Here is a 288,358-nt window from a genome sequence, read left to right on the forward strand (position 1 = left end):
TTAAAAAGATGATTAATTCTAATTCTCATCTTCACAATTAAGTCTGGGAGAACGGTACAAATGGGATAATGACCACTTTCACTAGAGGGAGGAATATATCAAGATATGATCAAGAATGAATACTGTGTATGAATTGGTATTTCATAATACACAGACACTCAACAGACTGCTAATAGGAAGTCAAGCATTCTAAGCAAAGAAGAAAAAGAGAGTTGTGACATACTTGGAGAACTACAAAGTTTGTTGAGGCCAGGCCATTGAATGATGTACATGTGTAGCACACAAAGAGGTAGGCGTGGATTACTTTGTTCAGAGCCTTCTTTGTACATACAAAGCATGACAGATTTAATCCTGACCTAATTTTTCCAAAATGTACCCTAGGAAACACTGGTTCTGTGTGGTGTTTTATGGGAGAATAAATAAATTTGAACAAATATAGAAACCTTTTTAAGATGTAATACATTCAAAAAACTCTGTGTACTATTGTATATCTTGCTCTAGGAAAGAGAAAAGATATTCAATTTCTTAGAAACATTGTAATATAAGAACATTATTTACTGTTGTTTAACACAAATTTCCCTATCTTTTTGATGATAGAAAAAATGTTTAGAGTAACTCCAATTATTATCAATACAACAAATTTGATGAAGCAGTGTTGTAAGATTTTCACCAAATTTGTAACATGATCAGACTATTATTCTAGAAGGCTCTGTATAGTGGCAATACACAAATGGACTGAAGAAGGCAAAATAAAAGGTGACTGGTAGCAGTTATTTCTTCATTAAATTACCCAGGAGGAATTAGAGTTGCTGAGGGCTAAGGTGGCTGCGATTGGTGGGAGGAGACATTTTTAAGACAGTGTTCAAAGTAAAAGCACTTGGTACTAAATAAGTAATGGGAAGAGAAAAATCAATGACTTTCAGATTTTTGACATGAATGACAGTTCAATATTTGACATAAATTAAGATAAAAGGTTCAAAGCAAAACACATTCCAGGAGAGAGATAATGATTGTTGCCATATGAATTTGAATCCACGTGGAACATCTGGACAGAGCCCCCTACTAGGCTACTGGCTCTCAAGAAGTGGGTAAGGTCATGAGGGAGAAAAAAAATAGAAGAACCCCGGGTTTGAGAGCCATAAAGGAGGCTATGTAATAAGAGATTGTAACAGAAAAAGGGACAAAGGAACATGCAGGGATGCAGAAGTGAAAAGAGGACTGAGAAGTTCCTGGTAGATAAATGACATAGGGGAGGAGATTCTGGGAGGAATAAAACTAGAATACCTGTCAATGCATGAATGAGAGTCATAAAAGTTGAAACCTGGAGGAACATGAAGTATACAGCAATCAATTTTCAAACTTTGGAAAAATGTATTCCAGATTATTTGTTAGAGTCATTCAAATTGCTGATATGTTGTAGCTGAATTCGTGTTTTACCATATGATCTAATTTTCTACAGGCTCTAGGACAGTGGTTCTGTGAGTTTATGTATACTTATATCTACATATATGTGATATATTTATATATGGAAATCTGTCTTGTGTAATGATGCTCCAAATGAAAGAATTCTCAGTTTTTAAGCAAACAGAATATTATTCTCTAAATGATAACTTTTAAGTAAATTGGTACTGTCCTGTGATTTCTCTTTATTCCCTTGTCTTTATACTTAAAAATTTTCAAAAATTTCTATATTTTCTATTGGAGCTATAGGTAAAATGTTGTACAACAAAAAACACAAGCTTTGGGTTTCCTTTAAATTTTATTTTTTATTTATGGTTCCTTATTAAATATCACATATTAAATAAGATGTCCTTACTATATGTTATTTTTGTGTGTAGGAAATATTAAAATAATAAACAAGCTTTTCTTAATTTACTCTAAGCATTTATTTCAGTCATATTTCATTGAATTGTACCCATAGTTCAAAAACATCATTTTGTTTTAGCAAAAGAAAACAGCTGGTTTACCTAAGATATCAAGATATCAAGTATAGTTGTGTGAACAATAAAGTGTTTCAAAATGTATATGGTCAGGGAAATAAGAATGCCTCTGAAATTCTACTGCTAGGACTGCCGGAAACTCATATATTCTTATTTGCAAAAGTTGACATGCAGGCATCATTGTATTTTATTAAAAGCATTGCATATGAAGGAACAGAAGAAGTCCCCTAGGTCTGGCAGATCAACTTCCATTTTGTTTTACTCATTTCCATTTTTCGATTCCCCTTTTGGTTGATATTTAAAACAGACAATAAAACTTTGGCTATATATTGATCCCAGGAGCTCTCACTTTAATATGTTTCTATTTCAAATGTGAGAACATTTGTTGACTGTGGAAATATTCAGTAAATCTCTATATTTAGCTTTGAACTTGTTATAGTTATTTCCTTTTAATCTGGTATTCCTATTTATCCTTAGCAAAAGCCTTCAAAATTTTACCAGAAAGAAATGTTTTAAGAATTTTTTTTCTTTACTCAAAGGATTACTAAATATTCAAAAACTATGATCCCCAGCATGGAATCTGCTCTCTGTGCTCTGTTTTTGTTTTTGTTTTTTTCCTTAAAGACATTATTTTAATTACAAAATATTTTATACATTCAGAAAAAATTAAAACAGCATATCATTCAAGAACCAAATTTAAGAGAAATTAACACTTCACCATATTTGCTTCAGATCTTTTTTAAAAAAGAAATTTCGTGTTATACATGTTATAGATTTAGCTATAACTATTTCCCCTTCCTAATTTGTTAGAAGTATCCACTGCCCTATAAACACTTTATATCATTCCTATGAATGTTGTAGTAGCCAGTGCCTATGTATTTATACATAGCAATATTGTTTTTGTGTTTAAATTTACATATATTTATATTACAAATCTGCAACTTCCTTATGTAAACAATATGCTACAAATCTGCAACTTCTTTTTTCACTTGATATTGTATCTATGAGGCATCCATTTGATATATGAATATTTGATTATTTATTCTTTAACCAATACATTATATTAGCTTGCATTTAAAATATTTCAAATGCTATATTTTGACCATCAAGTTTTACAACTTTTTACGATTTAATAGCAATTTTGCTGAGAGATTCTCGGTGGCCAATGCATTTTTATTATTATTATTATTATACTTTATGTTCTAGGGTACATGTGCACAACGTGCAGGTTTGTTACATATGTATACATGTGCCGTGTTAGTGTGCTGCACACATTAACTCATCATTTACGTTAGATATATCTCCTAATGCTATCCCTCCCCCCTCTCCCCACCCCACGACAGCACCCGGTGTGTGATGTTCCCCTTCCTGTATCCAAGTGTTCTCATTGTTCAATTCTCACTTATGAGAATTGGTTTTCTGTTCTTGCGATAGTTTGCTGAGAATGATGGTTTCCAGCTGCATCCACGTCCCTACAAAGGACATAAACTCATCATGTTTTTATGCCTGCATAGTATTCCATGGTATATATGTGCCATAATTTCTTAATCCAGTCTGTCATTGATGGACATTTGAGTTGGTTCCAAGTCTTTGACATTGTGAATAGTGCCACAACAAACATATGTGTGTGTGTGTGTCTTTATAGCAGCATGATTTATAATCCTTTGGGTATATCCCCAGTAATGGGATGGCTGGGTCAAATGGTATTTCTAGTTCTAGATCCTTGAGAAATAGCCACACTGTCTTCCACAATGGTTCAACTAGTATACAGTCCCACCAATAGTGTAAAAGTATTCCTATTTCTCCACATCTTCTCCAGCACCCGTTGCTTCCTGAAATTTTAGTGATCACCATTCTAACTGGTGTGAGATGGTATCTCACTGTGGATTTGATTTGCATTTCTCTGATGGCTAGTGGTAATGAGCATTTTTTCATGTGTCTGTTGGCTGCATAAATGTCTTCTTTTGAGAAGTGTCTGTTCATATCCTTTGCCCACTTTTTGATGGGGTTGTTTGTTTTTTTCTTGTAAATTTGTTTGAGTTCTTTGTAGGTTCTGGATATTAACCCTTTGTCATATGAGTAGATTGCAAAAATTTTCTCCCATTCTGTAGGTTGCCTGTTCACTCTGATGGTAGTTTCTTTTGCTGTGCAGAAGCTCTTTAGTTTAATTAGATCCCATTTGTCAATTTTGGCTTTTGTTGCCATTGCTTTTTGTGTTTTAGACATGAAGTCCTTGCCCATGCCTACGTCCTGAATGGTATTGTTTAGGTTTTCTTCTAGGGTTTTTATGGTTTTAGGTCCAACATTTAAGCCTCTAATCCACCTTGAATTAATTTTCGTATAAGCTGTAAGGAAGGTATCCAGTTTCAGCTTTCTACATATGGCTAGCCAGTTTTCCCAGCACTATTTATTAAATAGGGAATCCTTTCCCATTTCTTGTTTTTGCCAGGTTTGTCAAATATCAGATGGTTGTAGATGTGTGGTATTATTTCTGAGGACTCTGTTCTGTTCCATTTGTCTATATCTCTGTTTCGGTACCAGTTCCATGCTGTTTAGGTTACTGTAGCCTTGTAGTATAGTTTGAAGTCAGGTAGTGTGATGCCTCCAGCTTTGTCCTTTTGGCTTAGGATTGTCTTGGCAATGTGAGGTCTTTTTTGGTTCCATATGAACTTTAAAGTCGCTTTTTTTCCCCAATTCTGTGAAGAAAGTCATTGGTACCTTAATGGGGATGGCATTGAATCTATAAATTACCTTGGGCAGTATGGCCTTTTTCACGATATTGATTCTTCCTATCTATGAATATGGAATGTTATTCCATTTATTTGTGTCCTCTTTTATTTCGCTGAGCAGTGGTTTGTAGTTCTCCTTGAAGAGGTCCTTTACATCCCTTGCAAGTTGGATTCCTAGGTATTTTATTCTCTTTGAAGCAATTGTGAATGGAAGTTCACTCATGATTTGGCTCTCTGTTTGTCTGTTATTGGTGTATAAGAATGCTTGTGAATTTTGCACATTGATTATGTGTCCTGAGATTTGCTGAAGTTGCTTATCAGCTTAAGGATATTTTGGGCTGAGATGATGTGGTTTTCTAAATATACAATCATGTTATCTGCAAACAGGGACAATTTGACGTCCTCTTTTCCTAATTGAATACCCCTTATTTCTTTCTCTTGCCTGATTGCCCTGGCCAGAACTTCCAACATGTGTTGAAAAGGAGTGGTGAGAGAGGGCATCCCTATCTTGTGCCAGTTTTCAAGGGGAATGCTTCCAGATTTTGCCTATTCAGTATGATATTGGCTGTGGGTTTGTCATAAATATGTCTTATTATTTTGAGATATGTCCCATCAATACCAAATTTATTGAGAGTTTTTAGCATGAAGAACTGTGGAATTTTGTCAAAGGCCTTTTCTGCATCTATTGCAATAATCATGTGGTTTTTGTCTTTGGTTCTGTTTATATGCTGGATTACATTTATTGATTTGTGTATGTTGAACCCACCTTGCATCCCAGGGATGAGACTCTCTTGATCATGGTGGATAGCTTTTTGATGTGCTGCTGGATTTGGTTTGCCAGTATTTTATTGAGGATTTTTGCATCGATGTTCATCATGGATATTGGTCTAAAATTCTCTTTTTTTGTTGTGTCTCTGCCAGGCTTTGATATCAGGATGATGTTGGCCTCATAAAATGAGTTGGGTAGGATTCCCTCTTTTTCTATTGATTGGAATAGTTTCAGAAGGAATGATACCAGCTCCTCCTTTTACCTCTGGTAGAATTCGGCTGTGAATCTGTCTGGTCCTGGACTTTTTTTGTTTGGTAGGCTATTAATTATTGCCTCAATTTCAGAGCCTGCTCTTGGTCTATTCAGGGGTTCTACTTCTTCCTGATTTAGTCTTGGGAGAGTATATGTGTCCAGGAATTTATCCATTTCTTCTAGGTTTTCTAGTTTATTTGTGTAGAGGTGTTTATAGTATTCTCCAATGATAGTTTGTATTTCTGTGGGGTTGGTGCTGATATCCCCTTTATCATTTTTTATTGTGCCTATTTGATTCTTCTCTCTTTTCTTCTTTATTAGTCTTGCTAGTGGTCTATCAATTGTGTTGATCTTTTCAAAAACCAGCTCCTGGATTCAGTGATTTCATGAAGGGTTTTTTATGTCTCTATCTCCTTTAGCTCTGCTCTGATCTTAGCTATTTCTTGCCTTCTGCTAGCTTTTGAATGTGTTTGCTCTTGCTTCTCTAGTTCTTTTAATTGTGATGTTAGGGTGTCAATTTTAGATCTTTCCTGCTTTCTCTTATGGGCATTTAGTGCTATAAATTTCCCTCTACACCCTGCTTTAAATGTGTCCCAGAGATTCTGGTATGTTGTATCTTTGTTCTCATTGGTTTCAAAGAACACCTTTATTTCTGCCTTCATTTCGTTACGTACCCAGTAGTCATTCAGGAGCAGGTTGTTCAGTTTCCATGTAGTTGAGTGGTTTTGATTGAGTTTCTTATTCCTGAGTTCCAGTTTGTTTGCACTGTGGTCTGAGAGACAGTTTGTTATAATTTCTGTTCTGTCACATTTGCTGAGGAGTGCTTTACCTCCAATTATGTGGTCAATTTTGGAATAAGTGTGATGTGATGCTAAGAAGAACGTATATTCTGTTGATTTGGGGTGGAGAGTTCTGTAGATGTGTATTAGGTCCACTTGTTGCAGAATTGAGTTCAAATACTGTATATCATTGTTAACTTTCTGTCTCGTTGATCTGTCTAATGTTGCCAGTTGGAAGTTAAAGTATCCCATTATTATTGTATGGGAGTCTAAGTCTCTTCGTAAGTCTCTAAGGACTTGCTCTATGAATCTGGGTGCTCCTGTATTGGGTGCATATATATTTAGGATAGTTAGCTCTTCTTGTTGAACTGATCCCTTTACCGTTATGTAATGGCCTTCTTTGTCTCTTTTGATCTTTGTTGATTTAAAGTCTGTTTTATCAGAGACTAGGATTGCAACCTCTGCCTTTTTTTGTTTTGCATTTGCTTGGTAGACCTTCCTCCATCCCTTTATTTTGAGCCTATGTGTGTCTCTGCACGAGAAATGGGTCTCCTGAATATAGCACACTCATGGGTCTTGAATCTTTATCCAATTTGCCAGTCTGTGTCTTTTAATTGGAGCATTTATCCCATTTACCTTTAAGGTTAATATTGCTATGTGTGAACTTGATCCTGTCATTATGATGTGAGTTGGTTATTTTGCTCAGTAGTTGATGCAGTTTCTTCCTAGCATCGACGGACTTTACATTTTGGCGTGTTTTTGCAGTGGCTGGTACCGTTTGTTCCTTTCCATGTTTAGTGCTTCCTTGAGGAGCTCTTGTAGGGCAGGCCTGGAGGTGACAAAATCTCTCAGCATTTGCTTGTCTGTAAAGGATTTTATTTCTTCTTCACTTATCAAACTTAGTTTGACTGGATATGAAATTCTAGGTTGAAAATTCTTTTCTTTAAGAATGTTGAATATTGGCTCCCACTCTATTCTGGCTTGTAGAGTTTCTGTTGGGAGATCTGCTGTTAGTCTGATGGGCTTCCCTTTGTGAGTAACCGGACCTTTCTCTCTGGCTCCCCTTAACATTTTTTCCTTCATTTCAACTTTGGTGAATCTGACAGTTATGTGCCTTGGTCTTGTATGTGACAAGTATGTGTCTTGTATGTGACAAATATGTATTCCTCTTCTTGAGGAGTATCTTTGTGGCATTCTTTGTATGTCCTGAATTTGAATGTTGGCCTGTCTTAGTAGGTTGGGGAAGGTCTCCTGGATAATATCCTGCAGAGTGTTTTCCAGCTTGGTTCCATTCTCTCTGTCACTTTCAGTTGTACCAATCCAATGTAGATTTGGTCTTTTCACATAGTCCCACATTTCTTGGAGGCTTTGTTCTTTTCTTTTTACTCCTTTTACTCTAAACTTTTCTTCTCGCTTCATTTCATTCATTTGATCTTCAGTCACTGTTACCGTTTCTTCCAGTTGATCGAGTCGGTTACTGAAGCTTGTGCATTTGTCACATAGTTCTCATGTCATGGTTTTCAGCTCTGTTAGGTCATTTAAGGACTTCTCTACATTGGTTATTCTAGCTAGCCATTCGTCAAATCTTTTGTCAAGGTTTTTAGCTTCTTTGTGATGGGTTCGAACTTCCTCCTTTAGCTTGGAGAGAAGTTTGATTGTCTGAAGCCTTCTTCTGTCAACTCATCAAAGTCATTCTTTGTCCTGCTTTGTTCCATTGCTGGTGAGGAACTGCATTCCTTTGGAGGGGGAGAGGCACTGATTTTCAGAATTTTGAGCTTTTCTGCCCTGCTTTTTCCCCATCTTTGTGGTTTTATCTACCTTTGGTCTTTGATGATGGTGATGTACAGATGGGGTTTTGGTGTGGATGTTCTTTCTGTTTGTTAGTTTTCCTTGTAACAGTCAGGACCCTCAGCTGCAGGTCTGTTAGAGTTTGCTGGATGTCCACTCCAGACCCTGTTTACCTGTGTATCAGCAGCAGAGGCTGCAGAAGAGTGAATATTGCTGCACAGCAAATATTGCTGTGTGATCGTTCCTCTGGAAGCTTCCTCTCAAAGGGGTTCCCGGCCCTGTGAGTTGTCGATGTCAGTCTGCCCCTATTTGGGGGTGTCTCCTGGTTAGGTTACTCAGGGGTCAGGGACCCATTTGAGCAGGCGGTCTGTCTGTTCTCAGATCTCAAACTCTGTGCTGGGAGAACCACTACTCTCTTCAAAGCTGTCAGACTGGGACATTTAAATCTGCAGAAGTTTCTGCTGCCTTTTGTTTGGCTATGCCCTGTCCCCAGAGGTAGAGTCTACAGAGGCAGGCATGCCTCCTTGAGCTGTGGTGGGCTCCACCCAGTTCGAGCTTCCTGGCCACTTTGTTTACTTACTTAAGCCTCAGCCATGGTGGGCATCCCTCTCCCAGCCTTGCTACAGCCTTGCAGTTAGATCTCAGACTGCTGTGCTGGCAATGAGGAAGGCTCTGTGGGCGTAGGACCCTCTGATCCAGGCACGGGATATAATTTCCTGGTATGCTGTTTACTAAGACCCTTGGTAAAGTGCAGTATTAGGGTTAAAGTGACCCAATTTCCCAGGTGCTTTGTGTCACGGCTTCCCTTGACTAGGAAAGGGAATTCTCTTTCCCCTTGTGCTTTCCAAGTGAGGCGATGCCTCACCCTGCTTTGGCTCTCACTCCTTTGGCGCACCCACGCCCTGCACCCACTGTCCGACACGCCCCAGTGAGATGAACCCGGTACTTCAGTTGGAAATGCAGAAACCAACTGTCTTCTGTGTTTCTCACGCTGGGAGCTGGAGGCTGGAGCTGTTCCTATTTGGCCATCTTGAACTCAGCCTCTGTGCTCTGTTTTGTATAGATGGTAGTCTAAAATATAACTGTTGGATCACTTAGAATTTAGCAGTACATAAGTCAGTACAATTATGTAGCTCAGTATTGGCCTTGCTTGAAGAAGAATCTTTACTAATATATAGTGGCATAAAAATCTGGATTCTGAGAAACATGGCTCCAAGTCTCAGTCCATTAAATACTTGATTATATGTCATTTAATTCTTTCAGTTGATTTAGAAACCTAAACAGAAGAATAGAAATGTCAATAATATCCATTGCCTTCACATCTCACTCCTAATCTACTTTCTCTTTATCCCTCTTTCCAAAGATGATCAGGTGGTATGTTAAAATTTCAGAAGTGATGAAATTCAGAAAACAAAATTTAAAAGCTATAAAAATGTAGGCATATTGTATACATATATAAAAATGTAGTAGAGATGGTACAACCTATGTAAAATTGTCAATATGTAATAATTTGGCCATAATCTATATTTTAAGTCTGGAAAAAATATAATTTTTTTAAATGAATAAATTAGGTCTATTTAAGTTTTTAAAAATGTTTTTAATTAAACTTTTTGACTTTGGGATAATTGTGATTCACACTCAATTGTAAGAGATAATACAGTGATTCAACATAGTCTTTAACCAATTTCCCCCAGTGGTAATGTCATGCAGAACTATAGTAGAATGTCAGCCAGTATATTGGCATTGAAAAAGCCAATATAGAAAACATTCCTATCACCACGGGGATCCCTCCTGTTGTCCTTTAATAGTCACAATCATTTTCCTCCCACCCCCAGCTCTCTCCTTAAACCCTGGCAATCACTATTCTGTTCTCTATTTCTGTAATTGTATAATTTCAAAAACATTATATAAATGGAATTATACAGTATGTAAACTTTTAGGATTTGCTTTTTTCATTTAGCCTAATTTTCTGAAGATTTATCTGGGTTATTAGTGTATCAATAGTTTGTTTCATTTATTTGTTGAGTAATAGTCTACAGATGACATTAAATTTTGTTTTTCCAGTTTCTTTTTTTTTTTTTTTGCTTTTACAAATAAAACTACCATGAAGATTTGTGTACAGGTTGTTTTGTGAACACAGATATTCATTTCTCTGGATTTGAATGCCCATGAGTACAATTTCTACATCATATGATAGTTGCATGGTTAGTTTTTTAAGAAACTGGCAAACTCTTTTACAGAGTGACTGTACCTGTTTACTTGCCTACCAGAAATGTATGACGGATCTAAATTCCTTGCATCCTCACCAGTCATTGGCATTGTCACTGTTTTTTTATTTTTATTTTTAAACTTTTATTTTAGGTTCAAGAGTATGCTTGCAGGTTTGTTGTGTAGGTAAACTCATATCACAGGGGATTGCTGTGCAGATTATTTCATCATCCAGGTACTAAGCCCAGTACCAAGTTCTTATTTTTTTCTGATCTTCTTCTTCCTCCCACCCTCAAGTACTCCCCAGTGTGTTTTGCTCCCCTTTCGTGTCCATCACTTCTCATTATTTATCTCCCATTTATAAGTGAGAACATGCAGTATTTGGTTTTCTGTCCCTGTTTTAGTTTGCTAAGGATAATGGTCTCCAGCACCATCCATGTTCCCATAAAGGCATGATTTCATTCTTTTTAATAGCTGGATGGTATTCCATTGTGTATATGTACCATGTATTCTTTATCCAGTCTGTCAGTGATGAGCATTTAGGTTGATTTCATGTATTTGCTCTTGTGAATAGTGCTGCAATGAACATTTATGTGCATGTGCCATCATGGTGAAATGATTTAGATTCCTTTGGGTATATACTCAACAATGAAATTTCTGGATCCAATAGTCGTTCTGGTTTTAGCTCTTTGAGGAATTGCCATCCTGCTTTCCACAATGGTTGAACTAATTTACACTCCCACCAACAGTGTATGAGTTCCCTTTACTTCACAACCTCGCCAGCATCTGTTGTTTTTTGACTTCTTATTAATAGCATTCTGATTGCTGTGAGATGGTATCTCATGGTGGTTTTGATTTTCATTTCTCCAATAATCGGTGGTATTGAGTTTTTCTTCATATGCTTGTTGGTCATGTGTATGTCTTCTTTTGAAAAATGTCTGTTTATGTGTTTTGACCACTTTTAAATGGTGCTACCATAATAGACCCATAGAAATATGGGACAGAATAGAGAGCCTGAAAATAAGTCCACACCCTTGAAACCATCTGATCTTTGGCAAAGCTGACAAAACCAAGCAATGAGGAAAGGACTCCCTATTCAATAAATGGTGCTGGGAAAACTGGCTAGGCATATGAAGAAGATAGAAACCAGACCCCTTACCATATACAAAAATCAACACAAGATGGATTAAAACTTAAATGGAAAACCCAAAACTATAAAAACCCTGGAAGACAACTTAGGCATTATTATTCTGGACATAGGAACAGGAAAAGATTTCATGACAAAGATGCCAAGTGCAATTGCAACGAATTCAAAAATTGACAAATGGGATCTAATTAAACTTAAGAGCTTATGCACAGCAAAAGAAACTATCTACAGAGGAAAGTTCTTTGGCACAGCAAAAGAAACTATCTACAGAGAACCTACAGCAAGAAAATATTTGCAAGCTATCCCCCTGTCAAAGTGCTAATATCCAGCATCTATAAGGAATGTAAACAAATTTACAAGACATTTTTATTTTTAATCTTAAGTCTTTAACTTTGAATGAATTTTAAATTTATAGCTGAATTCAAACATGGAATTATCTTAAAAACATTTTATATTTAGAAATTAAGAGCATTATGGCAAAATACACATATATATCAAAGAATAATTTGTCTGTATATATGGACAAAAGCATGTATTTCTAGTCTATTAATTGAAAGAAGATAAGTTATTAGTATTGGTTATGGTGATAGAGAGTTAAGCTGTTAATATGTGTGATCTTTAGCTCCATATTTATTTCAGCATGTTTCCTGGATGATAAGTAAAACGTACAAAAATACAAAATGTAAAAACATAGATTGGAAAATCAAAAGTTATAAATACTAAAAGGAGAATTGACCAAACAATTATTCAATCATCGAAATCTCTTATTTACATAGATAAAATTTCAATTACAGTATTTTAGCTAAACTTTTTAAATGGATGGCTTTTCTAAAGATTTCAGATGGGAGGAAAGAGGAAGTGCGTTGATTGAACATAACAAACGTCAATTAGAAGAATCTTACCACCACCATTTTAAACGTGAATTTTGGATACTCATCATTCAGGGAGTTCCACTTGGCCTATTCAAATAATCTCTTCATTTTCCTGAGTCCGTCCTTCTTTATTATCTTTTATCACACTCATTCCTCTCTCAAGAAGCAAACAAATTTTCCTCCTCCTCTTTTTACACAGAATAGCTTATGTTCTCCTTACTGAAACCATGGTACCAGAAAACTTTTACCACTTGGGGGTTGTGTCTTCCATTCTAAGTATTTATCAAGGAATTTTACTATATATACAGTATGTTGCTTCAAGGGAAATGTAGGAATTTCCCGATTTGATAATAATTGTGTATGTGAGTAGTAATAAATGAATAAAAATCCTACAGTCACATGGTTTTACAGATAGTTATATGAATCTAAGTATTCATTTCAGAAACTAATCAAATTGAAAAAAATAAACACAAAGCGAAAATGAGATTTAATCAGGTTAAAAGTGTTGATTAGAAAAGGGACATAAATGAAACAAACTGGCTGACTTAGCCTGCATCATCAAAAGTTACTCTTACTTGTATTCTTGCTTATTTTTAATTCTCTGAGCACATTGGTTTTTATCAAATGGTTTCTAGGAAGGCCAAAACCATGAGTAGCAAAACAAGAGCTTTCATGCCAAGAGGATTTGGTTGTAAGCTCAAATAGCTCTGTTTAAATGCTAAAACCATTTCACCTGTAGGAAGAAAGAATAGCTCACAAACCTTAACTAAAATGACATGTCAACCCCTGACATTTATTTTTCTTTTGAAAAGACAAAAGAAAATGAAACAAAAGAAATGTCTTCTAGTTTCAAATATGTAATTAATCATCCAGATATTCTTTTGATCACCCAAATAACTGAGCTATTTTCTTTTCATCTTTAACTGTGCACTTCACATTGCTGTCACCTGGAAAACTTGGCATTCAGATACACTTAATGATATTTTGTACTTTCCTTTGACATCTGTTTTATTTATAAATTGTGCTTTATATTTTTAACCTTCAGCGATCAAGTATATTTGAAAACAAAATGACCTGAATATGTGAAGAAAACAGTAATTCAGGTCAGAGTCAGTCAGAGCTACATAGTGTGGATGAGAGCTATTACTGGGGGCCATACACTTCCTACTGAGTCTTGCCCCCTGAATCCCCAACTTCATACGCTCGAGAGATTTCAGGAGGCCTTGGGATTATCAGGAAATTGTTTATAAAACTGGTTTCACAAAAGACCACACAGATACATTCAATTTGTCTTTAAGCACCACCTAGGATTCCCTTCTTCCAGCATACTTACTTACTCTGGATGCTTGTTGGACTTTGGGAATTTTTTCCTACCCCACTCTACTGCCCCTTTAAGTCTGAGTTTATGTTCTTTTCTACATTCCAACACTAGTTAGAGGTGGTGAGAACTTGGTATGGCTTATTCGATTGATAATTCCCTGAGTGATAACCATGTTTCATATATGTTTCTATATGTGATATATGCTGATAGCTGCCATAAAAAATACATAAAATGAAACTGTGTTTGAAAATGTCATGTAATAAGCATTACCAATTGAAATTGAACACTTGTTTTTGTGTAGCACAAGAAGAGCACCCCATACTTCGATTTATGTTCCAAAGTTTTTTAGTTTGTACATTTAACACATCAATAGCAGCACCTCATCTTCAAATATCTTCTTGAAGTCTTTCTTTAGATACAACATTCTGTTGTCTCAGAGATAAAGGACTGCTTACTGTCCACATAGGAAAAGTATATATTTATATGTTTATTCATTCATGGACTCTCAATAAACACTTGATTGTTTCTCATGTGCATATAAGTGTGGATGATAAGACTATACTTCTGAGGAGCAGTTGTATCTTGTCACTCACTGTGCTCAGAGCCTGAGACACTGAAAAATGGTCAAAGTTCTCATTATACGCTGCATGGATAAGTGAACAAGTGATTGAATCAATATGACTCCTGTCTTCAGGAGTAACATAATAGCAGTAAAATAGTAAAATATGTCACTACAAAAAAAAGTCATAAGGGAAAAGGGACAAAATTAGAAGTGCCAAATTAGTTGTGTTGCATTATTGGTTGGGAACTTGGAGTCATTGTCACCCTTTTCAAGAAGAACCTTTCTTTGAGTTTTCTGTCCTCTGCGGTTCTGTGTTAGAGTCTGTCAGTGAGGCACTTGTGCACTTTGGAAGGCAGAATAGAAGGAGCAGCCATAATTCTGGCACCTTCAGGCATATCTATGGCAAGCTCCTTGAATCACTCACTTCAGTACTCTAAGTGGTTGAGATAGCAAGATGGTGCTTCTTAAGAATCACTTCTGTTGGCGTTGCAGACTGAAATAATCTGTGGTAGCCCCTCATGAGTCGTGAAATTCACAGTGACTTCTGGGCAAGCTTTTGAAACCCACCAGATGCAGCTGAGATACCTGACCTTCAATTCTCCATCACTTCCATGATACATTCAATTTTTCTGATAGACTAAATTAAATTTGGCTTAAGTCTGCCTCTGTACATAGCAAACTGCACCCTAACCTAATATGTAAGCAAACTACAACTTGAGAGTGCATGTTTGTAACAAGTAACAAAGTCTAGGCCAACCATAGTGTCTTAACTTTAAGTCAATCACAGGCTGAAAACTACTCAGACATGTTCAGATAAGGCAAATGTTGAACTGTAACCAATCAGGCTATTTTTTATGTCACTTCCTTTTCTGTCGATAAATATTGCCTGTACGTATTGCTGGATGAGGGTCTCTGATCCTTTAATGGTTTAAGGAACTTCCTGATTCATGAATTGTATCTCTGCTCAAATAACTTGGCTAATTTGTTTAAAGTTTTTCTTTTAATACCCCTAATTCCTGGAATTGAACTCTTTCTTACCTGTGGCTTGTCTTTTCCTGATCAAATCCTGACTAATACACCAGAGTTCCAAGAAATGATATCAAAGTAAATAATTTTGTATGTGGTATGAAGTTTACAGTACCCATAACAAAACTAAGTGGTTCATTGGACAGGTAAAAATTTCAGGGGAAAAAACATTTTTAATGTTGTACTAAATCTTTTATCCTGGCTGAATGTGCATATCCATTCTCTCATCCACTAGAATGAAATAGAATTTTCTTGTCATTCTCAAGTCATAAAAATGTTCTGAAGTAAATTTATCCTCTACAGTGTTAATTCATTAATATTTATGTCCAACTCAGTATTATAATCAAAATACAAACCCCACTCAAAATCAAGTTTCCCCTTCTATAGCTCAGGCCCCCTACAGAAAAGAAGACTATAATAGGAAAAAATACTTGGCTGGATTATTTTATTTTTGTTTACCTGGTGTTACCTGATCTCTGGCTCTTCTATAGTTGGTGATAGTAGAAAAATAATTAATGTGACAGAAAATTCTTACTTTACAGACGTAAATCGAAAGTGTGTTTCTGTCACATTTGTGATGAATCAAAGCTGACTCATAGGAGCATTTTTGTGGAGTCTTAAGGAATATCCCATCCTCCATTAGGGAGTTTCACCAGCAGTTCTCAAAATGGGTTGAGAACACCCTAGCCAGATGACAACCTCCACAGAGAAGTTTACAGATACTCTTTGATAGGGTCCCATTAACCCTGCAAGTGTACCTCTTAGCCAGGATCTAGGACAGCCCAAAAGTTTTTCTCCTCCTTTCTCTCTGTCCTATTGTGTCCAGAAGAATCACATAATGTTGAACCATGCTTCTGTTGGAAGTACAGTTTCTTGCTAAGTTCAACCCTCTTTTCATTTTGCATATGGTAGCACTTTCAGTCACTGTTTCTTATCCTTTATATTTCTATATGTGAGTTAGACATTTATCCAGCCTTTTATCAAATTTCCAGCAGACAGGAAACACAGTGAATGTTTTTTGACATCCCTTCCTCCCCAGTTTAGCTTACTATGGGGATGGAACACCACTCCTCCTTCATAGTTTAAGGGACTCACAGAACACAGACAATACTCTCCAAAGATATTCTTCAAGTTTCAAACTCCTGTTTTCTCTATGATGTTAACCTTTTCACATCCTCCAATTGTTGGGTAGACAAGGGTCACAAAACTTGTTTATAGCCACCTTTTTCCAAAGCCTTCAAAAGTGATCGAGTGCCTTCCTCTGGTTTTTAAAGAGAATTGACAGCTATTTTGAGGGATCTCAGCTAAAAGTGAGGTACACAAAGTCATGGGTACATATAAAGGTATTTAAAAGCCCACTAGGATTCTTTCCCCTTTACTTCTTTGCCAAGGAAAATGTGTTTTCTCCTCTTCATTCAGCATTTATGCTTCTGCGTGTATCCTCAAATTACGAGCAGGCAAATCTCTATGTCAAAGACTTACAAAGACTTACACAAAACAGTCTAAAGTCCTCTCCTTTTTTCCTCAAGAAACTCCCAGCATCACTCATGTCAAAGCATTTTATTGATGGATCTTGGCCACTCATAATCCCTCTCAGGTACTGTTCACCTGGTCTTTTCTACTCTTCTGAAGGTGAGCCACTCTATCTCATCTCCTGGAGGATGAGAGCATTTTCCTTAGCCTTGTCCTACTATTACTATTGCTCACTCAAGCACCTACCCAGCATCATAGCCTCTTATCCCAGTAACCTTCCTAGAGGCTCTGAATTCAGGATTTAATAACTAAAGTACATGTGCTTCAGTTCTCTAGCTGCTTCTGGTTTTATTTTCTCCCCAGTAAAATTCGTTCTTATTCCCTGTATTAGTTCATTCTCACACTGCTAAAAAAAAAACATACCTGAGACTGGGTGATTTATAAAGGAAAGAGGTTTAATTGATTCACAGTTCAACATGCCTGGGAAGGCCTCAGGAAACTTACGATCATGACAAAAAGGGAAGCAAACACATCTTTCTTCACATGGCAGCAGCAAGGTGAAGAATGAGTTCCCTGAGAAGGTGTAAGCCCCTTATAAAACTGTCAGAACCCATGAGAACTTACTATCACAGGAACAGGATGGGAGAAACTGCTCACATGTTTCAGTTATCTCTACCTGTTCCCTCCCACGACATGTGGAGATTATGTGAGCAACAATTCAAGATGAGATTTTGGTGGGGACGCAGCCAAACCATGTCATCCCCATCTGCTCAGTAGCGACTTTAGGTCACATTTAAATGTGATTATCAACTAAAGACTATTTTAAAGGATAAAATATACTTTGTTTATAATTACATAGTAAAGGGGGAAACTTAGCTTACAGGAGAGTTCTTCAGCAGTACATATACATATCATACATTTCAACTCATAGTATGAAATCAGACATATACTCAGAGTATGCATGAAAAAGCAGAAAATGTCATGAGCAGCATCCATTAAGATCCAGCCTGGGGTAGATTACATGATGGAGACCAGCCATAGGAAAAAAGGGTACAGAAGGAATCTGCACTAGTCTGAAGGTTTTATTAGCAGGTAAGGTGTTTTGTTTTTGTTTTTACATCCAAAATCAACTGGGTCTATTTCTTAGATTGGATAGAGAATGAGAGAGAGGTTTAATAATTTCTTTAGGAATTTGTCACTTTGTTATGCTGACGGCACCAAAAATTTGGATAGTGTTTTTAAGCTGTTAAACATCAGCTTTCCAGCACATATGGGAGATTATAAATAGCATGTAAACGTTTGAAATGAGGCCAGCCTTGTAAGACACTTTTGCATCTTTGCTTCTGTTAATAAAATGGCTAGATTACAAAGAAAAGGCAAGTAACCTTTGGAGGACACCTGCATGAAATATAGGCAACATCAGCTGGAAAAGAGCAAAGGGCTAAATGGGCTTTGCCAAGGAAGTTATTTTCATGTTTGCCGCATAAAAGGAATTGAAAATTTAAGTAATAATGTGAGTTGGTTTACAAATACTTTTCTGGGGAAGTTTTGAGGTGCTCCAATAATGTGTACAGTTCTATTATTAGAAGAACATGTGTGCTAGAGTATACTAGTAAAAGTAATTTTTTTAAATTTTCTATTCTGAGAGCCCTTTAAGTTTCAAAATGAGAAGTAATTAATCAGAGGCTTTCACATGCCTCACACTAACATGAGGTCCTTTCTCTTGGCAAGATAAATGGAAGGAAGCATTCCTAACTGAGCTCTCCACTCTGACCTTGTTCTGCTACCTAGGCTCTTGTCTTGTTGTTCTCCAACAACTCTTGATGTTTTGAATCTTTTTTGCCAATTGGAAAATTGTGCTGATTGATATACTTGTAGCTTAGTTACTGAAGTTTCACTCACTGCCAAACCATTTTTTATTTTCTACCCTACCCAGTTATTGCCATACATTTCTACTTTCCATAGGTATGGCTTTACCACCCACTGCCTATTGCTTATTTACCAAAATCTTCCCCAAATTCTCTCCTGGCAAATTATCCTACACTGTACAGTTAGACATCCCTCAAGCTGTCTGCCTCTGTGCCAAGGCACACATCTGTTCTGGTACTCACTAGAAATCTGGGTGCCTGATTTCGGGTGTCTTTCTAATTTGTGAGGTTCTATTCATAATTATTTGGCCCTATCTGCTCATTACTAAACCCATAATAACTATTCTTGTACTATATTACTTAGACCAGGACAACTCCACATTAATGGCTTTCAAGATATGACAGTATATAATCTTATAAATGAATAAGTGAATACTTTTAATGTTTCTCCAATAAACCTGAGTTATTTATGCTGTGCTAGTATTAAGAGATATCTTTAACAAAGCATGACTTTGCCATCAACATAAATTGATATTTGTAATTACATGTACTGATATAGTTTTACGTAGAGTTCCAGATAAGTTTTGATATTTAACCCTAAATTTTTTCTATAATTAAATTAAAAATATGTTTTTCTATGTTACTATGGAGCTAGATCTCATATCAAAGTAAATTATAAAATTACCAAAATAGTTCAAAAAAACCAAATTTTATTACACTAAACATCTATGAAACCATTTTAATTTTCCATTTAATCACTTACAAATGTGAATATGTTTATTTCCCTCAGTGGTCTACTGTAACAGAATCCAGGACTGTAACTGTGTAGAGGAAAGGGTTTAGGACTGAGGAGGTCTGCCATTCTAGGACTGACTCAGCTGCAGATGAAATATGTAATTTTAAGATGATTCATTATTTGTTTACCCATTACACAGCTGTGTTTGTAGGTAGAGTTAACTCACTCAATTTTGTGATTTAAAAAAATTAAAATATTTTATTATTTTGAAAAATTTATTTAATTTTTATTTTAAGTTCAGGGGTACAAGTGCAGGTTTGTTATATGGGTAAACTTGTGTCATAGTGGTTTTTTGTAGAGATTATTTCATCCTACAGGTATTAAGTCTGGTACCCCTTAATTACTTTTCCTAGTCCTCTCCCTCTTCCCACCCTCCACCCTCCAAAGAACGTCTAGTGTGTGTTGTTCCCTTCTATGTGTCCATGAGTTATCTTTGATCTTCAATACTTGATTTAGTGTTTAGAGATTCATTTATCAGCATGGAAAGTATAAATTCAGGATGTTTGGTATAAATATTATAAATTAATTACATCTTAGGTGACTTTTAAAAGCTGGAATTTAATGTACATATATGAATGGGAAAACTTAGTTAATATACAATAAAATTATATGGGAATTACTTAAAGTTAGGCTATAAATGTAAATTACATTCTTATTAGCATATAAACCTTTCTTTATTGCTGTTCTCAAGATATTTGGGTATTGCCATAAAGCATAGTTACAGCCAGAGTTAAGGTTTTGTTTTTTGCTTTTAATAACAACAGGATTCTTTCTTTTATGTTTTTGATGATTTTAAAAATGTATTAATTTCTTTAAAAAATTATATTAAGTGGAAATTTAGTAATTAACATCATCAGCATTGCCTAAAGATTTTGTTACAAACATAGTGACATATGTAGGTACACGTATACAAATAGACATATATGTATCTCATGCATCATGTACATATCAATAAAAATGATCAACATATTAATATCAACTTTTAAACTTTTTGACACTTGACAATGACATAAATTAGGGTCTATTTCAATTTAAAAATACCAAAGTGACTAAAGCAGAAAAATTGAGATCATAAGGTTTTAATAGTACTAACATTTAATAGGCATCCATAACAATTTTTTAGCAAAAAAATAGATAAAAAATAAATAACTTACTTAAAATTAGATATTTACAAATTAAATATATAATCATTATGATTCTTAAAGCCTTCCCATTTACTTACTTTAACAAATAAATCTATAGGCTTAGTCAAGATATTTTCTTATTAATATAGAAAGTAAGGTTATATTTTCCTAATCAATTGAGAAGCACAAAATTAATCTATATAAAATGTAAAAAATACTGTGTTTTTTCCTATTACAAAATGCACAGTAAAAATACATTATGCTCACAAATCACTAGCTTACACAAGTTTGCTTTCAAATTTTATTTTCAAGGTACAAGTAACTGAACTACTAGTAGAAAATCAATAGTTGAAGTCATATCTTGAGCTATAAATTCTATAGACCTGTGTGGAAAATAAATTCAACAAAAAATTATGACAGTAGAGAAGACTTGCACAGATATAATTATAAGACAAAAGAGTCTTACACGTTTATAATGTGCAAGGCAAAATTAGCAACACTCAGATATTTGTGATACTGCTTTGCTTTTGTGAATAGAAATTTCCACTCTTACGCTTTTCTGATTCATTTTTCCACTCTTTCGCAAATTTCCACTCATACCCTTTTCCACTTTTCCAGTCCTGCCACCTCTTTAATGCTGTCAATATATCCTGAGTTTGAATTTCAAATTCTCCTCTCTCTGTAGCCCTTCCTTTGACAATTATGATGCTATATTAGTCAGGGTTAGGTGGAACCTGACTTGGTAAACAGATGCTCACAGAATCCTGCTCACAGCAGGAGTCCTGAAGAATCTGGTTTTTGCCAGACAAAGGCAAAACCTTGACAAGAGAAAAGTAACTGGGGATGTCTTTACTCCCCTTATCACAGCTGGACACTGGTGGACATTGTAGTTGCTATTAATAATTTCTCAAACCTTATGCCTTTGTAGTGTTCCATTAAAATATAAAGTCTTCTGCAGGATGATTAAATTGGCCATGCTTGGGTCACAAGGCCATGGCCCAGCTGTCTAGAATAAATCAAAGGAAAGTGTTTGTTCTTTTAAGATCAATGGGACCATGTAGTCTCCTAATTTTCAATCTGTCTGTTATTGTTTTCTCCTGCACTTCCTAATTAGCACTGAAATTCATCATCCTACACTGATAACTAATATCCTAGTGATTTCTATCTTCTGACATCTTGATATTCACTCACACTTGGTTTTACATATTTAATTAACATTTACTCGAGGCAGGTCTAGGGCACATAATAATAAATCATGATTACATAAATTATGTCCTGGCCAGAGAGAAGCTGACAATCAATAGAGGAGCTCAGACAATGAGCCATTCTCTTGTGTGATAAAAGCTACTCTAATCAGAGACATGGTGTGATATCAATGCAGATGAAGAATGATTCAATGAAGGATGCATTAAAAGGCATTGTAATTATTCCTACACTATTGACCTCCTCCTTGACCTCATTGCCTCTGGTCCATTCATGCTACCCTTTCTTGTAAGAATGTTCTTTCTATAGTAAAGCAGCAGTCATACTCCTTTCTGCTGTAAGATCTTAATTGTTCCTGTTTTACAAAGATAGAATGAAATCTATAGTCTTTATCATTAGATCTAAGATTGCGCCACCATTGACCATTATAATTTTTCTTCATGTTAATCAAAATTCTTTTCCTCCAGGCCAGGCACAATAAAATTTTACACTAATTATAACATTCACTGAGTTAATACATTTACTCACATTTTGCACTCTATAATGTATCTCTCTTAATTGTTCCTGTAAAAATTCTATAAATATTGATACTTCAAACATTCCTGATGATTTAAAGTCGTTCTTGCTTGCCTTGACATGAGGAATTTTCTTAGTGTTATCCATTAGCTACCCATTATCCATTACCCATTTAGCACTTAATCATTTGTTGTAGGGACAGTAAAATATTTTCTTTCTATGTCCTGTTCAATGTCTCATGCGGTTAGTAGATACTACAAGTTTATAGGTCCCAGAATTCAAAAGTAAATTAATACTTTTCTCTCTGCTTAACATACTAGTTTATCATTTCATATTTTTTCATAGAATGTCAGTTTAAAATGTAAAAGTAAACTATCCAATGAACGGGAACAGGGTTTTTGGATAAGAGAAAAACAGTATGTTTAACAATGACAATTTGCCAATTTATAATTTTGTGAGTAGAGGACACAGCATCTCACATATAGCTAGTCCATTTTTAATTTAATTATGTAATCTTTTATGAATTTTAAATTACCTGTCATGAAAATGTCTACCTAGCTATTTTATAATTAAATTAAATTGAATTACCTGATAGGTTTAAGATTTATAAGAACCCTATAGTAAATCTATATCAAAGTTTTTATATAGAAGTATAAGTAAAAAAAGTGTACTATGTATGGATACTTGGGCCAATACTTAAGTTTCCTTTTTTTTTTTTTTCATTTAAGTAAAATCAATGCAACACAGTACTAGGAGTTATATATTCATTGCTTTTTCAAGCTGTCTTTATTTTTCAGAAAAAAAATAAAATTAATGTGCAAGTAAAAAGATGAAGAGTACATAAAAAGGAGGGCTTTATTATTTTTTTTAGAATCATCTTACACCTGACTTTGGAAAGTGTTGAACACTAAAAACCATTGTGTTCTAAAAAATTATACAGGCTGTAAATTTAAGCTGTTTGCATTTCTTTACTTCTGTGTTTACTATTTCCTCTAGGAAAATCACCTGCACTTTGTTTTTTTCTCTTTTAATCTCTTTTATTATTTTTTCTTCCTATTATGAGGTGTCATATCTTTCATTTTTTTCTTTACCATTTTTTCCACTTTCCTCAAATAACGCAGATCAATTATATTGTAATCTTCAACTCTATCTCTTTCCTGAGACTGATTTCTTCTTCTCTCTTTCTTAACCTCTTCTTCCTTCCTCACTGCAATCCATGGCAGTATAGATGGCTCTGTCCCCCTTCCCCTGGACCATCAGGGTACAGGACTTTCTCTGATGAAGATTACCATCTTCATTGTCAAAATAAGTGTTGTTTCCTCATCCTCATTTAGCTTAACCCTACTGCAGTATTTATTGCCTATCTATGAAATACATTGCCTATTTTGGCTGGTACTATTCTTTCCACATCTCCTCCTGTCTCTTTGAATATGATTTGTTGGTGATGTTTTGCTGTCATCCTTCTCTTCTCCTACATAATAAAATATATTCTAACTCTTTAGAATTTTATTATAAATACAGGTCTTCATTAACCAGTGGAACCCAACTCTGGGTAATTTATTAAATGCACAAACATATCACGTACACACATGTGTGTATGTGTATATGTTTGTATATATACATGTATGTATGTGTGCATAAATGTGTATGTATACACATGCACATATAATTAAAAGGAATATTTATCAGAAGGATATTGAGGGAAAAAGCTGAAGAAGTTGCAGAAAGGACAAGGTATGGAAAAGTCGAGAACAATTAGCAAGAACTATTGATGGTCTTTTCGGATACTGCCATTCCCATGAGCCTCTTCCAAATATTTCTTAGTTTATATGTTCTTTACCTAAAGATACACATTTTAGGAAGCTAACATCTGATTTTCAAAGCTAAGGTCAGGAGAGGTGACACATTTTAACACCCACAAAAATTTAGTATCTAATGGCTAAATTACACAAACAAAATTCAGATGTTTTTAAGAGAAAAAGAGAAGTAGACACTGGATAGGCAGGAATAGCAGTCATCTACGGTATGTGCCTTTCTTTGTTCTCTCAGAAAACACCTTATTTCTGAGAGGATGTACAGAAGGATTAAAGTCAGGGAGATTAACTGAAGCAGCATTCATGTCCTGGAGTCACTGGGACCCAGAGTTGTGTACATCCTTCCATCTCTACTCAGTGACACAACATAAATGTCGCTAAACCACACAATGATAGTATCATAATGGACATTCAATTATTAGGTACTACACTAAATGCATTAAATTGAAGCCTCAAGAACACAGTTTATTTCCCAGATCTTTTTGATTGTATACTGCTCCTTGTCCTAAATCATCTTGTGATTTCCTCCTAAGGGACATATTAACAGATAAATAAGAAAGCAAACAAACTATTTTTAATATAAAGAATTTCTCCATTTGGATCATATATTCACTTATATAAATATAAATATAAACATATATATCATATATATCTCATATATATATGGAGAGAGAGAGTTGTGCTGGCCTTCTCTTCAGGGTCAACTACATTGCAATCTTAACTGGATGAAGCAAATAGTGTTATATAAATAATTAAATAGCATTAGGAGATATACCTAATGTAAATGATGAGTTAATGGGTGCAGCACACCAACATGGCACATGTATACATATGTAACAAACCTGCACATTGTGCACATGTACCCTAGAACTTAACGTATAATAATAAAAAAAAAGAAATCTTTGTTTACTATATAATATAGTTCAGAGCTTTCAAATCAACCACAAATTTCTCCCCTCTTTGCTATTCAGAATTAGGAAAGGGCATAGGAGGAGAGAAGGACAGAACAGATGAAGCTGAAGCTCCATCCAAGGAAGGATGGGGTCTGGATCTCTTAACTGTGGCACCAGGTGGGAAGCCAAGTGCCTGTTGGGATACAAAGACTATCAACTCTGTGGAATTGTCTCAGTCATTACTGGAGAGAAACAGTGCAGGTTCTAACATATTCTAGAAATTATCTTTACTGGTTTCTTTCCACTAACACATATGTGAGAGATACACAGATTCTCTAACTACATGACTAAGGATAAATTGAAAATCTCATTACTTTTCCACTTGATTTTACCAAGTAGTTGACTAATATTTTGGGATTATGCAAGTGTACATATTTAAATTTTAAATATAATTTATGATTTTAAAACAAAAGTTATAGCAATTTATTTTTTGTGTAGTGCACTAATAGTCAACTTTTTAAATCAGGTTTTATACAGAGGTATTTTTGATTTTTTAAAGATAGTTGTTTTTAATAAAGTCTGCATTTTTATGTATTGTACAATATCTTGATGTATCTTTATCTTCTTAAAGCAGAAGTTAAATGAATTTATGAATAATTTCTTACAATTTTAAAGAGCTGCATATACCATATAAGAAAAATTTTTTAGCATGGCATTAAATAAAAAACAATGTGGGATAGTATTAAAAGATTTTAGAAAAAGAAAAATTTCAACATTTTTGCTAATAATTTTAATCTTTCCTATTACTTCATTATAAATGTTCATGATAAAGTACATTTTCATTAATATTTCCAAAAGCAATATAGCTCCTGAAAATTAATTAGAACATTTACCCCAAAAATATCCTGTCCATGAAATTTCATTCAGATGTTATATCATTTTATGATATTCTATCCTTTGTGGTTTTTTAGATCTAAATAATTTGAGTTTGTCTTCTCCACTTTTTCCTAAAGCAGCCTTTAAATTATTACTACCAGTATGTAATCATTTGCTGCTAGATTAAATTTCCTACTGAGTAGATTTGAATATACATTATGGCATTTGGGAGAATAAAATAATAAAATCAATAAAAAAGAGATTGATTCCCAATATTTATTGTAAGAAATAAGGTCCTCATTAAAATTTGTGTGGGAGAAAGGAATTAACATACAACTATTTTCATGAATTGGCTTAGTTCTTGCTTATGTTGCTCCAAAGTAGCACTAACAAAAGTTTGCAATTATATATTTTTTTCCTTTCTATACTGCCCATTATTGAAAATATCACACACATAATTGTTCCCATTCTAAAACAGAACAAAAGCCATCTGTTCATGATTATTTTGTATGATAGAGAGTTGCTCCTCAGAAAGACTCAGGCCCCTTGATATATATAAATGAAAAATACTCTTTCACTACAGGGAAATTACCACATACCACACCATATCCATTAGTGTGTGCCCTGTAGAATTGAAATTGATTATTATTTTAATGTAGTCATGACGGCAGTCTCAATATTTTCCTAGCCACATCAATTCCATTGAATACATTTGAAGTTTGTTCTCACAAAGGCCTTGAGCAAAGGAAGAACTAAGGACAATTACATGACACACTTTAAGGAACATATAATTTCAAAGATGAAATGGTGGAGTAGGTGCAGGGAATTCTGTCAGTAGCCACAGAGAGCTTTAGGAATCTGCAACCTCAGACTACATGTCAAGAGATCATCTACTACACTGTCAGGCAGACAAGTCATAAAGAAGCAATTACTACCAGGATAAAATTTGACTGTTTCAGCAAATACTGTGCCTTCAAACTTTACACAGCCTGGAAAACATTTTTAAATCTAAAATTTAAAGATGAAGGAATAAGCATAATGCCTTTTAAAAGTATTAAAATAGGGACTTGCCACAGCTCTGTGTTTGTAAAACTGTAATTTTTATAATTTAAAAATAAAATTTAAAACTAATATTTTCTTCTTTCAAAATACGTGAACAAAAAGTTTCAGACTCTTTTAGTAAGAGGAGGTAGAGATAATTTACATAATAGACACAGGAGACATAATATTTTGTTGATCTATTTAACAAAATTAGCAAAAATCTGCCTAAAGAATAACCCAGAGATACTAGCTCTGGCTAAAAGTATAAAAATAAGCAACTGAGGTCACAGTCTTGAAACTCATGATACAGTAAGGAAATTATCTCCCTTTCTTTGAAGACCAGTTTGAATCATGCTAAAACTGATGAGATCAAAGGTTGCTGGAGAGCTTAAGCAGCAATTGGCAAGTGATACTTAACACTAGTGATCACTTAAGCTTTAATGTACTGTAATGTAATTCACATAAACAAAAGGTGTTTGGAGTCCTCAATAATTTTTAAGAGCATAGGAGAGTCCTAAGACCAACAAGATTGAAAACCACTAGAAGCCTAAGATAACAAATGCAACAGGCACTTGAGTCCAAACCCAATAATAATAATAATAATAATAGTAATAATAATAATAATAATACTTAGAAAATCGGAACTCATGCCAGTCATGGGGATATCATTTCTCCTTAGTCACATGATCTTAGGGCTTGAAGAAAATTTAGAGCTCGTTCTTAATTCATTTTCAGGTTGGGGAAACAGACCCAGAATATAAACAACTGCATATTTAACATTGAATAAAGAATCCATAATTCTTGACCCTAAGGCAATGCTGTTTGAGTTACTCTGCATGGCTTTATTTGGAGTTTATATTTATATTTTATTTAGCTTTAAAGGGACATTATTTCCCTGTTTTGATCAATACAGAATAACTGAAAGCAACAAGATCAATTTACTTATTTGTTGGAACATTTCTTTAGTGTGTATTTAGTTTTTTGACCACATGCCTGCTACTTTCTTCATTTAAACAAATGTTTTAGAAGAAGCAATAGAACACTTGACTATTATTATATTCCAATTTCATTGTTTCCTAATACTTGTATCTCTGCTAACGCGAAAAGATGCAAACATTCACAATGTCAGACACCCAAACTACCAAAGTAGTAGAGAGCCTAATCTTACCAACTTCAGTAAAATTAAAGAACACCTTGTCATTCCACTCAGGAACCGTCTCAAGTGTCAAAGCCCTTGCTATTCCTTTGTCACTTTACTTAAAAAATGTACTTGCCTGTGAGTCCATTCTTTCTGACCTCTTTATTTGTGGTATTAGCTTGTCATTTTTTGAAAGAAAGCAAAACTAAACAAAGAGAGCTTATTGTCAGGAAAGCCAGGCTCTAAGAGAATTCCTTAGAGAATTAACCAGTGGAATTTTTAAATAAATGTGGGGATGAAGAAAGAGTGGGATCTCTTCTTCCAAGTTTCCAAATATTTGTTTTTCCTGACTTGAGAGATTCTTATGCCTTTAAAATTGTTTAGTTCTAGTTTTACCCAGTTGATTCTTATTATGTATCTAGAAACCAAGATATTTTCATTTAAAAAAAACTCTATGATGCAGTCTCTTACTATGGTTTTCATATTGAAATAAAAATGCACTTCCTTCCCTCTTCAGCTTTCAAAAGGTGCCTTATATGATGAATAGCCCCTTCTGTGTTACAGTATGCATATATAGGGAATGGGCAATTTTTAAAGCTACCTACAAGTTTTTACAAATACTGTTGAGTTATTTAAATTATTGCTTCACCCTGATTATATAACAGAGCCATGAAGACTTCATTTTCTTCTCTCATCTTCTTTTAAACAGGTAGTCTGCTTAAAAAACAATTTTATATTATTTCTACTATTAAAAAGCCTTTAGAAGTTGATTTATTTTCAAATATATTTTGATAACAAGATAGTGGTTGTCAGTCCCATGTTACCACAAAAATGTTTAATTTAATTGAACTTTTTCTGATAATATTTGCAGTATCAGATTTTTATAAAATTCTAAAGATTTTTCATATGCAAGTGAAAGAACTAAGTCTTAATTGAACTGACTTAATAACTGATAGACCAACTGTGAATTCAGGCTTTCACTTGTTATGTGAAGCAAGGTAGAGATCACAAGAAAAGAAGGCAATGTTCTGGTTGAATTTCCATGCTATCTTCTGTTTACTTTCCATGCTATGTTCAGGTTTCTCAGGTTTACAAGGAAGGAGATACTAACAAAATTATAAGATAAAATCTGTGGAACAATCAACAAATTATAATACCATACTCCTAATTCTTATATTTGCAGAAATCAAATGAATAGGTTCTTGTTTGCTATATCCAAATAGCAAACATATATTTATTAAAACATATATTTATTTATATATTATATATGTATATCTATAATGTGTGTGTGTATAATGTATATATAGTAGTTTTGGACCACATGCATGTTACTTTATATTTATATTAGATATGTATACTAGATATATGTATACATGATATATATACTAGATACATAGTAGATATATAGTAGATTATATATAGATATATAGTAGACATCTACTATATATACTATATATCTATATATATCTACTATATATCTTCTATATGTATCTACTATATATATCTTGTATATATCCCTTCTATATCTAGATATATATCTATATATCTATTATATATTCTATATATCTATATATATCTACTATGTATCTAGTATATATATCATACATACATATATCTAGTATATGTATCTTATATATATATAAAGTAACATGCATGTGGTCCAAAACTACTATAGATATATAATATATATAGTAGAGATATATATATAGTAAATATATACAGATATATATAGATAAAGATATATAGAGATATAGATATACTATATATAGATATATAATTATATGTATCTAGATAGATTTATATCCATATATATAGATAGATCTATCTATATATATATCTACTATATATCTAGTAGATATATCATATTTCATTAGTATGCTTATTCAGATAGAGAGAAGAAGGAAGTTAGAGCATGGTGGGGGTATCGTTTTTCTTCTATCTGCTACTGCAATTTCAGTTCGTGTTCTGGAATATTTTGGTTCCTCTCCTCATCATTTGTTGAGGAGCATGAGAAAAAAGGAATATTATTCTTTCAGCTTCCACTTCATTGTTCATGTTAATATTTGTTCCTCCACAAGGACGGGTAAAATTAATGAGATCTCGGTATTCATTGGGCTCCATTCCTTTATGATACAGGTCAGTGCTTACATGTGCCATACACTCTTGTTTTTTTTCAGTTCCTCCTAGACTTGACAATCTTTAGATAAAACAGTCCTTGTGCTTTCAGTCTCTAGGCCAGAAGACTTCCTGAACAAGCCATCCTCATGGGCGGTTTGTACAGCAGAGGTGAGATGAATTATGAGGTCAGGCATTTTCCAGCCTCTCTACCTTTAACTTGAAGGGAAATAGAATGCAGTGAGCCTGGTTATCGTGAATTAAAGGTGATAGGTCAAAGACATGACTATGATCTTCAATAGTGCTATCTAGCTTTGTCAGGAAACTAGTACCATAATGGAACCAATACTTGGACGCCTTTTTGTCTCCTATGGTTCAAACCAGGGTTAAAAATACAACAGAATATAAGAGAAATACATGATTGGATTCCCAACATCCTGCAGCAGGCAAATAACCAAGTTAGAGAGAAAAACAATTACCACGTGTGTTTTCCCATATAATCAGTTAAATTTTAAGTTAAAATGAAGTGATTTAGAAGTCCAATCTATGCAAATGTATGTGTCCATTACATTTTGAAACCTACCATAATTAGAAATTGTTTTGCTATGCAAATCTGACAGCATGTATCTTTCTCTTTGACGATAAAATATGTGAATAATCAACAGAACAAATATTTACCATCCATATCAATTTTTCCTAGTAAACATTTTGAAGTATTAAATAACATTTTGAATGCAATGATTCTTAGACTATCTTAACATTTATAAAAAGAAAATAGGACTCTTTCTTTCCAATATGCAGTCATTAATAAGGCTTCTTTGGTTAACTCATGCTGTGTGTTAGAAAGCCTAATCACTGTGAGATTTAACAAAATGCAGTCAATATACTTGTTCTCCTATGTGGTCTGAGTTGTACTAAATGGGTTTCTAGTAAATTATTACTTATCAGACTCAGAAATAATTATAGATCAGATGTTTCAGAGCATTCATGTCACCAATCTGGAAAATAGAAAGTCAACACTAACTTCTTTATATAAGGTTTGGGTAGGTAAATGGAGAACATTTGGGACAAATTTGAGGATTGTTCATGTGTGTCTAGGTTTGTAGTGCTAAACCATGGGGCTTTAGATAGCTAGTGTTTGGTTTTGTGACTTTAAATATATACAAGATTCTGTTACCAAAAACATATCTCCCCTATGTGATTTCAGCCTCATAAAAACACTTTGGAAATAAAGGTTAATCATAGACAAAATATGGCAAATCCTTACTTTGATTGTCAAAAATGAGACCAATTCAGTAATAAAATTATTAAAATAATCTTGACATTGTCCATTATATTTCAGAACACTGAAAAATTTACATTAAGAAAATAGAATTAATTGAAAATTTAAAATAATATATGACAGAAGCCCTTGAAAATTATAATCTATAAATTATACATATATATATATACACACACATATATATTATTTTTACTTATTAAAACTGGAGGACTACTCTAGTATTTATTAGGTAAGGCAGTTTTAAATCAGGAAAACCTAGGAAGTTAAGCTATTTTGAACTGATCCTTTGACAAGACGTTCACTTCTCAGCAGAGTTCTATGAGGGATTAACAAATTATTAAATTTCATTGTGCTAAAACTAAAGTGAATTTCAAATGTGAATAACAAAAATTTGTCCCATCCAAAGCATAACTGTACATGTTTCTTCCTTTAATGTTAGGTTAGAACTAACTCAGCATTATCATTAAGCTATCACATTTAGGAAATAGTTGATCTTCAAACAAAACATTTTTTAAAAAATTTAATTTTGTCAGCCAAGTTTAATTCAGGATAGATGAATAGTGGGCATAGAGTGGTAAAATATATGTCTCTTTCATAATGAAAATATTAATTTTACAGTAAATTTACTATGTTAAATGCAATGTCCCATAACCAGAATTTCTATAATTCATTTACATCCTTTTTAAAATGCAGTTTTATAAAGTATACTGTATTGAGATATTTTTATATACATTTTTTCAATTTTCATAATTCTATGAGAGAATGATTTCTGTCTTACAGATGAGGAAGTAAGATTTTCAGGAGATTGCATGACTTTCTCAATTATACTGTGAATGAGTTGCAAAGGTGATGTTGAAAAGACCACATTTCTTGATTTCAAAGCTGTCACTTATTTCTACCTGCCATAGGCTCCTGCATAGCTGTGATTCTCAAGCATATCAGCATACTGACATGCCTTCAACAATGCCAAATAACACTTTAGGTTATTATTATTTCTATTGTACAAAAAAGCAAGTTCAGATCATAAGTATTGATAATTGAGGTTTTTATGTGATTATAGTTCATGGTGCAGATTGAATTGTCTATAGATTACCTTTAATATTTAGATTCTTAAAGTTGGGAAGAAATCCCAAAAGGTTAAAGAGTTTAATTGATATGTATATCCTTTTTTTTTAAGTTGCATTTAGAAAATTTCCCTGTACATTACAACTCAATGCTTGTATATTTCTGAAACCACAACAAATAAAAAGACAAGTGGACATAACAAGGAGAATGGATTTTGCCATTGCTGTCTTCCAAAAATAAGACTGGCAGCCCGCCTGGGGCGCATCATTTAGGGTGAACCTGTGGCTGTGAGCATCTTTTAAGGTCATTTCCATGTGAATAGGCCTGAAATACATAAGGAGTGTTAACCTAAATCGTTTTCAAATAAATATGGGTTCATTTACACTCGACGTATTTCCAAAACATATTTGAGGTAGCCTATGATAAAAGCTACAAAAGAGTTAATATCAATATAATTGAAACAGAAAATAAAAGCCATAAAAAGGAAGAAGCATGCATGCCAACTCTGAGGACCACATATAATTATTGCATAGCTCTGAATTTCCTAGCCTTCAGGAAAAGGAAGAAAAAGTTATGGAAATGTCAATATCCGAAAGAGGAATCAATGGTAAAATATATCTGAACTCCAACATGATTTTGTATCTCTACCCTTAGACTCTTGTAGCAGTCTCATAACTAAGCATTCGACTCAGCAGATAGTAATTAAGCATATGCTATTTGTTTGAATCTGTTCTACATCCTGGTAATACAGGAATTTTCAAAGCACAATAACAGTCAGTTCCATTAAGAAATTCACAGACAGTTCATCTCATAAATCTGACTGTGTTGTTCGCCTTAAATTTAAGTTCATTATGGACCCTTCTTGGTCCACAGAGTAAAACTTATGATGGAGCTTAGCATACCAAGTTTTTTACGACCTACCCTGAGAGATCCTTTTCAACCTCAGCTCCTGCTAGTATTTCTTACTAGCCACATGGAACTTCTTACTCTTAACTACACATAACTTTTCTCACTGTTTACTTTTCACATCTGTGCTGTTGTTAAAGTGCTAATACCTGTCCCTAAGGCCCTTTCCTGTTCTTCTACGTATAAATATTTACTTATGATGAAACACTGTGCCAAATGCCACTTCTTGCTGTAGACTTCTTCCTCAGTCTCCAGTCTTCCCTGGCTCATCATAGCCTCAGCTTTTCCTGTATCTTTCTGTGACTTGACAATGAGTTTTCTGAGAGCGGTAGTGAATATCTAGCATCCAGCACAGAGTCTGGCCCCTATGGTAGTCGGCCAATATTTCTTTGATAAATAAATGAACAAAAAATGAGCAGTGACTCTTCAACAAAAGTATTTTTTCTTCATGCTAAATTCTAGCAAAAAATTGTCAGATGGGTTCTTACATTTGGGCCATTCATCATCATAACAGAAGTATCAATGGTAAGTTTTCCTAAAATGTTAGGGTGATTTTCAAATATCCTAATTTTATAAAAGTCCTCTAAAACTTGAGGGAATAATTATAAAAGCAAGGATGATGATCATTCTGAGGGCCGAGATAATGAATTTCAAGAATGTACCATTTCAGAGATGTAATAAGCTATAAGGCTAGAACTCAATGTATCAGGAGGAAGGGTTGGATGTCAAGGCCCTTCTTTTAGTCTCTTTTCACACTGTTATAGGGAACTACCTGAGACTGTGTAATTTATGAAGAAAATAGGTTTGGTTGACTCACAGATGCACAAGCTGTACAGTAGCATCGCTGGGAGCCCTCAGGAAACTTACAATCACGGTGGAAGGTGAAGGGGAAGCAAGTCACGTCTTACCGTGGTGGAGCAGGAGAGAGAGAGAGCCAAGGGTGACGTGCCACATACTTTTAAACCATCAGATCTTGTGAGAACTCACTAACTATCATGAGTACAGCAAGGGAGAAATCTTCCCCAGGATCCAATTACCTCCCACCAGGCCCCTCCCCTGATATGTAGGGATTACAATTTGACATAATATTTAGGTGTGGACACAGAGCCAAATCTTATCAGCCCTCAACTTCCTCTCTTACATATTACTGAGCTTTTGATGGTTCAGAGTCAAGGCCATTCTCTAGGTCGTGGGACTTTCTGGCATTAGTGCCCCATGCTGCTGTTTCAGGACAAATATTTGGTAGCCAAACTATCAGTTTAGACACTGCATTACAAGAGTTAGGGAGCTGAATCTGTAGATTTGACCTCAGATATCTGCCTAGGGGAGTTACTTGTAAACCCATTAAACCCTTCCTGAGAAATCATTATTAACAATCACGAGAACACTTTAATTCCAGGGAAGCAGTTTTGAAAAAGCTTAAAAACAAGATTTTCTCAAAAAGCATTATCACTTTTACCTAAGAATAAGAAATCTTTGATTCTGATCCCCCAGAGTTTTATAACATAAAGCTCTGAAAGGATGATTTGACTTGGATTATTTTTTTTCCTTCAAATCAAGTCAGCTTTCTCAGCATTAGAAAATACATCCCAAGGACTCTCTGTCTTTGAACTGGCTAGTGTACCTGCCAGGAAAATTTAACTGCCAAATGTTTCCAAAGATATGTGAAGAAATTGGCTTACTTTGTACATTGATTTCATATTGACTATTAAATTAAGTAAAACATATAAAAAAGAAAATTGCAAATTTTGAGAGAATGTGTATGTTGTGTCTTCTCAGACAGAAATAACTGAATTTTTTAAGCTCATGATAATAACATCACTAGTCTAAAGGAGACAACTATGGTAACAACCTATTTTGGCAAGAGGAAGGAAGTTAAGCTCATCTAAAAACTGTATCAGATCATTAAGAACTTATATTGCTGATAAGGGGCCAAAATAGCTCAGATTTATGCCATGAGAAACTATGCTTTGATGTGCTATAAGAGTATTCCTGGCTACCTTTATTTTTGAAATAATTTTAAATTCCTATGATGTACAAATATCAGACATCTATTTTAAACTGATTTAATTTTAACTAATATAATTTTGTATTGTTTCAAATACTGTTGATGGATGGATTTATGTTAGTTTTCCTGCAAGAGTCCAGCACAAGATTAAAAAAAAAAACAAACTGTCAATAGCAGAGAAAAATAAATAAAATTGATTTATTCCTGATAAAAAACTTAAATGTGTACTTTTTAAAAGGAAAATAGATATATAAATAGAAAAGATTATTTTGAAAATGAATGCATTGCTAACATAGAAGAAATTGATGGTTAACCTTAAAAAAACAACAGCCTCGCCTCCTGTCTGGTTCTGCCATTTCTTTTAAAGCTTTAGTCTTGTCACTCATTCTTATATACCCACCCTCACTATAAGGGAGCCATTAACACAAATACAAAACAAATACAAATGTAATAATTACAGCTACTGCCTGTATGGCACTGCTATAAGTACTTAGCATGTATTTACTCATTTGACATTTACGACAACCCTATGAGATTGGTGTTATATTATTACTACTGTGTAAATGAGGCAATTGAGGCACAATGGTTAAGTAATTTGCCCAAGTTCCAGAACTAGTGCATGCAGGAGCCACTCTGGCACCCTGATGGTCTGGTGCCAATGTCCTCATGGTCATACATGGTGGAGGTGAGGTCCCTGTTAGACTTTTGCTTTCTTATCCATTTATGCCAAGGAAGCTCGCTTGCCCATTTTTGATAATGTTAAGTCACTGAACACATATGCCTGGAAAACCCAGGCCTTCACATTTATCCTCATAATCTCATTAGTGACTGATGATACTCACCTGGTTTTACTTCCTTAAAATTTGTCAAAACTTCTTTTATCCAAAGTTTGGGTATCTCTGAGTAGCAGCTTGAAGCAAGAAACCCTAGATCACGGGCTAGTCCTTCTTTCCCAAAATGGCACCTTCAGTTAATAGGTATTCACTTTCCCTGATTAATATTTTTATCTTTTTTTAATAGGATGTTCTAAGAACCTTGTTTTATTTTCAATTATCAGAGATATATAGATACATATATGTGTGTATGTATATACATACATACATATGTAAAATAGTATAAAATATGGAACTGCATCACAGAAGGAAGCCATAACATTTTTTGTTTCTGCTTTTTATGTTGAATCTATCCTAATGATTTGTTATTGTTTTTCAATATTTTCAGATATCATTATTTATTTTAGTATTTAACAGCTCAAAATATCACAAGGTAAATGGAATAGACATTTATTCTCTTGTTTCACTTATGTTGAATACTGTTTATAGAAAAGACAACACGCCCTGTGCTATTGCTTTTTTTCCTTAGGAAATAATGTACTTAATCATAGGATATCAATGACTGGGTTTTTCTAAATTCCCAGGCAATGAAATTAGTAGATAAAAAGTTTAAAAAAAAAAAAAAAAACTCTCCCAAAATAATGACAAGTAGAATGTACCTAAACAATTCAAATAAAATGAAATTGTGCCAATGTCAATCTGTTATTTTAGCAAACTTAATAAGTAAATTGGAGCTCTGCACAGTTAACATAATCAATGTTTTGCAATCAATAATGAAAACAGCCAAAAACACTGACTAAACCTTGCCATGGTCAATTTAGTCCCATCATCCTGACACAATCGCATTGGTTTTCTAAAACAGTTTTCTTCCTGATGGATGCTCTGAGAACATAAAATAATCCATTTAAGGATCTGTGGTAACAATTTACCACACTCTGCATTTGAATTTAAAATGTTTATGCAACTTCCACTAATTCATTGCTAGGAGGACTTACTTGGTGAAACACAATAAACTGGGGTTAATCAATATAATTAACACAATTTCCTTTTGATACGCATGTTGAAGATATTTTAAACACCATTGGTATTGACACAAAAAATTTTGCTATACCTACACATTTTTTTTTTCTCAGAAATGCACATTGTTTGAATGTGTGAGTTAGCCTTTTAAAATGAGGAAATTTGATGACTGAATGTCAGCTTAGATGAGGCTTTATATTTCTATTTGGATGTTTGGTACCTGGAGCAAACATAAAATTGTTGTTCCTAGGAACTTGTCTAAGAGCAAACAGATAATACCATGAAGCAGGAAAATAATGGTCCTCTAAAATTAATAATATATTGTCTTTTCTATAAACTGTATTCAACATAAGTAAAACAAGAGAACAAATGTCTATCCCACTTACCTTGCAGTATTTTGAGCTGTTAAATACTAAAATAAGGTACCTGAAAATATTTTTTTAAAAAATAACATATCATTAGGGTAGATTCAACATAAAAAGCAGAAACTAAAAATGTTATGTAACAGTGCCATACAAGCATTAGCTGTAATTATTACATTTATGTTTCTTTTGTATTTGTATTAATGCCCCCCTTATGGTGAGGGTGGGTATATAAGAATGAGTGACAAGACTAAAGGTTTAAAAGAAATGGCAGAACCGGACAGAGGCTGTTTTTTGTTTGTTTGTTTGTTTGTTTGTTTTTTGTTTTTAAGGTTAACCATCAATTTCTTCCATGCTAGCAATGTACTCATTTTCAAAATAATCCTTTTCTATTTATATATCTATTTTCCTTTTAAAAGGTACACATTTAAGTTTCATATTAGGAATAAATCAATTTTATTTTTCTCTGCTATTGACAGTTTTCATTCTTTTAAATCTTGTGCTGGACTCTTGCAGGAAAATTGTAACATAAATCCATCTATCAAAAGTCTTTGAAACAATAAAAAATTATAGTTGGTTAAAATTAAATCAGTTTAAAATAGATGTCTGATACTTGTATGTCATAGAAATTTTAAATTATTGCAAGAACAAAGGAAGCCTGAAATACTCTTATAGCAAAGCATACCCAATGTAGATGACAAGTTGATGGGTGCAGCAAACCACCAAGGCATGTGTATACCTATGTAACAGACCTGCATGTTCTGCACATGTATCCAGAACTTAAAGTATAATAAAAAAAATTTACAAATGTAACATTAAACAAAAAATACCTAGAGCAGTTATTTTAATATTTTATCGAAATATTTGCAATATTTAATTCAAACATATTGAAAAACTATAATTGAATAATATGGGAAACATATCATTAAAAATAAAAAATATTGAAATATATGTAATTTTAGATTGATTTTTATTACTTGAAACTTTACTAATTTGTCATTTATATATATATATATATATATATATATTATATATTATATTATATATATATATATATATTTTTTTTTTTTTTTGAGGAATCTCGTGCTGTCGCCCAGGCTGGAGTGCAGTGGCCAATCTCAGCTCACTGCAACCTCCGCCTCCCCGTTCAAGCGATTCTCCTGCCTCAGCCATCTGAGTAGCTGGGACTACAGGTGTGTGCCACCAGGCCCAGCTAATTTATTTATTTATTTATTTATTTATTGTATTTTTAGTAGAGATGGGGTTTCACCATGTTAGCCAGGATGGTCTCGATCCCCAGACCTCGTGATCTGCCCGCCTCGGCCTCTCAAAGTGCTGGGATTATAGGTGTGAGCCATCATGCCCGGTCACCATTTATAATTTTGAAAAAATTAGTGTGATGGTCATTTCGTGCCTCCTAAATTCCCCTTCAGGAAAGAAAATCGAATTCTCAACAGCTACTGCAAAGGCTGCTGCATAGAGCCCTTAGCTATCATCTGGGATCACAGAGCTGCCTAAATCAAGGTCAGAGTTTAGTTTTGGGGCACCCCTCATATAAGACCTCTAGAGATTCAACTTCAAATGTTGTTTTATATTGTGGCTAATGTATCTTCTTATACAAGCTTCAAAGTAAAATGTTGAATATGGTTTGTTCTCATTTATCTTCGTATATTGTAAATATTTATTTAAAAATAGTAAAAATCGAGTCACCTTTTGACTAATAAAGGCAACTAAATAAATTTGCTATAATTTTGGCTAATTTATTCTAATTTGTAATTAGGTAAAAATTAGAAAAATTCAAACACTGGATCTGTATAGAGGATATTCTGGGGCAGGTGAGGGAATCTGAAAACACTGATTACATTTAGCTAACAGTTCTATTTACTTTTTTTTTTTATCATTTTATTCAATTTATTTTCATCATAACAAATTTTTATACCCCATATAAATTTATTTCCTTCACTCAATTTTTAAGCCCTCTTTATCAAAAAGCAGAGTGTTACTTGTCTACTTGTAGTGATGTCCACATCAAAAGTTACCTTGCAGTAGAACAAAATGACTATTTCTGGTATCATTATAACTTTCCAAAGGCCTCTTCAATGAGCATGGCATTTCAGAGTTAAGCAGAAATGATCAAACTACAAGAAACAGCACATTATCTCATTTGCTCAGGAGCAGGGATTGTTTATCTTATTAACATAACTTATTGTTATGTTACAGTTCTCAAAATCAGAGACATGAACATTTTGATAAGGGGAGAAGCAACTAAGGAACTATAAAGCACTCTGAGGCCAGGTGGATTCGCAGGTGGTACTAAGAGCTTTAAGTACAAGGAAGAAAGCAGCCTTAAAAAAGACAGATAAGAGGTGGGATATGAGCAGATCATTCTGACTGGACCAAAAAATAAAAATAAAAAAATAATAATTAAGCCAGGACACTAAAACAGTGCAAAAGTATCACTCCTGAATTTATTTAGTACACTCAGTTGCACAGGCATGCTATGGCAGCAAGACTCCAAAAGTCTAGATTTAAAACAAATAAAAACAAAATGAGGCCCAGACAGTTGTTGACAACCACAGTATGCTTTACAATCATAAAAGCTGATTAGCAGTTTCTAGTTAGCCACGGGAATTTTCTGTTCAGTTGAATTAATATATAAAAAGCCAAGAGACATAAAATAACCGGACACAGTCTCTGTGCTTAGAGAGCAGATTTGGTGGGAGGAGTTTTGGGAAATAAAGTTGGCTATGCATATAATCACCAGATTTTAAATATCCTTATCTTCCATGTTTATTTTGATGGTTCATAATGAGATACCATCTCACACCAGTTAGAATGGTGATCATTACAACGTCTGGAAACAACAGATGCTGGCAAATATGTGGAGAAATACGAATGCTTTTACATTGTTGAAGGGAGTGTAAATTAGTTCAACCATTGTGGAACACAGTGTGGCAATTCCTTAAGGATCTACAACCAGAAATACCATTTCACCCAGCAATCTGATTACTGGGTATATACCCAAAGGATTATAAATCATTCTACTATAAAGATATATGTACACATATGTTTATTGCAGCATGATTTATGATTGCAAGACTTGGAACCAACTCAATGCCCACCAATGATAGACTGGATAAAGAAAATGTGGCACATATACACATGGAATACTGTGCAGCCATAAAAAAGAATGAGTTCATGTCCTTTGCAGGGACATGGATGAAGCTAGAAACCATCATCCTCAGCAAACTAACACAAGAACAGAAAACCAAACACCACATGTTCTCACTTATAAGTAGGAGTTGAACAATGAGAACCCATGGACACAGGGAGGAGAACATCACATATGAGGGCCTGTTGGTGAGAGAGGAGGAAAGGGAGGGAGGGCATTAGGACAATTACCTAAAGCATGTGGGGCTTAAAACCTAGATGATGGTTTAATGGGTGCAGCAAATCACCATGGCACATGTTTACCTATGTAACAAACCTGTACATTCTGCACATGTATACCAGAACTTAAAGTAAAATTTTTTTTAAAATGAGTATGTAAGAACTAAAAGAGGTAGAGTAGATGTGACTTGTTTATACTAAACTGACTATTTGGCCTGAAGGAATCAATATATGTACCTGTAGATAAGAGCAGAAGATTCTTGGGTTCAAAAATTGTTTTCAGGACTTATTAGCTTTGTTACCTTTGCTAAGCTATTTGATTTTCTGTACTTTCCTGTTCTCATCTATACAATTGTATAATAATAATTTAGTAACTCTCCTACAGGCTATTGTGATCATTAAACAAGTTAAATATATAAATCACTTAGAGCAATAAATAACTTAAAAGATACTAACAATAGCTATTTAGATGAAATATACTGATTGATGCTCTTAGAGAACAGAGATTGTAGAAAACTGCCACAAATCAAAATAGAGAATGTAAGTGTCTCAATAAAGTGACTCTGGTTTTGATTTACTTTATCATTCACTCTAACTATACCCAAGATGGAAGTTTGAAAACTTAGTGTGTTTAGGTTTTCTTACCCTTCGCGCCAGCTATACCCAGACTCTAAATAAACTCACTTCCCAGTGCCCTTGCCTGTATGCATGTCATTACCATTAATTTTTGTTTACCCAGGCTCAAAAATTTACAATGGCTCTGATTCATCTTTCTTCTTCCTTCCTTTTGTCAAGATAGTACCAAGATTTATTATTTCTGAAAACAAATAATCAAAACACCATTATTAATCACTCTTACATATTCACATTTCCAAATCTCAATCCGGGTCGTTATTGTAACATGCCTGGGTTAATGGTATACTTTCCAAACTGGTTTGCCCGCGAATCTGTCACACTTACTCATGAGATTTTACATACATATCAGTTTAGTGTATCACCCCTCTGCCTACACTTTTCAGTATAATCTACTTCTAATACCTCTTCCCTATACTTTTCTTCTATTTTATCAATTATGTCCCCTACCCTTTTGCTAACCCTACTCTTGCCAGTGGGTTTCTTGTTCTTGCAATCACACTGTACCCATCTGCTTCTGGGCCCATTTTCGTTTATTTGCCTGGAATGCATTATGAAATTCTTCAACCATGTAAGATATCCAAATTCTATCTATCCCTCTAGAGTCAGATAATCAACTAAATGTTTAAGGATAATTATGTATTTTGAATGCAGAATTCTTCTTTTAAATTGGCTTGAGCAAAGATTACAGTCAGAGCCCTTCTTGACTGTGCAAGGCCTCAGCCTTCTGAGTTTGCAAAGAAATTACAGATAAAATTTTGTATACTATTGTACACTATGTGCAAGTAGAATAACTTTGTAGAATGCATGCTCCCCAAATAAATAATATTTTGGAAGTCTTTTATAATTGCATTGTTTCTGTTACTACATCTGCTATGATTTCTGGCAAATAGTAGTAGGTCTTCAATATATATTTAATTGAACTGGGATTTGAGGCATTACTCAGAATTTAGTGGAAGTGAAGAAGAATTATAAAATCACAATATTAGGCATGATAAAAATAATTCACTTCCATAATTCATTATTTTTATACTATGGTATATTTGATTATTTACAATATACAACAAACAGGAGACAACTAAATTATATGGACAACTTTATAATTTGTAAAATAGAGAATCCAATCCAAGACAAAAATATAAAAGTGTTGCTTTTGGAACTAAAAATTTGAAACTAATAATCATGTGGCATAATTTTAAAAGAAAATGATTAGCATCCACAAAGTTTAAAGAATGTGTTTGGGCCGGGCGCGGTGGCTCAAGCCTGTAATCCCAGCACTTTGGGAGGCCGAGACGGGCGAAGACCATCCTGGCTAACACGATGAAACCCTGTCTCTACTAAAAAAAATACGAAAAACTAGCCAGGCGAGGCGGCGGGCGCCTGTAGTCCCAGCTACTCGGGAGGCTGAGGCAGGAGAATGGCGTAAACCCGGGAGGCGGAGCTTGCAGTGAGCTGAGATCCGGCCACTGCACTCCAGCCTGGGCGACAGAGCAAGACTCCATCTCAAAAAAAAAAAAAAAAAAAAAAAAAAAAAAAAAAAAAAAGAATGTGTTTGACATGAAAGCTTATAATTATAACATTTAACATAATTTCTCTGAAAACAGCAACAAAAAGAAAAATAGAGATCCAAAATGGTTTCTGAATAATTTTCAAAGATAATACCAAAAGAAAATATGTAATGGATGGCAACATGGAGGGAGAAACAAGACTGAACTCTACTTAAGAAAAAAGACATACTTAGAATTAATATCTGCTTATATAATAGAATGAGACAATGACAATAAAAATTATAAAGTGACTTTGACACAGAGACATTCTTGTTAACAGTGGAATGAAGAAAAGAAAATTAAGTCAGAGCCCTTGTGTCTTAAAAATTAACTACTAGGTTTACAATGTAAACAAGCAAAGCCACTATTCATTTGCAGAGAACTAAACAAAAGTCAAGAGAAACATGGCAGTTTTGTTGACTTTTTCATCACTAAACTATAATCCAGTTGTAATTTTTAATTCAAAAGAGATAACTTTCTAATTTTGCTACTTTCTCAATATTAAGCAAATCAAAATTTCCTACTTAATATTCAGTATTTATAAATATTCCATGGTATCAGGTTAAGAAAGCAAAGAATCAATCAGAAATTCACTCTTCATTTAAATAATATATATTTTCCTAGCTGTGGACACCCTATCCTCAAAGCCCATATTTTATTCACCTTTGCATATCTTGATTAAAATGAGTGTTAAATAAATGATTACCTGAATTCATATTAAATAATGAAAATAAATGTTGCCTCTTCTAGAAGGAAAAATAAGAGTAAATTTTTAAAATACAACACTTTTATATGTGTTTTGCAGGGTAATATGTCTTTAAAACAATGATTGAAGGAAAAATAAACATCTCATATCATTTAATACTCAGAAAATATATTATTAAATCTTCCAATGGAAATTTAATTAAGTTCATTGAAATGGCAGATGTATTTAGAATTCTTTATTAATTAAAACTAGAGAATCATAAGTAATTCATGGCATACAAAACGAAAAAGAAAAATACAAATAACAAAAGGATAGTTAAGGGAAATAAAAGGTTTAATTTATTAGACAAGACTCTATGTCTTGAGTACTCTGCTCACTTTGATTTGTTCAAATTGACTCTATTCATTACACTGTTTCCCCAACAAAAGCCATCAGGCAGTTATACAAAGTAAGAAAGGGATGCTGAAGCCACCAAGCATAGCCCACGTCTAATTTGCTCAATTTCTCATTAAGTTTTCTCCTATTACTATCATTCATTTAAGAGTTATTCTGGCCTGGAATGCCCTTTAACTTCCATTTCATTCTATCCAAATCATTTTGATTCTTTAAGCCCTAATTCAAGAACCAACTTTCCTGGCTATTGAAGGACAGGTGATTCCAAGTTATTGTCATCTCCCAAGTCAAAGTTGAGATCCTCATTTAGGATTTGACTTTAGAATATGTGACTAAAAAGCATATATAACAAGAAGCTAGTTGCCGAGTTGTCTGACCTGACTCCTGGCTCCATGGATATTACATTCCCACCAACATGTATGTATCACATATGGCCATCTCTAGCCCCAACCAGGGTAAGGCAATCTGTTCTTTATTATCTCAGCATTAAAATAATATAAAAATTTATTCAGTCTACTGAGAGAAGTACACTTGGCTACTTCTGCTACCCTACATATGATAATAATAACCTTACATGAGATAATAATTATAAACCACAGGAATTTATCAGTTTTTTGGTAGTAACAGAATAATCAACTGTGGTTCCTTAGATATTTATAATAATCAACAGTGGTAGCTTAGATATTTACACATTTACCTAAGTTATCGAGAAGCTTCTGTACACATTAATCATATTTGATGCTTATAACTTTTCTGTAAGAAACTTTATTTCATCGTCTGGAAAATGTGCCTAGAGAACCCAAAGAATATAACATTCATGAGGTATAAAATGGTACCAGAAATTAAGGTCACATATTCCAATGATAAGAGTAGTGGTTTCTTCAATCCACTGTTACACCAAGTAGAACTACAAATATGAAAAGACCAAAAGTTCAATGTAGAACCAAGCCATTATCCGAGACAGGTTTGTGCATTTACTCACTAACTTACTCACTCATAATCCATTGAACCAATAACAGTTTATTTGGATGTCATTACATGCTAAGTATGAGAGAAAGGAGTAGACATTAGGAACTTGTAGTAGAATGGCAGAAATAAAGAATAGTGAGAGAAACAAAAAATTATACACAGTATATGAAAAATACAGTCCTGGGTGCAATACATTTTGCCTGGAAAATCAGGAAAGATGCCTCAGAGAAAGTAGGTGGTGAAAGTCTGAGAATATATCTAAGGTATTTGGACTTTATTCTGTAGAAAATAATGAACTCATTAAATTTTAATAATCTAAGTGCCATAATCAGATTGCATTAAAAAATAACTTTAGCTGCTCTGTGGATAATGGTTTGAGGATAAATGAAATCAGACCCAAGAGACCAGATGAGAGGCCATTTCCCCTCTTGAGACAATGAGGATAGGAAGGACAGAAATATATTCAGTTCAGAAGTTGAATTTTACACATATAATGCAGGAAATCATCCTTGTGACATGTGAGTTTTTCTAGCACTGTGTAAATAAGACAATTATCCAACTCTACTATGTTCTAGTGAAGATACTGTTGACCATGTAGCTCACAAAATAAGCTGAAATAATATCTTCCTTCAGGACCCCTTAGTTCCCTTGACAGTTGGAGTTCCTGTATATCCTGGTCCCAAGTATGGGACCCATGTATTGGGGAGAAGACTGTTCTGAAAAGAAGGAAGAATCTGCTTTTATGCCAGTGCCTCCTGGCAGTTCTTAACTAAGGAGAAATAGTAAACTTAAGTGTAAGGAGAAGGGGATTTATTCCAGTCACCCCTGTTGTGATGTTGACTCCAGTCTGAATGTTGAGACCTAACTCAGTAAAGATAGAATACAATGGAATATAGAACTCGGCCTCATAAATCATTTTACAAAAGGGAGGAGAACATTCATAGAAATTGAAGGGGACTTATTGATATAGAAAGACCGCAGGAGGTTAGAAAGATTCTGAAAATTGATTATCTGTATGTAAGTACTTCATAACATTTTCCTTTTAACGAAGCATTAATTGTTCCATGTAGCCAAATGTTCTACATTTCTATCATAAAGTGACTTTTTCTTTTTATTTACTTGCAATTTAGTCAATAGTTTGGCTTTTGCCTGTTCTTATTTATAACCCTGCCTCCCTTTTCTAGCTGTGAGCAGATTTTCTGTTTTTATGGGATCTGGAAAGTCTCACTAGATGATTTCTTATATTTAATTATTTTGATTTGCAGCTCTGCTATTTGGTTTTTATATTCCTTCTTGTTTAGAGTCATGTCTGCTGTAGTTTGCTGCTTTATTAGCTGTTTATTATTAGGTAATAAAGGCTTCTGAATCAGAAATAAAAATTATAAATGAAATGGAAGAAATGACTCTCCTAGTTTTTTCCTCAATGCTCCAGGTATTCGTCTAGGTATAGATGAATTAGAGTGGCAAAATATTTTTAATAGGAATTATAACTTAAGATTGCACCAGGTGGCCGGGCGCGGTGGCTCAAGCCTGTAATCCTAGCTCTTTGGGAGGCAGAGATGGGTGGATCACGAGGTCAGAAGTTCGAGACCATCTTGGCTAACACGGTGAAACGCCGTCTCTACTAAAAAATACAAAAAACTAGCCGGGCGAGGTGGTGGGTGCCCGTAGTAGTCCCAGCTACTCGGGAGGCTGAGGCAGGAGAATGGCATAAACCCGGGAGGCGGAGCTTGCAGTGAGCTGAGATCGCGCCACTGCACTCCAGCCTGGGCGACAGAGCGAGACTCCGTCTCAAAAAAAAAAAAAAGATTCCTCCAGGTGTTCTATTCTAGTTTACTCATATTTTGTGTTCAGTCTCCTTTCAATGCTTTTGAATTTGCTTGCATTATGACATTAGCAGACAGAAGAAGAAATTCTCTCCGTGTCACCGTTATATCTTTAGCCTCTAGAACTGTGCTTAAAGCAGAGAAGGCACTGATTGAAAAATTCAGTTTGACCCATAGCATCTCTCCTTTTACTGTATCTCTGATAAATGCTATCTGTACTAATTTATTTGCTTCTCTCTACATTACTTCCTCATGTCTATCATCACTTCAACCACCTGATGGATTTCCATTCCATTTATAAGCCTCCATTCCAGCTGTAGATCTCCGAAGTAACTCCCTAGGTAGAGTTGCTCTTCCCCACACACCCAGCATCTTGGATATTCTTCAAACTAATATTTAAGAAGGTTAATTACATAATTCCTTGTCTTTGTCATAATTAAAATCCAGAATCTTTTGGTGGGGGGCGGGGGCAACATAATTTATCACCCAAATTAGGACACTCTCGTTCAAGACAAATTAAATAGAAAAAAAAAACAAAAAAAAAAACAGGACCAGCATAAACTGGGACTTCAGATGGCTCCATGGGTAAGCAAAGAAGCATATTTTAATCTGTGTCAAAATTGCCTAGCATAGTTTTGGGCATACAGCAGGTTCTTAAAAATGACTATGAAACAAAAATGTCTACAAATGTATGTAAGTATTGAATAATACTCAGCAGAAATCATTAGAATTTGGTTATGAATACATGGACTTCAGGCATTGGTCCTATTTACTAATTATATTTATGAACTTTTGACAATTTATCTTTCATATGTCTCACTTTCTCATTTCTGATGTAGCAATTACACACTCTTATATAACTAATAAATTGATCTATTATTGAAAAAAGATATATGCATAGTAAAATAAATAATATAAAAATATTAGCAGTCTTTGAATATCAAACTTAACAATTTTCTGAGTGTTGCTTGTTTTCTCTTGGCTATAGCATTCCCATAAAGTAAGGGTGCTGTACATTCCAAGCCTGAAATTCTATGATTAAAATCACTTGGCATTAAAGGAATTAATATATGTAAATATTTAGAACAAGGAATAGCATGTGTTATTTAAGTGTATGCTTAATGATTAAGTATTAATGTTTATCTTATTTTCTTGCATTTTGATATTAACAGAGAGAATAAATTTACAAGAAACCTGAAGTGCAAAGTCACCTTTATAATATAGCTTATAAGAGTTTAAGGGTATAAGCTCTGCTTGTGAGTCATGTCTTTGAAACACTGTATGTGTTATCTCAGGCAACATATTTTAGCACTCTGTGTCTCAGTTTACTCATCTGCAAAGAGAGGATGATGGTACTTATTTTATAAGGTAGCTTATGAATATTACATTATCCATTAAAGTTGAGACTGTAAAAAGTGTCCAGACCAGTACTGGCACAAAGAAATGTAAATAATTATTTTCTGTTAGCTATTATTTGCATAAAGTTTAAAAAAATTTTTCAGATATTTTCATAGTATTCTCTGGGTTCAGTCAAAATATTTCTGAAAATTTGAAAATGTCTATTACAATTGAAACTTGCTTGATACTCAAGGAGATAATAATTTGAAAAATCTAATTTCTATCAAGTGAATATATATTTTGAGGAATTTAAAGTTTTTTTTTCTAGGATAAGATTGTCAGAAATATTGCATAGTTAAATAAGGAGTTGTGGTTTATTTTGTTACTTTTCATTTTAGAGTAACAAAGCTTTATGTGCAAACATAATATTTTTTCTAAATTTAGGTTTAACCCTTAAATTGCTTTGTGAGCTTGTGGATATAGCTGTCTCCAAACAATTACATAGATACCATTAAAAGCATCTTCACATTTGATCATATTCTTCTTATCACTATTATCCATCCCATCCTTTTCCTCTAAACATTAATGTTGATCATTTCAACATAATAAATAATTAGTTCATTGGTAGCATAAATTATTGGGTTTCTGTAGATTTTATGCAATTTTTAAAACTTAAAATTTTCTGTTGATTTTAGTTTTGTGGTATTGATGTATTTAAAAATTTCTTGTTTTTTAATAGTTCTACCACATAATATGCATGATTAAAACAAAAAAAAAGTGTGGTTTTATACATAATAAAAACTGGTGCTTTATATAGAAGTTTTAAAATACATTTTTAATCTTCCAAGCACTGTCCGTTTGTCTGTGGTTAATGCTAATCTCAGTTCCCAACATTTTAGTCATTAATATACTGAAAAAAAATTTAAAAGTTCTGTTGCTTTTTCAATATTTATAAATCTTTCATCTGTCTAGTTACTGCATTTCTTGTAATACTACATATTTTATTGCACTGTGTTGAATTTTAAAAAGGCCTTATATTAACATTCCTTGTAATCTTCTGACTTGAAGCATTCACATCTTGATTTGAATGCAGGAAAGAAAAACATACCACACACCAGAGGTTTCTGTCATCATTAATCACAAGGAAATTAAAAGCCTAAATATTTGGACTCTGAGTTATAAGAATTTGCCTCTGTTATTGATGATAAAAATTGCTTTCAATGTCTATTGTAAAATATTGATTGTATAACAACATTAAACAGTTAGATATTACCTTCTTTTAACTACCATGATGTATTTTATGACTATTTAGTCACTGAAAGAAAATATTTTACTTGAGAAAATCTTATAAAACATATGGTATTATGCTTGGTATATGGTAGGTGCTGAATATTTATTAATTGTTGACCATTCATTTTCAGTTTTAGTGTATTATATTGTTATTCAGGGCAGTAGTCTTATATGACCCCGGTTCCCTATATTGCAATTCAGTCTGGACCCTAGATTTCCTCTTTCATGAAAAGGAAGGGTACCTATTGTTCACTTCTTAATTCACAATTTCAATTCATGCTATAGAGGGACAGAGTTTTTTAAATGAATAAACATTCTAATCATTAATAAAATTCTCTGAGAACTAAATTAGTTCTGACGTTAATTGCTTTGCTGGATGACTGCCTTTTCAGACTGTGCCAAAGTGTGCTTGAGTCACTATCATTATGTTATTCATTTGTGAGGCCTCTTCATGAAGCATGTGTCCTCTAAAGATTAATCATGAATTCAGAAAGGAGGCAACCTTTGTAAAGAGCTCCACAATATGTAACCAGAAGTATATAAAAATATGTAACGTTAGATGTCAACTCCTTAACATTTTAATGAGGAAACAAATGGTTCATGTTATGCTTTTTGATGAAGTACATTATTTTTAAAAAATCAGAATTTCAATCTATTTAATGACAATATTCTATCAGTCTAAGCTGATAGAAGAAACATTGCATTAACAAGTACCTAAAACAAAAATAAGAAATTAGTGGATTTTGTATTAAAATTTAAGATTTTATATTAAAACTTAATATTTTAATATTTTAATATAAAATCTATAGTAGATTTTTATATTTCCATTATTGGCATACTTTTTAAATATTTTTAATAAATACTAGATGGATTTATTTACATCTTGAAAATATTATGCATATTGATACGTACAGTCAACACACCACAAGTACACATGTGTATACCAAAAAAAAAGCTGAATTGTCTGACCACTAGAGACTAGGGTTTTATAAATTTGAATTTGAAAGCACCTTAACCACAGTTAAAATCCACTTAGCAAAAAGTATTTTGAAGTTAGATTTTATGTTTCTATGGTCTGTGTACAATGATATATTACAAATTTCAGTAAAACCTGTGAACATACTTTCTTACAGTACAAGTTCCCTAATCTCTAATAAATCTCTCTATAAAAAAGCAGTATGTGAGCACTGAAAACTAAAGAACAGAAAGCTGGGTTCTTCATAGTTCTTTTGTTTTTCTATGAGACAGCATTTTTTCATCATTCTTCTCCAACTGAAGCATTCAAAGTATTACCATAACCTAATGAAAAATGTACTCTACTGTGCTAAGAAACAAAGTGTCAGATCATATAGAAATAGATTTAATAATATCAAATAATTCCTAAAGGTTTACTATGTGCCTGGCACCATACAAATCACTTTGCAAGTATTAACTTTTTACTTCTCCTAACAACTCTGGGTGTTATTCTCCTATTACAAAGAAGCACAGAAAGGTGAAATATTAGAAGTATATTTCCAAAGCCTATATACTTTTCCATGGATATGATGACAAAGGGTTGTAACTTTAGCATGCTATCCACATGTTGCCTCTATGACGTTTACTTTTCACTGAAGAATATTTAAGCAGATAATTTGGTTTAATTAATTCATGTGTACTCTATTTTATTTTTATTATAAACATAAATACTCTTCTTTGTTCTAAAGTTATTTATACATGTGAATTTTCCCAGACTTGGTTTTGAAATCATTTCTTAGCCAATTATCTATTTTGCAATTGCATATGGCAGAGAGTCTTATAAATAATAACTCAACAGTGAATACTCATCTGTTTAATTTCATTTTAACAATTTTCTATTACAACAAAGTAAACTGGATGTCCCATAGTGCCAACCACAATAGCACTCTGTAAACAATTACATCTGTTTTTGATTTTATGAGCACTTTCCAGGTAAAAGGAGAGAATCCACCAGTGAGCACAGAATTGTATGATTGTGATATCTGGGGTGATTCTGAAGTCCAAGTTTGACTGAGCCAAGCAATTACACTTGCTATTATATTTGCTTGGCTTCCTACCTCTAGCTTGGAATTTGGCCAAATTAAAGATATTTGCAAATTCTTCTGGTGAATTTATTAATATTGAATTATCAGAACAGATTTTTTTTTAAATGTATTACCTAAAAATCTTCCATTCTTTTTCAAAAATAGGTCAAAACAACTTAACAGTTTCATGTGTTTAAAACCAAATTTAATCAAGTATAAACTATACAAATAGGTGGGTTGAACTTAGAGATAACATGGGTAATTAAATGTAGAAAATCCCATGTTGCCGTCCAGGGGTTTGAGATATTTTGTTCAACTGGGATCTGTGTTTATGTATAACATTAAATTTAAGTTCTGTAAAATTTATTCTACAAAAACTAAGGTATGACTAATTGATCATATCCCTTGAGGCCTAGAACTACTTTTATATTTCTATTGGTTTTGACTTCTAGCACTTACGCATAGTAAATACTCAAAATAGTATGTATTGATATAAATTTAAAAACATTATTATACTGTAGGTACACCTTTACAATCTACTACAGAGGCATATAGTGCAGTTTTTAAAAAATATATATGTAAACATATACTCACTAGAAAGTACACATAAACATTATAAAACTGAAATTATTGATAGTATCCCATATTTAATATATCCTTATAGTTTTAAAATAAATGAAAAAAGATTAGGATTAATGTCAGTTTTTTCTCTTCTTTTAGTTCTAAGATATTTACGTTGACACTTCACTGAAAATTTTCTTAGGACATAAGCAATATTTTAATATACATTTTAAATGGATATTAATTCCCAATTATGCTTATTTTATTGTTGCTGTACTAAGGAAATCACCTAATTAGATTAGGTATGGTGTTTGTTTTCTATGGTATTACATTTCTCAAAAGTGCATATATCATTACCATTTTACAGCTGGTTTTTGTTTCTCCTTTTGCTCTCTCTATTTCTGTATGATTTCAGGTTAAGAATAAGCAGTTTATACATTAACAAACATTCTGGCAATGATAAACTGTCATATAAAGAGGTGCCTCTAATAAGATTCTCTCTTTCTAAGATTTTCTTCAAAACTGTTGTGTCTGCTTAGCATGAAAAAGCACTCCAGACTGTCTCTCTTGATTAAGTGCCAATAAATCTCTATAGATCAGTTTACACACAAATGCTACATGATTTTTTAATGAGCCAATGTTTAGAAAACCTTATATTTGCATTTCTGTTTCCCTGTACTATAATGATAAGAGTATGAGGAAAAAACCTTGGACCAATGTTCTGAAATTCTGAACTAGATTAATTATCCTAGCTATGTCATTTATTATAGTGACCTGTATTTTCTAGTGTATTAACTGTAAAAAATAATAAATTAGTGTAAATCATAACAGAATGGCTGTAGGCTTTTTGCAGAAGATTCCACTTCCTAGGAATATGGTCCCCTCCTTCCCTAGTTATCTCTCTTAAAAGCCTTCCAATGTTCATTAAGCCTGGTTGATTTGTATGAAGGCAGCCATAGACTGAATTAGATGACCCTTTAGGGTTCCTTGGGGATTCATGATTCTATATTATTCTAAGTTGACTTTGGGTTTATTCCAGAATTGATCATGTGGAACACATGGATAGTTTTCCTTAGAAACAGATCCAGGGATAGCTTCTGATTGAAGTTTATATTTTCAACATACAGACTGCATGCCTGCTGCTCTGCCAATGTTCAAGCAATTAATCAACTATAATAATTGTGCGCCTGTCTACTTAGCAGTAAATATGTTAAATCAATAATTTTGACGATGAGTTATATACACCATGATGATTGCAAAACTAACAAAATGTTACCTCTTTAAAAATAGCCTATTATTCAAAAATCCCTTGAATTCTTTTGGATTTTTTAGTGGATCATAGCTGTTGATCTCTTGTTATCTGACAGATACTCTCAAGAGAGTTGTAAAACAATGTAAGATACTGTAAGATACTTTGTTTCTCTCACAGAGGATATTTCTTAAAACTAAAATATTATGGAATGGATTGTGATATGTCATTTCACAAAGCCAATAACTGTATTCTCGCTTTACTGTGAGCCAACTTAAGTTGTCTAAGTTCCAGGAATTAAGTATTTAACCTTTTGATTTCTAATATTACAAACCCTGTAATCACAGAATTTTGAGATTCTCTGTAACTAGGCTTAATCACATTTGATTACAATCAAAGGTTACAGTAGAAAAACAATACTTTTTAAATAGCTATTACTTGTTTAAAACCAGCATATAATTTCCTTTGTCTATTTTCTCTTGGGTTCTTTCTAAGTCTGCCATTATCTTTACATATAAATCCTCAGTATTTATATAATCATAATATAGAAATATGAATATTGTTGACTAATAAATTAATGAATAGTAAACATTGGCAGTAGTCTACTTCAATTACCCTTAGGCCCAATAATTAATACATATTTGCCTTTGGATTCATTGTATAAAATTCAGTCCATCTGAAGTGCTTTATTTGGAGGAATTTGCTGATAGCATCCTCAATTAAGTATATGACACGCTTCATTTGGTGGTTAGCAATCTTGGGGCTCAGAACTAATTTTCTATAATCATTGAGAGGATTTTCTAAATGAAATGATTATAGAACACTAGGAAATATTATCTGGATTTCTGCTAAAGCCTGGTAATCAGGATATTGAGTGGGTGTGAGGTTTGGAAAGGGGAAAGACTCACACAAGGGTGATTTTTTTTCACCACCTCAGTTTGGATCAATGAATAGTTAATCAGTGTCTCTTGGTTGCCTATTGAGCAAAAACATAAACAAATACATAATCCAATGCCACATACTGCCTATGGAAACTTCTCCTAACATCCTTAGATTTCTTTCAGTTGGAGAATTATCCTCAATGTAGTCTTAAACTGAAACTTCTGCTGTTGTTCAAGTTTTGGCCTCCTAATAGCTTAGAGAAAACCCAATCTTCTGCCATGGACTAGTAAATGCATTGTCTTTTCTTAGTCCTAAAGAGTTCTCTAACATTTCCCTGTTCTTCTCTTCCTTCCTACAGGCCAATTCAGCAAGTGTTTAACAATTTAACCTGCTGCTTAAGCTGGACACTTATTTCTTTTTTTTTTTTTTTTTTTTTTGAGACGGAGTCTCGCTCTGTTGCCCAGGCTGGAGAGCAGTGGCGCGATCTCGGCTCACTGCAAGCTCCGCCGCCTCCTGGGTTCATGCCATTCTCCTGCCTCAGCCTTCCTAGAAGCTGGGACTACAGGCGCCCGCCACCATGCCCGGCTAATTTTTTTGTATTTTTAGCAGAGATGGGGTTTCAGCATGTTCGTCAGGATGGTCTCGATCTCCTGACCTTGTGATCCGCCCGCCCCGGCTTCCCAAAGTGCTGGGATTACAGGCGTGAGTCACCGCGTCTGGACACTTATTTCTAACACAGTAGAGGCAGCATTTTCTTTCCTTGGTCTCAACCCTTTCTTTCCTTTTTTGGGGACACTTCGTGGCCCAAATACTTGTTTTTTCTTTCATATTCCTAAGGAATAATTCATCTTATAATTTAAAGTAACAAATGTTATGCTACTCACTAATGCTTAATGCCAGTATGGATACCATCCTTTTCCTATATCATATGTTAGCCTCAGCCATGACTATGTAAGAACCTGAGTAGTTCAATGTCAAGCCATACCAGCCTATACCTAAGGCCAGCCAAGCCAGTTAAAGCTCTGGAGTGGTCCCTTCATTCCAACTTGCAAGCCCATGATTGTGTTTTCTGACATGCATGAGCAGCATTTTTACTAAAACTTGCAACAGACACTTTTTCTGTTGTTGTTGCTCTTATGCCCTTTGCTGAGGTGCAGTCTTTGTAGAACCCCATAACTTTGCTGAGTCAACATAATCGGACTTTCTTTAGTAGGCTTGTACACAGCCAGTATTGTGTGAAGGCATTCATGGTCTGACTGAAATTAGAGGCAATCGCTTTTGCTTAAAGTAGGTAAGGCCTTCATGCCACTCCCTTAAGATATAGGAAGGTAGCCCATTTATAAACAGGAGCACCATAAACTGATGTGTCCCAACATGCTGAACATCCTGTATGATTTTCACTCAAGGTCTAAAGACACATTAAAAAGTCAATTGAAGAACATCTAATTGCTCAATTTAGCCTCTGCCAACTGCCAAGATCAAAATTAGTTTTTCCCCATATTAAAACTTAAGGCCCAAAGCCATGGACACTGAGTACGTAAAAAGCCTCTGCAAAATTGTAATCTATGTCTGTGTCATGAATAAGATAATACATGTTAGAATTTTAGAAGGCACACAACAGCACCTCCCTTCCCTATTAAAGTCTGAAATAAAATAAGTCATAGATAAGTAGTGATTTCTGGCTTAGAAATATGAGAGATTGAAATATCACCTTTATTATTAATGAAGCTAGCACTAGAAGGTAGCTTGCATCTCAGGGCAAATGAGTCACTAAATATCTTTCCAGGGAATCAGGCTTTCCTGGTTATTGGTACTAGATTGGGGCAGGCTTCCTTTTTCAGAAACAGAGCCTGCCTCTTCAAAACTATGAAGAAGTGGAGAGTAATTTAATTCCTGGGGGGTCACCAGAGAGAAGGAGGAAGGAAAAGGAAGGAGTGTTCGGAAATTACAAATCAGATAAATAATTTCCTCTTCCCTAGTGAGAAGTGAGAGAGAAGCTTGAGCTGAGGAAGAATTTAAAAGAACTCCTTTCATATGAAAGAAGCCACTGATGTTGGGACTATAGAATTCTTCAGCACCTCCAATGTTTCCCAGTTTTTAATACTCTTGACCTGATATCCTCAGCCACATTTTTGTTTAACCATAGAGTTTAAGTGTTTTACTCCATGAAGGGGAGACAGCAGGGAAGTATTACCCTCATTTCATAGAACTTTGTGCATACATTTTGGTAAATAAAATTTTATTGGAACATGGTTATGCTGATTTATTATATTTACATATTGTCCATAGCTTTTCACACAATAGGGGTAGAGCTTAATATTTGTGTGAGAGCCCCATGACCCACAAAGCCTGAAATATTTACTATCTGGCCCTTTACAGAAAAAAAAAATGTGTCATTCTCCATTCTAGAAACAGGAAACATAACTTGATCATATTCAGGTCACCACTAGTGGCCAACAGAGTAAATCTTGATAAATTTGTTGATAGAATAGTTCAGTGATCCTACTTCTTGTTTAATAAAGGAGGTCAGTGGACGCTGCCACTGCTATGGCTTTTATTTCTAATTTGGAACCCATGAAAACACTTTATTTGAGGAAGTAGCAAGAAGTTCATTGAGGAGGTAGCATAGAAAAAATATACTTAGTGATCTGCAGGTAAAAAAGTTGTTAGCTACTGTTTGCAACACTTTTTGTAAGATGTTAGCTCCGCCAGATGCAAATTGTAAGCAAAAAGAATTTTTCTTAAATCTTTGTGCTAAAATACAATTTCTGTGTTGTCATATCAATAATAAGACAATGATAGCAATATCAACAACCATAATACAACAATAGTTCTACATTATACTGATAAAACATTTGCTATATATCACACAACATTCTAAGCTATTTACTGTATTTATTAATTCCTTGTTCAAAAATCGATGAGATAGAAGCTGCTATGCCCATTAAACTGATAAGTAAACTGAGGCACATAAAACTTAAGTACTTTTGTCATATCGATAAAAATGGCAGAGCCATATTTGAAAAAATAAGCAATCTTCTTAAAAAGTAAATTCCCGGCTAACTTACACATATATAGGCAAAGTATTTTGAAAGGAAGAATAAACCGATACATGGATAATGGGCATTTGAGTCCCCAATATCCACTCCCTACTGGTTGCATAAGCCAAAATATTGACCCTATTCCACTTGTAACTGAGTGGATCAGGAATGGACAGACAGGCTGTTACCTTAGACCAATGAAGTAAAAAAAGCAGCTTGCTAGTCCTTTCTAAGAAAAAAAGTATATATTTTTTGTTTTATTGAATTAGAGCTAGAAAATGTAATTCTGATTGTTTCTAGCAGCCCCTGATTGAGTTAAACCTTAGGATAGATGTTGTGCTATGGCAAGAGACTTGGTAACATTAGAATAGGGCTGAGTTAAGCAAACCTGAGCTCACCTTACTTCCGTTGTCCTTCCTGTAGGTGAATTAACTTACTTTTAACATGCTGTTTGAGTTTCTTTTTTGGCATTAATAGCTGACAGTATCCTGACTAATAAAAATTTAAATCAGACTTAAATCCTTAAATGTAGAGAACAGATATTAAGCACTTTGTCTAACTTTTATTTGTGACTATATATATGTGATTATATATATATATACACACACACACGAGATGTATATATACAAACATGATTATACATAATCATATATATATCATATATATGATTTTTTGTCTGCATTCTGAATAAAGAGAAAGCTGTGAGTTTTCAATGGCTTTTTATAATAATCACAAAAATAAGCAGCACATTAAATACATTCAGAACCTAAATTAATCATATTTAAGGAAAACTGGTCACCTGAAATATTGGACATTTTCAAAAATTATAATTGTAAAAAAGAGTAAAGAATCATAGACATCAAGGTTATTGGTGAAAATGTGGTATATTCTGACTTTAATTTGAATCAATACTTGAAAAAATGTCTTGGAAAACTCTGGTGACAATAATCAGTGTAAGTACAACGCAACTTGAATGAACACATATTTTTTGTTCAACCTGATGTCCAGCAAATTAAAATGTATGTTGTAGCTTATAGTTGAGAATTCATGCAACAGCAGTAGAATAAGTGCCAGCCAAATTAACAAGTTGATTGTGCAAGCAACAAACCTCATTTTAGCTAAACTGCATTTGACAAATTACATGACATTCTGCCTGGCAAATTTGAGATTTATAATGTTTACTGCTATCAACAATAATGAAACAGCAGAGAATTTCAATATCTGACATTTAATCTGCACATTTTAGTTTTCTTCTTACTAATCAATGTTTAATTCTGGAATATATTTTATGTTTTGTTACCCTTTTGGCTGCAAACTTTGATGTAGTCCTATCAACATTAGCTGAACTGTAACATCGCATAAAGATTAACTTTTTCTTCATTCTTCCCATTTTTAAGGATGAGAATTACTGTGGGGAAAATATATTTTAAAGTTTACAAGAATCTCCACAATTAAATTGTTTGCAAGTTGAGACAAAATTTGGTAGCGCATCTTTTAAATCATATTACTATCCATTGGTATGATTGATATATGGTAATAGAGTTGTTTAATGACAGATTTAAAGATAAAGAAGTGATAGTAAATATCAATCCTGGTGGTATACTTATGAATGGTTCACAGCCATAAGAAATAAAATTTCCAGCTTCCATGTATAAGATATCAGACTTTAAAAAATCTCCAATGAGTATTATATGAGTTACTAGTGGTATTTAGTAGACCACTACAACTTGAGAAAATGAATGAAATAACATTTTTATATAGGGTTAGAACAACTACTGCTCACTTGCAAAAGCTTGCCCGTGATTTCTGCATGTGTGTATGTGAGGCATGGCAATGGACTCATGAGACTGATTTTCACACCAATCCGAATGCTCATTTGGAATGCTGCATTTCAAACTCCCACTTTGGTGACAACAGACTTGCTCTATTTTTATTGTTGTTGCTCCAGTATTTTCAGAACTCTCTGAGGCTCTCAACAGTCAATTCATTCACTTTGTGCAAAGCAAGAAAATGAAAAAAATATACTTCATTGTATTATGCCAAGGAGATTTGGGTCTTTTTTGCTACTCCAGTTTAACCTAGCCTACCCTGATAAATTCAGCATCTACAGAAATACTTCAGTATCTAATAACATGTCAGTACAGCTGCTTAAAAGTGTTGAGAAGTAGCTTAATCTTCTGGCTTAAAATGCTTTAAATTATCTCTAAATATAAGAATAGTACTGTAGACTGAGGCAAGGTTAAACTTCAGGAACAAAAAAAGTGGCCTCATATTTAGAGAGATAAGGATTTAAAACAAAGAGCCAAGCATTTATAGTTCAGGGAATGATGCATTGCCCGGTGTGACAGACAAGAGTAAATTGTCCAGTGCAGTTGGCATTTACAGTAAGAGATTGGTGGGAGTTGGTAATAATGGCAGTAATGTAAAGTAAATGGCAAAATTAGAAAGTGACATTCTTTGAAAGGTCTTGAATGTTCTGCTAAATAGTTTGAATTTTATGGAGCAGGCAATATCATGGAGTAGTAAAGTGACGTAATCAAAACTGTTAAGGGGAAAGTAATTCTGCAAGTGAGAAGAATCCTGAGAAGAGGACTAGGTCTTGAGGTCAGTTAACAGGTTTTTGCTGTAGTTCAGACAACAGCTAATGAGAGCCATAGTGTTATTAGAAAGACATAAAGAACTACAATGCTAATCTCTTGATAATTAATTCAAAGCACTTTCTACTATACCATGTTACCTAAAGATTAACTTTCACTACATTTTTTACTATATTGATGATTTTGATAGTATAAGAAAAATGTTAAACATTGTGATTTTACTACAATATATGACATTGAATAAACTTCTGGGAATGCCTTATCTTGACAATTACATTACTATCTAACAAGGTTGCCTTCAGCTAGTTTACATATAAAGGGGATAAACTGTATATTCTTTTATTATTCTAAAACCTTGAAAAAATAAAATAGACTATTTCAATGAAATTACCTTGATACCTTTCTGTCCTTATAAATTCATAAGAAAATTATTTTTTAATTAAGATAAAATCAATTACTATTATTATACTACAGATTATTTTTAAATGATAGAGTTAAACAAATAAAATATATATATTCTCAAGGCCATCATTTACCCGTATTAAATTGGGATCGTAATGGTGCCTACATCATAAGATTATTATGGATATTAAATAAAATAATATTTATAAAGCACTTGACTTATCTGACACAGTGTAGAATATATAAATATTAGCATTTTTAATATTTTTACTATATCAGTCATCAAATAGAAGTAACAGACAAAAATAGAAGTAAAAAAAATGAAGTGACAAATGGGTCATTTAATGTGACAAAATTATGACAAATACTGGCAATAACGTGTTTTCTTTTGCAGAGCTTTTAAATATAGAAATAATTTTAATATTTAAAAACATTTAAATACTAAAATTGTCTAAATTATCTTTTCCATCCATTCACCTGATTTTAGTAGCATCTCTTATGTATATTATTCAAGTTTCTGAGCGGAAAGACACAGAAACACAGTTCTAGCCCCTAAAATTTTACATTCAAATGGGGGAAAAGCCTGTTTTAAAAGTAAATATTATTGAAAACATAATATATTAATAAAATTGCATGTAAAAAGTAATAAGAATATAGCTAATCAGACCACTTAAATACCTTTTTTTAATAGATAGTAGAGTTTTACAGAGAAATTCAGTATCTGTGTTGAATCTTGATGTAAAACTCAGTATGTCAAGGACACAAGGGTGGAAAACTTTCTACAGAAGTAGAAGGGATACACACAGGCACATAAGATCAAGTTCATAATAATGGTACATAGTGCTTTTGCTGGGAGTGAGATGAATGGTAATGACAGGGATAAAAATCAGAGGTCTGTTTTACAGATAACAAAACTGAGATGGAAAGACTATGGATTGTTTGACCCATTCAGACAACAAATATGAAGGCACTGATTTCCACACAAATATTTTCTGAAATATTTTTGATGTTCTACATTGCTTTAATTTTCAAAGATTTTTTTTTTCAAACCACATATTTTTAAACACGAAACACATGTTTCCTTTTGAAGCAATATCTCAGTAGAGTAGTGTTTCTTAGCTGGCTCATTGGCTCCTATTTATCTTGCATCATTGCCAAAGCACTTATGAATAATACCTGGTTTACCATCATTTCTAGTGAAAAGTATGGATGAATTATAAGCAGAGGATTGGAGATACATCTCCTTTGACGCAACAGCAATGAATAAAAGGGTGGCCTTGGGTCAGGAGGTGATCAGCAATGGGCCATGTGGAAAGAAAAGGAAGCATACTTCCAGTTCCATTTATATATCATACATCAGACAACATGAGGCAGAGAGCCAATTATTTACTGACCACAGCACGAAACATGAGTTTGAAGTGAGTATATCAAAATCTGTCTTCCAATTATAAAATTCTATAAAGTTAAGACTTCCAAAATAAAAAACACTACAAGGTGATGAGGAGGGGGTTTTAAATAAAATATGAGTTATGTCCCTATGCTCAAGTAGCTTATTCTCCAACAGATTAAACAGTATATATGTATTTAAAGGATGCAAGTGCAGCATTAAATTCATAGGAGATGGAAATAGAAGAAAACGTTATTTTTCATTAGAGAATCAAAAACAAATGATGTGTAGCACCCTTGAAGGGAAAGCATAATTTGCATTGAAAAAACTGTGGGGGCTGGTGTGAGGGCCTTGGTGAGTCATTGGTTGAGGACTCTCTTGAAATTTGGTCAGAAAATGACAGGGAAGAGAATCTTCTTTCTTTTTGTCATATTAGAGAATCATATGCCTACATGTCAGTAAATGAATTCCTCTGTATTTTATAATAGTAAAATATGGCTACTTGGTAGATGTAATGTGTGCATTTTATAAAACTATAACTTCCCTAAACCACATCAAGTCGATGAGAAACTGAATGGTGTCATTTGCACAGTCTCATGTAAGATGTTTGGGCTAAATATTAATTTTTAGCTTGAGGTATACTTTTTATTGACAAATCAAAATTTATACAAGTGTTAGAAAATATGCTTGTGTGTTCCCTTATGACATATTTGTATATCTTTGAGGAAAGAAATTATTTTAAACTGACATTGGCTTGTATCACTTTGGCAATAATAATGAATATAGAGCCAAATGGCTAACATAATTGGCCCTTCTGAGATGAAAAGAGCAGTGGGGAACCAGAGAAATTCAAAATGATCAACTTTCTTCAATTAATACAGGATTTTTGAAAAAGAAAAAAAAAATTCTATGTTTTTTTCACTCTGCAACAGAGTTAACTGTATCACCTTGGATACACCCGGAGATCTTCTGGGGAGAGTTTATACTATTTTATCATTCTGAAAGTGCTTTTTCTGTGCTGTCTAAATCTAGAAGCAGAGAAACAGGTACCTTACTTCAAACAATAACATTAATTCATCACATCTTTTTATGTTATATTCACATGTTGATGTAGCAGACCTTCAGGGAGCATCTGAAATGTGACTCATACTACAGAAGTATGCAATATAAAGACAGACATGTGAGTAGTTAGCTACAAGTATAGGCAGCAGGGACAGGAGGGCAGCATGTGCAGATGGCAGTGAGGAAGAATTAACTATTGGTGTCTGGGATTGCTAATTAAAAGCTCCCTGGGCTGAATGGCCTAATGATTTTCTTTTAAAAAAATAAAGTCAGAACAAGCCTGGGAACAGTAGCTTACACCTGTAATCCTAGCCCTTTGGGAAGCCAAGGCAGGAAGATTGCTTGAGGCCAGTAGTTTCAGACCAGCCTAGACAACATAGCAAGACCCTGTTTCTACAAACATTATTTCAAAAAAATAACTGGGCATGCTGGCATGTACCTGTAGTCTTAGCTACTTGGGAGGCTGAGGTGGGAAGATAGCTTGAGCCCAGGAGTTCGAGGTTACAGTCAGCTGTGAACGTGCCACTGCACTCCAGTGTCTGGGCAACAGAGGCCTTGTCTCATTAAAAAAAAAAAAAAAAAAAAAAAAAGGGAAAAAAAATCAGAACAGTAATGTTTTAATATAACAATCATACAAATTAAATGATGCTTTTTATTCCTTTTCTCATTTTAAAAAAGAGGAAGTTAAGGCTTTGGGTGTTTAAGTGGTTTGTTTAATACAGTGGGATTGGTAAGTGGCGGAACTGGGCCGAGGACACAATCATGATGATATTTGCCTGATATTAAGTGTTTACTATGTGCCGGGAACTGTGTTAAGTACTTGTTGAGTTTTTTTGTTTGTTCATTTTTGTTTTTGGTTTTGGTTTTTGTTTGTTTGTTTTTTGAGACAGAGTCTTGCTCTGTAGCCCAGGCTGGAGTGCAGTGGCGTGATCTCGGCTCACTGCGAGTTCCACCTCCCGGGTTCACGCCATTCTCCTCCTTCAGCCCCCCGAGTAGCTGGGACTACAGTCGCCCACCACCACGCCCGGCAATTTTTTTGTAGTTTAGTAGAGACCGGGTTTCACCGTGTTAGCCAGGATGGTCTCGATCTCCTGACCTAGTGATCCACCTCAGCCTCCCAAAGTGCTGGGATTATAGGCCTGAGCCACCGCGCCCGGCCAGTACTTGGTATTTTTTATTCTCATTTAATATTCAGAGCAAATTATTAAGTAGAAACTATTTATGGAGTATAATGTGAGGCAGAAAGACAGTATATGATACCACATGAGAAAACTTGTCAAATTAAGGAGAGACATTGGGAAAGAGTTATAAAAACTTGTGAACACAAAAGTATCTTTAGTAATTCAAACTTGATGGTATTCTTCTGACTTAATTATAACGTAAAATAAAACAGAAAGATATTTGTAAATTTATGTTTTCTCACCTATATTTCCTGTTGGCCATTGCCTCATGGCCAAGAGACCCAGGAGAAACAGCTCAGCATCAAAAAAAAAATGTGGCTGTCCATTTTCCTGAATGATGTGTTTCATCTCCTTTACAGTAGCCAAAAAGAACATAAGTGAAAAGTACAATTGAGACAACACAAATGCTGTATCATTTGGTAGTTGAGGAAAACTGAAGTTTCAGTAAATTACCCAAAGCCTCTCAGGTTAGCAAATTGAACCTAGGCTTTCTGACTACAGAGATTGTTTAACAAATATACTGTATTGTTCTTCTTGAGGACTTATCATGCTACATCTTAACGAAGACCTTCTTCTGATGCAGGTTTGTGAAATAGTCTACTATACATGAAAAGTTACCATGTCAAATCAGTTCTGATGAACTGGTAATTCACCATGGCCATGAATATTAATAGCAGGAAGTGAAAAGTTATGATCTGTGGTGCCTGTCATCTCGAGTATGCAAATTTATAATTAATAAGCTTCTAGGATGCCAAAAGGACTTAAGAGTTGTTTTTAAAGTGTTCTTTCATATTCATTCTATAATTCTAAGCAATAATCTTTATGAATAAAGAAAAATAAATAAAGGTTGAGTATATACTAGTAGAAAATGTATGTGCTGTTTCCTAGTCACCCTGTTTCTAAAACAGGGAAGTAACCCCATGGTATCACATATGTGTAATTTCATTATACTTTAGTAATAGGAAAACATCACTGAAGATTTATGCTAGCCTTAGTTGAACAAATTATAAATTTATATATAAAAGTCACTGAAACATCAGTGTCTGTTAATGAACAAAAATAAGTTTATTATAGCTCACTACAGTGGATAAAAAACACCACATTGACAGAATGTGAGCAGTGTCACAGAGGAGAAAGTTAGAAATAAGATATTTATTGGTCTCTAGAGGGAAGATTCAAATGATCAAAGAAGAGCTTGGGGAACTAAAAATGGACAAAAATGTTATTTATTCACATGTTGATGTTATTTATTCAACATCACATGAATAAATAACATCAACATGTGAATAAATGTTGGGGAACTAAAAATGGACAAAAATGGGGATATAAGAATTTATAAGTAATGAGCATAATTAAGGTTTTAAAGCAACTGTTGATAAGTAAACTCATTTTGACCAGTTGAGCAAATAATTGCTTCTTGATAAGACTATCTTGAAACAAAAGGTGAAGTTATTTATTGGTTTAGTGTTATTTTCGCAGCACAAAATTTTTGTGAAACCAATAACTAAGTCATGTTACCTTAGATGATCTACAGTCTTATCTAAAATTATGTTGACAACAGATGACACTATGAGAGACCCATTCTGGCTGGTGATCCATAAGTCCCAAAGTAGGAGTCCCAGAGATCCTCTTTCCTTCAAGTTGTGCCCATTTGCAGCACTGATTACATAACTAATAGCTTCTATCATTGTAACTACTATCAAAAGGTAATGGAAACACATTTTTAATTTGGAAATAGACACACAGTCTTTTATTTACTCTTTTTGTTGAAGTTTAACTTACATAATTGTATTTATCATTTACTAATATTTACTTTGTAAGTGGCATTTAGATTTCCATGTTGTTGCTGTAATCATAAACTCCAAAAAGGTCATATTAGCAAGTTTTTCATTCATTAGTCATTACATATGCCAGTTGGTACTGACTGCAGACTGACTTATGAATACCAATTACCATTATTTCTATTTATTCATATTAAAGTATTTACTTGTAATAATATTTTGTGTGCTACATCATTGGGTAAATATTTCACATTAAGATGAATGCTATAAAATTAATATGCCACTAAATTTGCTATACTCTTTAACCTAATGAAGAACACTGCATGATTGTTCCTGATTAAACAGACTTTCATATTTCAACTCAAAAGGTTCCCAAATACATAAAGTTATAAGAAAGCAAATATCCCCAGAGTTTTATAAAATTACACATATATCTTCCTCTTTAATTTCAGAAACTTCTAATTTTCTTCTAAATCTTCATTGGTTACCTAATAAGTTGACTAATAAATGCTGGATAGCATAGATAGTTAGATAGTTACTATCTAACTATATTAAACACTTTTTTTTCATTGAAATAAATGAAAGATCAAGGCTGAAAATCAGTAATTTCTTGTGGCAAAATTGCAGGCTAAATATTACAATTTTAACTCACTTTAGTTTGTAAATTACGATCTTCATTTTCATGGGATATCAAAGTATTTTTAGTTGAATCTCCTCACAAAGGTGTGCTTTACAACTAAGGAATAGTATGTGTGGGATTATTAAAGGATGTCATTACAGTGATTTTTAGCTGCTTCTTCCCCTAACTTCTTTGTATTATGTCTCATCTAAGCGCACCTACGTATTATATTTTATGAATAAGTGTCAGGGTGTGAACTGGTATTTGATAAATATTTTCTCTATTTTTGATGTGCCTATATCATATTTAAATTCCTTCTGTTGAGGTAATAGATCGTTTTTCTAAATTTTATAGGTGAAATATTTACATGGTTTCTCAAATTCCTCTTTAAATTGATGAGCAAACAGATTTAAAGTTATATTTTGTGTTTCTCAGAAAGGCAAAACCTGAGTTTGATATTCTGAAGTTGACCAAATATGTATCTTTTAAGTCAAGATGAGGGGGAAACAGTTGGTTTTATAAATGCCCCAAATATATTAACCAAATTTGATTGTGTGTTTTTCTTATTAAGGTATTTAGGATATCTATCACCTCAATTTTTTTGTGTGTGTTGGGAACATTTCAGTTTTCTCTTCTAGCTATTATGAAACATAAAATAAATTGTTAACTACAGTCACCCTACTGTGCTATTGAAGACTAGAACTTATGCCTTCTATCTAATTGTATGTTTGTACATATTAGCCAATATCTCTTCATTTCCCCCATCAAAGAGTGTGATGCTTACAGCTTTGTTCTTTTTGCTCAATATTGCTTTGGTTGTTTGGAGTCTTGTGATTCCATACAAATTCTAGCATTGCTATTTTCTAGTTCTGTGAAGAACATCATTGGTATTGTGATACAGATTGCATTGACTTTGTAGATTGCTGTTGGAAGTGTGGTCATTTAAAAAATATTCTTCCGATCCATGAGCATTGAGTATCCTTTCATTTTCTTGTAGCCCCTTCAATTTATTTCATCAGTGTTTTGTTGTTTACCTTATAGAGGTCTTTTAACTCCTTGGTTAAATTTATTCCTAGATATGTTTGTAGCTATTGTGAATGAAATTATTTTCTTGATTAATTTTTCAGCTTCTTTGTTATTGGTGTTTAGAAACACTATTGATTTTTGTATATTGATTTTGTGTCTGGGCTTTACTGAATTTTTTAAATCAATTCTAAGTGTCTTTTGGCCTAGTCTTTAGGCTCTTCTTTATATAGGATTATATCATCTGCAGACAGAGACAATTTGACTTCATCTCTTCTAATCTTGATGGCTTTTATTCTTCATGCTTGCCTGATTGCTCTAGCTAAAAAATTTCAATACTATGTAAAATAAGAGAAGGAACATGGGCATACTTTTCTTGTGGATATAATATTCTCGACCTGCAGAATGTTTTTCTTTTAGTACTTAAATTTATCATCCCAGTCTCTCCTAGCCTTATGTGACTTGATGCCTTTTTCTCTGTTTATACAATTCTCCCTTTGTCTTTAACTTTTGACAGTATGACAATAATGTCCCTTGGAAGAAGGCTTTTTGGGTTGAATCTATTTGGGGATCCTTAAGCTTCTTGTGTATGGATGTCTGTATCTCTTGGAAGTCTTGGTAAGTTTTAAGCTATAATCTTGTTAAAAGGTTTTCTATGCCTTTGTCCAACTCATCTCCTTCTAAAATTCTCAAAATTCAAATATTTGTTCTCTTTATGGTGTCCCATATGTCCTGCTGGATTTTTTTATTCTTAAGCATTTCTTTTTTTTTTTCCTTCGATTTTGTCAATGTTAGTATAAAATACTTATCTTCAGTTCAGAAATTTTTTTCTCTTGCTTAATCTAGTCCAAGTTTGTCCAACTTGCAGCCTATGGGCCATATGCAGTCCTGGATGGCTTAGGATGTGGTCCAACAGTAATTCGTAAGCTTTCTTAAAACATTATGAGACTTCTCGTTATTTTATTTATTTATTTATTTATTTATTTATTTATTTATTTTTAGCTCATCAGCTATCGTTAGTGTATTTTGTGTGTGGCCCAAGACCGTTTTTCTTCTTTTGGTTTAACCAAGGGCAAAAGATTGGACACCCCGATCTAGTCTGTGGTTGAAAATCTTGATTGTATTTTTCATTTAATTCACTGAGTCATTCAATTCTAGAATTTCTATTTGGCTCTTTTTAAATAATATTTATTTATTTTGCTTTTTAATTTCTCATTCAGATTATTAACTGTTTTCCTGATTGTTTTTGTATTGTTTATCTATATTCTGTGGTACCTCACAATTTCTTTAATATCACTATTTCTAATTATTTTTTCCAGAATTTCCTAGTTTTATTTAGAGTTGCTTGGTAGATTATTATTAGAAAAATGCAAATCAAAGCCACAATGAGAAACCATTTCACACCAGTCAAAATGGCTGTTATTAAAAAGTCAAAAAATAACAGATGCTTGCGAGGTTGCAGAGAAAAAGGAAAACTTATACACAGCTGTTGAAAATGTAAATTATTTGAGCCACTGTTGAAAGCAGTCTGGCAATTTCCCAGAGAACTTAAAAGAGAATTACCATTTGACCCAGAAATCCCAACATTGGTTATATACCCAAAGGAGTATAAATCATCCTACCAAAAAGACACATGCACATGTGTGTTCACTGCAGCACTAGTCACATGAGTAAAGACATGGAATGAACGTAAATGCCCATCAATGGCAGACTGGATAAAGAAAACATGATATGTATACACCACAAAATACTACACAGCCTTGAAAAAATGAGATAATGTCCTTTACAGCAACATAGATGAAATTGGAAGCCATTATTCTAAGCAAACTGACTCAGGAACAGAAAATCAAATACCACATGTTCTCACTTATAAGTGGGAGCTAAACATGGAATACATTTGGACACAAAGAAACAACAGACACCAGGGCCTACTTGAAGATGGAGGGTGGGAGGAGGGTGAAGATTAAAAAATACATATTGGGTAGTATGCTTTATTACCTGTATGATGAAACTTGCACATGTACCCCTGAACATAAAAGCTTTAAAAAGGGGAGATAATTATTGTGTTCCTTTGGAGTTGTCATAATTATTTGGTTTCTCATATCTGTGTATCAATGTAAAGACATAAGAAACGTGAAACAGTCACTTCTTCCAATTGTTTGGATTGGTGTTCATAAGGAAAGACATTTCCCAAAAATGCATTTATAGTGTTGTTCAGGAAAGGTTGATTTTAAATGGACTCAACAATGTAATCTTCATGTGAGTTCTTTAGCTGTAATCAGTGGCAGTGGTGTCAGTTCCTCAGCAGCTTAGGCTGTATTTGTTAATGGAGGCTGTGACAAGGCTTTGTTGGGAACGAGAATGCCAGGCAGTTCAGTCCTTGTACACCAGTAGTGATGGCAACAAGTTGAATATGTTGGTCTTTGGGCCACTAGTGGTGGTGTGGGCACTGGTATTGATGGGTCTGGGCAGGCTCTTTCTTGGGTCTTCAGACAGCTTGCTTGGGTGATGGCAGTGGCAGTGGTGGGTGGAGTGCATGAATTAGTCCCTTGCCCCCAAGTAGTATACATGTTGTTAATGGTGGTAGTAGCGGATGCCAGCCAACCTTCAAGTCCCTGAGTGGCACATATAGCAGCAGTGGCATTAACAGGCTGGGCAGGCCAATCCCCAGGCCCTTGGGTGGCATATGCAGATGGATGCCCGCAGTGGCAGTGCAAGCTGGGTAGGTTGATCCCTGGGTCCCCAAAAGGTGCATGCAGGTGTCAGCTGTCGATGGGGTGGGCACTTCCTTATTCCTCTGAATGATACTTCCGTATACTGGTAGCAGTTGCAGAGAAGGCCTATACCTAGGTCCCCAACAATGTACACAAGCAGTGGTGGTGGGAAAGTGGGCTCATTCTCATGTTCCCAGAATGTGTGCATGGATGTCTTCAGTGGTGATGGTAAGTGGGGTGGTACTGCCCTCAGGTTCCTCCAGATAGTGTGCACAGATGCCAGCTGTGGCAGACTGAGCTATCAATCTCCAGGCCCTAATTATTATTTTTGAACAACATTTCACTCATTAGAATTTACCATGTTGATGAATAGTTCATTCTTCCTAGTACATATAAGCAAGAGTTTCTTCAGGATGTAAGCATACAAGTGGACTTACTAGATCATAGAGGGTAAAAACATTAAATTTTTCTTAACTATATCAAATTAGTTTTTCAAATGCCATCATCTATTCCTATCCCTACTGACATTATATAACTGTTTTAGCTATTTTAAAATCTTGAAAACACCTGAAATTTTCAGACTGTAAGATTTCTACCAATAAGGTGATTATATAAAAAAATCTTAATCAGAGTAATTGCATTCCTTGAATACTAATAAATATAAGCATTTTGTCCCATGTTATTAGAAATTTGTATTTTCTCTTTCAAGAAGAGTTTTTCTAAGACTTTACACATTTATTTGACTGGATTAATTGCTTTTTTTCTTATTAGACTATTAAAGTTTTAGCTTATCTGTTTGTAGTGAACTTTGGATACCTATCTTTTGTCAGTTATATGTTATACAAATGTCTTCTCACTGTTTCTGACTTTTGTCTTCTTTATTTACTTTAGTGTCTTCAGATTAACAGACTTTTAGAATTTAAATTAAATATATTAAATGACACAAATTGTATATATCTATCATGTGCAACACAATATTTTGAAATATCTATACATTGTAAAATGGCTAAATCAAGCCAATCAATATATACATCATCTCACATATCAATTTTTGTGTTAGTAACACTTAAAATGTACACTCTTTGCAATCTTCAGGAATATATTAATATGTGGTTATTAACTAGAGTCACCATTTTGTACAACAGATATCTTTAACTTACTCCTTCTAATTGAAATTATGTACCCTTTGACCAACACCTTCTCAACCTCCTCCCAAATCCCTGCTAACCAACATTCTACTCTCTGTTTCTTATGAGTTCAACATGTTTAGATTCGGCATGTAAGTGAGATCATGTGGGATTTGTCTTTCTATGCCTGGCTTATTCACTTTACATGGTGCTCCCCAGCTTCATCTTTTGTATTGCAGATGACAGAAGCTTTTCCTTCTTTAAGGCTGAATAGTATTCCATTTTGCATATATGCTACACTTTCTTTATCCATTGATGGACATTTAGATTGATTTTATAAATCGCTATTACAATAATGCTGCAATAAACATGGAGGTGCAGATATCTTTTTTGACATACTCATTTCATTACCTTTGGATGTATACCCAGGAGTGGGATTGCTAGATTATATTATAGTGCTATTCTTTATTTTCTTGAAGAACCTAATACCATTTTCCATCATGGCTGTTCTAATTTATATCACTACCAACAATGTTCAAGTGTCCCCTTTTGCCACATCTTATTCAATACTTGTTATCTTTCATCTTTTACATAATCATTCTAACAGTCATGAGGTAGTATTTCATTGTGATTTCAATTCATATTTCTCTACTGATTAGTGATTTTGTGTATTCTTTTCATATACTGTTGGCCATTTGTGTGTCTTCTTTTAAGAAGAATCTATTCATGCCCTTTATTCGTTTTTAGAGTTGGAATATTTGTTTTCTTGCTACTGAGTTGTCTCGGTTTCTTAAATATTCTAGATATTAACCTCTTAACAGATATATGGTTTCCAAATATTTTCTCCAATTCTGTAGGTTGTTTCTTCACCATAGTGATTATTTCCTGGGCTGTATGGAAAATTTTTACTTTGATGTAATCTCATTTGTCTATTTTTTTTTTCACTTTTTTTGCCTATGCTTTTGGGTCACATTCAAAAAAATATTTTTTCAGACCAATGTCATGAACTTCTTCCTTAATATTTTTTTCAACTAATTTTACAGTTTTAGGTCTTACATTTAAGTATTTAATCTTTTCAGTTTAATTACATGGTGTGATGTAAAGGTTTAATTTAATTAGTCTACATGTGGATAATCACTTTCCTCAACACCATTTATAAAAGATATCATTCTTTCCTTGACATATTTGCCACAATTCATTGGCTTTAAATGCATATATTTGTTTCTGGACTCTCTGTTCTGTTTCCTTGGACTATGTGTCTGTTTGATGCCAGGAACGGGCTGTTTTGATTATTATAGCTTGATAGTAGATTTTGAAATCAAGTAGTATGCTGCCTCTAGGTTTGTTCTTTTTGCTGAAGCTTGCTTTGGCTATTCAGGATTTTTCTTGTGGCTCCACAAAAGCATTTTTATTTTTTTTTTTTCTATTTTTGTAAAGAATGTCGTTGAGATTTTGACAGGGATTGCATAGAATCTGTAGATCACTTTGGGTAGTATGAACATTTAAACAATGTTTCCTCTTCAAACATATGAACAAAGGATATTGTTTCCTTTATTTGTGTTTTCTTCAGTTTATTTCATCAGTGTTGTTTTGGCTTCAATGTACAGGTCTTTTATCTCTTTTATTAAACTTACTCCTAAGTATTTTACTTGTTTAATTATTTTGATATTCATTTATTTATTTTGTAACAGAAATTGTTCTTTTGAATTATATTTTGTTTTATTTTTAATTGATAGTTTTATTTAAAACATTGCTAGTTCTTTAAAGATTTGCTTTCCACATTTAATAAAACATTTTTCTTTTATCTTAAGGTAGCTGTAGTTTACATTTAGTTGAAAAAGCATATATTTGTGAACCAAGATGAAATATTTTTTCTCTCTAGAATTCAGAAAATATTAGTACTTCGTATTTTTATAGCAATGTAGTTATTCTTATAAGTTCAATAAGAATCTGTTCTCTTTATAACAGAACATGGTAGGAAACATTTGTTATATTATCCAGTTACCTTGACTTCTTTTTTGTATAATCTGTTGTTAGTATATAGAGATATTACCGATTTTTGTTGATTTAGTTTTCTGCAACTTTGCTGAATTCGTTAGTTAATTTTAATGGTCTTTTTAGTTGAGTCTTTAGTGTGTCCATATATAAGATTATGTTGCTTGTGAACAGGGATAAATTAACTATTTCTTTTCCAATTTGGCTGCCTTTTATCTTTTTTCTTTGCTGGTTGCTTTGGCTTGGACTTCCAGGATTATGTTAAATATAAAGCACCCTCGTCTTATTCCTGATCTAAGAAATGTGAATGTGAGAGCTTATAACTTTTCACATTCTGATGTTAGCTGTAGGTTTATCATCTATAGCTTCTTTTGCTTTGAGATACATTCCTTCTACACCGAATTTGCTGAGAGTTTTTTTATCACGAAGGAATACTGAGTCTTGTCAAATGATTTTTCTGCTTCTATTGAGATGATCATATGATTTTTGTCCTTCGTTCTGTTAATATAATGTGTCACAATTATAGATTTGGGTAGGTTGAACCATCCTTGTATTGCTGGGATAAATCGCATTTGTTCTTGGAAAACAATCATTTTAATGTGTTGTTAAATTTTGATTTGCTAGTATTTTGTGAGAAGTATGTAGGAGTATCTTATGTTTCAAGGACATTGGTCTGTCATTTTCTCTTTTTGTTGTGACCTTATCTGGCTTTGATATAAGGGTAATGGGGTAATGCTAACTTCATGCAATGAATTTAGAAGTATTTCCTCCTCTTTAATCTTTTGAGAGAGTTTGATAAGAATTGGTACTAATTCATTAATTTTTGGTAGAATTTAACAGTGAAGCCATCAGTGGGGATTTTGTTCGATAAGAAACACGTTATTACTGATTCAATCTTCTTATTTTCTATCTCTTATAATCCTTTATATTTCCATGGTATTATTTGTAATGTGTCTTTTTCATTTTTGATTTCATTTGTTTGACTCTACATTCACAGTGACATGCTTATAGAGTGAAGTATAATATTTTCTTGCACTCTTATATTTTTCACTAAGTTATGCAGCTAATTGCATTATTTTTACTTTTCCCTAACTTTCAAAAATTGAAAATTTAAAGTATCAAATATTCAAAGTCTCCCATTGGCTTTACAATATTATATAAAGCCCTGTACTGAAAATTATTATCAAGTCAATTCTTGAATGTAAGGATCAACCTGAAGGCAGCAGAGGCTTAACTAATATTTATATATTTAAATGAAAAGTAGTGCAATATGTTATAATGTAGAATGTTTCTCTAGAAGGATGGCTGACTACAGGCCTAGCATCTGTTGATAAACTTATATTTTTAACAAACCAAAGGTCGGAATTGTAATATAATCCTGATATGGGAGGCAGAGTCTGCACATATTTTGGATGTACCTTTAAGATTAAAGCTGAGAATAAGCTATACTTGAAAGCAGTTCTGTAGAGAAGTAGAAAAGAATTTTGATAGCTTTTTAAATGAAAGATATAAAATAATAAAAATTACCATTCCAGTTGAAGATAATGAATTAATTTACATAGATTTACCTGTGCTCTCTCCTGAAATCCCACAAATAGTTAGTAAAATATTTGTTAAAACTAGCAACCCTCTAGAATAAGACAGGAGGAGAAAACAGACAAAATCTTAGAAGCTAAGAAACAAACAAGTATTAACAGACTTGGGAGATCTAAGAATTTGGAAACTGAAATTGGCAGTGAGAAAAGTGGAGAAGTGTGATGATTTATAGCATACATTCACAAAAGCCTCAGGAAGTGGCAACACCACATAACTAGAAGGGTGAGTAAAAGTGGAATAAAAATTTCACTAGTTAAATGTTTTCAAGTTGATACATTTTTCACTAACCCATCTATGTGCTGACATATCCAGCAGTCTTTGAATAAAATCACACAATTTTTAACCTTAATATGTCAGATAATTCTCCATAACCCACTGAGCCCAGTGAGATGTACAAGGACATCCAGATGACAAGAAGCTTCAAATTTGTACAAGATATTTTCTTAATTAAACGCTATTTTTATATTTCCCATTTTGATTGCAATTTGTTCTCTAAGCATTATGTCATCCAAGTTAAATTAAGTTTAGTCAATACATCTGTATCTTACACAACTTTAAAATTAAAAGGATTTATTTTAGGTTACACTATTAAATTATTCCTCAATGAAATTGTGAAGTAGGTTTTTTATAATAGTAAAAATAGAAATATTAAGTGCTTGTTACAGTTTTGAGAAACTCTAATAATTGACAAACACATTTGGAAGCATTTTATACACAAATTGTTACTCTTAAATGTTTTATTTTTTGTCCATTCATTTACAAGTATAATATAGACAAGTAATGTAAAATATCTATAAGTTTCTAGAAAGGCAATTTATTGCTTATTTTAATGAAGGAAAAACAACTTAGCCTTTTTATTTAATAGTATGACTTCCAAATTATTTCTTCAAAATCAAAATAAAATTAATTTTCAAAATATGTGTCCTGAAAACAAAAACTTGCCAAAATTATCATATTGAAAATATTTTAAAATGACAGTTTTTCTATAGACATATTATCATATTGTTTCCAAAATTTACACAACTATAAAGTAATGATTCCACATTCAAACTAGGTCCTCTGAGTAGAGATCCAATATTCCTGCTGTTAAAATTACTGCTCTCGATCAGCTTTCAGTAATATAACTGTGCATTTCTGTTAAACCACTGGAATTTCCACAGTCACTAGAATATAAAGAAAATAAGGCAAAATATTTTTTAAATGTGTCTAAAGAACACAAAATCTATATTTAATGTACTTGTTCCTCAATCTTCCATTAATGCCACCACCAGACTGTTACCATATGTAAACCCCTGCTAGTCATTTCTCCTAAACCTTCCCTCCCTGACTGGTCATCTCCATGTTGGGAATTGCAGTTTTTTGACTTGTAAATCTTCCCTCTGCACTCTCACAATCAATCAATCAATCAGTCAATCCTCTCTCATTTCCTTTCTCCACTGTATAATCCAGGAGGAGTAATGGTTGAAAAGAATGTCACATAATGCAAATAATTGAGGAAAAAAAATCATATTTATGTGGTTAATGCCTTAACTTATTTTAATCATAAACTTGTAGATAACCAAAAGGCATACTAAAATGTTAATGGTCAATAAGCCTTCTTAGAGTTTTCAACAAGCAGCATTCTCAATATAAATCTTCCTTACATGAAACTTCCAGTCTCCAATATTGCCTTAGGGGAAATGTTCACCTGCAGGAACCACTCCCATCAGTGGGAGTCATATTAAGGACTGATCTGTGTTTGTGCATTATGTTTATGTGTGTGTGTATGCACAACATAATATTACGTGTACTTTTTTTATTTGCATAGTCTTTGTCTGTATACCGACATACCCACATTTTGAGAAGCATGAATATGCTTTTTTTTTTTTTTCCATTCCTTCCTCTGTAGCCAGCTGCTGGTTAATAGTAGAAATCAGTGCTGAATTTTTAACAATGTTGAAAAATCAGATGAAGAGTTGAAAATTACATTTGATTAAAACCTGATTGCTAGAAATAAGGTAAAATACAAAAATCACTATCAACACCTCTATACTCCTCTTAACTATCAGAAAATGTGAACATTAAGAATTAAAGCTGATGATTTCCAAGACAGCTTGAGGGAGACTATTACTCCATAGGCATTTTTGAAGCACGGTGATAGATTGTGAAATAAAATACACTTTACAAAGATATTAGGTTAGTAAATACAAAGAATGTATGATCCTATCTAATCATATATGAGTAAAAAATTGTTCACTTTTTTAAGCATAAGAAATCTATTTGACTCTCTAAACATTGCCTCAAACAAGCAGCAAGATATCTGAAAAATTAGGAATGAGATTTTCCAATTTGTGTTAATTGTAACATACATTATTGATACAGATTATTTGATTATGTTGCATATGGGAATAGTACTGAGAGTAGCATTTTTATTTTGTTTCACTAGAGATTAAACAAGCAATACACATCAGTGATCAACTTTTAGATCTTGTTAAGTCCTTAATTTTCAAATGTATTATGAATAATCATTATAGCATAAATCTAATGGCTTCTAAAGACTATATAATATAACTACTTAATATTTATCCACATTTTGTGCCACAGTGTATTATAATTATGCACATTGAGATGACAAAATTTCTCATTCAATATATTTTTAAAAAATATTTTGTTATCACTAATCTTCTAATTAGAAAATGGAATGTGTTGAAATTGTAAGAAAAAAATAATAATATAGGGACCTGGCATTGAAACAATGGGCTCCACCCAAAATTTGAATAAAAGTCATTGAGCAAAATGACTTTTGAATAAAAGTCATTGAATAAAATTTGAATAAAAGTCCTGGCATAACAGAAAAATTCCTTGAGTCACTAGTTTTTTGGGTTTTGTCTTTTTTTTTTTTTTTTCCTGGATATTACTTGGTCAGGAGATGTGATGGTTAATATTGAGTGTCAACTTGATTGGATTGAAGGATGCAAAGTATTGTTCTTGGGTGTGTCTATGAGGGTGTTGCCAAAGGAAATTAACATTTGAGTCAGTGAACTGTGAGAGACAGACCCACCCTCAATTTGGGTGGGCATTATCTAGTCAGCTGCCAGTGCAGCTAGAATAAATCAGGCAGAAGTGGAATGACCAGACTTGCTCAGTCTTCCAGCATTCATCTTTTTCCCCATGCTGGCTGCTTCCTGCCCTCAAACATCAGACTCAGCTCTTGGATTCTTGAACTTACACCAGTGATTTTCCAGGGGCTTTCAGGCCTTTAGCCACAGACTGCAGACTGCACTGTCGGCTTCCCTACTTTTGAGGTTTCGGGACTCAGACTGGCTTCTTGCTCCTCAGCTTGCAGATAGCCTATTGTGGTACTTCACCTGGTGATAGTGTGAGTTAATTGTCCTAATAAAATCCCCTTCAAATATAAGTATATCCTATTGGTTCTCTCTCTTTAGAGAATCCTAATACAGGAGATGAAAGGTTTAAGAAAAAATAAGGATTCCCCAGTGTTCTTATACTCTCCTTTAACTGCAGAAATACATTTTTCTCATCATATTACCTTTTGAATAGTGCATAGACTTTCAGCCTACTTATAAAACCCTGTATAGCCTATGCTATTCTTTATACATTCAACAACAGAAGAAGGAAAAGGAAAAAGAGTATACAAGTCATCTCAAAGATTAAATATAAGTTAATTTCAAATTATTATGAACTTGCTATGAGTTTAATATTTATAAATTATTTTTTAAAAACATAATTCTAAAAACCTAGCTTATGAAACATTTTGGAACTCACTGGTAAGTGGAGCAGTGTTTATACATTCACTAATACTAATTGTTATACCACTCTCTCAATCTGGAATTCGTATAAGGAACCCCATTGGATATCTTAGAAATAAGTATTTTTAAAGTATTGCAAAGACTGTGTTTAACACAATAAACAGTCTGTTTACAAAGGATAAAACTGGTGTTAAAAAACATGTCCCTTGATGAATGAAGCCCATTTCTAAGTTCCATGATTTTGATCAAATTACCTTCACAAAGCCTCGATTATTTAGCATAAAAATACGGTGATCAGAGGATTTCATGGAGGGGTGGAACAAGATGGTAGAGTAGTACTCTCCATAAGTTTTTACTAATATCTTTAGTAACCTGGAGAAATATGCGAATATCACGTTAAAAAAAAAAAATCCAATTAAAAAAAAAAAAAATCGGCCGGGCGCGGTGGCTCAAGCCTGTAATCCCAGCACTTTGGGAGGCCAAGACGGGTAGATCACGAGGTCAGGAGATCGAGACCATCCTGGCTAACCGGATAAAACTCCGTCTCTACTAAAAAACACAAAAAACTAGCCGGGAGAGGTGGTGAGCGCCTGTAGTCCCAGCTACGCGGGAGGCTGAGGCGGGAGAATGGCGTAAACCTGGGAGACAGAGCTTGCAGTGAGCTGAGATCCGGCCACTGCACTCCAGCCTGGGTGACAGAGTGAGACTCCGTCTCAAAAAATAATAATAATAATAAAATAAAATAAAAATCAGAGATAATAAGAGGATGCTAAGAGCATCAACAGAAAAGAAGCAAATAAAATATAACGGAGTTTCAACACACCTAGCTGCAGACTTTGCAGCCAAAACCTTATGGGCCAGAGATTGTGGAACGATGGAGTCAAAGTGCTCAAGAAAAAGAAAAAAGACAAACTATTAACCAAGATTACCTTACCCATCAAAGCCATCCTTCAGAAATAAAGGAGAAATAAAGACTTTTCTAACACACAAAACCTGAGGGAGTTTATCATCACCAGATTTGTTTTAGATGAAATGCTAAAGCTAGTTCTTCAAGCTAAAAAAATGGTACTAAGCAACACAAAAACATTTAGAAGTGTAAAACTGACTAGTACAAGTAAGTATACAGTCAAATTCAGAATATTATAATACTGTGAGGGTGGCATGTAAATCACTTATATATCCATAGTCTAAAGATTTGAAAAACTATCAAAAATAATAGGTACAATAATTTCTGAAGGTATATGTAATTTAAGAAATGTAACTTGTGATATGAATTTACAATGTGGGGCATAAATGGAGTCAAAGTGTAGAGATTTATTTTTTCTGATCATAGTTATGTTGTCATTCATTAAAATAATCTATTATAACTACAAAAATGTTTTATATAATAAGGCCCATGGTAACCACAAGGCAAAATCCTTTAGATACACACACACAAAATAAAAAGCAACAAGAAAGGATTTACAGAAAAGCTAGAAAACTGCAGTTATAAGTCCTCATCTATCAATAGTTACCTTGAATGTAAATGGAGTAAATTCTCCAGTCAAAAACATAACATGACAAATGCGGGGTAAAAAAGACCCAATTACATGCTGCCTACAAGAGACTTATTTCACTTGTAAGGACCCATAGATTGAAAATGAAGAACTGAAAAAAGATATTTCAGAAAAATGGAAACCAAAAGAAAGAGTAGCGGTACATATTTCAGATAAAATGGATTTTAATTCAAAAATGACTTTAAAGAGACAAAGTATGTTACTATATTATGATAAAATGGTGAATTCAACAAGAGGATATAACAATATATGCAGCAGAGGATCTAAACACGTAAAGAAAATATCAATAGATGTGAAGGGAGAGATAGACTGCAATATAATAATAGTAGGCAATTTCAATGCCTCACTTTTAGCAATGAACAGATTATCCAAACATAAAATCAGAAAAGGATCATGAAACTTAATTACATTCTAGAGCAAATGGACCTAAAGACACATATACAGAAAATTTTATTTAACATCTGCAGAGTACACATTTTTTTCAACTAAACACAAAACATTCCCTAGGATAGATCATATATAAGACCACAAAAAGTATTAAAACTGTGAGAAGACTGCAATCATATCAAGTATCATTTTTGACCATGATGGTATAAAGTGTGAAATCAGTAACACAAGAAATATTGGAAAATTAACAAATACATACAAATTAACATGCTTCTAGACAACTAAGAAGTTAATAAATAAATTGAAAGGAAGTTTAAAATTTTCTTAAGACAAACAAAAATGCAAACACAGCATACAACCTATGGGTTACCTCAAAAGCAGTTCTAATGGGTAAGTTTATAGCAATAAACATATCAAAAAGGGTCATAAGAACATTGGCTTTACACACTTTTCAGACAGAAGTTAGAATGAATTAGGTAATGTGCTACATAAAGAGTAAAGGGCAATGTAACATGCATTATTCTTATAAGTAAAATTTATAGCTTTAACAATTAAACAGTTAAAAATGTGAGCTGCTTTTATAATTATGGGAAATGAGAGCCTTTTATGTATCACAGTGGGCTTAGGGCTCCTTCCAGATCGGTTTAGTATGGTAATGCCATGTGCTTCAGACTTTTCCAAATATATGCCTCAGAAAAATTTAGAGCACATGCCTGGAAAAAGAAAAAAAAAAAAAACAAAAACAAAACAAAAAAAAAACCTTTATAAATGAAATATTTGTTGCAAAAACTTTCTATTTTATTACAAGAAGAGGTTTTCTTCCCTAAATACAAACTGGAGCAAATTATAAGTGTTCTTATATAGTATAACACAGCAACCCTCTTATAGCCATGGCATTGATGAAAAAACAGAAATATTCAAGGAGGTTAAAATATTTCTCCAAGATTCCATATATGTAATTGGTAAAGTACATAATTAAACTCAATAGGTCTAGCTAAAATTAGACCTGTTGTAACTACAGGCTTATAATAAATTATACCCTAGTTTTATGGGTAAAGGTAAGGAAAGGTAAGGAAAGTGGAGAGGTGAAATGACTCACAAAGTAAGGTACCAAATTAATATTAAAACTAAGTCTTCTTGAAGTCAATCTATTTCAACTATAACATTCTGATTCTTAATCAATACATAAATGAAACCTTTTGTAGTTAGGTTAGGATAATTGTTAAATTCACAATTTTGTAGTTTGACATGGAATTTGAGTGATGGGTCAACTAAAACTCTTACAGAAATTTATGTTACCAAATTTGTTTAAAGAAGCTAAATAAAACTTTGGTATGAAAATCAGAAAGAGTATCATGAACAATGAAAATTCAGAGGCAATGTCAATAGTCAACATAGATGCAAAAATCCTAAATATAAATTATTAAAAATGAAATTCATATATGTACATACCATCAGAACACTTGATTTATTCCTGGGATAAAAACTGGTTTAATATTAAAATACTAAAGTTGTTCACAATATAATCATATCAGTAAGTGAACAAACATAATTAATGTTAAATTCTGCCAAAATTTCTAGCAAACTAAGAATAGAAGGAAAGTTTCTTAATGAGTTAAAGGGTATCACTTATAAAAGAACTGAAAACTTCATGTCCTTTGCAGGGAAATGGCTGAAGCTGGAAACCATCATTCTCAGTAAAATAACACAGGAACACAAAACCAAACACTGCATGTTCTCACTCATACGTGGGATTTGAAAGATGAGAACACATGGACACAGGGAAGGGAACATCACACACCAGGACCTATCTGGAGAGTGGGGACAAGGGGAGGGAGTTCATTAGGACAAATACTTAATGCATGTGGGGCTTAAAACGTAGATGATGGGTTGATAGGTGCAGCAAACCACCATGGTACATATCTACCTATGTAATGTACCTACAGATTCAGCACATATATCCCAGAACATAAAGTAAAATAAAATAGTAATAATAATAATAATAATAATAATACAAAAGAACAGAAAATTTTAAACTCAAATGTGAAAGCTTAAAAGCCTTACCTGAAAAATCAAAACAAGAAAAGTAATCTTATTGTCATTATTTCAGTTCAGTGTTGTTTCTGAGGATTCTAGGCAGGGAATAAACTCATGAACTATTTTAAGAATTAGAAAAAAAGAAAGGTCTTGTTATTCACAGATGATATAATATTATTAAAAATAAAAGTATTTGGGTGTGGTGGCTCATGCCTGCCTATAATCTTAACACTTTGTGAGGCAGAGGCGGGAGGATTGCCTGAGCCCAAGAGTTCAACATCAGCCTGGGCGACATAGCGAGATCCTGTCTCCACAAACACAAAAATAAAGATAGAAGAGTTCAACAAGATTGCTCAATATATAAATGAATTGCATGTCTATACATCAATACAATGAGTTAGATATGTTATAAAATATTATAAAATGGCAACAAATTAATAAGATTTCTATAAGTTGAGAAAGTAAGCACATGCTCTTTATGAAGAGAAATTATGCAACTACATTAAAAATGTTATAGAAGCCGTCATATAAGGGAGACATCTAGTGTATCCACACACAAGAAGATAACGTATCACAAGGATATAAATTAGAGTTATCCCTACATATCTCTTTGTGGTGAGTGTTGGTTCCAAAACTCCCACACATACCAATACCAAAACCTGTGGATACTTAAGAAGTACATTTGGCACTACAAAAATCCAGGATAACCCCCACATATGAAAAGTGTCCCCCACACAACACTACATATAGATTTCTTATACCACAGGTATACATGTTGTATTTTTGATTGGCATTTGATTGTAGATACAGAACCCACCAATTGGGAGTACAGAATGTATTTACTGAAAAAAAAAAAAAAAAATTAGCATACAAGTGGACCTGTACAGATCAAATTCATATTGTTCAAGGGTGAAGTGCACATATACATTTTCTGTAAAATAAAAGGAATTCAAACTAACTTCTAATGAGTTTTTATGTAATAAAATAATAATAGGATGCTTGCATATGTAGCTGATTTCAGTATTGATATAAAAGGGCACAGGGCAAAAATAAAGCAACAGAACCCTGAAGAAGAAGAATGATATGCAGAACTTAACCTATCCTATACGAAATCTCATCATAAATCCAATTAACTCTGTGTTTGATTGGCTCAGGGTTGACAATCTGTCAAATGATATAGGATAATGAGCCCAGAAACAGATTCATATACATGGAAGAATGCTGCCTGACAGAGCTAGTAACACAGAATAATAAAGGAAGGATGATTGTTTTGTATGTTATCCTAGAATAATTGGTACTCTACATTGCAAGGCCAAAGGCAGGGGTGGAAGGATTCCATACAGAGTGAATACTAAACAGTTTTGCCATAGCCAACTGGTAACGAATGTTTTTAAGCAGGGGAGTGCCATGATTTGATTTTTATTTTAGAAAGTTACTTCCTATCCTTACACGTTGCTATTAAAGAATTTTTTTTCCTAATCAATCTCCTTTTAGTGGTGAAGAGAAATATTATGATTATAGATGTTTCGCTTCCCTTCAAAAAGATCATTGATTGCTTTCAGACAAAAAATAAAAATAAAAAAAAATAAATAAATTCAACCACTTGACTAGTCCTCCTGGAGATTTCCTTGCAATAATCTACTTTCATATAATCTGCCACTATTGCTTATATATTTCCTGTAGCCACATTGAGGAGTCTCTGCAAATCTTAAACTGTGTAGTCTAGCTTTTAATTTCAGTATTATTGATTGTTTTGTAAACATTTTTGGCATTTTATGATTAATACTTGCTCTAAAATATGCTTTGTATAAATTAGTGACTTATGGTCAATGTACTAATGAATCTGTGGAAATCTATTAAAGAAACAAATATTTTATAACTTATTTTGAAATATTTTCATATAACTTTTTTTTATTATTATACTTTAAGTTCTAGGGTACGTGTGCACAATGTGCAGGTTTGTTACATATGTATACATGTGCCATGTTGGTGTGCTGCACCCATTAACTCGTCATTTACATTAGGTATATCTCCTAATGCTATCCCTCTCCGCCCCCCACAATAGGACTCAGTGTGTGATGTTCCCCTTCCTGTGTCCAAGTAATCTCATTGTTCAATTCCCACCTATGAGTGAGAACATGCGGTGTTTGGTTTTCTGTTCTTGCGATGATAATCTGCTGAGGATGGTTTCCAGCTGCATACATGTCCCTACAAAGGACACGAACTCATCCTTTTTTATGGCTGCATAGTATTCCATGGTGTATATGTGCCACGTTTTCTTAATCCAGTCTGTCACTGATGGACATTTGGGTTGATTCCAAGTCTTTGCTATTGTGAATAGTGTTGCAATAAACATATGTGTGCATGTATCTTTATAGCAGCATGACTTATAATCCTGTGGGTATATCCCCAGTAATAGGATGAGTGAGTCAAATGGTATTTCTAGTTCTAGATCGTTGAAGAATTGCCACACTGTTTTCCACAATGGTTGAACTAGTTTACAATCCCACCAACAGTGTAAAAGTGTTCCTATTTCTCCACATCTTCTCCAGCACCTGTTGTTTCCTGACTTTTTAATGATTGCCATTCTAACTGGTGTGAGATGGTATCTAATTGTGGTTTTGATTTGCATTTCTCTGATGGCGAGTGATGATGAGCATTTTTTCATGTGTCTGTTGGCTATATGAATGTCTTCTTGTCTTCTTTTGAGAAGTGTCTGTTCATATTGTTTGCCCACTCTTTGATGGAGTTGTTTGTTTTTTTTCTTGTAAATTTGATTGAGTTCTTTGTAGATTCTGGATATTAGCCCTTTGTCAGATGAGTAGATTGCAAAAATTTTCTCCTATTCTGTAGGTTGCCTGTTCACTGTGATGGTAGTTTCTTTTGCTATGTAGAAGCTCTTTAGTTTAATTCGATCCCATTTGTCAATTTTGGCTTTTGTTGCCATTGCTTTTGGTGTTTTAGACATGAAGTCCTTGTCCATGCCTATGTCCTGAATGGTATTACCTAGGTTTTCTTCTAGGGTTTTTATGGTTTTAGGTTTAACATTTAAGTCTCTAATCCATCTCGAATTAATTTTCATATAAGGAGTAAGGAAAGGATCCAGTTTCAGCTTTCTACTTATGGTTAGCCAATTTTCCCAGCACCATTTATTAAATAGGGAATCCTTTCCCCATTTCTTGTTTTTGTCAGGTTTGTCAAAGATCAGATGGCTGTAGATGTGTGGCATTATTTCTCATATAACATAAACCTTCACATTGCCAGGAAAAAAAATCAGAATTTCAAGAAGCATATGTAAAGCTTCTAATAAAACCTATCACATAGTAAACAAATAAATGCTAATTTTCCTACTTTATCCTGCTCTGTTAGTGGGTATTAAACTAATTGGGATGACCTGAAATGGATTATGTAAAGTTGAATTTTAAGGTGAATTAGACACAATTTGTAGAACACAGAAATATAAAGTATAAAATATGCAGAGATTTTGTAATGATAAAATTCAAGCTCTTCTTTACAGAAATAACACAAAGAAACCCAAGTTATAGACAGTAACTGTGGGTAATACACCATTGCTGATCTGCTTACTGTTAGAATCAAGAATCAAGATGTAATACAGGTTTCTTCATAAACAGGATAGTAACTCTTTCAATATTATATTTAAGTGTCATACATAAAGTTTTTTTTCTCAAACTAATACTTCACTTAACAGAAAAAGTTGCAAATGTACATGAGCACCCCCCATACACATACATTATAAATTTCCATTATTATTTCTTAGATATTGTTTTCAAGAAACCTGGAGAAAGGGATCATTTTACATTTTGGTTGCAAAATGTTTTCTAACATTTATCTAATGATACATACTGCAGAGAGCAATATATAATTACTCTTTGGGCAGTTACTCATGGGTTATACTATATTGGCAATAACTACCAGATATGGGACTAAATCATGTATATCTTAAGCTATGCAATCACTACCGAGTAATTACCAAACTATCAAATTTATAGAAAATCCTAGTATTCAAATATTCTCTCATAATATTCCAACTTTCATGTTTAATCTTGTACATAGAAACACTAACTATAAGAAAGACTTAGTTCCTAAAAATTGATATAGAATTTTATGATCTGCTAACCAAAAAGAAAAAAAAAAAGAAAAATGCCCCAAGCTAACATTCCTTTACACTTTAAAAATATATGTATTTGTTTCATTAAAAGGAATATATTGTGTTAGAGTAAATGTTCATAATTTAGCTGAGAGAAATATACTCATTTGTTTTATTTTGTTCCATATATACATACATACACACATATGCTTCAGAGTTTCTATTATTCATTTCTTCTAAAATACATGTATTCTATTATTTTTCTATTCTATTAGAAAACCTCTCTTTGTTGCAGTAGAGAAGGAAGGGTCATTGATTCCTGATTTTTCTCTTACACAACTTTTAAGTTGTCCTTATTCTCATGCAATGGGAGTGGCTATTAGTATGCACTGCAAACTTAAATAATTACACATTAAAAAAAAATTAAAAAACTGGCAACTACCCGTCTAGCAACAACCATGTTTCAAGTAAATTTTTAAATGGTTAGACTCATCTATAAACTCAATATCAGTTTCTAGAAATAAAGGCAAGAGCTACTGCATATAAAAAGAAACAGAGGCAGGAAGTTGAAGTTGAAAGTTAATATCTTTAGCTTGGACATGTGACTGTGCATCTTAAGTCAGATATAAGCCAAGAATAATTCATGAATCTAGAGAAATACTGGAATTAGATGTTGAGGTTTTCCTCCTAACCAAATACCAATTTTGCACATTATGAACCCCAGTCCACTGTTCTCAGTGGGAGCTGAACCTATCCTCATCTCCAGCAGACGGCTTCATTGGTCACCCAGTTCTAGCCAGTTACCTTCTAGAAAACGTTCTCTTTAACTTGAGAAAGTTCTTTCTTCCTCTTATGACAGAAGGACAGTTTTGGAAACGGAGTGACTGGCCATCACATTGGAATCATGTATAAAGCAAGTCTCATATTAAAATTCAGCCTGTGAATATCAGAGTGGAGAGACAGAAGTAATCTAGGTCTTTTATGAGAAGTCAGTAAAGCTTTTCCATAAACTTGCATCCATCTGAAAACCCACCCTATTCTTGAACTTCCTTTTATTTAAGCTATTTCATTTTTTTAACGGCTGATACTATCTGGAATTACAATTTCTGGTTATTTGTACCAAAAGCATAAAAATTATAGGCATAATCATAATATGAATCCATACAATTCAGATAAAGTTTCTTCTATTTAGGAAGGTAAAAACTTAAGTGCAGAAATTTATTGTTTAATTCTAGATAATAAAAATATATAGAATTATAATTTTACTTTAGCCCATTATTACTGAAAATAATCTCAGTATTTATGTTTTCTTCACGAAGCTATTCTGTGCTTGCTATAATCATTATTCTCATCTGTTTAAAATTTTTGCTGAGGGAAGTGTAAAATAAAATCTGTACTTACATATTTGAATAGAAAACACCGCAGATATGATTGAAAACACTACGCAAAATATCTTCCTGACTTTTTAAAATCTATATTTAACTATATAATTTTCCAAGCACATTTAAACAAAAGCAATTATATTTTCTATTAGATAGTATGTTAGTCTGTTTTGTATTGCTATCAAGAAATACCTGAAGCTGGGTAATTTACAAAAGAAAAAGGATTAATTGGTTCACGGTTCTGCAGGCTGTATCAGCATAGCACTAACATCTGCTCCGCTTCTGGTGAGGCCCTCAGGAATCATGGTGGAGGTGAAGGGGGAGGCAGGGTATCACATGGCAAAAGAGGAAACGACAGAGAGAGAGGAGGTACCAAACTCTTTTAAACAGCCATATCGCATGTGAACTCAGAGTGAGAACTCACTCGTTACTGTGAGGATGGCACCAAGCCATTCATGAAGGATCATCCCCAATGATCCAAACACCTTCCACTAGGCCCCACCTCCAACACTGGGGATTACATTTAAATGTGAGATTTGGAGAGCACAAACATCCAAGCTATAGTATGTGCTTTCGGATGCTTAACAGAATCATATATTGTGCTAGGTTACTGCAATAGAATGATAAACCCAACATACTCTCAAGTACTTTACAATTGAGTGCATATATGGGTTTCCATACAGATAATTAGTCACATAATGAAAAAGCCACTGAATTTTTTAAAAATTAGTCTATAAAATATATATCTTAATAATATTAAGGAGTTTTTGAGTTTGTTGTTGTCAGTTAGATGCTATATTTCTTCCTAAAAGCTATAAAACAATATGGAAAGACTTCAAAATGTTGTGAAAAATGGTATTAGATAAAAATTTTAAAAATAAGCTTTATTTCTCAACATAAACCTCATCAAGGTCAACACACTTTTACAAGCAATGATACCAGCCATTTAGTCCATCTCTAAGGAAATGAGTGTCTGGGACTTTACCCATGTCAGTGCAGCCTTTTTACATTATTAACTGAAGGAAAATAAAGATTAGGAAAAAAAAAAAAAGTCAGAAAGAGGCAAATCAGAACTGTAAGGTAAATGCCTAATGATTTTCTATTGAAAATCTCACAAATTACCCATAATTTCATGAGAAGAATAAGCAGGAGCATTGTCATGGTGGAATAGTACTCTCTGGTGAAGCTTTCCTGGGCATTTTTTCTGCTAAAGCTTTGACTAACTTTCTTAAAACACTGTAATAATAGGGACATGTTATCCTTCTTTGGCCCTCCAGAAAGTCAAAAAGAAAAATGTCTTGAGTATCCCCCAGAAATCTTTTTTAATGACTCTATTAGTCCATTTTCATGCTACTGATAAGGTCATAACTGAGACTGGGCAGTTTACAAAAGAAAGAGTTTTATTGGACTTACAGTTCCACATGGCTGGGGAGGACTCATAATCATGGCAGAAGACAAGGAGGAGCAAGTCACATATTATGTAGATGGAAGCAGGCCAAGAGAGAGATTTTGCAGAGAAACTCTGGTTTTTAAAACCATCAGATCTTGGAAGACCCATTCATAATCACAAGAACAGCACGGGAAAGACCTGCCCCCGAATTCAATCATCTCTCACCAGGTCCCTCCTACAACATGTGGGAATTATGAGAGCTACAAGATGAGATTTGGGTGAGGACACAGAGCCAAATCTTATCATTTCACACCTGGCCCCTCCCAAGACTCATATCTTCACATTTCAGAACCAATTGTGTCTTCCCAATAGTTTCCCAAAGTCTCAACTCATTTGAGCATTAACTCAAAAGTCCACAGTCCAAAGACTCATTTGAGACAAGGCAAGTCCCTCCCCACTATGAGCCTGTAAAAGCAAAAGCAAGTTAGTTACTTCATGGATACAATGGGGCTACAGGCATTGGGTAAATACAGCCATTCCAAATGGGAAAAACTGGCAAAAAACAAGTGGCTACAAGTCCTATGCAAGTCCGAAATCCAGCAGGGCAGTCAAATCTTCAAGCTCTAAAATGATCTCCTTTGACTCCATGTCTCATATCCAAGTCACGCTGATGCAAGAGGTGGGTTCCCATTGTCTTGGGCGGCTCCACCACTGTGGTTTTGCAGGGTACAACCTCCCTCCTGGTTGCCTTCATGGGCTGGTGTTGAGTGTCTGTGGCTTTTCCAGGTGCACAGCGCAAGCTGTCAGTGGATCTACCATTCTGAGGTCTGGAGAATGGTTGCCTTCTTACAGTTCCACTAGGCGATGCCCCAGTAGGGACTCTGTGTTGGGGCTCCCACCCCACATTTCCCTTCTACACTGCCCTAGCAGATGTTCTCCATGAGGACCTTGCCCCTACAGCAAACTTCTGCTTGGGCATCCAGATGTTTCCATATATCTTCTGAAATCTAGGCGGGGGTTCCCAAACTTCAATTGTTGACTTCTGTGAACCCGCAGGCTCAACACCACATGGAACCTTCCAAGGCTTGGGGTTTCCACCCTCTGAAGCAACAGCTCAAGCTGTACCTTGGTCCCTTTTAGTCATGGCTGGAACAGCTGGACCATAGGGCATCAAATCCCTAGACTGCACACAGCAGACAGAACCTTAGCCTGGCCCACAAAACCACATTTTCCTTCTAGGCCTCGAGGCCTGTAATGAGAGGGGCTGCCATGAAGGCCTCTGACATCCCTTGGAGATATTTTCCCTGTTACCTTAGGGAATTAACATTCAGCTTCTCATTACTTATGCAAAGATCAGCAGCAGGCTTTAATTTCTCCTCAGAAAGATTTCTTTTCTATCGCATTGTCAGGGCGCAAATTTTCTGAAATTTTGTGCTCTGCTTTTCTTATAAAACTGAATTCCTTTAACAGCACACAATTCATCTCTTGAATGTTTTGTTTCTTAGAAATTTCTTCTGCCAGATATCCTAAATCACGTTTCTCAAGCACAAAGTTCTACAATCTCTGGGGCAGGGGAAAAATACCTCCAGTCTCTTTTCTAAAACATAACAAGAGTCACCTTTGCTCCAGTTCCCAACAAGTTCCTCATCTCCATCTTAGACCACCTCAGCCCAGATTTCATTGTCCATATCATTATCAGCATTTTGGTCAAAGCCATTCAAAAAGTCTCTAGGGAGTTCCAAACTTTCCCACATTTTCTTGTCTTCTGAGCACTCCAAACTGCTCCAACTTCTGCCTGTTACCCAGTTCCAAAGTCGATTTCACATTTTCAGATATCTTTTCATAATCATGGTGGAAGGAAAGGAGGAGCAAGTCACATCTTACATGGATGGCAGCAGGCAGAGATAGCTTGTGCAGGCAACTCCTGTTTTAAAAATCATCATATCTCATGAGACCCATTCACTCATGCAAGAACAGAACAGAAAAAACCCTCTCTGTGATGCAATCATATCCCATTGGGTCCCTCCCACAACACATGGGAATTGTAGGAGCTATAAAATGAGATTTGGATGGGGACACAGAGCCAAACCATATCAATGATGTTTGATCTTAACTGGTCCACTTTTGCTCTGATTGGACCAATTTCACCTCCTGATAGCCATTCCTTTGATTGTGCTTTGTCTTCAATATCATACTAGTGGAGCCATGTTTCATCTCCTGTTACAACTCTTTAAAGACATACTTCAAGATATTATTCTTATTTGTTTAAAATTTCAATTGAAAGCTCTGTTCCTGTCTACAGCTGATTTGGGCACAACAGTTTTGACACCCGCTGAGTGGAAAGTTTGCTCAACTTTAATTTTGCATTCAGAGTTGTGTAACCTGAATCAGTTGAGATGTCAGTGCTGTTGACTATTGTTTTTACTGTTAATTATTGGTCCTCTTCAATTAGGGCATGAATATGATTAATTTTTATCTTGAAAATTGATATGGATGGCCAGCCACTAAGGACTTCATCTTCAACATAGTCTTGTCTCTTCTTAAAACAAGTTTTTCACTTGTAAACTGTGAATTTCTTTGGGACATTGTCCACATACATTTTTGTAAAGCATCAGTGATTTTACCATTCTTCCACCCAGGCTTCATCATAAATTTGATATTTGTTCTTGCTTCAATTTTAACAGAATTCATGTTGTTCTGATAGGGGCTACTTTTAAACAGATGTCTTATCCTTCTTAGTAACTCAAAATAGATTCTGTTCAGACATGTTATGATGAGTGAAATTCATCTATAGTTTTTAAATAATAGATATTTTATGTGAACTTTTTGAAGACCCCCTGTATGTGATAGTTTTGTTTTGTTTTGTTTTGTTTGTCAATATTGGGTATGTTCTTGTTGTAATGTTAATATTTGAAATTATTTTATGCTCTTTCACAATTTGAATGTTAAATCAAACTGATATATGACTTTATTCTCAATTTGTTAAAATAAATGCCAGAAATCTTTAAAACAATTTCTTGTTTAAAATGTTACTGTATTATGCTTTTAACATCACCATTGAAACTCTACATGGGAAAAAAATATATGTCCCTATCATTTAACAACCGAAAAAATTAGAATGTCAAAATTGAAAGGACATTGTTAGTTTTTCAGTCATTAAGCTGTCCTTCACTAATGAACTCAGTCCTTGATTAAACACACACACAAACACACACACATATACACATGCTTTTATGTCTATGAAGTGCAAATGTTTCCTGGCAGTGTTTTGAACTTTCTTATTTCTAGTGAAAAAAATTAATTTGAGACTTAGCTGATTATTTCTTTAGAAATTGTTACAAGTTTGAAAACATAGCAAAATGAGTAATTCTAAAGCTTCATTAAAAATTCAAAATAAAGACAACACATATAGGATATAAAATTTCTTGAAGTTTTAAAGTACGGAATCAAAAATGATTATTATCCTATGATAGACAGCAAACTAAAACTCACATGGTTTTATAAATAATATTTTCTAGTAGTTATAAATAAAACGTAATTTGAAAGTTTTAAAAGAGAAAGACAGCTTGAGTTGGGGAGGTCATGAAAATAGCAAAAGAAAGGAACTGGAAGAAAGGGGATATTCAAATCCATCGTTTCAGGAATCATTAGCCAAGAACAATCAATCCAGTATTTATCAAGCAAAAAAAAAAGATTTAATAATAACATAAAGTAGTTAACAACTTATTCAAAAATAAGCTAACTTGGTTTTATTAATCACATATTTATAAATGTAAGAAATTTAATCGTGAAATATTTTGCTCAAAGTGTCTTCATTTTTTTCTGAAAATCTACAGCTAATTAGAATATCATTCAGGTGAAAAAGAGAGAGTTGTTAAGAAACTCATATAATTTAGAGTGTTAATACAAAAGGTTAACGATTTCTATGCTTCTTAATCTCTAGCATTCCCTCATAAACCTCCCAAATCAAATTATTAACAATACTAATCATAATTTTGTATCAATAGTATATATAAAGAAGAAATAAGTACACATTTAGAAAATGTGCCCTTTTCTGTTAACGTATAACATAAAATCTAAGTAAAAGCAGTGTTGAAGAGTAATCATCTTGATTTCCTTGCCTTACAATGAGACTTCATCATGAAGCCATCAAATACAAAGAAATCATGACACAAATTCTGTGACTATTCCAAAGGAAATAAGTGCCTGGGCTTGAAAGAGGCAGGAAAGAGTCATGTCTGAGCCATTAGAGAAAACATATGCTATGTTAATGTGAAACCTAAGTATTGAATATTTATTTCAACCTAAATTGTATTTTCTTTCTGACTCCACAGATTTCAGTTGTGTTTGCTATTACGGAGATTCCTATCTAGAATTTCAGAATGTGGTTTTAAATCCACAAAATAACATCTCCCTAGAATTTCAGACCTTCAGCTCCTATGGACTCCTGCTCTATGTCAAACAAGACTCAAATTTAGTAGATGGATTTTTTATTCAATTGTTTATTGAAAATGGTACTTTAAAGGTAAGTTATTCAGTTCACTTAATTTTTAAAAAAATACAAAGTTGTTCTAATTATGTGCTTTATTGGTTATTTTCAAAATAAAATTTAAACTTTATATTTTATACTGATAGCCAGGATGTCTCTTCCTCTACTTTTATAATTTCTTTCTACATATATATGAACCAACAACAAAGTATTTTTTAAGCAAAAAAAATAAAATTTCATAATAATATAAAGTAGTTAACAACTTATTCAAAAAATAAGCTAACTGGGTTTCATTAATCACATATTTATAAATTTAAAAAATTTAATTGTCAGAGTATTTTGCTCAAAATGTCTCTAATTTTTTCTGGAAAATATACCTAATTAGAATATCATTCAGAAGGCAAGAGAGAGTCATTAAGAAGCTCATATAATATACAGGGAAAAATTTACACTCATACAGATAGATCAGTTTATAGATATTTAGATATTAATATTTCAAACAGTACATGATTTGAATTAACATTCATTGTCTTTTTTTTCTACTTATTTTCAACTTTTCTTCTACTTCTTTATTGAGCAGTTTCCCAATTTCTTAATTTCCCAATGATAATAATTGTTACCATTTTTACAACCTTAAGGGCAGGTATAGTCTGGGAACCCCTAAGGAATCCCAAGATTTCTTTAGAGGGTCCTGAAGAGGAAACCTGTTTTCATAAGTTTTCTGTAGGCAAGGGGTGTTATTTGCCTTATTCACTTTTACTCTCATAAGTTTATACTGGAGTTTTCCAGAGGCTATATGACATGCAATGATATCCTTGCTCTAATCGCTAATGTATCATTTTATTACGTATTTTTGTATCTTAAAAATGTCTGTTGGAATATTTAGCAGTGTAAATATTGATAGACACAACCCAGTTAACAAAAACTCCTTGGGGTTCTCAATAATTATTATGAATGCAAAGGGACTGTGAGATCAAAAAGTTTGAGACTGCTGACTTTGCACTTGGTAAGCATTATAAGAACCTTTCAAAAGTCCAAGATTATGCAGCTAATAACATTTTGAAACCAACTTTGATTTGAAAGTGCATACTCTTTTCCCAACATCATTCTACCTTAACAAATTGTCTCATATCCCTGCTCTGAATACCTGGTTTAGGGAAGTCATCCCAATTATCATTGCAATAACTCAGCACAATAAGGTAATTAACTCATATAATTCTAATATATGAAACATAATAACCGCATTTGGTCTACCATCTCTTTTATGATGTGATTTAAGTGTACATGTTGTGAATTTCCATGAAAGGATGAATGAGTTATACCTTATTATTTAAATAGGCAAATTCTCTTAGTTTGATTTTCTTTAAATGTCCATGTTTCTGAAGTAACATAATACATAAACATGTAGTACCATGGCACTCCAGCCTGGGAGAAGGAGCCAAAAAAAAGCTAGACCTCATAGCCTTCATATATGATTATGTCCCAGGTATAATTCTGTGTGTTCTACTTTGACTGACTTATTTGCCCACTTGTAATATTTACTTCACAATATTTATTCATTTACCAACTTAAACCACACAAATTTGTATTGCCCCATTTTACAAGTGAGTAGATTTTAGCACAAAACACATGTGAAGTCTCAAAACTCCTAAGTAATAGAGCTGGGATTTGAACTCTGATCATCTAACTGAAGACTAAATAACCTTAAATTTTCTTAAGATGGAGACTGACAAATTACTGCAACTAAGTAAATAACAGTAATTATTATAGACGTGTAAGTATATATCCTTTCTTTTTCGTAAAACCAAAGGGAAAGAAATGCTATACCTCTCTTCACTAATTAGTTTTATAGTTCCTAAATATCTTCATTGAACCTATTGTGAATTATTTTTTTTTCCCATTTGATAGGGAAAGCAGTGGCTATCCATTAGTCTTAGTAATACATTATTTCACAAAATATTTTAACCTACAATCCTACAAGTCTCCAGTAATTCCTCCTAATGCTTCTTATTGGAGTTTTTAAAGTCAACTGACAATGAATAATCTTATAAAAGAAAGGAGTCTTTTGCAATGGCCAAATATCATAAAAAGTTAAAATATATAGCATTATATTTATCTTTGGACTACATGTGAGAGTATTTGGGTATATCTACTTAAATACAGCTAGGGGCACATGTTATGAAACACAATGCAAGTGAGTTTCTTAACACATGCAGGTTATAGATCACTTTTAGATACAATAAAAACATTAAAACCCCTCTCTGGGAAAGAATAGACATGGTATAATCAATATACATGTAGGCACATGCTTGCTAAGAAGCTTAATAAGCCACTGTAGCACATCCATGGATTTCCTGGGGATGCTTGGTTAATCATACCTGATATAGAAAATGATTTTTCCTCTGTAGATCATAGCTTAGTTGCCATTAGCAATAATTCTGCAAATGCCAGACACCCTGATATCTCCAAAAGCTTGGAATGAATGGTTAGATTTCACAATCTTAAAGTTTCCCTTCCTGTGACATTAATATTGTCCTCTAGATTGTATTAACTACTCTTTGCCTTGCTCAACTGCTGTTATGTAAGGAAGATTCCAAGAATACTTGCTTTCTACTAGTAGAGAATGTTGCCTTTCCCAACCATGTTCCTTAGAATACTGGAAAATAATCTGGATGTGTGTGTGTACACATATATGCATGTGTATTTGTATCTATATAATACTCATATATTTGTGCATATTAATTATAGGACTTACTAGTTGTAAACCTTCAGTTATCACTTCTCTTTAAGTTTCAAACTTCATGTCTCTCCAAAGTGATGTAAAATATATTGATAAATTATAAAGTCCAGTGCAAATATGAGGTATTAATTTTATGCTGAAAAACTGAGGACAAACTTTTTTTCCCCAACAGTACCACTTTTACTGTCCTGGTGAAGCAAAATTTAAAAGCATTAATACTGCTATTAGAGTGGACGACGGGCAAAAGTATACACTGCTTATCAGGTAAGATAATTATTTATTTTCCACTTAATCTCATTAAGTAGCAAAGACTATTCCTCATAATATTGTCCTTGTCATTTCAAAATTGAGGTTATACTGATTAGTATTAACATGTGCATGTGTATGCATTAGTATCTGTCAAGCTTTTCTATATATTCTAAAAAATGTACTGAGAAAATAATATAGGGATTACATTATCATTATTTGTTGTTGTTGTTGTTGTTGTTGTTATTGTTGTTTTTTTGAGACGGAGTCTCGCTCTGTCTCCCAGGCTGGAGTGCAGTGGCGCGATCTCAGCTCACTGCAAGCTCCGCCTTCCAGGTTCATGCCATTCTCCTACCTCAGCCTCCTTAGTAGCTGGGACGACAGGCGCCCACTACCACACCTGGCTAATTTTTTTGCATTTTTAGTAGAGACAGGGTTTCACCATTCACAGGATGGTCTCGATCTCCTGACCTCGTGATCCGCCCGCCTGGGCCTCCCAAAGTGCTGGGATTACAGGCGTGAGCCACCGCCCCTGGCCGGGATTATATTACCAATGAACTCGCATAAGGAGATTTACAAAATATCCATAAAAGCCTCATATTTTTCTCATACGGCAGTTGTTAACACATAAACTTAACTGGTAATTTATTTTGATGAACAAAGTAAATTATATTCAGTGTAGAAAATGTGGCACTTCCAGAAAAGCATCAAGAAGGAAATTAAAATGGCCCACCACAATCCAGATCGAGTAATTAAGGTATATTATTAATATTTTCAAAGCTGTGTTTGAAGGTCACCCTATCCCCAAATGCTCATGAACATCTGAAATAAATCAGTTTGCCAATCTGATAAGTAAACTTCTCCTTTTTCTCATTTGATTTTTAGTAAATTTTAATTTTTAATACAGATGTAATGCTTTTTTGTTATGTGCCTTGCCTCCCTCCACCTTTTTTATTTCTTGAGTGATGCTGACAACACATACCACAGCCATAAGCTGGTATGTAGATTAAATTATTTTCTGGCAATAGATTATTCAGTAAAAGGAAATATCTATTTAAAGCCAATATAAAGGGGGGGGGGGGGGGGGGAAGAGAGAGAGTCCTAAACAGAGACTGGGAAAAAAGTTAAATGAGAGGTTTTAAGGAAGTTCTACCTTCTTTAGGCCACAACAACCCAAATTATATTATCTAGAATACAGATTCTTACAGATAATTGACCAAAAAATAATGTATCATCAAATAAATTGAGGAAAGCCTTCATCACATCTACCCCCAACCAAAATACTCAAAATGAACATGAGCATTTTAAGAACTCTGAGATGCTATTTCATAAATCATCTTGTTTCTTTTTTTTCTTAATGTTTAGTGTCACCATACTTGAAAGTGTCACAACACAGACACAAATTTAATATCTTTCTTCATCATTTTAATCTCCTAAATAACAAATGTTGAGGGCAGTACATTCTGGAAAATGCCATCTCAGCTGAGGTAATAATTTCCCTGGGCAGGGACGACCATCATCTGTAGGGAAGCAAGTCCATGAGCTGTGGGTGGCGGTAAGAATCAAATCATGAAAGACATAGATGGACTCCTGAATAAAGCAAAATGACAGATTGGTATCATGGAGAGACACAGGGCAAACCCACAGAAGCTGTCCTGGCCTCAGGCATGGTTGGAAAAGAGTAAAAAAAGTTTATTTTTTAAAAAAATCATAATTACAGTTTCTTCATCAAGAATTTATATCAAGTACTAATTGTATTATATATATGAATTTATTCCTGTAAACAATTATAATTATCTACATTTTTCAGATGCAAAACTGAAAGACAGGGAGATTAAGTACAGATAATGACATAACTAGAAAATGACACAATCTCAAGGCTGCTTTCACTCCAAAATCTGAAAGTGTGAAGTTACAGGTCCCATGAACCATGCTAGGGATATGGAATATGAATTGAATTACTGTTTTCCCCTTACCAGCAAAGAACTGCTGTATGTTCAAGATCAGGTAAAGATAAGAGTTATCAATGATGTGTCCAGGAAAAATACTAGCAGAAGAAACAACAATATTAATTAACACACACTAAACAATTACCGTGTACCATATGCTTTACACACACATAACTACATCTAATCATCATAAAACTTATAATGCCTATTTTACTAGGTTGCTGGGCTGCCATAACAAAGTATCACAGAGAAGGTGGCTCAAACAACGGTAATTAATTTTCTCACTATTCTACAGGCAATTTTATCTCACAATTACAATTTAGTCTCACAATTCTGAGATTAAAATGACAACAGGTTTGATATCTTTTGAGGTCTCCTTTTGCTTGCAGATGGCTGTATTCTCCCTGTGTCTTCACATCTGTGTCTTCACATCATCTATCCTTTGTATGTGTCTACTAATTTCCTCTTGTAATAAGATCACCAGACGCATTGGATTAAAGCCTACACTGATGACCTCATTTTAGCTTATTACTTCTTTGAAGACCCTATTTCCAAATATAGTCACATTCTCAGGTACTGATGGCTGAGACATCAACATGTTAATTTTGAGTGAAACACAATTCAGCCCGTAGCAGTCATTTTGCATATTTGAAAGCTGAGACTCATAGAAGCTGGACAACTTTCTCTATCACATTGGTTGTCAGTAAAGGAGCAAGATTAGAACCCAGATCTCCTGCCCCTTGACCTGATCATTGTTTCTACTAAACATGGACAGTTTCTATTGTTAAAGTAACAAGACATCAGTCTCTTTTAAAAGAAACATTAAATGTATAAGATGTTTTAAATCCCAAGAATACATATTTTTCACTATCCTTATTACAAAATGTCACTTTTAAGAATACTTAACCAAAAAATCACTTTCTTTTATATGACTACAATTTGGTTTCAGTTTGCATACACCGTTGCTTTTTATTTTTATCAAAAATTAGTTGATATCCTGTCTATATCTGATCTAAATAATCTGAACTCAGAAATATTTCTTCTCAGATTTTTGGTGTGTTTGAAGTAATAAAAAATTTATAGAAATATATTTTCTCCATGATTATCATCTATAAAGTACAAGAGTGAAGCTCCATTAATTTTATTTTTCTGTATCTTTAAAACATAGTCCTGGGGAAAGAAAGTCAAAACCCTAAATTGTGAGTTGAATACAATTCACGAATTGTTGCAGCTAAAATGTTTTGACCATTAACATATTCTTATAAGTAAAGGTAAATGGTGTGCATACAATTCACCCCAATTTTACCCTCTTTTATTTTGTTATTGTTGAAATAAGTCTTTCCTCTTGAAAATGAATATAGGAGAAGGGTCTTGACTTACATACTCGTATAGAACTGTGAAGGAAAAGGACAGCAAAATTGTGCTAGGCCCATGATGAAGATTTTTTCTCAGAAAAAGCGGAACAAATATGCTCTATGAAAAAGTAACCTGGCTCATTATTTTTGAGAACAAGGAAAGACAAGCTGTTCTGCAGAGCAGGACGGCCCTTTTAAAAAAGAAATGTGTGATTGCTTAAAATAACAAAAGCAGGAAGGAAAATATGGAGTGCTTAAAATCAGGTGAAATATACTTTGGCATAATAAAGATACTAAAAGCACACACACTAAAAATTATTTTAGTGAGAAATTAACTATAGCTGGTGCTCATATTTTAATGAAAGGGACAGTCAAAATGGGATAAAGCAGTAAAGTTAGAATGCGGAAAAATAGCATAGAGTATGTCATGAAGCAAAATGCAAATGGGTGAGCATTTGTCACTCCACTGTTGAACACTGCCAGGTAAAACATTAAGGTAGAAGGGGATGAGAAGCTGAAGATAGTGGCACAGGTATTTTCTGTAAAACACAAATGTGAGAGTCTGATGTTATATTTTATTCGTGTCTGTTGGTGTAGTTATAATAATTATGCATGTGTATTGTATTAAGTTATTAATATACTATACACTACTTGTAATCATTGCATATATTACACTATAATATATATTACATTATAATTATATACTAAAGCATAATTATATTAATATAATAATTGAGTTTGGTTTTAATAACAAGTGGTTTTTTGGGTTTTTGTTTCTTTTTTTTCTATTTAAAGTCACTGCTTAACTTCTACCTTATCCTTAAAGAAGGGTAGAATTTGGCATTAAAATATAGAGTTAAGACCGGGCGCGGTGGCTCAAGCCTGTAATCCCAGCACTTTGGGAGGCTGAGGCGAGCAGATCACGAGGTCAGGAGATCGAGACCATCCTGGCTAACACGGTGAAACCCCAACTCTACTAAAAAATACAAAACAAAAAACAAACAAAAAAAAAACACTAGCCGGGCGAGGTGGCGGGCGCCTGTAGTCCCAGCTACTCGGGAGGCTGAGGCAGGAGAATGGCGTGAACCCGGGAGGCGGAGCTTGCAGTGAGCCGAGATAAGGCCACTGCACTCCAGCCTGGGCGACAGAGCGAGACTCCAACTCAAAAAAGAAAAAAAAAAAGTACATAATTAGCCAGGCATGGTGGCACATGCCTGTAATCCCAGCTACTCGGGAGACTGAGGCAGGAGAATGGTGTAAACCCGGGAGGCGGAGCTTGCAGTGAGATGAGATCTGGCCACTGCACTCCAGCCCGGGTGACAGAGCGAGACTCCATCTCCAAAAAAAAAAAAAAAAAAAAAGATAGAGTTAAGTTAGGCTTTTATGACCTCCTCGACTACGGGATTTTAGATTTTTCTAAATGTCTACCAATTAAAAATACTGCCATTAACTTAAAAAAATTCCTTTATTTGTTGCCTTACATTTAAGCTCTGAGTCAAAATCCTAATTTGTAAGTAATTCGCAAACACTCTGTCAGTTATAAAACTATCTCATGGAGAATTTACTGGTTTGACTCTTTGGGAGCAGGTGGCTCCTATTCTACAAACTCTGCAAAGCCAAATAACCTAGAACAAATAAGAACATCTTTAGTTATCCTTGAGATAATAATTTACCAGTTTTGTTTATGTACAGTCATCCATATGCATTGGATACAATAAATCATTGCATTAGATATGCAATAAATTGCAAAGCATTTTGAAAAAGGGCATATGATTTATATAAACAGTAAATGACGTGTCACTTTAGAAGACTGACATGTACCAATGAAATCCACACATTGGCAGATATTTTCTCAAGTGATATAGAACTAGATACAAAGCCTGAATGTCATTATATTAATTTGTTAGATGATAATAGGAGAAGGGTGTTCCTTAACTAAGTACTGGTATCAAAAGAAGAGAGGAAGGAAATAATTTGAGATCATTTAGGTAGGAGGGAATGAGAATCGGGTATGAAAATGCAATAGTAGTAAGGTTGTACAGGTCATCAAATGCCATAGTAAGAACTGTGAACTACATCGCATGCAATAGAGTCTTACTGGAGGATATTTAAGAGATCAGATAAATAATCTAAGGAATACTCACTTTCCTTAATAGGGTAGGCTAATCTACAGTACACAATAGGCGCTAAGTGTCTGGACTTCTCCAGATCCACTCTACAGCTCGTTTCCCGTTTCTTTCTACACTGGTCCTCTGAGACTTACCTGTGTGGATTAAATTAGTGGGCTCTTTTATGGAATAAATTGGGTTTTCACAAAATTTATGCATTGAAGTGTTAACCCTCAGCAGCTCAGAACATATGCTTATGGCTACAGAGTCATTACAGAGGTAATCATGTTAAAATGGATTCATCAGGGTGGGCCTTAACAAAATATAACTGGTGTTCTTATAAAAAGAGGAAATTAGGACACAGAGAGAGACCCAGACAGAAGGTAGACACCATGAAGACAGAAGACAGCCACCTTCAAGCCAAGGAGAAAGATCTGGAACAGATCCTTTCCTCATAGCAAAAAAATAGGGAGGCCGGAGGGTAAAGCCTGAATGTGTATTCCTTTGACCTTGTGTTGTGTCCCATGGGCTGGTTCTCTCCCTGAAGTCAAGGTCTTTGCTCCTGGCAAATGGCTGTCTACTCTGTTCTGATAACTTCTCTCTTCCTCTAGTCTTTAGATGTAGAGGTAGTGTCAGAGCAACTATGTTGTGGTCCTGGTATTCTGTACTATCCTTTGTGGCTTTTCTATTCTCTGACCACATCTTTGTGAAAAGTTCATTTATTTAACCTTACTCAAATTGTATTAGTTGAAGTGTTCCACGTATATTCTGCTGAGAACATGAGTCTCCACCAGTCAGTATGCTGAAGGACGGGTGAAAGGCTTAATGGGGAAGGACTAGAAGTGGCAAATACCACCCCTTTCTGCATTCTGTTGGCTAGAGATTAGTCACATGGGGACACTTCATGACAAGGGAAGCTGGAAAAGGTTTTCTAGGTTTACACCCACGAGGAAGAGTACATCAGCTAAAACAATGTGGAAAAAACAAGATGAGAATTATTTCTATAAGGGAAAATATGATAACTGTCAATCTTTAGGGTAAAAACAAAAAATCAGTAAACACAATTTATAACACTTAGTAGTTGAATTGGAACCAAAGTGTTCATATTTCTTTTATTCTTGGTTTTAAGTGATTTATTGCATTGCTTATAAAGTATGTACTGATATATATGCTATTTATCTATTAAATAATTATAACTTCATCAGAATGCATGCCATGTCAGATTACATGTTATAAATAATTGCCTCTTTCTACTCTCTATTACTTAAACTACTCCAGGATTCACCCAGCGTACTAGTGCATAATGCCTAGGAATGAAAAATTGTTTTATCGTCACATCATATACCTTCTTATGTGTTTGAGTGGTAGAAAATATTATAAAAATGCAGCAAATTGTGCATTCAAAACACAGAACAGTCTGAAAGAAACCACTAATTTTGTAACAATTGGAACAAAGACAATGGAAACATTATCACTACAGTAAGCAAGCATCCAAGTTTTTCACTTCATTTGGAAGATATTAAGAATGAAACCAAGAATAGGACATGTGTCAATTAGAGCAGGAACACTTTGGCTCAGAGTGCTGGAAAATCAGTGAAGTGGAAACAAACAAACAAAAATTATCTATTTAGCCACTTTCCCAAAAATAATTTTTTTTTATTGAAATGTGTACATTATCCCATTAATCTTTTAATTAACCCCTGTCAGTAGTATCAAGAAAAAAATGACCATGGAATACTGATTTTACTTTAACTTGAACAAAATAAAAAATGAACAATTAATTTTCATTTTACATAATTACTCAACCAAGGAAATGTTCCTGTAACATAAACCTATTTTTCTCTTCCTTTCCAAGTGGTATATATTCCTTTAACACAAAAGATAGAGTAGGAGTGAAATTTCATCATTTAACTTGGGAAAAGAGGATTTTAAAATGTAACCTACATAGGCCAGTTAATTAGAATAGACATTAACCATGTTTAAGTTTTTTTTTTTTTCTTTTTTGAGACAGTGTTTCAAAAAAGAATCCTACTCTATCACCCAGGCTGGAATGCAGTGGTGCTACCTCGGCTCACTGAAACCTCCACCTCTGTGGTTTAAGCAATTCTCCTTCTTCAACCTCCGGAGTAGCTGGGATTACAGATGCCTGCCACCATGCTCGGCTAATTTTTGTAATTTTAGTAGAGACAGGGTTTCACCATGTTGGCCAGGCTGGTGTCGAACTCCTGACCTCAAGTGATCCACCCACCTTGGCCTCCCAAAGTGCTGGGATTACAGGCCTGAGCCACTGCACCTGGCCTGTAATTTTTAATTCAATTTATTCCAGTGCTCTGATAAATTGGTTACCAATCACCTTTTACGGGCTATTTTTAAAGACAAATTAAAATAATTATAGATTTAAAAGTAGGACATTTCCCATCATTTTACTTGAAAACATATTACCTATTACAAAATTACTGAAATTAATCTAATAAAATATACTGCTATTATCAACACTGCTAGTCAACTCAGAGGAGCATAGAGTAGTTTTGGTTTTACTTGATGCATCCATTTAATGTCAGAGTTTTGGGGGTTTTTTCTCTTTAGAAAAAGATATTTGTTATTATTCTATGGAAGTTCAGCTGAAATTATGCAGCTGATGTCAGTCTAGAAGTCATCTGTACCTCAAGAGTTTTGAGAGTATTTTTGGTTGGATTTTGATCAAAAAGGGCAGATGTTAACAAAAAGAAGCACATAGCAGCTGCATTTACGTGGAATTACTGGGAAGCTATTGTATCCAGATATTTTATCATATATCCAGAATATAAAAATTCAAAGTGTACACAAGTCAAAGACCTGAGTCTTATTCTTTCAGAAAAAATAATTTCAAAATATATTTTGAAAGCACTTTTTAAAGCAAGATAATATAGGCTAGAAATAGACAAGATCATAAAGTATAATTGGCTTCTTTCTGCCAATGCATGCTTTTAGTAAGAACTGGATCATGGCAATTTAGTGACATCTACTGAGTCATACAAATGTATGTCCTTTAGAGGCTCAACAACTTATGGAAACAAAGATTAGCATATCATAGGTATAGGCTTCAACAGGTATCCACTAGTTACTCATGTCCTTTAATTTTACCTGAAATATGTCTTGTTTTTGATGATTTATTTACTCTAACCTGATAAGAGAAGTTCTAGTATAAATGACTTACAGTTAAAATTTCTACTTATATCTTTCTGCTGCATAGGATTCACTTGATTCAGCTTTAATTCTAGCTTGCCTCATTTTTCTCTTATCTTTGCCAAGAGGTGAACTGTCTGTTATGCTAATATAAAATATTGAAAACAAACTGAAAGTGGACAGTTTATAATTTTAGTATTTCATATGAGAAAACAGAGATGAAAAAATATCCTTGCTAAAAAATAAAACATGGTTATATTAATCATATTTTTAGAAAACCTTCCTATAAGATATTTCAGTATAAATATAAAAATAAAGATTATGGTTATCTTAAGAGAAACTTGCAATATTGAAGGCAATTATTGAATGATAAATTTTAATTCTTATTAACTTGTATTACGATCCAGTTGAGTGCATTTTGAAATGCTAGATATATGATACTCTGAATTTAAGTCTTTAAAATGTTTCTTGTAGATCACCATAGGGTAATTAGTATACTGAATCAAAAAATGTCAGAAAATTCAAATTTGGAAAGTCAGTTGTGTTATGAGAGGTAAACTCGCTTTTGAGAAACATTTAGAATAATCATTATTATTTCAGAAAATTAATGCTTAATTCAAGTCATTTTATAAACACTATCAAATTCCTTTCCCAGTTTGAAAATAATATATCCTACTTCATTAAGTGTTACTTCTTAAGTTTCTTCTATTAATGAAAACTTATTTGTGAAAAGGAATTCTGAAGTATACATTGTCATGCGTGTCCGTGTGAAGAGACCACCAAACAGGCTTTGTGTGAGCAACATGGCTGTTTATTTCACCTGGGTACAGACAGGCTGAGTCCGAAAAGAGAGTCAGGGAAGGGAGATAAGGGTGGGGCCGTTTTATAAGATTTGGGTAGGTAAAGGAAAATTACAGTCAAAGGGGGGTTGTTCTCTGGTGGGCAGGAGTGGGGGTTACAAGGTGCTCAGTGGGGGAGCTTTTTGAGCCAGGATGAGCCAGGAAGAGGAATTTCACAAGATAATATCATCGCTTCAGGCAAGGACCGGCCATTTTCACTTCTTTTGTGGTGGAATGTCATCAGTTAAGGCGAGGCAGGGCATTTGCACTTCTTTTGTGATTCTTCGGTTACTTCAGGCCATCTGGGCATATACGTGCAAGTCACAGGGGATGCGATGGCTTGGCTTGGGCTCAGAGGCCTGACATACATAATAATTGCTTTCACGTGCTTTCTCATTCTATGTTCATTGAGGTGACTTCAGAATCAAACGTCAAGCCCATATTCGTTTCCTTCAGTTGTGTATTATCAGGGTTACAATGAATAATATACTTTTGTTTACATCAAATCTTCTCAAAAAGAATAGACAAATATCTTTTTGTTATATGGCCTTTTCAGATATATAATGAGAGCATATTGAAGGTAGCAAGCTTCAAGTTAAATCAATACAATAGCAAACTTAAGTTTCAAAGCATTGTAATTAGGAAGTATGGCACACTTTCAAAAGGGTCTTCACAGTTAATTGACTAGAGCGCACATAGAATAATGCGGTCTGTATATCATTTAGCTTATATACGTCAGTCTCTCCCCAAATTGACATTCTCTATAGTTGTTGGTTATCTGCTGCTTTGGTATACTCTCTGTTATGACCTTGCAGGTTGCTTTAATTGTTAAAGCCTCATTGATCACCACATGTCAATAAAAATGAATACATTAAGTCCATATCCACAGATTCACTAGCAGAATACTTCTAGGAACCACTGAGATGTAAATTCCTAGATATTCCTGTCAGATATATTTATTTGTAAGGGAACTAATCATTAATGACTGATTATCATGGCTGTAATAAAACACAATGCTAATGAAATTTGCCCAAATTTAAGCTAAAAGAAAAATTGATCTAGTTATTTTACACTTGATAGCCAAAAGGCTAAGAAGAAATGATCTAGTATTTTTTCTTTTTTTTTAGAAAAAGCTTTGTGAAATTTTCATAACTATCATTTGAAACAACGCAATAATACTATACAAAATGATTCATATATATAATTGACTAAATAATAACTAGAAATATTGATTCTGTAATTACCAGAAACAGAATAATTCTAAAAAAGTCCAAAGAGTTCAGCATAGCTGGAAACTTCCATTTGAAAACTGTGGATACTCATGGCATGATAAGTTGCTTTTAGGAGAAGTTTAGAATAGAATGGTCCCAAATCTGAAGGACAAGTTTTAAGACAAATAGTTTATTCCTCTTGCTACTTGAAGGACTTGACCCAATTCTGTCCAAAGTCAACCCCTCCACCAACCCCTAGACTCCATCCCTTTTCACAATTTCAAGGACTTCTCTTCTTCAGGATCACCTTTATTTTCTTGTATTATCCATCTTTTTCTCTCTGCTGGACCATTTCCAAAAAAAAAAAAAAAAAAAAAAAGGAAAAAGGCTTTAAAATTTCTCAGCTGCAACACAGCACCTCTCAAGATCTTATATTACTTTGATTCTGTTACTCTTAAATGCCAACATGTCAAAAGTTTGCCACATATGAGGTTTTGATTTTGTTACCTGTTATTATTCAATCTAATCCAATCTGGTATCCATGTTCTCATAACTGACACAGCTTTTGTTAATGTCACCTGTGAGTAGAGAGTTTTATCATTTAAACTAATAAATATTTAAAAATAAAGAGTTGTTAGTTATGACCGTGGGACAACATGTACAAACAGAAACTGTAAGACAGTTTCTGACAATGTGAGACGATGGTCACTCCATGTAACCTTCATGTTGACAAAGCCAATTTTTTTTCTTCATTGTTCTAAGCACTTTAGTGAATACACTCTATCTTCTTGAATAATTTTCTATGTCTGCTTCAAAAAGAGTAAGTTGTTGATGTTTCTCCTATCTCAGTGACCAATTTTATTTCTCTCTTTTTTTCTTTCTTTTTTTTTTTTTTTTTTTTTTTGACGGAGTCTTGCTCTGTCACCTGTGCTGGAGTGCAGTGGCACGATCTTGGCTCACTGTAAGCTCCTCCTCCCGGGGTTCACGCCATTCTCCTGCCTTAGCCTCCCGAGTAGCTGGGACCACAGGTGCCCGCCACCAGGCCCGGCAAATTTTTTTTTTTTTTTTTTTTTTTTTTTTTTTTTTAGTAGAGACACGGTTTCACCATGTTAGCCAGGATCGTCTGGATCTCCTGACCTTGTGACCGCCCACCTCAGCCTCCCAAAGTGCTGGGATTTACAGGCGTGAGCCACCGCGCCCGGTCTTTTCTTTCTCTTTTTACACCTGTTCCAGCATGGACCTTTCTTATGAATTTCAGACTAATCTATCCAAACACCTAATATTTTCTCTTGTATGCCTCATCTGTATCTTAAATTTAACATATCCAAAATACAATTCCTGGTCTCCTACCCCTAACATCGCTATTCTACTTTCCTTTCCTTCCTTCCTTCCCCACTCACATATCCCTCCATGGCCTTTCCTGTCTCAGCATCTCAGCAAATAACACTGTTGTCTACCTATGTAATCAAAGTCATCTTTTACTCTTACCAGTTGGCTCTTTATATTCAAGCCTTTCAGAAAGTCTTTTTCAACATTTCATCTTACATCTACTTATTTTTCTCTCTCATCTCTGAAATAATCATGGTCAAAAAGCTTCCTTTTTTTTTTTTTTTTTGAGTTGGAGTTTCACTCTTGTTGCCCAGGCTGGAGTGCAATGGAATGATCTTGGCTCGCTGCAACCTCCGACTCGCAGGTTCAAGGGATTCTCCTGCTTCAGCCTCCCGAGTAGCTGGGATTACAGGCAGACACCACCACACCCGGCTAATTTTGTATTTTTAGTAGAGACAGGGTTTTGCCGTGTGGGCCAGACTGATCTCAAACTCCTGACTTTGGGTAATCCAGCCGCCTCGGCTTCCCAAAGTGCTGGGATTACACATGTGAGCCACCACACCTGGTTGCTTCCATCATTTTTAATCTGGGCTGTGGTAGTTCTCCCTTGCCTACTTCTCAACATTGTAGCCACTATGGCCAGGGTGTTTTTAAAAAAACTTATTAAATCAAATCACTTCTCTGTTTGAAGGTTTTTCAGTGACTTACTTGTACTCTGAAAATAAAATCCAGACTCCTTGTCATTGCCAACAAGACCCTGCATGTTTGGGGTCCTGCCTGTGTTCCTCGACCTCACCCAATACCTGACTTCCTCCCTCTCACACGCTCCATTCACTTTGACATTCCATTACTTCTAGGGCTCTCTGAAATGCTTTTTACCCCAGAGCTCTTAATCTCACTGTTTCTTCCAAGTGGAATATTGTGTCGTTTTCAGTATTTTTCTCTTCTTCTGTCCCCACATTGGTTCCATGTGGCCTCCTTCTTCTTCTTCTTCTTCAAGTTTTAGGTTAAAAGTCATCTCTAGAGGTAAACCCTCCTTAACTGTTCCATCTAAAAGTTTTCCTCTCAAGTTATCTGTTATAGCACCTACTTTCGTTTTATATTTACTTGTTTTACTCACTGATTTTCTATATTCCTAACCAGACTGTAAGCTTCATATGTTCAGGGATTTCTCTGTCTTCTTCCCAGGTGAATACACCCCTAGAACCTAGAATGTATCTGGGGCATAACTAGTTGATTAATAAATAAATATTAAATAATGAATGAAAGGCAGGGATGAAACTTGATTTCACATTCAAAGGTGGGCAGTTATTGGAGAGGAGAGAAAAGTAGCACAGGAAGACATGCAATCTTAGAGTGAGCAACGTCTGTTGTCTTAAAAATAAGCAGGGTTTGCAGTGAAATAAAGCAGATGCAGTTTGGAGCAGCCATGAAAATCAGAAGTTCTGTTTCAGTAGGATCTCTAGGCTGTCTAACTACTTAGACATAGTCACAAACATTTTTTTTCTCCAGAGTTGCATGACATTATTTGCATGCTCACAATAACCTGGGTAGAAATCTAGTACATCATAGGTATTGAATAAAATATTGTTAATAAAATATCAGTGTTTTAAATGAGTCTTCCTTTCTCAAATATCTTAAAATATTTTCTGTTTTTAAACAGATGCCTATGAAGTTTACTGGATGTTTTATATCTGTGTACATATTTTAAGTAGGTTGTAAATTGTCAAAAATATGAAAACAGAGTTAATTTAGCTGAGTTATCACTACTGTGGTTATTTTAAATAGATAAAATCATTAACTCATCTTAACTTTTGAGTCAAACTTTATCTCATAATATTTTATAGTTGAAGAATATGTTAATTATTGAATTACTTTCTCACTAAAATAGAAACTTCATTTTATTCAAATGGTTGAAAATTTTAGGATAGTGTTTAAAAAATAATGCAAAATGAAAGGTTAAGTGCTAAAATAAACATTTTCTTCCATGAAATGTTGGCATTTAAAATAATCAAAAGTGATGTGTTCATATTAAGTTTATTTACAAGCAACTTAAGTAACGTGACCCTTTCAGAATTATACAAAGCTTGCCATTGGTGATCTCATTGGCAACGCTAAAGAATTACTATTTTCCCCCCAAGACGGAGAGGCTTGCTCTGTCATCCAGGCTGGAGTACAGTGGTGCAATCTCAACTCACTGCAACCTCCGCCTTCCAGGTTCAAGCAATTATCCTGCCTCTGCCTCCTGAGTAGCTGGAATTACAAACACGCACCACCATGCCTGACTAGTGTTTGTATTCTTAGTAGAGACAGGGTTTCACCATGTTGGCCAGGCTGATCTCGAACTCTTGACCTTGTGATCCGCCCGCCTCGGCCAAGAATTTGATTTCTTAACATATCTGTGAAAGGAAAGCGATTCCTTTATTAGTATTGTATCACCTCAAGAGGCATGACTATTCTGTAATGTTAGAAAACACTACCTCCTACATGTCTGTCAGTAATAAGAACTAATTAGAAACATTGTATATATTTCAATTTGAATATACTCAACTTATAGTTAAAATGTTTAGCTGTCTGAATTTGAAATGGACATTGATTTTACAACTAGGAAATTAAATTGCTTAATGGTCTAGATTTGATGGTTTCAAATTAATCTGTATAGCATCTTACTTGAAATGAAACTGGTTATACAATTGAATTGACTTCCTTTCCAATCAGTTTTCATATCAATAATGGTTAATCTACAAAGAGAAAATACTCTACAATTAAAATCTGAGTACTTTCAGAGTGAAAACTTTGCTTATTCTTTTTTATATTCTCAAGATCTAACAAAATGCTTTGCAAAAAAATCAGTAAATCCTTACTGAATGATTAATAGAATGAATGAATGAATGAATGAATGAATAAAATATTTACAAAATAGTCATTCAACAATTTCAGAACAAAATTATTGAAAAAAAACAAAAAATAAAAAAGAAAGTATTTTGTATGCCTATAGTCCTAATTGACATGTATTACATTTTAAAAGACAGTTATAAAATGGTGTCTATATAAATTGAACTATCTATTACTCACATTATTATTCTGAAGGAAAAATCTACACTACAAATGAAAGTAATGAATACTCTCAGATACACTTGTAAGGTGACAGGAATATTAAACCAAGTGGTAGCACAAGGTGAACATAGACATTATGTTCATAATAATTAACCTCTCACTCCATCGTTGTAAGAACAATTAAGACCAAATGTATTAATAGGTTCTATTACACTAATGTGATGATAATAATCATGTGAAGATTACTTCTGAGACTCTTCTAATAAAAAAAGCAAAACAGGATTCAAAGATAACACTAAGAACGTATTTTTATACTCAACCAATTGAGCCCTCACAACAGAAAGTTCCATGTTTCCTCCCTGATGCATCCCAGCCATTCCAATTGACCAAATACCCTGAGGTTTTAAGGTGCAAAGGTTCTCAGCAGATTTAGAATAGCAATATGATCTAACAGCTCTTATCCACCATTGACCTTATTTCTTGCTACAAAGTAGAACATACATATTTATCCATATTCCAAGAGGGATAGGCCCTTGGCTTGTCTGTATCCCTTTCAGCACTGCACAAATGCCCCACACTTTTTTGCCTAATGGAATAAGGCAATTGAGTGACTATTCTCAAAACAAAGAAGGTAACATGTTTCGAGTAACATGACGTCTTCCCTTCGATGGGCACCCTTTAAATGTCTTCATTGGGAAAAAAAAAAAAAAAAAAAAAAAAAAAAAGTCTATCTGTCTGTCATCTATATATCTGCCTGTCTGTCTATCTATGTATCTATCTATCAATCATCTAGCTCAGCACTATTGACATTGGGGCTAGATAATTATTGGTTGTAAGGTACTGTCCTTTGCATTGTAGGATGTTTAGCTGCAGCTCTGGATTCTACCCCTTCCCTCACTTGGGAGGAGCCAAAATCATTCCAGTTGTTCTGAAATGTTTCTGGATGGGGAGGATGGAGAAGACAAAAATCACAATCCCTATTTGAGGACCACTGATCTACACACACACACACACACACACACACACACACCCCCCAAACAAACACGCTCTCTCTCTCGCTCTGTTTCCTTCCTTCCCTCCTTCCCTGAAATATTTGAAAACACTAATCAGCAGTTTCCAAGTTATTACAAAAGATTGGTAATTATTTTTATTTTTGTATCCTAGTTTTGAGAAAGAGGAAAAGAGCAAGCTGTTGATCTGTGCATTTTGATTTTTTAAAAGAGTAAACAGCATATTGATTGTGTTTAGGATTTAGGAAGTGGATTATCTTTAAATGGTTCATGAGCCAAAGATAAATTGTTCCTTGTCAGCCTGACCTTACTAGAAGAATGTATTTAATTTAAAAAAAAATTCCTTAGATATGAAAGACAAAATTAACATGTATTTCTGCTTGAGAATCTAAGAGTTATACTAATGAGAAATAACATGATCCTAAATTGCCCTCCCCTTCAACCATAACCACTGATATAGTTTGACTTTGTCCCCACCCAAATATCATCTTGAATTGTAGTTCTCATAATCCCCATGTTCATGGGAGAGAGTCAGTAGGAGGTGATTGAATCACAGGGACAGTTTCTTCCAAGCTATTTTCGTGATATTAAGTTCTCATGATATATGAGGGTTTTTAAGGGGCTTCCCCTTTTGCACTGCTCTCATTCTACTCCTTCCTGATGCCATGTGAAGAAGGACATGTTTACTTCCCCTCCCACCATGATTTTAAGTTTCCTGTGGCCTCCCCAGCCATGCTGAACTGTGAATCAATTAAAGCTCTTTCATTTATAAATACCCAGTGTCAGGTGTGTCTTTATTAGCAGTGTGAGAATGGACTAATACAGTATATTGGTACCACAGAGAGTGAGGTGCTGCTGTAAAGACACCTGAAAATGTGGAAGCGACTTTGAAACCAAGTAACAGGGAGAGGATGAAATAGTTTGGAGGGTTCAGAAGAAGAAAGGAAAATGTGGGAAAGTTTGGAAATTCCTAGAGACTTGTTGAATGGCTTTGACCAAAATGCTGATAATGAAATGGACAATGAAGTCCAGGCTGAGGTGGTCTCAGATAGAGATGAAGAACTTATTGGGAACTTGAATAAAGGTGATTCTTGCTATGTTTTATCAAGGAGACTGGCAGCATTTTGTCTCTACCCAAGAGATCTGTGGAACTTTGAACATGAGAGAGATAATTTAGGTTATCTGGCAGAAGAAATTTCTAAGTGGCAAGGCATTCAAGAGGAAGCAGGGCATAAAAGTTTGAAAAATTTGCAGCCTGATGATGCAGGCTTTGATTCTTAAAGTCACAAGGTACAGCTCTGGAGGGTCGCGGGCAGCGGGGGGTGGGGGGGGGTGGGGCGCTGTAGCTTCACAGTGTGCAAGCTCCAACTCTTGGCAGTTTCCATATGGTGTTGAGCCTGTGGATGCACAGAAGTCAATAGAAAACAAAAACCCATTTTCTGAGGAGAAATTCAAGCCTGCTGCAGAAATTTGCATAAGTAACAAGGAGCTGAATGTTAATCACCAAGAAAATGGGGAAAATATCTCCAGGGCATGTCAGAGACCTTCAGAGCAAGTCCTCCCAACACAGGCCCAGACACTTAGGAGGAAAATATGGTTCATAGGCCAGGCCCAGGCTCCCCCTGCTGTGTGCAGTCTAGGGAATTCATGCCTTGCCTTCCAGACACTGTAGCCATGGCTCCAAGTCACAAGGTACAGCTCTGGCTGTGGCTTCAGAGGGTGTAAGCCCCAAGTCTTGGCAGTTTCCACATGGTGTTGAGCTTGTGGATGCGCAGAAGTCAAGAACTGAGATTTGGGAAGCTCTGCCTAGATTTCAAAGGTATGAAATCTAGCTGAGAAATCTTTCATACCTCCGCCAGGTATGGAAATGCCTGGATGTCTAGGCAGAAGTTTGCTTCAGGGGAAGAGCCCTCATGGAGAACCTCTGCTAGGGCAGTGCAGAAGGGAAATGTGGGGTCAAAGACCCCACACAGAATCCCCACTTGGGCACTGCCTAGTGGAGCTGTGAGAAGAAAGACCAGTCCCTGAAAGCAGGGGGAGGGGGGCTGTACCCTGCAAAGCCATGGGGACAATGCTGCCCAAGGCTGTGGGAGCTCACCTCTTGCATCAGTGTCATTCGGATGTGAGAAATGACTTCAAACGAGATCATTTCAGAACTTTAAAGTTTAATGACTGCCCTATTGGATTTTGGACTTGCATGGGGACTATAGTCCCTTTGTTTTGGTTGGCCAATTTCTCCCAGTTGGAGTGAGTGTATTTACCTAGTTCCTTTACCCCCATTTTATCTAAGAAGTAACTAACTTGGTTTTGATTTTATAGGCTCATAGGCAGAAGCAACTTGCCTTGTCTCAGATGAGACTTTGGATTTGGGCTTTTGGGTTAATGCTGGAATGAGCTAAGACTTTGAGGGACTGTTGGAAAGGCATAATTGAGTTTTGAAATGTGAGGACATGAGATTTGGGAGGGGCCAGGGATAGAATGATATGATTTGGCTGTGTCCTCACCCAAGTTTCATCTTGAATGGTAGTTCCCATAATTCTCATGTATGGTGGGAGGAACCCAGTGGGAGGTAATTGAATAATGGAGGTAGTTTCCCTCATGCTATTCTCGTGATAGTAATTTCTCAAAAGATATGATGGTTTTTAAAGGGGCTTCCCCCTTCGCACAGCTCTCATTCTTCTTCCTGCCATCATGTGAAGGACAATTTTGATTCCCCTTCTGCCATGATTTTAAGTTTCCTGAGGCCTCCCCAGGCATGCTAAACTGTGAGTCAATTAAACCTTTTACCTTTATAAATTACTCAGTCTTGTGTATGTCTGTATCAGCAGCATGAGAATGGACTAGTACAGCTACTTATAACAGTCTATAGAGGGGATTTGTGGGGAATTAGCCAGGATGAAATTTTGAGGAACTCAGATGGGAGCTGTAACGAATATTTAAATTGTAATCAGAGTCAGGGCTGTTCTGTTTGATCTTGCATTTTACCAGTTCAGCTGACACCCTGGCACTCCCACACTACTCCAGACATTTATGGAAACAGAAACCTGGTGACCATTAACCACAGTTCACAAAGCAACCTTAATACCACAGCATACCTCACCTTTTCTCAGGGACTGTGTGATCAAACCACAATATAAATCTAACTTGAAACCGACGTGGGGAATAGAGTGGAGGAGGATGACTCTGGTGAAACTTACTCTTTTTTCCACGGGACAGAACCTTCCCTCAATTATAGCCATATGTTCCAATTGCAGCACACAGGAATCTCTGCCAAAAACTCTGGTATGCAAGACATATCATTTTATTTTCTACATCTCCACTTAATTTACATTTCTAGTCCCTATTCTGATAAGATAACAGAAAATCAATTTCAATCAATGAGAGTTTCCTTCTCTGTCCCTGTGATTTTATCACAGTGCCAAGGCATAGATGGTGCAGGTAATCACATAGATATTAATGTCATTTGATCACACTGGCCTCTGGTGAAATTGACCTATTTTGCCTGGTTTTCTCATTTGAACACACAGAGGGCAGAGCACAGGAAAGACTCCTTTAGACTTAAAGGCAAGAAGAAACTCACTTTAGTGCTTTCTGCCCTATAAGAAATGGCATAGATGTGGTTATTATAAAATAAAAGGTTATGATTTTCCAAAATAAAGCTTCTTAAGACACATACTTTAATATGTACTCAAGTGTACTCAATCATGAAGAGCTAAATTGCCATACCACAACTTTGCAGAGATTTTTTTTTAAACAAGGTGTTACACAGATAACTATAGTATGAAATTATTAAAGGAGAGCCTCCTTTGTTTGAGACCTGAATTGGAGATAATAGGAAGAGTTGAGTAGGGAACTATTAGCCCTATCCTGTGGTTTCTCTGTGTCCCCTAGAATTTCTCCTATGTCACCACTCTGGAATCTAAACAATCATATGAAAACATTTTTGAAAAAACACTATTGTGTCATAAACATTTTAATGTGAATAATATTAATAGCAAAACCGTAGGCCAGGCGCGGTGGGTCATGCCTGTAATCCCAGCATTTTGGGAGGCCAAGGCAAGTGGATTACTTGAGGTCTGGAGTTCAAGACTAGCCTAGCCTATATGGTGAAACCTCATCTCTACTAAAGGCCCAAAACAATTAGCCAGGCTTGGTGGTGGGCACCTGTAGTGCCAGCTACTCGGGAGGCTGAGGCAGAAGAATCACTTGAACCCAGGAGGCAGAGGTTGCACTAAGCCAAGATCACGCCACTGTGCTCCAGCCTGAGCAACAGAGTGAGATGCTGTTAAACAAAACAAAACAAAACAAAAAAGCCAAACCCTTACAGGTAAGAATATGCATTATTTGCTAGAGTTGAAAAGTTAGATTTTTAAAATATTATTCCTGAAATAATAACTAGTATGCAACTAAATAAAAAAAATTCTTCCTGAATGTCGCTGCTTTATTACTGTCAGAAACTTGTCATTATTCAATGCAATCTAATTCACCATCAATAAAATGTATCTAAATGGCCTATTTTGGTAAAGTATCCATGGTTTTCACTGTTTTTTAAGAGAGGAAGCAAAGCATACCAATTAAAACAAGTTTTTGGAAACAAGTAAATTAAAAGCAAATTCTAGCACTGCTACGCATTGTAAACCCCTGTGCCTGTTACCAAACAACTCAGAACCTTAAATCTCTCATTTGTTAAATGCAGGTAATAATAGTACCTGCTGCAGAGGGTAATTGTGCATATAGTATAATGTACTACATATGCCTTGTATGTAGAAAACGCTCAATAAATGTTTGTAATTGTTTTTACTCTTGAGCATTTTAAAATTTCAAATATATGTGTATAGCTTTTCATTGTAATGTATAAAAGCTCTAATTATCATACCACTGTATCCAGGAACATGAAGTAATGGTTCAGTCAGCATTATGTCATTATTATTGCAGTACCATACATTGTTGTCTTGAAAAGAATGAGTTCTTGAGGTGGACAACTAGAGTTCTATTACCACCATCACTTGCTGTGCAATTTGGATCAAGTACCACAACTTCTCAGTTTTACTGGGTTTCTTGAGGATCAAAAAAGCTAAAATAGGTGAAACCATTTAGTAACGCTTAATAAATTAGCTAATACAATTATTATTAGGTTATCTACATTGATATTTTTTGTTACATATCATTGTCTTTTACCTAAGGACAACCATATTATGCTGGGTAATATTTGGAACATTTACCCAAGTGCCTGGATAGAACTTAGAAAATTTTACTAAGATGTACCACTAATGTCTCAAAAAAGTTCAAAATAAAGATGCAGAAATAAAGTTAAACTTCCAATTTCTTAGCACTTAGCTATGATGAGTGATAAATATTAAGTATTTATAAAGCTTTGCCTAATGAATAAATGAATGAATTCAGTGTGAATAAATGAGTTAATCAATATAAGGAAGACAAAACAAACCAGGGGTGGGGGGTGGGGGAAAAAGGCCTAACGGCTTAAAAAGAACTCATAGAACCATGCAGAGATGCATCCACATACACTAAAATATGGAATAATTTTAATAAGCTCAGAAATTGAGTGGTTTACTGCTGCCCTTGTTAATTTGGCATAAGTTCAGCCACCATAGATCAGAGACTAGAAAATGAAGATTTGATAACACCAGGATGAGAATTACTTTAAGCATCAGAATTTTATATCTGAGTTTAGGTTATTATTCCTTTTGATTATAAATGTAGAAAAATGGATTTGACTTTGAAAGTACTTGCTAAGGAATGATCATACAAGCAAAAACACAAATTCCAGGAACTGAGCCAGACTCTGATTTCTTCTGTCCCTGGAGTGCTTTATTTAAGGAAACCATTGATTTCTGCCACCACTCTGAAGAAATTCATGTGCGAAGGTGGCCAAAAAATCTGCCTCCAGCTCAGTTTTCTAGGATCCTTTCCAAGGAGAGATCAACTTCTTTTGGATTAGCTCATGAGCAGCTTTGCTGAAAGTAGCCTTTTATACATTAAGCTCAGTTTTTGTCCAATATGTTTAAAAGGAAAGACAAAACTCTCTATGATAGTTTCTATAAAGCTTAGAAACTTCAGCTTGCTTTATTTTAATATTTAGGAGAAAGAGAAATGCTACTATAATCAAATGAAGTTTTTCCAAAGGGAATGTCAACAGCTTACCATTTGCCTGAGGCTTATTTGAGAGCATTTCCTTATGAGATGCTAAAGTAAAATTAAAAACATCTAGCTTTATACCTTATGATTTGAAGAACACTGCAAAATCACCAGCAATTATTATTAATTATGTTATTAATAATGGAACATATGAACTCCTCCCAGTAACTGAAACATTTACTCTTAATGCATATGGACAGAACATTGTACCCTCAGAATGGGCCTTAGACTCATACATAACACATCCAAGAGCAGTGTGATACAGGTGGAGCATGCTTGATGTCCTCACCAAGAGTAATTCTCTGTTAGGATGAAAAGAACGTAAACCATGATGATGTTTAGTCTCAGATAAACATGGCCAGTGATGCCATGACTGAGAAGCTACATAGATGCAGTTTGAATAAAGCGTTTATTGTTTTTTGGAGCATCACAGAAAGCAGAATTGAAAATACAGGGGTGTCATGTGACCTTGTGGAGCTTGTGCTTTCTGTGTCTGAAGACATAAGGCCTATGTTCTTGTTTGAAATGAATTTACCTATAATTTCATGAAAAACACCTGTGTGGCTCCCAGTGTATTTCAAACACCACCGAAGGTGCCACCAGATATAAAGGTGATGAAATCCATTTAGTGTAGTTGTTGGTTGTCAACACCCAGAATGTTTTCTTCACCAGTGTGGTTCTTCTGGTCACATATTACCTATTCTTGTGTTTGTGTTCATACAACTATTGTGTTCGTTGCATTTTTGCATTGGGTTTTATATCAAAGTCTTCTGTAATCTTATTAGAAAATTAAAGAGAAAGAGATAGACACACTGATCCTCTCCAAATCCTACTTTATTTCAAAGGTAATTACCTATACATTTTCAGGAGTTTCTTCTATATTTCAATATTCATACTTCCCAGTAAAAAATGTGTTTTACTATTTTTATGGATTGATTTCCAAAATTATCCTGACTTTTTGTTGGGAATAATGAGAATTTACCTATCTTACATCAACCCTGATTGTTTTGCTTGATCATCTCCAAAATTAGGTCCATTGTTTGAAAAGCAACTGGCAAAGTATAAACCATTATAAAGGGCATATGCTGATGTTTGGCACAGCCACGTATTATTGTACAGTTAGCTTTCCTTTTCTTATAACCTCACCACCTTCTACCCAGTAAATAATGTCCTTGTTTATTATTTGCATAACTTTGTTATGCTTATCTTTTTTTAACTGTTCGTGAGATTTACTCTATGACTCCTAGCAATGAAACTTTGCTATTCTTCTATGTTTGGCCTAATGGTTACTGAATGTCTTATTTTCTCTTTCTTATTTTGTTTCATTTGTCTGGAATAAAATGTTGGAACATAGTACATATTAGCTTTTTGAATCAAAGGTTGCCTGGAAAGTGACAGTCTTGCCACATCTTCATGTATATCTATTCTACCCTCAAACTTAATTTTACACTTAGAATTTATACACAAAACGTGAAACATTTCCCTCAGATTTTTGAAGGCATGGATCCATTGATTTCTAGTGTCCTGTGTTGCTATGAAATATCTAATAACTTTCCAATATTTATTTGTATATGATATCTTTTAATTTATCTTCATTTCTCAGGAAACTTTTAAGGGTTCTTCTCTATTTTTAGTCTCCTGAAATTTCACAAAGTTGTACAATCTTACTCTATTTTGGCTACTATAACAAAATACCATGAACTGGGTAGCTTATAAATAATACAAAATGAATTGTCACAGTTCTGGAGTCTAGGAAGTATGTGATCTAGGAACCAGTTGATTCAGTCATTAGTAAGGTTAGGATTCCTGATTCATAGACGACGCCTTCTCATAGTGTCCTTACGTGGTGGAAAAGGTGAATGGTCTCTCTCAGACTTTTCTTCTAAAGGCACTAATCTTATTCATGAGGACTCTGCCCACATGACCCAACCACCTCTCAAACATGTCACATCCTAATACCATCAACTTGGGCATTAGAATTTCAACATATGAATTTGGGAAGACACAAATATTTAGACCATAGTATGTACTTAGTGTTTTTCTTTTATCTTTCACTCTGCTGGGTTCCCATAAGCCTTTGTTGCATGGTACAGCAGTACTAGTCTCTTAGTCCCTTAAATTCTTTCATTGATTTTTCTGTATTTTTACCTTTTGCCCTAACCTTTGGGTATTTTCTTTGTGTTTTTCCTGATACTGTTTTGTTTTCTTGTTTGTTTGTTTGTTTTGAAAACAATAACCTGTTTTCTCTATGAGGATGTTATTCAATTACAGTTTTTTGAAGATTTTGTCTATTATCTGATGTATCAATCATGGTCCCAGCTGGAGACAAACGCATTTATACTGAAATGGTTTAAACAGAGTTTAATGAAAAGATAATTTATAGATGTTTGGACCTTGGCAAAGGAAGCATCAGGAGACTAATGATAACTGAGAAGCCATTATCAACTGCAGACCTGAGAAGGAGGAAGTATGACCATAGCCTAGATCTTGAAGCTGTGTAGGAGGCACTGTCTGACAGGAGTTTGGAGGTTGGAGAATCCAAACCGAAACTAAAGCAGAGTAGAGGGGATAAATATCTAATCTCCTTTAAGGGAGAATGGGGAATATATGGCTGCACAAGGTGAGGAAGGGGAATTTACTTGCCCTGAACATACGCTTCAACTAGTATCCGTAGTTTTAATCTTATCCTTGCAGACTGTACAGGAGTTTGGCATTTTAGGAGTTTTGTGGAATAAGTGGTCTCTCTTCTGGTAGTATCCTCCTTCACAGGCATGAATCATAAATTCTGCTGAATTAGTTAGCACTTCTCCGTCCAAAATTTTGTCTCTTTATTTTTTTTAACTTTACCATCCACTTATATATACATGCATTTTCTATATCTTTGTGAATTTTTACTTTGTTTTATTCATAGTAAAGGAAAAGAAAGTCAAATCTCACTAAGGAGAGGTGATAGAAGGTAATTTCACATGTCTGATTCTTTATATTTAAACAGAACTAGTAATACAATTAACTTTTGAGATAATATCCATTTGTGATTTAGTGGCCATGGTAATTTCCACCAGAAAAATACAGTACATGCTTCACAGCTGACACACTTGAGGTTCCTCAGGAAAAGAGAGGAAAAAAATTAAAATAAGGATCTTACTAGACATCAACTGCTACTATTTTTGAAAAACAAATTTGCCATTATTATCCCCCTCAGCATCTCAAATGCCTTCTCCTTTTCTTCTATGCTTATTCATCCTCCTGTATCTCTCTACCAACCCCAATATGCATCTGATATTATTAGGTAGACACAGTATTAGATAAATAAATACTAACAAAGAGCTTTCAAGATCTCCTCAGTCTAAATCTCCTGAGTCCTCATTCTTCATTATTTGTTTGCAGACAATTGTTTTAAATATGCTCTTCAAATTTTTTCTTTAAAACTTCTTACTTACTCTAGTTTGTCAAAGAATGATTATTTTTTGTGTGCTTTTAGGAAAATTTACCAAAATATTATTGGTTGCAAAATATAGGACGAATACAAAATATTCTGTGAATATTAGAAAATTATGTATATTCTGTTTATAGGCAAAATTTTGATATATAGATTTTAATTACATTTTACTGGCCATATTTTTCAAATGTTTTGTATTATTTGTTTTTTCAGTTTATTTCATAATCTAGTAATGATGTATTTCTAGGCTATATTTGGGTATCAATTCATTCCTCTTGAATTCATAACAGATTTTACTAATACACATTCATCATTTTGTATATGCATGCATATATAAACATACATATAGACATGTATACATTACATATATAAAAATACATATATGCAAACATGTGTATACACATATATGTGTGTCATATATGTGTATATGAATATACACATATATATGTGTGTGTTTATATATATTTGATACAAGGTTTCAATTTGTCATCAAGACTAGAGTGCAATGGCACAGTCATAGCTCCCTGCAGCCTCAAACTCCTAGGCTCGAGCAATCCTCCCAAAGCAGCCTCTCAAGCAGCTAGGACTACAAGTGCAAGACACCTCACCTGGCTAGTTTTGAAATAAACTTTTGTATATTAGTAGGATCTCGCTATGTTGTCCAGGCTGGTCTGGAACTCCTGGCCTCAAGTGATCATCCTGCCTCAGCCTCACAAAATGCTGAGATTATAAGTGTGAGCCACACTGCTCAACCCATTTTATATATTTAAACTGCTTTGTGACTTTTATAAATGTATGAGCCTAATTGTCTTATTTTCTATTTTGAATTTTGATTGCTACTGAATGCTAATACTTGACCTCATTTTTTGGATTCCATTTGTATGATGTAACTTTGCCAGCTCACTTCTGAGTCATTGGTTCTCACATGTGTCTTTTATTTAATTCTCCAAATTTGAGAGACTTTAACTTAATTTCAATAACTTGTGTTCTGCTTGTTACTGTTTTATATTTTATGGATTGTCAAGATTTTTCTCCTTTATGGTGTTATATGATGCTGCATTGTAATCATTTTCTCACTAACTTCTAATATAAACCATTATTTTATAATTTGTGAATGGTCGGGTTAATTTTTATATAAAATCTTCAATATATAATTAAATAGCTGTCATACTTAAAAATAGAGCCATGGCTTTTCAACATCCCTTTAAGCAAGATTCAGTGTTTCTCTCCTGATTATCCCCACACATACACTTCATAATGTAATGTGTAAAATCATTCATCTTCAGCTTCTAAAGACTTAAAACAGTCCACATTTTCTTAAAAGCTGATTAAACTTTATGCTGGTAGTTAAAACCAAGATTAAAATAAAAATTACTAACCAACTAAAAATTTTGAATATCCAAAATTCAAATGTTTTTCACTTAGCATAAATGTTATAGATTTTGTCTGAGGAAAGAAAATGTCCTTGAACAGTGCCTAGAAAGTTTATCATCACAGTAGGTGAGAGTACATAGACACACAGTAAAAGCCAATATATACACATCAGGGTGGCCATGCAATATTTCAGTCAAGCCAATGTTCTGACTAGAGTCAATGTGTTTTATTTGTCAGATTACTCTAAAAGACAAAGACAGAATTTTTCATGTTTTATGAAAATATTATGAACATGCTTTCCTCACAAATACACATACACAGCAATGACTTGGGCTTCTTAGATTTAAATATGACTGTGAAAGAAAGACAGAATGGCATTTGGAAGCAGATAATAAAAAAAATAGTTTTCATTTAAATCCAACTAAGATTGTCTTTCAATGGCAGTGATTATTAGCCATCTTTTCCCCTTACACACAGTTTCAGTTCTTGCTTCAGTGGAAATAAAAGGCTTATTGGACGTGAAGATTCCCAATAGTGACAAGATAGCAATGAGACTCATTTTCAATTAGTAAAGCCTTGAAACTAGGTATAATAAAAATCATATTTTTCTGTCTCAGATACTATTTTGAGGATTCACTCTCATCCCATGGTAAGAAAATACAATAAATCAGATTTTATTTTTAACTTGAGTTTCCATCAGCCATCGGGGAATGCTGCAGAACAGAATCTGACTATTGGAAGCAAAGAGAAAATGTTAACCAGGACCCCAAAATGTTGTGTTAATTCACAGACTCATGGGTTCTGCCTGGTTAAATGCCCTGAATCTCTTTTTTTATCTGCACTAACACAGTCCTACTAAATCTTAAGAGTCCATGAATGCCCTAATTTTCACAATTATAAATGCCCCAAGAATAACTCATCTGTGTTCCCCTCTACTGATGAGAAGCACTAGTTACTCTTAAAAGTCATGCTGGAGTTTTTAAACCCAGGCTATATAAAATATAAACTTACCCCTAAATAAATGAATTTGTTTTCCCTCCTTTTGTCTCCCAAATAAATCCTCATTAAGAGCACTTTCATAGTACATGTCTTTTAAAAAATTTAGATTTATCAAAATGTGCATAAATGTACTTGAGACCTTACAGACCTATCAACATAAATTGATATATCAACAAATTACTATAGTGTGTGTTATCAGCTTCCTTGAACAAAAACCATGTATCTCTTACCTTTACTCAGGTTTCATTTTGCTTTCTACTTCCTGAAATAAGACAATGCAGCCCAAAACAGTAAGAGCATTTTTTCAGATTCTAATAATCAACATATAAAATTGGTAAGTTAGTTCAACCAAAGCCCCACGACCAGTTATGTATTCCCTTTAAAAAAAATAATGTGTGCGGCCAGATGTGGTGGCTCACACCTGTAATCCCAGCACTTCAGGAGGCGGGTTGATCTCCTGAGGTCAGGAGTTCAAGACCAGCCTGGCCAGCATAGTGAAACCCCATCTCTACTAAAAATACAAAAAATTAGCTGGGTGTAGTGGTGGGCACCTGTAATCCCAGCTACTTGGGAGGCTGAGGCAGGAGAATCACTTGAACCTGGGAGGCGGAGGTTGCAGTGAGCCAAGACCATGCCATTGCACTCCAGCCTAGGCAACAAGAGCAAACTTCCACCTCAAAAATAATAATGATAATAATGTGTGCATACTTACACATATATGTATGTATATATGCTAATGTCATATAGTTATATTTTAAATTGCATGTATCTAATTCTTAAAATAGCATTTAAAACATTCCTTGAAAATAATTTACATTTTTATAGTACTGAATCTGGCTTAATATTGCCTGTGAGGAATTAGAAGCCCCACTTCTTTCATTAGCATCAAATATACCAAGATATTCTAGCACATCTGTTTTGCAATAAATGGTGTTATCTTCCATATTAATCGATGAAGCCTTTTTCTTCCTTTTTAAAATTATACTTTAAGTTCTGGGGTACATGTATAGAATAGGCAGGTTTGTTACATAGTTATACACGTGCCATGGTGGTTTGCTGCACCCATCAACCCGTCATCTACACTAGGTATTTCTCCTAATGCTATCCCTCACCCGGCCTCCCACCCCATGACAGGCCCCAGTGTATGATGATCCCCTCCCTGTGTCCATGTGATCTCATTTTTAAACTCCCACTTATAAGTGAGAACATGCAGTGTTTGGTTTTCTGTTCTTGTGTTAGTTTGCTGAAAATGATTGTTTCCTGCTTCATCCATGTCCCTGCAAAGGATATGAACTCATCCTTTATTATGGCTGCATAGTATTCCACGGTGCATATGTGCCACATTTTCTTTATCCAGTCTATTGTTGATGGGCGTTTGGGTTGGTTCCAAGTGTTTGCATTATGAACAATGCCGCAATGAACATATGTGTGCGTGTGTCTTTATAGTAGAATGATTTATAATCCTTTGGGTATATACACGGTAATGGGATTGCTGGGTCAAATTTCTAGTTTTAGACCCTTAAGGAATCACCACACTGTCTTCCACAATTGTTGAACTAATTTATACTCCTACCAACAGTGTAAAAGCATTCCTATTTCTCCACATCCTCTCCAGCATTTGTTGTTTCCTGACTTGTTAATGATTGCCATTCTAACTGGCATTAGATGGTATCTCATTGCAGATTTGATTTGCGTTTCTCTAATGACCAGTAACGAGCATTTTTTTCATGTTAGTTGGCTGCATAAATGTCTTTTTTTTGAGAAGTGTCTGTTCATATCTTTCACCCACTTTTTGATGGAGTTGTTTGTTTTTTTCTTGTAAGTTTGTTTAAGTTCTTTGTATATTCTGGATATTAGCCCTTTGTCAGATGGATACATTGCAAAAATTTTCTCCCATTCTGTAGGTTGCCTGTTCACTCTGATGATAGTTTCTTGTGCTGTGCAGAAGCTCTTTAGTTTAATTAGATTCCATGTGTCAATTTTAGCTTTTGTTGTCATTGCTTTTGGTGTTTTAGTCATGAAATCTTTGCCCATGCCTATGTCCTGAATGATACTGCCTAGGTTTTCCTCTAGGGTTTTTATGTTTTTAGGTTTTACATCTAAGTCTTTAATCCATCTTGAGTTAATTTTTGTATAAGGTGTAAAAGGGATCCAGTTTCAGCTTTCTGCATATGGCTAGCCAGTTTTCCCAATATCATTTATTAAATAGGGAATCCTTTCATTATTGCTTTTTTCTGTCAGGTTTGTCAAAGATCAAATGGTTGTAGATGTGTGGTGGTATTTCTGAGGCCTCTGTTATGTTCCATTGGTCTATGTACATCTGTTTTGGTACCAGTATCATGCTGTTTTGGTTACTGTAAACTTGTAATATAGTTTGAAGTCAGGTAGTGTGATGCCTCCAGCTTTATTCTTTTGGTTTCACATTTTCTTGTCTATGTGGTATTTTTGTTGTTGTTGTTCCATATGAAATTTGAAGTAGTTTTTTCCAATTCTGTGAAGAAAGTCAATAGTAGCTTGATCGGGATAGCATTGAATTTATAAATTACTTTCGGCAGCATGTCCATTTTCATGATATTGCTTCTTCCTATTCATGAGCATGGAATGTTCTTCCATTTGTTTGTTTCCTCTCTTGTTTCCTTGAGCATTGGTTTGTAGTTCTCCTTGAGGTCCTTCACATCCCTTGAAAATTGTATTCCTAGGTATATTTTTCTCTTTGTAGCAGTTATGAATGGAAGTTCACCCATGATGTGGCTCTCTTTTTGTCTGTTATTGGTGTATAGGAATGCTTTTGATTTTTGTACATTGATTTTTGTATCCTGAGACTTTGCTTAAGTTGCTTATCAGCTTAAGGAGATTTTGGGCTGAGACGATGGGGTTTGGAGCTGAGAGGATGGTGTTTTCTAAATATACAATCATGTCATCTGCAGAGACAATTTGACTTCCTCTTTTGCTAATTGAATACCCTTTATTTCTTTCACTTGCCTGATTGCCCTGGCAGAACTTCTAACATTATGTTGAATAAGAGTGGTAGGAGAAGGCATCCTTGTCTTGTGCCGGTTTTCAAAGGGAATGCTTCCAGTTTTTGCCCATTCAGTATGCTGTTGGCTGTGGGTTTGTCATAAATAGCTCCAAACCAGAACAAAACAAACTCCCTTTAAGAAGAAAACTAACATCCATTGAGCACCTAACTTTGTTCTAATTTCCCAAGTCTCCTATTTGACAATTAAAGGATGGGTTAATTAAGATATACATTTTTACCAATAGCATTAGACATGTCACTTCATGGATGTGAAAACAGAATGTGACATGGGGGCCTGTTGGGGGAATAGTGGGAGAGAGCATCAGGAAAAATAGCTAATGCATGCCGGGCTTAATACCTAGGTGATGTGTTGACAGGTGCAGCAAACGACCGTGGCACACGTTTACCTATGTAACAAATCTGAACATCCTGCACAGGTACCCCAGAACTTTAAAATAAATACAATAAAATAAATAAATAAATAAATAAATAAATAATAAAATAAAATAAGATAAGAGTGTTTTAAAAAGTTAAGTGGCCTTGCCTTTTTCTCTCATCCCATTTTCGCCACCAATGTACCCACACATGGTATGATTGAGCATCAGTCCTTCATGATTTATTTCAACTCATGCCTTCCCACCTTCTGCCCCCAAGAACTTTTGTATATACTGTTCCCTCTGCCTAGCACACTCTTACCTAATTCTGCCAGTCCACTGATTCTTATTTATTATTTAGACTCCATCTCAAATCTCACATTCTTTGGTGTGTGTTCCCTGACATTTCAGATTAAATCAGTCCCCAATCCCATTAAGCATCTTGATGTTTGATGCAAGTTGTCCTCTCCCTTGAGATTTGAATTACAAATGAAGGGCCCTAATGCTGTTTTGTTAATCTTGCATCCAGCATGGACTCTCTTGCCTGACACGTGGTAGTATTTTAAAATACCTATCTGAGAAATAAAGAGTAAAAGTCTGCTAGATAATAAATGGTAAAGCTGGGATTTGAAATGGATACTTTCTTACTCCAAAGACCAGGCTTTCCCTATTTCCCCTTAAAAGCGTGTGCACACACACACTCTATATATATTACAATTTAGAAAAAGGACCAGGGAACAAAAATAATTTACGTGTTTCTGAAGTGAAATTCAGGTGAATTAACAGCATATGTGGTTTCAAGGGAGTATGATGCCTCATTGTCTCTTTTATCCCTCATGTGTTACAACAAAGTAAGCTAAAAGCTCCAGTGACATTGTTGAAGGCTAATAGATTTTATGAGTAGTTGTGGAAATGCAACTAGATTGAGCTGAAAATGCCCAGCTATAATATTAAGCTTTGTCAAACTTCATTATGTGACTAATCTGACTAGGGACTTACTCCCCAATTTTACATAATTAAATGGCCATCACTCTTGAAAGTGTAATAGGCTAACCACCCCCCAGCACAGGATATAAGAAATACACTGTCAAGGTAAGCTCTATACAAACTCCCAACATCTCAGCAATCCAATGGGCTGATTCTTAGATTCATGAACAAAAAGAGGCGAATCCAGTTCCTCAGAGGAAAATTGCATTACAAAAGTCATTCTGAAGGTGCCTTTGGATCTTCCCTTTATTTCTCTAAATAAGCAGGCTTGCTTTATCACCTCTGCTTCTGGTGTTTTCTTGAATTGCTCTTGCTGATCTGAGGACTTGGAGGCATTCACAACATGGACTAATATTCTCTTTAGGATTGCCCATGATAGTAAGAAAAGTATCTAACAAATTAAATTTAAAAATTACTTTTGAAGGCCAGGCACAGTAGCTCACGCCTGTAATCCCAGAACTTTGGGAGGCTGAGGCAGGTGGATCACAAGGTCAGGAGTTCAGCCAATATGGTGAAACCCCATCTCTATTAAAAATACAAAAAAATTAACCGGGCCTGGTGCCACATGCCTGTAATCCCAGTTACTCAGGAGGCTGAGGCAGGAGAATTGCTTGAACCCAGGAGGCAGAGGTTGCAGTGAGCCGAGAATGCACCACTGCACTACAGCCTGGGTGACAGAGTGAGACTCCGTCTCAGGGGGGAAAAAAAAAAAAAACTTTTATTTGAATGCTTTTAATAATTAAGAAAAATAAAATTTCAAAGACGTATTTTGTGAATATTCAGAAATTGTCAAGTATCATATTTTTAAATATTTTTATTTATACTATTTTGCCACGTAATATAAAATATAAATGTATGCTAAATTAACCTAGTTCTCTTGGTGTGTTCTTTTTATAAAGTCTTTATTTTATCTCAAAGGAATATTACTAGATGTGATTTAATTGTTTATAATGATAACGACAATTGAATATATTGTTCTTGATTAAATTGTCAATGATCTTAGTATTTAATAATCTAATATCAATTATTATTGAGTATTGTTGTACAGCTCCTGAAATATAATATAATGAGAATCACAATGATTAATGTGGAGTATTAACCATATCACTGATAATTAATCTTAATCACAAATGCAAAAACATATTTTAAAATCTATTCAGTGGAAAGATCTGAAGTTCTAGCAGTCCTTTCTAAAGAATCATAACACGATATGGAAATATTTTTGTCCCACATACAAACACAAAAGGAAAAAAAAAGTCTATTTACATGGCTCTTAAGACTATGTACTCTAAAAGAAAAAAATCAACCAGAATAATGCTTACTTTAGAATTTGCCGGAGAACAATTGAATTGCATGATATTTTTAATATTGAATTCAAAGTTTTTAGCTAATCTTTGTTCAGTTGCCCATCAATGTTAGAAAATCTGACTAGTGCTCAATGAATGCAAAGAGTTATTTTGCCAGTGGGAAGCCCCATGGGAAAACGAATGATCTGATCCTAATACAGAGACCAGAACCAATCTGTGGTTGAAGGAGGTGCCATTTAAGCACCTGGCAAATTGATGGCTTCCTGCGAATGAAAAGGTCACTACCTTAGAAACACATTTATTTAGGATAGAAGGGAATATTTGGTACATTTCTAGGAACACAGTTATTCCTATCAACTAAAACTCAAAATTTTATTGTCTAAGTCCTTAGTCAAAGGCCTAAATTTTATAAAGAAATCAAAGATGGATAAATCATAACTCTGCCAATTGAGTGGTTATTTTTTCACTGGACAAACAAAGTAGAAATATACAATCACATAAAAGGAGAAATCAATATGTAATTGAATTTGAAAATGTGTGGCACATTTTAATGGTGATAGACATTAAAGAGATCACTAAGACTGCATATACTAGAAACTTTTTAGGTAATAGGTGGATGTTAGATAAGGTCTTAATTATAAGTAATATATAAGTTGGTAAAATAAAAACCATGGCAAGTAGGGAAACGAGATTCAGCAAAGGGCCAGAAGAATTCAAAGACAAGTGGAGATCTTAAGATAACTAAGAGACTGACCGAGTAAACCATAAAATTTCTGTTGCAGAGCTGTCATAGATATAGATAACCAAATAAGAAAAGTCTAAATTGGAAACATGGGGGCTTGAATTCCAAATGAACATGTTTAGATTTAATTGTTTTGGCAATAGTCTACCATTCAAAGTTTTAAGTGAAGAAGTTCATTTTAAGTTTTTCAGAGATATGACAAGATACAGTGGAATCTGGGGACAATTCCATGTCACCTGTGGAAATTACTTGAATAAATATTGTGAGAATTGAATGAGTCTCCCTGACTGAAATATCCACTATATCTGTTTAACTCCCTTTAAAAATCAATTTGTAGTTGGAGTTTAATAAGTATTTTTAAGCTAATGAATGTATTTTATATTCATTTAAATATAAAATATCTGTGGATATATAGGATAATTTGATAAGATAAAAATATGGCCCCAAAAATCACATGTACCCCATAAATATGTACAACTATCATGTTATCAATTAAAAAGTGTGTCTTAATCAAAAATCTAAGTTGATACTTATAGTTTTTATTTCTATTTGTGTGAATAGCCAACTTACAGGCCTGAATCTTCCTTAAGAGGGTGAATTTGGTTTTATTTCATACTGTTTTCTTTATATTTTTACGACTGATTGAATCAATTAATTTTTAATGCAAATATGATAACAAAGTAGATACACACAAACTCAGTTTCTACAGGAAGGTTTATTGCTTTCAATGAAGAACAATTTTGTTAAGCTTAAGGTTCGAGTCAGTAATTTCTGAAGCTTGACCATCGTAATACTCAGAAATGATCAGATGACAGAGTTGATTTCCAATATGACGGAATTTTGCTATGTTTTGCCTTTTTGAATATTTGTCTACAGAATTTGCCTATTTCATCTATCCCCTCAGTCTTTGCTAACACCTGTGCAAGTTTAGAACTTGCCGTGTAATGATACAGTAGCCATGTGAATAATATCACAGTAGGTCACCCTCATCTCTATGGTGTTCAGCAGTTACTTGACCTTTCCTGGCATCTACTCTGAATACATAAACTTAATGGATAGAATTTACAGCTCACTAAACTTTTCTTCCATGTTCTACTTAGTGGAGAGTAGTTAATGATTGCTATTATGTAAGTCCAAATGACAAACCTGAACAATCACTGAAAGTTTGGAAGAACAATGAAAGGTAGTTCAAACACCAGTGGTCTTCAAGAGAGTTTTACATACAATTATGCAAAAAAGAAAAACTATTCTGCTCATTTGACCTTTAAAGCACCCTCCGTGCTGATTTTAGAAAAAGCATTTCAAAAGCCTTGATGGAAAAAATTTACACTGCATGGTGAACTAAGCAAACTGTTCATCAGCAAATGCTAAGCAATAATGTTGTAAGACTGTTTTTCTGTGTTCAGTCAATTCATGTTAGATTCAATCGAGCACAATCAGCACAGGCTTGCCTCTGCTCTAATAAGCCTAAGGGGAAAGATACGACTGCTATTAAAAAGTGTGTCTCTTGAATAAAATAACCTGCTACATGAAATATTAGAATTGCATCGATGGCAAAGAAATCCTGATGGCCTACGTAGTTATAATGGAGGCATGCTTACCTTTCATCTTCCTGTAACATAGCTGCCAGCTCTCTGAATAGATGTATGAGAAAAGATGATGTGCCATTCTTGTTTTCATTTACAATGGGTAATTTATTTCAGATATGATAATATCTTTGAAAACAAGAATAACCATTAAGAATTTTAAGTATGAAAGAAAAATTCCCATACTTATCCAAAGACGAAAACCTGCACAATTATTATATAGATAATAGTATTCCCGATGGTGAAGCTACCTTCTGTGACAATGAATAGAAATTCTCTAAAATAATAAAAATCCTAAGTTCAAGGAAAAACCTCAAATGCAATATATCTATAATTTCCCCCATGATATATTAACTTTCTCCAAACCCTTTTTCTTCTGTTCATTTATTTATTTCAAAAATCATAGCAATTCTCTATCTTAGAATTGATAGTCAAAGGCTAATCACCTGATCCATTGCTGTTCATGCAGAAAATCTCAAGGAACTGAATTCCATTTAGCTAATACTAGTTGAGAAAGACATGAATTGAGATTTTAACAGAAACTATTATCAGCACCAGTTCCAATTAAAAAGTCAAATTGTATACTCCATCAGCATTAATACAGCTTCAAATAAGAAAATATAAGAGATATTTTTGTACAATGACTAAAAAAATTCAGTCATCTTGATACTCTTCATACTCCGGGTACCAAAATCTCAGCCAGGGTCTTACCAGAGAAACAGAACTAACAGAAAACTTATATTAAAAGATTTATTTCAAGGAATTGGTTTATGTAATTGTAGGTGTTAGATGAAAAGGTACAAAGTTTGCAGAGCAGGCCAGAAATTTGATGATAAATCACTAAAATTACTTATAATTTGATTCAACAATTCACCTCTAGTGAATAAATTCTCCTTACGAGAAAATAACTAAACAAGAGTGAGATGACTTCCCGAGTATTAATTACTACATAATTGTGGTGTGATTCTAAATTTCAAAAAATAAACTAAATATCCAATAATGGGATTCACTTAAATAGTGATATAGTCATATAAGAGAAAATGGTGAAAACCAGAAAATAAATCCAGATATATAGTTATTATCCTATATTTTAGGTCAATTGATATAATAATTGATATGATTATAAAAGCCAAGTATGGATGTTGGGTAACTTTGTTTATTTTTTTTAAATTTTATAATGAGTTTATATTGCTTGTATAGTAAGGAAAGAAAACATAGAGTTCATATATATTGTTTTATGTTAGTCTTTCAGTTGTCATAACCAAAGATCAAATAAATATGTTTGATATATTAAGGTGTTTCATTTATAAGAAATGAATTCGTGAACAAAGTGTTAGTGAATAATTATTATTGCTATTTTAATATCATAAAACAGTGCAAACTCTTTTTCCAAACATTAAATTTTAGAGAATTATTAAAGCAGTTGTGCTTTTTTATTTTTATCATTTAATGAATAGCTTCCTGGAAGCTATATTCTCCCTCAGATATTTTTAACAGTTGAATTGTAAGAAGTAATTAACCCAGAAAGCTTCTAGTTTGCTTCTAAATACAGAATCCAAGAATATCTAGTGGTTTCTAAAAATGTTGAACAATTTTTTTTCTCCCATATTCTTAAAATAGGGAATATCATTGATATTTTCAAAAAACTGTCAAAGGTTTCTTTATCAAAGCCCCAAAGTTGGCTGCATGACCATACCTGGTCTTAGGTCTATGAGATTTATATTATGATGTAGATAGGAGGATGCGAAGAATATGTGTAAATATTTTCTCAAGAAGAAAAAAGGTGCATACATCATAGACATGATTTCACTGTTTCATTATATTTATTCTAAATGTATTATAAACCTGGATAGATGTGTTGGAATGTGTGTATATTTGTGGTGTGTGTGTATATGTGTGTGTGTGTGTGTGTGTGCGCGCGCGTAAAACCTGACAATATTCACATATCAAAAATACTTCACCCAACAACAGACTTTCCAGTGTCATGAAAATATTATTAAAATTGACCACATGCTGGGCTATGCAACCTGAATCAACATATTTCAAAGAATTAAAAGAGAATCATTTACAGGATTTACCTATTTAATGACTCTCCTTCTGTCTCCTAACACGTGTTCAAGTTTGAAACTTGCTGTGTAACAATGTGGTAACCATGCAAATAATATCAGTGTAGGTCAGCCACATCTTTATGGTGTTCAGCAGTTACTTGGCCTTTCCTGGCATCTATCTTCAATACCTATTATTAAAAACCTATACAATTATTAAAAGTTAAAGGATAGTATTTTCTGGACAAATTTTAGCTCAAATGTTTTGAGCTAAAATTAGAATATTAAAAAATGACCAGAAAAATACCTGTATATTTGTGAATTTGACAATGCAATTCTAAATAGCATTGAGGCCAAAGAAAAAAATCACAAAGGAAATTAGAAAATATTTTGAACAGATAATAATGAAAAATAGAACTTGTTGAATACAGCTAAATTTATGTTTAGAACAAATTTTCTATCCTGAAAGTGCATGATAGATTAAAAACCCTAGAAACAAAAGAGTAAGTTAAGCACAGAGAAAGTTAAAGGAAGGAAATCATAAAGAGCAGAAGTTAATGAAGCAGAAAACAGAGAATGGAGAATATCAACAGTGCCAAAAGTGTGTTCTTTGATATTTTCTGCTTTCTACCAACATTGATTTTCAAAACAAAATTAAGAAGGACACAATTAGCCAAATATCATACCAAAAAAATGGCAGACATGGGAGTTCCAAAACAAATACCAATATAACCAAAGGAAATTATGAAACATTTTTGCCAATAACTTTGAAATTTTAGATTAAAAATTCCTAGAAAAAATACCATGTGATAAAATAGACATGATCATAGATAATTTATGTCAACTAAATACATGTAATCCATATTTGTCATCTCCACAAAGAAAATGCAAAGAAAATTTCAGGCCCAGTAGGCTATACCAGTGAATTCTATCATACATAAAAGGTAGATATAACATCAATGTAACACAATCTTTCTGAATGTGAGGAAAGCATAGCCTTGATACTAAAATTTTACCAGAGCAGTACAAGGATTGCTAGCAAGACTAATAAAGAAGAAAAGAGACAAGAATCAAATAGATGCAATAAAAAATGATAAAGGAGATATCTCCACCGATCCCACAGAAATACAAACTACCTACGGAGAATACTATAAACACCTCTATGCAAATAAACTAGAAAATCTAGAAGAAATGGATAAATTCCTCAACACATACCCTCTCCCAAGACTAATCCAGGAAGAAATTGAATCTCTGAATAGACCAATAACAGGCTCTGAAATTGAGGCAATAATTAATAGCCTACCAACCAAAAAAAAGTCCAGGACCAAACGGATTCACAGACGAATTCTACCAGAGCTACAAGGAGGAGCTGGTACCATTCCTTCTGAAACTATTCCAATCAATAGAAAAAGAGGGAATCCTCCTTAACTCATTTTACGAGGCCAGCATCATTCTGATACCAAAGTCTGGCAGAGACACAACAAAAATAGAGAATTTTAGACTAATATCCCAGATGAACATCGACGCAAAAATCCTCAATAAAATACTGGCAAACCAAATCCAGCAGCACATCAAAAAGCTTATCCACCATGATCAAGTGGGCTTCATCACTGGGATGCAAGGCTGGTTCAACATATGCAAATCAATAAACATAATCCAGCATATAAACAGAACCAAAGACAAAAACCACATGATTATCTCAATAGATGCAGAAAAGGCCTTTGACAAAATTCAACAGCTCTTCATGCTAAAAACTCTCAATAAATTAGGTATTGATTGTACACATCTCAAAATAATAAGAGCTATTTATGACAAACCCAAAGCCAATATCATACTGAATGAGCAAACACTAGAAGCATTCCCTTTGAAAACTGGCACAAGACAGGGATGCCCTCTCTCACCACTCCTATGCAATATAGTGTTGGAAGTGCTGGCCAGGGCAATCAGGCAAGATAAAGAAATAAAGAGTATTCAATTAGGAAAAGAGGAAGTCAAATTGTCCCTGTTTGCAGATGACATGATTGTGTGTTTAGAAAACCCCATCGTCTCAGCCCAAAATCTCCTTAAGCTGATAAGCAACTTCAGCAAAGTCTCAAGATACAAAATCAATGTGCAAAAATCACAAGCATTCTTATACACCAATAAAAGACAAGCAGAGAGCCCAATCATGAGTTCACTCAAAGAGAATAAAATACCTAGGAATCCAACTTACAATGGATGTGAAGGACCTCTTCAAGGAGAACTACAAACCACTGCTCAAGGAAATAAAAGAGGATACAAACAAATGGAAGAACATTACATGTTCATGGATAGGAAGAATCAATATTGTGAAAATGGCCATACTGCCCAAGGTAATTTATAGATTCAGTGCCATCCCCATCAAGCTACCAGGAACTTTCTTCACAGAATTGGAAAAAGCTACTTTAAAATTCATATGGAACCAAAAAAAGAACCCGCATTGCCAAGTCAATCCTAAGCCAAAAGAACAAAGCTGGAGGCATCACACTACCTGATTTCAAATTATACTACAAGGCTACAGTAACCAAAACAGCATGGTACTGGTACCAAAACAGAGATATAGACCAATGGAACAGAACAGAGCCTACAGAAATAATACCACACATCTACAACTATCTGATCTTTGTCAAACCTGACAAAAGCAAGAAATGGGGAAAGGATTCCCTATTTAACAAATGGTGCTGGGAAACCTGGCTAGCCATATGTAGAAAGCTGAAACTGGATCACTTCCTTACACGTTTTACAAAAATTAATTCAAGATGGATTAAAGACTTAAATGTTAGACCTAAAACCATAAAAACCCTAGAAGAAAATCTAGACAATACCATTCAGGACATAGGCATGGGCAAGGCCTTCATATCTAAAACACCAAAAGCAATGGCAACCAAAGTCAGAATTGACAAATTGGATCTAATTAAACTAAAGAACTTCTGCACAGTAAAAGAAACTACCATCAGAGTGAACAGGCAACCTACAGAATGGGAGAAAAATTTTGCAATCCATTTATGTGACAAAGGGCTAATATCCAGAATCTACAAAGAACTCAAACAAGTTTACGAGGAAAAAAAAAAAAAAAAAAAAAAAAAACAACCCCATCAACAAGTGGGCAAAGGATATGAGCAGACAGTTCTCAAAAGAAGACATTTATGCAGCCAACAGACACATGAAAAAATGCTCATCATCACTGGACATCAGAGAAATGTAAATCAAAACCACAATGAGGTACCATCTCCAGTTAGAATGGCGATCATTAAAAAGTCAGGAAACAACAGGTGCTGAAGAGGATGTGGAGAAATAGGAACACTTTTACACTGTTGATGGGACTGTATACTAGTTGAACCATTGTGGAAGACAGTGTGGCGATTCCTCAAGGATCTAGAACTAGAAATACCATTTGACCCAGCCATGCCATTACTAGGTATATACCCAAAAGATTATAAATCATGCTGCTCCAAAGACACGTGCACACGTATGTTTATTGCGGCACTATTCACAATAGCAAAGACTTGGAACCAACCCAAATGTCCATCAATGATAGACTGTATTAAGAAAATGTGGCACATATACACCATGGAATACTATGCAGCCATAAAAAATGATGAGTTCATGTCCTTTGTAGGGACATGGATGAAGCTGGAAACCATCATTCTCAGCAAGCTATCACAAGGACAAAAAAACAAACACCGCATGTTCTCATTCATAGGTGGGAATTGAACAATAAGAACACTTGGACACAGGAAGGGGAACATCACACACTGGTGCCTGTCATGGGGTGGGGGGCAGGGAGAGGGATAGCATTAGGAGATATATTTAATGTAAATGACGAATTAATGGGTGCAGCACACGAACATGGCACATGTATTCATATGTAACAAACCTGTACATTGTGCACATGTACTCTAGAACTTAAAGTATAATAAAAAATATTTAAAAAAAGAAATTGAAAGGTCTATCCCTTATTAACTGTATGTAAAAATTCCTTAATAGATGGAAAAGTAAATCCAGCATTATATAAGAAAGCCAGTATGTCATAACCAAGTTAAACTTACTCCAAGAATACACCCAAACTTTTGAAAGCCAGCAAACATAATTCATCAAACTTAAGAGAGAAAGAAAAGGATATTTAATTGTCTCAATTAAAAAAAACTGAGCAAAGTAAGATAATTTACTATACAAAATATCTAGACTTACAAAGCATTAGCATTAGGCAGTATCAGTATCAGGCAGTGTAATATTGACACAAAGGTAGAAATATGAACCAATAAAAGAGAGAGAGCCCACGAACACACACGCACACGCACACCCATGCGTGCACACACACCCACACACACACACACACACACACACACACACACACATACACATACCTTACAGCCAAAACAATGTTAAGGGGAAAAAAAGAAGTAGGATGGCTTACTCTACTGTGTATTAAATACTGTACTTTTAGAGTAAGTCTTAAGACATTGATATATTAGTACAAAGACAGAAAAATTGACCAGTGGAACAGAAAAGAGAGTCTAGAAACACACCTACATATATGTGGGCATGATTTATGACAGAAGTGATACTGTAGAACAGTGGAGAATGGATAGTTCTCTTCCACTCATGTTACGGAGTCAATTGGATTTCCATAAAGAAAAAATAAAAGCTGATACATACTTGGAACTATATAAAAACCAATCTCAGGTGGATTGTAGATCTAAATGTCAACAGTAAAACATATTTTCAAAAATGGAATAAGTCAGGAACAACAACAAAATACTAATTATTAAGGAAAAGATTGATCAATTGATATAAATTAAGATGAACAACTACTGATTATTGAAAAGCACCATTAAAAAAGTAAAACTATAAGATACCAAAAGTAAAAAGAAAATCCTTGCAAAATATACAACCAGTAGAGCACATATACTGAACATAGAACTCTAAGTACTTTTTTGTTAAATGCTCAACAGAAATGCACATTTTTGCACATGAAATAATACATACAAACATGTCTATAGCAGCACTATTCATAGCTCAAAAATTTAAAATTTCACAGTATACCAACATTAGAATAATTTGTAAAGTGTCTGATTATATATCTTGAAAATAAATATTCAATTCAAAAATATATATCTCAAAAACATGATGTTGAATTAAGATAGAAGAGTTGTGAGAGAGTGAGTGTGTGTGTGTGTCCGTGCATATGTGTGCATGTGTGTGTATGTTGGGGTGGGGTGGTCTAGGTAGTAATTTTGTGCTTTTTGTCCTAGGTAGTGGTTACTTGAATATGTTCACAATATGATATTTTATACAGCTTTATCCTTTACCCTCTTTATTATGTATGCCATAATTCAGTATAAATATATGAAAACCAGAATGTCACATATTCATGGAATAGAATGGCATTGATAGTTGGATGCTATGTAGGTGTCTTTTATTATATGTGTACTATTATTTTGAAAAGGATTATGATAAAGCTTGCTTGATGAATAGGTAGTGGATCTACCAACTTTTTCTATAAGGGTTAGATCGTAAATATTTTTGGCCTTTTGGGACTTAAAGTCTTGTTTCAATTATTCAATTCTGTTATTAAAAAACCCATAGACTATATGTAAAGAAACGTGGCTGTGTGCCAATTAAACTTTATTTACTTAGATGTGGCAGGCAAAATTTGCCCAAGGGTATAGTTTGTCAACCTCTGGAATAAACAGTTAGTTAAACATGTGGCTAGAGTAAATGACACATGCATATCTACACGTTAAAGTATTGACAAAGTATTTCGTCTTTTTCATCTTTCTAAAAGAATGGGCATATGGAAATTATTACTCTGATCTTCCTGATTAGGTTATATTTGATTTATTCATTTGTTAATTTTTCCGTGCTTTGCTTGTTGATATAATTTACATTTCTACAGCTAATTACTGTCTGTAGTATATCTATTTTCCACCTAAATATATATTATACACTGTATGACTACATTGAAATTTGATTCTTTTTAATATTTTTCACTCATACAGAACATTTAACAATGTAAAAAGCTAAAATGGAATATTATAATCCATAATTGTTTCAGTTACAATTGAGAAAGATCTGTTTATCAGGATTTATTTATTTCATTAGTTGATTGCTATAATTTGTTGTTTTGTCAAACTGTAACTTTGTATTTATGTACTTAAAGCATGAAGGATTTCTAATGTATAACAGATTAATCTACTTCTGGCTTTGTTTTATTGTGAAATAATCTATTTACTTAAATATATTCTTTTGATAATAGCTTAATTAATTCATCACACAAATGTTTATATGACTCATGATAAAACCATATATTTCTTTCTTAAATGGTTACAGGCAAGAATTGGATCCATGTAAAGCTGAACTGACTATTCTAGGGAGGAATACACAAACATGCGAATCTATCAATCACGTACTTGGAAAACCCCTGCCAAAATCAGGATCTGTCTTTATTGGTGGATTTCCAGACCTTCGTGGGAAAATCCAGGTATTTCTATAGATGTTTTAAAATACTAATTATGTCATCATATTGAAAAATGAAAAAGAAAAACTTTGGAAATATTTTCTGGCTAGTGCGGTCATCTGCATGGTTTCAAAAAAGTTTTTGAGTGATTCTACTAACATCTAACATACATTTTTATCTATCATACCAAAGTATAATAGAAGTTTACTGTTCTCATTTAAAAATTGCTCCAATGTCAGTTTGTTTTTCCATCTTATGGCTATAGTATGTGTATTAAATTTCTTTTTTTTTTTTTTTTTTTTTTTTTTGAGACAGAGTCTGGCTCTGTCGCCCAGGCTGGGGTGCAGTGGCTGGCTCTCAGCTCACTGCAAGCTCCGCCTCCCGAGCTCACGCCATTCTCCTGCCTCAGCCTCCCGAGTAGCTGGGACTACAGGCGCCCGCCACGTCGCGTGTATTACATTTCTTAATAGGATTTAGCATGCGTGATTCATACACCACTAAGACAGTGATTTTCACTGGATATTTCAATGGATTTCCTTAATAACACACCAAAAATGTAGTATGAGAAATGGAATTGGAAGACCATCCCCAGTCTCTGTTTCATATGAGATTGCTAAAATGTGAGAATGTTTATTACAGAGTTTTGCGCACATGCCAGCCCACTCTCTAAATTTCCATTTAGATAATTAGCTTATTGTCTTCATTATTAAGCTATATTTTAGGAAAATAGCTTGAAAGCTGACTTAAATGCTATTATTTGGTTCCATTTTATGTCATTGCAGCAAATTGCTTTAAAAATTTAAGGTTGTTTGTTAAGTATAACAGTAGCTTATTACATTTATTAATCTTTTCCCTTATTATATTTACCATTGTACTTTACCTATTTGAAAATACTATTTTTATATTATTGGAAATATAAAATGCTATTGTTTCAAAGTCCCACAAATAATGCAAATTGATACACATACATCTACTTACTATAAATATCATGACTCCATAATATACAAGATAAAATAAAACAAAAATATACATAAAACAAAATTCACGAGCATATTTGATGTGATACATGTGCTTTTAATGAAATAAGATAATTCTCTATCTGTAAACATGCAGATATATAGATTCAGATTTACTCCATTAGCAGTATATTTATTGATCATTAAACAGATATATGTGACTTTTTCTATAACATTAATGTGCTTCATTGATGTTTTCATAAATAAAACCATTCTATAAGCTCCATAATAGTAAAAAATATGTTTTGTTTACTTTTTTATACACCAAGGCAAGGACAGTTCCTGTCACATAGTTGGAGCTCAATGAACAGCTTTTAAATAGAGATCTCAGCTAAAGAATGAAAGAAACATAAATACAACCTTTAATAATTTACATTTGTCCTCTTCTTTCATAACTGTATTTTTTCCAAATAAAAGATAAATTTTAATACGGAACCAAATTTAATTGAGCATACATTAATTGAATATAATGTCTCAAGACTCAATTAGCTACACCTGAATATAAATATAGTTGAGCATTTACTTTGTTATAAATATAAACACATGCAGAAGCAAATAGAAAGATAGAAAAAGATGTCTTCTAACCTCCCTGAAGAAGTAGGGGAGTCTGTAATTAGAGATTTGAAGAAAGATCAAGTGTCTGCCTGGTAAATAATATGTAGGCTGTCATTGCAGACAGGGGCAATATTACATATACACGGGCTTAGGTAATGGAAGGGCCTGAGGGAGGGGGAGGTGGAGTAGACATAATTTATTATTATGTAGACATGGAGTTTGATATGAAGTAAGCAGAAAGAAGACTTGATTTTGGATAGGTGAGTGGGAGCCAGAGAATAATGAATCCTATGTAAAAGGCAGAATAGTATATATTTACATATTGATGCCATACTATACATTACATACTTCTTAAATGGGGGAGCCACTTAACAAGTTTGGGTAGGAATTGCCCTCATGCTATATTCACTCTGATAGCAACTGAAGTGTACAACTGGAAGGGTTAGGACTACATTGTAAGAAATGGCAAAGTCAGGTTTATTCAGAATAATTAAACAAAAAAGATATTTTGGCAATAAGGGTGGGAGAATAACTATGAATGCTATTGAACTTAAACATAATTATTGGTTAAAAAAATATAGAAAGTTTGGAATTTTAATGACCAGGTTGGCTTATGTAACCATAGAATTTATAGTCCCATTCTCAAAATGGGGAATGAATCTAGGATTATTTATAGAGAAAATGGCAGGTTCATCATTGCATTTGAGTTGGTGATATGCTTTGGCTGTGTCCCTACCTAAATCTCACCTTGAGTTGTAATAATCTCCATGTGTCTAGGGTGGGGCCAGGTGGAGATAATTGAATCATGAGGGTAGTTTCCCACATACTGTTCTCCTGGTAGTGAATAAGTCTCAGGAGATCTGATGGTTTTATAAGTGGGGGTTCCCCTGCACAAGCTCTTGCCTGATGTCATGTAAGACATGACTTTTCTCCACATTTGCCTTCCACTGTGATTGTGAGGCCTCACTAGCCGTGTGGAACTGTGAGTCAATTAAACCTCTTTCCTTTATAAATTACCCAGTCTTGGGTATGTCTTTATTAGCAATGTGAGAACAGACTAATACAGTTGCTTGGAGGCAGAAATGATTTTCAAATATTTAACAACTGGCTTGCCATCACCACGAATCCATCAGTCTGTTGTGTGTTCCTGCTGAGTATCATTCCTATTAGTGGAATGTTGTGATGCACGAGTCATTTGCAATATGGACCTTCGGTTCACAAAAGATCATTAACATATGGCTGTGGGAGTCTGCACAGGAGATAGTGGAAGCCACAATAACTGATTGAATTGATTTTGAAGATTAAGATAAAAGAGGGCTGAAAATTGGGAATCAGCAATCAAGAACTAGGCTAAGAAAGAGGTACACGCCAAATTAGTTAAGGAATAGAGAGGCTGGCAGTAGACAAAGGAAAAAAATGTCACAAGAACCAAAGATAGAAACAGTTTCCAAAAGAAGCATCTGTTGAACACCAATGTTACAAAAGGTCAACCACCAGTTTCTGGAGAAAAATGTTAACAAAAATCAAACTGTAATATTGTGAGGAGGAATAAATGAACTGGAAGAAGCAATAGAGTGGTTTTAGGTTATTTCTCTAGAAGCTTGTTAATAAGGCAGAGAGCTTGTTATGTAAGGGAGGATAGAGTTTTGAAATTTCAGAGAGATGATGATAATAATTGACTATATTGTTAAAGACTTTTTCTCCTAAAACCTTGTCTGAAACATAGGCCTTTACTAAAGGATTATCTCACTAAAAAGCTTGACATCTATCTTGTGATGTAAGGCATCTGGACATTTGTTATAATCAAATTCGGAGAACCATTCAGTATTTGGACCAATAAAGTTACCTTGAAATTAAAAAGGCAGCCAGCTAAGCAGGTTTTCCCTCCTTGTTAAATATGCTGTAGTTGAAAGATTTTATGTCAGCCCCTGATTGCTTTTTTTATTCTTTTCTTATACTGTTACAGTGTCACAGTAACTATGTGTGTATGTGTGTGTGCTAGAATATGTGAGACATATACTTATATTGCTATATACCAGATGACTGATACAAACTATAAAATGTATCTAGATGATAGGCCAGGTGCAGTGGCTCACGCCTGTAATCCCAGCACTTTGGGAGGCTGAGGCGGGCACATCACAAGGTCAGGAGATCAAGACTATCCTGGCTAACACGGTGAACCCCCCCCTACTAAAAATGCAAAAAAATAGTCGGGATTGGTGGCAGGTGCCTGTAGTCCCAGCTACTCGGGAGGCTGAGGCAGGAGAATGGCGTGAACCCAGGAGGCGGAACTTGCAGTGAGCCAAGATCACGCCACTGTACTCCAGCCTGGGCGACAGAGGGAGACTCCATCTCAAAAAAAAAAAAAAAGAGGTATCTAGATGATAAAACTTACAGAGAGCTCATATGATGAATCAGAAAAAGAAAGATAGGAAATTCAGCCTTCTGAACCTGTTTCTGGGCAATGCAACTCCTCTGAATATCTAAGTATCATGCAGGCTCTAACTATCTAATCATTGTGTTCTGATTAAGAGCTGTTTAGGCACAGTGGGTTGTTAGTGCTCAGAAAATTAAAAACAACAGGTTTGTAATATAAAACACTAAAGAAAAGAACGATAGTTGATTCCTTGAGCCAAAAAGTGTTCAGTTACATTTATGCTCTCATCTCTAAGTTTCCAATAATGTCTTTCTGAACTGGCCAGAGTCCCTCCATATGATAAAAGTCCCTAATCCGATGTATATGTGCTGACAGGTTGTTTAATGCTTCCTTTAACAAAATAACCCAGAGCTCAGTATGTGAGAAGAGAATGAAACAGTTAGACACTTTCAGTTTTGTGCCTGGGGTGTGAAAAACTCTGCTTCCCCTGATGACCATAAATGATGATAACTTTCAAGGTCTGAGAGTAAATGCCCTCTCTCGGGTGGTAGAAAAACACTTTCTTGGTAGTTCTTTAATTGCTTACACTTTTCAGTGCATGGACTCTTGCTTTTGGGTCCAAGTTAGTTAAGGACGCCAAATCTTAATTCCTAGAAAATGCAGATGGTACCAGTTATTCTCTTTGCTAAATATGAGAGGAAATAAAATAATTATGGAAAGAAATAAATATTGTTAATCAATTAGATTTTTTTATATATGCAGAAGTTGATATTATAAAATCTAGAAAGATGCTACCTTTTTTCAGATGCAGTAAGTCACTAGGATTAAAAACGGATGTGTGATGGCATGGACTATTATATTGGACTGGAATTTTTGAAGAATTAGTGACTGACTCCAAAAATCTAAACATTCATCTTAATTTTCAAATTAATTTATAACTTCAACATAGTAAAGAAGTTTAATAATTTAATTTCTTAAAACCTTCTAGTGATTCCATTTAGAAATAAAGACATTAGTAAAGCAGATAAGTGTTATGCACTTCATGTGTGTTCAAGACGTTGACTTACAAAGTCAATAATTAGTTTGCTACATTCACTTTTATAAAAAGGCCTGTCAATCATTAGCCATCAAAATCCTTTAGCCAAAATAAGTTACTATTTAATTAATAGTCTAAAACATAAAAACAGGATTCTCTTTAAGGATTTGTGAGAGATTCCTGAAGAACAAAAGAAAAAAGAAACCACTTCAGTTATCTGTAGAAAATATGGGTTGCTTATATTACTTGTCCCAGCTTATCAAGTTAGAGACATTGTATGTATCTAATGGCACCTCACTAAATGTGTTTGATATTCTATAAAAGAATGCTTGCCAACCTTTTTGAGCTCTTCAAAGACACTTTTCTAATGGACATTAAATAATTAGAAAAAATTAAAACACACCGTTGAAGAAATCAAGAAAGTTAACAACATTCAACACTTTTGGGTTTTGTAAATTATAGGGATAAAAGTTAATCATTACCCTGTCCTCATTTTCTGTACAACAATGTGTAAAAAGAGAATCATTGCACAATAAATATGTCTCTTAAAGAGCCATTTATAGGGGTCCACTTACTGGTGAAAGTAAACCCAAACCTCTGATAAACATAAGCAAAGTAATAGAGACATCAAGGTTTCACTGGCATGTTTTACGATCCATTGCTCCTTCTAGAGGTTATGTGGTAAATGATTCATTCATTCACCCATCTGCTTATTCTGCTGGACTACCATTTGGACTCGGGCATCTGGTGTCTGTTCTGCTGAGAGCACTTAATCACAAGTCAACACATTATCAGATGCAGACTCATCCAATAAGAATTATTTCCCATTCCTTGCACGTATAAGAATAATTTTCAATGTACAATTTATTCCTACATGAGGACCCGCCTTGTTTTGTTTGTTTGTTTGTTTGTTTTGAGGCAGGTTCTCACTTTTGTCACCCAGGCTGAAGTGCAGTGGTGCAATCTCGGCTCACTGCAGCCTCGACCTCCTGGGCTCAAACAATCTTCCCACCTCAGGCCCCCTAGTAGCTGGGACTACAGGCATGTACCACCATGCCCTGCTCTTTTAATTTAATTTTTATTTTTTGTAGATATGGGTTTCTCCATGTTGCCCAGGCTTGTCTCAAACTCCGGAGCTCAAGTATTCCATCCACCTCAGCCTCCCAAATAGCTAGGATTACAAGCATGAGCCACCTTGCCCAGCCAGGCCTTGCCTTTCTTAGTGAGACAATAATACACCATGGACTGGACTTCACTCCCTGGAGCAGCAGAAACTGACTCCGACCCAACAGAAGGAAACCTCTTTTCCCACCACTCCCCTTTTTCCCACCTACCACTCTTCCAGTTTTTACTCTGATGCATCTTTTTTTCAGCTCTGCATCTATATCTTCCTGTCCTTGGAAAACTCTTGAGTGCCAGCAATCTGGAAGGACCTGTCCCTGAATCTATCTCCACTCAAGACTCTCTCTTAATCTGTGTGTTTTCAACATCCTTTGGACCTCTGTTTGATCTCTCCATTTGTATGTGCTTCTAGTTTGAAACAGTCTCCATTCATTTAATCATAGTTTCCTCTATTCAAGCACTCTCTGGTTTAGATGTACCACTGTATTTATATCACCCTAATTATTTAATCTTATTAGAAAATGCAGAAATAAACTGTGTGTTTGCACATATAAACCTATGAAGATGTGAGAAGGAGATGTCAAGCATCAGCCTCAGACTTCTGGATTAAGCAACTAAATGGAGGTGAGGGTCATCAGTAAGATGGGGAAGATTGAGAAGAAAATATTTAGGGGAGAATGACAAGATAATTAGTTTGGACACTTTTAAGTTTGAGGTGTTTCTGAGGCTTGTAGGGGAAATTACCAAGTTCACACTTATATTCATGATTCAGGAAGTTTTCCAGGCTATAGTATTTAAACACATGAGGCCAGATGACATAACAACCTCAGGAGAGCATGAAGAGAATGAGATAGAAAGGCCCAGAACAAAGTCCTGAGGAAATATGACATTTAACAAGAAAGTAATTCAATAGCAGGCAGAAAAATAGGCAGAGGGGCAAGTACACAGTTGAGAAAATTATTATCATTAAAGCCAGAGGAACAAAGTTTTGAGGAGGAAGGGCTGTTCAGTCTTGCTACAGTGAAGTCCAGCAAAAATAAGGGCTAAAACTTAAACTAAAAATCAAAAAACAAAATAGAATAAGGGCTGAAAGGCATCCATTGGATTCTTTGATATGGATATTATTGATACACTTATAAAAGAAATGACCACATCTAGTTAAGCCCATGTTGATGAGTAAAGGAACGCCATCTGTATTCTTTTAAGAACTAATGCTTTGCCCTGACAAAAGAGGGATATTTTAGATGAATTTACTTACTGTTAACTGATGAGTATGCAAATTGCGACTACAGGGAAAAGTTTAATACATATATAGTTTTTCTAAATCTGCATTAAAAAGCCATCTGGCGTCACTTAAAAAGTTGAAGATGTACATATCCAAAACAACAAAATGTTCCTGTTTAGGTGAAATGATTTGATGTATATATAAGGAGACATGGTACTGGAAGGTTCGTAACAAAAATCTTTGTAATATAAAAAGTAAAAACAACAACAACGTCCACTTACACTAGTATGTATACTGTATACACCAAAAACATATGCGGTAGTGGAAATCAGTGACTCTCACCTGCACACATCAACACAACTACATCTCAAAAAAGTAACGTGGAAGAGAAAAAAAGAAAGTCAAAACCAAATATCCCCATTATATAATTTCCCCAAATAGGAGAACCTAAACAATATGTAATCTCTGATATATTTTTGTGTGTATGTGTGTGTGTATATATATGTATGTATAGTTGGTAGATTATAAAGAGATAAAGGACTAGGAAACTCAAAAATCAGTACAGGGATAACCACGTAAGAATGGAGGTGAGATCAAAGAGTAGTTTTTAAGGCTCAAAGCCGGTATCACCATTGCTCATAATGCCTTATACTAACTAGGTAGAGAGTACATGCATGTTCATTTTATTATTAGTCTTTAAAATACTCATATCCTCATGTCCATCATATATTTGTATGCATATACACCTGTGAGTGTTATATATGTAATATCTGTATTGTAATCTTTTTTTTTTTTTTTTTTTCCTGAGATGAAGGATGGACTCTTGCTCTGTTACCCAGGCTGGAGTGCAGTGGCACGATCTCGGGTCACTGCAACCTCCACCTCCTGGGTTCAATCAATTCTCCTGCCTCAGCCTCCTGAGTGGCTGGGATTACAGGCACCTGCCACCACTCCTGGCTAATTTTTATATTTTTAATAGAGACAGTGTTTCACCGTAGTTGCAAGGCTGGTCTCAAACTCCTGACTTCATGATCCACCCGCCTCAGCCTCCCAAAGTGCTGGGGTTATAGGCGTAAGCCACCCTGCCTGGCCGTAATCTTTATTTTTTAAAGTGTCTGTATTATAACAATCAGTGCTAAAATTATTTGGTGTATAGCAATTTAATTTTACCAGATTCATACCAGTAATTACATTAAGTTAAATATTCTAAGTTCAATTTTATGACTTTGTGGACTTATTTCTATTTAGCTATTCAAATTGTTTTGGTTTTATAATTTTGCGAGGCAGTAAATATGGGAAAATTGTGTCTGACTTTTTATTTCACGTAAAGTGTATAAAATAGTAATGTTTTACTAAAATTAGTAGTATGGGAATACTGAAGATTTCTGAAACTTATTTTTCTGTGAAAAATGTCAGTACATCACTCAGCTTTGAGCAGTATCAGTATTGAGTTTGAAAAGTGATGAGGCTATAAATGAAAAGAAACCAGATAAAGGGCCAAGCAGTTTCCTCCAGCTATTATACATGAGGTGATTATTGAAATCCCAAACACAAATTAACATATTTACATTCGTTTTTACAAGTGGTTGTTTCAAGCATATAGTTATTAAGCATGCTTCAAAACCTTTTGCTACTCAAGCCAAACTCTTTACCCTCAAAGAGAATGATATCTATAATGTAATGCTCTATAACTCTGCCTGGAATTAAAAAAATATTTAAAGTTGCATATCAGCAAATATTGCTACATGGGGGAAAATCTACATTTTAATAAATTTATATTCTTTTCCCAGACACAGTTTGGGTTGTTAGAAAAAATACCAGGCTTGAAACAAGGACACCTGATTTTTAGTCATGCCTCTGCCAAAAAAGTAATGAGTTTTGTGACATTGTTACCCATTATTTGAAATCTCTTTCCCCTAAGCTACTCTTCCATAAATGATGAAGTTAGTGTACCTTAGTTTTTTAAGTTTATTCCAGTTCAAGATGATTCTATGCATATATCTGTAGGCATATGTACATATATATGTCACATACCATTTCCTTAGCATATAAATCGCACATTCTTTGTATTAAGATATTATTTCAGTCACAAATTCTATAGTATTCTGCTCACCTAGGATCACCTCACTTTCATGTGATATCCCTGAGGACACTTCTTGAGAGACTCCCATCTGGTGTTCCTTCTGTTCTGCCTACATTTTCATTTAATTGTAAAAGATCTCAAAGGCTTTTCATTTTAAACCTAACAAAAACAAATCAACAAAACCATGCAATAACACATCTCAGGTCTATAGTTTAAACTATGAAATAAATGTACAGAAGAAAATAGAGACAAATGAATATATATTCACTTTTTTCTATGTTAATAGATTTATCGAAATCAAAGTCCGTCAATATTCCCTTGCAAGTGGTAAGGGAAAAATGGGTAAAGTAAAACAAGAAGTAATCTGGTTTATGTTAGTCAGGGAATTCTAGTAATATAGATCACAATTTAAAAACTCTGTTTAGTTTTGCAGTGTGGTCTATGTAACTCAACAGCGAGTAAAATAAAAAAATCAATTTTTGGCTTAAGTGCTTTGGGGCTATTAATTTGGGAGATAGTTTTCTAGTGAAATTTAAGGACTTAAGGCTAATTTAGTCAAAGGCTACAAAATAGAAACCCCAGGTGAATGATCTCACATAAGAAAATCATAATGTAAAATTTAAGGAAACTGGGACCAGAAAAAATATGTGAAGCATGAATTTAGAGAATTTTCAGCATAATCTATAAAGATAAAAATACTTTGTAAAGTCAATTGTAAAATATTACATAATCTGAAGTTATTAAAACTGCCTTTATCAGTAACTACATTGGCTCCTTCAAAGACAGAAACTGAACAGTATCTAGTTACAGGGCATAATATGACAAAACTAGCTTTCTGATAATTAAAAACCAATCCTCTTAATGCTAAGACTTTGTCTACTTAAGGTTTTTGAGATATGCTCCATTTTCTGTATGATGTGCAATAGTGCTTTCTTATGAACTCAGTAATGTCACTGTAAGTGCTAATTCCAAAGGGCCAGTAGAGATGTGGGATTAAAAATTGTAGGTCTGGAGTTGGAATCCTAGCTCCCTCAATTCATTGCCACGGTGCCTTGGGCAAGCCACTTATCCTTGCTTGGGCTTTTTCTTTACCTGCAAAATAGACGCTCTACCTTCTTAAGGTTTTAGGAAGAATGATTAAGATATTGCACATTAAACATTTAATAACTGTTATCCTTTACTATTATTTTAAGTTTCCGCCCAGCATTGATATTTCATTCTACTCTGTGCTAATCAAACATAAAAAAAAAATTTTGAAGTTATTTCTAGTCCTGTATACTCCATTCTGGAAATAAAAGTTTAGAAATTGACTGCGGTGCATAAATAGAAGCTCATGTTATGAAGCATTTGATCCTAGTTCATATGATAAATACTAATATTTTAAAAATATTTAGTTTAAAAATAATTATCATTTTGGTTTTCTAAAATACTCACCATGTTTTATTTTTTATATTACTTAGAAAAACAGATTAATGAATATTCAGCCTCCTGGTATTTAAGACAGTGTAACTTGTCTACCTTTCTAGAATAAGAAAACAAAAATTTACTTTCATACTTCCATGAAATCTTATTCTTCACTGTCACTGATGTTGTCTGTTAACTGTTCCTCAGGCTTCGACACTTTATTCGTTAGTCTTTATTATTAAAGGGAGGAAACACATCATGTATACAACATTAAGGGATATTCATTCACTCATTTATTCAACAAGTAAGCAAGCATTCCGGAGCATGTAGCTTTTTTGTTTGTTTGTTTGTTTGTTTGGCTAGGGTCAGCTGTAAGTTCATTACAAATATTAGCTAATTTAATCCTTACAAGCACCCAGTAGATGGGCACTTACCCATATTTTACAGCTGAGGAAACTGAAGCACAGCAAGAACAAGCAATTTGTTCAAGCTTATACAACTAGTCAATGATGGAATGAGGATTTGAACCCAGTCAGCATAGCTCTAGGAACCAGTTTATTGTAAATCTCACTTGCTTTGTTATTAGACTACAACGGAGAGACCGGGTCTGATGTTTCAACCATGTAAGATCATTTTGGAAGATCATTTGTTCATTAAAAAAAAAAAAGAGAGAGAGAGAGAGAAAAACAAACTAAAACACAAAAACTCAACTTTACAAAATGCCTTTTTAAATAAAATTATTGTCCTTCTAATAGTAGTTAATAGTTATTAGGCACATTCCCTTTGGTAAATACTCTTATAAGTACTTCACATTTACTATGTCCATGTTTTCAATAACTCTTGGCAGTAAGTAATATTAGTATCTCCATTTCACAGATAAGGGAATTGAGGCACACAGAGGCTGAACGGCCTGACTTTAGTTACACAGTCATTGAATACAAGGGCTAAAATTCAAACCCACACTTTTAAAACATATGCTATACTGCCTCACTACAAATAACGAAGTCAAACACCTTTTACCAAACTATCGTTTTGGGTCTACTTTCAGTGACTTTTAATGCAATGTCTGTTTTAAACAAAGTTTTAAAAGTATTTAGTATTATAACAAATTTAAAAATCCTAATATGTTTCTTTGGATTTCATGTCTATGGACTCTCCTTTTGAATCAGTTCATATTCTGAGAAACATCTTAATTCATTAGTATGCTTTTTTTAAATGAGATAAGAGCTGACAAAAATAAATGAGAAATTCACTCATTTATTAATCCAACATCTCTCTCTCTCTCTCTCTCTCTCTCTCCCTCCATCCATCCATCCATCCAGCCAGCCAGCCAGCCAGCTAGAGAGTCTCCACTATGTGCCAGGCATTATTCCGTGTTGGGGATTCACTGGTGAATAATCTCCATCTTCCTGGATCTTATGCATTAATGAAAATATTCACAAAGCCTTTCTCTTCCTTCTCAGGGTCATGTTTTAAGGAGAGGTAGTGGGTGTAGTTAAGGATATCAGCCAGGTTTCTATTCTGGGCTGATTATGTAGCTGAGGAAACCTACCCTGAAATAGAAAATATAGGAAAGGAAGCAAGTCAATGAGAAAAGATGATAAATTCACTTTAAAAAATATATATTTTATTATATATATTTGAGGTTTGTTGTAAGCCTGAAATGACAAATCAACTTTTGTACCAATTAGTCTAAAGTGCCTGTGGGGCAATCAGGTTGACATTTCCCTGAGGCAATGACTTCATCCGAGACAAAGGTGATGGGTTAGCTGTAGGGAAGCAATGAGAGGGAATTGATTATCCTAGAGAGAGAGAGCAGAATTCTAAAGCCAACTCTCAGAAAACAAAATAGCTCAGGCCCCTCACATACCTTCTAGAAATTATTGGAATTCTCAGTATGTATGGAGCAGACAGAGAAGTTTCTAAGATATTATATCACTGACTTAGTTCAAATTATTTAGCCTCCTTTTATTCCAGTTTGCTAACACTAACTTTTCCCCAGTCCTTCATTTCCCTGGGTATTTATCCTCAGGGTTGTAGTTCCAGGTAGCTGTCCCCAGACCCCATTTTGTCTGTACCTTTGGTGTGAGTTCTTGTCTCTACCTAGAAGACTATCTCTAATTGCCCCCAGGAACCTCCTGTTGTCCTGTCCTCCAATTCCTCAAAGAAGGTTTCCCTGACAATGAAGTCTGAGTTAACTTCCCCTAAACAGGATTCCACAGAAACCTGTATTTGTGTCTATTCTAGCAAATATTATCTTATTTTTACTGCAATCATCGCTTTGTCTTCTGTCTTCTTCCACTATGGTACATACTCCTCAAAATGATAGATCATTCTTATTTTGCTTTTTTTTTTTTGAGTTATTCCATTCTTTTTTTTAAATTAATTTATTATTATTATTATACTTTAAGTTCTAGGGTACATGTGCATAACGTGCAGGTTTGTTACATATGTATACTTGTGCCATGTTGCTGTGCTGCACCCATCAACTCGTCAGCACCCATCAACTCATCATTTACATCAGGTATAACTCCCAATGCAATCCCTCCCCCCTCCCCCCTCCCCATGATAGGCCCTGGTGTGTGATGTTCCCCTTCCCAAATCCAAGTGATCTCATTGTTCAGTTCCCACCTATGAGTGAGAACATGCAGTGTTTGGTTTTCTGTTCCTGTGATAGTTTGCTAAGAATGATGGTTTCCAGCTGCATCCATGTCCTTACAAAGGACACAAACTCATCCTTTTTTATGGCTGCATAGTATTCCATGGTGTATATGTGCCACGTTTTCTTAATCCAGTCTGTCACTGATGGACATTTGGGTTGATTCCAAGTCTTTGCTATTGTGAATAGTGCTGCAATAAACATACGTGTGCATGTGTCTTTATAGCAGCATGATTTATAATCCTTTGGGTATATACCCAGTAATGGGATGGCTGGGTCATATGGTACATCTAGTTCTAGATCCTTGAGGAATCGCCATACTGTTTTCCATAATGGTTGAACTAGTTTACAATCCCACCAACAGTGTAAAAGTGTTCCTATTTCTTCACATCCTCTCCAGCACCTGTTGTTTCCTGACTTTTTAATGATCGCCATTCTAACTGGTGTGAGATGGTATCTCATTGTGGTTTTGATTTGCATTTCTCTGATGGCCAGTGATGATGAGCATTTTTTCATGTGTCTGTTGGCTGTATGAATGTCTTCTTTTGAGAAATGTCTGTTCATATCCTTTGCCCACTTTTTGATGGGGTTGTTTGTTTTTTTCTTGTAAATTTGTTTGAGTTCTTTGTAGGTTCTGGATATAAGCCCTTTGTCAGATGAGTAGATTGCAAAAATTTTCTCCCATTCTGTAGGTTGCCTGTTCACTCTGATGGTAGTTTCTTTTGCTGTGCAGAAGCTCTTTAGTTTAATTAGATCCCATTTGTCAATTTTGGCTTTTGTTGCCGTTGCTTTTTGTGTTTTAGACATGAAGTCCTTGCCCATGCCTACGTCCTGAATGGTATTGTTTAGGTTTTCTTCTAGGGTTTTTATGGTTTTAGGTCTAACATTTAAGCCTCTAATCCACCTTGAATTAATTTTCGTATAAGGAGTAAGGAAAGGATCTAGTTTCAGCTTATTTTGCTTTTTAATCTCCATAGTTTATATCTGCCTCTAGAAGGACTCACAATTTTTTATTGAATAGCAGGATATTTAATAAAATTTTATTTTTGGATTGTATTAATTTCAATGGAATAGAATTTAGTTTTCATTAGGCTCACTGGTAAAAATGAAAGAAAACACAATTGTTGACAAAAGGATACTCTTGCATTGATTTGGTATCATTTCTGTTATTTGAGAGTGTGTATCATAGAGCCTTATACAGAATGTATCATGTTTTAAACTTTCAAATATATCTTTGCTTTTATCTGTCTCCTTTCCTTTGTTCTTCTCTAAAAAGCCTATTAATACAAAGTGAAGAAAATAATCTATAATAATCAAACCTCTCCTTTACTCCTCATTCTTACTACCATTGGCCAGAATTTCCTCTTTTTACAAACTGTCTTAAGTCAATTTGGCTCTTCAACTGTCTTCAGGTTTGTTGTAAGCACCTGAAGACTCTGGTAGGTAGATAGTATCTGCCATATCTCCTACCCCACACCCTCACCTGCATGTGATATATTACAAAGAAAGCAAGCCTAGGTTAAACTCTGTCCAACATGCAAACATATATTAGCCAAGAGGCATAAAATAGTTATTACTGCCCTTTCATTTAGTCTGGAAAAATCTCACACTGTCCTTAAGCCCTTTAACTCATGTTTTCAATGAGGAGTTAATTTTGAGGCTAATATGTGACACTCTGATGGCAGCAATAGTAATCAGCATTGTGATATAGTCAAGTGACAGCTTCTTCTGTAAAGTGGATGAAAAAAATGACAAATGAGGTTGCATACCAAAAGTCATTCTTTGCTTGCCATACGTATTCCTATACTTAACTGGAAAATCTTTCTAAATGACCACAGGACTGGAAAATACTTATCCATATAATAATTAACAAAATATATTTTGTATTTTCATAAGGACATTTGAAGTATTAAGTAACCAATTTTAATTGTTAATTTCTGATTAAGATATTTATGTATTGCTTTGTAACAAATTAACTCCAAAACCTTAGTACTTTAAAAATAACAGATATCATTTATTTCCTCATAGTTCTGCAATTTTGCTAAGAGTCAGTGAAGAGAACTCTTTTTTGCTCCACTTGGAATCTTTTAGGAAAGAAATGTCCAAAATGACCTCTGTGTCTCAGCAAAGACAGTTGGAAAAGAAGACTGACTAGCCTGCTGGCTGTCTTCCCCTCTCTGTCTCTCTCATTCTCTCAATGTTACCTTTCTGTATGCTTAGCTGGGACTACTTTATCTTTTGGCAGCTTCAGGGTACTAGATTTCTCCCGAACATAAAAGCATAAGCTAAGATGGGAGACTAGCAGCAGCTCTTGTATGCCCTTCTCATGGACAGGAAACAAAAGGGCCAGTGAACACTGGCCCTGTAAGGCTGATCATCTGAGAAACGAGTTGGGACCAATTAAAGCAGAAGGGGAACACAGGAAGCAGAGAAGAGCAAAGCTGGGTACCCGCCTATCTGGGCTCAGCATGGAGCTAGGAAAACCTCTCCAACGTGGGAAAGGGTGAATAAGTGAGAGTGCCAGGAGCATTCATGCTCTCCACAGGGAGAATAGGGAGAATCCCCCAGCTCCCCTGCACTCACCCCACACCCACCAGCCTTCAAGACTGAAGCAGAGAACCACTGGGATGTTATGCAGAGGTAATTCTCAAGTCCAAGGGGACCTCTACAAGCTTTGGGCCACAAAGCCTACCAGCACTGGTGCCATAGACCCAATAGAGGCCATAGTTGTGGTGCCTCGGATTAGTTAGATTGCTCCAACCCCCACCTCCCTACCCCCACACCATTCATCCCCCCACCCCCCACACCTCCACCCTCCCATACCCCCCATCAACCCTACCAGAGGGGATTTGGCACCATCTTTCAGCCCAGTGGTCTCCCTTTAGCCTGAACTGGGCCAGCCACTTTACCCATCCCTGCCTCTAGTAGCCAGGTAGACAACGCTTGCTAGAGTTTCCAGCCCAGTGGTCTTGCTTCAGTGTGAACTCAACTGGAGGGTGCAGCCAGAAGGACCTGGCAGGGCAGGCATTCCCACAGACCCCAGCTGCTGATAGCCAGGCAGGTAATGCCTATTAGAGCTTCTGACGCTGTGGTCCTGCTTCTGTGAAAACTCAGCTGGAGAGCACAGCTTCTATTGTCTCAGGAAACATGGATAGCAGGGTGCATGACCCACCCACCTCCACCACTGATAGCCAGGTGGGAAAAGCCTTCTAGAGCTTCTGGTCCAGCAGTCCCGCTTGTATGGGAACTTAGCTGACAGGCATAGACTTCTTTTGTCCCTGGAGGAACCCAGATGCTCCACCTTCCCCTCCTGCTGATAGCCAGGTGAGCCATACCTGCTAGAGCTTCTGGCTCAGCAGTCCTACTTCTTCCTGAATTTGCCAAAGGGCACAGGAAACACCCAGATGACAGGGCAGGCAACTCCACTGGCACCAACCTCTCCTTGCTAGACAGGCCACACCTACTAGAGCTTCCAACACAGTGGTCCCAATTCCACCTAAACTCCCTGCACAGGCACTATCCTCTGTTTCACAGGAAGCACACAGACAGCAGATTAGGGCGAACCTGACAATACAGCTTGTCTGCCAACTGCAGCTCCTGCCTGAGGGAGCCCTATGGGCCATAACAAAAGAAATGTGTGCATGGAGACAGTAATCAGAGAGCTGTCTGATTAGTTTGGACACTAATCAGACCCAGGCTCCTCCAAGACCCAGGAGTGGATTAGAAGTGAAGCCATTCAACCAAGCACACCTGTACCATAATCAACCCCTCAAAGAATAAAACAACAATAAAATCCATCCAAAGGACAGCAACTTCAAAGATTGAAAGAACATAATCCCAAACAAATAAGGAAAAAAACAGCACAATAACTCTGGAAACTCAAAAAACCAGAGTGTCTTCTTACCCCTAAACAACCACAATAGCTCCCTAGCAATGATTCTCAACCAAACTAAAATGGCTGAAATGTCAGAAATATAATTAAGAATATGGATAGGAATAAAGATGATCAACATACAGGAGAGAGTCAAAATCCAATCAAATAAATCTAAGGATTACAATAAAACAATACAGGAGCTGGTAGACAAAATGGCCATTATAAGAAAGAACCAACTGATCTTATGGAACAGAAAAACACACTAGAAAAATTTCATAATGCAATCACAAGTATTAACAGCAGCATTGACCAAGCTGAGGAAATAATCTCAGAGCTTAAATACTGCCTCTCCAAAATAAATTAGAGAAAAATAAAGGAAAAACAATAAAGAATGAACAAAAACTCTGACAAATATGGGATTATGTAAAGAGACCAAATCTGTAACTCATTGGCATCCCTGAAAAAGAGGGTTAACAGTCAAGCAACTTGGAAATCACATTTCAGTATATCATCCATGAAAATTTCCCCAACCTTACTGGAGAGGTCAACATTCAAATCAGAAAATGCAGATAACCCCTGCAAAATACTACACCATCCCCAAGAAGACCATCCCCAAGACACATAGTCATCAGATTCTTCAGTGTGGAGATGAAAGAAAAAATGTTAAAGGCAGCTAAAGAGTAGGGGCAGGTTACCCACAGAAGATACCCTGTCAGGCTAACAGCACACTTGTCAGCAGAAACCCTGAAAACCAGAAGATACTGGGGGCATATATTCAGCATTCTTACAGAAAATAATTTTCAACCAAGAGTTTCATATTCAGCCAAACTAAGCTTCATAAGGAAAGGAGAAATAAGACCCTTTTCAGCCAATCAAATGCTAAGAGAATTTGTTACCACCAGACCTACCTTATAAGAAGTCCTGAAAAGAGGGCTAAATATGGAAAGGAAAAACCATTCCTGGCCACTACAAAAAAGAAAAAAAAAAAAAAAACCAACCAACCAAACAAACAAAAACAAAAAAAAAAAACACGCACAAGTACACAGACCAGTGATGCTATAAAGCAGCCACATGAACAAGTTGGCATAATAACCAGATATTTGGGATCTCAACTCAACTTGACCAAATGGATCTAATAAACATATTATAGAACTCTCTGCCCAAAACCAACAGAATAGGCATTCTTCTGATCTGTACATGCCACATACTCTAAAATTACCCACACAATCAGGTATAAAACAATTCTCAATTTCTAAAAACCCAAAAGTGTTCCAACCATGCTCTCAGAATATAGCACAATAAAAATAGAAACCAATGATAAACACACACACACACACACACACTCAAAACCATAAAATTACATAGAAATCAAACAACCTGCTCCTGAATGAATTCTGGGTAAATAATAACATTAAGTCAGAAAATAAGAAATTCTTTGAAACTAATGGGAAAAACGATACAACATTCCAGAATCTCTGGAATTAGCCAAAGCAGTGTTCCAAGGGAAATTTATAGCACTAAACATTTACATCGAAAAGTTAGGAAGATTTCAAATAAACAGCCTAACATCACAATTAGAGGAACTAGAGAAACAAGAGCAAACCAACCCCAAGGCTAGCAGAAGACAAGAAACCAAATCAGAGCTAAACTGAAGGAAATTGAGATGCAAATAAAATATAAAAGATCAATGAATTCAGGAGATTGCTCTTTGAAGGAATTAATATGATAGACTGCTAACTAGACTCATGAAGAAAAACAGAAGATCCAAATAAACGCAAAAATAAATGAAAAAGGGGACATTGCCACTGAACCCACAGAAATACAAAAACTATCAGAGACCATTATGAACACCTCTAAGCATGCGAACTAGATAACATAGCAGACATGGATAAATTCCTGGAAACATACAACCATACAAGATTGAACAGAGAAGAGATTGAATCCCTGAACAGACCAATAACAAGTTCCAAAATTGAATCAGTAATAAAAAACCTACAAACTAGAAATAACCTGGGACCAGATGAATTTACAACCAAATTCTACCAGATGTATAAGGAAGAACTGGTACTATTAATACTGAAACTACTCCGAACAAATTGGGAGAGGGGGCGGAATTTCTCCCTAACTCATTCTATGAGGCCAAAATCATCTTGATGCCAAAACCTGGAAGAGACAGAACATAAAAATAAAACGTTGGCCAATATCCTTGATGAACATAGATGCAAAAATTCTAAACAAAACACTAGCAAATCAAATTCAGCAGCACATCAAAAAGCTAATCCACCATGATCAAGTAGGCTCCATTCCTAGAATGCAAGGTTGGTTTAACATACACAATTCAATAAAAGTGATTCACCACATAAACAGAATTAACAATAACCACATGGAAATCATAATAGATAATGAAAAGGCTTTCAATAAAATCCACCTCCCTTCTTGTTAAAAACCCTCAACAAACTAGGCATTTGAAGGACAATACTTCAAAATAATAAGAGCCATCTATGACAAATACATAGTCAGTATCATACTGAATGGGCTAAAGCTGGAAATACTCCCCTTGAAAACTGGCACAAGACAAGGATGCCTTCTCTCACCACTCCTATTCAATAGTACTGGAATTCCTAGCCAGAGCAATTAGGCAAGAGAAAGAAATAAAACACATCCAAATAGGAAAAGAGGAAGTCAAACTATCCCTGTTTGCAGACAATATTATTCTATACCAACAAAACTCCATAGTCTCTGCCCCAAAACTCCATGACCTTGTAAACAACTTTGGCCAAGTTTTAGGATATAAAATCAATGTACAAAAATCAGTAGCAGTCCTATACAACAACAATATCCAAGCTGAAATCCAAATCAAGAATGAAATTCCATTCACAATAGCCACAAAAAGAATAAAACATCTAGGAATGCAGCTCTGCAATAGAGCTTTAGGGCAAAGACTATGGGGTTTTCTTGGTATAGAATCTTATTGTCAACAAACAGGGATATTGTGGCTACTTATTTGTGGCTGTTTTGAATAATGTTCTGTAATTCTTACTGAAGAGGTGAAAGACTTCTAAATGAGAATTACAAAACATTGCTTAAAGAAATCAAGGATGACACAAACAAATGAAAAACATTCCATGCTCATGGATAGGAAGAATCAATATTGTTAAAGTAGTCATACTGCCTAAAGTAATTTACAGATTCAATTCTATTCCCATTCAACTACCAGTGACATTCTTCGAAGAATTGGAAAAAACTTTAAATATTCATATGGAACAAAAAAAGAGCCTGAATAGCCAAGGCAGTCCTAAGCAAAAGACCAAAGCTGAAGTGATCACATTACCAGACTATACTACAAGGCTACAATAACCAAAATAAGATGGCAGTGGTATAAAAATAGACACATAGAACAATGGAACAAAATGGAGAACCCAGAAATAATGCTGCACACCTACAACTATCTGATTGACAAAACTGACATAAACAAGTAGTAGGGAAAGGACTCCCTATTTGATAAATTGTGCTGTAATAACTATTTGACAAATGGTTCTGGAATAGCCATATGCAGAAGATTGAAACTGGACCCTTTCCTTATACCATATACAAAAATTAACTCAAGGTGGATAAAAGACTTAAGTGTAACCTTAAAACTATGAAATCCCTGGAAGATAACCTAGGAAACACTATTCTGAACATAGGACCTGGTAACGATTTCATGATGCAGACACCTGGAGCAATTGCATCAAAAACATAAGCTGACAAATGGGACCTAATTAAACTAAAGAGCTCCTGCACAGCAAAATACATATTAACAGAGTAAACCAGCAAACTACAGAATGAGGGAAAATATTTGAAAACTATGAATACAGCAAAAGTCTAGTAGCCAGAATCTATAAGAAATTTGAATAAATTTACAAGCAAAAACAACCCCACTAAAAAATGGGCAAAGGACATGAACAAACAGTTTTCAAAAGAAGACATACATGTGGGCAACAAGCATATGAAAAGAATGCTCAAAATCACTACTCATTAGAGAAATGCAAATCAAAACCACAATGAGATGTGGTCTCACACCGGTCAGAATGGCTATTAATAAAAAGTCAAAAAATATCATGCTGTCAAACCTACAGAGAAAAGAGAATACTTATATACTGCTGGTGGCAATGCAAATTAGTTGGCAATTTCTCAACAAACTTAAAACAGAATTACGGTTTGACAAGCAATCAATCCCATTATTAGATTCCCAGAAGAATATAAATCAATCATTCTAACCTAAAGACACATGCACATATATGTTCATTGCAGCACTATTCACAAAGTGCAAGGCAAAGACATGGAATCAAACGAAGTGCCTATCAATGGTAGACTGGATTAAAAATATGTGGTGCATATACACCATGAAATACTATAAAGTCATAAATAAGAATGCTGTCATGTCCTTTGAAGCAGTATGGATGGAGCAGGAGGCCATTATTGTGAACAAACTAACACAGGAACAGAAAGCCAAATACCACATGTTTTCACTTACAAGTGAGAACTAAACTTTGAGCACCTATGGACACAGAAGAGAACAACAGACACCAGGACCTCCTTGAAGGTGGAGGGTAGGAGGAGGTTGAGGATTGAAAAACTACCTATTGGATACTATGCTTATTACCTGTGTGATGAAATAATCTGTACACCAAACCCCCACCACACACAATTTACCTATAAAACAAACATGCACATGTATGCCTGAACCTAAAATAAAAGTTAAACAAAAGCAGAAGGTGTCAGGCTCATTGTGTCTAGGCTCAAATATTCCAGAATGCTGCATTCAGTTGGTCAAAGTTTGCACAGGAAAAACCCAGATTCAAGATGAGTGGCACAAGATCTAACCTTAAAGAAGTAGTGCCATGGTCACGTTGTGGAAGAACTGTGGGAAGGGAGACTCAGGGTAGCTCCCCAGGCTGCTGTTGCATAAGTACAGCTCTTCAATGCAGCTGGTCTGAATTCAATGACATATACGATATAGAACACATTATCTGATCCCCATAGACTCCATTCATAACGTGAACAGATCAAAGATAACCATAAATAATTTTTTTTTTCTGAAATCCAGCTAGGTGTTTATCACCAGTTCCTATTTTACAAACTTGGTATATGCCCTGGGAATGTCTCTCTATGGTTCTTAGACACACTCTCTGGTATCTGTATTCCATCCTCCCTCTCTTTCCAAAAACACTGAATTGAGTTGCAACTGAATAGCTTTTTAATAAGTTGAAGGATAGGAGAGCAGAAGTCTCTATATTTTGAAACATCTCTGGCCATCGTATTAAAAATATATATAATTTTTTTAAATTGTGGATTTCCTTACTATTAGATAAGTGGTTCATACCCTTAGACAAAAGCCACACTTGTGAATCTCCTTAAGACATATTTCTTCCATGGTGTATATGTGCCACATTTTCTTAATCCAATCTGTCACTGATGGACATTTGGGTTGATTCTATGCAGCCATAAAAAAGGATGAGTTTGTGTCCTTTGTAGGGACATGGATGCAGCTGGAAATCATCATTCTTAGCAAACTATCACAAGAACAGAAAACGAAACACCGCATGTTCTCACTCACAGGTGGGAACTGAACAATGAGATCACTTGGACTCAGGAAGGGGAACATCACACACCGGGGCCTATCATGGGGAGGGGGGAGGGGGGAGGGATTGCATTGGGAGTTATACCTGATGTAAATGACGAGTTGATGGGTGCAGCACACCAACATGGCACAAGTATACATATGTAACAAACCTGCACGTTATGCACATGTACCCTACAACTTAAAGTATAATAATAATAAATAAATTTAAAAAAAAAAGACATATTTCTTTCTATTTTGGGCTTGGATCAGCGCCCAAGAGATTCTCATGAGCCACTTTGCTACAAAGAGAGGATCTATAAAGCATACTTAATATATTCATATGCCCATTTCTGCAGTGGCGACTGGTTAGGAAATGCCATCTTAAATCTTTCTGAGATTTCAAAAAAGTTAAACCTTTGTTTTGGTATTTATTATGAGGCTAAATTTGGTGAAATCACTTGGGATTCGACCATTGTTCTGAAACTATTTTTTTACTTTGATAATCTTTTCTATTTTTCTAAGCAAGATGAGGATGAGAAACAGTTTATTTTCAAATCTGTCATGTCCTAGCTCCTTTATATTGCACTAAATTCTTCTTAAATGCTGAACATTCTTTCCACATCTCATTTCTTCTAAACTTTGTTATAATCAACTAAAAGAACTTTGTCATAATCAACAAAAAGAAGTGCAACTAAAAAGAGTTAGCACTTTCAGCAGCCTAGAAATATTCCTACTCAGATCACAAGATCATTAGGGTTTCTTTCTATTGTCCACATTGCCACAGGTATTAATTTTGCTAATTTTCTTTCTGCCAGTTGATCACTCAGGATCCCTGCAATAGCAACCTCATCCTGTTCTTAGAACCTTTGCTAACAGCCTCCTTGAGAATCTTAAAGTCTCTACCCAATACCTGGTCCCCAAAATAAGGCAGTATGCTTTACCCTTTTGTTCTAACATCATTCCACTCTTAGATATCAATTTATTTTCTGTACATAAAATAAATGGTTTACAAATGGCATAAAATGACAAATTTTAAAAATGTTAGTGGGTTAAAGCAATAGATAAAATTTATTTGCTTACAGTTCAGCCATTTGGTGGGTCTAGTGAGGATCTCTCTCTCTCTCTCTCCCCCCTCCCTTCCTCCCTCCTCCCTCCTCTCTCTGTCTCACCTATTGCCAGTCCATATGGTTAGCTTGACATTTTTATTATAAAACATGACCATCTCAACTTTCTTGAACTTCTTACATGGTGGCTCCCTTTTTGGAGCACAAAAGCACAAGCTGCCAGGTCTTCTTAATGTCTAAGCTCCTGAAATACCACTATTTGGGGAGTCTAAAACGTTACCCCTGTTACTTTCATAAGGTCACTGAGTCAACCAATATTAAAGAGAAAGAAAACTTCACTTCTTAATGGCAGAATAGCAAATTCAACCTGAAAAAAATTAATGTAGGTTAAAGACAAGGTTGCAGACTTAGTTATGTGATCTACGAAACCTTAAAATATTAACCAAATATTCCTAAGGTATAGATGAAAAATAATTCAGGCACATACATCCATCATGCTATTTATACTAACATATTTTCAAATTACAAACAATATAATTCTCTGAACTCTGTTCTAGTTAGTGCCTCTGCAGATTACAATAGTCCTTCCTTTCCTACACTTTCAAATTCCATGGTTTCAGTTACCTGTGTGCAACCACAGTCCAAATATATTACAGAATTTTGAGAGGAAGAGAGATTACATTCGTGTAATTCTTAATACAGTATATTGTTGTAATTGCTCTATTTTATACTTAGCTATTATTAATATTTTATTATGTCTAATTTATAAATTAAACTTTATCATAGGTATGTATGTATACAAAAAAGGCATATACTATGTAAGGTTCAATATTATTCTCAGTTCATATAACCCGTGAATAAGGGGGGACTACTGTACAAACAAATTGCCTTTTATTTTGGGTGGCGCACTCTGAGTGCAGACATGTCAAAGACTGCTGGTTGTAACTTTCCTGTGAGTGTCCACGGCTGCTCTTATACGTTGTCTTACTCCCATAAAAGTGGCCTGATTTTTCAGAGCTTCAGAGGCACACCTAAGAGTGATGGAGGGACTGAGCCATAGCTTTCCCTATGGTGATGTTCTAGTTGATAGTCCCCCTCTTTCCTCTCTAAGAGCTCTCTCCAGTCTCTGATGACACAGCTTCAAACTCCAGAGATGTGTGTCACCCACATGTGGCCATTTCTAATTATTTCTGCTATATATGTAGCCAGCACTCACTTCCCTCCTTTTGCTCTATTTCTTCTGTATTCCTGCTTTTTCCTCTCATTTTCTAGCCAGTAGATCATTCTTCTATTGCCATTGCTCAGGCTCCTTAGGTTATTGTAACTATTTCCAGCTGAAAAGAATCTCTTGTGTGTCTTTATTTTTTATTTCTTTCTTTGATCACTGTAATCACTTCCTAACTTCACCATCAGGTTTACTTTTCCTTGATATTCTTCTGATTGATTGGATTTATGTCTGAGTAAATTGAATGATACAAGTAAATTGAATGATACTCAAAGAGTAAAAAAGAACAAAAACTTATAAGAACAATAAAAGTTCCATTTAAAAATAGTCATCTTTTACTAATCATACAGGTTATTTTTATTTGAATAGATTTAGGGGTACAAGTGCTGTTGTGTTACAGGGATATATTGTGCAGTAATGAAGTCTGAGCATGTAGTGCTCAGACTTAAGCCAAACAGTGTACATTGTACACAATAGGAAGTATTTCATCCCTCACCCCACTCCCACCCACCCACCTTTTAAAGTTTCCAATGTCTATTATTCTACTCTAATTGTACAGTTTTCTTTAAAATGTAAAAGCAGGTAAACATTCTTCAATATAAATTCTAAGAACCATTGCATTTGGGTTAATTAGATTGATTTTTCTAATAATTAGATATATTTTAAAGGTAGAAAAGCCTTTAAAACACATTACTGCAGTCTGAGATTTATTCACCATTAGCAGGGGAGAGAAAGGGAAATAAAGTTTTATCTGTTTTGAGTGCCACAATTGTTTTTCTCCTACGTTTAAGCAAGAAACTTTTTCACAAAAATATGCAAATGTTTATTTTTATTTTGCATGTATGCTATATTCATAATGTTCTTGAATTTAGGGTTTAAACAATTAGAAACACATACAAAATTTTAGTTGAAAGTCAGCTTAGAGATCACAGAGTTTAAATCCCTGATTCTATATTTTAGAAAACTAAGAGTAAAATGGCTGAACTAAGTTTACACAGCTACTAAGAACAGAAATAGAAGAACCAAAGTCAGTCATGGCCAAGATACTAATAAGTCTGTTTTTTGGTCTTTATGGAGAATTTTTTATGGACTTACTTGGTCCCTAGATTTTATGGACTTACTTGGTCCCCAAATTTTTTTACCAAAAAAATTGGTAAAGGAAACAGGAAAAAGCCTGGAAACTAAATTTCTATGGATAAGAAATAAAAAGGAGTCAACTGTAAAGGGAAAAAAACTGAAATGTTAAGGATGGTAGATGAGGAATGCATGACATGTGTCATAAAAAAGCTGAAGATAAGACAGGGTAGACAGATGAAAGAAGCTCTGGGCCAGCTCTTAAAAATGTGGGGTTTATGGAGAAGAAAGAATGTATAAATATACATCTTAGAAAATCTTGTTGTATGACTACACTTATTCTGCCTCCCTTTGGTCTTTATAAATCTTCAGTAGATATACTATACATTTTAGTATTATTGTGACATTGTTTGCATTTATTTTTGCTGTGATAATCAAATTTAAGAAATGAGAAAGATCGTTTAATAAGTTATAGTTCAAGACATCTTGCATAAATTGTGCTGCTCTTCTGACACACTATTTGGTAGATTGATGATGATTTTGCATAACTTTTAATGAAATAATAGTCAATATATATTGATGACATGTTCAGAGCCAGAAGGCCTATTAAGCACATTACAAAAAACATGTAACTTACTTATCACAGCTCTAAGAGGTAGAATCTGTTACTATCTCCATTTAAAAACAAAGAAATTAAACTAATGTCAGAAATATTAAATAATTTGTCTAAGTCACAGTTAATAGGTTTCACAAGGGAAAAAAAGGTTATTAGGACATGAAAACATTCAATAATAAAGTCACCACCAAGTCCCTGCCACTCAAGCATGCTTCTCAGGTTAACATCAGTGTGCAGTTTAACCGATCACATCAATATCAAAGTCTAAGTCAACTTTATTTTCTCTCCGACTGTCCAATGTTGAAACACAGGACAAATCCTGTGCAAATTGCTTATAAAATAAAAAAATATATATCTTACAAAAGATAAAGGATTTCTCAGTGTTGATTAAATTGACATTGAAAACCACTTAATTATATGCAGAATCACAAATAAAGGAGAATATCGCAGGATTGTACCAGTTAAGAATTGAAGAAAATAAAGTCTAGGCCACATACAGCTGTGGTCCCAGCTCTTCTGGAGGTTAAGGTGGCAGGATTGTTTGAACCTGGGAGACCAAGGCTGCAGTAGTGAGCCATGATCACACACTGCACAAAAAAAAAAAAGAAAGAGAAAAAGAAAATGAAACAGAAAAAGAAGGAAAGAATGAAAAAGAAAGAAAGAGAGAGAGAGAAAGAAAGAGAAAAGAAATAAAGAGAGAGAGAGAGAGAAAGAAAGAAAGAAAGAAAGAAAGAAAGAAAGAAAGAAAGAAAGAAAGAAAGAAAGAAAGAAAGAAAGAGAGAGAAAATGATAAGGATAGTGACAAGATAGGCACTTTAAAAGAAAATGCTATAAATTTAACAGATTAAATAAAGCTCTGGATAAAACTGATGAAGTCTTAGAGTAGCTTTATAATAATAACCTAACTTGTGACACTGCTGTTTGAAGTAAAAATCAAAGTAAATATGTTATTTCATATAATTTTATAGTTTTAGTAGAGGGTTATGTCCTCTCACACTGACACTGCCAAAATAAAAGGAAAGAAAAACCTTAGAAATAATATATTCCTGATTCATTCTTGGTCTATTCTAATAATTAAAGCATAATTATATTTTCTGTAATTTGTTGAATATAAAATATAAAATCAGAAACTTGTATCTTGAGATAATATCATAAGAAAATACTTCTGCATATTCACTATGAAATTTTTGTGACATTTGTGAATAGATTGTTTTCAAGTGGTCTTATCAGAATACCAGTTATTCTTAGCTTCTTTATTAGCAACCTCTACTTTTGGAAACAAAGAAGTCTCCAACATCATTAGGAAAAATTATTTAGACCCTTTCTTTTCTGTCACTCAAATAATTATTATGCCTGTGGAAGGTATTCTCTAGTGGTTTAAACATTATTTTTTGAATTTCTACTAAAATTAGAGTATATGATCTAGAAATGTGTTCCTATACTCACATTTAGTTATTTTCCCTATAGATTTTGTTGCTTATGCAAATTATTTTTCTATGTCTTATTGTTGTCATTTCTACTTATTATCTGAAGGCAGGTAGTCGACATTGAAGATGCTGAAGTTGAAGCTTTTGTATAAAATTATGAGGAGATAAATGGCAGCACCAACTCCTACAAAAAATATTCTTGAAGGTTTCTTCCAGGCTATTTGATATCATCTCTCTAAATTTAATGTTCAGTCCCATATAAACAAAATTAAAAATTTTTCTAGAAAAATTTGACTAAACAATCTAAAGCTATCAGACAATATAAAATTCAACTTACTCCAAATGCAAGAAAGCAAAAATGCTTCTGAGGAAGTACTTAAGTGACATAATAATAGCATGGCCTATTTCTCAATGTCATTTCCATGTACACATCCAACTTACATTTAAAATAATAGTTGCCTAAATCAAGAGAGTGGAGGGAAAATGAAAATATCTAACTCTCATATTTGAAACAATGATGAGTGCAATTATATGTGTTGTGTTCCAAATTATAAGCAACCTTGAAGAAAAAATGCAATTGTTAAAACAATACTTTTGTGATCATATTTTTCTCAAACCCAAGAGAATATCTTCTTATTTGTTTTGTTTGTGAAAATTTGTTTTGAAAGGTAGTTGCTTTTATTATAGCAACAATACAACTAAGATATTTAATTAAAATGATAAAAAATGAGTCTGATTATAGACTAAAAAATGTTAATACTATTCTAAAGTGATATTTGTATCATATGGACCTATTATCTTCTTTCTTCAAATTAAGCTGCATTGTGAATGCTTCCCTGGCCCCTCAGTGACAATCCATCTTTTCCTTATTCATATTCCTGTAACATTGTTTACACATTCCTTTAGTAGTTATCATATCACTCTGTAGTCAGTTTACATGTCCATGAATTTTCCGGACAGCAGTTTGCTGGACCATTCATGAAAATTTATTTTCATTTCTATCCCCAGGATTTTGGGCAGGCCTCGCACATAGTAGGCACAAAAAAACATATTTTCTGATTAAATCATAAAGAAAAGTTTTCTCTAAAAATGTATTCCTATACTACTTAACACAGTGATGTGATAATCAAAATATATAGTTCCATATTCTTTGGAGCAAAATTTTCCAGGAAGGATCAATTTTTGGGTGCACTATTACGTTAAAAAAATAAATAAATAAATAAATAAAAAACTACAGCACGTTTGTTTCTCCCTGAGATTGATTTTACACTTCTGAGTCCCTTTGCTGCAAAAGGGCTGGATCAGCTAAGCTTCTTTTTTGTTTGTTTGTTTGTTGTACATCTGAGAGCCCACAAGGAATAGGAGCAGGCTAACATATGCATTGAAAAGTAAGTCCCTTAAAATCTGCCTTTTTTTAAGAAATGGGTAGTTTCTTTGGCATTCACTAACATAGATATGTAGTAACAGGAATATTGGTGTTCTATTTAGCATTCAGCAGGCCCAACTGCATATAGAAATAGAGCTGTGGCTTTTTGACTATGCTGCATATACATTTTATAATAACACAAGTTAAAAGAAGAGAGAGAGAAACACATTTTTCCTCTAAAGTTTCATGTTGGGCTTGCTGAAACTGAAACTACTATCATAATTGAATTTCCAAAAATTTTAACCTGACAAACAAATGTATTCACAGCTGAGAAAAATAACAAGGGCTACCTCTCCCGCTCATACGTTACTTCCAGGTCAGGAATAGTACCAAGTCTAATGTACCAAGAAGGTCTAGCCCAAGAGGTAGGTCATCATAATGATATGGTGGCATACAAGAAGGCCAAGTAACTTCTCAGCTAGTGTAGAGCATCTCCAGTGATGGACTATGTTCCCTTCTTCAGTTTAGGGGTATAGCGTGCCCCTCCAAATCTCATAACATGAAGTCAGAGTGTGGAAAATATGTGAAGTTAGAATTTTCATTAGAATGATCAAAATATATACAGCCAGGTGGTTGTGAAAGACAAATTGAAGATCTGTTTCCTCTCTTGGTTAGTTTCCTCATGTGCATTTTGGGGGATAATATCTACAGTATTAGAATTAGAATAATGAGAATAAAAGTTCCTGCTAAGAGAACGTAAATGTGTACAATAAATGTGTTCACATATTTAGTGTTTTGGTTTTTCTTTTTAAAGTGATAAAGATCTTTTGACCCCTGTTCAGAGAATCCCCCATATTATGAGGAAACTTGAAACCATCTGAGGAAGGTTAGTAGAGCTTCAGAAAGTTACAATTTTCCAAATAGTGACTGGATTGTTATATGGAAAAGAGATGATACTTGCTTTACATGGTATTAAAAAGCAGAATGAGGACCATTATGGACTGAATGTGTTCCTCAAAATTCATATGTCCAAGCACTAACCCCCAATGTGACTCTATTTGGAAATGGGGAAGTGATCAATGTTCAATGAGGTGATAAGGATGGGGCCCTAATCCAATAGGGTTGTTGCCCTTATAAGAAGAGAAAGAAACTAAAGAGCTCTATCTCCTTCAAACATTTGAGGACACAGTGAGAAAGAGGCCATCTGCAAGCCAGGAAAAGAATTCTCATCAGAAACTTAATTGACTGGCACCTCAATGTTTGAATTTGTAGCTTCTAGTACTCTGATTAAGCAAATGTTCTGTTGTTGAAGCCACCCAGTCTATGGCCTTTTGTTACAGATGCTGAAGAAGTAAGATAAGGACTAATGAGGTGGTTATAGGAAAACAGATTTTATTGTAAAGTATGAAGGTATTTCAGAGTCTAAGAACAAATGACATACTTCAAGTAGTACAGAATTTTCCATAACTGAAGAAATTTAGACATAGGCCAGCAAACAATTTTACAGGGAGTTTATCAAAGCTGTTCAAATATGAGAAGTATTTAAATTAGGTTAATGGTTCCCAAACATTGATTAATAAACAAATGCATTCTCATTATTCTTGGGTAAAATAAGAATTTTTCTTTCAGTTTCATAAATTTATTTAAAAATTAGAACATTTTAAATCTCATCATCTTTTCTATTTTTTTGGCAACAGAATATTCTTTACTTAAATATACAAGTATGTGAGAGTTGTTAATGCTCTTGTTGAGAAAAATAATAAGTAGACAACTTTTAAATTCTCCTTCTTTTTGCCCAGTAATATAGGAAAAATAGGATATTGTATGAAAGGGAAACTCATACATAAATTTCTCTTTGATGACAAAATTATGGAAAATCTTAATCCTGCAAGACACTAGACTCATTTGGCCACTGATTGTAGCAACTTCCCAGTTAGCATTTGATATTTCTTCTGCTTTGACATATGCTGCTGTCTATCATATTACTGCTTTGCCTACTCTAAACTATGAATTTCTTCAGTTTTCATTTTCTGGCATTGAATTCTTGGCATAATTTAGATACCGTCTCAACTCAACATGACCCCAGATTATTTTTATCTGTATGTATATTTGCCATACGCCATAAACCATGTGACTTGGATTTTGGAATAGACACTGAAGAGTGAGGAGAGTCAACTTCCAATAGTCCAGGAAAAGTACTGCAATCCTCATTCATGGCTAACATAGAAATGATGGAAAAGGTTTTCATCTTGAGATCTGAGGGTGGCTAGTTTGGCAGTGGAGATTGAATGTTCTTGTATTGGAAGACCCTACATGAAGCTACTCAGACCACACTCCTTGGGAAGGAATTGTATCCTAAATACCTGTAGGTACCAGAACATTTCGGTGATGTATTGCAGTTGCTCTCTTTTTAGGAGCAATTCAACAGTATATTGTCCACCAAGTTTTGCCACTTTGAAACAGGCTTAACCTATCAGGAAGAGCTCTGAAGCATCATAACTTTCTGGCACCCTCTGGTGAAAGAGCCTTTCGGATGCTATTTTGACAGTCTCTATCGAGTTGTAAGCATTGATGCGCAAACACCCATGGACACAGATTGGCAAAGGGACCAGGAATAGACACCACGTGGGCAAAAGAAACAAGTTTAGCTTTTCTAAATGGCACAGAAAGAATTCTGTACAGACAGGATACTCAATCAGGAATTCAGCATCATTATCCAATAACAGGAGACATACCCATTTTAGTCACCAAAAGACACGGCTCCCATCAGACCTTATGGAAATGTCCCTTATTTCTTCAGTCACACTTGAATGCAAGCTGTATAGAACACAGCCTTGCTTGAATAACTAATGAAAAATACTCTTCCTTGACTAGGTTTGCTTAATCAGGCTTGGCATTAGACTACATCAATAGTGAAAAAAACACTGCTCTTGGGCCAAATCTGACCTGCCACCTGTTTACAAGTTAAAGTTTTGTTGGAACATGGCTACCACACTTTTTAATGTATTGTCTTGTGCTGCTTCACACTAGAGCAGCAAATGTGAGTAGCTGAGACAGAGACCATGTGGCCCTCAAAACCCAAAATTTGTTCTCTGTCCCTTTATGGAAAAAGTTTCCCAGCCTCAGTTTTACATAGCTAGAATCAGAACACTTAGGCCTGCACCACTTCGCTTCCTTTCCCAATAGGCTTCCAAAATTTTGTTCACACACATCCCTTTATGTAATGCTTCAAAAGTAGAAAAAGGGTAAGTTAGTCAGATATGTCTGAGAGTTGAGAAACATGCTCCACGTTTTTGCCAGAGCCTTGAAAAAATATTTTGAAGTAGTGGCAAAGAAGGATAGGCAATTTCTTTGTACCCCTTTCAGATGAAAAATAAAAATATCACTTGTCTTCTATCAACTCAATTTATTTGGCAGTAGAATTTATGGTTTCTTTAAACTGGAAATAAGACAAGAGGCCGCTCATACACAGACACAGTTGTTGTTATTGTTTACTTTATGTGGTATTTATGATGTTCTCTGAAAAAAAGTCATTGACAATTGTCTCTATAATTCTGTCATAAGAAACAAATGACCAGAGTCTGAATTCAAATTATCTTCACTTCCATTTTTGATATAGTATTTTCACTACATATTTTAATTATTTTGTTTTGATTCAAGTTACTTAATGTCACCCACTTATTAATTGGCCAGAGAGAACCACTGAATAAATGCAAATTGATTGTGTCCCCAGAAATAGATGTTGACTAATTCAAGTTTAATGAGCCTCAAAATAGCATTTTAAGTATATTTTTATTTTTTATAGTCTTTAATCATATCTGTCTTTAGGGCTTGGATTCAGAAATGCTGAAGAACTATTCTGGGCTAATTAAGCTTGCTCACCTGACAGGTTTTCCACAGCTCACCAGATTCTCCGCTGAGGGCCATAGCACCCGTAGTTACAATAGAAAAGAAAAAAAGGAAATTATGTTGAAACAGATTTTGACAATTTGAGACAATTCCATCCTCAAGAATCGCTCTACATAACAATGTCGCATATTTCTTCAAAACTGTGTGTATTTGGCAAACACTGGATAATTGTGTCATCTCTATACCAGAACCTGAAGCCTGTGCTGAGACGCCTCCTCTCTGATCAGCAAATTCTTCCAATGGGTGAAGATGTGCAAAGGGCTGACAATTAAAATATCAGGAAAATGTAAAATGTTAGTGTGTTACTAAGCCCAGACTAAGAATATTTATTTAGATTGTTTTGAGTTATGATTTAAATATTCAGAAATATAATTATTCTACACATGATTAAACACATTCTCCTAATGTATAAACTGCTTCAGGGGAATGAGGCTAAGTAATTTTGGAAGCTGTGTCAACTCTTATGGGACACCAATGTAGCATTTAATTTTCTAAAGAAATTTCTAAAGAAATAAATTACTAGAGTAAATAGCATTCAAATGGCCAGCCAGTTTTCCCAACACCGTGTATTGAACAGGTTGTCTTTTCCCTAGTGTATGTTCTTAGCATGCCTTATCAAAACATCTCATGCACCCCATAAATATACACACCTGCTATGGACCCACACACAAGAAAAAATTTAAAAAATTATAAAAACAAATGGCAAGTCAGCAAGTGTGACGGAATACAAATGAAACAGTAATTCCGAGCCCCCCACATGTAATTTTAAAAAAATTATAATTTATATTTAAGTAATATAAATAAAACAACATGTTGTAATGTTGGCCCTGAGCTCAAACTTCGCTTTTCTGTTACTGCTTTTGCAGAAAGGGAAAACTTGTCGGCAAGTGGTCAGGAGTAAATGAGATAATGCACATAACGATTTGCAGAGAGCCTGGCATCTTAAAGTTTCTGATCAAATATTAACATCTTCCCAGATTCCCTGAGCTGGAAATCTCCTTACCTTTCATAGAAATTCTGAAGCTCATCTCTTGTGGACCTCTCCTGTGGCACTTGCCACTTGCTAATTATATGAGTGTTATTTGTTAACTCTGCTAGGGAGAGCTCTGCCTGATTGATTCATCTTTGTATCCCTTTCATATCGTCTGTCTTGTGCACAGGAGACACTCAGTAAATATTTGAATTAAAGTTTGAATTGATCAATGGATGCCCAAAACAATAAGTTAGCATCTCCCAGGAAATAAACTACTCAGGAAAGTTGTTTTAGACTTATTTAGAAGCTTCTGCAACTCTATTGAGAACTTGGATTTGGAGCAAATAATCTGGGCTTCAGTTTCAGTTTAACAGTTAGTATTGGAGTATTGCATGCATGGAAAAGTCAATAAATACAAATACCCGGATAACGATTCTTTCATACACAGTAAAAATTAGCACAAAAAGTGTGTGTGTTATGAACTATGTGAAACTACTCTGATTTTTTAAATGTTATCTCAATTCTCACAAGAACTTTGTGAGTTAGGTGATTTATTATTCCCATTTTACTAATGAGGAAACTAAGGGACCTGGAAGTCACATAGCTAAGCAGCAGGATAAGAAGTTAAACCTAGGCAGCTGACTCCAAACTCCAAGCTCTTAACTAATTTGTATAAAAAACTCTGTGTTCCCATGTGTCTTATACACACAATCCGTAAATTATGAGATAACTGTAGGCAGCACATGGACAATTTTTTATTTTTTAAAATTCTGTATTGATTTTAGTGTGCGTTGATATAACATGCACATCAACTTATTATTTCATGAGTATTTTTACTTAGTGAAAGACTAGATTGGGTAATTGTTTTGGTCCTGAATTGTTTTAAAGAAACATATGAAGTAAAGATTAATATAGGAGGTATTCAGCTACAGAAACAATTGTAAGGCAGTTTGTAAATGCCTGAAGGTTAAGAATCCATATTAAGGAATATCTAGAAAAGGGGCTCCTACATTTCAGCTGATAGGAATATATTTTTTCCTTCCCTGATATATTAAATAAATAATCAAAGGATTTGATAACTATGTAATACACAATTATAATTAAGCATTGCATTATACACATATGGTATTATTTGTATCATATGTCATATATTCATACATATGCACATTTTAATAGAATTTAGTAATAAAAACACCTTTAATGACCCATTACACATATTTCTCAAAGAAAGTTCCAAACTAATCTACATAATATGCAGAGACAACTAATTTACTGGGAATTTCAGAATACCAATTTTCTATTACATCTCAAATGAAGGAAAAAATAGAATACCACATGAAAATGAGAAAATCATGGCTCTTTTTCCAGATGCTTATATCATGTATCATGGATTGTGAAAGCAGAAAGAAAACACCTAACATTCTCTCTTTATGGATGAGGGAACAAACTGTGAAGTTAAGCTTCTGTCTTCACTTTTACCTAGTCACCTACAGAATCCCTAGCATATAGGATTAGAACATATATGTCCTATATAAAAATTAATGCTTTCAAATTAACAAAAAGGAATGATCGAGAGTGGTTATGGTACTTGTGGGAGTAATTTTTTTGGCTTTGCAGAAATCATCACTTTGGAACTTATTTTAAAATAAGGGTATCTGTTAACAAAAATTAAGATTGTGTTTATATTTTCCAGAAAAGAGTATGTAATTGTTTATATCTGACATCTCTGCCAGAGTTTGCTCGAATTAATCGGGGATTGTGTTATCTAATATTCTATTGTGTTACCTTTTTGTTTTCAGAAACAAACCTCCGAACTCTATAATTTTGGTTGTTTCGGGTGAGCATCAGGCCGTTTCAAATGACTGTTTTCTGCCACCTACAAGAGCAGTGTTCAGGCAAGCCTTTGCCAGTTTCATTACTGCAGCTAACCTCCGGTGGCTCACAGTGCCAGTTGCTGTTCTTTGTATTTACAAATTTACTTCTAATAAACCATATTTTCTGGCAGTCCCAGCACAGATGTTTCCCCTACCTCATCAGGCTGGAAAATCTAGACTGTAGGCAACAATGAACCCACTTGGCAGGGCCAACTTCCTGTCTGCCAGTCTCAGGTACCCTCAGTTTTCCTTTACGCTTTCTTCCTGGTGGTGGTGTCCACCAAGCCCAGTATCCCTGCACTTCTATTAACTTCTTTCCATCAGTTTTGTTCTCAGGAAAGAAACCAATCAAAGCAATTCTAGCAAGTTGTTAAATGTTTGATAATTTAATATGCTTCCTCTCCCAGGAATAGTTACACTTCAATGACCTAAACGCCTTTATCCATAAGAATAAATTACGGAAGGTGGGATTTCTGGCATCAGCAAACTCAGAGGGAAAAATTTATTTGTTTTTGAGATTTCCCTAATGCCTTTGAAATTACACCAGGTCTGCTTCAACCACTAGTGGGAAGATCTCTTAAGCTGACCATATTGCCATTTATGCACAGAATTTTCAAATGCCTAATTTAGAAGATGCACAGGTAATGATGGAGAAATAAATTTTTAAAAAACAAAATATTTTAAATGTTTTAGTGCTCACAGGATTACTACAGGACTCAAACGAGGTATAATGTTCAACTCCTAATGAGTTTGGACTCAAAGTCATACACTTTCCTATTTCCAACTGAATTTTACAGACTACTATTCAGAAAGACTTCTGAATACCACCAATATAATATTATATAACATTAATTTTTTAAATAAATGCCAGGAACAAAGCAGGAAATAGGGAATTATGTGTTCCTATATTCATGAATCACCTAGTCATACTGCATTATAATTATTTTGTGTGTATGAGGGGGGAGGTATTCTCTTCCCTATACTGGTAACCACTTTAGGGCAGGGATATGACTTATTCAGCCATCAGTCTATAGCCCAGAGCACAATTTCTGGTGAATATAAGACCCAACAAATAGTTGTTGAATGAATTATAGAGAAAATTCACTGTAGAACCTAGGTAAAGACCATTAGAATGAACTGTATAATTAGGAGAAATTAATAATTTTGGAAGGAGTTGGACAAGAAGATAAGGTTGATGGAGAGAAAATTACAAAATTAGCAATAAAATTATATTTTCCCAAGGGGTGAAAACAATTATTACTCTTCAAATAATTGTAATTCGGTGCCTTTTTCTTCCATATAGATATAAGAACAGGAATTTAAAAATGAGTAAGCAAGTATGTTAGTGTTGAATTAGTTTTTCCATACTATGTATTTTAAGTTATTAAATCACTCATTCAACCAACTCGTCAACAGATGTGTATTAAGGTCTTGCTATATACCATCACTGAGTTGGAGGCAGGGTAAGATGGAAAGACAGGAATATATTTGTGATTAAAACTTTGGTGACTTTGATAAGGGTTTCATGGGTTAGTGGTGAGAGAAGCAACACTAGAAAATAACAGAGATAGTGAATATAGCAGGATTTCTCAAGATTTGCTCATAAGTTGATGTGTGATATAGATACTAGTGAACATGTATTGAACACTTAAGGGTCAGGTATTGTTCTAAAATATTTTGCACATATTAACTTATTAGAGTCCCACAATAAATGGGAACTAGGTACTATATTATTAATCTCATTTTACAGATAAAGAGCAACCAAAATAATAGAGTTCAGAGGTCCGTTCGATTATGAGATAATTTTAGGTAACACGTACAAATTTTTATTTTATTTTTTTAATTTTGTATTTATTTTAGTGTGCATGGATATAACAAGCACATTAACTCATTATTTCATGAGTATTTTTGCTTATTGAAAGATTAGAATGGGTAGTGGTGTTGGTCCTGGGTTGTTTTAAAGAAACATGTGAAGTAAAGATTCATATATGAGGTATTCAGCTACAGCAACAATTACAAGGCAGATTGTGAATGACTGAAGTTTAAGAATTCATATTAAGGAATATCTTCAAAAAAGCTCATAGGAATTTTACTCATATATTTTAGCTCATAGGAATGTATTATTTCCTTCCCTGATATAGTAAATAAATAACCAAAAGATTTGATAACTATGTATATACATAATTACAACTAAGTATGACTTTATACTTATATGGTATTATTTGTGTCATTACATGTCATACATTCATATATGTGCCCATTTTAATAGAGTTTGGTAATAAAAATAACACCTTTAATAACTGCTTTTCAGAAGGAAAATATCAGGGCTTTTGTTCCCCTAGAAATCCTCAATCATCTCATGAATTATTTGTAGACTTGCTTTCTATTTGTTTTAAATGACCTTGTAGTCCACTGAAACAAATATTAATTTTTTGTCTTTGTATATGGATACTTTCAATTTACTAGAAATTCTTCTGCTCTCAGGTCTGTTCTTAAATGATTGTGATAGATGATAAATGGAAGCTATCTATAGGTGGATAGTCATATTTACAACTATAGTTATGTTGCATCTATAGATAGATATAAATACAAGTATGATACAGGTAGATAATTGATAGATGGATGGATGGATAGATAGATAGATAGATAGATAGATAGATAGATAGATAGATAGATGCATAATATAACTATATAATTCAAGGGAGACAGAAATTCTGGAATTAGTGAATACTACTTGGTTTAGCCTACCTCTGTCAGAATAATTCTTTCCATGTTTGCTACATTTAAATAAATAGACAAATAAAAATAAAACTTGCATAGACTGAAATAAGACTAAAAGAGTCACAGAATACTAAGTTCAGTATTCTTTTCCTTAGTTAACTTAAAATTCGAGTAGATTGTTATACCACTATCTCAAAATTCACTCAGTTTGTTATTGTGTGGAAAACTGAATTTCCTGGATGTATTAATCCATTCTCACAGTACTATGAAGAAATACCTGAGGCTGGGTAATTTATTTAAAAAAATAAAGGTTTAATTGACTCACAGTTCCACATGGCTGGGGAGGCCTCCGGAAACTTACAATCACGTCGGAAGGGGAAGCAAACACATCCTTCTACACATGGCAGCAGGAGACAAGTTCCAAGTGAAGTGGGGAAAAGCCCTTTATAAAACCATCAGATATCGTGAGAACTTATTCACCAGTACAAGAACAGCATAGGGGACATGGCCCCATGATCTAATCACCTCCCACGAGGTCCCTCCCACAACACGTGGGGATTACAATTCGGATTACAATTCAAGATGAGATTTGCATGGGGACACAGAGCCAAACCATATCACTGGGTCTCAACACACCGAATTAACCTGTATACAGACAAATGTGGCATTTGAGGATGGAAGTATTTTCCCGGAATAATTCCAGAGCTTTACACTGAATCCTTCTAACTTAGAGACTTATTTCTCCTTTCAACTATTTCCTTGTCACTTCCAAAACAGATAATGAGAAACTTCAGAGAGATAGTATAGGCAGGTGTGTGACATGCCAGAGCAGAGTGGGGTTGAGATCAGCCTCTTATGCCCAGCTCCATACATCTGGCTCTCTCCTTATGTTTTCAAAGTCTGGTAAAATGCTATCAAAATTATTTGCAACAGCTGGATAATGGGTTAACAAGGAATTACTGTAAACTATGGAATATAGAGAAATGTTTGTGAATTAATTCATTAATTTTAACATTCGGAATAAGGTAAAATAATTTTTTTTAAGCAAGGGGTTGCCATAGTTACTATCATTCTTAAAGTCTTTACCTTTTTTTCAGATTTATCTAAAATATTCTAAGAAATATTTATTTTTCTAAAATTGTTCAATATATATTCCGACACTATAGATGTGGATCTGAAGTAATACGATGATCTGAAGAATATTATGTATGACACAAAACGTTATCATTATTAGACTCTGAGTAGAGACACTTCTGTAAAATTGCCAGAATGACTCCTTTTCTGACACACCTAATACAGAATCTAGAGTTATAAGAATCCTGGAAGACAAATTGGTTACTAGTGTCAACACACTGGAATCTCTTGTATTTCTAAACACATTTTGTATTTAGTGAGCTATCATTAGCAAATAAATAAATAAATAAATAAAAATAAAAATCTGAAGCATTTGACTTAAAATTCCATTTATTTTTATTGCTGACTTCTTCCAGTAGCCATTTCATATGGAAAAAAAAACTACATATTTCACTCTCATAGTTCAAGGCAAAGACAAGACCTACCTTTTCTTATATTATGCTCTAGCAATAAATACTGTTATTGAATGATTATTTTAGAAATCATTCAACTATCAATACAGCATTAACAAATTGCAGACAGTTTAAGTTTTCTTGAAGAGTTTCTTTGCTTTGAGATCTTTAAATTGAAAAACAAAACTAAAAACACTTTAAATAACATTCCTTTATTTTTAATAATCAAAGGAGAATTTTCAACTTAAATAAAAATATACACTTTGTATTTAACATAGATTATATTTATTTTATAGAATCATTAACTCTTGCCTGGTGTTGAACAATATCATAGACTAAATTTTTATTTTAGCTGGCATTTTCCTAATTGTTCTGGCTGAAAACAAGTATTATTTCATTTATTGCATCTTAATTTATGGTTTAGTTTTCATAAGGTGTTACTTTCAATGAATATTATGTTCATGATAAAATCGTATAGGAGTTGATATAATTAGCACCTCTTTAAATTTCAACACTTAGAATGGTACCAGATTTGTGATCCCAAGAAAATACATTGCCAAGTGTCAAAATTTCTGAGCTTTACAGAATGAGTTGGGAAACTTCTTCTGTCTATTCTTTAACTGATTGACAAGGTTATCAGTGATTGACACACTTTTTATTTAGAGCAAACCCAACTGCATAGCTTATTCAGTGAGATGGGCTCTAATGGTATAAATTTTCTATCAAAAAAATGCAATTTGATGGCAGGTTCTAATAGGAGTTTAAATAAATAAGAGTTTACTCAGAGCTTTTATCTCTAAAATACATATTATTATATGTTATTTGTATTACATATAAATTAATCTATATGTAATTAATCAAAGAACATGGATAGCAAGATAATGACATTGCTTACACATTTATATTATTTAGTTTATAGTAATATTATACATTGCTGTTCCAAGTTTTCTTGTAATAATACAATGCAGTTATTCTTATACCAAAACTGAGTGTATATTCTAATAAGTTGCTGATGTTGATGAAAAGATTTTGTTCTAATTTTAATGTCATTTTTATATAATTTTAAGATCAAAAGCAAACAAGACATGGAATACTGTATTCAGTCTTCATGTTGAAACATTATGGTTATGTAATGATCCATAATAATATTCAAAGTCCTAATAAAAGCACTGGGTAAAACTACAGAATGTAAGAAACCTTCAATACAGCATCACTTGTAATATTCAAACAACTCAGTAATGCCAAATAGCATTATTGGTAAAAGGATTGTAAACAAGACTGTAAAGATTCTCAGTATAGGGAGGTAAGGAAGAGCATGATGCCTGCTGTCAATAGCCTGAAATTGAGTCTTGTGCTGCCATGTTATGTCTTGGGTTTGTGACTTTGAAAAAATACCTTATTTTCTAAAATATACAGGAATTGCAAAGATTTGAAAGATCCCTCCTTTCCCAAACAAGTTTAGAACCAGCTGAAGAACATTTGCAAGGCACCAGAGAAATGAAAATACTTTTGTCAGTTTTGTTATTGATAATTGCTCAGTTAGAGTTACGGATTTAGATCTTCAATGAGTGGGCTTCCAAATACTTTACCACAGAATGAAACGTTCAGCTCAGCCAGGCATAGTGTTTGACAACTTCAAAGAGAGTTCTTCAACACATACCTGAAAGTTGAGTTCCATTGGAGTGGCTGACTTCTCATAATAAAGAGAAACAAAGAAGAACTGAGCTCAGCTTGAAAAGTGCTTTCTTCCAAACAGGAACTGATATGGAAAAAAAAAATCAAAATTATCTCTTTGCTTGAAGACCCTACATATGTAAATATGAAGCTAGAGAAATGCATGATCTTCTCAGAGTAGCAGTAGTATAAATAGTAAACAATAAATAGAAAACAGTAAACAATCAATGATCTACATAATACATTTATCATGATAAACAAATGAGAAGTACGTAATAGTGCTCAATAGTTATTAGTTGGTATGTTTAAAATTATTACTATTAGTATTAAAATAATTTCTTAATGGGTTCTTTTAGCAAGCCAAAATTGTTTTGTTGGGCTACTCTAGTGGTTATAGATGTGGAAAGAAAAAGTTTTCAATATTAAAATATAAACACAAGATCATGTTTAACAAAATGTTAAAAGATTTATCTTTAATACAAAAATGTGTATCTTTAGTTTTAATACAAAAATGTGTATCTTCATTGGTGAGTAGAGGTTGAGAGAGTAAAATATTACCCAGAAATAAGGTGAATTTTTTTGAGTTGAAGCCTAAAGTTTGCAAGGTGAGAGTGAAGAAAAATTGCTATAGAGAAGATAGCATTGCATAGTTGAGTGAGTTTCCAGGTATTAGGAAAGGGGTAGATAAGGAAAAGACAACATTTAAAATATAATGAGAAATGGAGATTTTGAAAAACTAGGGCATTTTAAACCAATGTGCTGGAGCTGGATAACTGGGATGTCATGATGCCAAGAAAGAAGCAAACACCAGTGGAAATCATGTTGGAGTGCCTATAGTAAGAGTTGTTTTTAAAAATTTTTTTTTGCATATCTTCAAACATATGCATAAGTAGATAGAGTAGTATGACAAACCCACTACAGCCATCTGCCAACTTCAACAAATATAAAAATGCAGCCAAATTTACTTCATCTAATGCATCAAATGTATACTACACCCTTCATCTTTAGATTTTTGGAAATGTACTTCAAAGATCAGAACATTTTATCTGAAAATATTCTATTTACATCTCTATAAGCTAAGAAGTCCTCAAAATGTGTAACCTCCATTGCATTGGCCTATTTAAAAATTAATAATAATTTCTTAATATCATATATCTAGTTAGTTTCACAATTTTGCCTGCCATAACCTTGTTTTCAAATGAGTTTGTTTAAATCAAACCAAATAAATTAAACCAAATAAAGTAGATATATTGTAATTAATTATTATACTTCTCAAATATCATTTGATCTGTAGGCTCTTCCTCTGTTTTATTATTTGAGCAAAATTTTTTTCAAAGAAAATAGTGCCTTCATACTGTAAATTTCCTAGTTTCTTCTTTTTCCCTACATGAAGAATTAGATATTTCTCCAAGAAAGTGATGTGAAATAGTTTTTAGAGATTATGAATGGAATCTAGATCTGCTTCTTGCTACTACATTGTCATTATTTTAAGCTTTCTTAGTAGTCAAAGCTAGAAAAGTTTTTGTTGGTTTTATGATAAAATACATCAAGAGCTTATAGTGATACATATAATCAAAATTGAGAAGTGTAGGCTTTTTAATTTCCTTCCAAACATGCCAATGACAATATTATAATTACACATTTCATGTTTCTCACAATCAACAGAAGTCTCCACTAGAGTAACTGCATCATTAGTACCCATATCTATTGACTGAAAATGGTTTAATAATTTGCATGGTTCTTTCTGTCCTTAAGAACCCACTAGAGATGTGTCCCCAAATTACTATGTTTTTAAATCATTGGAATAGACATTTTATGTGTTTTTGTGCTGCCAATGAATGACACAGGATCTTTTATTTTACTGCTGATTTTTACATTTTAAATTTTATTTCATTCTATAACTATGCTATAATTATACTACACAAAATATTTTTACATGGTTTAAATGCAAATCCATATCTAAAGATCTGTTTTAAGAAATCTAGTTTCTATTGTGACCTCCACCCATTTCCCTCCTCCTCTTATAAGTAACCATATTTTATGGTTTAAAACTTATTTGTTGTTAAATATTAACAACACATGCAAGCACATATATTCATGTTCCCCCATTATTAAATAATAGCACATTCTGTATACTTTTATTTATTTTGCTTTTCTTAGTTATGAGTGTATCATGGTGATCATTCTGTTGCAGATTGAGTTCTATGGAAAGGAGACACTGACATAGAGATTAGCAGGCAAGTGGTTAGAGAGTGCTTGGGAAACACCATCTATGAAAGAGAAGGGAAAAGAAGGAAGCAGGATTGGGTAGAGGGAGTAGTTGGGATGGCATGCAGTCATTTTTTTTTTTTTAATTTCAGCTTTTATTTTAGATACAATAAATAGGGGGTTAATGTGAGAATTAGGATTGTTATATGGGTGTAGGGGAGCCAGGTAGTAAACATAGTACCCAATAGGTAGTTTTCCCACCCATGTACTCCTCTCATCCTCCTCCCTCTAGTAGTCCACAGTGTCTGTTGTTCTCATATTTATGTCCATGGGTGCTCAATGCTTAACTCCCACTTATAAGTGAGAACATGAGTGTATGGTTTTGTGTTCCAGCATTAATTCATTTAGGATTATGGCCTCCAGCTATATTCATGTTGCTGCAAAGGACATGATTTCATTCTTTTTTATGGCCATGTAATATTCCATGGTCTATATGTACAGCATTTTCTTTATTCAATCCACCATTTATGGTCACTTATACTGATTTAATGTGTTTGCTATTGTGAATAGAATCACAATGAACATATGAGTCAATGTATCTTTTGGGTGTAATGACTATATTCCTTTGGATATATGCCCAGTAATGGGATTGCTGGGTTGAATGGCAGCTCTAAATTCTCTGAGAAATCTCCAAACTGCTTTGGGGTGGGGAGGTTGAACCATCCCCACCAATAGTGTATAAGCATTCTCTTTTCTCTGCAGCCTTGCCAGCATGTGTTGTTTTTTATTTTTTATAATTGGCATTCTGAATGGTATGAGATGGTATCTCATTGTGGTTTGGATTTGCGTTTCTCTGATGACTAATGATAATGAGCATCTTTTCAGATGTTTCTTGGCCATTTATGTCTTCTTTTGAGAAGTGTCTGTTCCTGTCTTTTGCCCACATTTTAATGGTGTTATTTGATTATTGTTTGTTGATTTCTTTAGGTTACTTACAGATTCTGGATATTAGACCATTGTCAGATGCATAGTTTGTAAATATTTTCTCCCATTCTGTAGGTTATCTGTTTACTCTGTTGATCATTTTTTTTTTTTGTCATGCAGAAGCTCTTTAGTGTAATTAGGCCTCACTTATCAGTTTTAGGTTTTGTTGTAATTGCTTTTGGGGACTTGGCCATGAATTCTTTGCCAAGGCTGATGTCCAGAAGGATATTTACGGTTTTCTTCTAGGATTTACGGTTTTCTTCTAGGTCTTGTATTTAAATCTGTAATCCATTCTGACTTAATTCTTGTATACAATGAAAGGTAAGGGTCCAGTTTCATTCTTCTGCACATGGCTAGCCAATTATCCCAGCACCATTTATTGAATATGGAGATCTTTCTCCATTTCTCGTTTTTGTTGGCCTTGTTAAAAATCAGATGGTTGTAGGTGTGAAGCTTTATTCGAGTTTTCCATTCTTTTCCATTGATCTTTGTGTCTGTTTTTGTACTAGTGTCATGCTGTTTTGTTTACTATAGCCTCATAATACAGTTTGAAGTCAGGGAGTGTGATGCCTCTGGCTTCAGTTTTTGCTTAGAATTGATTTGGCTATTTGGCCTCTTTTTGGTTCTACGTGAATTTTAGAATACTATTTTTCTTTTTTGCACACACACACACACACTTTTTTACTTCTAAACTTTCAGAGGATAGGGCTCTTTCATATACTTCTACAGGGCTGAAAAATAGGTAAAACCTATCTAAATTGTTGAATGTGCATACATTTTTATTTATAAGCTCATTTAACCATTTTTTCATAGGTTATCGGGGTACAAGTGATATTTGATGAGATAAGTAAGTTCTTTACTGGTGATTTGTGAGATTTTGGTGAACCCAAAACCCGAGCAGTATACACTGAACCCAACTTGTAGTCTTGTATTCCTCGTCCCCCTCCTTCCCTTCTCCCCAAGTCCCCAAATTCCACTGTATTATTCTTACACCTTTGTATCCTTGTAGTTTAGCTCCCACTTATCAGTGAGAACATACGATGTTTGGTTTTCCATTCCTGAATTACTTCACTTAAAATAACAGTCTCCAATCTCATCCAGGTTGCTGCAAATGCCATTAATTCATTCCTTTTTATGGCTGAATATTATTCCATCCAATTGTGCTGCAATAAACATGCGTGTGCAAGTATCTTTTTTGCATAATGACTTGTTTTCCTCTGGGCAGATATCCAGTGGTGGGATTGCTGGATCAAATGGTAATTCCACTTTTAGTTCTTTAAAGAATCCCCACACTGTTTTCCATAGAGGCTGTACTAGTTTACATTCCCACCAGCAGTGTGTAGAAGTGTTCCCTGATCATCACATCCACACCAACATCTACTGTTTTTCGAATTTTGTTATTGTGACCATACTTGCAGTAGTAAGGTGATACCACATTGTGGTTTTAATTTGCATTACCCTGATCATTAGTGATGTTGAGCAGTTTTTCATGTTTGTTGGCCATTTATATATCTTCTTTTGAGAATTGTCTATTTATGTCCTTAACCCACTTTTGATGAGATTTTTTTTGTTTTTTTTCTTACTGATATGTTTGAGTTCATTGTAGATTCTGGATATTAGTCCTTTGTCAGATGTATACATTGTGAAGATTTTCTCCCACTATGTGGGTTGTCTGTTTACTCTGCTGACTGCTCCTTTTACAAAAGCTCTTTAATTATGTCTCAACTATTTATCTTTGTTTTTATTGCATTTGCTTTTGGGTACTTGGTCATGAAATTCTTGCCTAAGTCAATGTCTAGAAGATTTTCTACAATGTTATCTTCTAGAATTTTTATAGTTTCAGGTCTTAGATTTAAGTCCTTAATCTATCTTGAGTAGATTTTTGAATAATGTGAGACATGAGGATCCAGTTTCATTCTCCTATATGTGGCTAGCCAATTATTCCAGCACCATTTGTTGAAAAGGATGTCCTTTCCCTGCTTTTATGTTTGTGTTTGCTTTGCTGAGGATCAGTGGGCTGTAAGTATTTGAGTTTATTTCTGGGTTTTCTATTCTGTTCCATTGGTCTATGTGCCTGTGTTTATACTAGTATCATGCTGTTTTGGCGAATATGGCCTTATAATATAGCTTGAAATCAGGTAGTGTGACGCCTCCAGAATTGTTATTTTTCCTCAGTCCTGCTTTGGCTATGTGGGCCCTTTTTTGGTTCCAAATGAATTTTAGAATTGTTTTTTCAAATTGTGTGAACAACAATGGTGGTATTTTGATGGGGTTGCATTGAATTTGTAGATTGCCTTTAGCAGTATATTCCTAAGGTTTTTTGGTTTTTTTCTGTTTATTTGTTTTTGTTTTGTTTTGTTTTGTTTGCAGCTACTGTAAAAGGGGTAGAGTTCATGATTTGATTCTCTGCTTGGTTGCTGTTGGTGTATAAAAGAGCTACTGATTTGTGTAAACTAATCTTATATCCAGAAACTTTGCTGAGTTCTTCATCAGTTCTAGGAGCTTTCTGGAGGAGTCTTTAGGGTTTTTGAGGTAAAAACCTCAAAAACAGTGACAGTTTGACTTCCTCTTTACCGATTTGGATGCCCTTTATTTCTTTCTCTTGTCTTATTGCTCTGCCTAAAACTTTCAGTACTATATTGAAGAGGAGGGGTGAGAGTGGGCATCCTTGTCTTGTTCCAGTTCCAGTTCTCAGAGAGAATGTTTTCAAGTTTTCCCCATTCAGTGTTATGTTGACTGTGGGTTTGTCATAGATAGCTTTTATTACACTAAGGTATGTCCCTTGTATGCTGATTTTGCTGAGAGTTTTAAATATAAAGTGATGCTGAATTTTACCAAATGCTTTTTCTGCATCTGTTGAGATGACCATGTGATGTTTCTTTTTAATTCTGTGTATATGGTGTATCACATTTATTGACTTGTGTATGTTAAACCACCCCTGCATCCCTGGTATGAAAACCCACTTGATCATGGTGGATTATCTTTTTGACATGATGTTGGATTCAGTTAGCTAGTATTTTGTTAAGGATTTTAGTATCTGTATTCATCAGGGATATTGGTCTGTAGTTTTCTTATTTGGTTATATCTTTTCCTGGTTTTGGGATTAAGATGATGCTGGCTTCATGGAATGAATTAGGGAGGGTTCCCTCTTTTTCTTGTGGAATAATGTTAAAAGGATTATTACTAATGTTTCTTTGTTTGGTAGGATTCTGCTCTGAATCCATGTTGTCCTGGAATTTTTTTGTTGGTAATTTTTTAATTACCACCTCAATCTCACTGCTTGTTATTGGTCTGTTCAGGGTATGTAATTTTTCCTTATTTAAGCTAGAGGCGTTGAATTTTTCCAGGAATTTATCAGTCTCTTCTAGGTTTTCTAGTTTATGTGCATAAAGGTGTTCGTAGTAGCCTTGAATGATCTTTTGTATTTCAGTGGTGTCTGTTGTAGTATCTCCCATTTCTTTTCTTAATGAGGTTATTTGAAGTTTCTCTCTACTTTTCTATGTTAATCTTGCTAATGGTCTATCAATTTTATTTGCCTTTTCGAAGAACCAGCTTTCTGTTTCATTTATCTTTTGTATTTTTGTTGTTGTTTCGATTTCATTTAGTTCTGCTCTGATCTTGGTTATATCCTTTCTTCTGCTGGCTTTGGGTTTGGTTTGTTCTTGTTTCTCTAGATCCCTGAGGTGTGACCTTAGAATGTCAGTTTTTTTGATGTAGGTGTTTAGGGCTATGAACTTTCCTTTTAGCACTGCCTTTGCTGTATCCCAGAGGTTTCGGTAGATTTTAGCATTGCTTTTTGCTGTATCCCAGAGTTTTAAAAATGTCAATTTGTGTTCTTTCAGCCTTTTTGATGTAGGTGTTTAGGGCTATGAACTTTCTTCTTAGCACTGCCTTTGCTGTATCCCACAGGTTTTGGTAGGTTGTGTCATTATTGTCATTCAGTTTGAAGAATTTTTTAATTTCCATCTTGTCTTCATTTTTGACCCAGTGTTCATTCAGAAACAGATTATTTAATTTCCATGTATTTGCATGGTTTCAAAAGTTCCTTTCAGAGTTGATTTCCAGTTTTATTCCACTGTGATCTGAGAGTGCTTGATATAATTTCAATTTTCTTAAACTTGTTGAGGCTCATTTTATGACCTATCATATGGTCTACCTTGGAGAAAGTTCCATGCGCTGTTGAATGGAATGTGTATTCTGCAGTTGTTGAATAAAATGTTCTGTATATATCTATTAAGTCCATTTGTTCTAAGGTATAATTTAAATCCATTGTTTCTTTGTTGACTTTCTGTCTTGATGATCTGTCTAGGGCTGTCAATGGAGTATTGAAGTCCCCCACAATTATTGTATTGCTGTCTATCTCTTTTCTTAGATCTATTAGTAATTGTTTTATAAATTTGGGAGCTCCAGTGTTAGGTGCATATATGTTAAGGATTGTGATGTTTTCCTGTTGGACAAGGCCCTTTACCATTATATAATGTCCCTCTTTGTCTCTTTCAACTGCGGATGCTTTAAAGTTTGTTTTGTCTGACATAAGAAGAGCTACTCTGCTGGCTTTTGGCATCTATTTGCATGAAATTCCTTTTCCCACACCTTTAATTTAAGTTTATGTAAGTCCCTATGTGTTAGGTGAGTCTCCTGAAGTCAGCAGGTAGTTGGTTGGTGAGTTCCATCCATTCTGCAGTTCTACATCATTTAAGTGGAGCATTTAGGCCATTTACATTCAATGTTAGAATTGAGATGTGAGGTACCTTTGCATTCATCCTGCTATTTGTTGCCTGTGTGCCTTTTTTTTTCTATTTAACTTGTATTCTTGTTTTATACATCCTGCATGATTTATGCTTTAAAGAGGTTCTATTTTGATGTGTTTCCAGGATTTGTTCCAAGACATAGAGCTCCTTTTAGCAGTTCTTGTAGTGGTGGCTTGGTAGTGGTGAATTCTCTCCTCATTTGTTTGTCTGAAAAACACTGTATTGTTCCTTAATATATGATGCTTAGTTTTGTTGGATACAAAAAATTATTGGCTGATAATCATTTTGTTTGAGGAAACTGAAGATAGGGCCCCAATCCATTCTAGCTTGTAGGGTTTCTGCTGAGAAATCTGCTGTTAATCTGATAGGTTTTCCTTTATAGGTCACCTGGTGCTTTTGTCTCACAGCTCTTAAGATTCTTTCCTTCATCTTAACTTTGGATAACCTGATTGTTGTGGGACAATCAAAGACTGGAGAGACCGAATAATGTTCAGGAGAGTTTATTAAATTAAGGTGATTATTGGCTCAGACAGACATATGTCCAGAAAGTCTGAGCCCTGAACAAATGGCTTTTCCTATTTTTAAACATCTTAAGGTGGGAACTACATGAGGTGGGAAGCGAGTTACAGAAGCAAGAAACAAAGGCAGCATTACAACATTTCTTTACATCTTGAGAGAAATATGTCTTGCAACCAAAACTTTTCAGTCTTGTGACCCTGCAGGCATACTAGGGAGGTTAGCAGGAACTCGTTGGGCCTGTAATAAACTTTGAGGAATGTGGAGTTGGGGAGTATAGATGAGGTCCACTGACCACAGAGAGAAGACAGGCTGTTAATATTCTCTTTTAACTTGAGTGTAAGGTTGGAGTCACACTTTGCAGTGACTTTATGAGGATTTTAAAATTTCTGTTACTACTGCTAGTAGGTTATAGTCGATTTCATTAATTCTTTATTACCCTCTTTGTGCTCGACACAAATGTAGATTAGTAAAGAGCACCACATTAGCTATTTCTTCTTGAGTGGGTACACGCTTATCTTGGGATACCAGTTGGTACTTTTGCAGAACCATTATTCGGGTGGTGATATGTCTGTCTACTATTGCTTCTATGGTAGTTTGGATGCTTCTGATGAGAAGTAGCAGGAGATAGGGAACCATTAGGCCTCCACCTCTTATGGCTACAAAGTCTATTATTAAAGTTTTAAAGCCTCCAAACCATGAAAACCATCCTCCAAAGGGTGAACTCGGGTTCCAGGCAGACCACATCTGGACCAGAACATGAGCTAACTTCCACATCCTGGTAGTGATTTCCATGACAGCTTTTCCATTGTCATCAATTTGTAAGCAGCAATTCATTGAATTAAGTTTTCCACAAACTTCTCCTTCTGAAGCTAAAAGATAATCCAATGCTAACCTGTTCTGATAAACGGCATCTCTCCTCTGGGTCGCCTGTATGGCTAGCAAGTCTAAGGCTCGGGCTGTTTCATTGACTATAATCTCCAGAACTGCTTGCAACCATATGATGTGGTTTAACATATAAATAGGAGTACAGCATCCCCATGACCCATCTTGTGCCCAGGTGGCTGGTCCGTAGTATTTGATAATTCTTTCAGGAGGCCATTCATTATCTTTCCAGCTCCCTATTTCAATGTCCTTTTTAATGTTAGTATTTATTTTTTCCACAGTAATTATTTTTGTAAACACATTTCTTCTGACTCTTTTTCTGCCTTCATCATAGACCAGATAGCTTAGATCTTCCCCTTATTGAAGTGGGAGTAGGAAAAAGGATGGCCTTATTGTTCCTAATACACAGGCCCCTGTCCATTTATCAGGCAGTAATTGATAAACCTTTGTTCCACAGATCCAATATAATCCTGCAAGTGCTCTCCAAACAGTTGGAGCACCTAATTGATACCATGATTGATTTAATGTTGGGAACTGCAAGAAGGAATTACAGTCTGCCACAGAGGAATTGTCTATAAAGCTTCTCCATTGTGTTCTGTTTTCAGATTCTTCAAAATATTGTTGACCTAGGAAAGTTGTTTCCCCTACCTGGTTCTGAAAGGCCTTGCCCCAACAGGCGATACAGTATCTTCCAATGATGGGATTCCTTAATAGCCAAACACTTGGATTTGCACTGAATTTTGTAACAAATTCGGGCAAGGTAAAATTGTCTTCTGGCATCAGTCCTTTGGATTCCCAGGGCCATTGACTATCCAGATTAGTACCTCCACATATGTAACAGGAAGTAACTCCTAAATTGTTAGCAATACTTTTGACTAGCTGGGCAAACACATTTTCAGCTGATATAGGAGGAATTTGAATTTTTGATACTTCAGGGTTAAAGTGTTCATTGGAAGATTTATAAAACCTAAACTGTTGCATCAGGCTAACTTGAACTTGGGTCCTTTGGGTTTTCTGGGTGATGACCAGAGGAATACCAAGTCCTAGAAGAGTTCCTGCCTGATCAAAGATTAGTAGTCCTTTATCCCCTTTAGTCCAGAAAGGCGTATTTGGCTATAGTATTGTCAGATTGAGTGGGTTGCATGTTCCAGTTGTGCACCCTATCTTCACTTCTTGGCTGGCAAACAGAGCAACCCTTCTTGTTTATAGGTGCTGATTAAATTCATCATGGTCCACTGATTATCACAATCAGGACACTCTTTTTTGGACTCTTCTATTATGGCCTTGATGGCTCTGCTGCTCTTTCTTATCCTATATTTTTACAGATGGTCCCAATATTATTTAGTTTACTGGGACGTGCAGCTTGGCAACCATCAAAATATATGGAGATAGGCCCTTTATGTGAGTAAGTGAATACTTCCATTTTGTTTACAAGTTTGCCAACCTGCCAACCCTGTTTTCTGTGGGGTTTGTATATGATGGCATTAGGGGTTTGCCAATTTGGACTTCAAACCAGAAGTCATAGGGCAAGAACTCTGGTCATAACATACTTGGGGCTGCCCATTTCCAGGATCACAGACTGAGTAACTAGTCTGGTTATAGACACAAGTTCCTGTATGAGTGACTGTATACTCATAGTAGGTCTGGTATAACAGAGTTTTAGTTATTTTTCTGGACCAGGCTTCTATTACACAGTGATGACAGTCATCCTGGTCCCCTTTTATAACCATTGGTGAAAGTGTAAATGACTTCAGTATTACTAATACTATTATTAAACTTATACTATGCATGGGCACCCTTCTGGGCAACAAGCTTGGCAGCATTTGCAAAGATAACATGACAGGAAAATAATCAGTACAAGTAAGAGTATAACTATGCTTGTAAATTCAATCCACATTTACTTATCTATCGTTGACTTCCTTAGGCTTTGGCTGTATGTAGGCTAGTCATCTTCTGGTTGTGTGACAGAGCAGGGCTTGATGTTTCCTTAAGCTTTAGCTGTACGTGGACCAACCAGCCTCCAGTGTGATTGGAGCAGGTGAGCAGTGGCTTGGTCTCGCCACAGAATCAGCCACATCAAGTGGTCTGGGTTTTGTTGACTGGTCCACTGGTCCTGAGTTGTGGTCGCTGCTGGTTTCAGCTAGCTATGATGAACCCAAGGTGTGATAGCTGTAACTTTAACAGCAGTGGGGGTAGACAAGATCACAATATGGGGACCATCCCATAAAGGCCCTAAGGTGGTTAGGTTCCATCTTTTGACCCAGATAGAGTCTCCAGGTTGGAAGGGATGTACTGCATCTGTGATGCAGGTATTCTTTCTCTTACCCACCCTTGTATTTACTGCATGGCCTCACTGAAGGCTTGCATTTGCCTTCTTAAGGTTAATTCCCCAATTTCTTTTAAATCCCCTTTTATCTCAGTTATCTCAGCCCTTTTAAGGGCTGGTCCTTTAAGTCTTTTCAGCTTGAGAAAACCTCATCCACTGTTTCCACACAACAGTGATACCCTGGGCCACATAATGGGGGCTTTCCATGCTCCACCCACTCTATTGGCAGCAGTGTGGCTGGATTTAGAGTATTCACAATCTCTAAGGTTATGTAGGGGTTTTCACAAAAAAGTCCTTTATATCTTAACATCCTAGGATTAGAAAGCTAGCGATGCCCCCTCTGCTCCATCAGGGTGATGACCGTGTGGGGCACCCAAATTATTAACCTTTGTCCAAATGTGAGCTTGTTAGCATCTTCTGCTAACAGGGCAGTGGCTGCCAATGCCTTGAAACAGGGTGGCCATCCCATAGCCACCAGGTCTAGTCACTTGGACAAATATGTCACGGGCTGATACCATGACCCTGGTGTTTGTACCAAGACTCTTGTAGCTATTCCTTTTCTTTCATGGACATACAGGTGAAAAGGCCTTATCATGTCTGGCAGTCTCAATGCTGGGGCCTGGATCAAAGCTTTCTTGATTTCTTTGTCATGTCCTTCTCTTTTCCCCACAGGAGGGGTTCTTTTCCCCCACCTTTGGTAGCCTCATACAATGGTTTTGACAAGAGTGAGTAATTTGGAATCCACATTAGGGGCAGAAACCAGCTGCCCCTAAAAGCTCCCGCACTTGTTATCCAGCGCCAGGTCGAGGAATGCCACACACAGTCTCCTTTTGCTCATGTCTGAGCTCACGCTGCCCTTGAGAGATGTTAAAGTCAAGATACCTTGCTCTTTGGCCGCAGATGTGTGCCTTTTCCTTAGACACCTTGTAGCCAGCCTCCCACAGAACACGAAGGAGGCTTTCTGTGCCTTGAAAGCACTGTTATTTTGTGGGTGCAGCCAAAAATAAATAATCTATGTACTGCAACAGGACACGGCAGTCACTTGGTGGCATGAAAGCCTTCAGGTCTGGGGCTAGTGCTTCCTCAAAAATGGTTGGGGAGTATTTAAATCCTTGGGGGAGTCTGGTCTGAGTATACTGTGATGAGCCCCACTCAAAGGCAAAGAGACCCTGGCTTTCAGGAGCTAGTCGAATGCAGAAGAATGCATCCTTTATGTCTAAGCACGTAAACCAAGCAGTGTCAGCAGGAATTCACCCAAGCATTGTATATGGGTTGGACACAATGGCATATAATGTAGCTGCAAACTTATTTACTGCCCGCAAATCCTGTACCAGCTGGTAATCTCCAGGGGGGCTTTAACACCGATAGCAATGGAGTGTTCCAAGAAGAGGCACATCTTTCTATTATCCCAAATTAAAGGAGCTGTTCTATATGCTTGTAATCCCATGGGTGGCTTCTGCTGGAATGGGATATTGATGGATTCACACTGGGTAAGTGCCCCGCAGCAGTTCCACCACTATGGGTGCCTGATTTATGGCTAGCCCCAGGGGATTGTCTTCCACCCAGACCCTGGCAGCTTGAGAAATAATTCCTTATACATCACCTCATTTTCCCACTGTCAAAATGCATCTTTACAAATTTTGCATCTCTCATAGAGTCTCCGTTCCTCTGTTGTTGGGACAGTAAGGGTCATTATGATGACTTTTCTTTGACCTAGGTTTACAGTCATGTCCCCTTCTGGTGTAAAGGAGATTTGTGCTTGCAATTTCTGGAGCCAGTCTCTTCCTAACAAGGGCACTGGACAATTTGGCAAATATAAAAATTCATGTTGGACTTCCTGTCCTCCAATCACACATCTTTTAGATTTAAAGTAAGGCTTCTTTTCTGTTATTCCTGTAGCTCCAATTATTGACATAATTTTTAGACAATAGCCCAATTGCTTGATTTACTACCAAGTGCTCCGCACCAGTATCAACCATAAAGTCCATTTTCCAGCCCCCTACCTCCATTGAGACCATAGGCTCCTCAGGGCCTAATGAAATGGAGCCTGCTCTGTCTCAGTCCTCACAATAATAATAGATTCCTGCCAGTCCGATTAAATCCATGTCTGACTTCCGAACGCCTTGACTGGCAGCAGGGGGTTCTGGGCAGCCATTTTGTCCCTGATTGTTGCCTTTATCCTTTTCTGTTTCTGTGTATTCATTCTTCAGTGTCCCATCTGCTTGCATCTCACACATTGATTTCTCTCAAGCCTAGGTCGGCCCTTTTGTCCTAGCTTAGCTAACTGGTTTTGCCTAGCTTGTCCTCTACTATGACCATGACCACAACCACATCCTCTCACAAAATCAGTTTCTTTTCCAACTAAGGCTGCCACCAGCAAGTCTGCCTTTTCCTTAGCTCTGTGTCTAGCTTCTCTCTTGGCCTCCTCATCCCAATTTACAAACACTTTAGTAGCCACCTAGATAACCTGGGTAATATTCATGCCTTCAAAACCTTCTAACTTCTGAAGCTTTCACTTTATGTCTTGTTGCACCTGGCTTACAAATGTCACATTAACCATACACTGATTACCGGCAGCCTCTGAGTCAAATGGCGTATAAAGCCAGTAAGCCTCACAGAACCTCTCATAAAATTCACTGGGACTTTCATCTGGCTTCTGGTGGACCTCTGAAACCTTTCCAATATTGGTTGGGCTTCTTCTCTCCAGCCTTTATTCCATTTTGGAGTGCCTCTTGGTACTGCTGCAAGCTTTGTAGCCCTTGAGCCTGGTTAGGGTCCCAGCCTGGGTCAGCCTCTGCTGGGAGTGCTTATCGTGCATACTGCCTGATATATCTTGTGCCTGCAGGTGCATTGTTCTCCAGCTACTGGAGAGTGACTTGTATAACTCTGTGATGCTCTTCTGTATTAAATAATGACAGAAGAAGTTGTTTGCAATCAGCCCAGGTAGGATTGTGAGTTAGGAAAATGGACTGCATTGGATCTATAAGAGCCTGAGGCTTCTCTGTATAGGAGGGAGTATGTTGTATCCAATTTAAGAGATCAGTAGTAGAGAAGGGCTGATAAATGAAGAGCCATTCTCCCCTTGGACTTTATTCTGTGCATTAAAATAAATTTGTCCCCATGTTTCTCGGAGGGACATCTGCATTGCTCAGGCATGGCCCGACCTAAGGTGGCTGACCTTATCCCCCTGGAGTTCCTCTCTTGGCTTTTCAGGCAAGGGCTCTGGGTCCTCTCTGCATGGTGTTGCCTGAGAGGTGCTTTTTTCTGAGTCTGAACCTCTGGAGGCAGCTGGGATAGTTTTCTGTCTAAGCCTTGCCAGGGATGGATACATTGGTGCATAGTGGGGTGGACTTTCTAACTCTTCAGGTGGGGCCTGTAGGACAGGTTTTTTTCTGCTTTTCCTGTGAATCCTTTTCTTTTTCTGATGCCTTGCAATCTCTTTCTATGGTTCCTGGTTTTGTCTGGGCCATTAGAGTCTTACAATAGGTCTCAAAGCAGGCCTGCAGCCACTTAGGGTGGTTTTGAATTATACTTAGCCAGGAGTCGATATACAGAAACTTATCTGGGTGCCCAGGCTGTTCTCCAACCCCAGTGACTACCCAGAACACTCGGCCAATTATTTCCCTGTCTATTGTCCCTTCGGCCAGCCACTCTACATTAAAGGATGGCCAGTCTATCTCACAAAGGGCACTCAGTTTCTGTGGAGTTAGCATATATCTATAATCACCATTAAAACCTTTTTTAAAGTTTTTCAGCATGCACTCCAGTGGAGTAGACTTTGACACTTTTCCTCCCATTTCCTCCCTCATGGCACACTTTCACTCTTGGATCCACCAGACTGGGTCCTATTACGGGAGGTTCAGACACTGCTTAGCCAGGAGCTGCCTTAATTCCCGTCACTGCTAGCTGCAGCTGTGGAGTTGGTCCTATGGGCCGTATACAGTGTCCTAGGTCTGTTTATTCCCACATTCACTTTGGAGCACATAGCCCACGCTAAGAGATCTGTGCCTCCCCACATCACACCCCGTGTTGGTCTCTCCCGAGACTCTCTTTCACACACTTTCACACATCTTCCCCATCCCTGAAACAGTTTTCCTTTCTGACTCACGAGTCCCACCTGTGCCTGGTGTCAGTTAGGGCATGAATTTTGTCCGAGTCAATGGGCCTCTCCCGGTATTCTCAACCCCCTTGGGTTGGACTAGTCATCATGCCCTGGGAGGTGATCATGCTCCCCTTCTGTCCTTATGGGATGGGTCTTGCCTTAGGGCCCAAACCTTACTGCAGTTCAAATGTCTGCACTGCTGCTCCCGTGACTGTCCTGCAACCCTTTTTACCAGTTCCATTTGTACTGGTGGGGGAAGGCTCCAGAATGCAGGAGGGCTGTGCTTCCAGGATGCAACTCTCCTGGTGGTGCCAGGGACTCCAGGTCTCCTGCATCCTGGGACTCTAGCCCACGGGAAAAGGAGAAAGAAAATCTGTCTCCAATCCGGGATGGGCCCCCAGAAATGATACGGTACAATCAAAGACCGGAGAGACCAAAAAATGTTGACGAGAGTTTATTAAATTAATGTGATCACCAGTTCAGCTGGACATGCGTCCAGAAAGTCTGAGCCCCAAACAAAGGGCTTTTCCTACTTTTAAACATCTTAAGGCAGCAACTATGTGAGGTGGGAAGCAAGTTGCAGAAGCAAGAAACAAAGGCAGCATTACAACATTTCTTACATCTTGAGAGAAACATGTCTTGCAACCTAAACTTATTGTCTTGTGACCCTGCAGGCGTGCTATGGAGGTAAGGAGGAACTCGCTGGGCCTGTAATAAACTTTGAGGAATGTGGAGTTGGGGAATATAGATGAGGTCCAGTGACCAGAGAGAGAAGACAGGCTGTTAATATTCTCTTTTAGCTTGAGTGTAAGAGGGGGTGGGGGTCACATTTTGCAGCAACATTAAAAGGATTGTAAAATTTCTATTACTACTACTATTAGGTTATAGTTGATTTCATTAATTCCTTCTCCATGATGACAATGCACCCAGGTGATGAGCTTTTTATGATGAATTTCCCAGGTGTTCCTTGTGCTTCTTGTATTTGGATGTCTAGGTCTGTAATAAGGCTGGAGAAGTTTTCCTTGATTATTCCCCCAAATATGTTTTCCAAACTTTTAGATTTCTTCCTCAAGAATATCGATTATTCTTAGGTTTGGTCATTTAACATAATCCCAGCCTTTTGGAGACTTTTCATATTTTCCTAATTTTTTATTTGTCTTTTTTAGATTAGGTTAGTTCAAAGACCTTGTCTTCAAGTTCTGAAATTCTTTCTTCTACTTGTTCAGTTATATTGCTGAGACTTTACAGAGAATTTTGCGTTTTTGTAAGTGTGTCCAGTGTTTCCTGAAGGTTTGATTGTTTTTTCTTTATGGTATCTATTTCCCTGAATATTTATCCCTTCACATCTTGTACTATTTTTTTGGATTTCCCTGCACTGGGCTTTGCCTTTCTCTGGTGCCTCCCTGATTAGCTTAATAACTAACCTCCTGAATTCTTTTTCAGGTAAATTAGAGATTTCTTCTTAGGTTGGATCTATTTCTGGTGAGCGAGTGTGACTTTCAGGGGGTGTTAAAGAGTCTTGTTTTGTCATATTACCAGAGTTGGTTTTCTGATTCCTTTTCATTTGGATAGAGTCTGTCAGAGGAAATGTCTAGAGCTGAAGGCTGCTCTTCAGATTCTTTTGTCCCACAGGGTGTTCCCCTGATGCAGTTGCCGCCCCCTTTTCCTATGAATGTGGCTGTCTGTGAGCCAAGATGCAGTGATTGTGATCTCTCTTCTGGATCTAGCCACACAGCAAGACTACCCGGCTCTGGGCTGGTACTGGGGGTTGTCTGCATAGAGTCCTGTGATGTTAACCATCTGTGGGTCTCTAAGCTGTGCATACCAGCACAATATTTGAGATATCTCCTGGGTCCTGCAGGAGCAGTCCACTTCCTTCAGAGGGTCTGTGGGTCTTCTTGAGATTCCTAGTTTGTTCTTCTAGAAGTTTTTTTCTAATGCTGTGAAGAATGACAATGGTAGTTCAATAGCAATAACATCAGATCTTAAAGTTGCTTTGGGCAATATGGCCATTTCAATGATATTAATTCCTCCAACACATGAGCATGGAACATTTTTCCATTTATGTGTGTCATCTCTGATTTCTTTAATCAGTGTTTCATAGTTCTCTTTGTACAGTGTTCACCTCTTTGGTTATCTGTATTCCTAGATATTTCATTTTCTGTGTGGTTACTGTAAACAAGATTGCATTCTTGATTTGGCTCTTAGCCTGGATGTTATTGATATATAGAAATGCTATGATTTTTGTACATTGATTTTGTGTCCTGAAATCTCGCTAAAATTGTATATCAGATCCAGTAGCCTTTTGGCAGGGTCTTTAGGGTTTTCTAAATGTAGAGTCCTATCACAGTGAAGAAAGATAGTTTGACTTTTTTTCCTATTTTGGATGCACTTAATTTATTTCTCTTGCCTGATTACTCTGGCTCAAACTTCCAGTAGTGTTGAACAGGGGTAATGTGAGGGGCATCCTTGTCTCGTTCAAGTTCTCAAGGGGAAAGCTTTTGCCCATTCAGTATGAGGTTGGCTATGGAATTGTCATAAATGGATCATTATTCTGAGGTATGTTTCTTCAATGCCTAGTTTGTTGAAGGTATTTATCATGAAGGGATGTTGGCTTTTATGAGAAACTTTTTTATGCATCTGTCACAGTGATCATATGACTTTTGCTTTTAATTCTGTTTATGAGGTGAATCACATTTATTGATTTGCATATGTTGAACCAACTTTGCATCCCAGTAAAAGCCTACTTCATTATGGTGAATTAACTTTTTGATGTGCTGCCAGATTCAGTTTTTAGTATTTTGTTAAGAAATCTTGCATCTATGTTAATCAGGGACATTGGCCTAAAGTTTTCTTTCTTTGTCATGTCTTTGCCAGATTTTGGTATTCGGCTGATACTGGTTTCCTAGAATGAGTTAGAGAGGAGTCCCAAAGGCTCTGAGGCTCATGCCTCAAGTTTGTAGCTGGACTGACCGTTATGAGTGGTCAAATTTAGGGTGATGGGTTCAGGCTGTTATTGTCCCTTGTTGGCCCATTGTTTAATGCAAACTGCCCCCAGAAAAGAGGAGTAAACTTACATGATCCCATGTTCTTGGGCTAAAGTAATTCCCAAATAATGCTTAAACGTAAAGTCGACTTGCCAGCAACACTTCCAATGCTGAAAGGTGGATGAAAATCCTTTACTCCTAAAGGGAGATCTGGATGGATACCACAGCATCTACTGCACACTCTGTATGTCCATTATGGACATATTTCTGCTTCCAATTCACAGTGTGTAGTTGTACAACAGTTTATTTGGGCAAGATCTTGTAGATGGATATTTAGGATGTTTTCAATTAAAGGTAGTTTTGATGCATTCATTTCTCAAAATCAGTGTGATGAATTAGCCCCTAGCTACTAGCTCCCTCCTCAAGATTTATACTGAAGTAGTTATACTTCAGGATATTCTGGAAACATTGGTCCAAATATATCACACAAATGTATAAAGAAAATTCATTGGATGAGTCATAATTCTCAAAATAAATGCAAATATGTCTGCATGCAAATCTGTACATGAATCATCATAGCAGGAGTATTTATACTAGCCAAAAAATGGCAACAACCCAAAGGTGAGTCAAGTGATGAATGAAATATGATATATCAATGCAATGGAATGTTATTCAGCAATAAAAAGGGATGAAATACTGATACACGTTAAAATATAGAGCAATGTTAAGAAAATTATACTAAATTAAAGAGGCCAATCACATAGGATGTATAACATGTCCACAATAGGTAAATTTATAAGGATAGAAAGTAATATTAGTAGTTCCCCAGCATTGAAGAAATAATAGAGACAAACTACGAACAGGTAAGGTGTTTCTTTTTGGGGTGACAAATTATTCTAAAATTAATTGTAGTAATGGTTGAATAACTCTGAACATACTAAAACCCTGAATTGTATTTTTAAATAGATACTGTATATGATATGTGAAGTTTACCTCAATAAATCTGTTAAACAATAAAGAAATCATGGGAAATTAGTATACAGATAGCTGCATTGAAATGATGTGTGTGAATGTCTGAGGAAGGGGTAAGTGCTATAGAGATTATAGTCTGGAAAAGAGCATGCATATTCTTGCTGAGAGAGTAAACTGGAAAGAAATAGACAAAATTGTGCTCATGCTTTTCTAATGCCATTGTCCAAAGATATTCTTTGCCCGTTTCTGCAGTGAAGAAATAATAACCAACAAAAACACTGATGCAAATATCCATGGAATAAATTTTAGGCTGCTTTGAAACCTTGCTGACCTGAAAACTTTAGAAACATAGCTTCAAATGTTGTCCTGTAATTTTGTCATTCCAGTCCTCCAGAAAAAAATGATTATTTGCTCCTGAGTTTCAGTACTTCACCTCAACCACAGAACTTATAGAAGTTCCTATTCGGCTTCTGCAAATTTCATCTGCCACTTGTAAAGTCAAAATATAAGAGGAAATGTCAAGATCAACACTTTGTACTTTCCTTCTCTCTGAGATATTGGCCCCTCAAGTCCTTGCTTCATAGTAGTTCCCTATAGCCTGTAAATATAATTTTATATGAATTCTACCTAGTCACCTTAATAAGAGATTTGGTCTCCAACAAGTTACTCTGCTGTTAGCAGAAACAGAAATCTGTCAGTCTATTTCCTTTTTTTTTTTTTTCCAACTGAACTTTTTCTGGGTTTCTACTAATATGATATTGCAATAATACCTAACACCACAGATTCTATATGGTGATTTTGTTTGAATTAGAAAAAGTAAATCCTCTAGGTTTACAAATTTTTTAAAGCACATCTTTTCTGAGCAGACAGCTTGGGGAAAAAATGTAGATTAACTTTGTCAATGAACAATTTGCATAACTATATATGATGAACCTGTGCTTACTACCGAGTATGTGCTTAGTAAATAGTTGTTAAATCCATGTATAAATTTTATATTTGTATGGGGAATTTGACTTAACCCACTTTTTATTTTACTTCTACATGTAGACTATGTCCACTTGCACCCCACAAATATTAGAAAGTGCATATGACTTGGTGAATATATCAAAGTAAAATAAAATTGATTGAAGTATCACCAAATTTTACGAACTAAAATATTCCTATATTTATATAGTTGTTTGGTCACTAAGTTGCTAAAGTCCCACATTTAAAATATTTATAGACTAACATGTGATAGTTGGCCTTATACACAACAAATAATTACCATCCAGTTTTTTGTTATCCTATATAACAACTAAACCTCAGAAACACTACATTAACATCCAAGTTCATCCGTATGGCCTTAGAATCAGCACTTCGTACAGATTTCTCTTTTTTTTTTAATCTATTATTTTCCAAGGTCCCAAGCCTTGGAATGATTTATGAGACACTAATAAGTACTTAGTAGGCATTTAATAATTCTCCATAGCATCAAATATCCTACTTCTATATTTTTCTCTTTTCTTCTTTATGGCCCACATGTAATTTATCAAAGTCATTAACTTACCACAATATTACTCACATCCTTTCTACTTCTAGCTAGTGGCTAAAAAAGTACAGGACTAATTACATCAGTCCTATATTACTTTGTTAGCTTTCAAATACTCCAGTCGTTTTGAAGCTGGTACTAATGAAATTTGATCATATTATCAATGAATATATCAATAAAGGAATAAACTAAGTCTGAGTAACATATAGAATTCAGTTAAGAGTAGATTCACCAGAGGAGAGCAACAAAGTAAATTTTAAATATTATATTGGAGAGACTGTAAAAATTTAAAAGATAAAAATAAAAATTAATAAATATTCATAGTATTTGAATAACAAAAAGAGGGATTTATATCTGTAAAATCTGGCAATCACTGAAGCATAAACGCTAAGCCAATTAAAAATGTATTAAATTTAAAAGGTAATACACAAAAATATGAACATATTACTTAGAAACTTGAAAGTCAGTAACAGAATAAGTTTATGAAATAGTATGAAAATTTTTTGAGTAGAGAATCAGGGTAATAGTAAGGGTTTGGTACTGGAAACTATTTATTCCATTATTAGAAGCCATGTGGAATTTTTTATTTAAAAATAGCATATTTATTTCATGTTACATGCCAAGTAGAATTTATTTTTAAAAAAGCATATAGGTTTTTTGGCCATGAATGAGTAATTAGTACTACAATATCTTATTTACATAAACAATTGCAACATAGGGAAAAATCTGGAAAAATACAAAATAAAGTAATAATACAATGTCCAAAATTCAATAAACATGATTAAACATGGAAAATATTTGTGGGAAACTGACCAATAGTCAGGATAAAAATGACTCAAGGTAAACCAGTAAGGAAAGAAATCATAGAGATTATATGATCAGCATAAAAGGACTGTAAAATTGTTATTAATTTGGCTAAGGACTGAAATAAAAATATGAGAAAACTGGAAACTAAAAAAGAAGAATCTAGTATAGAAATAATCAACAGAAAGTCAACTAATAAAGTGAAACGTAGAACATCTAAAGATTAAAATATAATATCTCAACTATGTTTGTTTAACAAGATATTACACACTGCAGAATAAAGACCATTAAACTTGACAGGAGTAGAAACTATGCTGAAAGAAAGCTATAAAATGGTGGGGAAAAAATGAGCAGAGACTCAATAACCTATAGACTCCATGACCTAAACAGATAAAAATTGCAAGTAATTGGAGTTCCAAAAGATGGAGAGATAAATAAGAACAGAATAACTATTTGAAAAAATAATAAGAAAATTGTCCAGATTTGAAGAAAAATGTCAAACAACATATCTTATAATCTTAATAAAACCTAATAAAAAATGTATCACTGACTTCTCGTCAGAAACAATGCAAAGCACAAGACAATGGAACAATATCTTTTAAGTGCCAACTTAAAAAAAAAACAAACCCTTCAACACAGAACTCCAAATCCAACAAAAATGTTACTAAAAATAGTATGAATTAATGACATTTTTAGGCCAAAAAATAACCTAAGGAAATGTGCTTTAATTAGATCTATATTATAAGATGTGTTAAAGGAAGCTCTTCAGGTGTCAGGAAAATGATACCAAGTAATAACTTGGAACTGCAAGACAAATTAAGAGTGCCGGGTGGGGATGAGGCACAATAATGAGGAAAACTGAGAAAAGAAAACATCACAACAGCAGCAGCAGCAGCAGCAGCAGCAGGGAAGAAAGGTCTTGTGGCAGCTTAATTGGAATATTCTCTGTAATTTAAGTGGAAATCTCTGTCTGTCTGTCTGTCCATCCATCCATCCATCCATCCATCCATCCATCCATCCATCCATCCATCCATGCATCCATCCATCTATCTGAAATTACCTGTATTTAAACACTCCCCCCCACACACACACCCACACACACACACACACAGAGGCACACACATATCTTCAGAAATTTTTCTCTCATACAAGGTTTAGCCTAATATAAGATATAGTTTTTCAATAGAACTTTGTTTTTAAAAAAATCTGATGCAGAAAGCCAATATGGAGAGCATGTACAAGCAAAATGGTTCCTTATGACATGGGAGCAGAAGCCCTATTCACAATTGTTCTCCTCCTGCTAAACGAAGTTCTCTCAGAAAACATAGGTTCCTCAGATAACACAGGATGAAAACCATTGATTTAATCAATTGGTATTGCTAGCTTTAAGAATCTCAATTTTTTACATTTCTAAAACTTTTACCAAATTATTAATAAGATAGGTACCTAAAAAGATAGATTTCAAAAACAAATAAATAATAAATCTACAATAAAGATGAAACGATTGAAGTTGTTTTTGTAATACCAATTGATTATTTCTTAATTGATTCCCAACCAACTTTATTGGTTTTCAAAGTCTATTTGCCTAAAAAGTCACTTAAATTGGGCTAAATCAGTTACAGTACACAGCAAAGACTACCATTAAAAAACAGAAGTGGCAATAACAATACAAAGAGAAAGAACTTTACTGATTCAAAAGTAAAAAGAAAGGTTAATAGGTACAAAAATATAATTAGATACAATGAATAAGATCTAGTATTTGATAGTAAAACAGGGTGACTATAATTCAGCAATAATTGGTTGTATCTTTTAGATTAACTGAAGGTGTAAAACTGGAATGCTTATAAGACAAAGAAATGATGATTGCTTGAGGTGCTGAATACCCCATTTACCCTGATGTGATCATTACACATTGTAAGTCTGTATCAAAATATCTCATATACCCCACAAATATCTATACCTATTATTTATCTATAAAATAAAAAATAATTTTTTAAATAAATCACACATGTGCAAAAATAAATTCTAAAATAAAATTTAAAATAAATACATAAAAATAAAAATTTGGTTGGAGAAGGCATTTCAACTCCAAAAAAAAATTGTTCCTTAATAGCAGGTTAACCAAGAATTTAGATATTCTTTAACTAATTGTGTCTAATATGTCAAGAGGATAAAAAGATGGAAACTGCTCATACTTTCATGTATTTTCATAGCATCATACATTTAGACACATGATTTAAAAAAAAAAATGTGATGTATTCGTGTTTAAAATTGTTCAGTTGTAAATCTGGAATATTGTATACAGCAGTCTATACTATCACATCGAAGGCCCTCTGTCTAAACTTTGTGTAACTACTATTTATAATTAATATGGAAACTGCTCATACAGTATGGATAATCCACTGACTTCAACTTTCTTTAAAGGAATGAAAGCTAAAGTCATTAAATGCCAGAGAGTGAATTAAATATTGTTCTACTAATACAGAGGTAGAATAAAAGGTAACATACTGAAGATATATTTATAAATGTAAGACAACAGGTTTGAAATGAAAAAAGTGAGAATTCTTTTTTTTTTTATTATAATCTAAGTTCTGGGGTACATGTACAGAACAAGCAGATTTGTTACATAGGTATACACATGCCATAGTGGTTTGCTGCACCCATTCACCTATCATCAACATTAGATATTTCTCCCAGTGCTATTCCTCCCCTAGCCCCCCACCGTGCCCTGACAAGCCCTGGTGTGTGATATTCCCCTCCCTGTATCCACGTGTTCTCATTGTTCAACTCCCACTTGTCAGTGAGAATATGTGGTTTTTGGTTTTCTGTTCTTGTGTTAGTTCGCTGAGAATGATGGTTTCCAGCTTGATCCATGTCCCTACAAAAGCCATGAACTCATCCTTTTCATGGCTGCATAGTATTCCATAGTGTACATGTGCCATGTTTTCTTTATCCAGTCTATCATAGATGGGCATTTAGGTTGGTTCCAAGTCTTTGCTATTGTAAATAGTGCTGCAATAAACATACGTGTGCATGTGTCTCTATAGTAGAATTATTTATAATCTTTTGGTTATATACCCAGTAATGGAATTGCTGGGTCAAATGGTATATCTAGTTCTGGATCCTTGAGGAATTGCTACATTGTCTTCCACAGTGGTTGAACTAATTTACACTCCCAACAACAATGTAAAAGTGTTCCTATTTTTTCACATCCTCTCCAGCATCTGTTGTTTCCTGACATTTTAATGATCGTAGTTCTAACTGATGTGAGATGGTATCTCATTGTGATTTTGATTTGCATTTCTCTAACGACCAGTGAGGATGAGTTTTTTCATATGTTTGGTAGCTGCAATAAATGTCTTCTTTTGAGAACTGTCTGCTCATATCCTGTGCCCACTTTTTGATGTTTTTTTTTTCTTATAAATTTAAGTTCTTTGTAGATTCTGAATGTTAGTCCTTTGTCAGATGGATAGATTTTTAAATTTTTTATCTCATTCTGTAGGTTGCCTGTTCACTCTGATGATGGTTTATTTTACTGTGCAGAAGCTCTTTAATTTAATTAGATCCCATTTGTCTATTTTGACTTTTGTTGCCATTGCTTTTGGTGTTTGAGTAATGAAGTTTTTGCCATGCCTATGTCCTGAATGGTATTACTTAGATTTTCTTCTACAGTTTCTTGGATTTAGACCTTACATTTAAGTCTTTAATCCATCTTGAATTAATTTTTGTATAAGGTGTAAGGAGAGGATCCAGTTTCACCTTCCTGCGTATAGGCAGCCAGTTTTCCCAATACCATTTATTAAATAGGGAATACTTTCCCCATTGCTTGTTTTTGTCAGGTTTGTCAAAGATTAGATGGTTATAGATGTGCGGTGGTATTTCTGAGGTCTCTGTTCTGTTTCATTGGTCTATATATCTGTTTTGGTACCAGTACCACACTGTTTTCATTACTGTAGCCTTGTAGTTTACTTTGAAGTCAGGTAGTGTGATGCCTCCAGTTTTGTTCTTTTTGCTTAGGATTGTCTAGGCTATGTGGGATCTTTTTTGGTTCCACATGAAATTTAAAGTAGTTTTTTTCCAATTCTGTGAAGAAACTCAATGGTAGCTTGATGGGGATAGAAATAAATCTATAAATTACTTTGGGCAGTATGGCCGTTTTCAGGATATTGTTTCTTCCTATCCATGAGCATGGAATGTTTTTCCATTTGTTTGTGTCCTCTCTTATTTCCTTGAGCAGTGCTTGGTAGTTCTCCTTGAAGAGGTCCTTCATATCCCTTGTAAATTATATTCCTAGGTATTTTATTCTCTTTGTAGCAATTGTGAATCAGAGTTCAGTCATGATTTGACAGTTTGTCTGTTATTAGTGTATACGAATGCTTGTGATTTTCGCACATTGATATTGCATCCTGAGACATTGCTGAAGTTGTTTATCAGCTTCAGGAGATTTGGAGCTAAGACAATGGGGTTTTCTAAATATACAATCATGTCATCTGCAAACAGAGATAATTTGACTCCCTCTTTTCTTAATTGAATACCCTGTATTTCTTTCTCTTACCTCATTGCCCGGGCCAGCACTTCCAATACTATGTTGAATAGGTGTGGTGAGAGAGGGCATCCTTGTCTTGTGCCGGTTCTCAAAGGGAATGTTTCCAGTTTTTGCCCATTTAGTACCATATTAGCTGTAAATTTTGTCATTAAGCTCTTATTATTTTGAGATATGTTCTGTCAGTACCTAGTTTATTGAGAGTTTTTAGCATGAAGGGCTTTTGAATTTTGTTGAAGGTCTTTTCTGCATCTATTGAGATAATCATGTGGTTTTTGTCGATGGTTCTGTTTATGTGATGGATTACATTTATTAATTTGCATATGTTGAACCAGCCTTGCATCCCAGGGATGAAGCCGACTTGATCATGGTAGATAAGCTTTTTGATGTGCTGCTGGATTTGGTTTGCCAGTATTTTATTGAGGATTTTCTCATTGATGTTCATCAGGGATATTGGCCTGAAATGTTCTTTTTGTGTATGTGTCTCTGCCAGGTTTTGGTATCAGAAAGATGCTGACCTCATAAAATGAATTAGGGAGGTTTCCCTTTTTTGTCCCATTGTTTGGAATAGTTTCAGAAGGAATGGTACCAGTTCCTCTTTGTACCTCTGGTAGAATTTGGCTGTGAATCCATCTGGTCCTGCACTTCTTTTGGTTGGTAGGCAATTAATTACTGCCTCAATTTCAGAACTTGTTATTGGTCTATTCAGGGATTTTACTTCTTCCTTGTTTATTCTTAGGAGCGTGTATGTGTTCAGAAATTTATTCACTACTTCTAGATTTTCTAGTTTACTTGTGTAGAGGAGTTTATAGTATTCTCTGATGGTAGTTTGTATTTCTGTGAGATAGGTGGTGATATCCCCTTTATCATTTTTTATTGTGTCTATTTGATTCTTCTCTCTTTTCTTCTTTATTAGTCTGGCTAGCCATCTATCTAGTTTGTTGATCTTTTCAAAAAAACAGCTCCTTGATTCATTGATTTTTTTGAAAGGTTTTTCATGTTTCTCTCTCCTTCAGTTCTGCTCTGATCTTAGCTATTTCTTGTTTTTGCTAGCCTTTGAATTTGTTTGCTCTTGCTTCTCGAGTTATTTTAATTATGATATTAGGCTGTCAATTTTAGATCTTTCCTACTTTCTGCTGTGGGCATTTAGTGCTGTAAGTTTTCCTCTACACACTGCTTTAATTCTGTCCCAGAGATTCTGGTACATTGTGTCTTGTTCTCATTGGTTTCAAAGAACATCTTTATTTGTGCCTTAATTTTGTTATTTCCCAGTAGTCATTCAGGAGCAGGTTGTACGGTTTCTTTTAGTTGTGCAGTTTTGAGTGTGTTTCTTAATCCTGAGTTCTAATTTGATTGCACCGTGGTTTGAGAGACTGTTATGATTTTTATTCATTTGCATTTACTGAGGAGTATTTTACTTCCAATTATGTGGTCAATTTTAGAGTAAGTGTGATGTGGTGCTGAGAAGAATGTGAATTCTGTTGATTTGGGGTGGAGAGTTCTGTAGATATCTATTAGGTCCGCTTGGTCCAGAGCTGAGTTCAAGTCCTTGATATCCTTGTTAATTTTCTGTCTCATTGATCTAATATTGACAGTAGGGTATTAAAGTCTCCCACTGTTATTATGTGGGAGTCTAAGTCTCTTTGTAGGTCTCTAAGAACTTGCTTTATGAATCTGGGTGCTCCTGTATTGGTTGCATATGTATTTAGGATAGTTATCTCTTCTTGTTGCATTAAACCCTTTACCATTATGTAATGCCTTCCTTTGTCTTTTTTGGTCTTTGTTGGTTTAAAGTGTGTTTTATCAGAAACTAGGATTGTAACACCCGCTTTGCTTTTTTTTTTTTTTTTTTTTTTTGGCTTGGTAAATCTTCCTACATCCCTTTATTTTGAGCCTATGTGTGTCTGCACGTGAGATGGGTCTCCTGATACAGCACACTGACGGGTCTTGACTCTTTATCCAAATTGCCAGCCTGTGTCTTAATTTAGCCCATTTACATTTAAGGTTAATGCTATTATGTGTGAATTTGATCCTGTGATTATGATGCTAAGTGGTTATTTTGCCCCTTAGTTGACGCTGTTTCTTCATAACGTCCATAGTCTTTATAATTTGGTATGTTTTTGCAGTGACTGGTACCGGTTGTTCCTTTCCATGTTTAGTGCTTCCTTCAGGAGATCTTGTGTGGCAGGCTTGGTGGTGACAAAATCTCTCAGCATTTGCTTGATTGTAACGAAATTTATTTCTCCTTCACTTGTGAAGCTTAGTTTGGCTGGATATGAAATTCTCGATTGAAAATTGTTTCCTTTAAGAATTTTGAATATTGGCCCCCACTCTCTTCTGGCTTGCAGGGTTTCTGCTGAGAGATCCATCATTAGTCTGATGGGCTTCCCTTTGTGGGTAACCTGACCTTTCTCTCTGGCTGCCCTTAATATTTTTTCCTTCATTTCAACTTTGGTGAATCTGACAATTATGTGTCTTGAAGTTGCTCTTCTCATGTAGTATCTTTCTGGTGTTCTCTGCATTACCTGAATGTGAATGTTGGCCTGCCTGGCTAGGTTGGGGAAGTTCTCCTGGATAATATCATGCAGAGTGTTTTCCAACTTGATTCTGTTCTCCCCGTCATTTTCAGGTACACCAATCAAACCTGCATTTTGTCTTTTCACATAGTACCATAGTTCTTGGAGACTTTGTTCATTTCTTTTCATTTTTTTTTTCTCTAATCTTCTCTTCTTGCTTTATTTCATTCAGTTGATCTTCAATCTCTGATATCCTTTCTTCTGCTTGATCAATTTGGCTATTGAAACTTGTGTATGCTTTGTGAAGTTTTCGTGCTGTGTTTTTCAGCTCTATCAGGTCATTTATGTTCTTCTCTAAACTGGTTATTCTAGTTAGCAATTCATTTAACCCTTTTTCAAGATTCTTAGCTTCCTTGCATTGTGTTAAGACATGCTCCTTTAGCTCAGAGGAGTTTGTTATTACCCACCTTCTGAAGCCTACTTCTTTCAATTCATCAAACTCATTGTTCATCCAGTTTTGTTCCCTTGCTGGCAAGGAGTTGTGATCCTTTGGAGAAGAGGTGTTCTGTTTTTTGGAATTTTCAGCCCTTTTGCACTGGTTTCTCCCCATCTTCATGGATTTATCTACCTTTGGTATTTGATGTTGGTGACCTTCAGATGGGGTCTCTGAGTGGATATCCTTTTTGTTAATGTTGAGTTATTACTTTCTGTTTGTTAGTTTTCCTTCTGACAGTCAGTCCCCTCTGCTACCAGTCTGCTGGAGTTTGCTGGAGGTCCACTCCAGACCCTGTTTTCTTTGGTATCACCAGCAGAGGCTGCAGAACAGCAAAGATTTCTGTCTATTCCTTCCTCTGGAAGCTTTGTCCCAGAGGGGCACCAGCTAGATGCCAGCCAGAGCTCTCCTGTATGAGGTGTCTGTCAACCCCTACTGGGAAGTGTCTCCTAGTGAGGATACATGGGGGTCAGGGACCAACTTGAGGAGCAATCTGTCACTTAGCAGAGCTCAAATGATATGCTGGGAGATTTGCTGCTCTCTTTAGTCAGGCAGGGATATTTAAGCCTGCTGAAGCTGCCCCCACAGCCACCCTTTCTCCCAATTGCTCTGTCCCAGGGAGATGGGGATTTTATCTATAAGTCCCGGACTGGGGCTGATACCCTTTTTTCAGAGATGCCCTGCCCAAAGAGAAGGAGTCTAGAGATGCAGTCTGGCCACAACACCCTTGCTGAGCTGCAGTGGGCTCCACCCAGTTCCAACTTCCCAGCGGCTTTGTTTAAACTGTGAGGGTAAAACCACCTACTCAAGCTTCAGTAATGGCTTATGCCCTTCCCCTCACCAAGCTCGAGAGTCCTAGGTTGACCTCAGACGGCTGTGCTGTCAGCAGGAATTTCAGGCCACTGGATCTTAGCTTGCTGGACTCCGTTGTGGTGGGACCTGGTGAGTCAGACAACTTGGCTCCCTGGTTTCAGCCCCTTTTCCAGGGGAATGAAAGGTTCTCTTGCTGGCATTCCAGGTACGATTGAGGTATTTAAAAAAAAAAAAAAATGCTTCTGCAGCTAGCTCGGTGTCTTCCCAAAAGGCTGCCCAGTTTTGTGCTTGAAACCCAGGGCCCTGGGCATAGGCACCACAGGGAGTCTCCCGGTCTGCCGGTTATGAAGACTGTGGGAAAAAGGACAGTATCTAAGCTGGAGTGCACCTTCCTCCCGATACAGTCTCTCATGGTTGCCCTTGGCTAGGGGAGGGAAATCTCCTGACCACTTGCACGTCCCCGGTGAGGTGATGCCCCATCCTGCTTTGGCTTGCCCTCCGTGGGCTGTACCCACTGTCCAACCAGTCCCAATGAGATGAACTAGGTACCTCATTTGGAAATGCAGAAACCACCTGCCTTCTGCATTGCTCTCACTGGGAGCTGCACACCGGAGCTGTTCCTATTCAGCCAGCCAGCGAGCTTGAGAATTCTGTATTTATTATTACTGCTCAATACCATGAATTATATTCCTCGTGCTATGATTTGGCATACTACATTGCCATTTTACATTGTTTAGAAATAACCAGGAGTTATTTGTCCTGGATTAATAATAAGAACTACATTTGAGAAATCACAGCAGCACATGGGACTGCAATTTTTTAAATGAAGATACCATGCAATGGTACCATTCTTACAATCTAATGCACATAATTATTTCTTGTCTTTAATCTATTATATATATTTTACATTACAAATTATCATATGAATTATGTATGTTTGTTTCCCTTCTATTACTTTTAATCATCCTGTACCAGAAACCTGATTAACCTGATTATTATAAACACAAATTCAAGGAAAAAAGGTTTCCCAACACTAGAAATGCTCTAAAAACCATGTGCTTTAGAGTTTAAGGCTCAGTGTTTGAGTTCAGGTTTCACTTATGTTTTACAAAATGAAATGTTAATATATACTTTATTATTTTTAAGAACTAAAATAAAAACCAAAAACAGTATCTACTATCAACTGTCACCATCATATTATAAAAACAAGAACCTTTGAAATAAAGATTGAATACATTTAGCCTTATGGAAAATTTGTTCTTTTGATTTTTGAGTTTTTAAATTACACTTTTTATATAAATGATAAATTCAAGGTGGTTCCAGCATTTAAAATATGCAAAAAACAAAAAATTCAGTCTAATCTTCCCATTTTGGTCGCTCATATGCTCAGTTCCCTTTCTCTCTTTCTTTTTTTCACCTTTTTAAACTATGTTTTTTTTTTTTTTAACTTTTAATTTCAGGGGTACATGTACAGGTTTGTTTATAGGTAAACTGGTGTCCTGGGGTGGTGGTGTACAGATTATTTCATCACTCATATATTAAACCTAGTACATTTTAGTTACTTTTCCTCATCCTCTCCCTTCTCCCACCCTCCACCCTCCAATAGGCAATAGACCTAATGCATATTGTTCACCTCTATGTATCCAGCTATACTCATCCTTTAGCTTCCACTTCTAAGTGAGAACATGTGGTATTTTATTTTCTTTTTCTGTGTTAGTTTCCTAAGGATAATGGCCTCCAGTTCCATCCATGTCCCTGCAATAGACATGTTTTTGTTCTTTTTGTGGCTGTGTAGTATTCCATTGTGTCTATGTACCACATTTTCTTTATCCAGTTTATTATTGATGGATATTTTGGTTGATTCCATGTCTTTGCTATTGTGAATAGTGTTGTGTATATATATGTGTCTTCATTATAGAATGATTTGTATTCCTTTGGGTATGTACCCAGTGATGGGATTGCTGGGTCGAATGGTATTTCAGTCTTTAAGTCTTTGAGGAATTGCTACATTGCCATCCACGATGGCTGGACTAATTTACACACCCACCAATGGTGTATAAGCGTTCCTTTTTCTCCACAACCTTGCCAGCAGCATCTGTTTTTTTGTTTGTTTTACATTTTAGTAATAGCTGTTTGGACTGATGTGAGATGGTATCTCATTGTGGTTTTGATTTGCATTTGATCAGTGATGTTGAGGTTTTTGGGTTTTTTTTATTTATTTATTTTAATGGAGTCTTGCTCTGTTGCCAGGCTGGAGGGCAGTGGCACGATCTCGGTTCACTGCAACCTCTGCCTCCCAGGTTTAAGCAAGTCTCCTGCCTCAGCCTCCCAAGTAGCTGGGACTACAGGTGTGCACCACCATGACCAGCTAAGTTCTACATTTTTAGTTGAGACAGGGTTTCACCATGTTGGCCAGGATGGTCTTGATCTCTTGACCTCGTGATCCAAGAACCTCAACCTCCCAAAGTGCTGGCATTACAGGCATGAGCTACTGTGCCTGGCTGAGTTTTGTTTTTTTTTGTTGTTTTTTTTTTTTTAAACATGATTATTGGCCACATGTCTGTCTTCTTTTGAAAAGTGTCTGTTCCTGTCCTTTGCTCACATTTTACAAGGTTGTTTGTGTATTTAAAGTGAAAAAACGTGGGAATTTATTTGCAAGCTAAATAACTATTCCTAACAGTACTGCAAAAAGATAATGTGTAATAGAACTAGAGAGTGGTCAGTCTATTAAAACATAAGAAATGAAGAAATTTTGAATTTACTCAAATGTAAAGGCTAATGGCTGGGAAATTTTCTCTTGTCATTTTTCAAAGCCCAAGGTGAATAAATTAATATGCATTTGAAATTCATAATATGTGAATGAAATTGAATTACAGAATTCTGAGAAGTATCTCAATAGAGTTATCATAGAATCATTTCTTTTTAGAACATTTTTCATAGCTCTCTAGTGTGTTTATATTAAACATTATCACTTTCTCCTTTTTTTATCCCTATGAATAATAAGGATCTTAACAGAGAAAAATATGTACTGCAGTGTAAACATACTTTTATGCCATTGCTGAACTATGTCAGATTTAAATTTGAATATTCACTATTATAATCAAAAGCATTTTTATAAGACCATTTTATGTTTTAATAGTAAACTATAATATTTCAGGAGACATAGACATAAACTTTATTTTTAAATTTAAAAAACTAAGTTAATGTATAAGTGCAATAAAAATAAGAATTAAATCTAAAACTTAAAGATTAATAAAGCTCAAAGAAACTTTAACAATGGCAAATCAGTACTTTCCCAACTGCAGCACATAAAAGCCAAATGTTTCTATTAAATAGTTTCTTTGGAATCTACTTGACTTGTTTGTAAATTTACTGTGTGAAATATTGTTTTATTTTCTAGTTCGTTTTTGACATTTTTTTCTAGTCGTTTTTTCTAGTTTTTGACATTTTTTTCTAGTCGTTTTTGACATTTGACAGAGTATTACTAGGTGAGAGTCTTTACAGTACATTTGAGCCTATAACAAACTTTCAAAGGTTCTGAACTGTGATTTAAAAAGTGAAATACATTAATCCTGAAATTTCTAAACAAGACAAAGGCCTTATTCTATTAATTACTTATAATATATTCAATAAGATACAAAGTCTTGAGATGCATATAATGTAAAATTTTAATTCAAAAATTAAGAAAACTAATATATTTTTCAGTGTGTATGTTTAGTGGTTTCTCTGGTCATAATTTGGTTCACCTAAGCTTGACATTTTCAGTAATATTAAGAGCTTATCAGAGGACAGAACCTGAATGAATGCTCATTTCTAACTATTAAATTCTGAGCTGTACTCACTTTTACTTTCTCTTTTTCTCATAAATATACCTTTAGATACAAATGTAATTACTAGTATAATATTGTATGCTCATAATGATTAAGTTATTTTTGTTCACCAAATTGAATGTTCTTCAATGTACTTCTCTTCTTGTTCTTGGACCCTTAACATCTTTTTATCATTTTTCCCCAACTTATTCCTAAGGAGGACAGACTGCAGAACACAAAAGGCATGTAAAAAATATCACAAGTCTTTATAGGTTACTTTGTTAGCTTTGATCCCTAGAAGAGTAATGCTTCTTAATGTTTTGATATGTGCAGATAGGGCAAGGTAATTGATGTCTGAGAGAAGAAATTGCAAGAAACAGGCCAAAGATGGAAAAATGTAGCGCCTTGATGGGAAGGATGAGTGTATTAGCTTTTCTTGTATTTTTTCATTGATAATTTTACTGTAACTATGTATGTTTTTCTTTAAGTATTAGTGACTATGTAATCTGTACAGTACTAAGATATATAGGCATGAGTACCTTGACAAATAAGGTGACATTCCTTCCTACTAATTTTTAAAATAAATGTGATTGTATATATTTAAGGTATGGGCCGCATGATGTTATGAGATACATATGGGTAATAAAATAATAACTCTAGTGAAGCAAATTAACGTCCATTATCACACAGTTACCCATTTTTCATGTGTGTGTAGCAAGAGCAGCTAAAATCTATTCATTCACCAAAAGTCCCAAATACAATGCAGTATTTTTAACTATAGTCCTCATGTTATACATTAGGTCTGTAGATTTGTTTATCTAAATATCTGATGCTTTTTATTTCTTGATCTAAATCTGCACATTTTCTCCCCACCCACAGCCTCCGATCTTGGCTTTATAACCACAGTTTTATTCTCTATTTCTGTGTGTTTGAGTTCATTTTTTAGAGTCTACCTATAAGTGAGATAATTACATTTGTTTGTGTCTAACTTATTTCACTTAGCATAATATCTTTCAGTTTCATCCAGGTTGTAACAAATGGCAGGATTTCCGTCTTTTATAAGGTTGAATAACATTGTGTTTGTGTGTACACAAACATAATTTCTTTATAATTTTGCCCATGTTCATTGCAGCATTATTCATAATAGCCGAGATATGGAAAAATCTTATTACTTTTTGGATTGATATTTATGAAATATTTGAATTACTGTACTATAAATATGTTGAATAAATCAAATCAGCCTCCAAATCCAATTGCAACCCTGACCGGTTTGAAGCAAGAATAATATATTCAAGAAAATCATATAAATTTTCTCTATTCCTCTCTCTCTCAGATGCCTGTACCAGTCAACAATTTTACTGGCTGCATAGAAGTTATAGAAATAAATAACTGGAGATCTTTCATTCCATCCAAGGCAGTGAGAAACTATCACATTAACAATTGCAGGTAAAATAGCAGTAGTTATTTTTCAAATAATCTGTTCAAATACCATACCTAAAGGTATCATTTCCAATTGAAATAATCTAATCCAGGCTGAAGTATATTTCATTCGTTTTGTTTTTGCTTCACATTCCTACATTCTACTTCACTGTCTTACAGATTGAATTTTTAAGCTATATCCCAATTAAGATGGACCATTACTTTAAAGGGTATCTGTTTTGTGCCAAATAAAATATACCATCCAACGAATAATCAGTCACAATCAGAAAACATCCTTTATCATAGTTTAAAAATGAAGCATGTTGACAAGCATGCCTGTGTTATATTGTGTGGAGTGCTAAAATACATCCTTTCTCCAAATTATCACTCCTCTTAAAAAATTGTCTTGTTCTTCAGTTTCCATTATTGGAGATGCATTTCTTTCAGACTCTGCTTCTGGCTACTGAAATCTCCGAACACGGCTTTTAATTGGGTGAACTAAAGAGATAGCACGAAGAAAATATTAGCCATTCATGCATTGGTAAGAAGTAGTTAAAATTTTGTTTCTTCCCTGATATTATTGAGAGGGAACTCAGACAATTAAAATGACCCTTTATAAAAGGGGTTATTTTGGGAGTATTATGGTAAATTGGAAAAGGAGATGTAAGATATCATGGTGAGGCAGGTTATTTGATCATAGGACAGCATAAAAGCTTACATCTTAATCAGTGTAAGGTCGTTCCTCATGGAAGCCCAGAGAAGCTCTAGCCATCTGGATTTTTGAACACTCTTTTCCTTTAGAAGCCCTGTGGGATGATTTGAGCCTTGCAGTTTTGTTTCGCATTTCCCTAATTATTAATGTTATTCAGCATCTTTTCATGTGTATATTGGATATTTGTGTATCTTCTCTTGAGATTTTCATATATATATTGGATATTTGTATACCTTCTCTTGAGACATTTCTATTTGATTTTTTGCCCATTTTTGAATTGGATTGTTTCTTTGTTTAATCTTAGGAGTTATCTATATAATCTGATTATTAATCTCTTATCAGATATATGATTTGGCAAATCTTTTCTTCCATTCTGAGTTGTCTTTTTACTCTGTTAACAATATCTTTTGATGCACAATTTTTTTTAGTAATGTCTGTTTTTTCTTTTATTGCCCATGCATTTGGTGTCATAACGATATCTAAGAAATAACTGCCAAATTCTATGTTGTGAGCCTTTTTGCCTATGTTTTCTACTGAAAGCTTTAAATTTTAGCTTTTTAATCCATTTTTAGTTAATTATTGTATATGGTGTTAGGTAAGGGTCTAACTATTTGGGTCATTCTGTTGTATGTGGATATCCAATTTCTTCAACACCCTATGTTCACAAGCATTTCTACACACTAGGCATGAGCAATCTGAAAAAGTAATTACAAAATCTATTTTATTTACAATATCATCAACTAAGTTCAGTTGAGTCTTCTTTTTATTTTACTTAATACATCTAACTAAAGATTTGTCAATGTTGTTGAATTTTTCAAACAACCAACTTTGTTTTCATCAATGTCCTCTCTAATTTGGGTTTAGATTGTTCTTTCTTCTTTTTTTAGCTTATTAAGTTGTAGTTAACTTATTGAATTTGAGATTTCTTATTTTTTAACATAAGCATTTATGGCTATGAATTTCCCCCTCAGCACTGCTTTCACTGCATCTCGTACATTTTGGTGTGTGTTGTATTTTCATTTTTATTTGTCTCTAAGTATTTTTCTACTTTCCATTATAATTTATTCCTTGATCCTTTGGTTGTTAAAAAGAGTGTTTAGTTTCCACAGATTTATAAATTTTCTGGTTTTAGTTCTGTTATTGATTTTCAACTTTAACCATTGTGATCAGAAAAGATAATTTATATGACATACGTCCTTCCTCTATTGAGATTTAATTTGTGGCCTAACATATAGTCTATCCTGGAAAATGTCCCACATGCTTTTAAGAATGTGCATGCAATTGTTGTTGCATAGTATGTTCTGTGTATGTCTGTTAGATCTAGTTGGTTTATTGTATTAAGTCCTCTGTTTCCTTAATTATCTTTTACATGGTGACCCTATTAATTATTGAGAGTAGCCATTGAATTCTCCACTATTATTGTAGAATTGTCTATTTCTCCCTTAAATTCTGTCTTTTTAGCTTCATATCTTTTGATAATCTGTAATCAGTTTCATAAGTGTTTATACACTGGGTCTGTCCTACAGACGCTGACCCAGTGACAGATGAAAGACGTACACAGACACAGATATTTTGCTTGTCAGTTTGGCTAAAGGGCTCTACTGCCAGAGTCTGCAGCATCGGCCTCAATAAGCTAGTGAAGTTTGCATTTATTTAGTACAGATTAAATGACAAAGGTCTCAAGTAAATGCCACTAGAGGGTAATTAATTTTGCTGAACCCCTGAGTAGAGAGCAATCATGCACCCTTGATGATCAAAGGTTGGTCTTAGGACCACATGAGTAAACAAGCCATTTAGATAAACTCCCTCATTTGTATGTACTTTAAGCTATTAACTCAAGGTAAGAGGATTAGTCTGCCTTCAGCCATAACCCTATCCTGAGGCTTTTGCAAAACCTACCAACCTTCCAAGAAGGTTTGCGTCTATTTTACAATTTTTCCCACCACCCTGACTGAACTCTTATATTTCCCCCTTTTCTGTTATTTTGCATCAGGCTTTGTTGATTGAAGAGTACAGATGTGTGCAGCAACAGGTCAGGCATGCTGGACACTGCTCGTATTCCGGCTTTGAATCCTAGAATTAGTAAATAACATAAGACAAACATGAGTGTAATTAGCAACATTCTTTTCCAATCCCTATGGAATTTAGTTCCATGTGTACTGTTACTAAGGAACCCCACTGGGTGTGTGATAATCTCTCTTAGCCAAGCAGTCACACTGTTAGAAGCTGGGAAGTGGGTGTTTGAGTGTAGCAGGTACCACATTCAGGCAGAGTGAGAGAACTTAAAAAAGGTTAATAAAGCATAGCAAGGAACACATTATCTGGAGTGAATGATGTGTGTGTCTGGAGCAGGATTTGTTCAGCCTCTTGAGTTGTCTTTTTCAGCATCCCCCAGGTAATGTCTGGGGCTGCGGGTCCTATAGGATCCTTTTCTTCATTTCTGGTACCAGGTTGGGTCTAGTCATGGTATAGTTTGATGTGTCATGCTGGAATCCAAAGAGGACCTGAGGGGGTGTGAACACAATCATATCCTCTTCCCCATGTTAGTAGTTAATTTGTACCACACCATTCATTACTGTTTACATCTTTCCATAAAATTGCAGGGTTTGTCTTGAGAGGTTTTAGCAAAGTGCTTTTCCACAGCTGATTGAAATTTATCTAAATTTTAAAAATTAAGGGTAAATAAGGCTTGTGCTAGTAGTGTTGCAGGGTCCTTACTCATACTCCCCCTTTTTTTGAGCATATTTTTAAGGGTGGAGTGGGCACGTTCTATTATGGCCTGTCATTGGCGGTTATATGAGATGCTTGTGGAATGTTGGGTATTCCATGTGTGACAAAATTGTTGAAATTGTGAGCTGGCATAAGTGGACCATTATCAGTTTTAATTTTGTGGGTTGCCCCATAAATGCAAAAGTTAAATGAAGATGTTTAGTGACATATTGGGTGGACTCTCCAGGAAGAGCATGTACACTAATTAGATGAGTGTTGTTATCAATGGACACATGTACATATCTTAAGTTTTCCAAATTTAGGGATGTAACATCTGTTTGCCATAACTGCCATAGTCCTAGAGGACTAGAACCCTCTAGGGTTAACACGTGTTGAAAGAGGGGATATGCCTGTGAGCTGGCAATCTGGGCATTGCAGAATAATTTGTTTAGCTAGTCTCTGGGTAGGTTGAAATTGCTTAGTTAAGTTTCTCCAGTTTTGGTGGAAGAACTGATGTGATTGGGTGTCTTAGTCAAGCAGTGATGTCATAACCTGAAGGTCTGCTTGATCATTCCCATAAGCCAATGGGCCAGGCGGTGAGCTGTGGGCTCGAATGTGTGTAATAAAAATAAGATGTGTATGTTGATTTAACAATTGCTGAAGTCAAAAAGTGCACACAGGGTGGGCTTTTGAGTGGACTTAATTATGGCTGTCTCAAGGTTCTGCAGTAAATAAACAGAGTAAGCAGAGTCACTAACATTATTGATGGGTTGAGCGGAAAATGCCTCCAAAGCCAATATTGAGGTCCCAACCTCAGCTTTTTGAGTGCTAGTAAACCCAGAACGAGGAGGAAATTATGTAGTCTCCACCAAATGGCCATTTTTCCATGTTTACCAGAACCATCAGTAAATAGTGTTAAAGCGTTAGGTACAGGGGAGTGAACTATTTTTGCAGGTAACATCACAGAAGTACGAGATAAGAACTTAAGGAGTTTATCAACAGGAAGGGCATGGTCTACATGGCCTGTATAATCAGAGAGGGCTATTTGCAAATTGATAGATAATGGCAATACTGCTTCAAATTGCTTTCTACTTAAAGAAATCCTGATGATATCAGGATCATAACCTAGCAATTGATTGCATTGTCTGCAACCTGAATTTACGAATTTACTGATTATAGGGAAAGAGTGTTTTAGTCCCAGTATGTGAGCAAAAAACCCATTCTAGAAAGCATAGTACTGGGGCCATCTGTCCTATTAACCCTGTAGGGGAGTGTTTAGTGGGAAAAATAAACAATTGAATTGAATAGCCTGGGTCTATGTAATCTAGTTGCCTGTGAGAAATGGCTTGTTCTGTTTCCTTGATTATCCTTTTTGCCGCAGGAGTTAAATACCTGGGAGAATCCAGGGCTCGGTTGCCCTTTAAGATAGAAAACAGGTATTGAAACTTATCAGTACGTATGTCCAAGGTGGGCTGAAGCCAGTTAATATCACTTAGTAATTTCTGATAATCATTTAAGTAATCATTTGAGGTATGTAAGTTGCTAGTATTTAATTTAACATTTTGAGGTCTTACCAGGGAGTTAGTATGTACCCAAGATACTTCCAACAAGAAGACATCTGTACTTTTTCAGGTGCAATCATTAAATCTCTTAAATATGTATTCCTTATGACAGAGTTACTAGCTTTAAAAGTATTGGCTCCGTTGGGGCTGCTAGTAAAATATCCATAAAATGAATAACCTTGCAATCAGAAAATTCTTTTCTACTAGGGAGCAAAGCTTGATTTACATGAAACTGACACATGGTAGGACTGTTTAGCATCCCTTGAGGAAGCAGTTTTTAATGAAATCAGCAAGCTCGCTTTTCATTATTGATAGCTGGTATTGTAAACACAATTCTTTCTCTGTCCTGTTCTGCTAGTGGAATGGTATAAAAGCAGTCAATAACAATTGTAAGTCAATCTTGAGGAATCACTGCGTGGAGGGAAGGCCATGTTGAAGGGGCCCTGTAAGTTGCAAATTAGCATTAATAGCATATAGATCATGCAAAACCTTCATTTACCAGATTTTTTGGGAATGACAAAAATGGGTGAATTCCGGGGGCTGTGTGATGGTTCTGTATGGCTTGCTTTTAATTGCTCCTCAACTAATTCGTGGGCTCTTTTTAATTTCTCTCCCTTTGGCGGTTACTGTTTTACTTAAATTGGATTTGGAGAGAGTCACGTTAGGAGTAAGGGAGAAATAACAACAGTGGCCATTATCGGAAAGAGGTCTTTTAAATTCTTCAATTTTACTTGTATCTTAGAAGATAATTATAATCTGGGATGTCTCTTATATACAAGAAACACATGAAATTTTGCCATGGGTCACCCGTGGAGCCGGAGGGCAGCAGTGCGAATCCCAGGGAGGCAGCAGTTTTTGCACTTGCCTAGGCGCTGCTTTTTGACTGTGTCGCTTCTGCCCCCTGCTAGCCTGGGGTGTCACAAGCTTCCCTGCCACTGAGCTTTTTCTTCTACCCATTGTCAGCTTGGCCACATGGCTCTGGCCTCTAATGCCTTTTCTTAAATTTTTATAAACATTAAAAGAAATGGGTTTATATACCCAATTGCCTTGTTGATCTTGCATTACTGGGCAGGCTAAGAACTCCCCTTCTAATGCCGCTTGCCTAAGACATGGTACCATGACTGTAGCACATTCCTTTGTCTTTTTTCCAATTTATTAGAGGAGGGGACTCAAGCAAACCTCCATTTCCTCTTTGTTATTTTGGCCTGGTGACAGCACATCTGAGGGACAAGGAGATGGTATGGTAGGTGACAGTTCTTCCTCCTTCCCCTTTTTAGGCTCTTCTGTGTATAATGGGACCAGAGCCAACCTCACCAAAGCTCATAGTGTTAGAGATGATACTGGGACCCATTGCCCATGATGTTGTTTCCAATTTCTCCCCACTTGTTCCCAGAGCTCTATGTCTAGCATACCTCCTTCTGAGAACCATGGGTTATGGAATACAATAGTTTGCATTAGTTCCCTTAACAGAGCCTGTGAAACTGAGGCTCCACTAGCTTTAAGCAGCTCTTTCAATACTTTTATATACTGTTTCTGTTGAGCTGATAACTGTTGTCCCATGATGAAACCCTAGCCTGAACATTACCCCGGAACTTGGAAGTCCCAAGCAGGCACCAATGACTTACTGACTCACTGACTGCGCAGTCCTTTTCACCTTCATTTTCGAGGGTTCCGTCGCAATCGCCATTCCATTGCAGCATTCCTCACATGAGGCACCACATGCTGGGGTCTGACCCACAGACCCAGGTTGCACAACGGATGAATAATGTACTCAGACACTGATATTCAGTGAAAGAGAAGGCCAGGGGCCAGGCCGATCACAGAGTTGTGACAGCGGTGCGTGCCCTGACTAGCTGTCTCTACAGGCATTTATTGAGCACAGATTTAAATGACAAAGGCTTTGAGTTAACACAACTGTGGATAATTAATCTGGTCACCCTCACCCGGAGAGATCAGTTCTGCCCACGAATGATCAAAGGTTGGTCTTAGGACCACATGAGTAAACAAGCTATTTAGATAAACTCCCTTACATTCCTTTGTACCTACTTTAAGCTATTAACTCAAGGTAAGAGTATTAGGCTGCCTTCAGTCATAACCCTATCCTTAGGCTTTTGCAAAACCTTCTAGCCTTCCAAGAAGATTTGTGTCTATTTTACAATTTTTCCCACCACCCTGACTGAACTCCTACATTTATATATCTTCTTGCTGTATTGAGTCATTTATTAACATATAATGTCCTTCTTTGGTGTTAACATTTTTTATTTTAAAGTCTATTTTGTCTGATATTAAGCTAGCAACCCCAACTCTCTTTTGGTTACTATTTGCATATAATCTTTTTTTTTCATCCTTTCAGTTTTAATCTATTTAAATTTGTGTTTTTAGATCTAAAGTAAATCTTTGGTATAGAGCATATAGTTGAGTCAAGTGTTTTTATCCATTCTGCAGGTTTCTGTTTTTTGATTCAAGAGTACAAACATTTATAATTAAAATAATTGCTAAGAAGGGATTTACTTCTGCTATTTTGTGATTTGTTTTCCTTATTCTTTATAGTTTTTGTCTCTCATTTTTTACATTACTGTCTTTTCATATTTAGTTTATCTTTTATAGTGAAGTATTTAAATTTTTTTTCTAATTTTATTTTGCATACATTCTATAGCTATTTTCTTTGTGGCTACCATGCAATTAACAGCCTAACGTCATTAACACTCTAAGTTGAGTTTACAACAAACAAAACTCTACTCCTTTAACTGCTCTGTTCCCACTCCTTTTGGTTGTTGATGGCACAAAATTACATCTTTATACATTGTGTGGCCCCCCAAAACTAGTAATTTTTGAAATGTGTTAGTCTTTTAAATTATTTAGAAAACAAAATATAAAGTTATAAACCAAAGTTAAACATTAACTTTTAGAATAATTTTAATGCATTAATCTCCTTATTTAGAAAACAATTATTAGAAATTATTATAAAACAAAAAGTACATTATAAGCCATTTAGCTTTGATAATTGCCTATGACTTTACTCTTATTTCTTCATTCGACATACAGTTACTGTCTAGGGTCTTTCATTTCACACTGCAGGATTCCCCTTGAGCATTTCTAACAAGAAAGGTCCAGTGGTAACAAACTTTCTTAGCTTTTGTTTATCTGGGAATGTCTTAATTTCTACCTTTTTTTTTTTTTTTAATTGAGACAGTCTTGCTCTGTCACCAAGGCTGGAGTGCAGTGGCACTATCTTGGCTCACTGCAACCTCTGCCTCCTGGGTTCAAGTGACTCCACTGCCTCAGCATCTTGAGTAGTTGGGATTACAGGCACACACAACACCTGGCTAATTTTTGTATTTTTAGTAGAGATGGTGTTTCACAATGTTGGCCAAGCTAGTCTCAAACTTCTGACCTAAGGTGATACACCTGCCTCGGCCTCCCAAAGTGCTGGAATTACAGGCATGAACCATTGCACTCAGCTCTTCCTAACTTCTGAACGACTCTTTTGTCAAATGTAGAATTCTTGCTTTACAGAGTTGTTTTCTTTCAGCATTTTGAATATTTTAAACTTTTACTTTCTAGCCTACAAAATTATTGATGAGAAATCTAATCTTATTGAGAATCCTCGTATGTGAAAAGTAATTTTCTTTTGCTGCTTTTAAGAGTTTCACTTCATTTTTAGTTTTCAAAAGTCTGATTTTAATATGTATCCATGTAGCTCTGAGTTTGTTTTATATGGAGTTTCTTAAAGACTTCTCAAGTCTTTTATAAACCCTTTCCTGGGCATGGATGGCCATTTTTAAAATTTCCTCATATATGCAGTTATTTTTGAATGTTCTAATCTTTAGTGGTTAGCTTCCAAAAGTGTGAAAACAGACAGACAGTGAGGAGAAAAATAGTTCAAGGTGGTGGGGAGTAACAACAATGCGGGGGAAGTGTGACAATGACCACTATCTATTTCACTGATCAGCTATATTATCAGAAGCAGTAATCAGTGATCAAAGCACAGATGTCTAATATGTGGAGAATAGGATCCTTTCTGTCCACATGGCCCTCACAAGCTGTGTGCAGACTGCACCAGAAACATGCACACACCTGCCTGCCACATGACTAAGAAGTGGGGCGTGGGTGCATGCTACTGTTTTAAGAGCTGAAACTGACCAAAATTAATCACAATTTAATTTAGAAGCCTTCACCTGGAAAGTTTTAAACCTTCAATAGACTTCACTATTTCAAAATAGTTACATCAAAAATATTCTGGGCCAGGCATGGTGACTCACGCCTGTAATCCCAGCACTTTGGGAGGCCCAGGCAGTTGGATCATGAGGTCAGGAGTTCAAGACCAGTCTGGCCAACATGGTGAAACCCCATCTCTACTAAAAATACAAAAATTAGCCTGGCGTGGTTGCACACACCTGTAGTCCCAGCTACTTGGGAGGCTGAAGCAGGAGAATTGTTTGAACCCAAGAGGCAGAGGGTGCAGTGAGCCAAGATCACGCCACTGCACTCCAGCCTGGGCAACAGAGTGAGACTCCATCTCAAAAAATTATATATATATAATTTTTTTTTGAGATGGAGTGCCAGTACAATTGTTGTCTAGGTAGGGAGATAGATTTCTTGTGATTCCTACTCTGCCTTATTAATGACAAATTCATTATGCATTAACATGAATAATATAACATATAGCATGTTTTATGCAAAACAGTTTTACTTTTCCAAAACAAGTAAAAATAATGATAAGAGTGGCACTATATTATGTATCAGCAAACATATTTAATACCTGCCTTAATACAGCTAGATCCTCATAGGTGCTTCTGCATTCAATCTGTCCTATAAGTATTTTGCTGAAGTAGTTGGAGAAATTTTGGCCTCCCAACACATATATATTTTGAAAAGATAAAAGAGTTTTAATAGACTTTTCAAATAATTGAGTACCCCTCTTTGCTATTATGCCAAAATTGATAACTAATAAATTGTTAAAGGTGAGTTGAAAAGTGGAATGTAAAACCCAATCAATGGGCATTTTATATTCAATTAAATTAACATTCATTGCTCTATCTTGTATTTTGAATGGATCTTTTACTCATGCACAATTTTTTGTTGCCAAAATATTGGTCTCTTGAGTTATTCAGCTCTACCAAATGTCAACATATATCTTTGTAAAATATTTAAAAATAATATTTGTTAATATCCCCTACAATCTCACCAGAAAAGATTTTAAGTATTGTATAGCTGTCATTCTGACCATGGTAGATGACTTGCCCACAATTCTGAAATATGATTGAAAGTTCAAATTTTAACATTGGCAACAAATGCTGTTAGCTGTTTTCTTTGGAGTGGCAGCCCTATTTTCTTTTTGAGAAAATGTCTACCCAGTACCCAAGAATGCATAATCATAGCTTAAAATTTAGTTGTTCTTTCATGTAAAACTGTGTTCCACAAAAATTAGCAGCTAGTTGGTCTTACACATCAAAAATGACTCATATTTCTCCTTGAGGCCATCATCTTACTCCAGTGTACAGCAGAAATACTTTATGCCTACCCCCTTTTCATCATACACATTATTAAAAATGTGTAACTTATATTTGAATAAAGTTAATGTTACCACTGTTTCAAGTACAATCATCTTAAATTTTTTAATTAAAGTGATAATACTATATCTAGTACAGTTGGTGCCACTATTTGTATCATACTAAGCCATCAGTAGTTTTATTCACTATTACCTTTGACTATCAGTGCAAATATAAACACAGTGAAAAAGTCTAATAACATTTAAATAACCCCCAAATGACACTATGAGAATTGAAGCTCGCCACTAATTTGTCTGGTGGCTCTGTTTACTTATTACAGCAAGGCTTATCTGGACAGATGGTCCTTAGAAGACTACATGTGATGCAGCATTTTATTACAGGGAATGTAGTCTTACTTTACCATTTTATATTAATTATATCACTGAGGTTTTGTTATTGAGAAGCTAAAAGTCTTACATACATGAAGGAAGTAAGGTGACTATCACCACAAATTGTAAATCCCTTGCTTGATGCTCAGTGACACATTTTTAAAATTTACCAAAAGATTTAAATTTCTAGAATAGTTTGATCTATTTCCTCACCTCTTCTTTACAATCAGCTTTATGCTGATATAAGAAAATCTAGAAATAGTTATTAACATAGCATTGACAGAGAAATTGATTCACCAATTTGGTATTTTGGTTTTTGTTTATTTGGTGATGGTGATTATTGTTTGGTTTTGTTTGCTTGAATCATTTTACCAAGGTTTTTTACAACAGTAAAGTTGATACTAATTGTATCTGTGTATATGGCAAATATTTTCACCTGTGGATTTTCACCTCATAGCATTTTCTCTATTTTATAGTCACCTACATTTGTTTCACCTGTGTTCTTAATAATTAGGTAGAATATACATCAGGTACAAAAATTTTATTATCACATATTTGTTTATGTCTTATACCCAAAATATGAAAGATTGATTTTTCTCATTCAGGCAGAGTAGACAGGTTTCAATGTAGTATGATATAAAGAACAGCTAAATCGGTTATTCTACCTCTAGTTTCTTCCCTGCAGAAGCACTCATGTGTAATCTAATGACTCTCTGAATAGCCTTATTAGAAATAGTAGAAATTTGCAAAGCAGGGAAATGGATGTTTAAAAAGGTAATAAATAAGATGGAATAGTAATACTTATAAGTCAGTGAAAATAATATGCATCAATATGGATAATTTTTAAAAATACTTTGTAAAAAAAAAGTAACTACAAGAAACATACCATTTACATACACTTTTAAAGCTACCTTATATCCAAACACCATCTTGCCCTTTATTACACATTCTCAAATTTTTCCATATAAAGATAACGGCTCTGGACTAAATGTTATGTTATATTACCCTGCCATCCTCTTTTAAATAATTACTGTTCCTGAATGAATGTGTTGTGATAATAGGCACAAGTATTTTAATAGAAGGAAATGATTCAGAAACCAAAGATAGAAAGCACCAGAGATCATTTGCCACTTTTATCCCCCCCCCCCACATATCATCTGAAAATGTCATTAGTATCACTAAATTGGACATTATTTGCTTTTCAATAGAGAGTAAATTATAAAGCATATAACACGTGTTTATACATTTGTGGTAACTATCTAGAAACCCTACTTTTAAGTAAACATTCATTTTAAATGTTTGTACACATACATGTATTTGGCTCTTCTTTAAATAATAGCAATAAAGTGACCAGTTTTGTGAAATCATAATTTCCCCAAATGATTTGAGCTTTTATTCCATGTGCAAATTCTGTCCTTCCCATTTCATGAGGGAAATTAAGATTAAATGCGTAGTTTTTGGTATGGTCTCTGCTTACATTTTTAAAGTAAAGTGACATTTTGATATCATTAACAGTCTGATTCTAAAGCTTAGAACCAATCATATAGAACTGTAAAGAAGAACAATGACTCTGGAACCATACATTGAACAGTGGTTGTATTACTTATTTCCTATGTGACTTCATGGTTTCTTCATCTATAAATGGTGATGTTGACAATAATACTGACCACAGAGTATTGCATGATTTGATATATATTTTTAACAATCCTCAGAATGGGGCCAAATACATAGCATGTATGTTATAATTTCTAGTTATTGTTATTGTACTTGTTGTTGTTTATCATTTGCTTCTCCTCAACCTAAAAGTCAACAGAGTCCCTTTTCCTGAATTTTTCCGAAAAGCAACTAACACAAAATTTGGTTGGGGAAGGGTCACGAAGAAGAGGTCAGATATTTCAGAAAACAGCACAACAAAACAAAGATGTAAATATATACATATGCTATCCTCAATCTTAGAAATACCTTAACTACTCTTACCTCAAATCTTTTTTTTTTTTTCTTTTTTTTTTTTTTTTTTTTTTTTTTGAGACGGAGTCTTGCTCTGTGCCCCAGACTGGAGTGCAGTGGCGCGATCTCGGCTCACTGCAAGCTCCGCCTCCCGGGTTCAAGCCATTCTCCTGCCTCAGCCTCCCGAGTAGCTGGGACTACAGGCGCCCGCCACCTCGCCCGGCTAATTTTCTTGTATTTTTAGTAGAGACGGGGTTTCACCGTGTTAGCCAGGATGGTCTCGATCTCCTGACCTCGTGATCCGCCCGTCTCGGCCTCCCAAAGTGCTGGGATTACAGGCTTGAGCCACCGCGCCCGGCCCTTACCTCAAATCTTAAAGATCTGCTCTTGAACTCAGTCCCAGCCCTTCTTCCTTTTTCTAATTTCTGTTCCCTCCCTGTAATCTATCCTCAACTCATTATTCCAGAAACCCTTAACCCCGTGCTCTCTAGAAACTCAATTTATTTTATTTCATTTTGTCATATGAAGAACAATTAACTTTCATAATATTATTTTTTTAACTTTTGGACCATGCCCCAGGATTAATCTTTTCATAATTAAGTGTTTGAACATAGTATTTTCACAAACTAAAGGCTATTCCCAAAAGTAATTTAAGGTGTTTCTCCTTGTTACACAGATTTAATCACAACACATGGTTAATACGCTGCAACTCCAGAAGGATTGCTTCTTCCACGTTACACAGATGGGAACTAGAGAGCTTGCCTGCTGGTTTTGTGGAAGTGGGTTTGAGTTAAGCTGTGTGTTTCTATGGAGAGGATTTAAAAGTCAGATACACCAAGTTTCAAAGTTCAGCTGTGTTGCTTACTATTGACACAACCTTAGGAAAATTACTTAACCTCTCTGTACTTCAGTTTCCTTTACCAATAAAGTGGAGACAATAATATTGGTAATAACAGGGTTAACATAAGGAAAAAAATGAAATTGTATATAAGCAATGCACTTAGCTCAATGTGTGGACACAGAAGTTATTTCAATTTTGTTAACTGTTATAATCAGCCATCTTCACATATGCTTATTTGACAATATTCCCAATAAATTTACAAGAATAATCTTCTAAGAATAACACTTTTCATAAGAACTCCAAAAGCCCTACCTTAATTTTTTAAAGTATCTATTTTTATTCCAGTAAAAAATAAGTGAGAATAATACACTAAAATAAATAAAAGAAATAGATACAAAGACCCTTAAGAATAGAGAACAAATACAAAATTCATAGACTTTTTTATATTATATATTGGATTCATTTCTATTCCCATTTGACTTTTTAATTTTGTATAAGTTTTTAACTGAAATATGGTTTCACTTCCCTGCACTGTAAAAGTTTCCAATGTTCTATTCCTGTCTTTTTCAAATCTTTGTGCATTGTATGCTTTTCTTGACAATTGAAAGCTATCAATATTTATATTTTAAAATCTATTTTAATACTTGGGAAATGAAACATTCAGGGAAATGAAACTATTTTCAGTTTTGCAATAAAATGAATATAGTTAGGTTTTACTTATACAAATATAATCCTATATGATATAATTTGAAATGAATCATTTTCAGATGTAGCTATTTGAGGTTACATATTTTATAACTATAAACAATAGATTAATGACAGCTCTGTTAGACTATTGCATATATTTAAAACTGTGGTGACATTGATAAGAGTCATATCCTCTAGTCCTCTCAGGCATCTATATTTTCAATATCTGCTTTTGGTATTAACAGATGGCAGTCTTTCAAATGCTTATCATGGCCTTCAGAATAAAAGTTAAACTCTCTACTAGGTTTACAACAGAAGAGCTTATATTATATACCCCCTCCATAATGTAAAATTTTCCCATAGAAGTAGTTGCCAGGCAATGATAATGTGCTCAGTCTCCTCCATCCCTCTTGCATATAGGTAGGGCTACAGAGCTAGTCCTCATCAATGGAATGCCAACTAAAGTGTGTGACTTCTGTCTTATCTTTATAAAATGCATTTGCTGCCACTGAGGATGAGGAAGACTTCAAGGACACAGGTTATGATCGAAGCTTCTGAAGTTAAGAAAGCTATTTCTAGAGCCTCCCGCAAGAAAAAACATGAAGAAGTTATAATACTAGAAGTAACACAGGCTCATTAAGATATGTTAGTGAAGTAGAAGAACCAACTGCACCAAAGATCAAATCAAAGGTTGCTCCATTTCCTCCAAGCATATTGTTCAGATCACCTCAGGCATCTGTCATTAAGTTGAGAGATAAAGGTATAAGAGGAAAAGAAAAAGAAATAGAGCCAGCTTTAGAATTACGCCAAAGAAAGAACAATATGTATTGTTATTAACATGTATCAGACTAGATACAAATAAATCAGTGCTTCCTAAATTTTGATTTAAGTATAATTTCAAAAAAAAAAAAAAAAAAACAACAACAAACCCACAAACCTAAGTCAAAAAAAATGCCTGTACCTATAAAATGACACTTAGGACCCAAAAGTTATACTAACATGTAAATTTTTACAGTATGTGAAAGCTCTGCATTCCCCAAGGAGTATATACTACCCAAACACTCTCTTCAGATATGATTGGAGGCCAGGTTCACCTGGGGCCAGGTACAATGGATGAGAAAGTTACTCCCCAAGATAATCTAATAAAAAAGCTTTATAGTATAATGCAGAGTTGCACAGCAATATACTCTCATTATAATATCATTATACTATATTCTCTATTATAATGCTTTGCCTCTCTGCATTATACTATAGTAATGAATAACCACTTTTAATTATTGCTATGCAATCATGTTTCTCCATTTCTATATGGGCGTTTTGTGCAGTTATCCTGCCCCTGCTCCACCTGTTTATATCAAGGATGGTAGAAGAATTGTCTTTTAGTTTGTGGTTCTGCAGACCTAAAAGAGCCACAGCCGAATGGAGAGAACTGGACATCACACAGAAATCACTGACACTTTGCTAGATACAGTGATTGGATGGATGAGATGCCTGCTGTATCTTTTGAGAAGAGGCTGGAGACATTCTGTATGAAAGAAAGGGAAAGTGCGTGGATATTTAGTAGCCAGAGGAGCAGCCTAAAGGACATACATCTAGCTGTCCACCAAAGCAATGTGGAACTTTCACTAACGGCAGCAGTTCAGACAGTGGCAACCTTTTCTAGTCACCTTGCCTCAGAGATCACCAAACTGCAGGTACAAGCTAAATTCAGCCTACCACTTGTCTTTACAAAGCCTGAGAATAAAGATTTTTTTAAAATTTTAAATGGTTAGAAAAATAAGAGTAATATTTTTGAAACTTGAAAATTATACGAAATTTAAATTTCAGCATCTAAAAATAAAGTTCTACTGGAACATACTCACATTGAGTCGTTTACATATTATCTATGGTTACTTTCAGATTGCAACCACAGTTGAGTAGTTGTACCAGAAATGTAGGACCCACAAAGCCTAAAATATTTACTATCTGGCTCTTTATGGAAAAAGTTTGTCAATATCTTGTGTAAGAACATAGAACATAGACCTAGTTCTCACCAATGAAATATGAAGAGAAATAAATTATGCCACTTACGACTCAAACATATGATGCGTGATTCTTTGGACTTTCTCTGTCACTTAATCTTTCTCCCCTCACCGTCTTGCTGGAGGAAGAGGACTCTAAGGCCCCCCGCCAAGAATAGCATCAAAGGATGGAGGTTTCCTAAGATCCTTCTGTTCTCTCAGTCCCATTGAACATAACCACCAGCATTAGACCACTAAGTGAGTTAAAATGAACAATTAAGTTAGGCTACTAAAATTTGGTGATAGATTTGTTACATCAGTGAAGATTATACAAACTAATGTAGGCTGCTAAAATTTTAACCTACCTAAGGTGTCAGGATATTTCTGTTTAGCCTTGAACACACTTACTTATCTGGTTCCATAGTATTCCTCCAGCTTCCATCTCACTACTGCTCCATACTAACTGTTTTTTTTTCTTCCACTTTATAATATTTTAACTCCTGCTATGCTGTGAACATTAAGATAAAGTCCATGTCATTAAGGAACTCATAGTATATTGGAGGGAGAATACATACACAAATAATTATAATAAAAGAGGGAGTTCCAAATGATACATATACTTCCTTGGTTGCCATAACAATGCCTGTGATTGATGGATAGATATAAGTAAACAGAGGAGAAGTCGTTTAGTACTATATGGCTGAGTAGTGCAAAGTCACCTATGCTGAGCTCATCCTGTCAGAGAGACAACTTCATTGGCCTTTAATTCCCAAAGAAGTCATTAAGTTACAACAGACACTGTTTGGTAGGGTAGATAGTGCCTTTAAGTCTATCAGATAATTGTTGATTATCATTATCAAGCCTTCTCACTTTTTTCACAGACATTGCCAATTTGACTGCCTACTCACCAGGTATATGTACTTGTCACACCTCAAAGAATTCTGTGCGCTAAGGCACTATATCAGTCAAAATTCAAATTTCTAAGAGTACCATACTATTCGGCCCCAGCAAGAAATGACCTCAGTTTGACTAAGGTTTATTCCTGTAGTATTCATTCATTCATTCATTCATTCACAGTAAATATGTATTGAGCTTTTACTACTACTGATGGTCAGATTATTGTCTAGATACTGAGATATAAAGACAAAACAGTTCCACTCTGCTTGTCATAAAGCATATATTTATGTAGCTATTTTCAGGGAGTGGGTTTTGGAGAGGGAAATTACCCAAACCCAGCACAAAGCAGACATAACAGAATCAGAAACTACCACTATGCCTGTTCTTCCTCCTTTAGAATCTGAAATACCTTCCAAGTATTTGGGAGACGTAAAGCCTTCCCATATGATGAGAACTCCTGTCATAGAGAGAAATTGGTTAATGAATATCATATCCATTAAGTATGCTGGGATATGGGATACAACAAAACAAAGCAAAAGCAAGGGTCACTATTCTAGTGAATATATAAGAGATTTTGTGTTGCCCAAAAGAGACTCACCTTTCTCAGCCTGGGAAAATGTGGGTGTGCTTTATAAAAGAAGGAATACCTGAACTTTGTTCTAAAGTGGGAGCTTGCCAGAATATGAAAGTTGAAAGCATTCTAGATAAGGAGCCAGAGATTTTTTAATACTGCCATGTTTGGTGTTGTGGAAGCATACAAATTAAGGTGGGAAGTCATGATTGATAAGCCTGAAAACATAAGCTCAGAGCAGATAATGAAGGCTTGGTGGGTTAAAGAGCTTGGAACTGCTGAGAATAAAGGTTATGTTAAGATATGCATTTTAGATGAATCACCTGAGTCACTTTATTGTAGATGTGGAACCTAAAAGTGAAGAAATGAGAGTGGAATTAGGAAAACCAGATAGGAGGCTTTTTGAATAATCTAAGAAAAAAATGAGTGCCTGAAACGAGTCAGGGTTGGCAAAAATAGAGAGGAATGATGCATCTGCTCTTTAGAAGGAAATATGGCTAGATTTAGCGACTATGTTTCTAGCAGATTGAGGAAGAAAAGGAGGCAAGAATGACTCCTAGAATTTTTACTTCAGTTTCAGGGTAAAAGTGGATAACATCAGCAGATATCACCAAAAGAGGAGCACATTTTTATGGTGTTTCAGCCTGTATTCTTTCTGTGCTACTATATACTTTATTTAAAAATGCAATCATGTGGAGCACAAGAGAGAAAAGGAGAATAAAGTGGAGAGGACAGAGAGCTATATGAGGATGTGTTATCAGGCCAGATTCTGCCTGGTAATAAGCTGGACCAATGATTCAGTCTCACTGGACTCTTGTTGAAGGCCGTATAAATGACTTCCTCTTGTAACAGTTGCTCAAGGCGAAGAAAGAAAAAGAATTTGCTCAGCAGCAGCGAGGACTTGGAAGGAGTGGTCTGAGTCTCTAGAAACTGGTGAAACAAAGAGGATCTTGATTCATGTGTATGATTGGTACATTCCATTTTGGACATGTAGAATTTGAACTCTTGTGGGAATAAGCACCCAGGTAGATATGTCCAACACGCTGATTTATATTAAAGAGTCTGTCACCCAGTATATGATATGAATTAAAAATAGAAGTTTGAGAATATTAAACATAAAGGTAGCAGGAAAAAAACATTAAAGTGAGTAAAAAGACACCCAAGGTGGCCGGGCGCGGTGGCTCAAGCCTGTAATCCCAGCACTTTGGGAGGCTGAGACGGGTGGATCACAAGGTCAGGAGATCGAGACCATCCTGGCTAACCCGGTGAAACCCCGTCTCTACTAAAAAATACAAAAAACTAGCCGGGCGAGGCAGCAGGCGCCTGTAGTCCCAGCTACTCGGGAGGCTGAGGCAGGAGAATGGCGTGAACCCGGGAAGCGGAGCTTGCAGTGAGCTGAGATCCGGCCACTGCACTCCAGCCTGGGCGACAGAGTGAGACTCCGTCTCAAAAAAAAAAAAAAAAAAGAAAAAAAAGACACCCAAGGAAAGTGTGCAGAGTGAAAAGAGCAGTGGTCAAATACAAAGACCCAACACCATCTACTTCTTTTTACAGTTGTCAATCCATGAAATGCATGAAAGAACTGGCTCTTTGAAGTGTCAGTTACTGGGTTCCCAAACCCCTTTTGCAAATGAGTTGTATATATCAGTGACAATAGTGTTCTTCACAGGTGTTTCATTTACTTGTGGTATTGTGTAATTCATCTCTCTCACTTAGGAACACATCAGTTCACTCATTCATACAGTCATTCAAAAATTTGTATCAGAGTTCCGCGAAGTGTTTGGGGCTCAAAGTTGAGCTTCTCAGACTTTGTTGTCTTTATAGGGCTACTTCATATCAGCCATGGAGACTCCAAAAGTTCTCTATGAGCAAAGCCATGATAATATGATCATCTTTCAGGTCTATTGTTAACTAGGAGATGTATTTTGTCAAGATCTGGAGGACAGTGAAGATATATTGCTTCTTTTAAATAAAATAATGTCACCACATGAACTCTAACAACAGAGGGTAGGATTTTGAAGAGCTATGCTCACTGCTGGTGGCCATACCACCTCATTACATCTGAGAAGAACCAGTTCTTCTACATTGCTTTATTACTGTCATTTGCAAAGGGTAGAACTTTTCAAGGCAATTTGTGTGTTAGATAGTCACTTGCTAGGTATTACGATGAGTCTACTGAGATATGAACTGATTTCATTCACTGCGTTGGTTAGCAAGAATATGCAGTATTCAATCCTTTTCAGTATGCCATATGTATATTTCACACTCATTTTCATATTAAATTTTTATAAAATTTTAGATAAAATCCCAAGCATTAAAAATAGCAGCATTTTAATATTTTATGGAAACTTTATATGTGTGAAAATACAAAATCATAGAACATAAACATAATGACTGTTTTCTGAATTGTATGTGAATTATTTTGTGACTGATGCTGGAAAGCAATTACATACTCTCTTTTTGGCTGTTATTGGAGAGTAGCTAAAGGCAGTGACTTAATTAAGGCAAACAAGAGAGAAAAACATCTGGCTTTTTAAGGTTACCTATAGTTTTAACTTCTAATAAACAGTTGAGCTTTAGAACTAACCTTTGTTATTCTAGTTATTGTAAAAGGAAAATAAAGGTTGGAGTTTTGTTTTTACATTTAAATTATTAACATCTCACCAGGCTTCCAACACTTCTGGATTTGGTACTGAAAAGTTCAATTTTGTTAAGATGATTGTACCAGATGTATTACTATTAAAGTACAGAACATTAAACAAAAGGTATATGCTAAACATATATAAAAGAATTCATTTGCTAAAGATAAACTGATAGTTTGCTTGATTTAATCAAACTCAGGCCTATATAAGTATGAAAATACTAACAATGTCAACTTAGATACATATTAAGTCTTATTCCCTAAAAGAGTAAAGCGATAATATTCAAAAATTTTAAGCTTTTCTTTTACATTTATGTATCTTGAGTCATAGAGCATGTTAAAGGAAATCTACCTTGACAGGGCGATGGACAAGATGATTTAAGTTTCCATTTTCCAATTCAAATGACTCCTATTCATACATAATATCTTTTTCTATTTTGAAGATTCTGCAATATCTGTGCAAAGCAGGGCAGCTAAAAGTGATCTCGTTTTAAGGATATCACTGCCTTTGGCACATTTAAATATTACTACATAAATATTTCTATTAGTTTATCTTTCTAATGTATACTATATTTATATTTAACTCTCAATTGACTCTGTAAGAAACAATTAAAAGTGCAGACAATTGATAGGAAATGAAAACCAGGTACTATTGCATTAATTGTGTCATATTGCCTGTTTGTTAGAGGAATGTGTTAAAATCTTTCAGCATTTGAAGTGTAAACTCCTTCAACTTTATATTGGCCTCAGGATAGGACTCATGTCCTTTGTCAAAGCCTGTAAGTTTCTTCTTGGTCATCCCTCACTACTCCTGGTCTTCATTTAGGGTAGTTGTAGAGGTAGGACATGTGAGATGCTGTTGGGGTTTCCTGGGTATATGACCTATGAATCTGAATTTGAGAAACGAAACTCACGTATACTTAAAACCCACCATATTGCCAGCACTATGCTAAATACTTTATTTCTTGCTAAAATAACGTATGTGGCATATCCTATTTGTCCATTTTACAGACGAGAAAACTGGACAGAAAAGGTTTAGAAGCTGACATGGTTTGGCTCTGTGTCCCCACCCAAATCTCTTCTTGAATTGTACTCCCATAATTCCCACGTGTTATGGAAAGGACCCAGTGGGAGATAATTTGAATCATGGGGGTGGTTTCCCCCATACTGTTCTCATGGTAGTGAATAAGTCTCATGAGATCTGATGGGTTTATCAGGGTTTCCACTTCTGCATCTTCCTCATTTTCTATTGTCACTACCATGTAATGGTCTTTCACCTTCCATTATGACTGTGAAGCCTCCCCAGCCATGTGGAACTGTAAGTCCAATTAAATATCTTTTTCTTCCCAGTCTTGGGTATGTCTTTATTAGTAGTGTGAAAACGGACTAATATAGTAAATTAGTACTAGTAGAGTGGGGTGCTGCTGAAAAGATACCCAAATGTGGAAGCGACTTTGGAACTGGGTACAGTTTGGAGGGCTCAGAAGAACATAGGAAAATGTGTGAAAGTTTGGAACTTCCTAGGTACTTGAATGGCTTTGACAAAAATACTGATAATGATATGGACAGTGAAATCCAGGCTGAGGTTGTCTCAGATGGAGATGAGGAACTTGTTGGGAACTGGAGCAAAGGAGACTCTTGTTAGGTTTTAGCAAAGAGACTGGTGGCATTTTGCCCCGCTGTGGAGATTTGTGGGACTTTGAACTTGAGAGAGATGATTTAGGGTATCTGGTGGAAAAATTTCTAAGTGGCAAAGCATTCAAGAGGTGATTTGGGTGTTGTTAAAGGAATTCAGTTTTAAAAGGGAAGCAGAGCATAAAACTTCAGAAAATTTTCACCATGACAGTGGGATAGAAAAGAAAATCCCATTTTCAGAGAAGAAATTTAAGCTGGCTGCAGATGTTTGCATAAATAACAAGGAGCCAAATGTTAATCTCCAAGACAATGGGGAAGGCATCTCCAGGACATGTCAGAGATCTTTGCAGCAGCCTCTCCCATCACAGGCCCAGAGGTCTAATAGGAAAAAAATGGTTTCATGGCAGGGCCCAAGGTACCCATGCTGTGAGGAGTCTAAGGACTTGTCCTGCGTCCCTTCTGCTTCAGCCATGGCTGAAAGAGGCCAACACAGAGCTTGGGCCGCGGCTTCAGAGGGTGCAAGTCTCAAGCCTTGGCACCTTCCAGGTTGTGTTGAGCCTGTGGGTGCATAAAAGTTAAGAATTGGGGTTTGGGAACCTCTGCCTAGATTTCAGAAGATGTATGGAAATGCCTGGATGCCCAAGCAGAAGTTTGCTGCAGAAGTGGGGCTGTCATAGAAAACCTCTGCTAGGGCAATGAAGAAGGGAAATGAGGGGTTGGAGCCCCCACAGAGAGTCCCTGCTGGGGCACCACCTAGTAGACCTGTGGGAAAAGGGTCATCGTCCTCCGGACCCCAAAATGGTAGATCCACCTACCACAGCTTACAGCCACAGACATTCAATGCCAGCCCATGAAAGCAGCTGGGAGCGAGGCTGTACCATGAAAAGCCACAGGGGCGGAGCTGCCCAAGACTGCGAACCCACCTCTTGTATCAGCATGACCTGGATGTGAGACCTGGAGTCAAAAGAGATCATTTGGGAGCTTTAAAATTTGACTGTCCTGCTGGACTTTGGACTTGCATAGGCCCTGTAACCCGTTTGTTTTAGCCAATTTATCCTATTTGGAATGGCTGTATTTACTCAGTACCTGTACCCCTGTTGTACTTAGGAAGTAACTAGCTTCCTTTTGATTTTACAGGCTCATTGGTGGAAGGGAATTGCCTTATCTCAGGTGAGACTTTCAACTGTGGACATTTGGGTTAATGCTGAAATTAGTTAAGACTTTCGGGGACTGTTGGGAAGGCATGATTGGTTTTGAAATGTAAGGGCATGATATTTGGAGGGGCCAGGGGTGGAATGCTATGGTTTGGCTCTGTGTCATCATCCAAATCCCATCTTGAATTGTGCTCCCATCATTCCCACCTATTTTGGGAGAGACTTGGTGGGAGATAATTTGAATCATGGAGGCGGTTCCCCCCATACTGTTCTTGTGGTAGTGAATAAGTCTCGTGAGATCTGATGGGTTTATCAGGGGTTTCTGCTTCTGCATCTTCCTTATTTTCTGTTGCCAACACCATGTAAGACGTGCCTTTCGCCTCCCACTATGATTCTGAGGCCTCCCCAGCCATGTGGAGCTGTAAATTCAAGTAAACCTCTTTGTCTTCCCAGTCTCAGATATGTCTTTATCAGCAGCATGAAAATGGACCAATACAGAAGCATATCCAAAAGTATACCCCTGTTATAAGGTAGAACTAGGATATCACTCCAGCTTGTGAATTCCTTCTAAAAGACTAGAGATGAAAAGTGTGTGTTCACCTCTCACCAGGCACATTTATCATTCATTTATTTATTCAGTCAGTCATCTAGTCATTCATTCTAGAATACTTTAGAATTCTAGAATGTGTTCAGTCATGTTCTAAGTTTTGAGAATACAGTGTGAACTAACTGAAATCTCTGCCATCACAGAGCTTCTAATACATTAGAAGACAGGCTACAAACTAATAAATTAATAATTATATAGTCTAACTTCTAGAGTTAAGGGATATATGAAAGGCAAAGTAAGGAATTAGAGCATATTGATTCTGACCTGCCTAATTAGCTATATTAGTTAGGCAGGACAAGAAAGGCATCTCTGAAGAGGTGGTGCTTTAAAAAAATATGAATCATATGAGGACTTGACCAGGACAATATTTGGGGGAATATTTCAGGCAAAGAAACCAGATAACATAAAAGTACTCACATGAAAATGAAGATTGAATATTCCTGTAACACTATCACTGGAGCTGAAGTGGACATGGAAGATGTAGTAGAATATTAGATCAGAAAGCTTCCTAGGAAATTTATAGCCCACATTAAAGATTTTAAATTTCAATTTCAGGATGACTGGGAAATAGAGTTTTGAGCAGTGACAAGACATGATGTAATATATATGTTAAATACATGTGATTCTGGCTGCCGTCTGGCAAACTGTAAGAGACAGAACTGAAGTTAGGGAAATAGTTTTCACAAACATGAAACAATGAGAATCCAACAGATTGGTAATATCTTTTGAATGCAGAAGCAATAGACTTTCTAGAGGATTGAATGTTAGTAGAGTAAGTTGAAATAACATTTTCTCTCAGGCATAAGATGGCAGTGTCTTGACCTAGGGTGCTATTCCAGTTATTATGGCTTACCAAAAAATGGCCCTAAAACGGGACTGGTGTGAAACAGTAATTATGCTTAAGAAATCTATGGATTAGAAATTCCAAGAGGACACAAGAATAGCTTGTTTCTGTCCCAGAATGTTTAGGAAAAACCTCAGCTGGAAGACTTAAAGCCTGGCAGCTGGAGTCATCTAAAGACACATTCACTCACATATCCAGAGATTCATTCTAAGGTGATTCCAAGCTACTTTGTTAGATTAGCATACCAACTCTGAGATTAAATGATTTGATATTTTACTCCTGATAGGGCTTTGTTTTCACTTTCCTTCAAGTGTTGGACCTCTGTAAGCATACACAAAAAGGCTGACTCTAATTTGGAAGCATCAGACCAAAAAAAGATAACTTATTGTAGAATTGTTTCTTGGATATCTATGTTAGACCCTGTCCCAAAATCTTTGCAGCTAAGAATGTTTATTAGTTTATTACCCCCAGATTTAAGATATATAGTTGAACAAATCCAATCTCAAGTTGTCCTACTGGATAATTAAAATACATTGATGGGCCAATTTATATGATGATTCCATGTATTTATTTCATATTGCTTGCTGTTGCTTTTCAGAAGTACTTGTGTGTCTACCCAGACATCAGGATAGACACTTTCAGTTAGAGCCTTCACCATCATATATAATCACAATCAATGCATTCTCTCACCACTCTGCCCTTTATGCAGTCAGTAAGTTCCATCAATTTTATCTCCTAAAAATATCTCAAAAATTTCCCCTCTACTCCATATTCAAGGCCAGTGCCTTCGTTCAGGATTATTGCAAAAAACCCTTCAATCTTCTTACCTTCTATATTTGCTCCCCTGAGTCTCTTCCTTCTTCTATTAATACATTGCTGCTAAAACAAGTCATTTACACTGAAAATCATGCCATATATGCACAATGATTAATATGAAAAATCCAGATGATTTTTATGGTGGCGCATTATGCCTCCTATGATCTGTGGACTAGAAATGACTAGATATTACCCTAGTCTAAATAGAATTTCAATTCTTTACCTAAAAGATTTTCAGCCATTGAAAGTCACCTGTGTTTGGTTTGAAAATGTCAAGTTAATGTTTATCTGTGCTTTAATAGTGAGTGATAATTGAGCTAAATTTGAATGTAGATTTAAAAAATTCTGTCAGTCTTTACTAAAAATACTTGCATATCCTGATTTGGTCTTCAATTAAATTTACAGATTTGTTAGGTATTCATAATCCATATATAGTAGTTTAAATGATGCAATTCATTTCTAAAGTACTTCTTTTAATATGCTTTTAAAATATATGAGACTGCTGATTTTGACTTCTATAGTTGACTCTCACCTTAGTACCACTCATTTCTCACAGTTTAATAAGATACAAGTGATTACTTACTTTTGAGATTATTTTGAGCTGCTATATTTTTGAGATTTTTTTTTGAAAGATGCATTAAGTCATAGAATTTACATAATTATACAAAAGCCTTCTGATCAGAGACTGACTGTAACAATGGCAAAACCAATTAAAAGATTGCAGTGTCCAGGCATTAAGTATGTCCATTTTTGTTTATATTTTGAATTTTAGGGCAGAATGCTTTAAATAATTCCACAGCAGAAACATATATTGTCCTTCATGAGCCCTTGACTGGAAAAGTTAATAAAAATATTCCTATCCACAACCATAGCTAGTGGCTGCCGAAAGACAGATACTCTTACCAACAAAGGAAACATTCATTTCCAAAAACTGCATATAAATAATTTACACAGTTACCTAATTTTCTCAAAGTTTAAATTGATTATAAATACTTTATGTGCTTTTTCTGTATCTGAAACCTGCAGAACTCCTTAATGAATCTTGCTTAAGCCTTCATCAATAAACCAAACCTGATGTACAGTACAGCAGTGCCCCCTGGAGCTAGATGACTTCACCAATTGGCAGTTTCTAGCTGTTTTATTTGATTAGAATTACAAAAGGAGTGATTAATGTTCACAGGCTGTGTTTCTTGCAATCTAGAGAATAATGCAATGATAACTAGGGAATCATATTCACAGGATTTTTACTTACTTTAAATGCCTTTCCATAGACCTATTTTATACAGCGTTGTATACAAATAGAACCATCCGCATAAATTTACAGTGTAGTTTTTCTTTAGTATATGAGTTAGATTTGTTTTCTTCATTTGCAGTTATGAATGAAGTCACACATTTACAGGTTCGACTCAAACGGCCTTAAGCACATGTATAGTATTTGTATAGTCTAGAAATCATAAGAATAATAGAATTTTTGAGCTGGAAAATACCTCAGAGATCATCTACTAACATACTCATTTCTTATATAGGTGAGGTTAAGTCACCTGCCTGCAGTCACACAATTTGGTTCATAATGAAACCAAAGCAGTATATTTGTTCACAGTATGACTGATAACTAAAAATGCAAATGCCAGTGTTACACTAGATAATACATTTATTTATCTCTTAATGATATATGCATTCCTAATTTATTTACTTGATATTTTTATTACTTAAGAATAAGTACTTACATTTTTACCAAGTTATGTCATTTAGAATAATTATACGTGAGAGAGCAACAGTGTGATTTGTATAACTTCTAGACTAAAAACATGACATAAGGGGAAACAATTGATAATCTTTTCTTACTCTGCATACTGCTGTGTCCAGTGAATCATGCCCTCGTTTCTGAAGCACCAAAGAAATAAAGAACCAAAGCAAGGAAGTGATTAAATCTAAGCTAAATCAGCCTTAATTCTTTAATTTGATATGGTTGTTGAAACGTGAACTGTAATCTAAAATACGTGATTCTTCAGACCTTGATATAGGAGTACTAGCTGCTTACATTGTAGAGAAAGCAAGAATGAAGAGAAGAAAGAAAAGGACAAAAGAGAAAAAGGAACAACAGGCTGCTTCTCTGTGTGGTGGGAGATAGTAATTTGAATATACTAAAGGACAAAAATACTTCTTCTTAGTATTCTTCCTCCTAAGGATAAAATTTAGCTGGAAAAATAAACTATCCATTCCTCCAAGACTTGCCTGTTAATACAGTAATGTGTATCTGGAAGTCAGATACTTACAAGATGTAGGAAATGAAGCCGAGAGCCATGTCCCTGCTGTCTTTCCTAAGGCAACAGCCATCATTGTCACCTTACCCTTACAAGTGGATAGAAAGGTCTCTAGAGAGGTATGGGAAATAGCTATAGTAAATAGGAATGTGGTCTTGGCCTTTATTCCTCAACTCTGACTATACATTTTCTGTTACAAAAAAAATTTAAAAAGAGATCCATTTGTTTTGGCTTCAGGCTGATGTAAGCTTCATGCTTGTGTTAAAATGCTACCTGTCCCTTTGGGAATCCACAATGTATATATTACAGATATTCTTTTTGTCAAGTAAAACAGCAGGCTTTTTTCATAAAATTTTCTCAAGTTATTGTTTCTTTTAGTTTGTTTATTTAAAGCAAAAGCTAATCAATGTATAAGAAATCATAAAAAGTACTTTTTAATCTTTTATTCTACCAAAAGCAAAAACAAATATGAAGTTTTATGTGTAAGTTCATAGGAAAATTAAAAGGCAAACAAAACGGGTTGGAAGATGGCAGCATGTTTTTGTAGTAGTGAAAATTTATTAGTAATGATTTTGGTTGAGGTGGGAGGATTGCAAGAGCCCAGGCATTTGAGACCAACCTGGGCAACATAACGAGTCCTCACCTCTACAGAAAATGAAAAATATTAGCCAGGCATGGTGGCATGTGCCTGTAGCAGGAGGCTAAGGCAGGAGATTTGCTGGAGCCCAGCAGTTCAAGGTTACAGTAAGCTATGATCGTTCCACTGCACTCCAGCCTAAATGACAGAACAAGACGCTATCTCAGAGAGAGAGAGAGATGGAGAGGAGAGGAGACCAGAGGGGAGGGGAAGGGAGGGGAGGGAGATTTTTTGGTTGACCAAACTAGACTAATCCTTCTAACAATGTTAAAAACTGGGCATTATTGTTATGTTTTTAAGCAACCAGGACATGGCCTTTGGGTATCCCAGATTGTCAAGAAAAATTTGAACTTTTAGGCAGTGAAAAATTTTAGTAGTGTATTTTTAGGGTTCCTAATTACAGTAAACAATTTAATTTTTTCATTGGGTTGGACCTAAAGAAGTCTCTTATTAAAATATCTCAAGAATTTACAACTCCAGAATTGTGTTACATGAAATAAGAAGGCAGAATGATCATTGTCTTATATGTCAGATATTATAAAGTACATTTTTCTTAATAAGAATGAATAATTTCATTGTTAAAAAGCTTCTTAAAAACATGTGATTGGAAAACATATTATGAATATATGATCTTGATATTTGATTCCAAAGATAATAAGGATGGCACAAATGACTTTCATTAATTAAAGGAGTATTTAGCAGTTACATAAGCTTTCTGCTTAATTCAGAAATGGTCTCTAAGAGATCTTTGACAGGTGGTCATTCAGGTTCTGTTTAAAGACTTGAGATAGTGAAATTTACTACCTCACAAGGCATCCAATTACATTTTCAACTGCTTTAAGAGTATAATGCTGAACTCTCCCACTACGGTTTCTTTGACTTAGTATAATTATCTTCTACATGCCCCTCTTATGATTTCTAAAAGATAATTAGGCCTATACCAAATATTTTCAAGTCAAATTTCAATAGTTTCCATTTTAAATTATATGATTTCTTAATGTTTCATACTCTTTCTCTCGACTTGATCTATTTCATCATTTAATATTTAAACTAAATGAGAACTGAACTTTTTCAAATGTGATCTTAAAAGTATGGATTAGACTAGATGCTGCTTGCTCAGAATTTCAGCCTGAGATTGCATTAGAATTTTTGAGCCTATCCAAACACTTTGTTTCTCCATCCTCTTTGATTATTCAAATATTTAGATATTTACATCTGCACATTGTTTCAGTACCTCGAGATATATTTCACACTTCAATTCTACTTTATGGTGTACATGATAAACTTTTCATTTTGCAACTCATTCTTCTTGAAAGGTAAGAGCTGTATAATTATACTTTCTTTCTGGATTCTAGAGACAGTATCTTATCTGCCCATTGACTAGGGCCAGTCCTTCTACTTCTTTCTTCTTTCACTAAATGTAGAAAACAAAGTCTCCTTCACTGTGGATAGTTTTATAAATCTCAGTTCTTTCTGTGCTTTTATCTTACAGGTTTAGGTAACATTAGCATGGGTGGCCTTGATAATGAGTACTTCTTTGTAAAGCCAAAATAATTTTCTCATTGGAATTATTTGAAACTGGGTTATCAGACTGTCTTGGGATACTGCAGTATGTTCATATATATGCTACAAATATATATATATAATATATATTATATATAAATATATAAAATATTATTTATATATAAATTATATGTATTATATATAATAAAATATATATAAATGTATATATAATAAAATAAGATAAAATATATATAATAAAATAATCTCAACACATTATATGTTGAGGATAATGTGTTCAACATGCCTGTAGAAATTGCAACTGTGTTTCACAAAGTGATCTGTAAAAATCATATTATTTTTATTTGGGGGACAAGCATTAGGAGAGAGTTTGTGTTCCATTCAATACGTGAATGATTTTAACAAGTTCTCAGTGCTCAATCTGTGGACAAGATGAATTTGGAGAATTTCTATGTATTCTATGTATTAATAGGTGACAGCCATGGTCACAGAAAGATTTCAAAAATGCTACCATACAATATATTGTTTTGATTTACACAGATCCTCAGAAAAACGGCATCAATAAATTAGCTGCCATATATTTACATGAGCACTACATTGTTTGGCATGATTTATAAAATTTTTTGACATTTTACAGAATATATTCCAAATTGATTCTATTTTGAGAATAGCTGATGTTAACCCACTCTTGTGACAATAATAGAAATGAACCTAGACTAATGAGGCCATGTCTAGGTTTTGACAATAAAATTACATTATCATAGAGGAATGTGTCTGACTTCCTATTTTCTGTGGCAAGGAAGTATTATTCTTCATGAACGAATTTTATTTCAGTGTTTCAGGACCTTGAATACTGCATATAATCACACCTATGCTTTCACCATTACTGACTTTTTGAAAGCCTTGTTACATTGTCTAGCATTACCCTCTTTCCTTTTATGGATTTCAGGATGATAGTGTGGCTTGTTCAGTCTCTGGATATTCTACAATTCCCTGTTCAGTAAATTCTTCTTCCTCATGCTTCCAATTTAAGTTTAGAGTAGCAGTATCCCTCATTGATTCTAGATTTATTTGATAATTAGAAATTATTACATGATTTAGATTGTTTATACATAGATTAAATTTGAACTATGATGGAACTCATTGGAATTGATGGACAGAGATGAGGAAAATATAAACAGATTTTCTAATTTTAACCCATTTATTTTGGAAAACAGCAAAGAGGAAGGATGACTTTTAAAGAATACAGTTGACTTATATCTAATTACAGAAAGTATCTTTCAAGGGTACAAAATTTTATTGGCTGAGTGCTTAGTTATTTCTAGAAACTTAGCACTTAGCCAATAACAAATCTTCAGCCTAGTAATCAAACTATCAATCTCGAAGTCAACACAAAACAAGTTCAAGGTGCATCTAAAGAATAAACCTTAAAATATTCAGAAGGAAAGAAAATATCTATATCCTGATTATCTCAGGGATATTCAGGCATCTTCAGGGGTAATGCTTTATTAGAGAGATAAGAAGCTATATATATAGTTTATTAAAAATTAACAGTAGTGTGATTGGAATGTATCTCTTAAGGCAATAATCTTTCTGAGATGGAGTCTCGCTCTGTCGCCCAGGCTGGAGGGCAATGGTGCGATCTCAGCTCACTGCAACCTCCACCCCCTGGATTCAAGGGATTCTCTCACCTCAGCGTCCCAAGTAGCTCAGACTGTAGGTGTAGGCCACCACACCAGGCTATTTTTTGTATTTTTTTCTAGTAGCGACCGGGTTTCACTGTGTTAGCCAGGATGGTCTCAATCTCTGACCTCGTGAGCCACCCCTCGGCCTCCCGAAATGATAGGATTACAGGCGTGAGCCACCATGCCCAGCCAGGTAATAAGGCAGATAGATAACGAGATCAGGAGATTGAGACTATCCTGGCTAACATGGTGAAACCCCTTCTCTACTAAAAACACAAAAAATTAGCCAAGTGTGGTGGCGGGCACCTGTAGTCCCAGCTACTCGGGAGGCTAAGGCAGGAGAATGGCGTGAACCCGGGAGGCGGAGCTTGCAGTGAGCTGACATGGCACCACTGCACTCTAACCTGGGCCACAGAACAAGATTCCGTCTCAAAAAAAAAACCAAAAAAAACCGTAATCCAGCATATAAACAGAACCAAAGACAAAAACCACATGATTATCTCAAAAGATGCAGAAAAGGCCTTTGACAAAATTCAACAGCCCTTCACGCTAAAAACTCTCAATAAATCCGGTATTGATGGAACGTATCTCAAAATAATAAGAGCTATTTATGACAAACCCACAGCCAATATCATACTGAATGGGCAAAAACTGGAAGCATTCCCTTTGAAAATTAGCACAAGACAGGGATGCCCTCTCTCACCACTCCTATTCAGCATAGTGTTGGAAGTTCTGGCTAGGGCAATCAGGCAAGAGAAAGAAATCAAGGGTATTCAGTTAGGAAAAGAAGAAGTCAAATTGTCCCTGTTTGCAGATGACATGATTGTATATTTAGAAAACGCCATCATCTCAGCCCAAAATCTCCTTAAGCTGATAAGAAACTTCAGCAAAGTCTCAGGATACAAAATTAATGTGCAAAAATCACAAGCATTCTTATACACCAGTAACAGACAACAGAGAGCCAACTCATGAATGAACTTCCATTCACAATTGCTTCAAAGAGAATAAAATACCTAGGAATCTAACTTAGAAGGGATGTAAAGGACCTCTTCAAGGAGAACTACAAACCACTGCTCAGTGAAATAAAAGAGGACACAAACAAATGGAAGAACATACCATGCTCATGGATAGGAAGAATGAATATCGTGAAAATGGCCATACTACCCAAAGTATTTTATAGATTCATTGCCATCCCCATTAAGCTACCAATGACTTTCTTCACAGAATTGGAAAAAACTGCTTTAAAGTTCATATGGAACCAAAAAAGAGACCGCATATCCAAGACAATCCTAAGTCAAAAGAACAAAGCTGGAGGCATCACGCTACCTGACTTCAAACTATACTACAAGGCTACAGTAACCAAAACAGCATGGTACTGGTACCAAAACAGAGATATAGACCAATGGAACAGAAAAGAGTCCTCAGAAATAATACCACACATCTACAGCCATCTGATCTTTGACAAACCTGAGAGAAACAAGAAATGGGGAAAGGATTCCCTATTTAATAAATGGTGCTGGGAAAATTGGCTAGCCATCAGTAGAAAGCTGAAACTGGATCCTTTCCTTACTCCTCATACGAAAATTAATTCAAGATGGATTAGAGACTTAAATGTTAGACCTAATACCATAAAAATCCTAGAGGAAAACCTAGGTAGTACCATTCAGGACATAGGCATGGGAAAAGACTTCATGTCTAAAACACCAAAAGCAACGGCAGCAAAAGCCAAAATTGACAAATGGGATCTAATTAAACTAAAGAGCTTCTGCACAGCAAAAGAAACTACCATCAGAGTGAACAAGCAACCTACAGAATGGGAGAAAATTTTTGCAATCTACTCATCTGACAAAAGGCTAATATCCAGAACCTACAAAGAACTCAAACAAATTTACAAGAAAAAAACAAACAACCCCATCAAAAACTGGGCAAAGGATATGAACAGACATTTCTCAAAAGAAGACATGCATACAGCCAACAGACACATAAAAAATGCTCATCATCACTGGCCATCAGAGAAATGCAAATCAAAACCACAATGAGATACCATCTCACACCAGTTAGAATGGCGATCATTAAAAAGTCAGGAAACAACAGGTGCTGGAGAGGATGTGGAGAAATAGGAACACTTTTACACTGTTGGTGGGATTGTAAACTAGTTCAACCATTATGGAAAACAGTTTGGCGATTCCTCAAGGATCTAGAACTAGAAGTACCATATGACCCAGCCGTCCCATTACTGGGGATATACCCAAAGGATTATAAATCATGCTGCTATAAAGACACATGCACACGTATGTTTATTGCGGCACTATTCACAATAGCAAAGACTTGGAATCAACCCAAATGTCCATCAGTGACAGACTGGATTAAGAAAATGTGGCACATATACACCATGGAATACTATGCAGCCATCAAAAAGGATGAGTTTGTGTCCTTTGTAGGGACATGGATGCAGCTGGAAACCACCATTCTCAGTAAACTATCGCAAGAACAGAAAACCAAGCACCGCATGTTCTCACTCATAGGTGGGAACTGGACAATGGGATCACTTGGACTTGGGAAGGGGAACATCACACACCAGGGCCTATTATGGGGAGAGGGGAGTGGGAAGGGATTGCACTGGGAGTTATACCTGATGTAAATGATGAGTTGATGGGTGCTGACGAGTTGATGGGTGCAGCACACCAACATGGCACAAGTATACGTATGTAACAAACCTGCACGTTAGGCACATGTACCCTAGAACTTAAAGTATAATAATAATAAAAAGAACGAAAAAAGATAAGTATGTATTTGTAATTGGTTCTGATTCTATCAGAACTTAGACAATCTAGAAGAGAGATTGAAAGTTTCTCCCAATCATATGAAATGTGTCTTTAAGTCCAGACTTATGCAGACTCCACCACCCAGACATTTAAGATTAAATGCAAATAAGCACAATATTAAAAAGAAAACCCTATCAGAACTTGAAAGATGGGTTAACACCAATTGCAAACTTCTTATTTCAAAGAATATATGCAGATTTAATTTGGACTAAACCAAAAGAGGACACTTCCTGTTTACAGATATTTCTGCTTTTCCCCCAGAGCACTATGGATTTAAGTAAAATGAACATAGAGAATTGTGGAACATCCCATCACCAACTACCAATTTTGAGGGCTGAAGTTTGTAGGTGTGACCGGGTTGCCAGCTGCAAGCTTTATGGGATATTCTGGAAGATCAAAGCAGGCTAGAGATACAAAACTTGAAGAAAACAGCTGAGATTATGTTTAGAGCTCTTTGTGGCATTGTTGTTCCAGCTTCCAGTTGTCAGATAGTCTCCACTAGGCATTCAGACTTTTTTTTTTTCATTTGTTCAGTCAAAAAATAGAGATTGAACACTTACGATGGCCAGGCACTGTGCTTAGCTCCGTGAATACAACAATGAACATGATCAGGCTGTCATTCTCAACAAGTCTAAGTTCAGTACTTGTAGACAACTCAAACATAACAAAGACACTGTACTAATGTCACAATATAAGTAGAAGTGGCAGGGATTAAGGCTTTAAATAGAATGGTCAGCAAAGTTTTTCTTTAAACTGGAATTCTGGGCTGACATCTGACTAAAGAAAAGAAGGATATTTACCCCACTCCGGGATGAAAGAAAAATTTGTGCAAAATTCTTAATGTGATCATACTTGGCAAATTCGAAGGTCACTAAGATCAATGTAGTGGATTTGTTAAAACAAACAAACAAACAAACTGGGTGCAGTGGCTCAAGCTTGTAATACCAGCACTGTGGGAGGCTGAGGTGGATGCATTGCTTGAGCCCAGGAGTTTCAGAGCAACCTGGGCAAAATGGTGAAACCCCGTCTCTAATACACATGCAAAACTTAGCCGGGTGTGTTGGCGTGGGCCTATAATCCCACCTACTCCGGAAGCTGAGGCAGAAGAATGACTTGAACCAAGAGACAAAGGTTGCAGAGAGCCAAGATCACACCACTGCACTCCAGCCAGGTCAAGAGGAGGGAAACCCTGTCTATGAATGAATGAATGAATAAATGAATGAATGGAGGGAGTAGAGCAGATTAAGTAAGCAGGGCCATACCCTATAGATCTAAAAGTGGATACCTGTAGACAGTCATTTAAAGGTTATACGCTAGGATCTGGAAAACAATTTCCTGACACACATTTACTCTAAATCACTGGGTCATGAGTAGAAATGTGATCTGGAGGGATGAGGTCTGGGAGCAAGAGTTACTTGTGAGAACAAAAAGGAGTCTGGAGGCAGCCAGTATCTGAAAACTAACCAAATGGCAACAAGTGTCTACATACAGGGAAATACACTTGACTTGACCAAAAAGCCAGAAAGACTTGAAGGTTTAATAACTTAACATACAAACATGGTTGCAGTTGGAAGGAAGTAAATAAATTCACTTTGCCATGAGGAACAGGGACTTTTCAAACTGCACAACAATAGAAAGCATGCAAGTAGAGTTTCCAAGCTGCAAATAACCATGACCATAGCTCAGCCTACCCAGCTAGATTAAGAGGACTGATAATGCACTGAAATACAAACTAGTATCTGTGAGACTTTCAGTATTTAAGGAAAGAAATGAATGGTGCCCATGAACAAGAGGAAGAAGGAGCTGTAAGGAAAGTATGTCCACTTAGGATAGTAGCTCTCAGAAGAATTATGAGCTTACAAAATTGATGAATTAAAAAAAATACATGAGCCTTTACAAAAACTCCATAGAGGGAAAAACATAGAGACTGTATAGTTAGTTAAAAAGACCTTTAGAAAAAATGGTGGGGAAAAAAACACTGAGGACAGATTTATCCCAAGAAAGATTAAATTGCAAATGATTACTTTAAACTAACCAACAATGAAGTTAAAGGAAAAATGGCCTTTATGAAAAATAAAGAATTCAGTCAGAAAATAGAAACTAAAATTAAAACTTAACATGTGTGACCATCTCAATAAATACTAAAGGCATTCATTAAAATTTAACATCTAATCACGATACAAAGATTTAGCAAACTAGGAGCAAAAGGGACCTGATGTGGAAAAAGCAGAATAAACGGACACATAGTAAGCAAACGAGAAATGTTAAGCTTTTTACGACTTCCATTCATCATGATAATGAACTTTCTAGTTAGTGCAGTAAGATAAAATAAATTAATGGAAGTTTTGTAGATTTGCTTAGAAGAACAAAATTCATAGATTACCCTCATAGAAAACCGAAAAGAAAATATAAAAACATTATAGGAATGATTAAAATAGTTGAATTAGTTTGGTGAAAATCAATATGTGAAAACAGATTGCATTTCTACATATACCAAAGTTTTAGAAAATATAATTTATAAATACACAAGATACCTATAAATGAGTATAAAAATACAACATGTGTATGAAAATTATAAAACCTTATTGAAATATATTTAAAATATTTAAATTGATATCTTGAATAAGGAGATTTATACTGTTAAGATGTTTATTCTACCCTATTTACTTGTACATAATATTAATACACATATGATTTACACATATATTTAATACAATTTAATAAATACACACGTATTTAACACAATTCCGGTCAAAATTCCTAAGGGAAGCACATCAGACTAACAGCAGATCTCTCTGCAGAAACCCTACAAGCCAGAAGAGAGTGTGGGCCAATATTCAACATTCTTAAAGAAAAGAATTTTCAACCCAGAATTTCATATCCAGTCAAACTAAGCTTCATAAGCGAAGGTCAAATAAAATCCTTTACAGACAAGCAAATGCTGAGAGATTTTTTCACCACCAGGCCTGACTTACAGGAGCCCCTGGAGGAAGCACTAAATTTGGAAAGGAAAAACCGGTACCATCCACTGCAAAAACATACCAAATTGTAAAGACCATCAACACTATGAAGAAACTGCATCAACTAACGGGCAAAACAACCAGCTAGCATCATAATCAAAGGACCAAATTCACACATAACAAAATAACCTTGAATGTAAACAGGCTAAATGCCCCAATTAAAAGACACAGTCTGGCAAATTATATAAAGAGTCAAGACCCATTGGAATGCTGTGTTCGGGAGACCCATCTCATGTGCAAAGACACACATAGGCTCAACATCCCTATGGGTTTCTATATCTTTTGGAGAAGAAAAAACAAAACAAAACAAAACTAGTAGAGTGAATTGCCTTCCTATAAAATAAAATATAGTACAAATTGTATAGTAATAGAGAATACATAGGCCAGGCATGAGGGCTCATGCCTGTAATCCTAGCACTTTGAGAGGCTGAGGTGGGCAGATCACCCAAGGTCAAGAGTTCAAGACTAGCCTGGCCAACATGGTGAAACCCCGTCTCTACTAAAAATACAAAAATTATCCAGGCATGATGGCACATGCCTGTAATCCCAGCTACTCAGGAAGCTGAGGCAGGAGAATCACTTGAACCTGGGATGCAGAGGTTGCAATGAGCCGAGATCATGCCATTGCACACCAGCCTGGGAGTTGCAGTGAGACCGTCTCAAAAAAATAAATAAAATAAAATATGAATAGGGACTATATAGTATCAGCATAGAAACATAGAACGGAGCAACAGATGGACATGATTTACTAAATGAGGAGGATAAATTGTTTATTTTAATGGAAAAAAACACAAAATACAAAATTTGATCCCGCCACACAACAAAAATCAATTTCAGCTGAATTAAGTTATTAATTTAAAAAGGTAAAGTTTTAAAGTTTAGAAAATACATATGATACTCTTTCTCTGACTTTACAAAAAGAAAACATTTAAATTTTCCAAAGAACATATAAGAGGCTCTCTCTATAACTTCATAATAAAAGAAACCCTAAATCTTTAACATACATTTTAAAAATCAGTAAATTATGCTACAAATGAGAATGTCTGTCTCCCCCAAAAACCTTATAAAGCATATTGAAAAACAAGCCACCATTGGTAGGACATATTTGTACATACAAAAATGACAAATGACTATTTCCCAGATAATATAAAGATCAGATACAAATGTATAGGACAACTCAATAGAAAAATTGGCTGTGCATGAAAAACACAAATTGAAGCCACAATAAAGTCTGTTAAATACTAGATGGGCAAAAATTTCGAAACTTAACAATAAGGAGTGTTGATAAAAATAAAGAGTAATAGTATCTTATATATCTAGAAATTTCACTTCTTGTTCTTGCACTTAACCACCAGGAAATATGCAGAAGAATGTTTATAAAGTAATTGTTCATAACTGCTAAAAACTGAAACAATTCTATTTTCTGTTCACAATGGTAAAGAAAAGTAGTATGTTAATGCAATATTATAGAGTAATTCAACTGAGTGACCAAGAGATAAACATATCAGCATGGTTGAATCTTAGGAATGTTGTTAATTGAAAATAAGGAAGTCATAAATGAACAATACAGTAACATACACCTGTTTTTTATAAGGTATACACACAAATAAAATGAACAACTATGCTGTTTCAGTTGGGGATCAAAACAAAAAATATAAAGGAAAGCAAATGGAAATTCAAAATAGGGAATGCTTTGTTGAGGAGTGTGAGGCAGAGGACTGGGACTGAAGAGACTAAACCAGTGCTACTGATGTTCTGTTTATTAAGACATTAGACTCATTGTTTTATTATTATGCTTTAAAAGTTAAACATATGTTAAGTATGCTTATACAAATATATTCTTTATCAGCTATTACAAGTTCTATAGTCCCTCACACATCAATCTGCCACTTGATTTTTCAATATCTTAGCCTTTACACATCAGTGCATGTAAATCTTTCATTTTCATTAAATATCAGCAATTATGTGAATTTCATTAAGTGTTGATTTATCCACTTTTAATTTTTAATACTATGTAGTTACATTAGACATATGCGCTTTTCCTCACCTCTCAATACCCCAAATAAATCTTTAACTGCTTGGTCTTTAGAAGGAAAAATTGCCCCCCTGCCCCCACCGCAATCTTCATCATTATCTTCTTACCTAGTACTGATTGGTATTATATTTCAGAAAAAGTTGAGTATATCAGTATATACACCATGTATTACATGTGAAAATCATCTTGAAGAAAATTCACAACTACACGAAAATGAGAAGTAAATACTTTGCTGCAGTGAATCAAAAACAGAGTAGTGCATATAAACAGCATGATTATTCATTTTAAAAATGGCTGAATTGAAAATAAAATTGTAAAAATATCTCCAAGCCAGAATTAGGATAAATACTAAGGCTACATTTTGTGTTTTTCAGTCATTATCCAATTATCCAACCAACTAGATAAATAAAATGTTAAATTAATTGTCTAAGAAAAAAATTATTTAAAGTATGTTGATATTCAATAAAATATGGTTTTTTTTGGACCTTTGTAAAGAATTATAACAGAACTTTTTTAAAAATAGAAATTGTTCCTTTTTTTTACTAGAAAATCAAAATATGTTTGTTGTAATATATCCTAAAGATAATAGCTTGCTCATATCTTACATATATATAGACTTTTGAATGTATTAAAGACTTAGGAATATTAAAAATATAAAAATATCACAGAAACCTTTTAGAGGTAACCACGTAATTTATAGATTAAAAACAATGTAATTTCAGAATTTCAAATAGCAAGAAATATAGTAGAGTCAAAAATTAAGGAAAATAATGCAGCGTTCTAAAAATCATTTGGCTGACAATATATGAATAGCAAGTATATGTATATATCTAATGTATCAATTTGCTAACCTGACACCTCCACTAGGATGTTTATTATGAACAGAAATATCATTATAATTAGAACACTTTCTGAAATCTATTTTTTTGTTGTTTGTTTGTGGAATAGTTGGTTGGTTGGTTTTAGGTATCTTTCAAAGATTACCCTGAGGGATAACTATCTTTTCCCTTCTAGAGATTTAAAAAAAAAAAAAAAAAAAAAAAGATTGATTACTTTAAAACAATGAAGTGATGTAGCAGTAATCACTCCAGGATTTTTCAACAAAGTCTTTTTATTTTCCATTTTTATTTTATTCTATGAAATGATTATATGTTACTCGCACTGATTTTTTGGCCCCAAATTCTTATGGTATTTTGTTTTATTTTAATTGTCCCCTATAAAGTTAATCTATTCCATCTTAGATGGGCAAAGTATAGTGTGGTTTCCTTGGCCAAGCTCTGTAATAAGCTGGTACCTGCTTCAAAGAGAAACTATTCCTGACCAAGACACCATTGCCCTGTCATAGCCTAGTAGATAGAAAATGATGGGTCAATTAGAACCTTTTGCTCTCTTTGAAAGCACTGAGAAAAATTACCAATTTTCTAATAGAAAAATCACACAAGAGGAGCATACTTTTTTTTCAGCCAGGGAAGATATATTAATACTGTAGAATGCTCTCATTTTCTTTTTTTGTTATTCAGATATAAATTATCTTTTGCAAAGTGTTGTCAATGGCTGCAGTATCCCCTGCTAGGGCAATGAATAGCATTTATCAATTCTGCCTTCCCAAGAGAAACCATGGCAAATCTCCAAATACAACCTCCTCAGGTGGGACTGTCTAAGCTTCTCCTATAACACTGCCCCCTCTCATACTCATCTCATTTTTGTAAATAGCACCATTATGTATTCAGTTGCTCAGGTCAGAATCCCCAAACAATTCTTAATTCCTTGCATCCTAGTCACCAAAATTCTACCTATCAGCAAGTGCTATGTATTGTAACATTAATATGTACTTTCAACATATTCATTTTTTTCACTTCCACTTTCTTCCTAGCTGCTATAACATCATCAGTACTTGGGGCACTGCAATAGCCTCCCAGCTGTCCCTTCTATTACACACACCTCCTCAAATGTATTTTCCACAAAGCAATCAGGATAGTCTTTATATTGTTCTTTCATTATTATGTAAATCATACATGTAAATCATTTTAATTATTCAAAAGACTACACATTAGAAGTGATTCTTTCTCAGAACTCTATCTCTATTCCTCAAAATTATTTCTTGTATACCCTTCCTAAGGTTGTCTATTCATGTATATACTTATTTATATGCATATATTCCTCTTGTTTTCCTAAATCAGAAGATGCTATAAACAGTGTGTTTTGTTTTTTTTGTTTTTTTTGTTTTTTCCTGAGACGGAGTCTCGCTCTGTTGCCCAGGCTGGAGTGCAGTGGCCTGATCTCAGCTCACTACAAGCTCTGCCTCCTGGATTTACGCCATTCTCCTGCCTCAGCCTCCCAAGTAGCTGGGAATACAGGCGCCCACCACCACGTCCAGCTAGTTTTTTGTATTTTTTAGTAGAGACGCAGTTTCACCGTGTTAGCCAGGATGGTCTCGATCTCCTGACCTCGTGATCCGCCTGTCTCGGCCTCCCAAAGTGCTGGGATTACAGGCCTGAGCCACCGCGCCCGGCCACAGTGTGTTCTTTGATGTTCTTTTTTAAATAATAATTACCGGAGACTTTTCATATCAGTACACATAAATCTACTTCCCTCTTTTTAACAGCTACATAGTATTTAATTTTATGGATGTTACATAATTTGTTTACATTCCTATGATGATGGATTTGTTGGTTGTGGTTGTGTGCTAGGAAAAAAATGCTGTGATTAAAATATCACCAACTATATATTTGAATATATGTGCAAGTGTATCTGCAGGATAAACTTTCAAAAGTGGAAAGATATATGCATTTAAACACAAAATCAACGTTGGCAATTAACCAAATTTTGAAGAAAGGGTGTCAGTTCAATTTCTATCGCCATCTACAACATAAGAGAGCAAGAGTTTCTAAAACCTCACCATGATCATTTTTAAAAAATTTTGCCAGACATGTAAAACATGAAAATATGTAAATTTTGAGTAAGGATGAGCAATTCTTTGTTTGTAAGATATCCATATTCCATTTCTGTGTTCTGACCTTTGGTTATTTTTGCATTGGCTTTTTGGGTAGTTTATATTGATTCCCTCTGTCATAAATGTTAAAAACAGAAATTAAAGTTTTTCTTTAGTCAAATTTATTAGTTCTTTACCTTTAGCTTCTGATATTGTGACCAGTTTCAAGTTTTTTTCTATTTCAAGATTTTTAATGTCTATTTAGTTTTTCTGTGCCAGTATGGTTTTATTGTATTTCTTATATTAAGGTCTTTAATGCCAATGGAATTCATTTTGCTGTTAGGGTGCATTTAGTGGGGATGCTAGCAGGAAGAGCGGAGCTTCATTACAGAGAGCTATCACGGATAATGGAAAAGAAATTGCCCACAACAGACAGAACACGTGGCTAGGAAGAGAGGTGAAGTATGGGTGGGAGAGTTAGTAAGAAGGGAAAGAGATAACAGAGCAAATACAAGAGGCACAGAGCCCATGCCAGGACTTGGTGTTTGAGGAAGAAGTCTTTAACTACTTTTCTTTATGACACTGGCTCCACTGAATAGCAGTCCCATTACAATAATAGAGCCTCTCAGATCTCATTGAGCTATTGGTTGTGGTGTTAATTTCATGCAACATTTCCCCTCCAAAAAAGGTAGGATAAATTTCATGGAAGCATACAAAAAATTTACTTAAGTATCTTTAGATTCTTCAAAAATTAAAAGTCCTACATACATAAAACAACATTTTCTCAGTAACCCCAAGAGCATATTCTAAATCATTTTGAAAAGTGAATATTTAAAGCATGCACAATGTGACTGTTTTCATATTTTCCTACATTTTTTTAATAGAATGCATAGCACATAAGCAAGTGCTTTCTTCAAAACATCAGGTATTTTTATGACAGCTTTAGTGGTCACTATTTGCAGTGGCTTTATGTTTCTAGCCCTTTTAATTTCTTTTGCTACTGTCAGCCTATTGCACTGTGTTTAATTTGGTGAAGTCTTACCAAACACCCCAGTGCCTGGTTAAGAACTTAGGGTTAGCCCATGTCCTCTAGAGAGTAATGATGGTGACTCCTCAGACACATGTGACTGTCCAGAGGCTTGCTTCACCAAGCCTTCATTAGAGCTGTGTTCTGGATGGTGAGGTTGCCATAAATCTAACCTCCATGTAAGTGAAGTGTCACTGTGACATTGCCTCGAATTTTCTCCTTAACTGACTTGTCTTTTTCGTTGTTGTTGTTAAACCAAAATTGGTATACAAGGTCTTAAATCAACATCAGTTCAATAACACTCATTTTAAAAGTGGTTTGTAGTAATGGAACTGTAAACTCACTGAACTGAAGACAGTTTCACCCTGAGGAATATAATTTTTGTTACACTTTTGCTGACTGGTAAAACATTACTCACTTGGTTTTTTTTTAGTTTGGGGGATTTTTTTTAAGCTAAGCACTCTATTGTTTTGCTTTCCAACAGGAATATTTCACTAACCTCTCACTCAAACTTTAATCATTATTGCTTAGGTATTACCCATATATTAATACCAAACTAAAACTTAATCGTCTTAATTAAAACTCTCAATCACTAATAAATTAATGGAGTATTTAGTGTCTGGGTATGATGCATTTATAATTTTGTGAAGTAAAATTAGAAACTGAAATACATAATGCAGGCTGATTGTCTTAGAGTTTTATTAACTCTTTGTAATAGCAATTCCCTCTTGATTCTCTTCTTAATATATAAACACTTTAAAATTAGAAATATTTTCAGTTCCTGTGAAAATGTAAAATTTCAGGTCAATTTTTATTTGAAAAAACTTCTATGAGTACCTGAATCTAAAAAGTATTGCCACTCTTAACTGTTCGAATGATTAAAACAACTAACACGGAATGTGGAGGCAAAAAACCTAGAGCAAAGGTATGGTCATAATTTTATAATTCACTGTGCTAACTCCAGGAAGTTCTGATCAAGGCAATGCTCTCAATAAGAAGACTTATTTTTTGGAAAATACATACGATGATCCAGACATTGTAGTAAGCACCTCATATAAAAATCTCATTAATACTCAGGACAGCATTTTCAGATCTGGACTTGGTTGTCAATGAACTTGCCAAAAGTCACATTGGTAATGAGAAGTACTCAGATGTGACTAAGGTCAACATACTTGTCCTTTCTATTTTGAGTTTCTGAGATATATTATTTGGCAAATTTTACTTTTCTATTCTCAATGTCTGATCACTACCTGTTCAAAATTAGTTTGTTAAAAGATAATGAGACCACAGCATATTCTAGCAATTCTTCTCTAGACATTAGACATCATGAAAATTTCCAGTTTAGGACCAGGAGGAGTTCAAGAAACTTCACTCAAAGTCAAGATAATTTAGCATCAGGCTAAGACATTTCATACAGCTATCACCAATCAGGGTTTATTGTGATCAATTCCTACAGATCCAATGTTGGACCAGCCTATACTTAGCAGTTGTGTCAACAGATTATTAGTCTTTTCTTTCAATTTATTGTCAAAAACTGTGACTTTTACAGCAAACTAGCAATACAATGGAAAGAAATAATTCTACAAAATGCATATTGGCATTTTTTGTGACTTCAAATTGCATACTGTTATCAATCTTTGACATGAACCATTTACGTTTTCTGAGGTAATAAAAAATAAGAAAAAGTAACATCAATAATCTGTGCCTTCAATTTGGGGGGGTAAAAATAACTCTCCGAATGACAAAAGAGAATGAGAGAAATAGTCAAATAATTTTGTTTTACTCCAATAAAATGTTAGAAAACATTTTATGGCTTCTCCACTGACAGATTGGGTATAAAATACCCTCAATTCATAACCTCTTCCTGTATCTATGCCACTGACAATGTGACCTAGCCACTCTTTTTTTTTTTTCTTTTTTTTTTTTGAGACAGAGTCTCACTCTTCACCCAGGCTGTAGTGCAGTGACACAATCTTGGCTCATTGCAACTTCAGTTTCCTGGGTTCAAGAGATTCTCCTGCCTCAGCCTCTTGAGTAGATGAGATTACAGGAATCTGCCCTGGCAAATTTTTGTATTTTTAGTAGAGACGGGGTTTCACTATGTTGGCCAGGCTGGTCTCAAACTCCTAAGCTGAAGTGATATACCTGCCTCAGCTTCCCAAAGTGCTGGGATTATAGACATAAGCCACCACACCCAGCCAGTCACTCTTTTCATTAAGCAGCATACCAACAAGGCACATGTATACATATGTAACAAACCTGCACATTGTGCACATGTACCCTAGAACTTAAAGTATAATAATAATAATAAAAGAAGTGAAGTCTATTATCTCACACCTTGACTGTGGATGGACTTTGTGTCTTACTTTTGCCATTATTATGCAGCAGAAATGGCATGGTGCCACTTCCAAGCTCAAATCTCAAGAGGTATTACACAGTTCTACTGCTCTCCTGAATCCCCTGTGACCATTCTGTAAACAAGCACTGGCTAGTCTGCAGGACAGAGAGAACTTGTGGAACAGAAATCAGTAGTCTTAATTGAGACCATGTTAGATCATTTGGAGCCCAACAGAAGCAGCAGCTGTCAGAAGAAACCTGATTAAGCCTAGGTGAACAAAGAAGAGCTGCCCACCTAAGCCTAGTCCAGATTACCAACCTGCGAATTGTGAGTTAAGTAAAAGTGTGGTGTTTTGGAGTGGTTTGACATGGCATTAGCTAACTAATAAATCACTATTAGCTAGTTCAGGGTCCTAAGGTTCTATTTGAACCTGAAAACTAGGCAGTCTTCCTATTACCATACAGGCATTCATTGATTTGTTGTTGTTTTTCTTTTAGTTCACTAGAATATTGAATATTCCATCTAAAATATCTATATCAACAGAGAAGATTAAAGTTTAGTTATGCAACATATAAATATGTGGGTGTGGAATATAAGGATAAAATCTGCCTTGGTAAATATAGTCCTACAAATTAAAGCATTTGCTAATGGCAAAGACAGAAAGATTATTGCATAACTTTGCATATTTGAAGTTGCAGGCTTTATCTCCTTCTTTTATTGAGAGAAGATGTTGTTTTGTTTTTCATGGAGCCACAAAAACAGAACAGTTTTTAGATCCTAATTTTTGGGTCAATAACTTTAAGTATCCCACCACCTCCTGGATCTACATTTAATAAGGGTCTGTTTTTCAGACCTATACGTCCATGTGTGTTTCAGTCAATCATCAGAGTCAGGAGAAATCACCATCTCCTGGTTGGTAAGGAAGTACTTATTATAACCATGACTTCCTTTATTAGGAAATTAATATTGATAAGTTAAAAACAACAGGAAAAATATGGCTTTCATGAAACAATACTAATGCACAAGAGAAAACACACAGCATCTTCAAAGGGAAAGAGCACCTCTAAAATGTAGTTTACTCTAGATCCACGGGAAAATGCCATATTAAATCAAATTCAAAAAGTTATTAAATAGGACAATACTGTCATAAGGAAAGAACAGTCTGGCTTAAAAGAATAAGAAGAGGAGATATAAAATCAACAAGCTTAGATGAAAAGGGATCTAGGTAAGATAAGAAAGGATTTCAATAAAACTAATATTGCAGAAGTTTGAGTAAAATACACATTGGATTTACTGAAGAAAGCCAGTGACTTGAGAAAATCAAATCAGAAGAGGAAAACTTTCAGAATTGTCCCCAGAATGAAGAGGAAAAAGAAAAAAAGAGATGACAGTGAGGAGATTATAACAGTTAACATTTATTGAGCAATTATCCTGTGCCAGATTCTTTTTTAATAATACAGATTACTATTTTATCCTTGTAACAATCTCATGTCGTTTGCACTATCCTTTACTATCATCACCTTACACACAGAAAACTGAGGCAAAGGGAGGTTATGAAAGCTTCCCTAGCCTGCAGAATTATAAATAATCGAGCTAGAATTTAAGCCAAATAGTCTGACTCCAAAAATCATGCTTTTAGCACCAGTGTAATAATGTTGCTCCTTTTTTCCTGAAGAATAAAGACGTTAAAAAGAAAACTTTCTGGTGTTGAAATGAAGGCTTGTGTAAACATAATAAAAGAATTTACCAGATTCTTGCAAAGTTAATGAAAAGAGAGACATACTGGAATAAGTCTTTGAAAAATTGTTGATATTGAAAAATAAGCTTTAGATGACTATAAGAACTCAGACAGGAAACAAAATAAAACAAAACAAAAAGAGTTTACCTTTAAGATAACAAAAATAGTACATGCCTTAAGATGTTTCTCTCCAACATTAAACAGCTAAAGAAAAACCAGCAAAGCAAAAGGAAAGCTCACCAGGGGGTTGAGTGGGAGGGAATGTTTAAAAAATATCAGTCAAATTTTCACTTAGGTGTTGATGATATAGAAAGAGTCTTAAAAAGCAAACTGTTCATATAACGTAGGGAGTGTGTGCCACAAACTAAGAATGAAGAACTCGTGATTTTTAAAGGAGTAGTGCTAATAATGAGCCATTTTAACATAAAATATAATACATAATTATAAAAATACAAATTATGTAATTTATATTTTTTGCAAATTACAAAAAATAATCTGAAATTGAATATATATGAAAATATTGAATAATATTTAGGATTCTAAAATTCAGATCATATTTACCAAAACTAACAAATTAAATTAACCTCCTCTGTGTTTGTGTTGGGATACGGTGGTAGAAAGCAATAAATTGCTTATATTATAAAGGAAGAAGTGTTATATGACAATATCACTTCTGAAATAAATGCATATGTCATGGGTACATTGTTAGGAAACTTAGATCACAATTATTTACAATTTCATCTCATCTAAATGGGACTTACACAAGTAATCAAGAATACAGTGGCCTGGCACAGTGGCTCATGCCTGTAATCCCAGCACTTTTGGAGGCCAAGGCAAGCAAATTGCTTGAGCTCAGAGGTTGAGACAAGCCTAGACAACATGGCAAAAAACCGTCTCTACAAAATATACAAAAATTAGCCATGCATGTGGTGCACACCTGTAGTCCCAGCTACTCAGGAGGAAGAGGTGGGAGGAGCCCTTGACCCTGGGAGGTAGAGGTTGCAGTTAGTCAAGGTGCAACTACACTCCAGAAAAAGAAAAAAAAAGAAAAGTAAAACCTAATATTAGGTATATATCCCATTAGTAGGCCCAATAAGAACAGTTTAACAGATAGCAACATCTCAATATATGCCAAAACAATGTAGTTCATACCATGAAAAATCCTTTGATTAAATGTCCCAGAAAAACAATAATTGAATAATAATAAATGATTAAGATCTCATTTTAAGTTAACAGAGAAGAGATCATGGTCATTGATTATATTTTAAGACATGAAAAAATTGCTATTGAGACATAAGGAGAAAAACTGTTTCCATTACTATTTACCATTTATGTGAAAGTTCTAGACAATAAAATAAGACAAAAACATAAATATTAATGGTAAAATAAATACAAAATAAAGTTTTTATTTACAGTGTCTATATCTTAGATTAAATATATCAACTAAAACTCTAACAGTGTTAATTAAAAATCAACCTAACATTCTCAATCTTACTTTGTGATTGTTTACTTTGCTGTGCAGAAGCTTTTTAGCTTGGGGAAAGGACATAGTATGCATAATTTCATCCAATGAACTAAAATGAATTGTGTACCTTTGCATGATATTGTGTATCACTTTATATTGGAGATAAAAAGATACATAAGTCATAGGCCCTGCCTTAATATTTATAGTTAAGAAAGAGAAACAGATATAAGTAGATAATTCTAATAATATATAATATGCACTTTGGGACACAGATGAGGGGATTTTGGTCAGCTTGGATATTGAGGCCAAACTAACTTTTGAAGTAGAAGTAAGGATAAATAGGTTAAAATGGTAAAAGGGGTAATGGCTTAAAGAAAGCAAGCGACTGTCAACTACTAAATAGAAAAAGGGAGAAATTTTGTAGATAGTGACATTTGAAAGCCCTCAGAGAATAGACGGATCATGAACCCTAGGCCTGTTTTAAAAATTAAATTTACCAAGCTTTATTGTATAAGTTGGAGGGAAAACTAAAGATGGTGAGAACAGTTAGGAAATGTTTCAGTAGTCCAAACAGAAGATGTAGTTCTAAATGGCAGAGAATAAAGAGTAGAGAAAGAAATGAAAGATGAGCCAAAGCTATATCAAAATTTTTCAGTCTGAATGAATGAGAATCAAGAGTTAGCTTTGAAAGAAGAAATGTATTTTATTGAAAGACATAATAGATGTTGAGGTGTTGACTACATGTAAGAAAGGAAATGACCTGCAAGAAACAAATAATTGTGCTGAAGTTCTGGAGAGCCAATGAAGGAGAAATAGAATTGGGAATTACCAGTGGAAAGATATGGATTTATTTTTTTCTTGTTATCCCTGATGCAACTATTTGCATAGCTCTCATTATCTTGATCTCTCTACCTCTCATAGGCATATACATCAAAGGAAACATTTATTGTTAAACTCATAAATGGTAGGTTATGTTTGCTAGCTGCCTCTCAGTCCTTCATAGTTGGCAGTGTATAATGACAAATCTAATTACTACTTTTGCTATTGACGGCCATGTGTGCTCCTTTGTAGATAGGCATCATACGGGCAGGCCCCTTAATAACTTTGCCACAGGACAGATGAACCTCAACAACTTCTCAGTATGATTAAGTAGGGGCTTTTCTTCTGTTCCTTTGTCCTTTTATCATTGCAGCTTAGCAATAAAAAGAAAATTGGTAGGGTTGAAAGACAATGGTAGCCAAATCCACAGGAGCCGCTTAAATGAAATATCAAGCACTACCTCCTCAGTATAAGTGGTTTCCACACAGCCATCCATTGGGAACCCTGAGTAGGCTGAAGCAAAGTGTCTAATGAATTAGTATGCTTACTCTTAAATCTAAAATCAATCATATGAAGAAGGTCCTGAAAGCAACCACCATGAAGCATGAGCAGATGTTCACTTTTCCACTGTTTGCATTTAACTACCATGTAAGATTTAAATCACATACAGTCTATATGTATGAAGGACAAATGAGGTATGTAGTGAAAATTTATCAAGATGAATCTATTTGTAAAAACGTAGTAGGTTTAACATATTGACAGATACTCATTTTAAATTCTAAAGTATGTAAATTTTGTCAAAACTTATGATTGTATTCATGAGCATTATGATTATACTCATGATACTTAGGGAAGTATTTTAGACAATATCATTTATAGTAAATGATTCTCAGATTTTTATATAGGAATTAAAATAATATTCATTGATGAATCAGTAGCTCTTATAGTCACACATGGAAATATATAAAAGACGAATTTTAATTATTTGGAAGACCAATGAACTTTTTTTTTAACTATGTGATCATAGTCTAGATACTTGTAGAAAAGAAAATGAAGTCAGGAAACATAACATTTTTCATAATAAATTTGAATAATGGACAAATAGACTACCAAAGTGGCTTACCTATCTCTGTACATAAGGAAATTATGTATACACACAAATATATATGTCATATGAATATATTGTGTTAATACGTGTGTGTTTAAACACAAACATACACACACTTACACATATATACTTGCATACATGCACTTGGTTATTTAAGTCATATGATTGATTTCTTATAATACATTAATGATTTTTAAAGTGAAACTTGAATTAAAACAGCAATAACCCCCTCTACTATACAAATGATAATTATTTAATTCAATTAGAAACAAATCAAAATGCCATGAGCTTTTTTAAAGACACAGATTGTCAAAAAGATTATTGTACAACTTTAATTTTGCAATACTAAATATTGTTCTGCCAGTAGCACATGATATTTACAATAAATTTTATATGACATTTTAGTAGAAATATTGGTTAAAAAATCCATTAGAAAGAGAAAACTGCGCCTAGGAAGAAAAGAAAGATGGTGCTCATAGATAAAGTAGATAAGCATCATTTTAGTTGAGGAAGTTTCTAGTGAGGATCTGAGTATCCTAATCATTTCAGAAACCCTTGCCCTGGGTGTTTAAGTTTTTTGCAAGACTAGGTCTCAGTTTTTCTCTTAACTTTCACACCTCTTACTCATAACGTAGTTCATGGCTGGCTGGTTTTTAGTGGTCTCAGCTTCTACTGAAATTGCAATTATCATGGTCACCAATGATGGCTTAAATGCTAAAAAATAAGCAAACATGTTTCAAGCATCACTTCCTTCTCTCTATAGCAATTAATATTCTTTTATCCTCAAAATATTATGTGCTTAATTTTTCACAAAGTCATCTCCAAGTTTTACACTTATATTACAAAATTTGTTTTCTGTGTAGGTCAAGTCATGTTTAACATCAAATTTCCCTTAAATCTAATAGTCTTCAAAACTTTGTCCTTTCCCCCTTTTCCCTTTGTTTCCTATATGTAATTTCATACATTTCCAAATCTTTGATTGCTTCTGCAAGGTCATTTCCTCAAAGGCAAGTGTATTGATGGATGTATTAGTCAGGATCCAAACAGGAAACAGATGCACAACACGTTACAATAATGCAAGCAGGATTTATTTACTACGTGTCAAGAATATGGGAGTGGATGAGGTGTAGTGGAATCCCAGAAATAGTACAGAAACCCCACGCAAGCAGCCGACAAGCTATTACTATCCCTGGGCTCAGGGGACAAAGCGAGAGGAAGGATATGTAGGAGTAGTGACTTCTATCAAGGAACGAAGCCATCTTGATGTGACCTCAGAGACGGGAACTGACAAGAATGAATATTACTCTAACCCCAATTCCTTGCCTCCTTCCCAGCTGCTACTAAGACTTCCCTTTGGGCCAAATAGTCTAAAATCTAGAGCACAGAGGGTCCCCATTGATGTAGTAAGATAGGTCAGCTTCCCCGGCATAGTCCATGCAGGAGCAAGCTAGAAATTAACTATGGAAGAGCAAACTGAAATAGTCTGTCATAGGGGCATAGATTGAAAACAGTATGCACCTTTTTGTTATATTACTACTTTTTAACTGCATAGATAACACCAAACATGCACACCCAGACTGTTTTTCAAACTAACATGTCCTCCTGAGAAATGTTTTACAATTTTCTTGAGAGTGATATTGTAGCTAGAAAATATGGGGAAGGCATGGGTACAGTGAGGCAACAGCGTGTTATATGAGAAAGGCCAAATAATTGTTTAAGAGCAGAACAACAATCTGCCACCAGTTTCCCAAATCTGGCTTTCTTGTACCAGATTCCCTAGAAAATAGAATGTGAATTAAAAGCTTAGGTTGATTACAGTCCCCAGAATGAGGGGAAGTTGGGGTTTAAAGTGCAGAGGACAAATAAGAAGGGGTATATTACTAAGCAGATCACAACTTCATAACAGTCACAGCTGATGGCTTCACCACACGGGACATCTTAAGATAGCCCTATACCCATCACATCAGAACAGTCTTGGGGGAAAAAGAGATGAATTTATGGCCCAGTTCTAGCCCTTGATTCATACTGGGTAAAGCCTGTCCCCTTGAGAATCAACCCGCTCTGCACTAAGTTGCCTCAGTGATCAATCCAGTTAACTTAGGGGAAGCAAGGGCCCTGCTGGTTCAGGGTACAGGTGCAGTGATCTCTCCTGTAGATGACGGCATGTGAGGGCCAAGTGTCAGTACAGACCTGATACTTCTTTAGTGAAGTGACAGCTAAGAAAACTCTGGTGCTTGCCATGGTCTCTGGACACAGCAAAGAAACTCTTAAGACCAGGAGACAATTCGTGGCACTGACAGCGAACCACGACCTTAACTATGGTAGTATAAAATTGTGCAAGCCTTTGTTGTTCTCACAATAAAGCACTGATGTGTAAACTATGATGCCAGTCTATCACTTATGATGAGAAGATGTGACTTTCAAACACTTACATTTAAATCTGGACCTATTATTCTACTTCACATAAAACCCACCGATATCTACAACAATATTTCTCAAGAGTTTCTGATGCATGCAATTAAAGGCTGAGAAGAGTAAAGAAATACGGTATTTTGTGCCTTACTCTAGCAACAGAGTACATAGACTATTTTATTAAAATGTTGTTTTATTTTAGGCCGTAGAAATATTAAATTTTAATTTAAACTATTTAACTGATCTGTTAATTAGCTTTAAGGAATATTGATATTTCCAGAAGCTACCCCATGTGTATCCTATGGGTTTTAGTACTTCCTCACATACAGTTAAAAGCGCTGACATAAAGAATAAGGTCCAAACTTCTCAACATAATATGTAATATGTAATGGGCTTTATGGTAAAGGCTCTAACACATTATTTAACTACTCTGCAACTATTGAATGCCATCCCTGTTAAAGCGAATATATTGGGCACACCGAATACAATAAGGAGTGAAGAAATAGACAAAATCACTGAATTTACAGTTTAGATTCTAGGAGGAGTATATAAATAAATAAGCTATTGCAGTATAGGGTGATAAGATTTATAGTAGAAGTACAGGGGCCTAAATATATATGACTTGTCTAAATTGTACTAGAGGAGTGTTAGGCAAAGCTTCTTAAACAACTATCTTCTAAGTTAAGAATTAAAGTCCAAATAAGCATCCATCAGGAAAAGTAGGACAAAGCAGAGAAGAGCACATTGTTTGAAGGCCAAGAGACTAGAGATGAGACTCCTCAGGAGGCAGAACCAGCTTGTGAATGTCTTTGAAAACCATGGTAAGAAGATTAAATTTAGTAGTAAGAGCGATAGGGAGTCTCTGAATGTTCTAAGAAGGGGAGTTATGTGAACAGGTTCACATTTTAACATGATCACCCTGACTATGATGATTGACAGGATGATTAAGACTAGAGGCAAGGAAGCCAATTGGATTGTTTTCACAATCACTTAGGCATGAAGTGGTGATAGTCAGCAGTGGACTGAGTCAGACACATACCAATGATTGAAGATATCTTGGTGATAGGGCGAATATGTGGAGAGAGAAAGAGGAAAAAGGATTATGCTCAGGTTTCTAATTTGAGTTTGGGCTATATAGGAGAGCATCCATGAAAGAGGATGGGGCATGGAGAGTGCAGAGAGTGAGAGCTCAGGGGCCTGTATGACATTTAAAGGGAGTTGCAGAGTTGCACAAAAGAATCCCATCTGAAGCACTAAAGAGAAATTGGGACTTTTCAACACCTGTAAGACAAAATATTCCAAAGCTAGCGTTTAAAAATATTCAGATGACAATTCTATCATAATTTATACTGACTTCTAAATTCATCCTCTAAAATGTATTAAATTTTCCAGTTGCCAGTACTGAGAATTTTTTACACTTTTTCACATACTATTTTTTCAGCCTAGAATAACCTTTTCCACCTTGAAATCTCCTCTCTTCTCTATTCTTTAGGATGTAAATCAGTTGACCTCTCTTTGAAGCCTTCTTAAATTCTTGATACAGACTTAATGTCTTCCTTTTGGCATTTTAGAATTTCTCTTCACTCACTTTGTCTGTGGGTCTCATTAACCTCTTCAAGAGCTTCTTAGTGTGTGACCAGATAATCTTTACATACTTACTACCTAGCACATACTAGGCACACAGTGAATATTTAGGGAAGGAATGGATAAACACACTTAACTCTTTCAGCAAAACATAGTCATAATGCTGGTTTTATAGTAAAATAAATAAAGCAAATGAAAAAGAAAAGGCATTTTACATCGGGAGAACCACATAGCTGCTTGCTTTTATTTAATAGAAGAGAAGTAACAACTATGAATAATTAGTTCATAATTATCTCCCTTGTACTGTGCCTCAGTATACTGGAGTCACACTCTTCTTCTTTGAAGTGAATCCCCCTTGGCATTCCTGAAGGTACATTAATACACTCAGTAAAACAAGATTGCTTATATAGACATCAGAAACAATGCTAGTTATTGAATGCTGCTATACCATAATTCTCTGAGGTCCACATATTCTCACCTGAGATAGTTCTAGTAGTTCTCTGAAATATGATGTTCAATGCATAGAGATTATGAAATTGAGTTGCTTTGAAGCTTATTAAACAAATCTACCTGTCTTGAGATAAGCTGAAGGACTGTAAAGACTATTTTAAGGTTTCACATTTGACTGCATAAAAAGTAACGGTAAATAGACTATCTCTATTGTCCTGAGGATACTGCTGGTTAAAGCCAATTACCCAGCTTTTCACAGACAAGTCATTAATAAATGTTCATATCAGACAAGGCAAAATCCATTGCTTCAGTAGTATAATATTGGGTGTAATGAACAAGGTGAGATAAAGAGTGTCGCTTTAATTTATGAAGTATCCTTTACCTTGGAGCCTTTTGATCTACTTACGTGTTTCCTTATATTATCTAGTGTATTTGTAGAAAAGACTAAGTTATACAAATAATTTAATGTTCTTTTTTATTACAGGATTTGCATAAAAGAAAAATAGTATGCCAAAAATAATGGAAGATATATCTCTATTTGGTTCTTTCCTTAGAACTCACATGGAAATTAATAGAGGGCCCTATGTGATTGGGCTTTCTAATACCACAGAATTTTAAGTAATGATTTTACATTTGGATTCTAGTTTTTTAGGTGCATGCTTCTCTAATATCCAACATGAGTTGATCAGTAAATTTGTGATTCCTCATGGTAATCAGAAACCGATGACTACCCTTCAATGTAAGCTATTGGATTTTGAATGTAAAATGATTGTGTCTAATTTTTAAAAATGCTTTTGAATTTTGAAATGAACGTTTCTCCATCATTGCCTTAGCTATTTGTGGCTCTATTTTATTAAGCCTAATATGTTAAAATAAATCTTTTAAATCATTCCCCTGATGCAGTAGGCATTTGTAATAGCTGTAAGGTTTTCTCTTTAGAGAGATGATTATTTTCCCCTGGCCATGGTTGCCTGCAATTCTGCTAGCTGCTCCCAGGTGAATGATGGTACTGAGGGTTGTGATTTTATGACCCAGCTGAGCAGGAATGTTATTAAACGGATCACTGTTTATTTGTAAAAAGTACAGTTTACTGACTTATCATGCAATGTGCTGACATAAGTTCAAGTGCTCAAGTTTCCACTTTTCCAAATTGCCAAAGAAATATTTTTAAAAGGTAAAAATAATAAATCAGATCTAGAGAAAAGGATAGGTAATATTAGGAATTTCTATAAGATATACAATTAGAACCAGATGGAGTGAATTTTTTCTCAGCGTGAAATTTATAACTTCCATTTCAGTAAATTGTTTTGTTCACACAGTTACTTAAATTTGAAACCTGAGATTCACTTACATTTCTCTCCTTCTCCCCAGGCTAGGTATTTTCTGCCTCACTTCCAGGTCTGTTCTCCATTTTTCTCTACTCTGCCTCATACTTGAGAGGCTGACTTTTACTGGCTGCAACTACCAAACTCCCCATTGCCTCTGACTTCCAATTGTGTTTGGGAAATGTGATGGGAGGACATTGACGGGGCAGAAAGAGAAAAAGATCAGAGTGTTTATTCCTTATTCTCTATCAGTTAAGCACAAGTTTGTGGTAGATGCATTCCTTTCCCCAGGACCACAGCTCTTATCAGGTGATTAGTCTCCTATATCTACATCTTTGTCCACACTGCAGAAATTATTCCATCTGCTTGCTTCTTCAAGTCCATTGATTACTATCCGATTATAGCCCTGGAAAAATTTCTATCTCTTGTTGATTCTCTTAAATTTTATCAACTTGAAATAGTCTGTTCATTAAACCCATTTTAATTACCCTTCCTTTTTTATTTGTATAAATGTATGGGGTACAAGCACAATATTGTTACATGCATAGACTGCATAGTAGTCAAGTCAGAGCTTTTGGAATATCCATCCTTTGAAAGCATACACTGTACCCATTTAGTAATTTCTCATCAACCACCCCCCTCCAAATTCCTCACTCTTCCAAGACTCCATTGTCTATGATTCCACTCTCTACAACCATGTGGGCCCATTATTTAGCTCTTACTTATGAGTCAGAGCATGTTATATTTGTCTTTCTGTGTCTGACTTGTTTCAAATAAGATAATGACTTCCAGTTCCTTTCATGTTGCTGCAAAAGACACGATTTTATTCTTCTTTATGGCTATATATACTGTATTTTCTTTTTCCAATCATCTATTAATGGACCCTTATGTTGATTCTGTATTTTTGACATTGTGAATAGTGCTATGATAAACATTTGAGTGTAGGTATCTTTTTTTTTTTTTTTTTTTAAATAGGGCCTCACTCTGTAGTACAGGCTTGAGTGCAGTGGCATGATCTCTGCTGGTTGCAACCACTGCCTCCAAGCCTCCAAGATTCAAGCTATTCTCATGCCTCAGCCTCTGGAGTAGCTGGGACTACAGTCGTGCACCACCATACCTGATTTTTGCATTTTTAGTAGAGACAGGGTTTCACCATGTTGCCCAGGCTGGTCTTGAACTCCTGAGCTCAACGCAATCTGCCTGCCTTGGTCCCCCAAAGTGCCGGGATTATAGATGTGAGCACCCGGCCGATCTTTTTGATATGCTGATTTATTTTGCTTTGGATATATACCCAGTGGTAGAACTGTTGAATTGGATGGTAATTCTATTTTTAGCTCTTTGAGAAATCTCTATACTGTTTTCCGTAGAAGTTGTAGCAATTTACCTTCCTACCAACAGTGTATAAAAGTTACCTTTTCCCTGTATCCTTGCCAGCATCTGCTATTTCTACTTTTTCTGAATGTACCATCTGTTTCCTGATAGTCCCTGACTGGTACACACCTCATACTTAAAACCAACCACAAAGTCCTCTTGGAAACAAACCATATTTCTCCTAAATCTCTTTACTTTTTTATATTCCCAGTAACATTCTCTTAGTTCAAGTATCAGTCCAATTCTCCTCCTCCTTCAACTCCTCTAGCTCCTCTCCAAGCCATCCTCCATACTAAAACCAGAGTGGAGTTTCAAAAATAAACAGGAATTACTAATTTCCTGCTTAAGAGACATTGATGACTTCACTTTGCCTTAAATCATGGCCAACAAGCCTCCCCATATTCCAGCCCTGTCTCTCAAGACTTTCTCTCTCTCTCTCTCTCTCTCTCTCTCTCACACACACACACACACACACACACACACACACACTCTAGCTTCCTCCACACCAAATCACTTGCAATTTTTTGTGCATGCTGTCTCAGTCCTCTAGATTTTAAACACCTAATTTCATCTGGCAGAATTCCGAGTACCATTCCTAACATCACAGACTTCTTTGCCTCTCCTTCTTCTCCTAACGAACTCCTTCTGGTTTTTTAGGACTCAGCCTCTTGAGGATGTTCTTGCTGATAGTTCTTACTCCACTAATGTCAAATATCTTCTTTTTATTATTATACTTTATGTTCTAGGGTACATGTGCACAACATGCAGGTTTGTTACATATGTATACATGGGCCATGTTGGTGTGCTGCATCCATTAACTCGTCACTTGCATTAGGTGTATCTCCTAATGCTATCACTTCCCCCTCCCACCACTCCACAATAGGCCCGGGTGTGTGATGTTCCCCTTCCTGTGTCCAAGTGATCTCATTGTTCAACTCCCACCTGTGAGTGAGAACATGTGGTGTTTGGTTTTCTGTTCTTGCAATAGTTTGCTGAGAATGATGGTTTCCAGATGCATCCATGTCCCTACAAAGGACATGAAATCATCCTTTTTTATGGCTGCATGGTATTCCATGGTGTATATGTGCCACATTTTCTTAATCCAGTCTGTCACTGATGGACATTTGAGTTGGTTCCAAGTCTTTGCTATTGTGAATAGTGCCACAATAAACATATGTGTGCATGTGTCTTTATAGCAGCATGATTTATAATCCTTTGGGTATATGCCCAGTAATGGGATGGCTGGGTCAAATGGTATTTATAGTTCTAGATCCTTGAGGAACTGCCACACTGTCTTCCACAATGGTTGAACTAGTTTACAGTCCCACCAACAGTGTAAAAGTGTTCCTATTTCTCCACATCCTCTCCAGCACCTGTTGTTTCCTGACTTTTTAATGATCTCCATTCTAACTGATGTGAGATGGTATCTCATTAGGGTTTTGATTTGCATTTCTCCGATGGCCAGTGATGATGAGCATTTTTTCACGTGTCTGTTGGCTGCATAAAGGTCTTCTTTTGAGAAGTCCCTGTTCATATCCTTTGCCCACTTTTTGATGGGGTTGTTTTTTTCTTGTAAACTTGTTTGAGTTCTTTGTAGGTTCTGGATATTAGCCCTTTGTCAGATGAGTAGATTGCAAAAATTTTCTCCCATTCTGTAGGTTGCCTGTTCACTCTGATTGTAGTTTCTTTTGCTGTGCAGAAGCTCTTTAGTTTAATTAGATCCCATTTGTTGATTTTGGCTTTTGTTGCCATTACTTTGGGTGTTTTAGACATGAAGTCCTTGCCTATGCCTATGTCCTGAATGGTATTGCCTAGGTTTTCTTCTAGGGTTTTTATGGTTTTTGGTCTAACATTTAAGTCTCCAATCCATCTTGAATTAATTTTTTTACAAGATGTAAGGAAAGGATCCAGTTTCAGCTTTCTACTTATGGCTAGCCAATTTTCCCAGCCCCATTTATTAAATAGGGAATCCTTTCCCCATTTCTTGTTTTTCTCAGGTTTGTCAAAGATCAGATGGTTGTAGATGTGTCGTACTATTTCTGAGGGCTCTGTTCTGTTCCATTGGTCTATATCTCTGTTTTGGTTCCAGTATCATGCTGTTTTGGTTACTGTAGCCTTGTAGTATAGTTTGAGCCTTGTAATATAGTTTGAAGTCAGGTAACATAATGCCTCCAGCTTTGTTCTTTTGGCTTAGGATCTTCTTGGTAGTGTGGGCTCTTTTTTGGTTCCATATGAACTTGAAAGTAGTTTTTTCCAATTCTGTGAAGAAAGTCATTGTTAGCTTAATGGGGATGGCATTGAATCTATAAATTACCTTGGGCAGTATGGCCATTTTCAAGATATTGATTCTTCCTATCCATGAGCATGGTATGTTCTTCCATTTGTTTCCTCTTTTATTTGTGTCCTCTTTTATTTCATTGAGCAGTGGTTTGTAGTTCTCTTTGAAGAGGTCCTTCACATCCCTTGTGAGTTGGATTCCTAGGTATTTTATTGTCTTTGAAGTGATTGTGAATGGAAGTTCAGTCATGATTTGGCTCTCTGTTTGTCTGTTACTGGTGTATAAGAATGCTTGTGATTTTTGCACATTAATTTTATATCCTGAGACTTTGCTGAAGTTGCTTATCAGCTTAAGGAGACTTTGGGCTGAGACAATGGGGGTTTTCTAAACACACAATCATGTCATCTGCAAACAGGGACAATTTGACTTCCTTGTTTCCTAACTGAATACCCTTTATTTCTTTTTCTTGCCTGATTGCCCTGGCCAGAACTTCCAACACTATGTTGAATAGGAGTGGTGAGAGAGGACATCTCTGTCTTGTGCTAATTTTCAAAGGGAATGCTTCCAGTTTTTGCCCATTCAGTATGATATTGGCTGTGGGTTTGTCATAGATAGCTCTTATTATTTTGAGATACGTTCCATCAATACCAAATTTATTGAGAGTTTTTATCATGAAGGGCTGTTGAATTTTGTCAAAGGCCTTCTCTGCGTCTATTGAGATAATCATGCAGTTTTTGTCTTTGATTCTGTTTATATGCTGTATTACGTTTATTGATTTGCATATATTGAACCAGGCTTGCATCCCAGCAATGAAGCCGACTTGATCATGGTGGATAAGCTTTTTGATGTACTGCTGGATTCGATTTGCCAGTATAAAGAAGAATAGAGAGAATAATCAAATAGACACAATAAAAAATGATAAAGGGGACGGAACTCCACGGAAATACAAACTACCATCAGAGAATACTATAAACACCTCTATGCAAATAGACCAGAAAACTTAGAAGAAATGGATAAATTCCTGGACATATATACTCTCCCAAGACTAAACCAGGAAGAATTTGATTCCCTGAATAGATCAATAACAGGCTCTGAAATTGAGGCAATAATTAGTAGCCTACCAACCAAAAAAAGTCTAGGACCGATGGATTCACAGCCGAATTCTACCAGAAGTACAAGGAGGCGCTGGTACCATTCCTTCTGAAACTATTCCAATAAATTGAAAAAGGGGGAATCCTCCCTAACTCATTTTATGAGGCCAACATCATCCTAATACCAAAGCCTGGCAAAGACACAACAAATAAAGAGAATTTTAGAACAATATTCCTGATGAACGTCGGTGCAAAAATCCTCAAATATCTTCTTAACCTCAACCCTGTCATCAGTAGGCCCCCTTTTGTCTCCTACCAAGAGTGTAGAAATTTTAAGAAGTTTTAGTTCAAAGCTCAAACTATATGAGTTCAAATTAATTTCCACCATACAAATATTTACCTTGAGACCCTGAGTCTGTTTATTAAGTGTTTCCTCTGTTTTCTCATTGTGCACTTAAGAAAATAAAATTAGTTTTTTAAAAACTCTTGTGAGAATTAAATTATATTAATAGATATGCAGCATTTAGAGCAATATGGGTATAGAGTCACCCTCAATGCTTTAAGGAGTATTACAATTGCCTTTCTTTCTCAACTCCACAAAACTGAATTCTCCTTCAAAGGGTCCAGGTTTTATGGTTCACTTTATAATATTGATGGGTGAGTTTTTGTTGCATAGAGGGTAATTTAGAAGTCCTTTTTGGTTAACTAAATGAGTGATTTGTGTGTAATTAATCCTAGATCGATTTACTTGGCTTTTCTTTTGGTCTCTTTTGTTTTTCAAATCCTGGTTGGTAATGTGTAGGTCCAGGTTTTTTAAAGGAGTCCTTTCCATGATATAGATACTCTTTGAGACTCCTATGAGCCTCAGGAAGTTCCTTCCTCCTTGTGAGGCTCAGAAGACAGTTGCATTTGTCTTTGCCAGCACATATGTTCTTATGGCTGGAGCTAAGTGTGTGATTTTAATTATGTCTCCTTGATTACTGACTTGTCTTTCACTAATTTGGATTCATTTTCCAGGTAATAAGTAATCACACATTTTTAATGCTGGCTTATATTTTAGAATATTTTTCTTTCCTGTAAGTTTTATGTTAATTTGGAAGTATTCCTGAGTATTATCTCTCCATATTGAAATGAATAAATTAAATTTAATTAATATAATAAATGTTTCCATTTGACATGAAACACTTACTAAAATATTGCATATTTATATATTTCTTACTAACCATAGTGGCAAGGCATTCAAACTTCAATGACTTCCAAATCAAAATGAAGCCATTAAGTAAAAATACAGCCTTAGTCGAAAATAAAGTTTTTATACAATTTTCAGTTTAATTTCATGCATTCCCTCAAAAATCTACATACTTTTTGCATTTGAATATGAATTTGTGATTAAAGGATCCATACTATAGAGTTCACTTCCCATAGGGGTTCATTGCATTTATATCTAAAAATGGTTTGCTTTTTAAATGCCTTGTCTCAGAATGTATCTACACATTAGAACACATACAAAGTCAAAAACTACTTCTCTAGAAACTACTAGATGTCAGAACTATGCTAAGTGTTCATCACTTAAGTAAATAAATGAAGTTGCTTTAAGGTTTTAAATCCTAGAAAGGGAGATGATTATAATAAAACAATTAAGTTTTCTATGTTACAAATACAGCATACAAAATATTGAGCTATGCAAACTGTACACACATATCTAAGTCTACTTTTATCTAGAATATATAGAAAATACAAAAGCATAAAGACATCACACACACCCCTTCAAAAGCTACATTCATATATATCGGTGTTGAAAGCAATAAGATTCCTTTAAGAGATATGCATTCTGAGAAATTTATGGAAGCTTTAAAAACAACTGTGACTTCCATTTCAGGTAGTATAGCAACTAAAAAAATAATCCAGCTATAAGACATACATGACGTTCATGCTAACAAAGAGAAAAAGCTCTAAATAAATTACTATAAGCCAAGATAAAAATTCTTGCAGCCGATAAAACAGAAAGAAAGAAATTAAGAAAGAGAGGGAAAAAAAGAGGACGCTCAAGGAAACTTTCATACCTCACCTTTACGTGGGAGGAGGAAAATCTTCCCCAATTATTTATAACAATAAACTAGCTGGATATGGAGGTTAATGGACCAAATCTATTATTATTTACCCAAAATTCTTAAATAAAATTGTGTTTTATAATGTTTCCTATTTGAAATTGTCCTCAAGAGATGGACAAAGCAAACGCAAATCCTCTTTGGAGAAATGGCTTATCCTCAGGCCTCAAAGTATTCTCACAGATAAAGTTCCAAAGAATATGAGCCTATAGTGAAAAATGATAAAGCATTTGAGGAGAAATAAAAAGCACCATGAAACAGGAACTAGCTGAACAAACAAGGAGGTGGCTTGAATCTGCAAAGACCAGATGTTGCCATTATCAGATACCAAATGTTTAAAGTTATGCTTATTTTTTAAGAAATAAAAGAGGAAGATTAAAGTAGGTATAAGAAAAAAAGATGCCATAAAAGTGGAGTAGAAGCCAGATGCAGTGGCTCACAACCGTAATGCCAGTACTTTGGGAGGCTGAGGTGAGAGGATCGCTTGAGCCCAGCCAGGACGTTGAGGCTGCAGTGAGCAGTGATTGTGTCACTGCACTGCCACCTGGGCAACTAAGATGCTGCCAAAAAAACAAAATGAAACAAAACAAAACCCACAGAAAACAAAAACAAACAAACAAAACAACCTGAGTAAAGAGTTTTAAAATATTAGCAAATAGACATGAACTCATCCCTTTTTATGGCTGCATAGTATTCCATGGTGTAAGTGCCACATTTTCTTAATCCAGTCTATCATTGATGGACATTTGGGTTGGTTCCAAGTCTTTGCTGTTGTGAAGCTGGAAAGCATCATTCTGAGCAAACTATCACAAGGACAGAAAACCAAACATCGCATGTTCCCACTCGTAGATGGGAAGTGAACAATGAGAACACTTGGACACAGAAAGGGGAACATCACACACTGGGGCCTGTTGTGGGGTGGGGGGAGGGGGGAGGGGGGAGGGATAGCATTAAGAGATATACCTAATGTAAGTGACGAGTTAATGGGTGCAGCACGCCAACATGGCACATGTAAACATATGTAACAAACCTGCATGTTGTACACATGTACGCTAGAACTTGAAGTCTAATTTTCAAAAAAGATAAAAAATAAAATATTAGCAAATAGAACTTCAAAAAGTACAAATATATATAAATTTTTGAAACGGACAAACTAAGCAGAAGTTAGACAAAGCTGTAAAGAGAATTAATGAGCAAGAGAGTGTGTCTAAAAAAATACTATGAATTGAAAAAGAAAGATGTTGCAAAAGGAGCTGAGGATATGAAGAATAAAATGAGAAAGTTCAATTTCATATAATACATTTTTTAACAGGAGACTATAAAGTGAATGTAAGAGGGCTATATTTGCAGAATAGATAAAAACCATATATTCTCTAAATAGAAAAGCTCCCTGTAAAACAACCTAACCTAGATGAATAAAACGATTTCTTTATCTCAACACATCACACTGAAAAAGTTTTGTTCAACAAAGACAAAGGGAACTTCTTAAAAGTATCCAAAGAGGAAATACAAGTTTCCTGCAGAAGTGATAACTGGACTTAACAAGTGAATTTTCAACGGAATCAATGGAAGAGGGGAAACAATGAAATCATTACAAAATGCTCAAAAAGACCAACAAATCTTATTTGAAAAGATGTAAAATGGATGAACATCCATTATATAGGATTATCTCCTATAAGTCGACAGATGAAAACAATTGAAGAAGTGAGGAAGCATATATTCTAGCAATTCAAAATAAATAAAATGTAAATGAAAAATGATACACCAGATATATAACCAATTAAATGAAGATTACAATTAATTTTAGTGAGGGATTGGGGAAATTAGAAGTAAAAAATATTTGGGGAGCCTAATTTTCTAATAGTTTTTATGGAGTATATATTAAAATATAAGTGCGGACATTTTTTACCCAGTAAGTTACATCTCTAGATATTTATTCTTCAGATGAACTCACAATGATCACAAGATATTTGCATGATGATATTCACTGCAGTATTTGTAACATGAAAAACTTGAAACAACCATAATGTTTATCAATAGGGAAATGACACAATACATTGTGATTCATCTTCAGTTAAAACTTCTCTCGTTAAAATTCCTGAGTTATATCATGTGTATTGAAAATAAAAGATCCCCAAGATGTATTGTAACTGAATGTGAAAAAAAAAATGCAAGTTTTTTTTTTTAGTTTTGTTTAATAGCAATTTTTATAACATGTTTTGTATAACAGAAGCTGGCTGGATCCACCAACTCATTTTTCTACTTTTCTAGACACAAGGACACTACTATCCAATGCTCCCTTACAGTGGGTTTGGCCATGTGTTTAAATTCTAACCATTGGAATAAGATGTATGAAGATTTTCGATGCTTCCTTTTTCCCCCACCTCCTTTACCCTGTCTGATATTTGAATATTTGAGTGTGACACCCAAGGAGACCTTAGGAGCTATGTGCTGAAGTTGATAAATTCTATGTCACCTGAGTCCACGAAAGTCACTGAATGACTATATGGAGCAGAAATCCTCCTGTCTGTCTATGCTGATAGAACTTTATGTGGACAAAAAATGAGTTTTGGTGTCGTTAAGCCACTGAGACTTGGGAGATAACATTACTCTTAACTAACACAATTCCACTTAAAAACTAATAAAGAAAGAAAACTAAGTTATAGTTATAATCTGAATATGATAAGTATTTGTATGAAATGTAAAAGAGTGATCGCCCCTGGGCAATGAAAGCAAATTGGGTTTGGAGGAGGATATGAATAAAAATACTCACTTCATGTGCTTTTATTTAGTTGGAGATTTTATATATATATAAATAAAACTATTATGTATATTATATGTAAATATATTATAATTTTATATTATATTTACATATATTCATATAATTATATATTTTATATTGTGTTTATTATACTTAAATCATAATATACAAATGAATTTATATCAATATTTATGTATTTGATCTAATTTTTATATTAATATTTATAATATATAAAATATACATCAATGAGTATGATATATGAATACTGTATTTGAATATATTTATTAATATGATTATATATTTATATAATTCATGTTATAATTTTTATATCTTTGTATTATATATATAAAAAACTCTAGAACTGCATTTTGAAGGATGAAAAATGTGAGATTTTAAGGTTAAAGTTAACCTCAGAGGGACCTCAACATATGAAAATCATAAAGCATAGAATATTGAAAATATTATCCTTAGATGTAACTAGACCATACATAGGATATATAGGAAGACATTCCAGGATGATGAAACCAAAATGTGGGATGATACAAATCATAGAAGAATGAATACTTTGAATTGGAAAAATGGGGGGCTGAGAGTAATACAACAAGAAAAACGAACATAGTGAGAAGGATGGATTAGAGCACAATAGGAGCGAAAGTTAGGGATGTCAGAAAGAAATATATAAACATAAAACTATTGAAACATGTAGAGAGTATTTTTCTTTACAACAAAAACAAACAAACAAAAACTTAGAATTTGAGGTGTGGAGGGAAGAAATAAAAATCCAGTTTCTGATACTTTCTGATTTGGTTTAAATACAGAAAATATCAATCTAATTCCCATCCAGCTTTGGGCTCTGTTATCAGAAGACAGAGAGTTTGCCTGCTCTCTGTGATCACAATAACAGTGTGAGATTTTAATGCCCCACTGTCAGTATTAGACAGATCTACAATACAGAAAATTAACAAGGATATCCAGGACTCGAACTCAGTTCTGGACCAAGCAGAACTAATAGACATCTACAGAACTCTCCATTCCAAGTCAACAGAACATACATTCTCTTCAGCACTACATTATACTTATTCTAAAAGTGACCACATAATTGGAAGTAAAATACTCCTCAACAAATGCAAAAGAACGGAAATCATAACAGTCTCTCAGACCACAGTGCAATCAAATTAGAACTCAAGGTTAAGAAACTCACTCAAAACCGAACAACTACATAGAAACTGACAACCTGCTCCTGATAAATAACGAAATGAAGGCAGAAATAAAGATGTTCTAAGAAAAAACATACTAGAATCTCTGGAACACATTTAAAGCAGTATGTAGAGGAAAATTTATAGCACTAAATGCCCACAATAGAAAGCAGGAAAGATCTAACATTGACACCCTAACATCACAATTAAAAGAACTAGAGAAGCAAAAGCAAACACATTCAAAAGCTAGCAGAAGACAAGGAATAACCAAGATCAGAGCAGAACTGAAGGAGAAAGAGACACACACACACACACACACACACACACACACACAAACTTTCCAAAAATCAATGAATCCAGGAGTGTTTTTTTTTTTTTTTTTTTTGAAAAGATCAACAAAATAGATAGATGGAATAAAAAATGATAAAGGGGGTAACACCACTGAGCCCACAGAAATACAAACTACTGTCAGAGAATACTATAAACACCTCTATGCAAACTAGAAAATCTAGAAAAAATTGATAAATTTCTAGACACATACACCCTCCCAAGACTAAACCAGGAATAAGTCAAATCCCTGAATAGCCAAATACTGGAAATTGAGGCAGCAATTAATAGCCACCAACCAAAAAAAGTCCAGAACCAGACGGATTCACAGCTGAATTCTACCAGAGGTATAAAGAGATGTTGGTACCATTCCTTCTGAAACTATTCGAAACAACAGAAAAAGAGGGAATTCTCTCTAACTCGTTTTATGAGGCCAGCATTACCCTGATGCCAAAACCTGGCAGAGAAACACACGAAAAAAGAAAATTTCAGGACAATATCCTTGATAAACATCGATGTGAAAATCCTCAATAAAATACTGGCAAACCGAATCCAGCAGAACATCAAAAAGCTTATCCGATCAAGTCAGCTTCATCCCTGGGATGCAAGGCTGGTTCAAATATGCAAATCAATAAACCTACTCCATCACATAAACAGAAACAATGACAAAATCCATGATTATCTCAATAGATGCAGAAAGGCCTTCAATAAAATTCAGCAGGCCTTCAGACTTAAAACTCTCAATAAACTAGGCAGTGATGGAACATATCTCAAAATAATAAGAGCTAT

At 35.0% G+C, this 288,358-nt stretch overlaps 1 protein-coding gene across 1 annotated transcript; it reads left to right on the forward strand.

The window, feature by feature from the left end:
• The first annotated feature begins 70,502 nt into the window (after positions 1 to 70,502).
• LOC135970468 (protein eyes shut homolog) lies at positions 70,503 to 233,353 on the forward strand. Its single transcript, XM_065543110.1, has 6 exons — positions 70,503 to 70,584; positions 94,018 to 94,208; positions 97,085 to 97,176; positions 141,561 to 141,711; positions 219,663 to 219,775; positions 233,236 to 233,353. The coding sequence occupies exons 1-6, from the start codon at positions 70,503 to 70,505 to the stop codon at positions 233,351 to 233,353; spliced, it is 747 nt and encodes a 248-aa protein (XP_065399182.1).
• The last annotated feature ends 55,005 nt before the right edge of the window (positions 233,354 to 288,358 follow it).

Source organism: Macaca fascicularis, chromosome 4 (genome assembly GCF_037993035.2).
Source record: "Macaca fascicularis isolate 582-1 chromosome 4, T2T-MFA8v1.1".
NCBI lineage: Eukaryota > Metazoa > Chordata > Mammalia > Primates > Cercopithecidae > Macaca > Macaca fascicularis.

Excerpts from the sequence above, each read along its gene's own strand:
- LOC135970468 (XM_065543110.1), top strand. The coding sequence starts at position 70,503 with ATGTACACAAGCAGTGGTGGTGGGAAAGTGGGCTCATTCTCATGTTCC. Across the intron at positions 94,209-97,084 it reads TTGAAAATGGTACTTTAAAG|TACCACTTTTACTGTCCTGG; the intron begins GTAAGTTATTCA and ends TTTCCCCAACAG. Across the intron at positions 219,776-233,235 it reads TATCACATTAACAATTGCAG|ATTTAATCACAACACATGGT; the intron begins GTAAAATAGCAG and ends CTTGTTACACAG.